Source organism: Blennius ocellaris (genome assembly GCF_963422515.1).
Source record: "Blennius ocellaris genome assembly, chromosome: 5".
NCBI classification, from domain to species: domain Eukaryota; kingdom Metazoa; phylum Chordata; class Actinopteri; order Blenniiformes; family Blenniidae; genus Blennius; species Blennius ocellaris.
The window spans coordinates 24,956,580-25,239,993 of NC_137654.1; the positions used below are offsets into that span (position 1 = coordinate 24,956,580).

At 39.3% G+C, this 283,414-nt stretch overlaps 4 protein-coding genes across 7 annotated transcripts; all 4 read left to right on the forward strand.

The window, feature by feature from the left end:
• Positions 1-23,250: 23,250 nt before the first annotated feature.
• On the forward strand, positions 23,251-174,929 carry LOC308130942 (metabotropic glutamate receptor 4-like; the record flags this gene model as incomplete). The annotated part of the gene is made up of 10 exons (XM_080497474.1): positions 23,251-23,784; positions 103,241-103,457; positions 130,170-130,305; positions 133,474-133,628; positions 134,310-134,450; positions 155,297-155,497; positions 163,200-163,336; positions 164,791-165,726; positions 170,029-170,275; positions 174,880-174,929. 10 exons carry the CDS (start codon positions 23,251-23,253, stop codon positions 174,927-174,929), a joined length of 2,754 nt encoding a protein of 917 aa, XP_080353600.1.
• Positions 174,930-227,309: 52,380 nt separating this feature from the next.
• Positions 227,310-245,011, forward strand: LOC308130537 (immunoglobulin-like and fibronectin type III domain-containing protein 1; the record flags this gene model as incomplete). Its single annotated transcript, XM_080496940.1, has 28 exons — positions 227,310-227,328; positions 228,326-228,385; positions 230,484-230,606; positions 230,786-230,925; positions 231,045-231,144; positions 231,315-231,357; positions 231,479-231,650; positions 232,080-232,278; positions 232,443-232,715; positions 232,840-233,285; positions 233,873-233,974; positions 235,241-235,331; positions 235,488-235,550; positions 236,011-236,127; positions 236,417-236,551; positions 237,668-237,784; positions 238,545-238,669; positions 238,789-238,930; positions 239,409-239,702; positions 240,297-240,593; positions 242,739-242,918; positions 243,023-243,151; positions 243,273-243,581; positions 243,750-243,835; positions 243,920-244,112; positions 244,212-244,508; positions 244,601-244,927; positions 245,007-245,011. The coding sequence occupies 28 exons, from the start codon at positions 227,310-227,312 to the stop codon at positions 245,009-245,011; spliced, it is 4,584 nt and encodes a 1,527-aa protein (XP_080353066.1).
• Positions 245,012-247,374: 2,363 nt separating this feature from the next.
• On the forward strand, positions 247,375-254,182 carry LOC308130833 (uncharacterized protein). Of its 2 annotated transcripts, none has more exons than XM_080497326.1 (5): positions 247,375-247,907; positions 249,413-249,897; positions 250,774-250,936; positions 251,978-252,608; positions 252,731-254,182. In XM_080497326.1, coding segments are annotated over exons 1-5 (1,560 nt in total). In that variant the 5' UTR covers positions 247,375-247,628; the 3' UTR covers positions 252,733-254,182. The 2 variants fall into 2 exon arrangements, with proteins under 2 accessions (XP_080353452.1, XP_080353453.1); XM_080497327.1 differs by having other exon boundaries at positions 250,774-250,840.
• Positions 254,183-264,557: 10,375 nt separating this feature from the next.
• On the forward strand, positions 264,558-281,893 carry ppp1r12b (protein phosphatase 1, regulatory subunit 12B). Of its 3 annotated transcripts, none has more exons than XM_080496659.1 (8): positions 264,558-265,215; positions 269,147-269,163; positions 269,258-269,387; positions 271,384-271,488; positions 271,590-271,640; positions 271,826-271,876; positions 272,497-272,567; positions 278,395-281,893. In XM_080496659.1, the coding sequence occupies exons 1-7, from the start codon at positions 265,114-265,116 to the stop codon at positions 272,536-272,538; spliced, it is 498 nt and encodes a 165-aa protein (XP_080352785.1). In that variant the 5' UTR covers positions 264,558-265,113; the 3' UTR covers positions 272,539-272,567; positions 278,395-281,893. The 3 variants fall into 3 exon arrangements, with proteins under 3 accessions (XP_080352785.1, XP_080352783.1, XP_080352784.1); XM_080496657.1 differs by lacking the exon at positions 272,497-272,567 and adding an exon at positions 274,371-274,642; XM_080496658.1 differs by lacking the exon at positions 272,497-272,567.
• The last annotated feature ends 1,521 nt before the right edge of the window (positions 281,894-283,414 follow it).

A 283,414-nucleotide genomic window follows, 5' to 3' on the forward strand; every position in this document is an offset into this window, starting at 1 on the left:
GTGACGCTTTAATGAAAGTTTTTATCCAGAATTTGATAAGAAGCACTATTTGGGATTTTAGTTTACTTCATCTTAGTGTCGTCGGCTCACAGTACCAATAGTGGAACACACTAACCTTTTTTTTTTGCCCGGGGGGGGGGCCTAAATGGGGCAAATTAAAACATGTTGCTGTATTCCCCTGAGCTGTTCAATTGTGAGTTTAACAATATCTAATCTGGATATTGTTAACTTTGTAGAGACACAAATCACCTGATCCTATTTAACCGTCCTGAATGTAGTTACAAAACATTTTTAGTAATCTTTTCATCTAAAAACCCCCCCCAAAAAAACCTGTTCAATAATGAATTTATTCTCAAATATGCAATTACAAGAATTTCACATATGACATATGACTTTGGATGTATTCAGATAGTGTCACTCGAGTGATGTTATTTACAAAAGTTTCCTAAAAGTTCACTTGGTGTCTGAAGCTGTAGGCTGTTTTGTTGACATTTCCACTTGAATAAATAACCTCTAAATTCAGTTGGTAACAGCTGCAGAGCTACAAGACCAAAATGAATAAAATTGGACTCTGGGGGCAAGGAGAGACTTGGGGAAACTCTTCTTATGACCAGGCAGAGTGACATTTGACCAGCCCCCTGAAAAAGATCAGACGGTTTGAACTGTTACTATATAATTCTGTAAATTAGGCTGTAAAAAAACTGAGGACAGCTCACTCTTATATTTAACTTTAAGGACAGTTAATGAAAAGCTCCTGAAGCAAAGTCATTTGACATACATTTATTAGACTTTGCTGATCAACCTTTAAATAAAAGATGTTTTGGAACAAAGTGGGGGAAAAAAATAAAGAGCAGTAAATTCTGTAAGGAAACGCTACAAGGCCAAAATGAAAACATCTGGACTTTGAAAAGAAGCTGGATCAATGAATTTAAAAAAAGAGACATTTTTACTTCTGCCTATGTGAGCCAGTCGGTGACACTACAGGACCTCTACAACGTTTCAAACGTAATTCCACCACTTAAAGTACAACAGAGATCAAGCAAAACAACTTCAACTTCTTTTTTGGTCCTGCCAACCTCTGACATTGACAGTTTATAAATTACAGGCATCAGGACCTCCAGGGAGGAAGAGGTTAATGATGAAGTCTGTGGCCAAAGCGGACCAACCGAGGCGTTTATTCAAATTCATACCCATGTCTCCCCTACAGCCTTTCTTGTTTCTCAATGTTTTTCGGAAAGATTAAAAAGGTCAAAGTATACTTACTTAACATCCCAAACATACATTATAAAATCCCCAAAACACAAGGAAAAAGCCCATTCCCTGAAATGTGGATACCTTCTGAAGGGGTGAGCCTTTACTCCAATCGCATGCCTAATCAGCATCTACCGAGAGAGTTCTGGCTCATTAAACAGGCTCTTTGTGCTTGCATTAATAATGCAGAGGTGATGTGAGAGCCGTGATGTGCTCAAAGACCTGCCATCTCATTAATGCTTCATTAATCACAAAGGTTAAGACAACAGCCTCGAGGGCAGTTGACCCGTCTCCTGTCTTTAGGGGACAGTGTCAGAATGCAGGTCACCTGCTCGTCTCCTACCAGATATTTGGGAATCCACCTGGAATGCCCCAAAGCAAGGTCCTGTTTTTCCAAAAAAACAACTTCAGGCTGTCACAGTATGCGCCTTTCTAATCTTAGGCTGTTCTTTTTTTTTTCTTATATGTCAGTGGTATCTTATTCTTATACTTTCCCTTCACATATAGGAAGTCACATGGTCTCATGCATGTTATTGCTATATAATGAAAACAAAGCTGCACAACTGCTGCATAAACTGAAATGTTTCTTCGGACCTACTAAGGATTTTCAAATCGGTCCCGTTGCTTTCAAAATGTGACCAGATTTGACTAAAGAAGGAGAAAAGATAATCGGAAGAGTCCAGAAAAGTCACCTGAATCATCGCGATGGCATACACCCGGGCATCGGCACACTTCGTATGACTACATTTTGCGCAACTGAGGAGAGACCGTGAGTTCGAAGGCTTTTCTGACTCGCTCCTATTCCCTTTTCCTCCCACCTGCGTCATGAACTGAAATCAATGTTTCAGCCTTTTCATTCCAGCTGCAGATTGCTTCAACCAGGGTGCAGTCTATCAGGCACCACCAGACTGACATTCCCCTCAAGCGGCAGCACCTTAGGGAGACTCCATAACTGACTCAGCCCTCTAGGGACGGATAATCCCAGGCTAAAACCCCCAGATTCTGTGATTAATGATATGTCTAGTGGTTGTGACCCTTGTTCTCTTGCTGTGATGCCTCGTGTTGAGCCCAGGGAGCTTTGGAGAGCTGACAAGGGAGACGTGCACAATTATGCACTTGCACAGCAAAGAATCCCCCTGGCAAACATAGACAGAGCTTGACAGGACCTTTATTAGCAGCAAGGCAGAGTATACAGTGTAGTATATCAAAAGATGAAGCCAGTACAGTCACAGTCATATATCTAGAGTGTGACAGTATTTACAATTAGTGCAAATGTATTCCAAAAATGCAAACTTGTTTGGTAAAATTCTGTTGAATATCACACACATATTTTGCGTACTGGCACCACTAATGAGTCTTGGTTGTGTTCATAATCCTACATCGAACTCTATGTCCTTGCGGTCTAACAAAAATACAGGTCACTGTCAGGCAGCATTTTTAAGGTACTTTTTTATTTTATATCAAAACAATAAAAATGTTGAACCTGCTCTTTGTCATACTCATTGATACAGTGACAGATGATCAAATTTGAGCCCGTTGAAAACAGTATATGTCAGTAATCAAGGACCAGTGATCCTATTATTTGACACTAAATTAGGTCAATCAACATTAAAGAAAGAACTGCCTGTTGGATTGGATGTTACTCTGCAATTAAAAGTCACAACATAAGGTAACTGAGTCAAAAAATGTACCTTGTAGACATTATCAAAAAAGTATGCTCGAGTACAATTGACTATGAGGAATGTGTGCTTTATTCAGTGTTAAAGTAGCTTGAATGCAACATTTTGGTGAGTGAGTATTAAAAAATAATAATAATTGAGCTGGTGAACGACAGGTGTCTGGGGGAATATGACCTATTGATGTAAGAGGCCAAAGATAATAGCGAGAATGGTTTGTGATGACAGACAACAGTATCTAAAGTCACCACTCAGTACAACTAAAGTAGATGTTGAGCTTTGGCTCAGATGAGCTATCAAAGCTGATGATGCCACTCCACTCGAGTTAAGGCTTTAATTTAGCATGGCAAAACCAAAATGGGAAGTTAAGAGATCATTTATGAAAACACTTCATTTCAGAAACATTTTGATGAACTTGCCACGTGAAGATTGACCCATTCTTTGTATCAATGCTCCAGGCTACAAGTGGTGATGTACTGATGGAAATATTTTCTTTTGCACACGTTTGTCCTCTTCGTACCAACTGGAACAGCACTATTTGCCACAGTATTGTTACTTGTACCCACTATCCCTGTCCCATGATCTCAACCTGCCTCCAGGAAGCGTTTTCTGGAGTCAAATGACCTCCAGAGTTTCTAGATATCAGGCCATTTGGGAACATTTGGGTTCAATAGAAGTGAAAAGTAGAAAGTAGTATGCAACAAATCTGTTGGGATCATGAGTCACTATCACGTCACTATAAACCAAAATGTATGGGGAAGCTTCCAGTGGATTGAAAATCTTCAATGGAGGCAGTTCCAAAGCCAAATACATTTTCCATGCTGGTTTATATACTGTCAACACAATGACTGGATGTTGGATATGATTTGTGACAAAAGCAGAGTGAGAAATGTTTTTTTGACCACAAATCAAAGGAGACAATTGGAGTGCCAAAATAATACTAAAAAAGATTGAAAGACAAAGCTTTAAAATGTATTATAACTTATTGATAAGCTATAGCAAGAAAAAGCTAGAGAGCCTAACTAACACCCATGAGCAAATGTTATTTATTACTTATAGATTAGAAGAGAGATACAATTTAGTTCCCGAAGGTAGAAATAATGAAGGCGAAGGTTAGACTATATACATCGAGCTTCTCAAGCAAGAATAATTATTATTTTTATTAATAAGCAGCATGTCCATTGTGTGTTAATGTTCAGTTTTCCACAAAGATAAATAAATAAATCAGAAAATGTGGAGCCCCTTCAAATACACAATGTAAATTTTTGAGGCTCCTACTCCTACTGTAGCTGATAGTCATAATTTATCTCAGTTTATAATATTATTGTCTTTTGGTACATGTTTCAGGTGTTTTGTGCGTGTGTGGGGCTTAAGAGTGCTGTCAACTTTTATTTTGAAAATACCGCTTTTACTTTGATATGCTGTGTACTGCTGCGCCGTTCCAGAGAGTGAAGGAAAAACCAGGAGAAGGTGAAGACGCACATGTTGCTGTATTAAGACAAACAGCGAATTTAAGGACCAATTTAATTGGTCACAAAGTTTTGAAGTGTTCAAGGAACATCCGAAGACGAAAGATAATTCCCCCTTTACACGGCACGCAGCCAACGAGGTACTTAATGTAGTTTCTGTATTTTACTTTTCCGAGCGTTTTCATGTTTATGTTTACTTTGTTGATGTAATCATTAATACTGTGTGGCTGTATGCGTGTATGTTATAGTTTTCACGGTGGATTTGGAGGGATCTTCAAATAAACCAGTACCAAGGAAGCCACGTGTGTTCGTGCCTCGAGGGAGTTGCAGTGAAAACTCGTGGACTGCTCACCTGGCGCAAGTGACTAATCAACGACGTGGCAAGTTCGAAGGATTGCCTGCAACTTCTTTTAAGTTTGCTTTTCTGTTAATACAAGTTGCTGTAGAGCATAGTTACACCTACTCAGGGGCAGGGGTCTCCGGCGTGGCAGCTCGGCGACTTTTGGATAAAACTGTGAGTGCACTGTGCAGCTTCCAGCTGTGACTGTGTGCCACTGTGAGGCTGTGCAGCGGGGCAGAGCTCAAAAAGAGTATTCATGCTCGGCGAACTGACACACTCAAAAATAAAAGGTGCGGGAGCAGCACAATGTCATGCAAAAAAAAAAAAGAAAAGGGCACAGATGTGCCCCAACAAACGCCTAATGGAGCCAGATGTGTAAACTTTGACTCGGCAAAAAGACACAGAGAGGAAGTTAATAATGTTAGATATAAATGCAACACATATCAGTGTGTCCAACGTTGCTGAGTGTGAAGTCAGAACATTGCTCATTTTTTGCCGTTCGACTGTCAGAAAACCTGCAAAGAAGTGACTGCAAATGGTGTTTTATTATTTCTCTTTACAAAGGGTATTTTTGAATGTGCACGTATTATCCGCAAGGAAACTTTAATTGGTGCTTGTTGAAGTACTCTAGACTAAAAAGTTTGAGGCAGGCCTACGCACTTTGGAAAAAGAATGAACAAGATAAATGTTTGAGAGCAAAGTCAGGGAACGGTGCTTCTGAATTTCAGTCTTAAAAAGTGCTTTACAAGTGTCATCTTTTCACACTTGTGCTGCTCACCTCCTAACTAAGTTGACTTCACTGAAAAGTCAGACCAGTGAGCAGCTGTGCAATAAATCTATTTCAAGAAGACCTTAGACTAGCAGGCAGGCACCACCTGGTGGACTTAGTGATCATCTTTCATTCTCCCATCGTGAACCTGATCCCAGTGTATCACCACAGGATAAATAAAGCTCCAGTGCTAATCTTCACCACAGTATCGTGGTATCCAGTTGTCCTACATTTTGCAAAGATACTCAGAGACACGAGTCTTTTATGGATCAAAGTCTGACTCGAAGCTTTCTTCTCAGAAAATCCCAATTGCTCAATCAGGCACCTATTTCCGTTGAGGAGCCTAAAGTTAATGACCCTGTTTCTCATCTGGGCTCCTCCCTATTTTCCACTGGCACTGAGGGTGAATGTTTAATCTTCAGGGGAAGCTGTCAGACCATGATGAATGCCAGCAGTAGATTGGCTCTCAAAACCTGCATTAATTTTTAAACGCAATTACTAGAACAAAAATTTTTAATTCATCCAATGCAAGATGACTGCAGCTGCACACAAAAAGCCCTGCAAAACAGTACAGACTCTCACAGCAATTGTCATCTGGCATTGTTGATCACTGAAGAGTGTCAGCAACAGATATAATGGAGGACTTTCACTCAAATGTTTGGCCTTGATCTGGGAGTATAGATGGTGGTGTTGTGGAGCGTTTAACCCATCCAGCTCTCAGCTCCGGTTTGCAATCAATGCCTCATTCATGCGTTGCCTCATCTCCTTTGATCCAAGAATTAACAAGGACACATGAAAGGAACAATTATCAGGTCCCACGCTTCACTTTAAGCACAGCCTTATAGAAAGTTAGGTGGTGTCTATGATAGGCTTTGCTGCAAAGGAAGGTTTACATTCTCCCACTATCCATGGAGAGAAATTCAGAGAAAGAGACTGAAGGGAGAGATAAAGAGGGCTAAGGAGGTCTGTGACAGAACAAGGAGGGGGTGAATAATTAATGGCCTGTATTCAATTGTAAAAATCCGAGTTGCATGCAGCAAGCCTGTAAATATAGATACCGCAGGAAGGGAGACAGAGAGAGGAGAGAGAGAGAGAGTCATGAATTCAAGCATGTCAAAGGACCCTGAGTTTAAGGTGCCTTCTTTTATCCCGGCAAAAATGATGTTTGTGAGACCTTGAAGTTTAAATACAAGGATTTAGCAGCACAGAGACTATACAGGAAGAAAACTGGAATCAAATGTTTCCTGCTGAAAGCCACAAGGCCGTGCACAGTGTCTGCCTCCAGTGTGTGTTGACATGCTTTTCATTTCATTGCAGTTGGTGAGAGAGAGAGAGAGAGATGAGTCACCGCACTCCTTCATTATACCGGGCTTAGCTCGGTACAGCTAATGAAGTCGAGAGACGGCATTGTACACATTGTGAATATCTCAGAACTTTCAACTATCACTAACTCATATTTCGTGTGCAGCACGCATAATGTTTGACAGGAAGGTCGATCAACAGTTCCAGAAGGTCTTTCTGAAGAGGGCTGTCAGTGAATGTGATGGAGCTTGCCGATGGGACCGATTTCAAAATGCAGCATAATTACAAAACGTGCACATGGAGGGGATCCAACAGGGCCTCCCAAAGTGTACCAAAACTGATCGATAGTTCTGATATGCCGGTTTTCGAATCGATTGTCATGTTAGGATATCAACATTGTATTTAAGTTGCAGTAAGTCTTTTTAGATAAACATGACTTCTTTCAGTTGAATGTTTTTATGTTGTTTAGATAGTATTTTTCTGTATGATGTTAAAAAAAAAATTGTTTCATTTCCGTGATAGTTAAAAAAAAAAAATCAACAAAATTAACTGTGAACTAAAGAAAATATTGGAACATCAGAGGTTTCTCTAATGAGTAGTTTCATTATGAGTATCTGCCAAGGAGTGTGGATAAAGCAAAGTTTATTTTCAAACAAAGGGATCACAAAAACAATCAAACACTAAAACCCATAATGCAACTGGCAGGATAACTGGCAGAAACAACACAGGACGACAGTCGGACCAACGAGAGAAAAGGGACAGACTGGCGGCTTCATCGACACACAGGGAGGCGGAGCCAGACGGGCGTCAAGGCTATTCAGAGAATGAGAGTGAGCAAAGAGGACGACATGAGGAAAACAAACAGCATTTCACTATTTATAAAAGTTTTATGTTGTAATGAAGCGTAGCCATAGGTAAGGCACTCACCAAAATACTTCCAGTGACTTTTGAAGGGTTATTCAATTTTCACTTTCGCGACTTAGGGTCACAGATAAAGTTCAAAGGACTGACTGATAAAAAGATTTCAGTTACAACATTCAACAGCTGTATGTTTGGAAGGACACCACATGGGGAGTATAAAGCAGCACGGTTGTGCAGGAATTGGTGGATAGCTTTACAAGACATCTCTTTTCAGTCAGTCATTCGCTTTATGAATGTAGCTTTATGTAAAAACTTCAAAGCCCTCTGAGTGAATCTTCAGTGAAGTCAGTGTTGCCGTTAACCCCCAATCCTCAAACAGCACCTGGAGTCGAAAGGGTCTGATTCTTGTGAAGGCGGGCAGATCACAGCGGATGGTCCCCGTGGCAAAGCTCAGGGCGACTGACACAAAGCTGGACCTGCTCTCACAAAGACCTGTGCACATTACCGCCGACTTCAGTGCTGCTTGATTTAAAAGCTATACGGCCAGCTTTTAGATTTCATCTGCATAAAGTCAAGTGCCGTGTATTTGCATAGTCGTTAATTGGAGTTACAGCCTTGAAAGACTTCACAATAGCAGGATCATAAAACAGTAAATGAAAAGGACAACCCCCTCCACATCAACCGAGGGAATGGCTTTTGCAAAACATCAATTAATGAAAGAAAATTGTTATGGAAGAGAAAACTGTCATGGGCATACAGTGCCGATTAAACGCTGACAAAATCGTAAACTTGCTCTCAGAACTTTTGTGGTTTGTCGATGCTCACTTGGATGATGCACAAACGCGGGTTCCAAGCTGCTGAAATATTCATTGGACTGGAGCAGTCATTATGCACTACTCGCCGGCACAGCTCGACTATACCTCTCGGATGGCTTGTGTGGGACACTTTTTGCCAAGAACCACAGAAAATGTCTGAAAATACAGACGAAGAAGGTTCGGTTTCAAAAAATTGCTGTGACAGACATACCAATTATAAAGAAATTCCTAATAACCGTTTGATTCACTGTTGATTTCTCTGTCTTTAACTCTTGGTACCGCTGTGCCTGGCTGGCTATTTGAGCCACACTCCAGCTGCCCAGCATGCACAATTTGACAAGAAGAAGAAGGGTGAAAACCCCCCCCCCAAAAAACACTTTTATATAATCTTTAGTCTGGGGATTAAATCCATGTCATCAGACCAAAGGCTGGCTGGATACCCTTTGAAGCCCGATAGATCCCTCTAAGAGGAGATGAATGGCAAAACAGAGGAGAGATTTCAGTGTTGGCAGATAGCATTAAGCAAGCTGGGCTTTGCTCTCTTTTTTCCTTTTTGCAATGGTACCACTAAAAAGTAAAGACTGACAGCGTGAGGAAGTGAGCGTGCCAGATGATAGGGACCTTTGATGCAAGCTCACCTCTGCCAAGGAATATGGTGCCTGATGCACCTGCAGCACTGCATGAATCGACAAGCCCACAACATTGTGCGCAATAGTTACTGCAGCAAAGAATAGGAGGAAAACATCCACTGACTTTTTAGATTTCATTATTTGGGGATGACAATAATTACCTCGATTGTTCCCAAAATGTTGATGACTATGCATTTTAAATGAATGTTTGCGCTCTTTTTTAATACTTTGTTTAAGCTGGAAGAACAGAATTGCTTACATTTAGGATTGAAATGTGGCTCATATACTGAAAAAAACGTATTCAAATGACATCAAAAGAGAGGCTCTGATATATTTGAGGCTGTGTTGACACTTGTGTGTTGTTCCTTGCAAATGATAATTAAAAAACAAACGATCTTCAACATTGTATTTGTCTTGTGATCATGCTTGCATTTTTAACAATGGGTCAAAAACATAATATAGGGCAGCCAGACAGCAATTGTCACATACAGCATAATACAATATACCTAGTACATGGCACTGCTGTTTGCTGAACTATGTGTATTGCACTGCAAGTTGAATTATTGTGGTGGTAAAATCTGACAAACATTAAGAATGTGGTTGTTAATTTTCCCAGCTGAGTATGGGTAAAAGACAGGTCACTGGTCCATCACAAAGCCATCTATACACACTCACATTAACACTTTACAGTCACCAATGAATCTTAAACCTATGATTTTGTCATGTGGGAAGAAAAACACACGGAGCACACGGAGAAAACAAATGCATAGGGATAATATGCAGACTCTGCACGGTGATGCTCTCAAATTGTTTTGGTTACCATCCAAACATTTTGATTTAGCTTTAAACTCTTCATGTGTGCTGCTGTCATGTTATTTTCTGGAAAATTATTTCTGAATTATTGTCTTTGTTACAATCGTACGTCTGCCCCAAACTCCTTGAAACGGATGCTACTTTAAGCCGAGATGCTCCATTATATTGCAGTTTTCTCTGATAATAAGTAGGTAAGGCAACAATATCCTCTTCTGGAAAGTCTTTTGGAAAGTTTTGCCAATTAAAAGGTCATTTTGTACAAGAGCAATTTGTCGGTTTGCATCAGGTGCCACGCATTTAACTCCAGAGAGCTTATTATTTTCACTAATTCAGAGCCACAATTCTTTTTTAGTATTTATTCTTTCAAAAAAAGTTCAAACATTTCATTGGTTTTCACTTTTCAGTTGTGAGCATTTTCCACTTTTGTTTACCTCGGTACAAACAGAGCATTTTTTACAATAGGGAGACAGACAAAACAGTACATCTGGGGTGTCACCCGGGGCTTTAGAAGACTGCAATATTTCCCCTTTTTCTGCACCCGTTGCTCCAGTCCAGCTGTCCAGTAAAACTGTGCTTTGAGTGTTTCTCCCTGAACGGCCCTATAAATTCAACTCTAATTTTATCATCCTCTGCAGGGTGATCAGGTTTACAGGACAAATAACATCACAAAACACAGATAAAAACAGGTACAAGAGCAGGTATTTCAGCAAGTGAACAGACACGTAAAACAAATACGTAGAGGGATTATAAACCAAAAACGGTTTATAGTGCTAATACATTATAATAAAGTACTTTACCATATGCTGATATATGATGCTAATTGCATTTACATTGTTAATACAGTTACACTAATATCAAATATGTGATGCTAATATTACACCAGATTTGATCTTTTATCACATTATGATGTAAATGTGATGTTTAAAGAGTTTCAATGAACTGAATTCAGCCATTACTTACTGTTATCGATGTAAATATGATGTATAAAGCTTACATATGGTAAAATACACTGACAAACTGATAGCTGAGTAGTGAAAATGCAATCAACATATGATGCCAATACAGCGCATATATATATATATATATATATATATATATATACACACACGCATTAAATGTTGGATATAAATTCAATAATGTAAATACAGGTGTAAGGAAAGGTTATTGGAGGAAGTGTTAGGAATTACGTTTCCTCACTGCAGTTATTATATACTGTATTTGAGGTAAATGTGTAGCCATGACATAGTACTGTAAATATAGTTAATATACAATATATAAATATCAGTAATAAATGCAATATGTAAAGTTGATATGTAATGCAAATACAATACAAAAAAATACATGCATTACACATTTTGTGTATTTAAATATAGTGTTCAAATGCGACAAATTCAAGCTAAAAATGGTGAGTATTTGCAGAGAAGAGAAAACGGAAAGGGCCCCATGCTGAGGGGAATTTTTTTTATCAAAGATCTGCTGCGGTGACCTTCTGACACTCATTCAAATCACTGAGGTCGAGTCCCGTTTGGCCTTGATCAGATCCCACATGCTGCGCAGCAACCCAATTGGAACAAGTGGCACGTATTTTACACTTACACCTGGCTGACAATCACACAAAGGTATGACACAGGTTCCAGATGTGGAAATGCCACTCGAGAGAAATGAAATATCAGGTGTCTTCGGTAAGCAAATTTGCCAAGATTTTAACTTCAAGTTTCATCAAAAACAAAAACATATGAAGGTCACTCTCCTGTGTTTGCCACACATGTAATGGCTTGTCCTGTAAAAAGCATTTGTTTGGCCAATCATGTATGACACGTGCCATTTTGAGCGCCAACAGCTAAATGATGTGGAAACCACACCCGCTTGGCACCGCCTGGCCATTGTGCCGGTGGAGCTTTTGAGCTCGCCACAGATTTTCTGAAAATGTTGTATATTAGAGAGTGATGTATGAGTTTCTCCACCAATGACGGTGCCAGGGAAAATGAGGTACAGGTGTTCAACAGTGAAGTTATGGCAGGGATGTAGCTCTGGGCCTTGCTGGATGGATAGAACTCAGTTTTCCAGCTTTTGCCAGGCCTCTGAAGTAAATCCCTGCTCCACAGAATATGGTATAAACAAGCAAGTCTTTAAAGTTACTCAGTAAACAGACTGCCCCCCCCCCCCCCCCCCCCCATTTCCCCTGCTGAGTGCTGGGACCCCTTTCTAAACTAAGTCTCTGGTTGCCATCAACAATCATACATCATTTTCTAATGTATGGAGTTTTCAGGAAAGATTTGGGAGTGCCTAATGCTCTTGTTCTTTCTTTAGCTTTTTTCCAATATAATGTTGCCTTTGCATCCCGGCGGTACAGTCACTCCATTCTGCATCCCACGCCTTCATGTAAAGAAATGCACAAGAGAAGCGAATGGTGCTGTTCTCATGATAAAAATTCCACTTTATCCATTCAAGCATGCCTCAACATTGAAACCCTCTTTGACAGGGTGGCAGCAACCAGAGGGATGCAGTATTCATAGCTCCAGTCTCTAAAAGCGCAGATAAACCCGGGCTATACTTAGAAGCTCAATGTGTGATTTGAAATATGTGAATCCTCACAAATATGCCTTTGCCCCCCTATTGTCACCATCCGAGGGAGGTGCATTTGGAGCATTTGCTGTCGGTGACAAAACTATCTCCACTGCACACTTTGAAAAGTGCTCAGCTCTGTTAGTCAGCTATTACTTGACTATTAGTGTGCCGCTCTCGGAGAGAGATTTATTGGATTCAGAGAGCGCTTTACATGGCAGCTGCCACAGTTCTGTGCAGCGGATGCAGGGAAATGTTTTCCTTCTTGTCTTACTAGAAGTGGGTCTGATGGTTTTGCCATGAACTGTGCTGTTATTCTAATCAGATTAATGATCACCCGATTCCCACTTTTAGTACTTAGAATAATTGCACGGAAATGACCACCTTTCCATAGAGTCTCAAATGAACTCTTTATTGTGGGCAAAATTCATGCTTTACTCATTTGTTTTACATTGATTTTATGTCACTCATCTTCTCATGGCATCGGTTTAGAGACTTGTGAACAAAAAGCATAACATCATCTACAAAATTGTTGAATCCATTGATGAAGCCACTAAATTATAGTTTTTCACCCAAAGAGTCTGAATACAGAAGAAAAACTGTGAAGCAGTTGAATGTGGACATTGTATGAGCTTTGGTGCAAATTGTAAGTGTAACTTTTGAATAAAAGTTTTGAAACGATTTACGTCAGACCCGTGTCTCAATGGATTTGACGTCACTCAAGACTGATGATGTTGTTGCCTCTTTGTAAGTTGAATATGAGACTTTGCGTCTCACATGAGAGCAAAAGAAGCGAGGAGCAGAAGCGCCACCGTGTCATATGTAGTGTTACTAAGTTGCTTATTCCCGACTGAAAGTGTGTCCCCGGCTGAAGGACGGCACTCTCACGCCTTCTTTATGCCGCTCATATTTCAGGAATTTTGTGAAAGAGTTCGGACCCTTTTGAAAAGTTACTGGTGCGTCTACTGCAGAGACAGAAACACAAATGATGTTTATTTTAGTTGTTTGACCTGGCGTGTGCTCTGACATGACTGATTCCTGGGTTTATTTTTCACTCGGTAGAATATTGTGACAAACGCAACAAAAAGAGACAATATGCTGAAGAATAAATTAAAACAGTCAGCATCATTTGAGAGCCTTCACTTAGTAACTCTTGTTCTAATGAATTATGCAGCTCTCTGTGTCATAACAAGCGAGCAACCAAATATCCATCCAGCCATCTTATTCATCCAAGTTACACAACTTGGGGCCATGAGTAGCTGGATTTGATCCCAGCTGGCAGTGAGCTAAACTCTGAACATCACAGAGATAACGCAGGCAATATAAGGACACCAATGAACATGGATGTCGAGTGAATGGACCTGAGAACAGAGGAAGAATGTGCACATTCCTCACAGAAAGGACCCAATCTGTCATTTAACTGAATACCAAACTATAAAATCATTTGTATTCACGAAAACACAACATAGCAGTGACAGCAAAGAGTTATTGGTGAGCTGTTTTCTGAGAGTGCCCGACTTTAAACTTGAATCTTCACATTGTCCACTTCTTCACGTCTGTCTCGTTTGGCACATTGAGGACAGCCCCGGTTCAAGCACTCACTGTATGAACTGCAGCGGTTGGCTCCTCAACAGCGGCGCGAGCTCAAAGGGAGCTTTTTGTGTGTTGTAAACTATGGTGCGACATAAAAAATTAGTTCAAGCAAAGTGGGACACACACAAAGCCTCAGCTCAGGCCTTTCTCTTCGGCGCTTCACTGCCTCTGTTGGACGCACATTTCTTATCTCACTCCTCTTGCAAAAAAAAAAAGGAATCCCAAAGTCCTGAATTAGAAATAAAGGAAACACCGGGACAAAGTTTCATCGATCCTTCACCCTGACAGTTCTTCAACCATTAATTGCATATACTGTATGTTTGGCTCAGCCTTGAAGGATCTGGCCATGAATAATTCACACACATGCATTGGATAGTTGAAAACCTCATATGTATGGGGAATAGCACCTTGTAGCCAAGAAGCTGAAATGAAGGGACATTTAGTTGCAACACCACATCGAACCAACACTTTCTGTGAGTTCGACTAGATCTATAGAGGCAATCAAAATGGTATAACTAAGAGGACAACATTATTCAAAGTGCATAAACTCCTCAGTGCAGAACAGGTTTTTATGTTCTCTACATGTGCATGGAGTCGATAACGAGATGTGGATTTGTAAATAAACGATTAATATTTATGATCATTTTCATTAACAGAGATGCCACATGACGTACAGCATCAACAAGCATATATATATATATATATATATATATATATATATGGGAATCTTTATTCTCATTACTATCCCAGTGTAACCTCTTTAAAGTGTTCAGATTCTCTCCCCATTCTGCATTTTCACTGTTAGATGCTCTCCACAGGTCTCCATATATTTCCCGTTTGCCCAGGGCAGCAACACAGACTGTTTGTTAATGGAATTTGCACATTTTGCATGAAGAAAGTGTTAATGAGCAAATATGAATCGGCCCCAGTAACTTCAGCTCAGCTGAAGCGAGCTAATGGGCAGTGTGCGGGGGGGGAAGAAAAAAAAAAGGGGGGGTAATCTTTGAGGTGGTTGTCTGATATCTGTTCCAGAGATGGAATGAATGCAGATAGCCTCGTATATCGAGTCACAATGCATGTAATGAAGCCCTGTGCACATTCCCCTTAGCTTTCTGTGCCGCCATGCGCTTGTACCCTTGTTTTTATCTCCTACCTTGAGTGTGACTCATCATACAAGGAACATTTCACACAGAATTAAGGTGACACTGTCTGAAATTATAATGCGTCCACAGTGATTTGTGCAACATTTGCCACAAAGGTGACTCTGTGCTGGAAAACTATGTTCAATCTGTCTCACTGTCAAGCACAGGCCTATTCAGACAACGGAGCAAAGCTAAGAGGGTGGAGGGGGGGGGTCAAGCCTAACAACTACCTGAAATGAAAAACAATTATGATGCACATAGACTTTTAGATAGAATGTGACTTTGCAGGGAAAGGAAAAAAGAAGTAGATATACAGTATCTGTGAAAACTATTTCAAATAGATGGTTTAAAGTGCCATTTATAGGAAAACAAGTAATATAACAAGCACAAAAAGGCCAATATACAGAGTGTAAAATAAATTCAGTACAATAGAAGATATTAATTAATATTACAAGACAGATTACTTAGGAGTTATTATGATCTGATGGGTCACAAGTGTCTGTAAGTACTGTAAATACTTCTTTTGCCGGCACAAATCACAAAAAATTGTATTCCCCAATGCTTTATGTAATATCATCCATCTTAATTTCCTATTTCCAAGTCTAGTGAAACCATAACAACGTAATTAATTACACAAATACATATGGAAATGAGATATTTCTAACATGCTGCGAACTGCATTGCACTGTCTCCTTGTGCTAAATTACGAGGTATAAATAAACTGTTTTCTTCTCAAATACCATAACCAGTGAGTCACTGCTTTTGGAGGATCCGTCACACTATGAATCTTGGCGATGAGGGAACATTTTCTTTTCACTTCCAAGCGTCTTTATGGCCAAAAAACAAAACAAAACAAAAGTAGCAGTCAGCAGTTTGATGTCAATAATAATTAGAATTCTTGATATGTTGTAGTGGTGTATGAATACAAAAGGCAGTGGCTTGTGTAAAAGAACTGAACATTTTTGTCTGCCTCAGATAAACAAACCCCTGTACTTTTAAAATGTGCCATTAATGTGAATATGACAGCGTGTTCCCTGAGTCACGAGAGGCTAATGCATCTCTTGCGCCTGTCAAAAGCATGAGATTTTTTTTTTTTTTTTTGCTCTCAGCCTCTCTACTCAGAATTATGCTCAACAAACAACTAATCTGCAGCAGCAAATGGAAAAAGCAGGGCAGGACAGATTAGTTTCTATTAACGTGAAAAGGAAATGCTGATAATTAATGTAACTGGAAAGTTCCAAGAAGATTATTACTAGATGCAGCAACATCATATTTTCTTCTAATATGAAAATCTTTATTAGGCAAGTATTTAACACTTTGTCAGGTACTTCATCATATTGTATCAACTTAACTACTTTTTGCTTTATTTTGACAAAAGTGGGGATGATCCTGGTGAGTATTTCTTCTGTCAGCTGAACGAATAGAAAAGGAAGCCCTCACAAAACAGTACTGAAGTTCAGTCCATTAACTCCATGACGCTTCCTTCACCAAAGACAAGTGTAAGGTCATAGTCATGATACACCACTTTATCTTATCAAACCGGACAGAATCACAGTGTTTCTGGGTAAACAATGTCAAATTGGCCGAAGTGGAGCTCGCTAGGCCTGCAGGCGGGAGCTGTTGTTCCACTCAGGTTATTATCCAAACGCTTGAATTGAATGTGATTGTTCATTTCTCTACTGGAGTGAACATAAGCCAGTTTTGGCTGATTTGTTTTCATTCACTCGCTGAAAGTACTGCCATACCTCGCTGGTTCTGCAAGAGGATATCTTTCCAATCTGAACATGGGTATCTGATGGCTCTGTAGGTCCAAGTAGTGATGGGTAGATGCATGACAGTTAAACAGACTTGTATGGAAATAAAAGTACAATTGGCTTAGCCAACAAATATTCCTGGAGTTGGCAAGTGGAGGGGTGGGGTAGTTTAATAGTCAAGTGGACTTAATTGCATGCATTGCTATTAATGAAAAGCATATATATGATCAAATACTTCTTGCATAGCTAACTTAAAAAAAAAAAAAAAAGTATGACATAACGTAACCAAAGGGTTCTTTTTCGAAAATATGAAAAAAATGAAAGAATGTGACACTATGTCTTATTATGGGTGGATCAAGCCAATGCAAATTATAGTCTGTCTACATTTAATTACACGCCAAGTTAGAATTGCAGTGCTCCCGCTTGCATTATCATGCATAAAAATCAATAGTCATGGAAATATCATGCTCTGCCAATTTCTGCTATGGTTGGCCCAGAGCAACAGCGGTCGGGGTGAGCGTGAATCATACTTAAACTTCAAGATATGACATTTCTATTTTAATCAGCTCTAATTGTGCCGACTGCTCCGCAACAGATGTGAAAGATCTCTCATTCTTATAAAGAAGGTGGTTCAAGGTGGGATCCACTGCCATGGGATGTGTTAGACCGAGACAGAGATCACAGTCTGGATTGAGACAGAAAACCTGTGAATTTAAGCACAACCTTTCCCTGACCTCAAGTGAGGTACCAAAACCAAAAAGCACAGATGCAAGTCTGGACGCAACCCTCGGGCACTGCTGTCAGAGTCCTGTGCTCTGCCATCTACTCTGAGCAATCCTGTGCTACATAAATGTAGCATTTTATTCACTCCCCAACAGCTCTTAAAATTACATTTGCCACTAATGACAATGTGACAGGAGTCACTTTTTGCCCCCTCATGTACTGGTGAACTTATTGTGCAGAAAACCCACATAGAACATGATGGAGAGGGGAATAAGCAACAGATTTCAAGCTCTTAGCAAATCAGCATGCAGACATGCAGGGAGCGTAATGCTCTCTGCTCCGAGGACTTTATCTTCATTTTCTGCTGTGATCACATCGGCCTTTTGGGTCTAAGTATCTCCTCTGCTGAAGCATAGCGGCCAAAACAGCAGTTCCCCGTTGGATTAGGACATCACTGTCAAGCAACTCCGCTTTGACGGACCTATTAACAGGACGCTCGTCATTGTGAGGCTTTGCAGCAGTGACAGAATATAAATCTGAGTGGATTCTTGATGTGTTTCCTTAGTGCTTTACATTATGTTCAGAGGGGACTGAATATAGCAAAGCATTAAGTCATCTGGCCTTATGGTAGAAGCACTACATTGACAGTACTCTTCTTTTTGACTACACAACAACGGGCACATAGTGGTGCAGCACCAAAGCCCTGGCCAAATAAAAGGACATCAGGAGACTCCTTTGGTCATCAGCCCCCTAAGATGGATAAACCTTTACACACCTATTTTAAGTATAATGACCACCTCTGAATGAAGATTGAGAGTCCTGCTTTGGTCGATTTTCTTCTCTTGATTGCTTCTGATTCAAAGACTTTGGGCCAATAAAAGGACCTTTCTGTGTGAAGTTTGCATGTTCTCCCCAGGCATGCGTGGACTTCCTTTCAAAATTCCAAAACGTGCATGTGAGGTTGATTTGTGACCCTAAATTGCACTTAGGTGTGAATGTGAGTGTGGGATTGGTTCCCTGTGACTCTGAACAGGATAACGTGGTACAGAAAATGGATGGATGAGACATGAACAGAGCATTTTAAGGGATTTACTGTTCCTTAGTAAATGCCAAATACATCCCGATTCAATGCCTCAAACGATAACTGATAACTGCATTTTAACTTTGAAAAGGCTGTTTCTTCAGAGTGGGAGGATATGTGTCTGTGTTGATGCTATGTTCGCCTGGAAAGGCGTTTTTTTTCTTTTCTTCCCCCCCAACAGTTTGAAGTCAATCTCAAGCTAAGATGAAACAGAGTTGGTGTAAAAAACGGAGACAAATATAAACCTTTTTATAGTAAGTTGTTTGCTAATTTCTGGCCGTGTTTCCACAGAAACAGTCTGGCTTTGTGGGAGTTTGCTTGTCATTCAGGCTTGCTGGCGAGTCGCCAAAAGCCGATTTGAAATTTTGCATTGCTGTCGGCAATCTTTGATCATTCGGAAGTGAAAAGATTTGTACTTTTGTGAGCTATTTCAGAGACCGTTCTTCTGTGTTTCTCTATCTTAACATTTCATCTTTTTGCTGCTCTGCGATACTTTTAATCCTCATGAGTAACACACACACACACACACACACACACACACACACACACACACACACACACACACACACACACACACACACACACACACACACGTAGACACTAAACTTTTCAACCCTCGTAACAAATTTAAGCAAATTGCACTCAATTAAGATGTCAGAACAGACTGTGCAGTAGAGCTGAAAAAAGTGTCTTTATTCAAAAAACATGCAGCCAAATACTTCAAGAATAATTAGAGTGAAAGATTTCAAAGACTCTCTAAAAATAAAATGATCATAATAAATGCCCCTTTTCTACCACTGTCACTTGATGGATGGATGCTTGATTTGATTTATCAGTGGATTTTTAAAATAGCATCCGCCATGCTATTTTCTCTCTATGAATTGAGTCGACTAACCACTATCCCATTGTGTGGCCTGAGTAAAGCAAAAGATAAATATGAATATTTATCTTTCCCTTGTCATATTAATATTTCATCTTGAAATGTATGTGTTTCCAAATATTTAATCAGGTTTTCATCAACAGGTTACATTTTTTTTGGGTGATTTTAATCACAGCTCATCAATTTGTCTTTTTAAATGTATTTTTAATCCGCCAATGTTTTGAGGTGGCTATGGATCAGTTGGTAGAATGGGTCGTCTCTTAAAGGGAATATTGCAGGTTTCATCCATCATCTGTCCATGCGTCACTGGCAATGCTCCCTCCATTGGTGTGCGAATGTGTGTATGATTTGTTGAATGTGACATTGTAAAGCCCTTTGGGGTTTTTTTTTTTGTCTGATAACGGGATAACTCCAAAAATCTAATTTGGAAGACGAATCGATAATATGCAACATACAAAGTGATTTAATTTTGGGCAAGATCAGGATCATATTTTGGATTACATTTGAATATAATACAGAAATTTCACATTATTTGTGGATTTCATTTGGGGATTAAATTGAAGGCCAAAGTATTGAGGCGGAGGAGATTACGTTTCTAAGTCAATATCGCATCACATCAAGTACAGAGGTCCATGTATATGTGTGCATATGTGTCATGGAGAGGAGACAGCTGGAATTGAGAAATTGAGCTGTTCGATGGAGGTATGTGCTCACTTCTTGTAAAAAAACAAACATATATAAATATATAATTAATTGAAATAATAATAGATATGATTGCAATACAACTTTTACAGAATGAATTTTCCTGACTATTGAAAAACAGCTTTTTTTGCCCTCCACTTTCGAGACACATCAGGTTGCTATGCTGATAACTGTGATGTGTTGTGGTGAAACCTTCACTCTGTCAGTTGTCAGTGAGGCTGTGCAGATGGAGACCATGGTCGAGTGCCGAGAAGCTCCTCCTCAACGCAGCGAGAGGAGACAGTCACTCTGTGGATCTGGCAATTTCCCCTAACTCATAGTCTCTGTAGAGAGCTGATGTTTATCTGCTCTGCCCATCTGGGCCTTGCGACTAAACATCTGGTGAAGCTGCCACTGTGTATCCAGTGTTTCACGGAGCGATGACAGCGAAAGGTCTCTCCTGTCCACCCTCCTCCTGAAAGATATTGAGAAACAGCGCGGACTTCATCTCTCAGGCGTCAAAGCTTATTCTAAAACCCAAACTCAATTACGAGAGTGGTGTCCAACTCCCGAGACATTCATCTGGTTGTTTTGTTCAGCGGTGCACCGTAATTATTATGATTGTGGCTTTATCATTGTGTAATCATAAGTTTGGGAATGGGAGGACTGTATGAAATAACCTACTTGCTCGCAGCTTTTGTCACTAATAATCAGGCTCATATCTGATTTACTTGGAAAAGTGTTATGTAACGTGGTTATCAATACCAGCAAATACAGGTGGAATTGTTGAATCTAAAAGCAACTTCATGGCAGCCTTCTGCAGACTGTTGTGAAGAAATGCGCAGAGTGCACCAGACAATCGTCGAGGTACACACATTTCCCTCTACAAGGTGTCTACGTAAATCATGTTGACGGAGTGTTGATATTGATGCGAGTAAAAGGAAAGCTGAGCTCTATCATTACCCAGACGCTTCTTGAAAATGTCAGTTCACTTTTCCACCTGCTTGTTTATTTTTCAACTTTTTTTAGACTCCCCCCGAGAACAAGATGTTTTGCAGTGACGGGCTGGCTTTTATCCATTATGGATACTGTGTTTTAGGAGGATGATCTGTGTTGTAGAGAATGACATGAATATCTTTCATTGGTTCCCAAGATGGGGAGGATGAGAAAAGCAACATCAGATGGGCCGCTGCGCAGATTTATAGCACTGCTTCGTTATTATTTGATTTGATGTCCGAAGCCAATGAAGGCAAAGGCGCGCATGTGGCCAGCAGATGGCAAAGCTCTCTATAATTTATGATTTGTGGCCAATCTCTTGACAGCTTCACTTTTGCTGATGGCTCTACAAACATGACTTCAAAATTAGAGTAAAATGGCGCGATTACCATCATTCCACTGCACCTCTATTCCTATTGAGACAAGCTCCAAACTGAAGGGCTTGACGGCTGCTGAATTATAGCACATCTCTGAGATTCTGAAAGAATTTCGCCCTTTGTGTCCTCTGTGAGAGACAACATCACAGCAGGGGTTTGTATGTTAGCATACAAAGACAGCATGAAGTAAAGCCTGACAGGGGAGTGTGTGTGTGCGAGCGCTCGTGTGTGTGTGTAGGTTTGTGATGGTCAATTGAGAAAGAGACAGACAGACAGACAGCTGCAGGTCTCTCCCACTGTGTCCAGATCCATCGCTCTATTAGTCTGGCATTGTGGAGGCAGCCAGCCCACTGTTGAGAGAACACGCACGCACACACACACACACGCACGCACGCACGCACGCACGCACGCACGCACGCACAGCACAACTACAGACACAAGCTTTAGCCAGTATGCATGACTGGGTGTGCAAACACCGGATATCCCCATAAATGAAAAGTATTGTCTCTTCGATCACCAGAACCCTTTGCTTTTAATTTAGTGTTGTATTTCATAACCTTTCGGCAAAACACTCCGGAGACGATGTACATGAAAAGAGCAGTGTGCCGTTATGAGGCTTATGGAACAGTGCCAAGCAGCAGTAAATCAGTTATGCTCAAGGCACATAGAAATAATTCATTGCAGAGCTCTGAAAGCAGTTCAGGCATGGGTGCAACACAGAGCAGATTTCCTGTGCAGAAAGCTTAGTCCAGGTATTATTTTTACTTCGATTTAAGGTTCCTGAAACTAGACGAGAGCTTTGGCTGCACAGTGCATGCGTGCTTTGTCGTCTGAATATGACGGCCATTATGAGAGCGCATGACATGGAATCTCGTCTCAAAGGAGACAACGCTTTGTTGATGACTAAGAGTAATACAAGGCAAAGCCTGGCAAGAAAGCATCTCTCACTGAAAGCGAATGAATGAGAATTTTTTTTTCTCGCATTTCTTTTTATTTTCAGGAGTTGCTTCTTCTGCCGTGTCTTCAGTGACTCACATCTCTCCTCTCTCCCTTTGCAGGGGCCCACTGTGGATCCCACTGGCTCATCTTGTGACTCTCTGCCTCCTTGACAGACCAAGGGGAAAGCTAAATGCACCCAAGTGATTCTGGAGAACCGGAGAAGAGAGGCAAGCTTTCTCGCTTTGTTCTCGCCTTATGAGCACGCTCTCCGTGGACTCCCCCTTCAGCACACTCTGTACTGTTTAGTTACAACCAGCGCTCTCAGGTGTCGAAAAGAAGAAGAAGAGTGAAACACAAAGAGGAAAGAAGAAAGGGTAACAGATAAAGAGAGCGGAGCTGCATAATTAGTATTACTGCGGGTGTGTCAGAGCTGGAAACCATGAGAAGAGCCTTCTGAAGGCAAACTGCACTCAGAAAAAAATACTGTGGTTATCCTCCAGGACATTTGTATGTTTGTGTGGGTATATGTGTGCACACCTCTTCTGTTTTCAAAGGACTTGAATTTGTGTTTGGATGCGGATTTAGCCTTTCAGTATGACTCTTCGAGGAGGCTTTGAGAGAGCATGGATTGGCTACCACAGAGGCATCCACTGCTGGGTGCCGCTGCTGGCTTGTTACTTCTTCCTTTGCTTGGCGGCCAAACCCAAAATGCCCGGCCACACGCACCTAAACTCAATACGCATCGACGGGGACATATCTCTAGGTGGGCTGTTCCCGGTGCACGCCAGAGGGAACGACGGGAAGGCCTGTGGAGAGTTGAAGAAGGAGAAGGGGATCCACAGGCTGGAGGCCATGTTATTTGCTCTGGATCGTATTAACAATGACAATGAGTTGCTACCTAATATCACCCTGGGGGCACGTATCCTGGACACCTGCTCCCGGGACACCCATGCTCTGGAACAGTCGCTGACATTTGTTCAGGCATTGATTGAGAAAGACTCAACTGATGTCAAGTGTCTCAGCGGAGGGCCGCCCATCATCACTAAGCCTGAGCGAGTGGTGGGAGTGATTGGTGCTTCTGCCAGCTCCGTGTCAATCATGGTCGCCAACATCTTGCGTCTCTTCAAGGTCAGTTTGTTTTCTACAAGCACACACTTCCTACTTTACTTTTTCTGCAGTGTGGCTATCTACTATTATATTTCCTGAAACACATGCTCAGCAACATCACAGACTCTCAAATGGAAACAGTATGAACACACTCATATCTCTGTTTTACCAGCAAATTACATTCCATCACATTACATCAGATAAACACACTGCTCATTTCACACTGTTGCGGTTCAGCAATTCTATTAAGAGCGAATGGTAGTTTTTGTTTGACAAATATAGAATATGTCACATTATTCTTATTTCTATAGCCATTTCTAAGTAAACTATTAAGGTCATGAACAGTGTTGTAATTAACGACAACATTACCTTTGACAGTAACAAATCAGTCATTTTATTATATAATTAGTAATATAGCGATAGACTGCTGTGGTGCAAATGGGCTTGAAAATTCATTCATGAAAACAGAGCTGCCTGCTCTTCCTGTCCTGCTCTGTGAACAACTTTGTAGCTTTAGCATCGTTCAAAGCAGTTCTGTTACTATATCACTCAACTCATGTTTCCCGGATGACGTGCACCCTATTATCCTGAATGAACTCCTGGCATTGGAGAAGTCCGGCTGCAAGTAATATACATATGTGACTGTATGTAGATTACCTGTGATGCAATAGTTGCTTAAGATAGACATGGACGTACTTTTAGCCTAAGATCTGTCTGCATGTTGATGTTTTGTCTCTGTTGTTTTGATGCTGATGAATCCTGCTGTGGGTTTTTTTTTTTTTTTTTAACCCGTTCTCTCCAGATTACTCCAGACCTCAAATGAAATAATGCAACATGGATTTGATTTGTAGGACTGTGCAATGCCAATTCATTTTCATGGAGACTGTGGTAAATGTATTTTTCTATATGGTGCTAATATCAAACTGGTGAAGTTACTGACATAAAAAACTACAATCACATTATCACTAAATCGAGTTCATTGTATCGTTGCCCTTCGTATGACCTTTTCATTTTCTTCACCAGCCTAAATTACATTCATCTGGGACATTTTTTTCTGCTGATTGTTATACCATCAGTTTACTCACTAATGACTTTAATTCACAGGAAATCCTCAGTCTTGCCTTCATATAATGAATTCAAGGACATCCTGCATGGCACCATAAGTGCATTGAACTACCTCTGACTATAGTCTATGAAATGATCTTGAGGACTGTGAGGGAGCAATGCCTGCAAACACAATGAGAACCAAACATATCATGGACAATGTCCTAAGTAATGAGATTAACAACAAAAGCTGACTAAGTTATAAAAACAATAAATAGGTTTTGTGTTGTAACCTTTTGCACTGTAAATGTGGAAGAGAACCATTCGTCAAGCCTTCGTTAAGATCAAATGAACCTTGCAATGGATCTCTTTAACCCTCTGATGACTGTGTGTGTGTATAATATATGTGTATAATTGACTCAGATTTTCTCATCCATTAGGCTTTTAGCAACTAGTGAAAAGCAGTGAATGCAGCCTGAGTCTCCATTGGTGGGGCAAAGCCGAGCATTACTATATATGTAACCTTTGTTCCCTTCACACTGACTTCATCTTTTAAAAAGAGCCTGAGAGATAATGAAACCTGGTCTCCCTGCTGGAGGCATTGTATCAATAATGTCTCACCTATCTGCTTCCATTTTAGAAGCAACTGACTTGCTCAGTGGAGAGGAAGAGTGTGAATAGTACAACGTGCCAAATAAAGAAGCCTGACTGATATGTCACAACTCAACCAGAATAAATGCTGCACTCCCAAAACCCTTACTGCTCTTTAGAAAGAGGTGGACGAACTACTTATTTTAGTCACTTTCTTCGAGTGCTCAGACCTGTCACACAACCTTTGAAATGGTGGGGGTGCACCATCTAATTAGCCTGACCAGTGAGCGAAAAGGGGGCTGTTGACATGTCTCTCACGTGGCACGTTCTCCATTCCACAACACTGCAGAAGAAAAAAGCATGCTGACAAACACAGGCTGGTTTGGTCGGCAATTCCAACACCCCGTGACACATGTCAAGGTGCAAGACACTTGGTATTTTATACATATAGACATGGTCTGAGATGGTGGGAGGCAGTTCTGCAGCAGTTCACAGTCAGCCTTTCTACTGAAGTCCATGACACCTTTGTGTTTATTCTCAGAATGGAGCACAGATACTAAACACAAGGGAAAAAAGTCAGTTTTCTGTTGTGTGTGTGTGTTTTTTTAAGCACTCCTGAGGTGCACATGTCAGTGACTGCATTAGTGTGTATATAAAACACAACCAGCCAACTCTGGACTTCAAAGCTTTTCATTTAATGTCTTCTTGCTAATCACTGGCAAAATAAAATGTCTGTTTGAGATGTTACATTTTAACACGGAGAACAGACAAATCTACCTTTACAGATTTGATTATAAAATGTGTTGTTACTTTCACAAATGTATTCAAATTTAGGAAGATGAAGAAGAAAGGTTGTGCTTGATAAAATATACACAATAGGGTTAGGGTTGGATAGTTACAAGAAAAATACAAGTAGTGTCTACAGCAGAGGTGATCAATGTGTCAACCACGATCCACTGTTAGCGTTATTAAACGTTATTAAACGTGTTTCAAGAAGTTGCAGGAAAATAATTTCAAAATGCATCATTCTGTTTTGTTATTGTTAAACTCCTTGTGCAGTGGAGCTCGAGATTTCAGATTCAAACTGTAAAGAAACATGGTAGACGTGTGTTCAAGACGGTGCCATTCATCCAGTTGTTTCGATAGTAACTGTTGACCTCCGGCAGCATCAGTGGTTGTTGGCTTCAGAAGACGTTCAAAAACCAATAAAGTATGATCAATTGTTTGTGGAGTCCCGTTTGAGTGATAGCTTGATAGTTTATTGAACATTTTAAATGCAGCTTGAGAGCCCCCAAAAAATGTGGGCAGTGAACTTATGCAGATAGGTGAGCTGTGCTTTTATAAACAGTCAGTGCTAATATGATCTGTATATTCCATTTGTGTGAGTGGAATTGTTATGATTGTGCAGAAACAATGCACAGTTTGCTTCACATCTTTACAGTTTGCCACAAAGGTGAAACTTGTTGAAAATATACATATATGTGGACAATAAATCTTCATCGGTTGTATGCATGCTAAATTAAATGACAAATAATAGATATGTGGTGATGCTGAACACATCATGATGTTGTGTAGTTATTTCTAACATGAGCCGTTTACTTCCTGTGATTGTATTCAGGCTTTAACAAGGTGTTCATCTGTTAGGATTCTGTCTATGGGGAGAGCATCACACATTCTTATTCAGCTGAGACCTTCTGTTCTAAAGTGTAATTTGGCTTTTCGCCAAGCGACAAATATTTTGGGTGTTGGCATTACTGTATCTCTATTTAGCTCCACCACCACTGCAAGGGTAACTATCAAGAACCTACACACAGTTCCGAGTGCAATGACAAGCCATCAAACGTCATAAAAACTAAAACTACTCCTTATGTGAGAGCATCGTCCTTTACCACCACAGATTTTCCACCACACATGGCTGTGGCGGTGGCTGCCAGGAGTCCATGTGGAGGGCACACAACTCACCAGAGGAGGGCCTGTCCACTCACAGGCTTGTGAGACATCTTCACACAGCTAATTGGCAACACTCTGTTTGGGAAGGATTTTGCCCATGAGTTATTGTGTGTTCCAAAAACAGCATGCCAAATCCTGCAGTGGGAACAAATTATTTTTCCCTTTTTTTTCCCCCCTGCTCAAAAGGGCATGGAGTAGCACGGGCCAAAACACAGTGTTCTTGGACAAAAGAAAGAGCTCTGTGAGAGTGGAGTGCAACTCAGACTCTGATGGGCTTCTGATGGACAGAAATGGCGGACAAATTATTCACCTTGGAGGTTCAGAGTCAGAGCAGATGCCTTACAGGTATTTGTTCAGTGAGCTTGAACCGCCTTGTCAGAGCCTTGAGAACAACCTGGCAAATCCCACTAAAGACCAGGGGAGAATGTTATAGGACACCTCCACTTAACCCTGAGCAATTCCAAAGATGGCTGCTGCCGAAAACCTCCCTCCTCCGAATCCATTGGAAACAAGAGAAATCTGACACATAGACTTTGATTTCGGAAATGGACGAACAAGTTCACAAGAGAAGTTTCAGGAAACAGGGCATTGAAGTTGTCGTAACAGTTGTGTGTGGATTTCATCATCTGCTGTAGAAAGTTATCTTGGACTGGTTACAAATGCATCAAAGGCTTAGAAGCCTACAATTTTCAGTCCACCCTTGACAAGCTACATGTGGCGAGAGGTACTGGGAGCAGCTATTAGTTGAGAATGTGATACATATCACAGCACTGTTGCAGAATAACCATGAGCTGCTCCTATCTAACTCTGCAGCAGGAGTGGGATCAGATGGAGAGAAAAGGCTTTTAGGTAATGGAGTATGTGCAAATGCATCCACCTCCGGTGGTGGATTGTCATCGGTTAACGGGCAAAAAGCACAGCGAGCTCCATCTCCACATATAAAGGTCACATCATGTCAGATCTACAAAGTATCTGCAAGTCTTATCTCAGATACGGGTGAAACATTTCCGCCACATTTCATGGTTGTTTGAAACAATAGCATGTTGTGAGGACAGGTTTTATGGAAAAAGCACCAGTGGTAATGAAGACTTTTGGAGGTGTTGTGGCAGCTTCGCAGGAAAGAAAACAGACTACATGAAGGCAACAGACAGTCGAATAATCTCTGATTAGATAAAGAAACATAGAGATCTGCTCATAAACCTTCTCAACCGTGCATAAAACAAACAGGCATCTCATAGTATATCTGAAGGAAGGAAAGGATCTCTGACTTTATTGCCTTCAACTGATTTTTCGCTCATTCAGGGGTTTTGAAAGTATGGGAGGAAGAGCCTCCCTCACAAGGCTTGAACCACATTGCATGTAATTACTTATGGTTGAATGCTCGATTTCCTTATCGTTTTACACATCACCATCCACATCACATACAGTGGTTAACAGATATTCTCTTCTTGTGCAAGTTACAGGCTTCAATTATAAATCTGGCAGGTCTTTATAACAGTGTCATGTATTGTTTTTTCCCTAAGGATAATTTAAATTTGGTACTAACAAATTCAGCAATAAAAATGCTGACTCCAAATAAAACATGCTCGCTCGAACTACCAGTCAGGAGTTTTTATCATTATTTTTTCTAAACATTTTTAAATGACAAATATAATAGCAACCTTTGGCCGTTGTTCTTGTTGCTGTACCTCTTGAGGCTCTCTGGCACACACCAACTGTCCTAATGGTACATCAAATGTCAGTCACAATAACAGTGAAATACCACAGATTTGCATATTTGTTTCTAGTGTATTGAAAGAACATTGAAAAGACCCAAGAAGCCTTTAAAGCTTTTAATCAACTTATCTTTGGTTTTGCACTCGACAGCCAGAACAATTTTTCATGAATCACACTGATAGGGAAACAAGGAGCCATGGCAATGTAATTTGGATGAAGCCCAGAAGTGGCCCCAGGTGAAAAGCACAACTCTGGCTTTAATATTTTGAATAATATTAACATTGCATTAGGTCACAAAAAGATATTGCATATGCATGAGGTCGGTGCTGTACTCGTATTTCGGTGAATCGCAGAGTACCAGATACACACTCTTCCTTGTTGTGCCCTTGTTTGTTTTAATTTTTCCTTCAGGATTTAATCTGTTTTGCGAATGAATTTAATGATGTAAACAAAATGTTCCCACTGTGCTCAATTTTCTCCCATCACGTCTACCATCCACCATGCACCGTTTTGCCACAAATACATTTTTTTTATTTTTTTTTATTGTTTTTATTGCGGGCAACTTTGGTTAAATACAGTGCTCACGAGAGGCAGAACTGTGATGCAGTGGTTACCACTCTGACCTCACACTTAAAAGACCCTGGTTTGATCCCAGGCTTTGAGCCATCCTGTTTGGAGTTTGCATGTTTGTGGATTTTCTCTTGATACCTTGGCTTTTTTCCACAGTCCAAATAAATAGGAGAGTAGTCGGTGAATCTAAACTACCTGTAGTGTGGGACTTTTTAATCAGCTGGATACGACTTCAGCCCATTGCAACCCCAAATTGGATACAGACAGGAAAAGAAGAAAGGCTTTTGTGGCTGTCAATCTGTCTCTTGATGGTATATAATGACAGGCAAAAACATAAGGAAGTGGAAGATTGAAATCCCTGCAAGGCATTGAATTATAGTTGCAAAAAAAAAAAAAAAAGAACCTGCAAAATGTTTAAAGCTTCTAGTGCTTTTAAAGTGCAAACTAGATGGATGCTACCCAGCGTTGGTCATTACGTTGGCCAAGTTTTCATTTTCTCTCAGTGGAAGTGGATATGCATAGAGTTCTTAGTGACTCGGGTACAATATTATACTCAATTTCTGGCAGCTGTCCAAAGTGAAGTGTTGAAAATGCAGGTAATCACTAGCTGAGGTGGAAAAAGATGAGTTAAGTTGGAGAAAAGAGAGTTTGTGTAAAAAGAGAGAAAGAGAATGCATTGATTTGTATATTATGACATTTGCCTGAATACTATTTCAGTGTGATTTTCTATTGAATACCTGTCACTATATCTACTATTTAAATTTCACAGTGTGGCATATCATTGTATTCGCTGCCATATGGATACCGGCTAATAAGTTAAGCTAAGTGTAGTTTCACACAGTGTGGCTCGGCGGGTTCTGGCTCTTTTCTCCATCATTAAAGTCGCATAAAACCATAAGTAGGCCTCCCAAGAGAAGTGAGGAGGGTTTTACTGCTCACCACTTATAATGACTTTCAAAGTTGTGAGCACCTTTTTTCAGACTCCAAATTGTTTCTTTTCCTCCCCTGAGCTGCCTGCCTGAATTTAAACTGATACCAATTGCTTTTTTTGGTTCAATGATATGAGTTAGCCAAAAAAATGGCAATGCATTTTACATCCTATGGTACATTGATTAGTTTGAGAGAAAAGGTAATTGTTATACTTTTTGTTAGTGCATATTTGCCAAATATATTAAGAGAACATTTGGGAATATTTTTTTGGTAAAATGCAGAAGGGAACAAATTATTTCTTAATTTTTACTCACTAGTTGAAGACAAAATATAGGTTTTCATAACATTAAATACGATCACACTCAAAATTGTGTCATTATTGTAAAAACAAACAAACTGATTCATTGTCATATTATTTGGGATAAAATCATCCATACCTACATAACAATCACATAAGTACGACACATACAAAGTCATTCATGTTTGTTTTGAAAATGTAAACCTGGCAACAAAGCTTTCTGGAAACAACGTACACTCTTGCAGCAGGAACAAGGTTCTGCACAGTTTGCACTTCACCCTCACATTGTCATCCTTTTCTATAAAAAGATCAATGTAATGTCCACGTCATCTTTTGAAGAACAATCAGCCATTTCCATCTCATCTAATCTTGCTGGAGGAAAATGAGCGGAGGTCAACATATTTTTTTTTTGCAAGCATGCAGTTAGAACTTGTGCAAGAAAAGCTTTGATCCGTTGATTACACTGATAATTAAAAACCATTAGTAATACTAGGAACATAAAAAACTACTTTAATATCAAGACCACTGACAGGTGAACTAAAAACACGGATTATCTCTTGTTTACTATTACAAATTAGGCAAACTGTGTGTGTTAGAAGCAGGAAAATGGTTCAGTGAATTTTCTTGCAGGACAGCTGAATCAGAGCATCTGCAAAACAAGTTCTATGAAGTGAAGGTGTGCTGGTCTACCGCGGTCAGCATCTAATAAGAGTATTTAAAGGATGTAAAAGTGGTGATCGTGCTCGAGGGACACTGCCACATTAAATGTGGCCAGATTAAATGAGGTCAGATACTGTTGCTCAAGTTGCTGCAAACCTTAAAACTGGTTCTGATGGAAAGCTACCGCACTACGCTGAACATTGCTGTTTGGTGTCGATGGACAAACAAAAGGGCGACATACACAATATGAGGTGAATGGTCCGAAAGGAGCAGGTCAGTGTTCATATTCAACTATAAAATATGCAGGTATGAGTGTTTCCATAATAACATTAAATTTAAATATCTGGCAGTTGTTCTACATTGCTGGGTGTTTTTGGCTCTACTCCGAAACTGATGTTACAAATGTTATATTGCTAGAAAAAAGAATCCCGGGGGGCACTGTAGCAGCTTGGAATCTAAATATCAGAAATGGCTACACAGTGATCTGGTTCAAGGTACAAGTCAGAGGTGCGGTAGGTATGAGTCTCTATGCAGAGCTTGCATGTCTTCCCTGTGTCTGTTTTTTCTCCAGGTACTTTGGTTTCCTCTAACAATGTGCATGTGAGCTCTGTGATGATCGAGCAAACTGTCCAGACTATAACCTCACCTCTCCCAAGCATCGGCTGGGTTCAGCTCCAGCGCCCCGCAAGCCACAGTTGGATGAAACGGTATTTAAAATGGAGGGATCATAAATGGTCTAGGAGTTAGGATTATGGGCAATGTATCAAATGCTGTCGGTTTTGACAGAGTATCAGTAAACGTGTTGTTACACTGCTACATGAGCTGGTCAGTGATTCATCGACGGAAATGCAATATTTCATTGTGTAAAGGTTATTGCATTGAAGACCCAAGATCCAGAAAGCACACATATGAAAACCAGCAATCTCACAATAATGTAGCACCAGCATATCTTTTTTTCTTTCTTTCTTTTTGGAACCCAATTTGTTTGCATCCTTGCACTTGGGATTGTTTTTCCAGCGCCTTACTTTGCAGGCTTTTCCTCATCCTCCTCATAGTCTTAGAGTGGCTGAGGGCAAAGTGTTTGCTCAGCACTTCAGAGCAGCAAGGATTCCGTCCCCATGGTGTGTCATGAATATTTTACTATATTGTTATGTAATTTACGCCCTGGGATCGAGGTTGAAAGCTCTGCTCTATGCTTCCCCCTCGTCGCAGGGTCCAGCTTTTGGTCTGTTTTCGTCAGATGAGTCTTTAGATTGCTTTATAAGCAGGAGCAAAGTGCAGCAGCACTTGAGGTAATTAGTAGTTGGTTGCTTATGATGCTCAAGACAGACTGAGTGTAGTCACAGCCCCTTGGCTTTTGACTGTATGTCTTATACATCACGGAAATCTGCTACTCTGGCTGGTTTGAGGGATCCTGGTGCAGCCATCAGAAACTGAAGGAGCATGCACAGTGTTGTAGGTATGGTAGCTGACTTGCTGAGACAATCATAAGCTTTCACACAAAGGGGGGTGGTAACCTGGGAGACTTGCACAGAGAAGCTCTGTATATTAAAGTACAAGCAGTCACAGTCAGTCTGCAGGACTAAGTCTTTCCTCTGTGGAGAAGTGAGGTTGGGACTGCAGGGGAGAACAGGAGGAGGAGAGCAGAGGTTGTAGCTGAGTATGCTCAGAACAGAAAGAGGAGGGTTAACCAGTCGCCTGTTGTGCTCCATGTGAAGCGGAGGACTTGCTCCTACCTTGCTCCTCTCTCATTAGAGGCTGAGGCAGAGGCCCTCAGGCACAGTGTCTTACTCCCCCTCAGCATTCCGCTGTGTTCAGACAGGACTCTTATTGGATCATCCGATCAGCCTACAGACAACACTGGCAGAAAGCTTTAAAGGCTCTCCAAAATGTGCAGACATATGCATTTTACGTTCACTTGTTAATGGTCCATCTACTCATCCAACCACAAAGGTAAATATTTCTGTCCAAGTCAGCTCTTATTCTTAAAATGCAGACGCACTAAAATAAAGATAAAAAAATTTATATTCTACATTTGTGTTAATCAATTGTCATTTGTGTGTGTTTGCAGAACATTAACTATTGTTCTAAACATCAAGTTATCACACCCATAGTAAATTATATCTCAATCATCAATCTCGCACTCTTGATAAAGTCAGATTGAGCTCTTTCTGATTCTGATTCCCGAGTTCAGATTGTCCTGTTGACATGAACACCCAAGAAAGTGATCGAAATAATGTGCAGGTTTTAGAACATAATCAAAAAAGCTAGTTGATCAGTCCTACATATACAGGGAGAACATGCACATTCTCCCACTCAAGTGTTAACAGGACTGAAGACTTAGACATCGTCCTGTTATAAGGACGTCCATCCATCCATTCATCCATCTGGAGATACAGGGCATTGTATGGATTTGGCACATGGCTGGCAGGAGACCTGAAGTCTAAAATGTACTCTCCGTTAAGCTCAGCATTGTACTTCAACATTTCCCGAGGGAAATATTGTCCTCTTTGGCTGTTAAATGCTCCACTGAGCTCACCATCCAGTTGCTACGTCGGCTATTTTTGGTGGGCACAAAACAACAAATAATAGCTGTTTTATTAGATTTTCCTGCAAATTTCAGTGACAATTCTTCAAGGTGTCGTCTATACCAGAAAAATTCCTCAGCCTGGCCTCTCCTTGGTGTTAACTTAAGAACTCCCTCAAAGGTCTGATGGTTTTATGCAGCAAAGGTTCAGCTACCTTGTGGTCAGATCGCTCCTGGCTCTGAAAAATAATAGCAGTATGGCTGCACAGTTGGAGCTTTAGCACACATGGACAGCCTTGAAGTGTTTCTTTTTCACCTTCATGGAGCCTCAGCAACCTGGAACCGGGTGGTAATTGAGAAATTTGTATCGGGGGGGAAACGATTTCGACTTAACTCACTCCCATTCTGTTGCAAGTGTGATTTGGCCTATACCACACCACATTAGCTCATTTACGCCGCCCTCCATTTCCTGAAACAAACCCACCCAACTCACGGTGAATTGCACGGGTTGAATTCCCCGCACGCAAACAGTGCAAACTAAACATGGAAGCGAAACAAATAAAAGCCCGAAAAACAAGCAGAAAGCAATTGTTTTCTGTGCATTCACAGACCAGTGGGCTTTTCACGGTCTTATTTGTGCCCCTTAACTTGACTTTTACAACCGAGCAGACCGAATCCATGAAGTTGTCTGCCCTGACCCCGAGATTGCAGGCGTCCCCTCATCTACCATGCTCCAGCAACAGAGGAGAAGCTTCTTTAGTTCAGGATTAGTTCTGACCCAACTCACTTTGCCCACCCAAGCCCGATCGGTCAATTCCCAGTGTGGTCATGACTGTAAGAAAGCCCAGAACCTTGCCTTTTATTCTTGGTGGGGTTTTTTTTCCTTCTTTATCCTCTTTCTCCTGCTGTTTGCAAATCCTTCTGCAGGCAATCCGAACCACTGCTGGTAATCGCCAAGCACAGCGACAAAAAGCCACTGTGTGGCCGCCTCATCCTGTGCATTCTTGAGCTTGATGTGTTGGGTTTCACTCAAGTTAATTACTCTCATTTAATTAGTGCACGCTAGCAGGTCTTACTGAATAAATGCTGGCAGGAGGGGGAAAAAAATATTTTCTTCTTTCAATGTATGATTTCTCTCTGCTGAACACTGCAGAGAAATTCGGGGGGAAAAGCAAAGAAGCAAAATGGAGAGATCAAGAGAAATACCAGTAGGGATTGCTTATGTTTTCTGTGTTGGAGCCGTCATGACACCACAGTGCTCACAACTTACCATTTTCCAACATTTAAGATTCCCCTGCTCGGACTTTCCTCGAAAAGTTTACAAACCCACACAGAAAGATCCCACAAACTGAACAGTCCGCTGGATTTTTTTTTTCCCCCCCCTGAACAGAGCGTGGGATAAAAGGCTTGGCGCTGTCTCACCTGCATAATCTCACCATCAACCCACCCATCCATCACTGTCCTGCTGTGTCAAGCTGCCCTGCTTAAAATTTACTCTGGATTTAACAAAGGGTTGAAGCCACAAAGAGAAAACAGAGATCTTTGAGGAGCTCAAACTGCTTTAAATTAAAAGCAATCAATGGCGCCATGACAGCTTCCTTATTGATTGCAGGACAGAATTTTTTTCCCCTCCAATTTCTTTACTTGAGCTGTAAAAGTGACAACATCAGCATCTGAAAAATGAGTTATTTATTAATTTCAGCACAGAAGCTTCTCTGCACTCCCCCCCCCCCCCCCCACTAATAAATATAAAGCACACGAGGAAGAAAAGGTCAATATAATAAAATTTTCATAAGGCCACTGTACAGTTGCCTGAGATCTCAGAGGAATTGTTCCTGTCAGCCTAATGCAGGGCGGTATCCTCAGTCTACCCTGCAATCGGAATAGAAAGAGAAAGTTTTGGCCGCCTTCGGGCTAAGCAGCTTGGACATCATCCAGCCTTCGAGCACATGAGACAACATGGAGCCTCCCATGAGTCACTGCTGTGTCACACAAAGGGACTTGCTTTGTGGTCTGAGGCGGTTGGGATTTACCATGATAACAGAACAATCACGCTCAGATTTTGAAAGAAATAGGACTGAGGCAAGTTGCGATTTTGTTTTTGTGTCAAGTGCTCAGCATTGTGAAGTGACAGTCATTATGAATGTTAAAGTTTTCATGACCCAGATAGAAAAGGAAATACACATTTCCAAAAATTGTAATCCTATCATTTGTTCTTCCTCTGGGGTATTTAGATGATGGTCCATACAGTGGATTTTTCTTCACCGACACAACAAAACGCAGAGCCCGAGCAGGCGGGCGGCTCATTGAGACGAAGCAGTGCAGATTTGAGAGAAAACATTTGGTTTGTGGCTTCTGGCACGAGGTCAATCTGCTGCCATTATGTAATGTTGTCAAAACTAATTAACACAGAAGGAGAGTGCGCGGCGATAATACTTAAAATGTAAATAAACCGTTTTAATGGATCGCTCTCTTACCATTAGATGTGTTTAAGTGGGTATAGTAAAAAAAAAAAAAATCAAAACAAAAAAAACAGTTTTGTGAAACTCTGGCACAGCAGTCTGCGCTGATCAATAAATTAAAAAGCGATCTGACAGTACCTGTCCACAGCTGCATTAAAGTGCAAGAGGAGCTTCTCTCCCTCAGTACATTACATTCCTGCAGCCAGCTGAAAGCAGCGGGATGCATACTTTGATAAATCTGCAGCCTCAGATTCAGACTCAAAGGGCAGCGCTGATGCACAGTCAACCACCGTGTTTGCATTTATAAAGTCACCTCGCAGGCTGCTACATTTTACTGTTCTCTCATTCGGTGCTCGATACATGACTGTATATGTTATATAATACTGTATAATGTACTGTATAATATCAAACCCTTTTTGCATCCATGTTACTAGCTTTATTCTAACTGCTGCTTTTGCAATATGCATTTTATTTAAAATCTTGAACCGTTAATCAGGTTAAAGATCTTTTACCCATTATTTGCATCATGTTGTGTTTTCTTCTGAATTAACAATGACAAAATAAAGGAAATGCAACAATATAAGACAAAATAAAATGATCAATTATTAAGCCAATTCCTTTTTTTGGTTTCTGTAGTCAATTATGTATCGTGAAAAAAAAAAGATTTTCAGTTTACCTTATTCTATCCTATAAAAATACGTGAAGAAAAGCAGTAATATAAACAAAACAATACAAAAACTATTTGAACATACTGACAAATAGTGTAAGTTGTTTTTTTTAAAGAAAAACACATATTGCAAAATTTGATTGAAGAATATAATATTTTTAATAGTAATTGCCTGATATTTTATAATATGAGAATAGATCACTGCTCAGATACAGAACCAATTACAAATCCTGCACATTAAATGACATTCAATGACTTTAATTGACTTAAAATCTGGGACTTCACTTCTGTCAGAATCACTAATCATCTTTTTTAAAGGTTTAGAGTCATAGAGTTGGTGATTATTACCGATTATTACATGCTATATTTAGATATGCCAACAGGCAAACTTCAAATATATTACACCTTCCTTTCATGCTATTTCAAAACCTTTCTAAATTCTGAAGCTCATGTCATCTAATGAGCTTCCTTCAGATGGCTCCACCGAGCTCCCCCAGTTTTTTGTTTAATCAAAACTATAAAAGTTGAGTAACGTTTAATTTTTGATAACAAAAACCAGTCAGGCTACCAACATAGCATCCCAATACAGCAGCCAGCCGTGCATGCTCTACAAATATTTGCACACATTCACATTACCAACTGGCACAGGAGGATCAATTCTCATTTACAGGCTAATTATCGTCTCAAGAGCTTCCTCACTCAGTAAAAAACACAGTGAATTTTCACAGACGAGCAGAGTGTTTGTCACCACAACATCACCATGTTTCTTTAACCAGCAATCGTTAACCTATCAAGATCTGAAGACTTTCCGTTACAAAAAATATACCTCCATATTGACCCGCCACCGCTGAGCCGTAGTGACAACGTGGCTCATTTCCTGACATGTTTGCCTCGACAGTGTGCACGTCTGTAAGTTGTTGTTTGGACTTGTAAGATGCAAAGCTGACACATCGCGGCGTCAATTCAACGAGGAAGTGAAACATACATCTCATTTTGAAGCTCATTGCGTCGATATGTGCAACCACCATTTAACTGGTTGCTCATATAACAACGTGAAATCATCTCTGCAATGAACATGTTATGATCTCATGCTGTTGGTTATAAATCCGATGTCAAAGGTCGTGATGGTGTGGTACCCCTTTTCCTGTATTATTTCATAATCGCATCTCACTCAACCAAAACTTCTCACTGGACCAATGCTTCTTCACAACCAGAAAACAAAAACCAATACATATATAAGTAAATTAGAGATATAAAATGTCACACATCCAAAGGGCATATCTGTAATTACAAATGTTAAAAAAAATGAACAAAGGAAGTTATATGTCAATCATATATAATAATAATAATAATACATATGATATATGCCTTTATGACAATTATACTCCTCAATAAGTATTACCACTTCTCTTTTCTCTTCTTCTTTGCAAATGCCTCCCAAAAAACCCCACAACATGTCACAGTGTTAAGCACTGATGATAACAATAATAACACCAGCGGAAATTAAATTAAAACCTCATTTCTCATGAGACGTCTCAGCCACAGATTCTGTGTGAAATCCTTTTTCTGGGAATCAGCACTTCTTATATCACATTGACGCGATGTTTTCTGTCCTCAGGTGCTTTGTATTAGTCACTGCTGGTCTGTCTCAGATAATATCATTTGTTCCAGTTAAACATGCGGTGGGCTGTGTGATGTAACGTATCTCGCAGGTCATCTTTTATAATCTTATTTACAGATGATTGTTTGTAACTCACGGTGACCCCTCCATGTTTCGAACAACACCAGGTGTGAATGCAGACGAACGTGCCTAAAATAATAATAGTGCAGTTGAATATTGAATTGTTGTAATAAGCAACAGTGATTGTCCAAAACACATCATTTCGACCAAATATTCTTTCGAACCAGCCAGTAATCAAAGATTTGTCTCAAAATATATACACATTTTCGTGATTTGTGAAACGTAAAACCCAAAATGAGTTTCTACACCAACTTTGTTGTTTGTACTATAATTTGAAAAAGAAATTAACCTATGTGCAGCACTGTGCTAATGCAGAATACTTTTTTTTTTTTTAAAGATTACCACAGTATTTTTTTGGTGTAAAATCAACTTATACGCAGACCTTATTGCTGAGGAATCTTAAACTTACACACAGTAATCCTACTTTTTTTGTTGATCTAAAGGCCTTTTGGCAACTCTTACCCTTACCATGCTATTATTATTCTAATCATAATAATAAAAGCTCCATAAGCTTTGCTAAGTAGCAATTTAACCTGAAACACTATAATCATAAGTAGAATTCCAACCAGGCAATTGCACACCTCTGCCAACCTGCCACTTTGCATTAATATAATATATACAGTAAAATACATGCGGTAAAGACTGATAAGGGCAATTAAAATAATTTCAAGCTCTTCCGTTTACAAAAAGGTGGATAAATATGGAGTCAATTGGATCTATATATCTTTACCTTCTTTATAACTTGACACAATTCAGTTTGTGTAACAAGTTTTAAATACTGGATTCGGTTCCTGTTGGAACATCGTCCTGCACAAATTTACTGTGTCCCAGCAGGAACATGCATGAATCTACAATGTATCATCATCATGCTCAGCACAAATCCTCATAAGGAGTCATTCATTACCATCAGATGTGATGGAGCAGGGAGAGACGTATGAAACATGGAGGAAAGTAGCCCACAAGGACCAGGATCGACTAAAACACTTGAGAGGGTTCAGACAGGCAGCATATCACTGAATATGGTTTACATATTTCAAAGATTTTGACACGATAAACAAATGCTCTTTTGCATGAATCTAATATTGATGGCAAACAGCATGATGCAATACAGCGTCTTTCGTCTTTTGGGAACTGACATTGCAATGGATGTGAAAACTCCATCTCTGGTGTTTATACAGTATATGATGATACGAACATGATGGTTTTTCTGAGTTTTTTTTTTTTTTTTTAATGGCATATTCTATTACATCTACTCGGAGGTTTTGTGGCTCTGTCACACAATCTCTGGTGCGAATGGAAAAAAAAGGTGTGTGTTATTTGTTATTTTGAGGTATGCAGTGAGAGAGGCACAATCTTCGTTCTTTTAATTTCATGTTACTGTTGCCTTGAATAAGAATTAAAAAAAAAAAAGGATGAATCTAAATTGGTATTTGTGTTCAAAATTGCATTATAGTCCGTTTTGAATGCAAGGTTTTGGAGGTTATTGTGAAAGATGCTGCAGTTTTCCATCTCCTGCTACTTTTAGCACCTTCATATACCACAATATCATCTCAGGGTGAGGATCTCAACCCTGCTGGGCTTTTCAATAAAACTCGCAAGGCATAAATCCAGAGATGAGCCCGTGTTGTGAGCCAGTGGGAAGCTCCACAACCTCAGTGATTGGTAGCAAATGAAATGTCATAAGAGCGGCACTGTAATCCCATTAACGGTGTCACATTCCTTATTTTGTCATACGTGACTTTCTAAATGTAGATGAGGATTTAATACGCTTAATATGACAACCTGCTGTCTTTGGTTTGACCTCAAATTTACGTTCGTATTCGTTTCAATGACACTGCAAAGTCAACAGTACATGAGGGCAAACTTAAACGATCCCATTGACCTGTGCTGGAGCATGACCATTACTTAGAACCACAGCAGTATCGACACGGGGGCGACTACAGTGGGTGGATGGACTTGGTCCAAAGTCATTCAGAGATGTTGTGTCATTAGATGATAGTGCAGTTTGTGTGAGAGGAATCAATATGTGTGAATGACCATTACAAATTAAACTCATTATTAATTCTGTCATTTATGGGCTCAGAATACAAATGCTGCTGATGGAAGTTGTGGAGTTTCCACTTTATCTCACGATCTGTTCAGTGCTTTGGGAGAAAATAGAGCACAATTTGTACTTCGTCCTCATGCTTGAATGCGCAACATGAAGAGATGTTTATCCTTGCAGCGCAGATTTGAAGTTAGTGCTACTTTTGCTTTAATTTTCTCTTCAACTATTTCTGAGTAAGAGATAAGATAGACAGGAGGCGGGACTGGAGGGGGCACAACTGAGGATGTTCAGTTCTTTACTGGGAATGAGTAGAATAGATTAATCATGAATAAGTTAGAATTGAAATGTCAAAGTAATTTAAATAAAAATCACCATAACTGATAAATAATGATTCCCCTTTGGATTTAATGCAAAGTGGTACACGATGACAAATCTCCATTTGATTAAATATAATTTTACAAAACCAAAATATGTGAAACTTGAACTTTGTTCTTTCTAGCACCTTATTTTAGTGCAAAATACAGTGAAATATCACGAAAACCAAATTTGTCTTCTTTAGATTTTGAATTAAATGCAAGCAATGACTTGCCACCTCTGTTTTCATTGAGATTCCCGTTAAACAATTACACTGTAAGGGAAGACAAACATCACTGTTCTTGTGGTCCAGTATTGACAGTGTGGTCTCCTTGTCTTGTGGTCTATAATCAGTCCAAAGTTTTAATTAAATTGTGCCTACTGTAATTTCAGTCCAGGTGTAACTTGTTTCTATTACAAATATTTACTTGGTTATTCTACTTTGTCATATTCTAATTGATTTTTACTCACCTATCTTCACTTCTTCAATATTTTCCTTCAATGTAATTATCTCGACTAATTGTTCTATGAGCAATGCAAAGCGAGATATCTGAAGACTTAATTCAGTGTGTTTTTAACAAATTCACCTTCACAGTATTTGAAGCTTGAGCTACATTTCTAGCAGTACTGTGTGAGACTTTTACTACTGTATCACTGATCTCTCAGGACCCCAGTGAATTAATTACAGTTGCTGTTGTAGAAAAATTAAGGTTTCTTTACTCTTCGCTCAGAATGGAATCGCAGACAAAGCTGATTGTGTTTGACACATTTGGTACCCCCCTGCATTCGAGCGACTGCTCATCTTGAACGAATCAGAGGGAAACAGATGAGCTTGCTGGTTTGGTTCTGTTTGTAGGAAAGATGATAACTGAGGAGGAAAACGGTTGCTGGGGATGGACCGGTGAGGACGTTCATGGACAGAGTGAGAGAAGACATGCAGGCAAGTTGGTATGAGGACACAGGAGATGATGCAGAATCAGACTAAAGAAAGATGATCTGCTGTTTCAACTAATGGGAAAAGGCCAAAACAAGAAGAGGAATAAGACAACACTGTGTACTTTACATGTTAAACAAGGTCATTGGCGTCCATTTGACTGAAAAGGAAAGTAACCACTAATTTAGTGGAGCAGAAGCAGACTGTAATAGCTCCTTAAGTATCACCAAAAATATTCCTCTCAACAGGCAATTAAGCAGCCAAGGGGGAAAAGGTTAAGATAATTATATTCAATTAAAGAAAGTAGGTAATTATGCCCAATGTGAGTGTCAAACTTAGTTTTACACAAACAGAAATTACTTCCGACGGTGCTCGGTGTATTACAGATAAACTCTATGGAAACTTTAGGCTTAATCGTCTTACCGCTGGATTACCCGCAGAGGATAAAGGTCATGGCTTGATATGGAGGATATTATATGAGTTACATGGTTTAGCTGAAACTTCATGATATGATTCATGAGATTGGCTACACTGATAGTCATTTGAGGAATGGAGACTGGGTTTGAAAGCAACGGCAGTCCGATCGTCACAAAAGCAGATTCATCCAAGCACTCACTCGTCTCTACACAGTGTCGGTAGTAAAAAAAAATCAAATAAAGATTAGTTGCGTAGACAGTGACACCCTTGTGTAAAAACCATTACCATCGACTCAGTGAATACATTACCTACCTGTGGACTGTTCTCACAGTTAATCAACTAGCCAGGGTTAATGGAGACATCAGATCCCGACATGAACGCCTTCTGGGATTGCGCAGCTGCAGCAGAGTGCTTTTTTTGTTTTTACCCCTCAGTGTGGTTGAATATTTCAAAAGGATAAAAGGCAACCTTGGTCTGCCAAAACTGTGTTAATGTTGTGTCTTTAGAAAGGCAGTTCCTGAAGGAGCCCTCAAGCTACTTTTTTTTTTCAAATAGTAAGCAGCAAAGTGTGCTACTTTAGTTTGAATTTATTAATTTATTCAAAAGAAATAAGCTGTGCATATTGATTGACAATGTGTTCCGTGCTATGAATTATCAAATATAGTAGGTACAAGATTTCTTCATAAGATGGAACAAAAGTTTTGTATGGACTTATGCTGGAAGTACGTTTCAGTTCGGCAAACAACAAAGTTAAATCCATTGATGCATCCATCATTTATATCACAGCTTTAATACTTAATGGAAAAGACACAAGCAATTCCAGTATTGAAGAATGTTAAATGATAAAGAATGTTCTGATTCAGGGTTTTGCTTTGGTACCCACATTGGTGCCAGGTCAGCAGGACACAACTTGGCAATGGCCCAAAAGTAAAATAGAAATGTATTTCTTTTTGTTTTTGTTTAAAATATAGGTTACTGCAACCTGAAACAATACATTATCGGTTTTCAGAGACAACACCCCTCTGTGCCTTCTACATTCTTTTTTCCGTCGATCCAGATGAAAGATAACAATCGTGACAGAATTGTGGCGCTATCTTTGGTCTTGACTCGAAATGGGCAGTCCAACATTGCACTGTGAGACCTGTTCAAGGAAAGCTGTTGTCATGGTCTAACAAAGAAAGACAACCTGCGATAAAATCCTGAAAGTCTCTGAAATTTGGGGCGATTGTGACTGCTGCAATCCATGGCCATTAACTAACCAATAGGAAAGTATGAAATGACGTGCAGATCACACCGACACAGGCGCTAAACCCAAATCGATGCTTTGCAGCTATAATAGCAAAACGCTTCAAAATATAAGTATGTTGGATGTAAACAAAAAAACTTGGTGGGGATTTTTACTCAAAAACATAAATGCCACAGGGGCCAAAGATATTAGATTCATGTTGTACATTTTGGCAAGTTGTGAACTTATAAGATTGCTAAAATCTCACAGTGTGTCGTGGGCATTAAAGACTCCTGGCCAGTGAAAGTGGGAAGAAGTAAAATCATATCACATCCAGCTCTAAAGAGCATATTAGACAACCATTACAGACAATCCTTGAGCAATGGATACAAATGTGGCCTCAGGTCTTACTTGGTTAATGAATATCTGAGTAGCAGGGAGCTTTAAACAGCCCAGTAGTGTCTCTTTAAGTGGTGTGTCATGTCATTGAATATTCCCAGTGTATTTGGAAGTCAGCTATTTGCATCACAACCGCTAATTACAACTGCTCAAAGCAGTATTGCCAATTAGGAGTTAACTTTAAACTACAACAGCTTTCTTAAGGATAGTTCATCTGCTGTGACTTCGAAACAATGCAACAAAAAGTCTGTGGCGTTTTCTAACGTTCAGCGAATTTACTTCGAGCTTTGAATATTTAATGGTGCCATCAGTCTTTTTTAAAAGCTACATCATGAGTATTACAATCGTGTTTCTTTTTATTTCCATTTACAGGGCCTAAACATCAAAGATGTGCCTCAGGTGAAAGGCCTGGTATGCTTACACACGGAGAAGTTAGCTGTCTGCCAGCATCAGTGTCAAAGCACACACAGGAATGACTAGATTGAAACACTCAGGCAATCAGGCTGCACTGCTTACAGACATTAGCTAGGCACAGCTTGATTTTGAGCAGGAGAGACTGCAGGCGCACTTGCTCGGCCCACTCTGTTGTCTCATAACTGCTGCACACTGCATGTGCCATCACTGCTTTCTACCGCCCCACTTCTCTTTTCTGCAAGTTAAGCTGGAAAAGGGAGTAATGAAATATTTAAAATCCAACTATTGGGGTTTGCGAAGGAGTGCATTTCTTCCTCTCCCCGAGTCCTGAAGGAGCTGTACATGTAGGTGTAGGCTGACTTACAATGCAATCCATGGTAAAGAGTCATAGTGTGATTGCATTAAGAATTAGATGGTTATTGGTTCAGGTAATCTGAGTCGAGCCGATGAGAGTGGGCCGTCACCCACTTGTTTACATGAGCGTTTCAAGTGTTAAGACACGGCTGCCAGAAGATTCAATTCAACTCGTCTCTGTGGGATGGGTTGTAATTTGATTAAGCAATCTATGCAAATGGAACATAATTTGCATTACCTTTTTGTGCAGTTAGTTGTTGGCAATTAAAATTGCTTGGAAACATGAGCTCTAAGGCCACCCCAGACACTGCAGACGTACAATGTTCACAAGGCTGAAAAGCCGCTGAACATGAATTTAAACATTTACAGACATGTTAATTTCTGCTACTATTACTCTGGTATACCTGTTTTGTTTTATTCATGAATCACTATTATACTGAAACATTTAACTTTCCCCTTAAAATGTGACCTATAAATAACTTTTAAAAATAATTATGCTAATTTCAATTTGTGGGAATTGTCATAGCCCCCATAAATTGCATTATCCTGAACACATGCATGTTTCTAATAACATTTAAAGCAATATGAGGATGAGAAAATGGCAATTTAATGGATTAACTAGGAAGGATCACTTGGGGTTGACATAGGTTAAAGAGAGCGGCAAAAGATGTAAAAGCAGTGCAGTTTCATCTGCAGTTCATAAAGAAATAGATGTAGAAACTCTCCAGGTAAAGAGCCGAGTCATATTTTGCTTCTAGACTGATAAGTAAACTGACTGAGCCCCAGAGCAAACTTTAGTTTCTGAGCTGGATCACAGTGATTCCAACTTGAAGTTCCCCATTCCAGCACGTTAAAGATGTCTCACCGATTTAAACCATTCAGCCAATAACCTGTTTATATTAAGGACCAAAGCTTTCAAGTTAACTTCTTTAGCTTCCTGACTCAGTGGGAAGAAGCATGTGTAACTTAAGAAACTGCAGCATTTATTTGCCTTTGGTTGAAAACAAAGTTCATCATTTACTCACTCTGACTCTTCCTCGCTATTCTCTCAACATCTGCAGCCAGTTTTCCTTCTCCCTTACAAACATTTGACATCATTGACCTTGTTGCTTTATGTCTTCTCCATCATTTACCAGTGACTGATGAAAAGTAATGTTTCCTTTTTGAATTTATCTCATTCACGACCTTCAGTATCCTCAGTGCCTGTAAAGGTTGAGCTAGAAGGTAATAAATGTGCGCACCCAATAGATTTATTGCAAAATTAATAAAACACTTCATGTGTTTATAACAATACTTTACAATATGATGGGTCAACATAAGTATCTTAAGGCCAGAAAAGTTCTATAACCAGAGTTCTTTCTAAAATTAAAAAGGATCTTTACTGTACAGCGTTTTATCGTCTGTCTCAGAAAAGAAAGGCATAGGCCTAATAAATCTATGCGAGGAGATTATTAATAGTTTTATAACAGATCATTAAGTGGTGCTCGGATGCCTTCAAGTGTTAAAGGAATATATTCAAAGGAGGCTCAAAGCCCATAATATCAGATAGAAAGATGAAAATGTGAATATATTAAGTTTAAAATTTCAGTTTGAGTGTCAACACATGGTGTCCATAATTTCAAGTTGAGCAACTTGTCATTGGAGTACAGACTGCAAACCTTTTACATCAAACATAAACTTCTTTTTTTTTTCTTTTCCCAACCCGACAAACTTGTTCTCATTTGATTTTGGCCATTCAATACACATCCAATGGGGTACAGCCAAAGCACACAGATCAATAAGTGCAGTCAGAAGCTTTAAAGGGTGGCAGGATGAATGGATGGCAGAGTGCTTTGAATTATTCAATGGTGTTGTGGATTTGTCAGTCTCCTTTGCGCTGACAGGACTATTTACTCGGCTACATTCAGAAGAGCAAAGGGCCCAGATGCAAAATATTGGAACAGATGTGCTTCTTTTCTACCTTTTCAAGACTCACACAACTCCCCCAAAAATATTTAAGAAATATATTTTGAATAGGAAAACAAGCTCATAATTTAAATGTGTGAGAAAAACATTGAATTTTACAAGTAAATGTCATTTCAGTTGAGAAAATGTAAAAGGATAATTTTTGATGTTCAGGTGGAAAAGAATTGACTTCATGTTGAACACGCCTGTGGCTAAAGTTCATCCAGGTCTATTGCAGACGTATTTGTCCTCTAATGACAAAAACAAATGTGACACACAAGCAAGAAAATTGCTCCAGGATGCTGGAGTGGATGCTGTTTTAAGTAATGTGTAAAGTGGGTTTTATTTAACAAGGTTTGCTGCCGCCAAGCCAGTGAAATGAAGCCATATTTCATAGAAATGCATTCAGGGAAATATACAGTGTGCAATCACACTGTATATTTCTCACTGAAGTACTCACTACTCACTGACGTAGAAGTAAACAGGCAGGGGGAAAAAAATGTCCATGGAGTTGCAGCTTATTGTCAGTCCTCACACCACTCTGCATGTTTGGGCGACTGCTCTGCCTAAGGCTCCACTGGCACCACATATCTGCATTAAAATGAGGCTGAAAATGTTGTTGAGGTCATGACAGGGCGGCATGAAGCAAGGATTCGTATTAACGTGACAGCTTTCCGAGAACATCAAGAGGAGCACTGGAATGTTGCTGAGGCACTTTGTTTTAACCAAATGGAGATGAACTCGAGCAGGTATCAGTCCGAGGGGGCTGGCGCAGAACGACAGGCGGACGTTTAAAATGAGGAATTAAATGTATAATCTGTCGACTGCCGGCTGCCCTGTCCGCTTTTAACTTGATGGTGTGATCATCCTGTTTGAGCTGTTGAGCAGTATGGGAGAAAGATAAACTCGGAGAAAGAAAAAGGATGGAGCTGAGAGGGAACACATTAAAAGAAGATAGAGCCCTTAAGGAAATTACAGGAAAAAAAAATTACGGACATGTTCACAGGAGAAGAGTATAGTTAAAATTAAGACAAAAGGAAGCAGTGCATGGTATTTGTAAGGTTGTGAAATGCTAGCCTTAGCACGTTCCTACATTCTGACTGACTTTCCCATGTTGGTCTCAGGCAAACAGCACATAAGTATAAAATAATATTATTAACAAAGAATAGGACAGTCTTTGCTGGAAGGAATCTTGAATATTTTACAACAATGGAACAACTTTACACTCTCTCAGAAGGAGCTTGAGAGTATGCCAATCCAGTCTATACATTTGAGATGTCAAGCTATGCCCCATCTCTTCACAGACAGGATATTGAGGTGAAGCTGAGGTCAGGAGAGCGTGAAGTGTTGAAGCCGGTGGGTGGCACTTTATGCAGATGATGCTGTCCTTTTGGCTCCATTGCCTCCAGCACACGCAGGACTTGTTGAACAGCTTAGTGTGAAGGGACCTCTATGTAAGTTCTCTAAGTCCTGAGTTCACGGTTATTTAAAGGAAAAACACAGTGTGGTGTTTTTACGTTGTGAGATATGCTAGGTGGATGAAGTGAAGTGTTTCAGTGTCTTGATCACAAATGATGGAGGAAGGGCCGTGAGATCATCCTCTGAGATGAGTCGCACTGAGAGCTTTCTGTTTGCCACTCAGTTTAAATCTCTACCCTCACCTATGGTCATGAAGTTCAGGTCATGAAAGATGGAATGAGATCAGAGACACACGCTGCCGGAATGAGTTTTCCTTGCACGCTCCTTGGCAGGGTGAAGAGAGTTGAACAAGACATCCTCATTGATGGGGTTATCTGAGGTGATGGAGGAATCTGATTACAATGCCACCCAGTTAGTTCCCATTAGATGTCAACTGGGACGAGACACTTAGAGATCCATGTCAGGGATTACATCTCTTGATGCTTGAGAATGGTCTCAGGTTCAATTGAATGTGCTGATTTGAAGAAGGGAGAAGTCGGACGTTTTTCACCATACTTTCTTACTGCAACCAAATTATAGTTAGATTATGAAGGACGATGGATGTTAGCATGTGTTACTACAGAGTGCAACTCCCCGATGATGAGAAATACAAGAGTTATATAGGAAACCAAGCAAAACAAGACAGCCAAAAGATGTGCACACATGGCTTTGTAGCGTGCATTTCTTTTATGTAACTCCTTCAGTGGACTCTTGTGTAACAATAATTATGAGAACAGCACAAAAAAAATATGTGCGTGAGCACAGTTTGACAAAAATTCTATCTACATTACTCGATTGTTGATTTCAATTTCTCATGTTACTTAACATAAAAGCTTTAGGTTGAAGGCTGACATGTTGGCCAGAGAGTCATGAGGTGAATAGCACTCTTGACTCAAAGCAGAGTCATAGCAGAGAGGTTGATATTTGGTTGGGTAGTGTAGAGTTTGCATGTTCTCCATGTGCATGAATGGGCGTTGTCAGTGTACTCAAATTTCCTCCCACAATCTAAATAAGATGGATTTGAGGCAAATCAGTCATTCTACATTACAGGTAGTGTGAATGTGAGTGAAGGTCTGCCTTTTAGTGTTGTGCAGAGTTGAAGACTCTGACCTTACTGTCATCCAATCAGCTAGCATCCCCAGGATATTAAATAAGGTGGCATATATGATGAATAAATGGATGTTTTAGATAAAAAATTGCTTCAATGCACACTGACTACGTACTCAGTTCATGACAAAATGCTAGCTACAGCAGCTTATAGCTTCAATGTGGCTTCAGAACATGTGCCCGTTCTTTAATTCCATTGTGCTCATAGCTAATTAGAAAAATAAGACGCTGTACAGCATGTCACTACAAGTAAAAATGTAATAATGTGGAGCATTGTGAATTCTTCACTTCAGAAAAAGAATTGCTGCAAGCAAAGTAGTCTGGAGTTGAAGACAGAAACCAGTTGTCTGATGTTTGAACAGAGACTCAGAAACTGAACAGAATAATAATAAATTGGAGGGTCCAGTTTTTTAAATAATTGAAAGAAGTACATGCAAAAAATAAGAGCAAGTTAAAAAATGTTGAAATCATAAGTATCCAGAGTAGAGAGGGTTTGATACTGAGCTGTAACAGTTACGTCACAGATGTCAACTGGGACGAGACACTTAGAGATCCATGTCAGGGATCACATCTCTTGATGCTGGAGAATGGTCTCAGGTTCAACCGAATGTGCTGATTTGAGGAAACATGTGACTTCTCAATCAGCGGGAAACAATGTCGTGAACATGACAGAAACATAGCACTTATGCTTGAGTCATGCGTAAGATGATGAAAGTTATGCTTTCTTGTTGTTGTTTTTTGTCTCTGCGGGAGTGGGGAAGTACCCGGTGGGTATTTGGGTCCCATACTTCATGTATGCCATGAATTCCTCTCCTAGTCTTGTTTATTACTGCACCCGTCATTTCAATCATTTTTTAATGTGCAACTTCAATGTGTGCATTAAAGCAGATGTGCTTTGTGTTTGGGCCTCATGAGCTGCTTGAAGTTTTTTCCCTGAAATATCACAATGACAGTAGAGATTGTTAAGAATAATAATGTGACAACAGACAAAAAAAACTCAATTATCTTTTATTTTTCATGACACATACATCAGCAAAGCCACTTTACCGTCTGTTATAAAACCAGCCATCTATCATAGTGTCTGAAAGAATACAAATCAGCCAACAGGAAGGACTACCATTATATTAAGTGCTGGTAAAGAAATCCATAACGCAGCTTTCATTTTAAAGTAAATGGTAGGAATCTCATCGACGTGACGGCACGATATTGTATTCAATAATGAAGCAAGATGAAATATGGTTGTAACAATATGGTATGGGTGGGAACATGCAGGTTACTGGGAATCATGTCGTTTCTTTGGGGAGTCTCATTAAAGCGTGACATGGTCTCATTAGATGTGATAGGTGGTGATGGCAATGAGATAAATCTATGAATCAAAAGACAATGTAGATATCAGTAAATGTAACAGTATATACCAGCATTATCTTTTTTTTCTGCTTGCATGTCATCCTGTGATAATGTTTTTTAGCCCAGTTGATGTTGATGCTCTGCACAAACCAAAGATGATATTCAAGTGGGGGTATTGCTTCTTTTTTTTTTACACAGGGCGAGAAGAGACTGCATGTTGGGGTTCATAATTGGAGCATGCTGACAGTCACATCTTGACAGCAATAATTCAGTAGTTCACAAACCGATTTCTGTTGCTATTGATCAAATGGGAATTGTACTGAGGTGCCACTGCATCTATATAATTATTATAAGAACAAAGTGTCAAAGTGTTGATGGCAGAGGAGTGGACAATGCAGAAATGTACTCAGCTCCACTTGCTTTAACACCTGTTCTCATTTATTGCGGAAGACTGCGACATCCATACTTGTCAGCCGGAGCTCTGGGAGACTAGATCTAATTATTTCTCTCCTTCGCAGGGAACTTCAACCCCCCCCCCCTTTTTTTTTTTAACCGAAACTCCAAACCACAACTATCCTTCATTTCCACACACTCCCCCAGCAGAGCGGTAATTATCAGCTTCCACTTCCATTAACTATCTGTAATGGCTCTTGACCAATTATTAAGTGGTTGCAAAATTAGTCTTGGAAAAAGGAGAGGAGGGGGAGCCTCAAAATGGTTTGTCGCTCTCTGGTGAGGCTCCTCTGAGGAATTATTTGTCAGAAAACAGGCGAGGAAAGTAAAACAGCACAAGGAAGTGGGGGAACGGAAGTGAATGAGTGTGAAGGGATTGAGATGCTTCAGCGGCGCAGAGGAGAAAGGGCACAATACTCGATGGAGCTACCTGCAACTCCTTAAAGCCTGTGCAGAAGCAGACCGTGAAATGGCTTCTTGAGGTCTTACACTACCTAACAGTCTCCAAAAAAAAAGAGGGGTGTATATAACCCATGTGTTTTACCTTACGCCTTCTAAAGTGCTGAAGGATAATGGTGGGGAAAACATACAGTAAATGTGGGCAGAGTCTTCGGGCTTTGTTTCTGTTTGTGTTTATCAGGCATCCACAGATCCCTTCCAGTGTAGGCGTCTGGGGTAATGGATTAGAGAACTGGTGCCAGTGATATCATGGTTGAGAAAGAACTGCATATTTTAGAGTTTCTTTTGTCTTCATGTGAAACCTGTGTATTTTGGGGGTGAGTTAGACTGTTACTGATATGCCCCCTGGTGCAGCGGTCCACCGTGAGTGTAATTTAGTGCAGCAACACTGGCAAACTCGAGGGTGTGAAAGAATGGTAACAAGCTGGCTGGAGAGGATTTCACATTAGACTTAGTTTGCGGCCACATGGATATGGGGAGCATTTTGCATCCAGAATGTGGCCAGGTGTGCCAACTTTTAACAAAACCTGGCAGGTGTGACTGCAAACCTTTCTGCTAACATTTCTGTCATGATTTTGTATAATAAAAAAAAAAGATACTTAATGGATATTTCAGTGCCTAAAATTAAGTAGCTGTTTGTTGTAATTGAGGTAAAGTGTTAAACGTGTTCCTGGGTAGCCTAAATCATGTTTCAAAGCTGTTTTAACATTGTTTCTATTGCATTGTCTCCTTTCAAAATATAGAAAAGTGCAATATTTCCAATGTTTAATTTCCACCCTGATACTGATAACTAAGTCAGACATCTTTGCTGATACCTAACAACACTGAGAGCTGATTCCTTGTAACTACCCATTACTTTAATACTTTGAGATTGTTCTGTTTGATTTTGGGGTTAAAACCCCCTGAAACCTTTCGAAGTTTGTGTAATACTAAGAACTGAGTTTGCATCATGCTTGGGTTAAATGAGCTGTAAAAGATAGATCTGGAATATAAAGAAAGGTTATCATTGACTATTGTTCTTTGCAATTGCTTAGAAAGTAGGGATTACAGTGACACCTTCTGATCTTGTGAATCCTTCCTGTAAGTCACTTATTTGATCACATCCAGCTTAAGTAGCCACATAACGGAGCTTGTGGATGATCAAAACAAGTGCACAGCTCAGGTGGCCACATGGAGTTAATGAACAAACCCTTTGACCTGCACAAATTCAAGTTAAGCTGGGATTTCCATTGTGTGGATATCATTAGTATTCAGGATCAATGTACTTGGCTGAAAAATTTGGAAAAACCTTCAGATCCTTTCAACATGATCAGGAGACATGTATAGAAACAATGGTTGTTAATAAAAAACAACAACTCTGAAACACTTGAGGAATCAGATAATTTTCTGTGGGTTAGTCAATATGAACGGCCTTGTTTACATACAAGTAGACATATGATTCACTTACTTGCAGCTTTAAAGTGCAGGATACTGACAGGGCTTATAGGCAGCTTTAGTCATGCTGTGTCAAAGCTTTGCTTTGTCTTTTAAATTGCCAAGAAGACCTTGGATTCAAAGTGAGCAGGTGCAGCTCAAATCTAATAAGGTGTATAATCACACCCCATGTTTGCTTATCAGGTAATTCAGTCACCATGAAACTTCCAATAGAGCAGTCATGCTGCTCTATCAATTAAAAAGGACAGGAAACAAACATGCTATTATTTTAATAAAGGTCCTGATGACAAATATTTATTTTGATAATGTTATTTTAATCAGGTGTTGTATAATACATTGACCCAGAACATGAAGAAATAAAAGATTGTCGTACCTCAATCACTGTGAAGAAACAAGACGCTATCAGCATGTTGATGCTTTCAAGGGTGGATAATTAGTTTTTTCTCACTATAGTGACTCTTTAAAGTAAGCTATTTTAGTAATTGATATGTAATAAAATAAGTACTAAAGTCTAAAACTATACAATAAAAGGTTTTATTTGCAAACATATAGCCTATTTTGATGTATACAGTTTTATTTTTCATCGTATCACAGTGTATGGGATTAAATATTCAGGAAAAGTAAACTTTTTGCATCTTCTAAAGCAAGGAAGATATACAAAAAACAACAGCATCTGTGTGTTTGAGAAGTTTAAATTCATAAATCATCAAAATTCTCAAAAGTTACACCTTTTTCAATGTATTATGCAACAGTTTAATCATATGTACACACATTTCTTATTTATCTACAATTGTTAGTATGTAAGAAGCATTTACTAAATATGATAATCTCCCTGATAAGAGGTCAAGACTTTCAGGTGTGTTTACATATGTGTAGATTCTTCCAGATCTCTCGGGAATAGCAACGATTGGTTGACCCCCCCCTCCACCATGCATATGAGTTAATGTGAGGCAAATGAGAGAGCCACGGCGAATGCTGAACTAATTAACAGAACAGGACAGCAGCTCAGTGCTCGGGAGCTGACCGGGATCATTATTGAATGAAGTGAGGTAGGAAATCACTACGGGCATTAACTCTGACTTAGAACAGCTTTGTGTTAGTGGATGCTCAAATGGCTGAACACTGGAGCTACGCTATGCATCAAGCGCTCGCTGTCAGGCGACTTCAACAGTTAACAATCATTTCGAACAAATCAGTGAGGTGACAGTAGAAATCTGACAGCGTGCAGTGACTCTGTTGATGCACCACCTACTGTGTCTGGTTTTTTCTCCTTGCTTACATTGTTACATGCCACTGTAACTAATTAAGCTGCTGTCAGTGTCTGTTGCGACACTTGCTAAGAAGCCAAGAGTCCAAACTTGGATTACTTTAAGCCAGTGGCCTTTCATTATATCAAGGCCTTGCTCAGTCATAAATTTCTGCTTCAGTCCTTGGAAACTGCTCATTATCCTGCTCCCTCAATTGCGAGGCACACATGCATTTTGGTTTAAACACTGGAGCTTGCAGTAGAAAAACAACTCATTAGATGCCAGGACATTGACTTTCAAAGAAATTCTTCAAGCAAGAGATGTCTATTTACCAGAAAAGACTGCTGGGAAATGCAGTTCCAGCTGCCTCGTTTAACCTAAACCCGCGACATCAGAAGATATTTAGCCTGACTCACTCACATGTAACAACAAATATGAATCATCACTTTTAGTGTTTGAAGTACACGTATCACCACGGGTGAAGACTGAGTATCGTTCAAGGGCAGCAAGAAAAGAAACATGAAACAAACACCTGTCAAATAGGCCAGTGAGCGACTGTAGTACTGCAACACGGAACTGACAAGTCGATGCTGACCACTTTATTTTGCATCAGTGCTCAATGTAAGTCAGGCATATCAGTTTGAGCTTTGAGACAACATGTTTCCTGGCGGTGGTCTAGAATGAAACTCAGGAGGGATTGGACATTAGGATGCAATCCACTCACCCTTTTATGTCAGTGTGGTGACAGCTGTGTTGTACTGACTGTTGTTTACATAAATATAACTCAACTCAACTGGAGGGAGGCACAGCTGAGTTGTGGTTAGTATTTTAGTCCTCGAAGATTCTGATCAAACCTGGGCAACTTCCTTTGTATGAAGACAGTCTGTTTTCCGACCAATTCGTGCCACAATCCAAACACATGCAAGGTTTTGTGTCAGTGTATGCAAACTTGGAAAAACACACTTTTTGCCAATGTTACTCCAGAACAGGCCCGTGACTCTACCATTCTCACCTCACACGGAAACATTCTGGGTATGATTCTAGGCTCTGAGTAGTTTCATTTCATTCTAAAGAAATGACTGTTATGTTTGATAACTTGAGGTAACTTGGTATAGAAGATAGAGGGATTAGCGTACACTGGAAAAAAAACAAATGCATTTTCAGATATGCCCCGCCTAGAAAATCGAGATCATGTCATGTAGGCCCTACTAAATCAGAATTCAGAATCAGACATTCAGACGATCATCAAAATGGATAAAATCCAGGTTATAGTGCCCTTAAAGTATGCATTTTGTGAGCGCGTGTGTCGCAATGTGTGGTATCGGTGACGGTAAAGGCATGAAAGAGAGCGCAGACACTGAAGCTGTGTGGCTTGATGAAAACTGAGTTTGCGCCATTTACAAGAGAAAACAAATCCACAAGCCCAAATTACACAGGAAAGGATTTAAAAAAAAAATTTATTTAAAGGGCCAGGCAGGCATTTCACACACAGGAAAAAACAGGAACAGTTGACAGACAGGATGGCAAGAGTATAGTGACAAACTGGCAACGCAGACAACATGACAATCTGGCAGGAAGCAGGTGGAAATATAGATAGTATAAACACCAGGGGGTGGGGTGGTGGGGAGGGTTTGATGTAAACAGGTGAACAGGTGGTTGACTGGAAATCTGATGGCATCTTTTGATCCAAGAGTGAATGACTGGGAAAAATGAAGGCTTTGGGCATCAAGAAAAGAGATTGAGAAGGTGTACGGAGACAAAATTATGGAGAAAATAAAGCTGTGGCATTTATAGCAGTTTATGTCATAAGACAGTTTAGCATTTTGCCTAACACCACAGATGCAAGCTATGCTGGCCTGTATTTCAGGTTGATAATATAAGTAATATTGACACAACCCAGACTTTTTTAAGCAACCCTGAATATTTACCATGAATGTGTAGATTCGTCAAGTGAAGTTTGAAAACATCCAAGAGAATATTCAAACATTGCTTGTTCCAGTATAATGTGATGGCCATGGTATTAACTCATTCATGGATGCTGTTTCCAGATCAGAAACACCAAGAGACAGAACACTGTTGTGCTTTTGTTTGGATTTTGTATTATTTTTCTTTCTCTCAATGTACTCGGTACATACCCTGATACGAGCAGCTTGAAATCAGTGGAAAAGTATCTTGGAGAGCCGATTCGACTATTTGTGAGTGAAATGGAGCATTGCATTTGCTCAGCCAGAACTCTGCAATCATGCACTCCATCAGGCGGTCAGTATTAGCTATCGCTCTCACCAATCACATTCAAAAAGTCACTGAAATTGTTTGATAATCTGACAATGCTATTGCTCATTTCACTGATCATTCAAGCCGATACAATGCTACATTTTTTTTATTGTCCAGGAAAAGCTACCACAATGTGAGGGAATCAGCACCATTTACAATTTAATAGGAATACAAATATATATATATATATATATATATATATTTTATATACTAAATAGGAGAGGTCACAGGTTTGCTCGTTGTGTGACTGATTTTTTAATATCATTCTTTTGGTGATGAAAACAATGGCATAATAGTATAAATACCATTCATTACAGAGATGTGAAGTGGGCACTTTTTTGTGTGCGTGTGTGTGTGAAGCCGTTAAATAATCCAATCAGCTTCACCCTGCCAGTCACTGCCACTTCACAGCTCTGGAAATGCGAGTACTTGACTTTGTTGTGAATTGATTAGCTTTGGAAGTGGTAGAAAGGAAACGCCCCGGTAGCAAAAAAGGTAAACATTTCGGCATAATTAATCATTTGCTCCTAATTAGCATTGACATCCGTGTCAACAACAATACAGCGTCTGGGGGTGTCTGTAGCAGGCAGAGTGGATGTCTGGTTTCTCAACTGGAGGTGTAGTTTTACACTCAAACAACCAAACAACATTATTCGTGGTCAGTACTTTATTTTATATCATTATTGAAATGTATTGTCCTCTCAAGGGCTTTCGTCTGGTTCAGATTATGGGTTTAAGTCTGTTTTTTCAAGAGGAAACTAACTGAATACCAGACCTAACTTTAAATACACCACCCTTCTGAATTCATCAGTGGGCACTCAAACGAAGAAACTCTGCTTCCAATAATATGTTTTTCTGTGCAAGTTATATATTGAGAGTGAGATTTTTCGGTTTAATTTGGGAATCTGAAATAAAATTGCATTCAGCGGAATGAATGCTGGAGGTGAATGGGGATTAGACTGCACTGAGGCTGAGGCTGAGTATGGATTGCTCGCTGTTGAGAGTTTATACAATCAAAAGGAAGGGATGCCCTGTTTGATGAATCGGATGGGCTTATCCACAGAGGAAGTATAATAAATTCAAATCTCTCTCATGCTTACCAAACAGAATATATGTTTTTTAAATTCGGGAAGGAGACATTTTGTTTAAAAGAAGAAATGCTAATCTTGATTCAAAGTTATTTAGCAGTCTTCATGAAATAAAGAAAAACACATGAAATAGGGGGAGCTCCCAGAATGCGAGCCAGCTGGTGGTATAGCGAGTCAGCATCAGATGAAAGGAGTCCTACTGCACACACACTTTGGTCGGGGTCAGTTTGCCTTACAATTATTTTTCTCTTGCAAACTAATATTTGACTGGTACTCATAAGAGAGATACTGTTCACACTTAGAGCCCTTGTTTTTCTTCTTCATTTCATTTACTTGACAGGTGCAGAGCTCATTAATCAGCAGCAAAGAAACTTTGAATGAGCCAGAATTAGTTAAAGCCAGCTACTCGTCATCAGTTGTCTCATGCCAGTTTACATTTTGCCAGTTCTTAAAAATGACAAGGTCGGCTTGGTTTTTAAATAACCACTGTAATAGATAAATAGTCCAGACTTGTTTTTTTTTCTTATATGTTTATTTGTTTGTTTAGCAGTCTTAAAGTATTATACACAATCTGTCATGTTCACCTATTCATATATACATATCTACTTATGTACCAGTGGCGACCGAGCTGCCATGCAAGCCACTTGTCCTCCTTTGGAAGCGACTTGAGGTTCAGTGTCCAGTTCAAGGACATTTCACCTCATTGATAGACCGAGGGGAGATCAAACCGCTAACCTTGAGATTGGAGGACGACCTGCTCTACGATACCTGAGACTCTCCTTATGATGGATGCACTAACTGTGGAGGGATGAAAAACTAATTCAAGGTGTATTAAGTGATAAAGGACTTCTTTGCATAAGCTTGACTAATTTGCTATTGGAAATTTGTTATAAGAGTAAAAGGCTGCTGTCCCTCTCATGGCTCGGAGAGGTTGAGGATTACACATACTTTCACAATGTCAACGTTAATCTGATGGAATTCGTGTTTCAAATGATTATTATCTTAGTTTACTGTATTAACATTTAAACAATTGCCAGTTGTTCACACAAAAGCTTAGTCTAAAGGGATTTTCAACAGATCAATAGATACTATATTATAGGTCACATCTGACAAGAGCAGTAAAGTCATTCCGAGTGAGCCGAAGAATGACTGTGACGCCGGAAAGTCATGTTAAGTTCACTCCTGTGTGTGGCAAAGTTAGAGTTTCAACATAAAAGAGTCATTTGAATGTGGTCACCAAACCTACATTGTAGAATGTGACAAACTAGTGATGAGTCGACACTTCTACTTTTGGATGGTGAGGTCAGAATTTGATGAAACCACATAAAAATATTGCAATATATGATTGGTTCAGGTTGTTTGATGTAGTTTAATGCTGTGCCATGTCTTGTCAGCTCAGGTTGGGCTTCATAACATCTATTCAAGTGCTCAAATCACAACCAAAACTGGAAAAATGTTACTTTGTCTGTTAAGTCTTCATTTCTGCTTTTCCATTTCCGTGGTCGGATCAGAATTTGGTATAAACAACCTCAAACTGTTAATCCGTTATGCCTTGTATCTGCTGATGATGGTGACATACTACCACATTCATTCTACAATTCTTTTGAACAACACAGCCTACCCATGCATTGTTGCAGATGATATCCCTCTCTTTAGGGCCACAGTTTACCATCTTCTCATTGATACTTTGTGCAGATATCTCATGCATCATGTCACAAATGACCTTATTAAACATGAGTCTTTGGGCTAAAATGACCTGGACTTTCACCAGTTCTCAGGCCAACAGAGGCCTTTCGCATACGATGGAACTGAATATTGACTATAAGGATGAGCAGCCAACAAATTGGTGTGATGTTATTGTATCAATCAGGATCAAACTCCTAAAGGAATTTTTTTAGCACCTTGCTGAATCTGTGCTATTTAGATGAAAGCAGTTCTGATGGCAAAATAGCATCAACTTGGCACTAACGAGATGTAGCAAATGTTGAGAGAGTGTATAGGTCATGCTCCGAAAACACTTGATTTGACAATATCCCTCATTTCTACGTTGAAAAACAGGCTGCGTGAAAGCAAAACAAGCCTGACAATAAATCAGAAGAAGCAGAAATGCAGTGACAAAGTGAGTTTGAGGGAATTTAAAAAGAGTTTCTATTAAGTGGCGTTGTTCATTTGGCAGTATTGACTGCTTTCTTTTTCATTTGTTAAAGTGTCTCACTTGAGACATACTTTGACTGTAAAATAATAAGAAAGAAAAGTCATTTATAGAAATATGTTCCCTCAGGGTAAAAGGATTTCATCAGACAATTTTCACAAGTGTTGATATGTAAATTCAGAAAGTGACATCTGGAAATTACAATCTCTGCAGTCTTTACAGTATGTTCAACTATGTTTTGCATGGGAGGTGCACCACACCTACACACACATAAATAGAAAAAAGGAAAGAAAAAAAAAAAAGCCATCTGAGGCCCTGCGTCCAAAATGTAACAGTTTATATCAGGCTATATTTTCATACGAGTGGGAATAATTGGAGAGGGATGTCTTTAAGGTGAAGGTACATTAGGTCATCTCCGCGTGACTGTCATTATCTTATACTGGAGAGATGATGGCTTGTGGGATGAGAAAACTTTTTTTTTTTTTTTGGCAGTCTCGTCTCTCACATCATTACCTTGAAGGTTGGTCTGACCACCGCGTGAATCAAAGGACCCAAGGTACACGGTAACAGATGTGCATCCACGTTGGAGCCGTTCGTCCAGCCTGAGAAATTAATGACACTCTTCATTGAATATGAATAGCAGCTATGTCATTCATCATGTGTTGATGCAGCTCGTCATCCTCCTCATCTTTATTATCATCGCTCCACACGATCTCTGGCCTTGACTCTGGGCATCTGTTGGCATGGCAGCACACGCTCCTCCACCTTGCACTGGCACCGGCAGTGGATCTAATATTTGCTTCACTAAGGCTCATTAGGCTGAGACGCTGTGTGAATACTGTTCGAGGCACTCGCTTGCAGTAGATGAATCTTTGATGAAAAAAAGTTCTCAGTAACACTTCTACTTTTCCTTCTTTTCTTGTTTGCTTGGTTTGATTCAAATAGCTTTTTTTTTCTGATACAGTAGCCAGAGTAAAACCTCAACTGCCTGTACTTCTGTTAGTCTATGTTGTCTTGGAGTTTGTAGCTTATCCCAGCAAATCCTCCAGGGCATAGTACACCTTGTCAACCATTCATTAAGGATTAACAGACCAATCCACACCTTTTTAGAGTCTCTAATATGAAAATCTTTGGATTGTCTGCAGAAACCAGAATACCAGTAGAAATCTACAGGAAGCAAATGGAAAGTCCTAAAAGAAAACTGTAAAGTGACATTGCCAAACATGTCGCCACCATGTCACTGATCACCTGAATTCTAACACAACAAAGCCCTCAATCAACATCAGCTGCTGAGTACAACATGACCTATATTAGAAGAAAGATTCTAATAGAGACAGGCTTTTCTTTCTTTTCACGTACAACTCGTACTCAGCAGAAATATTCAAATACCAGCAAAATGATTTTCAAACCACAATAACTGCAGAATAAAAACTATTTCTCTTGGAGAGAAAGAAACACTGTCCCAGGACTAAATTACCAGCAGCCTGGAGGTTACTACTTTTATTTAGAGCTCTGACTCATTGTTATTTCACTGAAAGCATCTGTTATTCGTATGACTATTGATCCAGAAATCATCGAAACAAATCAGACTGATGTCTGAATCCAGGGCTCATTTATCCGTTTGTCCTGCCAGTTGAAACTTTTAATTAAGGCTTGGTCCTTTACTCAAAGTTTCAATCTAATTAATCACCCGCGTTATAATTGAGCATTCCGGCTGTGTAAAGACGAAGAAAGAAAAATTGTCGTTTCCCAACTTACATCTCTGCAGGTGTTTGATGTGCAGTCATCTGTCCCATTGTGGCAACTTTTCTGGGCATTTATCCAAAACAAAGCGTAGATCATGACTATGTTTGGGGATAACTCTGTCCAGGGACCATCCATCCATCTTCTATGGCGTTTTATCCAACTCGGGGTCAGGACAGGGTACACCTCGGACAGTGGAATATCTGCCTGTCCATCACAGGGCGAACACAGAGAGACAGTCACACAATGACTCGTTTATCTCAAAAACTGTTTTTATACTGAGGGTAGAAACTGCAGGATCCACAGACAATATGGACTCAAACCGGGAACCTTGTCGAGATGGGACGAGAGTCCTACCCACTGCACAACTGTGCAGTCTGTTTAGGAACCGTTTTGTTTGTTTGTTGTTTTTTTTTGGGGTGGGGGGTACCTGCATTGCAGTCTTATATGAGCTACTGACCTGACATCACACACACCAGAAAGCTCCAACTAGAAATGCCTGCTAGACACAACAGCCTCTCAAGATGGCGGGTTTAGTTTTACACTGAGGGGCAATGTACAAAATTTATTTCACTGAATTAGACACAATTTCATCACTGTTTACAAACCCCGGGCAAAGCTGAGCTTTAGAATTCAGAACGAGGAGTCAACAGATGTACAGTAAGTGGCTGTCTAATGAAAACAATGCAAAATATTAGTGGAGAAAAAGCCCCGTCAGGGTCTCTAATATGCAGAGAAGCGATTCCACGTCCTGGTGTTACTCCTCAGAATAGATATGGATTGGCTTGCTTTTTTTTTCTGCCCGAATGAATAATTTCACCTGTTTTAGACAGAAACAAACATTTGGCAGGAATATGCTTTCAAGATTGCTCAGCAATTTTTTTTACCCAGCTCAGACCACAGATTTCCCTTCTGCGATGACAAAGAAGTTAAACGATTTCACTCCAGTCCTGGACAAATGCCCAGAAAAGTTACCGTCATGACAGTGATAAGTAGACATTCCACACTGGCGGGAGTCTAATGAGAGACGAGAAATGATAGATGCGTTTATCGTTTTTGAGTAGATGATCTCACAGCTAAGTTAAAGCTGGTGAACAAAGTAGATTACTGCGGTTTTGAATAAATAAGGTGTGTATGCTTTTTATGCGAAAGACAATTGTATTTCTTGTGGCATCTGCATTGTACCAAAGGCCGAAAAAATCCAAAAATCCAATAACTGTCAGTATCCAAGTGAGAAAAATCTATAGACAAACTGAAGAAGGTTAAGTTATGAAAACACAATAATGGCTTGTTCCTGGACAGATAATCAGATCGTTTCCCATAAATTAATGTTTCACTTAGCATTATTGATGAGCGTCAAGGCGATGTTCAACAAATGTAAACAGTGTTGAGTTATGATTTGAAATAAATGCGCAGTCATGCATTCCCAGCAAGGGATTTATATTCCCTGCCCTTCAGCAGAAATATCAGCAGAGCTATCGTTTGTTTTTCTCCCCTCCCCAAGTGCACTATTTACCAGCTGGGAAGAAGTAAATCTTCTCATCTAAATCAATTAATCAAATAACAAACCACAGTTTACTGAGCAGAGTCCTCATAGTCACACAAATGCACTCAACCACAAAGGCAAAGTGAAAAAGAAAACACCACACAGGCCTTGATTTAATTTGAAAAATGCATTGTCCTAAAATGTAGATGAATAAACATGCAATAATAACCATCAATGTTGTGACTTTATTAGAAGGTTTGATGGACCCCGACGGTGGGTCTCTTAGAACCTGGTATGCAGAACTGAACAATACATTTGCCAGTCTCATGCATCATTAACTAAAATATATCTTGTCACACAATGACAGTAACAAACTCACAGTGTCACACAAACACTGATGTAGAGGTTTGTGAGGGAGACCAAGCGTTTCTAACATTTCTCAGATGTCTTTTTAGGGTCATTTCTTCAAATTGCAACACAAGAAGAAAATGTTCAGTTGAAAACACACAGTGTCAAATGTGAAGTCGGGGGCAGTTGAAACAGATCCCAGGGTCGAAAGGACTGAGTGTAGGCATTTAAACCAATAATCTTATCTATGAGTTGTAATCCAAACAAATAATATTTTAGCAACACATAGTTGCATATCTACAGAAATACAAAATAAGGGGAGGGTCACATAACTGTATGCACATGTGCATACGTATAAAATGATTCAATCCTGTGTGAACATGGATGCATTAGCTGTTACATAACTTCTGCAGCGCCAGTGTGGATCAGTGTTTTGACCCTCCACTGTAACTCCAGATCCTCCTCATATACTGTACGTTTACTCCCTTCTTCGGGTTCAGAACAAGGCAGTAAAAATCAGAAGTAATCAGAATAATAGCTATTCACTTAAAGCCAACCACATACCTGAAAAATCTAACTCAGTACACCATTGTAGTACAAATACTTTGTTACTTGCCTCCTGTACAAATGACTCATCACAATGAATAAGCAGACTGACTTAAGTTTCAAACCCTTCCGTTCAGTCCAGGTGCAATTATTTAATCAATAAAACACACTTCACTTCACAAACCAGAGTATTAAATATCAGTTATGTATTCATTAAACCCCACAAGCTTACAGGCAGCGCAAAGCAATTTGTAGTCATTTTAGTACAACCTATAGCAAACAAGAAACTGAGAGTGACTCAACGAGGTGCTGGCTACGCTCTACAGGGGTATTGGTCAGTGCTGACTGCAGCAGATTCCTCGGCACCAAATTTACACATGACCTGTTTTACCTCAACGTAAAAGTGCTGTGTTGAAATCTGGGGACTGGCTGAGCCCCGTTCAGAAATGTATCCTGAGACAAACTAGCAAACCAGCAGAAGCTTTACTGTCGGGGGGAAAATACATTAAACATTTTCACAAAATAACCAAGGAACTCATCGTGCCCCACATCCTGACACACATCACCGCTTCCGAATGGGGGGGTGTGAGCCAGTCAGCCTCAGTGATAGGCTTGTGCACCTGCTAGCATAGCAGTACCTGAACTACTCATCTCCTTTAAATAGTAACGCAACATGTCAAGCAGAAAATAAAATGTCAGCTTTGACATACCAGCTCACCTGCACTTTCTCCTAATGTGGGCTGACATGAGCCTCTTCCAGCTCAACATCTAACACAGGCACACACAAGCTTCTGTATATTCAGACTGACTCATCATGTGGGGAATATATTAGGTTGACAGTTTGTTTTAGTTTAGTATATAGCCCGATCATCATTAAGTGAGATGACATTATAAAAAAAAGTGCTGGCAAGCATTGGCAACGAGCCGGTAATGGCACGGCACATTATTCAGCTTGTGGGACTCCTTTCAAAATATTAAGCTACATGCCTGTGAAGACATTGTAATTTAAAGTTACAGAATATACCATTTCTGCATGGTTTAGGTAGAGTGGGTGCAGTCGGTAATTCAGTGTTTGTTTTACTGAGGAAAGGCAAGAAGTAAAAGTGACTCAATACACCATCTTCAGGCAAAAAAAAACTATTACCAGATAATATAGACTGGGTCTGGTTGGTCAGTTTCACAACAGTAGACAAAATCACAAAGTATTCTTGGATTGGGTTTCTCTCTGTTAAAAGCACCTAAAAATGACTGTGTTCTACGTGGTGCTAAATAATGAAATAAAGTTGAATTGAATTCATATCATCGGTATGATTTCATGACAATTCCTCACATTCTGATGACTATTTTGAGTGATTCATTGAGTTATTTTTGTAAGTCCAACAGTAGGCAGTTTACTCGATTTTTGCACAACAGGAGTGAAATACTGTTGCAGATAAGAACAGGCATTATAAATTCATTCATTTGTCTTCTATACTTGCTCTCTCCAAGTGTGGATCAGAGGAAGTTGAGCTGATTACAGCTAGCATTGGGCAAAGCTTGAATACAGCTTCTGTCGGTTACCATTCCATCACAGCCGCGACACAGAGACCAACACTGATCAACACAGCAGTTCTTAAAGTGTTGGAGAATGATCCACACTCACTTCACAGAACTTAAACCCCACTGGCAACTTTCCTAGAACTCCTAACAGCTCTAGAAATAAAAAAAATTAATAAAAAAATCCCTCATGAAAATAATATCAGGAAGATTCACCCTCCACTTATTTAATTTTTTGAAGATTTCTTTCAAAAAATGTATGCTGGGAAAAGGCATTAAAGTACACCCCCAGATTTCATCAGCAACAAAAGCCAATCCGAACACACAGTGTGGCCTGGAGAGTGTTAACTTGAATACCAGTATATTAAAAATCAATCCATCCATCCAGCCATTAACTACTCGTCTCTGACCCCAGTAAGTATTGAGACATTTTGGACCCAGTGGACGGCTCCTCACTCCGAGTTATTCTTATCATTGTAAATCAACTTTAACAATCATATGTTAAGTGCGTGGTTTCTTGAACCACATTATGATCATTTTTCCTCATCTCATAGGTTCCGGATCATTTTTATTCACAAAAAGAAAAGAATGTAGTGACATGCAATTACTCCATGTCAGACTTTTACCCACATCATTGCTGCATTGGATAATATTGCATACTGTGTTTGTCAACTCTCCTCTCTGCTTACTTACAACCAAATCTGTCACTCAGTTAGTCTCACAGATAGCAAATCAAAAAGAAACGCTCTCCATTTTGTCTGCTTCAGATATTCCTATCTAAAAATATGCAGTCAGATACTTCACGATACACGCAGCATGATGAAACAACATTAGATACATGCGATACATTTTAAGTCACAGAGGCATTACCACATTTCAGATGAGAGCAACTGCTTCTCAGGCACTTCTTTAACTCGGCATGCTGCCTTTGCTGGAATTTAAATCTCTGCTGGAGCCGAGATCTAAACCTTTCAGACGGGAGTGCAGTGGCCCTGCTAGTCCTATCATTTAGAGGTTCTCAAACTCACATGATTCTGTCTGGGAAGTCCCATTAGCTCGGATATGCTTGGGATACATGGCTTAGAGGGTGGATGTCCTGCAGCCCGGTTTGACACGGGGTTGCTTTGATCCAGCAGCAAGCCTCTCTGGCTCTGGGAGCTGCTGTGTGAAGTATCAGTCCCACATAGAGCAGCTATGAGCCCTGGCTGTAGTAACATCTCGCTTTTTGCCCCGTGGCTCAGCACTGCTCGGCGAGGAGTCAGAAATCTTCAGAGGACATCTTAGATCACTAGACAGTAACACAAAGTATTTTCTGCAGACCGGTGTCTGTGTCAAAACTACACAACCCATGGCATTTTTGCAAGACACAATGCTCTGTGAATTTATATCAACTGTAGTTCTTCTGCAATTCTTGTGTTTAGAATTTTTAGGCAACAGACATAAAACCTCTAAAAGAAGCAGTGTTGCCAGGTGCAGGGCAGTTATCTTATTTGAAAGCGAATTTGGTCCTATGTTTGACCAATAATCTGAAAAAAGAGAACACGCACACTAATTTGAAACTGTGATTGCAATTAGCCTGCTGCTTCTCATGTAACATTTTGCAGCCGATCTTGCTTTGCTGAGCATATGTGCGATGTTTTTCTCAAAATAACAATCTGCAGTGAGTTATGCAGTGTCATGAATTCAATCTGTGCTCACATTGGAAGCCGAAATGCATAGACTGATTATATTTGCCTTTTGTGCAACAGTTATTTTATTTTAGGTTATTTTGGCTGAGAAAGAGAGATAATAATAGTCTTCAGTTTCTAGTGCTGTAATCCCACTTTTCACATAGAGCCACACTTGCAAGGAGTTAATGACGCTAAATTAAATTGTCTGGTTTCAAACCTGAAAACGCCTCCTCAACAAAGTTTCTGGCAACCTTCCACAATATCTGATTGCAGAACCTTTAATAGAAATGAGAGATCACCAATGTCTTATGTCATCTAAAAGCACATTGCACACATTTGCAGCTGGTCTGTAATTTGTATGCATCGTGACCCATTCGTCAAAGTTTTCAAAAGTGTCATGTTTCAACTTTCTACGAAGTTTTTCAGTTGGATTTATGTCAATGTTGTGTTTCAACCATTCCTTTATTCTGTTAAAGTGCTTCATAGATTGTTGCCCACTACTTTATTTCAGTTTTTCTAACACCAACAAATGCTTGACAGTCACATAATAATCTTGGTCAAATTCAGTTCTCGCAATGTAGTACCTTCATCATATTTTAGAGTTGTTGGGATGTACTTTTGTCAATAGGCTTCATATTAGTTGCATATAAATAAATTGAACTATACTCCCAAAGAAATTCAGTTTCATCCATTGAGCATTATCCCAGAATAATGCCTCACCCACGTTCACTAAGGATTAGTTTCAGTAATGGTTTCTTCCTATCGGTACAGTATGTTCCTTGGCCTTCACCATGAAGCCTGGCCAGGTTTAATGATTGGTGTACAGAACAAAAATACTCAGCTCTCTTGTGTTATTTTTTTCAGCTCAGCATGGTATGTAGATGCTGTGCATGGTGGTTCCTCCTCTTCAAAGATCATCAGCCCTAAACATCTCTCCTGGAGCTTCTTTTAGTTGCATGTCTTGCGAGTACCAGAAGACTTTTAGGATAGTATCCTAGGATATTAGATATTTTGGTTTCTGTATGAATAGAGTCATTTTAACACATCACCTTTGAAATTTCATTTCTTTTGTGATGAGACCATTTTAAATGTTTTCAGGCTTCTCTTTATAATTTTGAAGAAATAAAACTTAAAAAAAAAAAAACCACACACATTTTCATGAAGACAACCCAGCATTAATAGGTTAATTCAGTTTTTTCTGACAATAACTAGTTAAGTCTTTTTTTTGTGAAAGCTCCTGGTTTGATCATGTTTAAATGTGTTCAACCCAAGTCACATTTTCTGGATAGATTTTTTTATGATTTCATCATTTCATTCTTTTGTATTTTACACACATTTGGCTATTTTATTAATCATTCTGATCTTAGAAAAGTGGTTCATTTGCTCTTACTTTTGAAGACGCTCAAGTCTAGATTCTGTGCTTAAAAATCAGAGGTACTATCCATTCTGGCCAGCACTGCATTAGCTCAGTCTAACAACATTGCTTCTGGCATAAGAACACACTACAGCCTCCATTAAATTTTAACAAGGACGAGGCGCCCTCGAGGTTAAGGAGCTGACCATGGCTCATGTCTGGTCTGCACTTGCAGGTTATTGTCGGCCATTCTCTCGCCTCATTTCCTGACATCCGTCTCTCGTCAGGTTCCCAATATAAAGCATTAAAACTGCAATCAAAATGCACACAGCCAGTTTCATTTTACAAATCACTGACATTGCTGAAATGGCCAACATCTGTGCCATCCACAACAAACTTGGATGTGCAAATTCAGCTCAGTTTTCAAGAGGTTTTAATTGGGTGACTTATAAATCTGTTTTAGACATCAAGAACACTTTTTTAACAACACGAATGTATGACTAACCACAATATAAGATGACCTAATTTTTTCAAGGTTTTTTCATCACATTCCATTTTAAATACAGTTAACAAACTATTCGTCGCACAGATTTGCCTTCTCGTTGCTTTTACTCCTGCTGTTGTGGCTCCCGTGCTCTGGTTCCGCCCGCTCTTCCCATAGCACGTAATCATTGCCGCCATCATTATGTAGCTTTTTAAGGCCTCACGACTATTCAGCAACATCCAGCACCTGTAGCTGGCTTTTCCTCCCCACTGGTATGATCTCCAGGTCGACGTGCATTGTGCACACCTGATGTTTGACAAGCTCAGCAGGTGTCTGTGAATCCTGTCCAGCTTTTCCATTGTCCTCGTGTTTCTGAGGCCTCCATTATGATGTGATGCAGAACTTGGCACAACATGGGAAGTTGAATATTAGACACCTCAATGAAAAAACAACCCCACTTTTTCCAAGAAAAGCATTTATTTGTATTTCTATATGTGTATTGTTGTGACACAACTGGCAGTACGATGTTTCAGGATTGACCATCATAGTACCAAAAAAATTTGTTTTTTTCTTGACATCTAAACCATCAAATATTAACACCAAAAGAAATCTTCCGTACTTTGTTTTTTGATTCTATGTTGGGTTTTTTTATGCAACTGTTTAGGTCATTGGATCACTCACGAGTGGCTCTCCTATTTTGCTCTTGTCAACAGTTTGTTCGTTAAATAAGTAACCACATATTACATTCGAATCTTGTCTACTGTAATTACAGCTCGTGTCACTCGTGTTTGTTCTTTGAAATGGGATTCATGTGAGAGTGCTCTCTGTGAGTGACACAAAATTGCTCGACATCCGCGGTGAAAGAGACGACATGATGCTGGTAAGTGCGACGCTTTTTTGTTCAAATGGTAGCTGCACTTCTTCCTCCCCCTCCACTAATGGCTCCAAAACAACCATTCGAAAGTGGCGTGGTTAAATGCACTGAGCAGGATAGGGCCTGCTTAATCATTTAGGGGGGGAAAAGAAGAGTACTTTCTTGTTGTTAAGAATGATAATGAAGTGCAAAACCATCTTCCTTGGAGAATATAATGAGAGAGGTGCCCTACTTTAACAAAGACTATCTTTTGCAGCACACACAACACACAAAAAAATGTAGACAGGACAAATATAGATAACATAATTAAATCAAACAATGTGGAAAGAAAACAGGAGCTTAGTTAGATGAGGATCTCAAAAATGTTGAACTGGATACTGAACATCAAAGCCCTGGAGACATTCAACACATACAGCGGATGATTTCTCTGCAATGGTAGACTGTTATTTTTGTGGTCTGTGGTGGAGGAGATGCTCCAAGGGGATTCAGATGTAGGTTTGACATCCTGAGTTTTTAATTAATGTTCACTCACTTAAAAAAAAAAAACAACAACAACAAAAAAAAAGCCTGTCCGTTTCACTGTTTGGTTTTTATCTTGGAAACTGTTCACTCTGCTAAAAAAAGATGAGTTTAAACAGTCATTTAGTTTTTCTTGATGAAAAACCTTCACAGGTGATTTAAGACTTAAGAGAGCGATCGGGTAAAACATGCACATTTAAAACAGGTTGTTGTTGAATCCTGGGAAAACTCAGAATGTAGCTATCTGCATGCTTACCATTCAGATTATTTAACTGTGTTTTGGAAAGAACAGGGTTTTGTTTTTCAAGGGCAAACAATTGCGTCAGAGAATATTTATATCTGGAATGAATATGAAGAGTTGATATTCAAAATAGCCTTTCGGACGCTTTTCACAGTTTAAAATGTGGGAAAGTAACACACAATAATATATACAGTATTCAGAACATTTCCGTCAAGTTTCCTCATCTATAAATCAAAATCTTGTTCCAGCGTCATCATCAGCACAAATACGACACTTATTAGTACACTTAGTTTTGTCACTTTGGCATGTGTCCAGAGATAAATGAGAATGAATAAGTACATGGAATTGAGAGACAGCCTGAATAACCGATTACAATGAACACCTGTAAGCACTGCGACCTTGATTGTGCCTCTTTGTGGCAGGTGCCATCGGAGCTGTTATTAATAGAATAGCAGCTCACTGCAGTACAGCAGGTTGTCTGCGTTGGAGGTAGTCAAAGGCTCTGATCGCTGCAAACTAATGGCTTTCATTTGGTTTTGACAGCTTGGTATTTTGCAGGTCCCTCTTGTATTGATAGATTGCATAATTTAGAGTCATTTGTTTACCCAGCCTGTGTTGCGTGTGCCGTTTTGAACGTGTAGAAGTCTAAAATGACTCAACAGGAAATGGGATTAATAGGATGAATTATAATGTTGAAGCTGATTTCTTTAACGTAACATTTGTGTGGGCTTAATTTTTGTTTCAAAACCACAGGCTGTCTGGAATATATGTTACTTCCTGGGATGTCCAAAATAAGGCCAAAACTGGGCCACCCGAAGGTCCAATATTGACTTTTTTTTTAGTATAGCCAGCAAAAATAACACAATACATGAACAACCTAATGAATCAATGACGCTGCAGTGAGATGGGTTACTGATGGTTAGCAAAGTAGCATTAGCATTGGAGCCACTCTGTGAGGCTCCAGGCATAAAGGCACTTGAGGATAAAGGCAGCAGTATTAACATTTTCTGAAAAGAAGATTTTAGATCTTTTAATGCATGTTTGTAAGCAACAGAAATCCAGATGGAGGAGTTGTTTTTTCAGGGAAATTTCACAATATTATATATATTGTTTTTTTTTTATTAAATTAAATTTTAAGTTTAATATAAAGGTTTTTATGCTATCATTTTTTACTGATCTGCATGTGACACATAAGTCTCAACCGCTGTCATAAATGCCTGTTAGTTACACGCCATGACTTGATGTGAAAATCTGATGGTCGAGGCAGCTGAGAGATTACGCTGGATCAGGTGAGCTGCATCCGATCATTCCCCACTGATGAAACCCCGAGCTGTGGAAGTAATCACACCAACTCGCATGGCAGTTTCCACACAGACGATAAGCTAATCAAATCCCCCGACCAAGTAGTCCAGAGGGAGTTTATATATGCCGGCAATCTATGAGCATCTCTCACAAAAGAGCCAAGCAGCCTCAGATGAGATGTGATCAAAGGATCCAAAGAGTGAAGCTGTGGGGAGGCAGAGGAGCAGCTCTAAACTCTATAAGAAACTCACCAGTGAAGAGTGGTGAAAAGACAGGCCTGCTGCAGATAACCTGCTTACAATATGTGCTTTGTGTCAGAAAAATATAAAGTCAGAGACCGTAATCTATATGCATTTTTTCCCTTCTATCCAGTAATTTGTACAATATTTGCTGAACAAAATTACTGCAGTTCCATTTGTTATTTTCCAATGTTGAGCGCAATCAGGCATTTCCTCCCTTTTTTTTTTTTTTTTTTACTTTCACTTGCAAAGAAAACCTTCTAAATGTAAAAATGACTTCCAAGCTTCCTGCAGTGGTACAGAAAACAGGAACCCATAACCCAGACTAATGCCTTTTTTATGTACGTCCTTCATGTCAAGGTAACCACCAGCATCCGGCTTTATGGGTGGGGAGAGATGCATCGGGCTAGAAAGAACACTGTCAAGTAAGGACTGGCGAGGTAAATGAGAATAGTGCTAAACCAGAGATATCAACCATTAAGGCCATGAGCTTTATCCCTGGACAAACCCCGCCTCCTTTTTTCTCTTTTCCCTTTTGATTCCACATCGTCATGCAGACTTCATTAATTCTTTGGCAGCACACACATACATTAAATATACGCTAAAACATCAAGTATGTGCCAAGGATAACATTTCAAAAAAATGATTATTCTGTCTCTCGTCGGCCCTGTTATGCCGCACAGCGCTGGGCAGTGGTGTATTAGAGGTTAGAGAAGCAGACTTGGGATCAGGAGTTTGCAGGTTTGAATCCCACAGCTGACGAGTCACCACTGAGCAAGGCCAGCTCCACATCCGAGAAACTGGATGTGTAAATGTGGAAAAAAGGAATTTCCCCAAGGGGATTAATAAAGCATGATTCGTTTAGTTAGTGCAGGGGTGTCGAACTCCGGTACTTGAGGGCCGAAGCTCTGCACGTTTCTCCCTCCACTGAACGACCTGATGGTTCATCACCCAGTTCAGCGCAAAGCCAGATAATGAGCTGCTCATTGCAATCAGCTGTGCTGAAGCAGCGAGACATGCAAAGTGTGCAGGGTTGCGGCGACTGTGAAACACAAAGCTTTATATTTCTGAGATACTACCTCTTCACCTTCTCATGTTTTTACCCCTGATGTCGTAATATATCTTTTTCACACTGACCAAGCAATTCACTCACGATAAAACCCCTATTGAACCATTTAATCTCATTGTACATGTGACAGCAATATGAAAGAATCTGATCTAATCTTGGTGCGAACATATTTGATCAGCATGGGGAACAGACCCAACCAACAGCTTCCAGAGTTGTTGTTTAGGTCAGACTTCCACAGCTCAGTTAGTTAGAAACACAGCAAGTAGCAAGAAACAAGTAGCTTGTGTTGGATAATTAAGAAAGATTGAGCTAAACTGTCGGCTTACGGGACCACATGGCCATAACAGGCCCTACTCCTGTGATTTGAACCCACTGTTAAGCCAAGACAACCAATGTACCTCGTGTGAAAATCAGCCCAACACTTGCTTCAAGACATAGATTGAAACAGGTTCAGGGAATGACGCCTTCCTTCATTGAGTAGACTGACCCAATTACCCATCCACCTCAGGCAACAGCAACATAATGAAATTACTTGATAACAAACAGGTTAATTTAACATCTGTTGACGGGTCACAGATTCTAACTTATTAAAAAAAACAAAAAACATTTTTGTTAAGACGAAGGTGCATAATGTTATCATCTGTCACCAAATTGTCAACATTTAAAGTTAGAAATCATGCACATCCGAGAAAACCAACCTGTACATAGAATATCAATCAGAACATCACCTAAAAGTGAAACGCAGACATTGTTTCTGACACTTTCACCTATGTAAAGGCTAGCCATCAATGTTCTCTACCGGCTTTATCCAGAATAAGCCTACAGGAGATGAGGCCAAACAGCACTCATGGAGAACATGTAAAGCCCACACAGAAAAACCTCCTCATGCAGCAGAATTGAAGCACAAATAGTTCTACTGAGATGACAATGCTAAATGATACAACACCCTCTCACACTGGTAAGGGGAAATTTTTATTAAAAAAAAACCCCCAAAAACTTGTTTCATCTATTTATCTATATATATATATACACACACACACAAACACACACACACACTGAGCGCTGAATGTGTTGTCAGGGAAAAATCTTTACATTTCTGTACAAACATGGCATCTTCTAAAGCACGAAGCAAAGTGTTAGTCAGGCAAGTGTGAACAAAGTACGAAGGCATTCGGAAATAGAAGTGTTACCCGTGCATTTTTTTCTCAATTAACACAATGCTAAGTGAATTAACAAAAGCCTGGATTTATTGAAATGAGTCTCTTAAAAAAAAACACAATTTCACACCTGCCTGAAACTGTGCTGCACAGAATAAATGATGAAACATTAAGTCAAATAATTGTTGAATAAAATAAATAAATAAGATTAATCATCTCCGTAAAATCCTCGCATTGAAGTTTTATAAAAATCCACTCCATGTCCATGCAATGTGGCACAGATGGATGTTTACAATAAGCCTGACAGATTGGGAACACGCAAATGCTGCCTGATGTAATCAATGGCAACATACGTTCGTCTTTTTTTCCTCGCGTCTTGGTTCAAAAGGCAAAAAGTACAAACAAAACAAAGCAAGCACACCACGTGTTTTGAAAGATCCCATCATTCAGCTCTCATATGACGTTTTCTATCTCATTTTAATGCAAGGATAAACAGCAGCGAGTATCAATGGCATGCAGTAATTGCTATTTTGTAATGTCATTTGTTGGGAGAAGGGTTCCATGTGCCTGCTGTGGCACATTGCAGCTACCCTGTGATGTGGTGAAATGTATTAATGCAGACCCATAGCATGCATGGCAGTTGGTCTTAATGTGCACCCCACCTCGAGTTAGAGGAGATTTATGTTGCAGCATAAATAATTAAAGAGCCGTGTATGTTCTACATGTGGAGAGGTGGTTGCACAGCGTGGACCCCATTCAGGAATTGCATCCATTGCTTTTGAGGACTTTCAAGGGATGTGATCATTATTAGCACTTGGTGGCAGATTTTGGTCAGACTCGTGCGGTGCGTGGGAGGGAAGGTAAAGCACAGGAGTGCCTGATGGGATCTGTAAAATTGGCAAAGTGGTAAACTATAAAAGACTGTGATGGATGGCTTGGAACAGGGATGCAGGTAATATTTTTGGGAGGGGAAATCTCATTTTCTCCAAGCTAGCTTGAGGGAGCACTAAACTCAATCAAACATAAATGTAATCAAATATGTCATCGCTCTTTGCAGCTGTAGAGGGATGTCACGTGACCAAGGGCCTACAGTGCAGCAGCCTCCCTCCCTCCATCGTCTCATCCTCTCATCACTACACAAAGAAAGAGAGTGCTTGGGGTCAGTGTGAGGTCAGACTCAAAAAGTGAATGAGAGAATCTTTGTGTTGCTGTTGTTTGGTTAGATAACTGTTCGCTGCTCTCTGATTGATGCTGATATTAGAAATAAATGAGTGGTAGGAAAGAAATCTGACATTTTTTCTTTACTGTTTGAGTTACTTTAGTCCAACAGCTATGCATTTTTTAACACATAATTTTTTGTAATTCAGAAAGGTTTTGCATTTAAACAGCAATGTCTTGAAAACATGTCTGTTTACATGGAAATGTCAGAAATGCTGAATACAATGTACTTCTCCTGTAGCGCCATGAGTGAGCACTGTTGGTTATTTTTGTAATGAAAGCACACACACCAGAGGACAATACACTATAAACATCACCAATGGTGAGTACACTGACATTCAAATGGACAGACGATAAAGTTGGATTGTTATTCCGGGTCACTCAACTATAAAACAACCAAGTCCCAGGAAAATATGGACTGGGAGTCACGGCAGTCTGGAGGCCGCCATTGTTGTTATTATCCATCTACTTGCGCATGTGCAGAACTATTTACTATGAGTCAAAGCATTTTCTAAAAGTCAAGTTTTCAGTGGCACTGTCGTAATCCAAGTCCCAAAAGGAAATAAAGGTTTTCCATTTTAATTTGAAAACATTATCCAAGCTGTGCCTCATTTTCCCCATGACCTGGCAAATAGTCAGTAACAAATACAAGTATTTTTAAATAAATAGTTGAATATAAATGCAAAATAAAAGCTGTCATTTAAAAAGCACTCATATATCTAAAAGAATGCATAAATATTTCTTTATTTCCATACATTTTTCAAATATTAAAATATGTATTTGTAATTCCCAAAATGTTTTCAACATCTTTACATTTGTATTGAATTAGAGCAACTGCATATATTGACTGTCTTGCAAGAAGAAATAAAAATCCAATCTTCACCAACAAATGCAGTGATTTACAATAAAAAGCATGTTGTTCCAACACATTCAGCAGTTAAAATGTAAATGTAAAGACCTTCACATCACTGTGTTTACCAGCTAGTATTTCACTGTGAGGGTTGAGGTTGTTTTCTCGGAAACAGCTGCCCATTGCAGCTCATAATACTTCTATAGGAACGAAAAAGAACTGGAGCAGTAAAGTTGTGAGCCCGACAGCTTTATAATGAGCTGAAACTCACTGTAAAGCTCAGAATCTGAGGGATGCTGCAGACACTACTACAAATGACCCCTCTCACATTGTTTTTATAATAAGACGGATGAGAGCTACTTTATGCCTGAACTACTACAACAAATTGACTGTGTTGTTGTGTGACTGTTCTTAAAATGTTTGTATCACAGAGACTGCACAGAACATATGGTTTCTCAGAGAAAAAGATAAGCCTGAAACCAAGGACGGCATCATTTAGCTGCCTGACAGAACCTCTGTAGCCTGCGCATGTCGATATACATGCGACTCTTCGAGCGCATAAGCACCAACAACACATTACTCCACATTATGTCTCAAGGGAACAGCGAAATATGAGGCTATATGGATTAGGAGTCCTCTGATGTCTCAGAAATAGGTAGGAGTTGAACGATTTGTCCTGAATACGAGAGGTTTAAAATGACAGGGAAAGGAAACAATGGTTAGTGATGGCTATAACATGCTGCAGAGGCCACGGGACAATCATGCTCATCAATAAACTGCCATGTTGATGTGGATAAAATACAATGATGATTTGGTTTCCATGTCTTTAACAGCAGTGGAACTTTGGCAGAGCAAAATCACATGTGAGCTGAGAGAGTGTGTGATCGCAGGAAATTGCAACAGCAGGGAAATGCTGTCCAAATTTGACATGAAAACTTCAATATAGACATGTTTAAATGGTCCTGTTTACATAACCATAACAATTTGATGACAAGGTGCAATCATTTTTCAGTGCATTTTTTTTTTTTTTTACATTCATGATTCTTTTAAATTCAGAGTGCACACCTCTGTGTGTAAGTCTGTCTAATGTAAGCCTGTGTTGATGGGTTTTGTTCAAAATGAAATTGTTTCTATTTTACAATAGAAGTAGCTTAATTTTATGCTCTCATATTTGTTTAGTTTTTCCTTCACACTGTGACTTCGTCAGTTTCTGTCAGACATAATATGTGAAAGAAACATCACCATGGAGGTGAGATATTAACGGGGATTAATCCAATTTCATATAATCGGAAAATATTCATCATCTGCTAAAGCATAATCATACATTTTGTAAATAAAAGTATGTATACAGGCTCAATGGCCAACTCCAACCCAACTTAACCCCCTTTATAAAATGTGTTCCTGTAAATTAAAATCAGGCTGGTTACTTAAAAAAACTAAAATAAAAATTCCCCCTCAATATATCATTTCATTAAACTGTATAACTCCAAACGATGGAACCGTAAAAGCTGAAAGCACTTTACAAGTAGAACACAGAGACTCAGCAGCACTTGGTCAGACTCCCCGTGGACCAGTAGAGGTGTGGCTGAGTGGTGAGTTTATTAGAAAGATTCAAATAAAACAAGAGACAAGTCAGATATTCTAATAGACAAATCACATCATTAGGCTTTTATTTTATTTACCACAAGTGTGTTTTATTGCAAAATGAATTCATATGTTGGTGTATTATTCTAATTTTCTCATACATTTTAAATATCATTTGACAGCTTCAATGATTTGAAATAATCTTCAAAACGATCAAATCTGATGGATCAGGTCTCTGGTGGCCACCATATTGATCTGTTAACAACAATAAAAAAAAGGGCTTCCAATAAATATTTCTGCTGATTCTTTATTCCTGCAAACAATGAAGTTAAATGTCCTCCCTGGGATGTGTCCTTTCTTTCTGGCAGATCGTCCTGAACAATATATTTGAAGGTAAGCAGGGACGAGAGGGCTGAACTTCAGTTTTTTTTTTTTTTTTTTTTGCTGTGAGGCTCGCCTTTCTCGAGGTTTTCAATCAGAGTGCTGACCGTAAGTGGAAGACAAATAGACTTGGAGGAACTAAGGTAAAATGAGAGCCACTACACACCTGTTCCAGAAAGCTGACTGGTGGAAATTGAAGTGATGCATTTCATCACGGAGATGAAAAATCACTGGCTACAAATAAAAGATAAAAAGAAAAAAGAGAGAGATAACTGGCTCCAACACATCCTGACCAGGAAACTTACACATGACAAATGCACCGCAGCCATTTAGGCAGGTAAGAATGAACTGATGTTGCCATGATTGATTTATATTGCGTGTTATATAATAACGCATTCACTTTTGATCACCACTTTTGATCACGCAACCATTCAACTGCCACAACAGCAATCAGCACACATGAGTGATTGATAATGAGTAACCTTAAATTTAGACTTCTGAGAGAATGAAAGCAGTTATTTTTACATCAACCAATTCTTTGAACAGAGTTCAGGCATCAAGCAAGGCAGAAAAAAACTTTATTGTTGTAGGAGACATTAAACAGAAACCGAGATCAAATTCCACTATGCACACTGGATAATTGCAGTGACGTGGTTAAATATATCTAATATCCAGTTTTGTGACTATCTACAAAATATGAAGTAGTTCAAGGTATTTAGTTTCATACATTTCTGTTAACATACCTAAAACCTCCGTAACAGTGTTGAATCGGTGAGTGATGATAATTTCTAGTAGCCATTATGGTTTTAAGGCAATCATATGCACTCAACTGCGACATAGGAAAGGTAGCTTTATTTGTAAAGCACATTCTAGCAACAGTCCAATTCAATATACAGTTGGTAATGAGGAAAGTGGATAAAAACTAGAAAAAGATAACAGGGAAAAAAAAACAATGAAGTGTAACATATCAAAGTAATTGAAAGAAAATTACAAGAGTTTAGTGCAACATAAAATAAATTCTGTCTTTGATAAATGTCATTCAGTCTGGTTTTAAATGAGCTCACAGTTGGAGCCCTCCTGCAGTTTTCTCATAGTCTAAATATGTAGTGCATAAGAATTAAAGGCAGCTTCTGCATGTTTGGTTCTGCCTCTGGGAACAGAAAGCAGGTTTGATCCAGATGGCCTGAGAGGTCTGATTGGCTCGTAACATAACAGAAGACACGAGATGTGTTCTGGGCTTAAACCATTCCATATATAGCAGACATAACTGCAGTTTGGTTATGGATGTGAGGAACTGTAGGGCTTCACCATATCACTGAAATGTTCGATGACGTGGTTCAGCATTGTAAAAACATCGGCACACTGACGTTGAAGTCTTCATAGTTTGGTCATAGTATTTCCAGATAACAGTGCTCTTTCTCTTGTTGGACACGATTTTAATCAAGTGCAGTGCATCCATGTCTTGCTTGTTTGTTTTTAATTAAGTGCATCGGCAGTTTCCATCAGCAGCAGTTTGTTGACTTTTTTTCCCCTTATTTTTGTGGGTCTGATTTCTGCCTTCATGGCACCAGGTCTGATGAAATTGTGAAATAATGAAATGAAACATGATTCACTGTCAAAAAAGTTGGCTGTAGTAAGACTTCATCTGATTGACCAGTTATTTGACTTGTTGAGCATGAGTGCAAACTGCATGTCAATCTTTTGATTTGTATATTGCAAATGTTGATAGTAAGTTTACATTTTTAATTCTTCAAGAATCTGACATGTATCTTCAAAAAGTTGATATTAACTTGTGATCAGTTTAAACCGGCCAAACCATCGGGATAATTCTTATACAATGTTTAAAGTTCTAAATGCATTATTTTGAGAGAGAGCTTTCAGGTTATATACACAAGGAGAAAATATGAAAAAAAACAAAACAAAAAAAAACCTCCACACAATAAGGCCCAAGCCATGGCCCATTCATCTGCCTTTGATTCCCACCTATGATACAAAAGCACGTGAATACTAAAGGGCTCGTTTTCTTTGCACTATTGAGTTGATTGATTCTAATTAAAAACCAATCAAATCCTCTGAACTTCATCCCATTTTTCCAGCTGTCTATTTTGATGAGGGCGCTGTTGGCAATCTTATATCTGTTTGTTCTCTCTTGCCTCTCTAAAATAAGAACCTTCTTCTGTTTATGAAGCTGTCAACCAAAGCCTGTTTACCATTATTGTCGCTGGAGTTTCCTATCCCACCGCTAAAAAGAACCGTACACAGGCTTATGTCAAGAGGAATGGTTCCTTCACAAATCTGATACAGCAAGAGTGAGAGAAAAAACAGTCTCCATTGTCCTGAAATGCAGCCGGCCTTTTAAAAAAGTGTTCTGAACTCAATGGGTGTTCCTTTCTTGAAAAAAAAAAAAAAAAAACAACAAAAAAACCCACTACAATGAAAACAGATTTTTAAGAGAAGGATTTTCTCAAATTGCAATTTCCCTCCACAGTGGCATGATAAATAATGTTTACCAACGGCCAATTACCATATCAAGGGATATTACTAGCTGAAATGTAGCTGTGTGGAATGAATGAGGAAGGAAGCACTCAAGAGGTTCACATAAAGGTCTCCACCATTAGGGATCAGTGAGTTATTAACGACTGGCAGGATTATAGGTTCTGATTTCTGTTGGAGATTTTTTGTTTACTGATGGAAATGTGTTGAAAGCAGCTGAAATCCTCAAACAATGATTGCATGAGTCTTAGTGAAAGCATTCATGGTTAACAGCCTTTTGAAATGATGGATAACAGACTCAATTCGCCTCCAGTTTCTTATACTTTATGGCAGTGATTACGAAATGTAGGACTTCCACACAACACGGGTTCATCTGTAAGCTCTTGAAAGCATTAAAGAACACACAGTATTTTCTATGGGTTTTGTCCCCCTTCTGCACTCCCTTTTAAACTGCACATTTTCACCTTTGGAAAAGCTGTGATATCCCTGCATTTCATGATCACTGACAAAGACCGGATGCTATGGAGAACAATTATTTCTTTACCTCTGCACTGGTCACACATGGACCTCTCCCGTTGTTTGGATAGCTTTAAAATATCCATCAACTTCAGCATGGCGGTGGAATGCGTCACTTGAATGACTCTTTGGTAAAGAAGTGGGATCTATAGAAAACTGCACAGGCTCGGTATTGGATGGCACATTGCATTTGGTTTGGGTATCGATGAGACTCAGCAATGACTTTGAGGTGATTGATTTCTGTTTGAAGCAAAGGTCAGGTTTAATGACTTGCGAGTTCTTTATGCCAGACGTGATCCATTCCAATATTAGTCAAGTAATTATACAACTCAACATTGTGTGATCAATGTGAACAACGATTTAATCAGAATTTTTTTTTTTTATTCTATATATTGTATGTATCATATAGTAATAAGTGCAGAACACTCACAGCAGAGCTTGTCTTTCATGAATCAGACGTTGTTTGTCGGAAGAAAACAATCTTGTTGCAACTGAAGTGACAAATAACCAGACAGATGACAATAGTTTGCAATCTAAAACTCAGAAATGAAAAAAGCAACACCTGTTACAAAGCAATCAGTGTTGCTTGCTCTAACTCAGGGGTGCTCATAGTGTTGGAGAAGGAGCCCTTCATCGCAGAGAACATCGTCACCCAGGCCCTCCCAAATCTCACGCCACACATTTTGACCCATGTCGAGTAGTTACTTATGGTTGAATTTAAAATATTCAGCTCGTTTTCTGCCAATTAGATGCTGTTAGTTTGAAATATGTGGTTTGCCTTTTCTCATTTTCTGCAAATCTTGTAACTGTGACGGTTGTAGTATTCCATTAAAGCTTGTTTTACAATTCTGAGTAATTCCATTACACAAATCCAGTAATTAAAAATGTGTTTTCACAAAATAATTAATAGCTTTATCCTTCACAAATGTCAACCTGACCTGTACCCCCCTCTGTAGTTTCCTGGTGCCACTAACTTGGTGGTACCCAGTCCACACCGTAAAGAAAAACAATAAATTAGGAATACAAAGAAGAGAAACACAGTACCTGCAGATCCATGGCATCTATATGGTGAGTTTGCATTTTCCACAAGCCTTGTGACTCTGTTATGTTGAATATAGACAATAAAGAGATGAAATTGGTTACTGAAGGGGCCAATCAAGTTGCAAATATGGCAATTAAAATTGTTCACCTAATAGAATTGACATGTTTTTAAGTAGGGTGAATAATAGAAAATCCCCAAAGCACCAAGTGAATGCATAACTCTTCAACTCATACATGAAAGTATAAAGACTAAGGTCATATATTATAGAAAAATTGATAAATAACAATATAGTGATCGTATCTTAACAAAATAGATGAGAGAAAAGGGAAAACACGACGTAAATCTGAAATTTTCTGAACATATTTTGTCAACACTAAACAAACTGCGCTTTGTCTGTTTCTAATTGAACACTGCATTTTTAAATGCTGAGGGATTCATGACAGGTTAATGATGCCAGCAGCATAATCAGTAAAATCTTTGGAGCTATAATAAAAGGCTCAGAAAAGTTGATGTGATAAACTTTCTTCAGGGACCAATTTAGTCATTTTATGCACAAGGTACAGAGGTACTTAGAGACTCTCATTTCACTTTCCTATTAACTGCCAAGTCCCCCCGTGTCTGTCCTCCACCCTCAAGTATATTGATTCGTCTCAAGGGAAGGACCTCAGACAAAGCTAAGATTGCTTAGGTTTAGATTCTTTCAGACCTTGGGAATAGAGTCCAATATTGGAGGAGAGTGTTAAAGTGCTCTTGTTTGTAATGTGAATCATAGCAGCACAGAAAGGTTCCTGGAATATTACAAGGAGAACGGGCTGTCTCTGGAAAATAAACAGTAATATTTTTTGTGAGACAACACAGGCCCACATATAGTTTGATGTCAGCTAACCGCCAATCAGATGAGACAGACGTCATCGACACCGACTCCAACAGTCGATCAGACCAAAGTGTAATTCATCTGTGTTGTGGAGAGAATTTGAGGTTTTTGGTGAACTGCTGCAGCTGGCGAGGGGACCACAAACTGGCTGTCCAGATTGGACATAACAATCCATGTCAATCACATCAGCTTCCAGAGCATCTTTGTTTTTATTAAACATATTAGATAAGTAGTACCTTTCCAAGCATCTATTGCGAATTAATTTGAACCTGACGTAAAAAGAAAAGGCTGAATGATGTCATTATCTCAACCAGTAAAAACCAGATTAAGCCAGGTAGTAACATGTATTAATGATTAGGATGGAGGTATTTGGGTTTGACTGAGGGTCTTTTAAGTTTAGTTATGTTGTTTCTGTGCATGCATGGGTTTTCTCCGGCTTCATCCCATCATCCAAAGCTATTTGTCATGTTAATCAGTGACTCTAAACTGCCAGTATGAGTATGTGGGTGGCTGTCTGTTTCTCTGTGATGGTCTGGTGACCTTGGCTGGTTGTTAGCTGGGATCGGCTCCAGACTCCCCCAGAGCTGCTTTGGATAAACAGGGTATAGTAGCCTGCCAGTCAGACATAACCTAAGTCATGAAGCAACAACTCTGAATCAGGCTTCAGGCGAGACTGAGTTGACCCTTAAGTCGAGGGCATGCAGACACATTTTCTATCTGGAGGACATCAAGCAATATGTTAAACAGAATTTCAGTTCCACTAATTTCCATTTTTTTCAATACTTCTATTGGAAATTGAACCATGTGGATCCAGTTTCCACAGTTTGTTTCACTTACTGATATGCCAACTGCATAAAAGTCATGCGTCCTGCAGCAGAAGAGGTCAAATACAAACAGATGGTGCATCACAGCTGATGAGCTTTAATAGCTTCCTCTTTTCCAATGGATTATTTTATCCACTTATGAAGTTGCATGTCACAGATCTCAAGTTGACAGTCATTCGCATCTTGTTGATTATCGCAAATCAGCTGCAGCGAGGTTAATGTGTGAGCTCTACCCGCCACTCTGAGATTAACAGCAGTTTATATCACTCCTCTTGTACAAGCAATAATAAGCCTATATGTTACAGACAATCTCAATAAGAAACAATGTACACCTCCTTTAACCCAGGAGGGATTTATATATATATATATATATATATATATATATATATATATATATATATATATATATATATATATATATATATATATTTATTTATTTATTTAATTTGTTTTATACCCCCAATCTTGCTAGGTCGTCTAGAAGAAGTTGGAGTCACACACACGTATCACAGACTTTCCATCATACCATTGCTCTATTTATAAGCCTCCCCATACACCAGTCCTACTCTCCAGGGAGGTCATTAATTTGCCTCTCTGTCAGTGGTATGCCCCACAAAAAGTCCATCAAAACTTGCAGACTGCTTATCTATATAGCTGCATTTGCTACACTAGAAATTATAGCGGTATGGATTCTCATTAGAAGGAGGTTGTGTAATTACCGTGTCTTAACAAATGTCGTAGGAGGTTTGTAAGACAGATGACCCGCTTCTTTTTTTTTTTCTTTTTTTTTGTTTCTGGCGTTTTAGTTTGAGACTAATTTAAATTATACCCAATAGTATTCTCACTGATATTACATTTGATATCTGACAGCTTGGGAAAATAGGGCAAAGCCTGACTTGTCTGAGTGTCATAGCTCACTGCCATGCAATGCCTCTCACAGGCATTCGGCTCAGCGGTGCCACTCCAGAGTTGACGCTCCTTTAGTATTCTTCTTCATTACTGTCGTTTAATTCAAGTGCACAGTGGCGTGATATAAGACAGAACAAGGCGGAGGGCCAGATGTTTCCATGGGGAGATAAAGTGTTCTCAAGATAAATTTAATAGAGTCAGATAAGCTTCGTGTGTGGCTGCACACTCCCTGCTCCTGCTTCAGCATTTATCAGTGAACTTGTAGGAGCAGGGCGACCCTGTGACCTGCCACAGCTCTGAGCGTGCTTTTCACTCTCGGCACCGCACCACCGTGACTGTGAAAGGTGTTTAATGAACTGTCTTGTCAAGGGAGGCTTGCCCATCAGCGCTCGTTCCTCCTCCCTGTTTCTGCATCACTTTCTTATTTACAGCCATATCGCTGCTGCTTTTTGCTGAGCTAAGGCATTTTCCCTGAATTGAAAAGCCCCCCAGAGATGTGAATAGTTCATCCGCAGAAAGATACATCATTTGTTAGGATTTGCATGTTTCAGAGTGTGAGGAACACAAAAAGTATTTCACTGCGAGACGGCAGTGATCTCTGACACCCACATCCTGCTGATACACTGCATTTGTCGATGCACACAGTGAATCACAGCTGAGATAAAGGAAATGTTTTGTTGGTGTTAAAAGCTAAATTGAACATTGTACCCTCAAAATATTTTGGGTGCAGCGCGTAATTGAATCCATTGGTCTATAACCACCAGGCACTGGTCAATGCGTCTTTGTGGGATGCTGCCGGGAGTGTGTTACACCACATTCATTGTTGAGTTATTCAATATTGATCGGCCTGACAATGAAAGCGAGCCTTAAAAAAGAGAAAAGTGGTTTTTGTATTGCATGATTGAGGAAACAGAATTTTTCCAGAATACATCATTCTAATCCTGCGTTTAGAACAAGAGACTGAATCAAATGTCCTGGGTGTTACACCATAATGTTGAGAGGTTTATCTACCATATGTGGTGCAGTGGTTTGTGCTTCTGTGCCGAGTTTGCGCGTTCCCTCTATGTGAGTTTGCTCCGATTTCCTCCCACAGTCCAAAAACCTGCATGTAAGGTTAAGATGAACCCAAACTGTCCATAGGTGTGAATGTGAGTGTGGTCGTCTGTCTCGGTTTTTTTTCCTGTGATGGAAGAGAGACCTGTTCAGGCTCTACCCAGCCTTCAAACGTGGCTGGGATCAGCTATGGCTAGATAGGGCAATAAGCATTCCATAGTGTTCTTGTCATTTTTGCCTTTCAGGTAGAATCCCTGGTTTGAGCCCAGGCGTAGAATGTGCATGTTTTCTTTGTGCATGTACATTTCCACCACAAAAAAAAAAATCCCAGTTTCCTCTCACCATCCAAAAACACGTGTTGAATGTTCATTGTCAACTCTGAAATTACCTCTCTGTGAGTATTATCTGTGATCGACAGCTACCATCATTCACCCACGCTCAATTTGGATTGGCCCAAGCCCCCCATGACCCTGAGCAGAATAAGTGTTAAAAAAGATGGATGGATAACTTTTAAAGTTTAATTTTGACACTGAATGTCAGGTACTGCTGCTGCACTCTAAAGTTAAGCTTTAAGGCTTCTTCATTCTGTTAACATAGGTGTGAAAAAAAAAGAAGAAGCAAGTGCAGCACTGCACACACTTCTCTCTCCACTTAAGTATGCATTGTGTTCCAGGCTTCAGGCTTCCCTTCAGCATAGGTGCTGTGGAGCATTTAATGACAACAAAAGCTGTTGTGCTTTAAACCATCCAGGACCAACAAAAAAAAAGGGAAAAAAAAGGGAAAAGAAAAACATGTCTCATGGGGCTGATGCTTGGTTAGAAGCTCTGGGATCAAGCTTGCACATTAAGGCAACAATGCATGGTACGACTCGGCACAAGGCTTTTTCGGAAAGGCATTTTGAGTCCTCCATCAGGTATCAAATTCAGGTCAACACCTGGCTGGTGACGTTTGCGCAAATATAAATTCTTCATTTCCAAAGTGCTCACAAGACAAACAATATGTTACCATTTAAGCAGTATATGTTCAATCTGAGAGCGGTCACCCAATTTAAGCCTGAAACTCGATTTTCTTTGTTTTATCTCACGTCTTACAATCTCAAGCAAAAGGTTCCATGTGATGCTGATATTTTATTGGTTTTAAACTGACAAATTTCAATGTGGTCAACATTATTCTGTCAAGTTTCTTCTTGCCTCCATTAGCAGTGTAGGGTACTATTGTTTGAGAAAACAACAAAAACAAGTGAACAAGTCAACACGTTTAATTCATTAGTATCTCTCTTTTAATATCAGTGGTTACGCTCTGAGCAGTGTCCTCCTCTTTCAGAGACAAATAATCTCCATTAAAAACACATCTAAGCATTGTATAAAGGTATATTTGGAGCACTGAGGTGTGGAAAGAAATCATTCCGGGATGTTGGGTCAAGCAGCCCAACAAGGTGGTCGGGTCTCGAGCGGGATTCAGTCTGCAAAATTCCTGATTACCTATATTGCCCAACAAAGCATCAAAGCTATTTAACATTTTCAGCATATGAAATAACAACTTGAAACAGAGCTGATGACTGCTTGAATTATGTCCATATTCAAAAGAACAACAGAATTACTTAATTCTAATGTAAAACTCACTTTATGTGTCAAACCTAATAATATCAGCCAGTTTAAAAATTCAATCAGGTGATTAGCTCGAGCATTAACAAAATGCTATTAACATATAAACCACTTTAAAGCAGAAACACAAAATGTTTCACAAAAACACAAAAATGTCATTAGGTGAGGTTTGTTATAAAACCACAATAACAGAGGTACTCAAAGTCACATGAAACTGTGATCTCTGCTCCTGTGGATAAAGGCACATTTTATGTATTTTGTTATGAAGGCTGAAGATAGCGATGGTGGTCATTGGATATGTAGTGGTTTTGTCTGTCTTGAGGCCCATGTGTTTTATATGAAAACAAAGAAGAGTAATAGTGGAATCAGTACATAACAGCCATTCTCTTTCTGTGTGTAACAGTCACACAAAAACAACAATAAACCACAGTACTTTATATTTGTAGAAAGCTTTATAGGTACAGGAGCTATGCATCCTCTGACATTTTTTTATGAAATCGTTTCATCTTCTCCACAATAAAATAGGTCTAAAACCCAACATGGCTTCCTCCCAAAAAACATGGAGTGACCCATATAGCCTAGAACTATGTACACCTCACCAATGCACTGAGATGAGGGTAATAAAAGCTTCTCTTGAGCAAACTCCCAACTTGCAAAAGGTTTTAGGTTCCTGCAATGCAAAACAAACGCAATTAACGTAATGCTTAAAGGAGCAGGAAGTTGCCTGGAGTAAGTGTTCATATATTTATGGAACTAAATTAGATCAAAACTCGGTTTGTTCCACTTCAGATTTAAGCAGGAGGCACGTGATCTCCATTAATCTTTGCTGAGAACACAGAAAACACTGCCTCTCCTCATGGGTTACTGTCTAACCCCAGTATTACAGTCGAAACCCAACAAATAAAGTTTAAGATGTGTATGATTTAAAAAATTTTTTTTTTTGATGTGTAGGTAGGAGATGACAGCGTGCTGCCTAAATGCTGGCTCTCCACTGATGGGTATAATTAAGCCAAAGCCTGGTCCTGTTTGTGTTTCCCCTGCTGTTCTGTTGGGATTTTCATTTCCCTGCTGATACAGTTTTATTAAGAGATGCTTGAGCTTTGCTGGCTTCATGTGCCGTTTGATAGAAGTGAGCTCCAATTTCTGTCCTTCACATCAACAACACTTGTTTACCTTGTTCATTCGGGACAGGTCTTCACATTACATGCTGGATTCAATTTTGCTGGGCTTTTTTTTTATTTATTTTGGCCTCACTAACAACAACAACTGGGCACCGCTGGTGTCCCTGACCTCTATTTATCTCCGGCCGCCCCACTGAAATGAGCCTGTCCACCACTGCCAGAGGCCCTATCCCCATATGGAAATGTCTCTCTGACAAATTTTACATTTTTACTCCTTTGTTCGGGAGAAAAGATAAACATATCTGATCAAAGCCCATCGTCTAAAAAGAATATGCTATCAGACAAACATTATGTTAATATGCATTTTGGAAAATTTAAACACGGGAATTATTCAGGCATTGTGTGGCCATCTGAAAAGCTGGAAAGAGAACAGATAGAGCATTTCATTTGCAAACATTCACAAATCTGCTGCACCTGTATTGTATTAAAAGACTCGGGGCGCAGTGCAATTTTAAATGGACCGAATGGAAGTTTATTTAAGATTCAACAACTACTAAAAATTTTATGGCTGCAACAGCACGTGGCCCAGAGCCTGACTTCGAGAGCATCCTCTCCAGGATGCATCTACCTCAACGACAAAACCCATAGTAGCCTAGAAAGGCTTCCAAGTATGTGCATAAAAAGCAAAACTGGAAAACACAAACAATGAATGTAAATTTGCACAGCAGACAGTGTATGTCTTCAAGCAACATAACAATCATCATATACATAGATCATGCAGAGGATGTTCCAGGTGTGCAACCATGTGTTTCAAGCACATTTCCATATGGCTGATCATGCCTCAAAAAGGCCTTTTTAAATTAAGAGTTTCTAAGTAAAGTTTCAAGGTTGAATGGCTTGAAAGTTGACGGTTATTTAGCTTGATACATAGAGAATAGAATGTTTTGAGAGGCTCCTCAGATGTAAAGTAATCATTAATTTATGTCCCACCTCTCATGGTAAAGCAGATATATTACCACAAAATAGTCTCTCTCTCTCTCTCTCTCACTATTCTCCACCAAGCTTCATTTCCTGAGGCAGAAAAAGTAGCAGAGAAGGAAAAGAGGAAGCAGTGAACAGATTTTGGGCATATAGTCTGTAAACGGAGCTCGTGCCTAATTTTGGAGGGATCTCCCATTGGGCCTACCACAGGGAATATTTATCTCAATTCCCAATTACCTTTTCGATTGTAACATCTTTATTCCTCTGACATAAGGTGAATGCTCTGCTGTGACCCACAAACTCTCTGCAATCAGAGGCCTTGAGACTCATTTTGTCGAGAAACTTTTTTCTTCCCTGATTGATTCCAAATATTGGAAGTTGGCTATTGAGGCTACAGGTTACAGATTAAAAAAAAAGAAAGAAAAAAAGTGTAACTTTTCATTCAGTCTTACTGTATTAAAAATAAGTATCTGCTGCTATCTTTCCAGCAAAGAATTATAATATGGAATAATTGTCATGCCTATTATACAGGAGGAAATGGAACAGGCTAAATAAAACACAGTTGAAATGAAATACTGCGAATGACGCACATTTATTTTAAATAAGATTTTTCCCATCAGGTGAGAGTTTACACTCGAGGAAATGTGATTTGTTGTGGGCTCATTATTTTTAGTTTACTCCAGCTTCTCGGTCTGTCTTCAGCAGTTTCACAGACATGGATGCTGTCTGTCACGTTTGTGCCGCCCGTTAATGTTGATGGCGACCGCCAACTGACTGGAGGGCCCGAATACAAATGCTTTAATGAACTGGCCAGGGCTGATTTCTCTGAGGTGGTAAGTCAGTCACACAGAGGAATGAATTGAGAATATAATTATACAGGGAAGTTGTGAACTGGCCCAGAGGAAAAGAAAAGTCAGTCATTGGTGAAGTTTGTGAGTGCTGCTGGCGTGGCGACATCAAATAAACTGGTAACAATCATTGGTGTGAAGCATTGCAATAAATTCTATGCAAAATTCTTCAAGAGTTTACGATGTGTATGCAGCAACATACTGTAAATGGTTTGTGGACCACTGACCTCATGATGTTTAAGAAACTTTGGATATTAGGTTGGATGAATGAATAAAGCATGAATCTGACATAACGTGCAGGGTTTGCTCTGAATCTTCTAAGACATATTAAATCCATTTATACTCAAGGCAGTGCTGAGAATTTCCCTCTTTTCCTTTCATTGATGTCTTTTGAACCATTGCAGTAAAAGATGTCTGGGAGGGGGGGGGGATAGATGAGGGCACCAGTTCAGGATGGTTGAATACAAACGAGAGATCCATTGTGTGAACTGCAAATACATCCAGACATTTCATTGCATCATACTTTTTCACTCTTATTAATCTCATTTGTGAATCTCCCGGCACTGTCCTACATGAATGTGGCTTTGCAAAGCAGAGCCACAGTGACTAAGACATCAGTCAGGTATTTTGATCACATGGTCACCTCTTCTCTGTGCTTCTTAATGCTGGGGGTTATTAATACTAATCCAGGATCACTGGAGGGAGGATCAGACAGGCCTCACCACTAATTGCACTTTCTACAACTTCCTTTCAGATTTCGTGGTAAACAAGTGCATTATTGTTTATGCAATGAGTCATTAATCACAAGCGTCATTTTGTTCAAATCTCACAGCATTCTCAACCTTTAGTTGAGATAATTTGCATGTTTAACGCAAGTAATAATTCAATTTGTAATGAGATAATTAATCACAGTTGCCACTACCCAAATTAATGACTGCCACAATAAAAAAAAAAAAAAAATAGAAGAATACCCTGTGTAGAAACCACAGAGTGGCTTTAAATAAAAAAGAAAAAAAGGGGGAAGTAACCCATAAGTGCTCAGGCCCATCAAATATTTAATTCAGCTGCAGCTTTTTGGTGTTTGTTTTGTTTTTGCTGAGGCAAAGTATGAAAAATGAGCTACCTACTTGTGACGAAAGGTTGAAAATGGAATGGAACAGCCCACCCTTGCAAGATTGGGAAATACATTTTTATCAAGTATTGCCTGCCTGCTTTCTTTTTCCACAGATACAAAGATTTATGTAAACTGTAACAACACTGGGATTGCTGCTGGCTACCGTTCTGCGTTGGGCTCGTTGTGTTTATGCTTGCGTGAGTGGAAGCGCAGAATTGAATAAATGAACAATGACAAAAACTGTTGTGTGGACCGGTTTCTACATCATGTCACACCCAGGGCTTTCACGAGTGCAGATCTTGTAAATCAGGTCTGCGAACGGTGAAGTGGAAGAGACCTGGGGATGTTTGGTGTCAAAATGCAAACCAATCAGTGGGAATGTTGCAAGGTGTAGTGCAAATACAGTGCAAGTATATGCAGCAGCGCTTAATTAAGGAATCAAACAAGTCTTGACAGATATACCTCCACAACTTCATTTAACCCCACCCATCCACAAAGGCACTAAACAATTCAGATATTCAGAAAAAACAAATGTTTTCTGATTTGTTGCTACTCTGAAACAATACATTTAGGTTCAGTTCACTTATTTTTATCCTAAAGAGGACACATGAACTGCTTCTCAAAAGAAAATAGGTAGTGAACCTGTCACAAACACCCTTTGGAGCAATTAATTTAAACCTACGGGGAAAAAAACCACACTTTCTTTAGTTTTACACTGCATGCCAAACTCATTTACACAACAAAGTTAAGATAAAAACCCACAATAGCTCAAGTGCCGATAAAAGCAATAAAACCATGAGGGGACCATCCACATTAACGTATAGCCACTGTAAAATAGTGTATTTTGTTTAATCTTGCATGACTTCCTGTTACCTTTTTATAGCTTCATTGTTGCATCTTCCTTGTTTTCCTTGTGATGGAGGATTCACTAAATCTTGATAAATAAGGCCCTTATTTAGCAGCAGCAGCAGGAGCTGGGAGCATCTGCCGTCAGTCGAGTCCTGTAAACATGACCGACACACTTATGGATCTCAATAACATACGTGCCAAGATCTGAGCAGGGAGAAGTGACGCAGAGGCTTATTGAGACACAGTACAGTGTTTTTAGTGTTTGTTGGTATATTTACGGATGAAAATATTACTGCTGGTAAGCCTATTGGATCGAGGGCTGTTTTTCTTGGCTCTACATGGTGGAGTGCACTGTTGTGTGGAGACGAATAGCATATTTGGTCAAGAAATCACTTTTAAACAGAGCTGGGTTTGTGTTTTTGAGTTCAAATTATCAATGTGTTCAGAGAATACAAATGTCTTATAAAACACTCCAATGAAATTAATGAAACTGTGAGACAAAGACAGTGCATGAATTTGAGAGCATTAGGAGGTCACGGAGCATTTATCCTGCTGTAACCAACATGTGTCGTATTACCTGCAACATCAGGTTTTTGCATAATTTAAGTGCTGATGTTTATGATCTATCTTCTTTTTAGTACTTTCAAATTGCAGCAACATCAAATTTAACTGAACTTATTTGCTGCATTGTGTGTACTTGTACTTTGGTTGCCTCTTACCCGCTGTATGTGGTTAGTCACAATAAAGGACTCACGGAATAATTGGAGTACTATTAGTGTACACAGTGCAATTAAAATAACCATTTTGGTTATATGTTAAAGGCAGTCCCTTTCTGTAATTCAAAGATGAAAAGCAAGAAAGGAAGCTCTTCATAGCCATGTGACGTGCTGCTTTTTATCCAAGTTCAAGTTATTGATGCAGCACATAAAATTAATTGATTTAGATCCAACATGCCCCGTCTCATTCAAATATAGCAATGCATAGCCAGATTATAGAGTATACAGTCTAGCATTGTCAATGCTGGTCAGGATGTATGTGGTAGTAAAGCAGATACATTAAACAAAATATATTTGATGATCAATGGTCGACGCGACGCAAGACAGAACAAATCACTAATTCCTCTGCAGAACGAAGCATTTCAAAAAGGCATAAAATGTTGTGCAAAGAACTTGAGCTGTATAGTATTTAAATGATGTGATATCCTAAATATTTCAGTGCCAAAGGGTTTTAACACATTTCTTAATGTCTGTTTTTCGCTTTCATCCCTCGAGAACAATGAGTGCATTTGTTGACAGAAATGTTTGACAAGTCCTGTCTGTCTGAGGATTAGTCGTCTCTCAAATTTATAAAGATTTCAGAATTGTAAAAAAAACAACCAAAGAAACACCAACACTGATGGATCTACCCTCGACTTGAGCTGCTTAGCCAGATGAGCCGCTGTTTGCAGAGAAGGTGAATGGAAAATTGGTTTGAAATAGCTTGCTGTACACTTTGTCGACTGAATGTGTTGTGTTTCATTTTGGCTTGACACAATGGTTACTCTGCAGCCAATCTAAAGAAGACTATAAATAGCAAATTTTGCCAAACTTTTTTGCTTTTATCTTTTGCTATATGTTTATCGGAACATTTCTGTCTGAATGAAAGGGAAAACAGAGCCGGGTCACTTTTTTCTCTTGGATTTCTGCCTTATTATGAGCATTCAGAACCGAAAAATATAAAATAATAAGCACCTGAGTATCAGATCAGAGGCTGATCCTTGGCACAGGACTCCGTATGGAGCTTGCATTGTTCTCTTTATTCGCGCTGTATTGATCAAGCCAACAATGGGTGGAAAGCTCTCCATTGGCTTTATGACTCAGCAGATTCATTCAGCGGTTAGTCACTGGGTCAAGCCAAACTCCAGAGAAAGGAGTTGGCACGAGTGAGGGGTCCTAATGACAAGAACACTGAAACTGTTGAGTCCCCGAAAATAAGAAAGCACATAAAAATTCCTTTTCACAACACAATAGCACGATCAATCAGCATGCCAGGAAGATCATTGTTCACCTTAACAGTGCGTAAGAATGGAAATCTACACTGCAGGAACTCAGCGACTGGAGGCTTCACCTTGGATCACGTCCAGTGTTTTATTCAGCCGGTATTTAATTGAACATTGAAGTCTAAAACTATGTGCCTGAGGGCGTTTTTGCTCTCCTGAGTGCCTGTGGAACCACACAGTAATACATCACCATTTGGCTCTAAATTTGAAAAACTCATGCATATCTGTATTCCAAAAAACTCGAGGCAAGAGCTTCATTATTGTGGTTACTTGCATTATTCGCCTTAAGGACAAACAGAAGGAGGGTCAGGCCGCTCTGACCCTGCATTAATTCCTTTGTTTTCTGAATAACCATCAGCCAAACTTTCCATTCTCACACTGTATATGGAGGTTTGTTGTGACAACAGCGGCTGAGTCACTCCTCAGATATCTCTCCAACAATTCCAAAAATGGATCTTTGATATAACACAGACGTAAACAAAAGTCGGCTTCGAAAACTGCAGATTTCCTCAGCTCTGAAGGCTTCGCTTTCAGACTTTATCACCAGTAGCGAGCCAGCTAATGAACAGTTCTCGAACCCGAGCTGAAAAGTGAAAGCTCATTAGAGTTAAAACCCCTATGGAAAAATGAAATATGTGAAAACTTTCAGACTCAATCAGAGGAATAAAAAGGGGTCTGGAGGATTAATGACATTCTGCAAAATATCTCAAGTGATTTTTGTTTCTTTTCAGGACTTCAATTCACATCCATCAAACTTCTTGATTTGTTGGTAGAAGACGTGTTAGACTTGGAACAGATTTAAACTTCCACACTTTTAGGCTGGTATAACTATTACAGGGATGTAAACGAGGCCAAAACGTTTTCCTGGTAGTGATATAGGAACAAATGTTTACTGAAAATCCTTCCGTGACACATTTGATAACGGCCTTCGTTTCAGTTTGTTTCCTATGTCTCTTATAATTATTCTGAGATTTCTTGTGCTAGTTTGCTGCTTGTTTCTCTCACTCTTCTATTGTGATGCATTCAAGCTCTATTAAATGTGCAGAAATCTGTCTTTCACCGTCAAGCTTTCACATCATGAGTCATTGTTTTTAGCACCTGTCCATCTCTCCAACCACTCCAGCAATGATTTGTCTCTTCATAAAGACTTGCCTGGTTTAATCTCAGATGTAAAATATGGACACAAAAACATTTATTTCTATGATTACTTAGGCATTTTCAGTTCCTAATATATTTGGTTCTTAAGTGTCTCCAGCTGAGCAGCATTCGCTCACTGTTTATAGTTGGTAGCCTGTAGCGCTCAATTTGCTCTCCGATTTGCAAACTGACTTCACTACTTTTTTCAAAGTAGAGTGTTACATACCACAGTGACCTGTGTTTATGTGTGTGTGTCACAACAGTGTGACGTATAACTGTCATTGCTGTTTGAAGGCAAAAGCCTGCGATCCTGAGGAATGCTGGGTAATGTTGTTCTGTTAATAAAGCCGTTGTTCTAAGGCACACAGTCGCGGTCCTCCTAATTCAAACATAATATAGAGCTTCAAATGATGCTGTTTACCTCAGATTTCTTTTGTAAACCACATTTTTCATTTTGTTTTTCATATTAAATAAGATTTTAAGTTCTGTACTGTAAAACTATGGATCCTAACACTTTTCACCAATGATATCATTGCTCCTGATTTTTAGCCTGTGCTAAAGTGGATAAACATTGTTGTGCACAAAGCTTAAGTTTTTCTTTATTAAAGTCAAGCCATGACTCTTAAAACAGCCCATGAATACAAGTTTAGCATGAACAGAGATTTCCGAAGCGCGACAGGTCAGCTGTACACAGTTATACATGCTGAGCTCTGACTGGATGATCTATGTTTGGGGAAGGTTTAGCGAAAGTCAGTCAACGCCTTTGAACAACTGGTGGCTTCAACTAAATGCAATGTGCTAAAAATTTTACCACAACCACCAGTTCATATCTGGATTTATAATCATGTGAAGCTGTCAGTGCGGCTGCCACAACCATTGGTTCAGGAAAAACTTTTCCTGTTTTCAAAGATTAGCTATATATGGCTAACCTTTTTTTTTAATTTTTTTTATCCAAGGAAGTATTTACTGAAACATTTCCAAAGCCTCACCAAAGCTTTTGATATTCCTTCCCCAGCAAACAGTAAAGATGTGTAATATTTCTGTACAGTTCTAATGAGCATCATTACTTCTGCATTGATGCAGTGCCAAGTGAGCTCATTGAATTTTTAAAAAGGCACAGTTATTTAAAGCAAGTGATTTGAACATTAAGTCTGCATCAAATATCTGCTTGATACTCACATCACAGCAATTAAGCATACTTCCCATGCCCATTAGAAATTAAATGGATAGTGCTTGGACTGGGGGGGGGGGGGTGCAGCTTAATGGGAGTTCTATAAACTTGGTGAAAGGGAGTGGCAAACATATTGGGATTTTCTATATGAAGACAGAAGCTCATATTGGAAACTGGTTTGGTTGCAGCCTGAACAGATGGTAAGTGTACATAGCATCACTAAAATTAAGTCATTTTTCGAACCACGGACTGAGGTCTTTGCAACCAAATCTGGCTACGGGCACAGCAAGCCACGCTGCACTGGGTTGTTCAGTGCAGATTTCAGACGTCAAAGCCTTGCCAATGACACAGCGCGTCATATATTTATTTTTCTCTCAAAATCCCTTTTTTTTTTTTTTTTTCATTCTCTTGAGATAGATCAAACGGGAGCTTTTGCTAAGGAATTTAATTTTGTGAGTCAATGCTAAGAAGCGACTGCGTTCTATTAGAGGAAGCACACCGTTCAGGACCAGCGGCGTAGTCCAGTGAGCAGCAAATCTCGCCAAGACAAACATGATAAGCTCTGCTTGTCCCGGTTCTTGACAGAATGCTGAAATTGTGTGATTGTTACAGAAGTGAAAATCCCTCAGGTGAAAAATACAACACAGCTCTGACTTTACTGGCAGATATGGGATGAGACACTTCACGACCGCACCCGTTATTAGATGACAGCAGCAAGAATAAATACACAAAGAGGACAAGATATTTCAAATCAGAGGGAAACATTTAGGTTTTCTCGAACACGTTTTTTTTAGAAAAGCACATTATCACCAACACTTAGAAAGAAATGTATGGTCATTTTAAGTGATGTCACATTTGTCCACTGATTGGCAGAAGCAACTCATTTCTATCCTACTTTAAGTAGTTAGTTGTATCGAAAAGCTTCAGCGCTCATCAAACCTCTTGTTTTCACTTGTTTCAATCTAAATGGTGCCCCACAGGTAAGCATATTGGTCCTACAATATTGGTCCTACAATATTTAGTATTTTTGACAATAACATTGTCCTTCGTGCAGGTGACATGTCTATATGGTGATGACACCATTATGTATACATCTACTCCCTCCCTGAGTTACTGTACTCCATCACAGGTCAGGTTCAATAGCATTTAACTTGCTTTTTCCAGTACATAATATAACATACCACGTGTCTCAGGGTGTCTCTTCAAAAGTTCGTGGCAATGTAACCTACAGATCTGCTTAAGTGTTTGTCTTCATGCCCACAGACAAACTCACTGGTTTCATTTCATTTACAAAACTCTTGTTGGGAAAACGTCTGTCTACAGTTCCTTCTCAATATTCAAAACACAAACCACAGTCTACAATCTAGAAAATTCTTCAGTCTGATCATGCCCAAAGCTTGTACCTCCTTTGGTTTCTCTTCATTTCAGTTTCCTGCTGCAAATGATTTGAATCCTCTGCAACAGACCTTAAAACTTTCTACCGCTCTTGCACTTGCTTTTATCAATTAATTTCTTAATATATCACTATATACAATGCAAATACTGCTTTCTTTCATTGAAGATTGTGTGACACTCCTTTATTGGACGCACTTATATATTGGTTTCTAGGTCGTTCTTCATGCCTCATTGCTGCTTCTTGGCCATGTCTTCATTGTAAATGACAATTGGTTCATATATGACCAACTTGATAAAATTAAGGTGAAATAAAACTATAAATAGGTGAGTCACTGCACCTTCTTGGGAAAGAATGGTATTACAAAGCTGGTTAGCAAGTGAACTAGCGTGAAACCTGTAGGGCTGTGGACAATGTTTAAAATAGATTATACATTTTGATTGTTTGCTATGCATTGTCCTTTTTTTACATGAGTCAACTAGTTTTAATTAAAATCTTCCATCAAAAGAGAAACAAGTGTATAACTTGTAGGTGCAGTATTGAGCACCAGCAGGAACTCTTCATTATACAGGGTTTTATTCATGCATCAAAAGAAACCACTGAAACAAGTACTCAAAGGATGGAGGGTCGTAGGAGGAAGTTCTAGAGACAGTTAATACACAGGATATCACCTTCTATTTAATTCTAAGGGACATACTGTCTCTATGGAATCAACACATATTGCAGCATCTATTTCCACACAGAACTGGAGGAGTTACTTGTAGACGGCTCTAAAGCTCCTTCTCACTGCGCGCGACAAGACAGAAAATAATCTAAAACGAGACATCATTAACACCTTGCAAACACCTTTGTACAACACTTCACTTTCAACCTGCTGAATCCCACAAGCACAAGCAGTGTGAGAAGGGTAAAAAAAAAGAAGAAAAAAAAGCAGTTTGCACTTTTATCAGTTCTAGAATTGGAAAAAAAAACATGTGAAAGGAGAGAAGTTCTATCGTCATCAAAGCAGGTTAGTGTGAACAGACTAGGGTGTCAGGTGTATTGGCTAAATAGTGCGTCTCTGCAGGGTGCAGACTCAACATGTGCCACAGACGTCGAGGTCACGGGAAGTTTCATGGAGAAACGTCGCATGCACGAGACATGTGCGCTTCGATAGCATCAGTGTCATTTGGTGCTTACAGCTCATGAAGCGGTAAAATTTGTACAAGCAATCATCCCTCAACACAAGACAAGTGACACAGAAACGTTGTGTGGAAAAGGCACAGCGTGATGGCCCGGGAGAAACCATTCCCAGGAGGCTGACATGCAACACGCACACTGGCCATTACATCACACACAGATTTCCCTTTTCTGCCTCGTCTCTTATCTGAAAGGAAATCAACTTAACAAGGCAACTCTGACTGGCTTGTTTACTGCATCACAAATTCCTTTTCCATTTAAAAAAAAAAAAAAAAAACAATGTTCGTGCCCACGTGACATAGGCGCAAAGAACTGCACACGTGTTTCAACCATGAAAATATTTATGGATGTTTGGAACATTTGTGGATCAGACACACAAACCTCCAAAAATCCACTCATCAGCTAAACAGGTTGAGAGACAACAGGTCAGATTCTAAAGGACTGTTGGTAAACATTATAAAAAAAAATTTATCTGACATGTATGAATAATTAGCGGTTATGTTTTTGTCTACAGACTAAAACAATTTATATTGTAACCTAATTTACACAGTCAAACGTCCATGTATATTGGTTTTCTACAGACAAACTCAAATATATAAAGCCTTTTTTCCCATTTATTCATTTAATTTAACTATACAATTAAAAACAAATAAAAACGCTGTCTCAAAATACGAGCTGTCATTTCTCGGAATTCTGCATGTGTCTTTTATTCTGTTTTCAAATCTACATGTATGAATGAATTGTCATTCTTTCATTCAAATGTTTGTATCTCATTGCTTGACTCACTTCAAGTCTGCTCTCGCTGCCTGCTCTCCTGTCCTCTCTTCACTCTGAGGATCCTTGTGCCAAAAATAAAAGTCAGTGTGGAGTTACATGAGTTACAAGGAACTGTCGGCACGGTAGGTCACTGGCACAGCTGTGCTGCAGACACAGGCTGCACCAGCAAGCAGGGAGCTCAGCAGCAGGACGGGTGCAGTGCTGCAGCCGACCACATCACAGTCGTCCGCAGTGTGAAGCAATACAGACAAAAATAGATGGCGTCGGTACCACAGCAGGAAGTCTTGCAGGCGCATGGGCAAACGCAGGTGAGGCAGGGACAGTTATTGGTCATGCGAACTGTAAGCTGTTAGATTAAAGTTATTTATTTGAACGGTATAGGTAGAAAACAAATGCTATTATTACTCCTCCATCCCAGCAAGGAGGCTGAAAGGTGACGTTATTTGTATGAATCCAGAGATAGTGATTTAAAGAAATGTGTCCAAATTGATTCAGATAATATTATAAGAGTTAAAAAAAAAATGTCCCCAAGCAGTTTTTTTGTCACAGATTTGTCAACGTTGTGTTCTTTTGTTTGGTATTACTGAGTACTTTGTTTTTTAATGATGACATGATACATGATTTCTTAAAAAGCTAAATCAGCCTCAGGGCACATGTTCAGACTAGATGAAGCAACACTGATTCTGATTTTACATTGATTTTTTTACAGCAAAGACAAAAAAAACACAATATCTGTGGTGGGAAAAAGCACCTTGGGGGAAAAAAAAAACGTAAGTCTATATTTTAGGTTAAATCATGTAAAACATTATTGAAGGCCATAAAATTTGGTCAGTTAGCTTCTAACTGTGCAGCACAGAAGCCAAGGAAAATCACAGAAAACTACAAATTTGAAATAACTTGAGCAAGCAAAAGATGACACGAAGACTTTCCTGCTAATTGCCGTGGTAATGTTTCTGTACTGAAGATAAGAACAAATAACATGTACTCTTGATCACATAAAAATAAATGGTGAAGCCACATGCTAAAGCTGTTATTGTGGATGCAATATGTCTGTATATGTACCGGTATACTATAATATACAGACTGGGGCTGCTCATTTTGCATGTTGTAAAGCTAATTGCATAGCTTGCCAGTAATGTTTTAAAAAAGTAAAAAGAAAACAGAAAACCCTTTACAGTACTTAACCGCAAAGCATGAATATAATGACTATTTTTGATAAACTGCTCAAGAAACTCCAGACAAATCTTTTGAAACTAAGAATACAGCCCAGTTTATATGTTAATGAATTATTTGATGCAGTTATTACATTTTCAAAAGACTTTTAAATGATAATTCAATAATGTAATAATCGCTGATTATTACAATACCTTACTAAATTATTGGTAAATGATATTACCATACGGGGACATGTATTTTATAACATTATTGTCAGAATAGAATAGAATAGAATAGAATAGAATTATATTGTCACTCTGTAGCAATGTTAAAACAGTGTTGGCAGCAGTGAAATGTTGAGCAGCAGCCTCAGTGACAGCAATATACACACAAGAGCATAAATACAAAACTGTTGGGAAGACTAGTATATTAAGTATTAAATATTGAAAATCAGGGCTGGGAAATATAAACAAAGTTTTTACAAGAGTCATGTAATATATTGCAAAGTTCATAAACAATGAGCTGTGCAAATTGTTCAGTGAAAAAATATTGTCCAGAAATTATAAATATTACACCATCTGCATCTTTACATATAAAATACCATAATTTATTAAGTTATTGGTAAGTATTATACTACTGGTATACATAAATATACATATTTTATCAAGTATTTCATCACTTCCCTTCCTTTGTGTATTACTGGAGCTACTGCGAGATGTGATTCTCAGCCTTTTATTCCCCTGGAGGTCTTGAGCATAAGTGTGGGAGACATGGGATCACATTGCTGTTGCTTCAGGACGGGTGTCTAGTGTGAACACTCATCAAACCCCTGTAATCCCTGTAACAAGCAGCTGGATAAACACAAGTTTCTGTTCATGTATAGACTTCATAGTGTCTTCATCAATCAAATTAATCTTTTCATTTATTTTGATTCTAATCTCAAGGATGTGCGAACCTAATTCTTTGTTGGATACATTGGATAAGGTGGGATGGATGGACAAACAGACGGACGGAGTGACGGGAGAAACGCCACAATTTTAGAATCAAAACAATAGCCTTTGTGGCTTCTGACAAGAGAACTTGGGGTTGATTTATCTCTGTCGGCAGCTCGTCTCAAAGCTTGTATATTTCTCAACAGCAAGTAAATCTCATATTATGTTGGAGACGAGTGCGAATTCATGAACAGATTAGTAATGCTTTGACTGGTGTGGAAAATTCATCTCTGAAAGTATTGTAACTAAGCCTGTGAACGTCGGGACTGTTTAAAGCCGCGGCACGCCAAACGTGGAGGGTGAATAACCAGCGATAAGTGGCTGGGAGATCTCAGCAGATGTTAAGTGTCATTTTATAATCATAGTTTCAGCAAGTCGCATGTATGCGTGTAAAATTAATTCACACACTGTAAACCATTGGGTGGCATCGTAAAGAAGATTCCTGGTTTGAAGCTGTTCGGCCTTCTGCCTCTAAAATATATTATACGTACATTTCCCGAGTTGTAATTGTTTTTCTTTTCTTTCTTTCCCGTTGTGTCATAGATCCCTCAGGTGAGCTATGCCTCCACGGCTCCGGAGCTGAGCGACAACACCCGATACGACTTCTTCTCCCGGGTGGTGCCGCCGGACACCTATCAGGCACAGGCTATGGTGGACATCGTCAAAGCCATGCGTTGGAACTACGTCTCCACTGTGGCTTCAGAGGGAAACTACGGAGAAAGTGGCGTTGATGCGTTCATTCAGAAGTCTCGAGAGGAGGGTGAGTGCATTTAAACTAAAGTAGTTCTCACTTTGTGCACCAACTAAAGTTTTCTTCTGAGTAAAATGGAAATTCAGCAACTAAAATATGAATTATTTAACAGACAGCTTATGTAAAAAAAAAAATTTTTAAATGCCAGAATTGGAGTTGAGATTGATGATAATATCTGTCTATACTCACATAGTTAATGGAGTTAGGAGTGTTATGTAATGAAAAGAATGGAGAATAGACTTTTTTTGACACAGTGGATTCATAGAAATGGGGCATACTGTACCTAAAGTTGTGGTGACCGGAGAACTCAACATGAAGTGTTTTAAGAGCAAGCAAGGATGGATGTGTGTGCAAAACATGAAGACGTTTTATTTTATATTACCAAAGACCACACACACATCCTGAAAATGCATACTGCCCGAAGTCTTTAACAAGTTATTGGAGACACATTTACAAAAATTAATATGAAAACAGTTATTAGAGTTTGTTTCAATAAACATTTGTCCTCAGATTTATTGATTCCTTCTTTATGATGGTAATTGTCAATAAATATGAAGAAAAAAAAAGTTGCGATAGCTGGCAAGTTCAGAGATGGAAAATGGTCCAAAACCAACAGCTTTTCTTCTGCCTAATTCCACTCTCAAGTTCTACAATAATTCCAAAAAACGTGTTATTTAAATGTATTAATGTCCACAGGCCAGTCTGGCATTCAGAAATGCATAATTTAGTACAGATTTAATTTCAGTAAAAATTGGAAGCTTTGGTCGTGAAAGTTTTCCTCATCATTCACAGGAATTTGCAACCATCTAGTTGACAAGGTCAACACAGAAGCTTTGCTCCTGTTTGAACTACTACTGGTACCTAAAGTACTCTTTGGGGAATGAAAGACACTCTATTGTGAAATGACACGCTATTGTTGCTGTTGTACTTTGAGGAATTATTTTAAAGTATTCATGAAACATCCAAGGCTCCAAATGACGTTCATTTCCTCTACTAGTGATTCACCAGATGCTTCAGAAAATAATAGTTAACTGCATATAAAACATTCCTTCCCAAGGCCATATCGTCGAATGTTAAGATTTGCCGACATCCCCAAACTCAAAGATGTTTTGGTTTTTTTCTCCTGCAGATTTCTATATTTTCTATCTATCTCTTGGGATGATGAACAACTTAGATAACATTCAGACAGGTCAAAGCATCTTTCAGGTCAACATTCAGAGTAATACACAAGCTCTAAAACAAACCACGACTTTAGAAGCCAGATTACATGGAGAAAGCACATACAAGCAGGGTAAAAACATGCAGATTCCTCTAAGCTAATTATTTAATGTTTACAAACCCAAACCAGGATCATCTTGCTGTAAGGCTTAAACTTAATGAATTAAATGCAAACTGACAGTGCAAGTTGTAACAGTGATTTCCTTTGCATGCTTTTTCATTAGGACGTAGTCTGGTTACTGTATCTGAAGATACAATTCAATAATCGGACACAGAAAAGCATCACGCTCGTGAGCATGCTTGTGACCACCATATTATGCCAAATTCACTTTCTAATGGTTTTCCAACAGTAATAATCATCCCCACACTGGTAATGACGCCACAGAAGTGAAGAAAGTCTGTCATCTCTCTCCCTGGCTTGTTACTGAGTTTAAAAAGTGTGCTGTTCCAACGAGCCAATCAGAAATCAAACCTTACATGGTGTCATTGGGGGATTAGCCAATCCCAATCAAGGTAGGTCCTCCCTTTGACCTTCCCACAATTCGGCAGCTCTGCTCTGGCACATGGCACCACGAGAGCAAGTACTTCCTCCTCTTCCAAAGATGGGCACGTATGGGCGGAGCCAGTCCAGCTCACACAGACACAGCAGATTCGGAGTCCAGCTCCTATGATCCAATATTCAAATGGAGGAAAATCAAGGAAAGCCTAGATTTGGGGCAATACAAACTTTGAATAACAAGGTTTCTGGACAAACGAGACCCATGTGAAAGTGTTAAAAAGCTGGATATTAAGACCCCTTTAAAACAGGGAGGGCAAGTTGGGATAATTGTTGGAATCTTTGAGAAAGGTTGAATGAGAAAAATGTATTATAACACACAAGCATACAAAGTTTCATATAAGAAGTATGTAGTAAGTCATTTAAAATGATTTCATTCAAAAAGTATCCAATTGCTTTCAGTCTTTTTACAACATTTCCCCCATTCAGTTTGCACAGCTACCAAATTCAAGCAAGCAAACAGCTATCAAATACACTAGTGTATATGTGTTGTAGAAATAGTGATAAAAGAGAATAATATTTTTAGATACTAAGTAGCAGTGACAGTGTAAATGTACAGCTGTACAGCGAGCCCGCAGCCTCGCAGGGAGGTACGATCGCAGGGTGTCGGGAATGTTTGCAGTTTAGTGCAGGAGGCCGGCGGCACACTCTCGCACCGACCTCCGACCTTTTCCATGTCAGAGAGTAATCATGGCCAACATGCCCAGCACTCTCTGTGCCACCGAGTCCCCATCAGCTCGGAGCTACTGCCGATCATCAGTCATCCTAGAAAGCCACCAGCAGCAGATTACTTCTGCACAGCTCAGCTGTCCGTTGTCTCCACTGGTACAGTCCACACCAAGTAAAGCCTGGCTTTTAAAGCGTCATTTAAAGTTTAATCATCTTATTTATTTCATTCTCTTGCAAACTTTTAAAAGTCCCATTTTTAATGCAAATTAATCCGAAGATTACATATGCATTTATCTTTGTGTCTTGATCCTGCAAAATCCATTAGTTCTTTAAAATCCTTAAATCCTCCAAAAAACAGACATAAAATGGAAGAAATCTCTTGGTATCCAACAGCAGAAATGACCTCCACACTCATACATTATGGCGGGAATTGTCCTTTAAATGGGTAGGAAATGGTTTTTTTCCCTTCTTTTTACAAGAAAAAATCCAAAGGAGAGGTTTGATTCTGGCGGAAATGTTCCTGGAACTAATGTTTTTTTGTATGCTCGGATGTCTGACGGCACCTCTGCTTCCCTCCCATCCACACGCTGCAAAGCTTTTTCATTACATCAAGCCATCAAGTCTCGACTTAGTCATGAATACTTAAAACCTTGAAAAGTTATACTTTCCGAGGGATTTTACTGCATGTGGCGATATCTTGTTACAGTCCAATGTGATTCCTGAGGGATCGTCTCCAATAGAAGACTTTTCAGCCTTTCATTCAGGACAAGTGACCTCAGTGGTCGGCTGGTCAGACAGATAGGCAGAAGTCCCTGTGGCGCTCGCTGGTCATAGATATCTTCGGGTTATGACCTTGGGAAACACTCATTTCTCAGAGAAGGTGGTGTTTTATAAGTATTGGACATAGGGTTTTTTTTTTTTTTTTGCACCCAGTCACTCATCTGGCATCAGACTCGATGCAGTGGTCACATCGACCCAACAAGTCTGAACAGCAAGGCGTTATGAGAGTCATTTTTAAGAGATGATATAACCTTTTATCTCAAAAGTGCTGGTAAAGGTGGTACTTACTGGAAGACGCTTTTTTGAGAAGGACTCATACACTGTAAACTAAATAACACGGATTTGAGGAATATGACAAAGTTTTCAATTGAAAATTTACCTTTTTTTTATTGCGTTTTGGGTTTCCATTTATAAGAGCCAATGAAAACGCATGTTTTCCCCAAGTTTCAAAGGTGGACACTTTCGAAAATGCTCTGACTCTATCTAGAAATAGATGAAGTTGATGTGTTTTATTCGGTTTGTTGATGAACTTCAATCAATGAAGGCCTGGTGTATTAAGATCCTTGTATAAACAATGCCCAAGCAACTAGATTGTGCTTAAAGTTTCTGTGTGTTTTGAAGGCAATCATCTACAACTTAAAAGTAACATCACTGGCAGCTGAAGAAATCCCTCCTATACTGCAGTTTCTCTTTTGTCCAATTCGCAGCTCTGTTCTTCTTAAACAAAGCAAGAGTTTTCAGAAGTTGCAAATCACGTTGTATATTTTAAGTCAATTTATTAACACAAACTCAAAACCTTTGTGTTTTGTGTGATCTGGTACAAATGCCTGATATTCCACATTGGGGGGAAACGCTGTGGATTGATGGTGCATGTTATTTTCCATGTGTAGTTGCTGCTTTTTAGACGAGTAACCCCTTAGTATGTCTTATGTGTCCTATATTTGACTTTCTCAAGTTGAGACTCAAGCAGTTTCTAAACTGCTTGAGTCTCACGTCTATCTATTTGGTTGCCTCAAACATCAGTGAGACTCAGAAGATGTCAAATGAAAGCTAAAGTACAGAGAAGTGACGCGTCTCTCTTTGACTGTCTCAGTACAGAAGGTCAAACATCTGTTGTTGCCGACATTTTGCTGCGGCTTCGAAAATGCATTTGCATGACTGTATTCACTCAGGAAAGTCGTGGGAGGCCAGCTTTGAGTTTTGACTTCATTTGAACCCTTTTCCTCAAATTTTACTGTCACTGGATTCAACAGGCTGACGGTAAAAGACGACACGTCTGACAAGAACTGTCAACCGCGCAAATATGATCAGCGTTTAGAGACAGTGCCGCGCTCCTTTCACCGCCTTTCAAACGTAAACAAGAACTCAGACAAAATTTCTGTCAAATCACCGTGACTTTATCTCGCAAAAGTCGTATGAGTGGAGCAAAACTTTCAGGTATGTGTTTGTCCCACGCTGAAGCGATGTTTGATTCCACATGTCCTTTACTGCGGTTCAGGCTTTGATTGATTACACCAGAGGGACTTGGATGACAAGCAGGCAGCTCTGTCAAAATCAAAGCCACAGGTTTGCCTGCTAAATGGGTTTTGCACTTGTATGCTCACATTATAATAATAATAATAATAATAAAAAAGGCCAGATCAAATGTTCTATCTCATTAACCAGTCAAAGGTTACACAGAGCAGCCGTCACAGTCTCCTGATGTCACAGCTCCCTGTCACCGCGCTGCTTTGTGTGTGGAAAAAAGAACTGACTTTAGCTCAGAATGAACAATTTATTTGCAACTTAAAAGCAACAATTTTCTACCATTACAAACAAAAATTACATTTCTATTATATTCGTGCTTTGCTAAAGGCCCTGGGATCATTTACTTTTACAATTCAGAGGAAAGTGTTATTTAATATTGTGAATTGGTGTCATTGTGTTCCGTCGAGTGAAAATGAAACGATCAAATTAAGCACATGCATATCTTGACTCATTATTCCATCAGGCCAAGAATGAAGAATGTTTATTTCAGGATAACTTTAATTTCATTTATTTGTTAACAATCACAAATGGGGGAAAAAAATAGTTTTCAACTGTTTTATTATAACTTCTAGATATAAAAACCCCAAATACTCAAAAGTATTTTAGAAAAGCTTTTTGTTTTGACCAATCAATACACCCATCAGATTATTAAAACTACTACTATTACTATGATTATTGCTTTTTGTACTATTTGTGTCAAATAAATACTAGTAATTGAAAAGGCTTGTTTTGCAAGAAACAATGGATATGATTATCATAGTTGTTAAATTCTGCATTCATAGAATAGAAAAGAATACATTTTTATTATTCGTAGTTATATTATTGTATAATATACAATATGGCCACCATTTGATGCATGCACATTTGATTATTTTTGCAAATAATATATAGTCAAACAGTGGTACTTAATACCATTTGATCATAATTTTACAGATATCTATTGAGGAATTTATACAATTTTGAAACTGTTTAAACAAGAACATGTTATGATGTAGTTTAGGGTTACATTTCTTCTGTAAAGCAAAGGTTTGAAAAGGGCGGACCAAAACTTAATCAAGGAACTGGAAGTAAGATCAATGTAGTTTTAACGATATAACCATCAGAACATAAACATGAATAAATCAGAATAATTCTGTAATGTGACCTCAATACTACAAACGATAAGTGGAGTATTTGCTTTCATTATATCTTGTTTAGCACCTTCATTACTCACCTCTTATTGACTTGTTTTATTAGGAATGCATTAGTCTGTATATGTACGTGTGTATGCCTGTGCATGCTAATGTGCATGCATGTTGTTCTTCCCTTTAGTATCAGTGATGCACTTTAAATCACATTTAGCAGTCAGAAGGGCGCGACATAAATGAATCTGGATTGATTAAACTTGTGAAATATGTCCCGCCCAAAGCTAGGTTTCTCTTGCCGGCACTCGATTGCACGTCTTTATTTTCAAGATTTGTGCTCTATTTATTCTCAGGGACGTTTCAGTGGAGTCGCTCGCACTGAGCATGCTCAGACTGCTGTGTTGACCCTCAGACCATATGCTGGTGGGGTCCTATTGTAAACAAGCTACAGCTGGTGGTGTGATTCAGTTACATCTCTGGTGAGGCCAGAGCAAATTTCAACCGCATAATTGGATATTATGACATTTTTAATTTTCACCCTCACAGTACTTGGCAGTGTGACATTTGTATTTCGGACTGGCCTTAGAAGAGACGTGACATTTTCAACCTATTCCACAAAAAGACAGAATATTCCAGCCATTAAAATTGTACTTCTGGCTGAGTCCTGGTAAAAGTGAACAGGCGGAAATAAATTCATTGTATTTGGTGAGTGTATGCTGTTTTATTCCTTCACAGACTTCTAATGTGTGTGTATCCGGGGGGGTGATAGGTGTTACGTACGTGTTGAAATGTTGTGTTAGATGTTAGATAACACAATGTCTCGCTGACAGCGAGGATCTGATATCATTTGATCCCAACACACTGGGCTTTCAAGTGGAAAGTGAATTAAACTGGAAACTCGCACAGCATTTGATCAGACTGACCGGACTTGAATATCAGCATCATGGAGCGGAAACGCTTTGACACCAGGGCAGTCGATATCACAGAGGATGTTATGCGTAACCTTTACTGCTTCCCTGAGAACAAGTGTGAGCTTCAAGTGAGAAGGCTGGGAAACAATTAGGGCATCCGTGAAGTAGAAGCATGTTCCATGCCAATGTCCTTTTTCAAGTTTAGAACTGTGCTGCAGTGAAACATGACTTTAAACAATAGTACAGACAAACCAATGTTTTCCAAGTCGCCGACAATTATTAACCAGTTACAGTCACTGGTTTCTGGAGTTAATTTACTAATTACTGCGAATAAATGTGGCTGTGTGAGTAAATCTAGCCTATTTTCTCCGAATATATATATATATATATCTCCCAAAAGAAGCTTATTGAAGCAATGACAATAAATATAAGTGAGCTGAGATAAACTACCAACATCATGATATGTTGGTGAACCATGCTTTGAAGCTGTACACTGTGACTCCTTTTTATAAAGAACAAAAGTAACAGGTAGTGAGCCCTCCAAAACTTGTCATATTTTTCACTGCATTCCTGATTTACAATTAATTTCTAACTTTACAGCCAAAAGCAGTGTTGACTTTAGTATTCATCCTTTAAAACTGGCGAAAAAGTGTGCAAATAAGGCCTCGTTAATATAATGTTTTACACAGTGGAACTTTTTCAAAAAATGGTCTGTGTCCATGGTCGTCTGTCAAATGCTGCAATCTAGTTTGAACTAAATGACTTTGAAAAAATGATTTTGGCCTGCAAGTTTCAAATATTGAAATGACTATATAGTATTGTGCTGTAATTCATAGATGCATGACTGTGAACATACATTTAGAGTCAAATATATTTATCAACCTTTATGGATATTTACCCCACCTAACAAACTACAGATATACATATGTATCCAGTACATGGTATTTACCGATCCTTTAACAGCGTCAGTGATGGCAGTTGACTCATTATTAATGATGCAGATGTCGTATTTTGCTACTTGCCAAAGGTGTGGACTTAAATCTGGTGTCTATGGAGGCCTCTTGAGTCGATTGTCATGTTGATAGACCAAAAAAAGCAGAAATGTCTGAGATGATCTTTCTGACGTGGCGTGTTTTATGGCTCGAAGTGGCTATCAGAAGATGGTACACTGGGGCCATAAAAAGATGGAAATGTTCAGGAACAATACTCAGGAAGGCTGTGATGCCTAAACTTCGCTAAATTGATTCTAAGGGGCAAAACATGTGCCAAGACAATCTTTCACACCATTACACCAGCAGCAGCCAAAACTGATGACATAAGGTACGATGGATCAACAATTTCAAGTTGTTTGCACCAAATTCAGAGCATCTGACTGTGGCGGCAGGTATGGAGACTCATCAGACCAGACTACAACTTTCCAAAACTTTTATTGTCCATTTTTGCTGAGCCTGTGTGAGCAGTAGCCGCAGTTTAATCAAAATAGGTGTGAAACTCCAGCGCCTTCATTGAAAAATTAAGGCTTCTATCAATATGTTGCAGCACAGAGTTGTAGTGGTTCGAGCGGTCACCTCACAGTGAAAGAATTACCGGTTCGACTCCGCTTTCTGTGTTTAGAAAGTGTGTTCCGCCCTTGCCTTGGTGGGTTTTCTCTTTGTGTTTGTTGATGTGAATGTGACCACGTAACTGGAAACCTGTCCAGGGTGCAACCTGCCTTCACACAGTCCATTCAACATCGATTTAGATAAAATGGAAGACGACGTTTGCATCGCTATTTTGTTTATTAAGCGTCTTGCATTATATCCTCAATAAAGTTTAAAGTACCTTGTACAGAAGTGATGTACATTTAAATCGTCTGTATATTTTGAACTGTTCAAAATATACAGAGGATTTAAATGTACATCACATCTGTACAAGGCACTTTAAACTTTATTGGGGACTGCACAAAATATTGCAAAAAAAATTAAATAAATAAAAACTGTAAAAGATATGCCTGAAACTAATGATGTTTTCATGCATTTATGGTATGCAAATTCCAAATCCCCGAATTCAAAATATGAAAGAAGAGTCTGATTAATTCACAAAAAAATGTTTTTTAAATAATTACAATATTTCAAAAGCTTGACATCCATAGGTAATACCTGGAGGCCACAAGGCAGACATCAGAAGCATCAAAGTGCAGAAATCAAAAGCAAAATTACTGAAAACAAGTCAACAAGCCACTTTTGAAATGCTGCTAGTAGAAACTAACTGATGGCCATGTGATACCTGACATCATGCCGCTCTACTGAACAGCATTGGAAATTATTTCCTCACTTCGCAAAATGGAGAAAATAGCAGAAGAAAATTTCCCCATTTGCTAGTTTATTTCCACAGCAGGAAAAGTCACTGCACTTCCAGATTAAGTATTTTCGACAGTAAAGAGGGAAGGCAGGCATGAATGATTAATGCCAAAACTCTGCAAACCCTTCAGACACAGAACCTGTTTGCACGGGCCTCTCCTCTCAGCATCTGCCCCAGAATTTGGAGCGAGCAGCATCACCACCAGGAGAATTTAACCGATGGCAGCGTGTCGGGCAAACATTGCATCTGCAGCGGCTGGATTGTCACTGAGACGTCCCGTCTTTGAGACGCCGAGTTGTTTTCTAAAAGCTGTGTTTTCATTTGGGTCTTCCCCATCTCTCAAACTGCCCCACGGGATTATGACTGGAGTGTCATTATGGGAGATGATTACAAGAAAAGAGGGATAAAACTGCTTTTCATTGTGATGTCGCGCTGCTGTCACCCTTGAAATGCAAGACCGTCCTTGATGCACGAGTCTTTGGGTCCCTCAGTAGATTTTCTCTCCGTTTGTATTTCACTCTGAAGAGTTGGTGTGCCTCCAGTGTCCTTATTAGAGAGCATACAGACCTCTTCAGTAATACAGGCTGACACTGCGTGTCATTTTATCCCCACCTTGTGAAATGTATATGATTATCTTTCAGAGGAAATTGTACTTTCCTATTATATCCACCGGTTTCATCAGTGTTTATCAAATCCAATGGGTTTGATAAAAAAAGATGAAACTAAAAAAAAAAAAAAAAAAAAAATGGTGCTGTTCATCAGAAGTGAGCCCGTAAAAATGATACCTCAGATATCTGCGTGACTGATATTCAGTTCTGTCTTTTGGCGAGCTTCCCTCTCCCTAAATTTGGAAATTGACATTCAAACATTGCCATCTATGATTAATTGGATGGATAATTTCAATTCATAATTAATACGATTTTTAAGTGACAGCTGAAGCTGGAGGAGGAGGGCAGAGATGCACAGAGCGGCATCGGGATGACAGGGAGATTATGCAAATGTTCAAAATGAGGGTTGCACGCTGCACCCTTTGTCATGAGGGAAATGTCAAGAGGAATGATTGGAAGAGTCATTAACCTGAAAAAACATCACCTTAGGAGGAGTTTTCCCAACGTTTGAATGTCTTGTTTGGACTAAACAAATACAGTATCACTTATTCTGTAAAAATACATTACGAGCTACGGACATTGTAGCTGTCATTGTGAAAATGACTTTTCTTAGTCGTCTGTGTAGAGTTGTCTTCATGTTAAAAGCCTTTTTTCTGCTTTAATAAGTCTTATAAAAACAAAAACAAAAAAACAAAAAAAGTTCACATTCCCAGATGTCTTATTTGGAGTGTAATCGATTGACAAAGAAGGGCAGAAGAAAGATAGGAAAGAGAGAAGTAAGCAAAAAATAATGGCACATTGGGGGAAGAAAGGAAGGAAGGGCAGAAGGACAGAAGGAAGGAGAGGGGGAACAAGGAAGGACTGAAGTAACCAAAAAATGAAGGAATAAAACAAGAAAAGAAATATACGGAAGGAAGGAAGGATGGAAGTTTCTGATGTAAAAATGGTTTAAAGTAAAAGTACAAGTTAAAATAAATCTCTGCAGCTGACATACCTGAAACATTAATGATCTGCAGTACATTGAATTTATTACGTTCATTTTGACTGAAGGTGCAATAAAGCTCGAATGGTTTGTGTTTTAATGAGATTCATTTTGTTTCAAAATGTTATATTATTACTCTTCAATCCCATTTCCTTCCATCCCCCTCATTCTGCTTCAGTCACACCCTGAATGCAGCACAAAATTAACTGTAAGGTACAACTTTAACAGATACAGAACAGGATAAGTCATTTACAGAACATGCAGGTCAATTTCCTTCTGTCTTTGTGACTCCATTTCACTTCCGATGTGGGGCTGTGGCCATTTAGCGACCCTCTCTCTTTTTTCTTTTTTGTTTCACTGTTCATTACCTTGTTTGATTAGCAGTTTGCAGCATTTCACAAACGGTTTCATGTCTCTAAAACTGTCACGGCTACATTTCCAAAGGCTGCTTTATGTTACTTTCAACCACCTGGAACTTGGTTCCTCTGACAGTTTGAAAATCAATGAAGGGTTTTAGCTGCAGGTGTGGGGGGAGGGAGAGAGAGAGAGAGAGAGAGAGAGAGAGAGAGAGAGAGAGAGAGAGAGAGAGAGAGAGAGAGAGAGAGAGAGAGAGAGAGATTGTCAAGACTTTGCCACAGATTTTCTATTTGCATAATATGCTTTATATCTATCATGTCACAGAGACTGTATGACAAAATATCCCAAACTTCCCGTCACGTCATGGACCACAAATCTGCAGGTTTTACTTCATCAGCTTAAAGTTCCCCACTCATTCCATCTAAATCTTTGTTTGGACTGAAAATGGGTTGGCATTTTCACCGCGCGCTGCGCTGGCCTGCAAACTATGCAAATGAGACATTTTGTGTTTGCAGTTAAACAAGCATTACAATCAAGTTTTGAATTAATAAACAATTACGCTCTTCCTGGAAATATGAAACCATGTTTACACCGCAAATTCAGAAGCGTTCAAATTTTTAATCTGGCACAACAAGCAACGGCAAAGGTTTTTGGAGGAAGTTTTCATCAGAGGGTTGTTCATTACTGTATCTTAGACAGGCTGTATGCACTGCTGGGCAGCTCTGGCCATTGTCTGTCCTGGGGCCTGTGCAGGCAATAATAAAGGTGAAGACACTTCATCACAAAATGGAAAAACCTTCAGCTTGTTGGACGCTGCTGCAGCTCAGGGGACACGTGAACCTTGGTGCAGTCTAACCGCTGCTGAATAATCTGGTAATAAACAAAGAGACAGTATTTTGGCCGACAAGTATTTTAAAGAAAAAGTTGAAAAGAAAATAACACTGTCATATGTATTACAGTTCAGGTAAAATTTTTCAGTGGTGCACATAAAATGTTTCTCCTTTTGGGAGCTGCGGCATTAAATGTATAGAGTGGAATAACAAAAGTGGCTGATGAGTCTTTAATGCAACATTGTCATAAAACCTACATTATGTCTTCATTTCATTACCATCGACAAGATCATTATGTCACATTCTTGCCATAGTCCTGGATTTCTCCTGGATACTCTAGGTAGCTTTTAAAGACAAGTGATAATAATTATCTTCGTTATAGCCTCTACTTTTTTTTAAAGATAGATTAAGATAGATCATTTGCATGTTCTCCCAGCATGTGCATGAGTTTTCTCTACAAAACAGTGACTAAATGTTCTGTAGGCTTAATTGTTTATGTTCGTGACGGACTGGCGACCTGACCAGGTCGGGCCCTGCCATAGTCAGCTGGGATCTGCTCGGGCGCTCTGGGACTCAAAGATGGCCAAAACAATCAATTGTCGGTTGTCATGCCATAAAATATTTACAGTTGCACTGAAACCCATAACACTGCTGGATATCTGTGCTGATCCTGTGTGTGGTCCGATAAATAACACCAGATAACTGAAACTTGACATCAACCTCTCTGCAGAGCAACTAATCATGTGAGCCACTCGCGCTCACGGCTAAGAAAAAAAGCAATGTCATATGTGCGGAAAACTATATAATGCAAAGTTATGCAAGTTATTCCCTATTTGTGTCGGTTAGCAATTTTGTATTAGCAATTGGAGAGATGAACAATTGTTTTTTTTGGAGGATAGCTGCAGATTTAAAAGGCTACTAAGTAGTGCTATGTTGGTGTTCATGCTAAAGGATGCAGTTAAGGATGTAGACCAGGTGTAGCCGTGGAGTCACACCTGCAAGTGTCTCCATTAAAAACAGCTTTAACGCTGTGGACAAGATATGGCACGTTTGTTTGTAATGGAAGCTATATCAAATCATGCAGAGTGGATTGAGCCAGGGAGGCAATCAGTCTGGTAATTTTCCAAATTAAATATTTCAAGTAGATGGCTCAGATTGCGCTTCATTCGTTAAACATTACATTTATACCCAGTGGCAACAGGCCCAAGATCAGAGTTTGACAGTGTGGTTATTTTTTAATGAAGTATTTTAATGTATTTTTTGGGAAAAATGAAAGGACTTATTTTTTGTCAGAAAAAAGCCATCAAATGTTTGAGGCTCCATTTACATGACATCATATCATATTTGTATTTTTGTTTAAGAAAAGTTTTGCATTAACACAGCAACATTTTGAAAATGATGTCCGTTTACATGGAAACATCAGAAACGCTGAAAATGATGCAGTTAGCATGCCAGACCAACAATTGAAACTACACACACATGCAGAGAACAATACGCTAGTAGCAGTGTTTCACAAAAGTGGCTTTCCCCCCGTTTCCATGGAGATTGAGTTGGATTGATTTAAAAAAGTTCCACCTTGGCAGCCATTTTCAAAAAGTTGCATTTACAGTGGCTCAAAGCACCGTCATCTTGTAAATAAATCAAGTTTGTTTTCATTTGACAGTGTTGTGCAAACGGGTCCTACGTATCAGTAATGGAATAATTGTTACATAATGTTACAGCATAAATTAACAGCATCTCATAGTAATAAAGTAACTAAGTGCTAATACCAGTACTAAGTGTGGAAAAGTACCTAAAGATAATATTATACGCCCCCCAAAAAATCCTTCTATTGCAGCTCAAAACTTTACGTATACAAAGTTACATTGAACCTTTAACATTAGCTTATCATTTTAATAATAATGGGAAAAGTTTGCGACGAAGAGTTATCCAAGCACAAAAGAGCAGTGTGGACAGTCAGTTAAATCACGAGCGCATTCACACAGAGCGGATGTAACTGCGTCGGAGCTGCAGCCCTTTGTCTGCGACCACACTGAACCTGCTGCTGCCAGCATCTGCAGCTTACACTGACAAATATCAGCAAGGCAAAGAAGAGATTCATCACACCTGAAGCCCCCGATAAAAGAAATGCCTGTGATGTGCCGGGAGAGATTGAAACTCCTGTTGTCAACCATTATTTCACCTCCACGCTGTCAGAGGCGCACCGCAGCTGAAAGTACCCTGATAGGCAGCAGAGCATCTGAAGTTTTCAGCCGCTCGGAGACAATGACAGCGTGTCTCCCAAGGCCTGATGCAGCTCTTCGCCCCGCGCCCACGCCTGAGCAGACGGTGTCGCTAATGTTTGCCCGGCCTCATGAGAGAAAGCTGTGTACGTCTTAAACTCCTCATCAGAGGTTTAATGACACTTTCACAGTGAGAGCCTTGCTGTGTATATTCTGCTCGCTAAGAGGAAAGTCCCATGGTTGTCAGGTAGGTCGTGTCAGAGTGGCGTGGAAAAGCTTATTTCACAGTGCTTAAAGGTCTGCCTTTGATTTCAAAATCAGCTGCACTCAGAAAGAAAATGTCATTCAGTCATTCTGGAATCTAACTTATGGCTGGGCCAGAATCCTGCAGCGATGTACGCTTTTTTATTGAGGATGTGGGAATTAAAGAAGAAGAAGAAGAGAAAAAAAAAAAGCTCAATTGCTTGACAATGAGTAGAGTAAAAGAAGACATGGTTCTTTCTCAAAAGCTGTAAAAACATTAACAAAATGTCTTTATAATGACGCGTGTACCCCCAGGTCAAACTGTCATGTGTGCACAAAAGCCTTGGTTTTAAAAGAGTGTGGAAATAGCTCAGAAAAAAAAGGCAGGGGTGGATTCGTGAAGCTCTTTTAGACACACAGATTATTGGTGCTTCGAGCTGAAATCATAATTTATGGTGATTTAACTTTATCTGGCAAGTGACCATATTTGGTCATTTGTGCATTTCTCCCAGTTTGAACCAAACAAAAAAAAAAGGTACATTGATGAGAATCCTACACCAGACAATTGAAATGCTGCCACTGTTGCTGCTGGTACAAACCTTTCAGTCCAGGCACTTCACCTAATTGATGGATATAGCTTGTAAATATCATTACTAATCTATGAAACACTGTGCTTGAGCAAAATATTGTACATTGAACTACTGCAGGTTTTCAAACATTTTCCCAATGATTTCAGTAAGCTGTAATTTAAGATATTCTTTACTTTGTTTAGCAAAAATGACCCAATACAGTAGAAATATTAGGCTTCTATACAATCTTTAGCAGAGATCCAGTGAGAAATGGAAAGAATTTGGAGTCTTTGTAAGTATAGAAATAGTAGAATCTGTGACTTTGATCAGACAGCATTTCAAAATAATAAATTTTTTACTGTGAAAATGACACATATGGTTGTAATGGATTCAGATTACATTTATGGCTAATGGTTACACCGACACACGTATTCAAATGTTTTCATGTATGTACCAGCAATTGATGAAAGTTATTTATATGTCAAGATATTAAAAAATTGCAATGATGCAATGGTTGTCGTGAGAAGACACATTTAGACAAGTGGTGGCCCCCAAGCCACATGTGGCCTTCATATTTAATCTTTGTTGTTCATGAGTCAATTCCAGATGAAAATTGGTTTAACAGGCTATCAGAAAAGGGAAATTAGTTTAACCACATCTCTCCCTCATTTTTAACTATAGATATTATGTTGTCGCAGAAAATAATGTAATGATGGTAACCGATAAAAGAATCATTTTGAATGTAACAAAGCCAAAAAAGTAATAACAATACTGTAGTAGAGTATTTCAGCCAATACTATAATGACAAATATATAAATGGACTGCAAGTCTTGGAAATAATTCAGTTTTTACTGTTCATATGCATTCCTTGTCCACTCTCAACTATGGTTGTCTTTTATTTCTTTAATAATTATTCCAGTAAAGGTGTTTAGCTGTATTACATTTCAAAATTATTTCGTTATTGACCATTATCACATTATTGGTTGCGACCGGCCAGATGTAATCACAGTAGGAAACTTACACCTAAATTAAAATGTATAGGAAAATAGTATCTTATATTGTTAAATTCCATTGTTACTTTTAAGTCTTATTGTGTCTTTAAATGGGTTTTGTCCAGGCTGCTGGTGAACATTTTTTGACCTCTATCGCTGAAGGTTTTGTCAAAGAGAGATATGAAGGTTAAAAGTCACTTGTACTTTTTTTCATTGTTGACATGAATGGAATTACAAGACCACCACAGCATAATAAATTAAGAATGACAATTAATTAATAGTACAGCGTTTACTGTCTTAACTCCACAATGGTGCCACAGTGTGTAATTTGCCATCACGTTGGATAAGAGCTCTGAATCAGTATCTCCATTAGGGGGTGGAGACGATTTCCTCAAAATGACCGTGTACTCACAAAAAAACAAAACACATGGCAGTGGAGCCACTGCCAGTTTACAGCCTACAGCAGGCTGAAGGAACAACATGGGATGAATTACATGTACAATATAGCACATTCCGTCACTCTTGCCCTCTTGCCCTTCACGAGCTTCCCCTGCACCGTGGGGATAAATAGAGAGCGGGTCCATTTCCCTCTGGGACTTACAGCGCCTTGATATCAGAGCAGAGTTGCTGACAGATGTAATACCACGACTGGTTGCCATTTGGCTTAAGAAAATAGCCTTGCCAACAAACACTTTCAGTTGATCCATCAACTTTTGAGGGTGCAGCGTAACCACAGTTCCATCTTATTGTGGTCTCATATAGACTTTCACTGGTTGTTAGCACAGTCATCAATACAAGCTTGAGTGGATAATTTATTTTGTTCCACAGACCAAAGATTAGACCCTTGGAGTTCATAAGAGTCAATTTCGCAGCTACTCTTCACTCTTCTTCGTGGCCACACTTCCTTTCTTTCTTTTGCAGAGAAAAGTTGGTGCCTTACAAATGTACTAACCTGAACTCACCGTTCAAAACGTGTTTAAAACGTGTTTACATCAAAGACCATTGAGGGCATCACTGCAAAATTGTGTTTTGCTCCGAGCTCCATGCTAATGATGAAACAGTAACAGAGCGACAATGTTGACGTTCCATGACATGCAGGTTTGAAGCAAGTCATGTTCAAGGGTTTTGAGCTTCGGTTAGCCTGTTCATTTTGGAGAATCAGCTCAAAACATTAGAAAAAAAATAAAAAAAGATTCTCAGCCCACAATCAAATTCCGTGTTAAACAATGTTACCTTCCCATTTTAGCCAGTGAATGTCCAGTAATGGGCAACATCGAGCACCATCCCATAAACGCCTTTTGGCTTGGTAATAATACATCACAGCTCCACGTTCTCCACATCACTGCAAGTTAAACAACCCATGAGCTGCAGACGAAACATGAAGCCTGAACTGCATCAACATTTATCACTGTTTTCAGACACCATAAATATCACCTTCAGGCACTTGAACTAGTGCACCCAGCTTCTAAATGTATATAGACAACAGCAGGGAAATAAGTGATTTGTGTGGAATGAATTACAATAAACATCTGTGCACAGTGTGCGCCACATAGTAAGCGAAGCAGTATGTACATATATGATAATGGATGAATACCAGCATGTCAGTGATTTCAGAAAACGGTTGCGTTTAAGATATCCTCAATAGAAATCTGCAGTATATCCCTCCTGACAGAGAGTATATAGAAGGATGCATCAGAGTCTTCTTTAATCCGGTCTAATTTCACACATCACCATGCAGAAGTCTCTCTCATTAACATTAACATCAGAGCCCCCCCCCCCCTATATTTGAAACCCATTATGAAAGACTACACAGCAATCTGGAAAATTGCTTCCTATCATTTTGTTTCATCTTCTGCTCCTTTGATACCAAACAGCAGCACTTTCTTTCAGCAACATAACGAAGTCAGGTTACAGAGGAACCATATGGTTCCTGGCTTATTCATCGAAAGAGGAGAAAATGTGGTGGAGCAGCTCTCTCTCATGGTTTGACAATATCACAGCCAATGGTCATATGTTATTGGTAAGACTTCAGAAGAAATATCACATACATTACATATATTAAATACACATATGCCCTAGATTCTTCAGCGGAGCTACAATTAGTTTCTTGTAGCCAAGAACAATAATCAACTAAATCATATAGCTTGAGTAATGTTTACTCACCATAATCAGTCAGTTAAACCTCTGGCATCATGTTTCAGTTTATTCTCAGAATATTTGTCTAATAATACAATTAAATAGAAACACTTCTGAATGGATTTGGCTCAGGGCTGCATGGGGATATAGTGGTTACAGCAAGAATATCCTCCAGTGCCTTGCAAGAATCAACTCTTTACATCTTTTTAAACTGACTGATGTTTGATATTTGTTTTACCTCGACACACAATTTGTTCCATAATTTTACTCCACAGATGGAAACACAGAGACTTTTCAAGGTAGTGCAGACTTTGAGTCTTTATGTGTAACTTTCCCTTTGAATCATAACCTCCCTCTCTTTCACAGAAGAATTTCTGAATATTACCTGGCAATGGGTTATTCTTCACTTCATCCATTATTTTAATAGTTTTGAACTCCACTACCTCCATGAATTTTGAAGTTTTGGGCTGTAAAAATAGTGGATTAGTGTGAACATGAAAACCAACTTTGTGGAATATTCTTCTAGCACTTTTTTGCAGTGACAAGTCTTTGTATTGAACTTACATATGCGTTGACCTTATTAGTTATTAGTTAATTGAAATGAAACATTGAATATTGTTTATTATGCCATATCTTGGGCCAAGTCATTAACTTGGAAGACGGGCGAGAGAGCGGATGTTTCTGAGAGAGCTGGAGAGTAGCAGGAGCAGCGAGGGAGTGGAAACAGGAGAACATGCTGAGAGTTCGCGGCTGAAGGCAGCCTTGTTGTTTGCACCTTGTTTATTTTAATGAAACCACTTTTTCTATCAGACGTTATACAATACAGATGTAGCAGACGCATCAGGCTATAAACTCCCGTGTGGAAATCAGTTCAGAACAGAAGCAGGCTAACAGATGTCATGCAGGAATCAGATGAGAGCATGTTGCTTGCCCTGGTGGAGAGAGGGAAAATTAACAACAAAAAACAAAAATAAATAAAACAATTATGTATGTGAGCATGGAAAACAGCTTGATTTTGTACAAAATATGCAATGTATATCAAAACAATTCAAGCCTTTGGCATCACCTCAATGCTAAACATGTAGCTGAGAGCACTGACATTGATTAATTAACTCCAACCACTAATTCATTCTTAAAAAAAAAAAAAAATTCAATCAATCTCTCTATACTGTTCAGTACTGCATGCTTTTCTTTTGTAGCATGCACTCTATCAGGTGCACATGAGCAAATAAGTATGATTTGTCCATGCACATGGACAAATGATTTGAAAGTGTGGCATATTGTCACACATTGAGGTAAGAAATCAGACCACCCGGCCATCATATGTCAGCAGCCTGCCAACCTCTGGCAGAGTATTAAAGTAGCTTAGCGTTTGAGGCTGAAGTCCAGATCCGGCTCGTCTTCCGCGACCAAGCCATTCGCATGCCAGGCGTTTAGTGCTCTGGTGACCATTCCTGGAAGGGGACTGCCTCATCTGGACCAGAGTATTTGAAGTAAATCTTTTCATTTTCGCTAAATTACTGTGCAAGTTACAAAGCTGCAACTCCAGTGAGGGATATCAGTTAGTCGAAATGTGAACAGCAGTGTTTTTGCTGGTGTGGCTGACCTGAAAATCTTTGTTTTTAAGCAGCTATTGGAGATATTTTTATTATTTGTTTTTTAATAAGTCAAAACAAAATAACTCTTGTTGAATTTGAGCAGATCTACTCAGAACGAAGATTAATTTACGTTTTGATATACAATGTTATTTTCTGTGGAGTAGCTTTTATTAAAAAAAATACTTCAATAAAACAATGCCAAATCAATACTGGAGGCATCTGCTGAAATCTATATATAATTTTTTGCTTCATATGATTTATATACTGCACCACTTTAAAACAATTCATTGAAATCTGTGGAAATTGAAAATATATATGCATAGGTGGTGTGAGGATTCATTCAAGAGTATTAGTTTTCTCTTTTGTTTTGAAAGCTCTCTAAGTAAAACAATAACTACATGTTCAATAATATTTTATAGAAATGGTATGTCTGTAAATGGTTAGGTCTGAGTGATTTGTCTCTCAATCGGAAGGTTGCAAGTTTGATTGCCCATCTGTCCATATGTTGAAGTGTCGTTGAGTAAGATGCCGAACCAAACGGCTCCCATTGGATGGACTGAGCATCTTGAATGGCAGCTGGATTTTTGTTCTGGTAAATCAGAGGAAAAATGCTTTATAGGTGAAGTCCAGTTACCACATTCTTAATTAACTTCTGCTTCTATCCTGTTGTCACAGTCTGTACTTTATGAAGTTCTACTGTTGAACAAACTTTGAACAGCAGAAAGTGTGCTGAATTTTTCTGTTCTCAGTGCATGTCGTCAAATATATCACTATTTTTTCAGATTCAGATTTTCTAGTTTAAAAAAAACAACTGTGTTGAATAGAGGAGAATAAAAGCTAACGTTTTCAAACCTGCTATTTCCCTGCTATTTTCCTGATAAAGGGTTAAAAAAACAATACAATATGTACATTGTAATGATATACAGTATTTTACCAGGAAATACAGGTCATCCTGTTGTTCTTGTCAGTGGAATATTTATTTACTCTAGCATTGCACAGCCAGCGAGCATGCATCAGTGTGCTGCTCCGTGATCTCTGAGAGGAGAAACTTGACCCTCACCATCGCCACACAACACACAGTTCAGCCTCATTTTCCCAGCAGTACACAGTGGTCGGCCCAGTGCTCATCACAACCTCAGGTCCACAGCTGCTCTGACCTGTTTATCTGTGAACTCAGCAACTCTCTGATAAGTTGTCCACGACGAGCAGGAAAAAAAATGCACTCAGTCAAGTCCATTGTGCTTGAAATGAATTTTAAATGGCCGCACACTATACACACTGATCTATTGCGCACATACACAGTTTCTATAGGAAGACTTCTGGGATCTAATGCAGTAGATAAATGTTACAGATATGAAAAATGACACAGATGCCTGGCATAATAAAGACGAATTGCATTGATACATAGGTGGAATAGGAGCCATTCATCTTCTCCCCTCTAATATGAAAGCTATTCATGTGGTTCAAATGATGTGCAATCTCTACCAAAGCCTTCTTTCATACAGTGTGCTTTTCACCCAGGTTGGACTTCACGTGTTGCAGGGCCGAGCTGCCCATTTACTGTCTTTCATTCGACAGAGCTCTGATGTTAATGTTGCAATAATGGAACAACTCTGGCAATTTAGGGCATCTTTGTGGCTCAACAGTCTATAATAATGGTAATGGAGTATGATACTATAATTAATTCCCCGGGGATAAAGCTTCTTTTCTATCCCTTCAGTCTTGCACAATCAGGTGAGTAGCATCAGTAACAGAACAAGACCTCAGGTTGGAGATTTTGTGTCTTGTCCCAGGACACTCGTCTGCAGAAGGAGGAATCTAACCCGGAGTCTTTTCCCTTCAGGGCTTCTTTTTCCATTTATTTTATATAGTCCACTGTTTTAATACATTTGCCTTACTTGCACTCATATACTGTTTAATGATAAGAAAGTAAAAATATACTCTCGTACTGCTTGCTTCTTTTTTTTTTCTTGCTGAGAATCGATTCCTTCCATCCATTTTCTCTCCCTGTGAGCGGCCTGCGAGTGTCTCAGCATGTGTTGGATGAAAGGCAGCAAAACACTGGACACATTGTCTGTTCATCGCAGGCTTCTTATCAAATGATTTGCATAAATCATCCAGTGCCAAATTGTCTAAATCAGATGGTGTTATTACTTATCTCCCTCTTTAGTACCGTCCACAACACCTTGATTTGGTTGCTGACACTTTTCCCTTGCTTTTGATCTCATCTGACAACCTGTGAACAACATAGACCACCATGATCATAACACCGGTGTTGATCAGTACATTTGATTACAGTCAGAAACAAGACAGTACGTACAGAACTATCAATGGGTTGATGTCTGGAGGTGATGTCCAATAACCCTCTCTTTGTAATCATTAACTGATTGTGGCTGTGGCCTAATAAATCATTAGCTGCCAAGCAAACCAAGACAACACCCAGGGTGTTGTTTTCTCACTGTACTGAAGAAAGTGACAGGTCTTCAAGCTCCAACAACAGAAAACCGATGGACCACCAGTGCTGCAAAACCTCCATCACTTTGGTCAATTCTCTACTTTCTGAGGCCACTGAAGCTTTGCAGCTGCAAATTATGTGTTTGTGAATGTACCTTCTTTGAGGACACTCCAGAAAATATTCTATTTATGGGCCTGAACCTTCACCACATTGCCCACCTGGTTGAATTCTGTGTGTTTCTGCACCACTACTCACCTGGCACGCGAGCTGAGCTGCAATCAGCTGGTGTCCCTGGGAGTGTTTAGTGTTTATGGCAGCACAGTTTCTCCCACAGGTGACAAATGAGAAGGAATATTAGTGTTCTGAGCTATTAGGAGAGCAGAGACTGAGGCTGACAATGGAAAAGAGAGAGAGAGGAAGCCTGCAGTCTCCTGAGCAATGGGTATTTTTAGAGGTGGCTCTTATACGTAGCTCTGAAGTTAAGAGTTTTACAGAATGAGTGTTCGGGGGTGAAACACACTGCTCAGGAAGTTTTCTGCAGCGGCTGCTGTATTGACAGAGCTGCACTTGGCAGTGCATTAGTTTCAGCTGATGATCAGGTAACCTATGGGGGGTTTCATTAAATGTAACAGGTCATAAGGAAAATTACTAAATCAGCTAGGCTTGAAGATTAATTAATTCTTTGTGTAAATACTGCAAAACAGAGTTGTCCTGCATGTTTTTACACAAGCCATTGATTATTAATCTGCAAAGATCAGTTTCCAGTAATTTTAATGTATAACCCTAATTAATCAGCAGACAATCCGTGTACCTGGAGACGATCTCTACCCCCCTAGATATGCGGCGCATTTGTAATGATTAACTCCATAATTTTCTCTCTCTGCATTTTGTGTTTCAGCCTTAATTTAGGTGGTCTGGTTCAGTTCTTGTAAAGTAATGAGAAGTGGTTTGTCGACAAGTTACACAGATGTTCCGAAATACAACCTGTCTGACGGCGAAATGGAATCACACTCGTGCTTTAACGAAGATCTGAACCCCATAAAGAGACATGTTTCATTATGTAATACTAATGTAATATATGTAATGAGCAAGACCTCTAATTCGCCCAATTAAAGGCCACTTAAATTGTGTGAAGATGTAAGAAATCAATGGGCGGAAGCTGTTAAATATCAATAACATTTAAATTTAGGCAAACCTTGGTGGCTGATTTAAAAAAAGGAAAGAAAGAAAAAAGATTCAAGGACTAAGTGTCTCATCCGGTGGTTTCTTTTTGTCTTGAGATTTGAACTGCTGTACTTATCAAGGGATTGTGTCTTTAACCATCCTATTCTTAGACGGAGACTTGTGGACAGATGGATGGATGGTGTCTGCAATAAAACAAATCACTGTGTCTACCCTACAACTAACAGAGTTATGACAGTGGCTGAGTGGAGGAGCCTGTTTAGTGTGCTTCAACTCCCAGCGGCTAGTTTTATATCCCACGGTTCTGCGGGTATTCTCCTTGGAAGTTAAGCAATGCTGCAGCCTGCTGCTCTGACGTGAGAAGAGGAGAAAAGAAAGGAATGAGTGCTCTGGTTCCATATAGCAGATGTTGGGGGAATCGGAGGCACAAGTACCAGTGAGGCAAAGACACAGAATCTAATGATTGATAGAGTCTCTGAGAGCAGGGTTGCTGCTATGCTGCTGCTAAATTTCCCATGTGGTGTAAGTGTAATGACAAGGAGAAGCAGACAGATAAACCCTTGCTTCACTTTAATCACAGACTCAACAATCAGGAGCACACAGATTGGAGAAAGGTACACAAATATAGTGAAGAGTAAAATGCTTGAATTACTTCTCGTTTCCAGTAGACTTCTAAAGCTTTAGTTGCACTCTTGTTTTATAAAAATGGTCTGTGCACAAAATTCCAGTATTTGCAGGCACGAAAACAAAGATCATGAGCACTAAGTTGTGCAATGGCTTGAGATAACACACTGTTGAAATAAGTACATGATGTTAACATCTAATTTCAAATCACAAACATATAGTTTCTTCTTGCTACAAGTTGTTTTTTATGGTACATTCACACAGCAGAAAAAAACATTTTTTCTCCCCAGCCTTCTCCAAAAAAAATCCGTCCACACGTCACTATGAACACAGATCAACACGAGGCATCAGGGCATGTGGTACACATGCCAGGCCTTTAGAGGCGCTGTGACTCACCAAAAACACAGAAGAAGACAAAGCACATAGAAATTCAGAAGTAGATTCCTGCTCATAAACCTCTATATAATTCTTGTTCTTATAGGTCTATGGCCACATTCTTCCTGCTGTTAGCGACGTGTAGCTTTATGCAGCTCGACTGGAGCTTGTAGTCCCTGCTTGCTGTGGTTATTTAATGAACTTGCGGACCTCGTTGGGGAGAGAGGGGGGCGATTACATCATCTTTTTTCCACACAGACGATAGTCTTTGCCGACTTTGCCGTCCACACCCTGGGGGGTTGGACTGCACAAGCCGAGGTTTCAAAAAGTCCCCAGTCTGTGACCCGTGTTCAAAAAAACCTGTATTCGCACTCCAAGAACACCACCTCATGTGGATGACAGACCAAAAACAGCCTGTTTAGATTAACCAGTTTCATGGTGTGGACGGCCCCTTAGTCACATTTTCTTGGCTTGTCTCTGTCTCTTCAGCTATTACGGTGCACATTCCTCTCTCACCCCACTGCTATCCAGAACAGTGAGGCTCCATCTGATTGGCCAAATATGTTGACATGGAGAGCATGAATGCACTGTGCAAGGAAACATACAATATTTCCATTGCAAATTATGATATTGCACACGTTCCAAATCCTCACTATTAATGGGTCTGACTTGACATATGCATGCTATTCATCAACAATTGACATGCCCAGATTTACACTTCTAACACTTGCCTTGTGATATTATATGCAGTATAATAGCGCAGTGTCACATTACCAGGTATTTTACAAACAATAGAGCAGATATAATTACATGCAACCACTACATATCACTATAATTTGCCACATTCAGCCTCACAGATTATATTTTAATCAGCATCAGGGATTTATACTTTTAATAAAGAAACCTGCTCTGCAAAGGGTTTCAAAATCATTCACATAAAGTAATAAAATGCTGCCTTTCTTATAAAAGAGTATTATGGTGATGTAAAATGGCAAATGAGTAGCTTTTGGACAAACTATTCTGTATAGATCTGGCACCTGGTCATTAGGGATAATGTCTGCTATGGAGCCTTTGACATGTGAGGCTGTTAAATGATTAAATTGTCTCCAATGTCATGTTCAAGTCAGGCTTTGTGAACAGAAAGCAAACTAATAAGACTTTATGTGACTGTCCTGATAAAAATAACAGAAAAAAGAAACATCCTCAAACACACAGCAACAAAACATGGTACAGTACACACAGCGGCATGAATGTATTCCTCCAGTGAAGGAGCTGCTAATCCATCAACCAGCCAAGTGAATGTACATAAGCCAGAACTGTTGTGCTGTGCTTGTGACATGTATGACCACAGGAAACATATACACGCAGCTTTCCGATAAACAAACCCCACTGGAATAGCAGAAGCGAAGGGCTGAAGAAAAAGAAAACATCATTAAATTCATGCAGAGCGTACAATCGGGCTGCTGAGTGAAGCCCCTCACTGACTTAACCGGAAGTGACTTTTTGTACCCGTGAGCGAACGCAGCCCGAGATCACCATTAATTCAACGGTGTTCGTTGTTCTTTACTCATATTTCCAGTTTCCTGAGCTATTAGTATTTGAGCCGGGGCCAGGCTTTGTTTTATGGTCTGAGTCCGGCAGCCATGAATTGGACTACAGGGTATTATTCCTTCATTGATTGCTCATCGGGCCGGCTTTGGACTGGGTCACGGGAGGGAAATTCATTAGCATGCACATACTCTCTGTGGCATTCTGACAGAGTGACAAAACAGTTATCCTTAAGTGTTGCACTGGGAATTAAAAAGCTTGTTGGTAACCAGGGAAGAGCTCATGCTGCCTTTTGTGTCGTATTTATTAACAGAGGTTCTCTGAGAGGGTGAATATGCTCCTTAAAGTGATGTAAAGGGAACTATCATGAGGTTCAGATACCGAACCTCATGAACAGATCCACTTCAATGGGAAACACTACCAAGCCCTTAATGAATTAAAATATATGTTTAACAGAGATTGCTTTTTTTTACAAAGCTTACTTGTCAAGACAATATTGTGAACAGCAGTTAATGCTTACACGTGAAAATCCTTTCAATTACAAAATGTAAGTACTTCTAAATAGAACCGAATTCCTTTTGTCTCACTGGCAGGACTACAACCTGAATTGATGGGTCACTAGTGTCTTCCAGCTGTCCCTTGTGGTCCAAGGAAACATTTTTTTTAATACCTTGCATCCCTCCTGCTGTGAAATATTGCTCTTGTACACATTTAATAGTGCATCTATCATGAAAGAGTCCAGAGGACTGAAAACAGTCGAGAAAGATGAAATTGAACCGCAAGAGTTTTATAACCCCGAAATAGGGCCTCAGTTAAAAAAGTTTCTAATGGGATTGCTTTAATTCAGAAACTTTTCTTATTTGTCTTTCAATCAGGTGGCCTGTGCATTTCCCAGTCTGTGAAGATACCACGAGAACCGAAAGTCGGAGAGTTCGACAAGATCATTCGCAGGCTGAGCGAAAACCCGAACGCTCGAGTCGTAATTATCTTCGCCAATGAAGACGACATCAGGTGAGTGCCTTCGCCTAACATAATGACTACTAACTTATCTCCAGCACTGTTGGATTCATTCTCTTTAAAGTTCACTTCTAATATAATCTCAGTTTTGAAGAAATGTATGAGAACTCTGCACAAGTTTGAAATTATTTCAACGTGTTTGACAAGTTTCTGTTTCCACCTGAAGCTGCTCTCACACTCCTAATCAGCTTTACAAATGAGAACTGATCCTCAACTGACGTGTCTGAAGAAATGGTGTAAAAACTATGTTAATGAATGTCAAAGTATAAAAAATAAACTGAGATAAAAATTATTTTGTGCACATTAAGTAGTTACAAGTATTAAATCTATTTTCTTTGCTTTCACACACATGAGCATAGACACAGGCACAGACACGCGCAGTGAAGCAAATTTAAACTGAAATAGAAATGCAACTTTTGCAGTCCTTGAGATTGATTGAGCAGCTAAGCATAAACTAAACTTATGTATTTCTATTTTATATGTTGTACTACATTACACTTCAACGCCCATTTAGGTTTACTCCAACGTTTCGCTTTAGTCACAATTTACTTCATAATTTCATCATTTTCAAACTTCAAACAATTAAAGTTATGATGTGAATAAAATAACAAACAGATGCCAGATCGCAATTCAGTTTAGAAGCTAAGCCTATTAAGTATGTACATTGGAATCTCATGTTTTTTTATTTTAACTTTCTGGTTTCCATTAAAGAGAAAATGTGATTCATTGTTTATTCCTAGTACATTATTATTACTATACTTGCAATAATAATACAGATAGTCCATTAACAAGTAATAAAACAAAGTGAGTGCATTTTGAAACAAGCTTTTGTTGGGGTTTTTTTTGTTCAGATTGTGTTGGAGATTAATGTCCTGAGGAGTGTAACATTGTGTTGTAAATACTTTATCCTGCAGCACATGTCCTCTGTCCCACTAATAGTATTTTAATCTAATGTCCCTATCAATTATAGTCTGACTCTATAATAATAACAGTGTCCCTGCTTTTCTTATGGGGACTCAAATGTAACAATATAAATTGACATCTAAATTTAAAAAAATTACTAAATTAGTTGCTGGCTGAGTCAACACAGCACGTCATCGTTGAGGCTCTGTGAGGGCGAACATTTCCTGGCAACGGGTTTGTAGGCCAGCGAATCCCTGGTGGAAGTGGGCAGTGATTTGGGGCGGTCTCCTGGTGATGGGCAGGGTATAACTCCCAGTACTCATTGACTTAATCCGGTCCTGATAACGGTTAATAGTGTGGATATATAGTAATTACAGAAAGCCAGGGGGATTTCGGTGCCACATGCCTGCTCTATCCTTGAACTCAGCCAGTGTGAGACTGCCACCGCCTAATAAGACTCCAGAATTGCCTACGTCGTCAGGTGTAAGGAACCCAGCAGCTTTAAATGAAGCACTGGAATATGATAGAGTTGTATAAATGTGTAGTCGAAAGGTCAGAGGGTCAAAATAACACAAACTAAAACATAATTATTTCATTATAATGTAGCGATCCAGATAGTATTCGATAAATATATTTTTAAAAATAGCATGGTTTTACATAATAAATGACACAATCAAATAGTTTTCAAAAAGTCAGGTGGGCCTCACATTTGGGGGAATGCTGGAGAGTTAATGATTGAGCAAAAACAAAAAACAGCAGTTCAGGGCAATACATTTTCTCAGCATGACTCCAGTTTTTGTGAAGAAACCATGACACCAGGACTGAACGGACAGTAAAATTTTGAATCATTGTATCAAAACACTTTTGGATTAATGTATAATGATGAGTGCTATACAAAAACTAAGGGTATTTCAAATTGATTGTATACAACTTGGAATTAAAATGGATTTATTACCTATGGGCACCAACAGTCATTAGGAATCATAGTGAAAAGCATTGTAAAGTCTGCCATTCAACCAGGTATTACCTCTGAGAGCAAGACAAAGCATGTGCTGCTTGAGTGGGAGGTCACAATGTAATTCATGCCATTGAGGGTTTCATCTTCCCACACTTAACTCTGAATGAACTTAATGCTATGAGTTCATATTGATCGTTGAAATGCTATAGTCTGTGAGAATTAATTTAAAGAACTAATGAATGTAGAATAAAAATAACAATTTGAATAATCTAGAAATTGAATTTAAACAAATCTAAGAATATAACAATAATAATAGCGACGGAAAATAATAGCATGCCAACAAATTAATTAACCAGAGGTGCAATGGCTGTTGCCTAAGGGGCAGATGCTCATCCATCACCCTGAAACTACACCTCCACCTTGTCTTGTTTTCCACATCAGACTTATTGCCCTGCCTACACATGTCTCTGTTATATAATCCCCTGACAGTCAGAAAATCAATATATTTCATTTTCCTACATGAAGCAAGTAATTGCATCTTAAGACTCATTTCACTAGATTTGTTCAGACCCGACATTGAGTAAAATCTTCGCCGGACATAAATCTTAGCGGCCATAACACTAAAGCAAAGAGTCACAGAATTAAGTTGCGTAAGTCACTGCACATTTAACCAAAACACATCGCACCATTGGGGTTTTTTTTTTTTGTTTTATTTTGTGTGTGACTACAAAGTCTTGAAGATATTAAAAAGCACATATGCCATATAAAAATGCTTATGTTGTCTACCGTGCATTATGATGCACAATATTTATTTTCGTCCCAGCATCTTTGGGGCATTCCAAGGGGTCGGTAATGCCTCACATGCCAGGTGGCTGTATTTAAATTTTATGTTGCTGCGCTGAAGCTTTCTTGATGCGACTGTGCTGCTACAGCAGCGCGTGTCTGCAGTTTTTTACGACCCCCCAAACTTACGTCTGCTGGCAACAAGCCTGGACAAATGTGGCAAGGGTGTCATTCTGCCACAGCCGAGCACAACTCCACTGCAGTGGGAATGATGGAGAGTCTGAGGTGGCTTTCCAGGTCCACTAAAGTGCCTGTGTGTAACTTTGCCCCAGATCCGGGGCAGAATAATCTCCTCCTGTAACCACCTGCATGGTGCCCACACTCCCCTCTTCGGAGGCGCAGTCAAATAGGAAAGTGGGCTCATTTACGGCACACTGAATCACCTCGATGTGCATAAAATAGATGGAAACAACACTATGTGGTACAATTAGACATTGCTTTTCTTCTTTGTCCTGCAGGCGGCTCCTTCAAGCAGCAAAAAAGGCCAATCAAACAGGCCATTTCATCTGGGTGGGCTCGGACAGCTGGGGCTCCAAAATCTCCCCGATACTGAACCAAGAAGAAATGGCAGAAGGTGCTGTCACCATCTTGCCCAAACGACAGTCTATAAAAGGTATTCACACTTCCCTACAGAATGATTCATTTCCTTACAAAGAAAAAGAATTCAGATTTAATGAAATTAAATGCGGATAACTTTCACTCTTTCCATGTTTTCCTTAACTTAGTACAGCTAATTTTTGCAATTAAAGTATGCTTCTTTCAACATGAATAACTAATTATTAGAGTTGTTTATAATTTCTGCCCCTATTTAATGGCATTGGACAGAAACTGTTTCTTCATTGCCGTTACCTGTGCTATTGTAGTTTTTAAGAATAGTGTCAACACTTCACCCAATCAAGTACTGTAATTTAAATGTTTTCATTGTGCATGCAGTGTGACCAATTGTGGGTGACAGTGTGTATATTACAATATGAATGGAGGAAGCTAAGAAATATTCAATTTACAAAATTCACACAGTATAGTTAGTGAAAACTCACAAACGCCAAGTAACAAGAAACTACACTTGTAATTCATTCATATCTATTTTGTTAGAGGATTCAGTAATGATTGAGCAAAATCACGAATCACTTAAAAATAAGTAAACATTCACTTTCTTCATTTCTTTTCTGTTGGATGTTTGCATTTAAAAGTTGAAATGTTACATGGAATAGCAGTTGATTGAAAAACGGAACCGAATGCATGCAGCAGGAAATGTCCACCAAGATATAAGCACCATCTGTTGTTTTCCCTTTAGGTTTTGATCGCTATTTCATCAGCCGAACGCTGGAGAACAACAGAAGGAATATCTGGTTCGCAGAGTTTTGGGAGAACAACTTCCAGTGCAAGCTCAGTCGGCACGCTTTGAAGAAGGGATCTGGTATCAAAAAGTGTACAAGTAAGTCTGCATTTAATAGCACAGCAAGCTCCTCATCAATACGGAGAACCCAATCGATAAGAGAGTACATTGATTAAAGCTGCTGGGAGGAATACAGTGTGTGCGTGCGCTCTAGTTTTTCTATACTGGTACGGACATTAACCTGAGTGCACACTGACCCACTGGCACTCCACTTTAGGGGCAACGTTGACATCATCAGGAGTGTGTTTGTGCATTCACTGCTATTGTAGGGACAGAAAGTACTCAGTTTATGAGACCGGTCTCAAACTCAAACAAACCAGAGGCCACTGCTGTCTCATTGGAGAGGCTTCTTTTCTTTCAAATGTATGGAGGAAATACAAAACTGCAACAAGTAGAAGCACATTTTTTTTCTTCTTTATTCTACATGTAATTGAAGCCTTTCAATGAATTAACAAATACACTGTTGCTCTCTTCTTTCCAGATGCATGATAGCATTTAGTTAGGAAAGTAATAGCTACATCTATCCGAGTTTGAAATCAGTCAGGAATTTAATTTTGACTAATGGAATGCTACATAAATATTAAAAAAAAAATAGTATGTGTGTCAGAATGTTTTTCCTTCTATATGTGTGAGAACATTAACTTGCTTTCATATTAACCTACAGAGCCACATGTCTCAGTGGGGATGTAGATTGAAGTCCTTGTAGAGAAAACATTTTTTTTTTTGTTTTGTTTTTTTTTATGGAATTGGGCTTGGATTGAAAAGGTATGATGATGACCATGACTGGTTGGTTTTGTCAGTTGAGGCAATACACGAGTGTAGTGCACGCAGCAGGAAACCTGTGGGCTAAAATGTGAAAATGTCAGGAACCAGACACCTGATTCTTTGCTTAGGGGTTTATGCCACAAGTGGGATTACAGCCCAGACTCGCATGAGAACCAAATTGGGATTAGATTCGTCTCAAACAGGGAGGAAAAGATGAGGCTTAGAGGTAGGACCTTCAGATGAAGTTACGATAAGTCTTTTCCCGACAAGGCACGCAGACCTGGTGTGTGTGTGTATGTGTGTGAAATTAAAGTATTTGTCACCACAGAAACAAAAAGAACCCACTTTCTAATTGAGGTGGGCAGTAATGGAGGCAAATAACTAAATTTTATAAGAGAAATGGATGATGTTGGCTCCATTCAATTTGCAGTGCGCTACTATAGCAATCACAGAACTATGCCACCACATGTGATAAAACATAATCAATAGTATATCTAGTCAGCCCATTAGAAACAAGCTTTCAGGTCATTAGAATCAGTGGGTTCTCAGACCTTTTCCCCACCGTACTGTGCTGTGCGACTCTGCATTTCCAGCGTTCCAGGCTGGCAGATTTAATGTTGGCACATGAGCTGTTTCTCAGCAATCTTGTGATGTTAGTATAGAAACAGTATAGAAAAGTCAAACATGTACAAATGTAACTACATCAGCAGTCTGTTTTATGCCACGGATAAACAAGTGTCAGTGTAAGCAGCCAGTTTCAGTAAACACCCACAACCTAAAATAAATTGCTGCAGTCAATTTCAGGAAGTCACACTGTGTCCGATCGCTTTTAGAACTTTTTTCTGTAACCCCTTCACACAGCGATTAACCAGCTGTGTGGATGTGTGAAATTAAGCAGGGTTTGAACTCCGCTCTCCTTTTTCATTCATTACAGAAACCATTTCTGTCACTTTTTTGTGTTTCACAACCAAGCGCAACACTCTGAATGCCTTCCAAGAGATTAAGTCTGAAATTGTACCCGTTCTCCCCGTATTCACAAGATTAGTGCTGCTTTACACTCACCCTTAAGATGCAGCAGCCCTGAGCGGCAAAAAATACATATGCAATCCGATATACTCAGGCCAGTGAATATATCATACAAAATAATTGCTTTCTAACCTAGCTGGACTCGATTACTTGTTCATATTGAGGTCCAGTCCACTTGTAGACTACAGTATGAACAGATCAACGGGCCACTGCAGTCTGTACTGCTCTGTAGCTGAATACATTTTTAAACACCACCAATGCACGGATTTATGAGAGCAATATACAATTGTATATACTAAACAATATATCAAACTACAATATAAAGTGGTTTTGAGAAATACCATCTGAATCTTAACCTTCCCGTAGCGACTGTGGAGCCCCTCTGTCTGGGACTCGACATTTTAAGTTAACGATCGCCATTTTCAAGTTTTAAGATTTTGACCATTTTCAATGGAAGTGAAGAACTGATTATTTCTTCATGATAGTACCTGCAAGTGTATGGGATAAATTAGAAACTAGATGATTTGTCAGAAGCATCAAAATGTGTAAAGTGACAGATTTGACAAGGGACAAAGTGTGAGGGTTGGCCACAGAGTCAACATTGCATATAGGGATTAAAAAAGGGGATCTACACACCATAAGGCAACATGTAAAATTGATGTGGGTATAATTCGTTTTTTTTTACCCCACAAAAACAGTAGGAACATAGAAGACAATAACTTCGTTTTAATGTTATGTAGGGCTTCATATTATGTGACAAATGTATCATTGTCATGATATTATATCGCAATATTCAAAAGATAAAAGATTGTAATGTGATCACTTATGTTTCCTTGAATTTCTGTGCAGTCGTACTCTGCAATGTCGAAAAGGGGAGAAGCAGGCGAAGTGTCAATTCTTGCAATTACTTAAGAAATGTGAGCAAATATTTAATAGAAGATCACCGTTATCAAGAGAATAACAAATCTTAACCAATTATACATTAATACAATCTGCATAAGTGTTCACCCTTTATCATACTGGATATGTATTGCAATCCTCAACATTACTGCATGTTCATCTAATTTTATATTATGATCTGATCATGTAATGGGAAAGTTTTTGCATTGCAGCATGAAAAGTGATCTCCCTTTAAAATAATTGTGCTTCCTAAGATGAATTGACCATAAATCAGTGTGTTAAAGTGTGATGTTGCATATATCGTAAATGCAACATCACTGCAATGTCAACATTCACAATATACATAATGCAAAATACTTGATAACAACAGGCCAGAAGTCAAAAGCACAAACACGAAAAAAATAATATTGTATGTCATGTCACGATCACATTACTTCTCACATATTGCATATTAACTAATATCATGTAGTCCTTATTTCAATCCACTTATCTTTATTTACTTTGGCAACAATATGCTTCCATAAACTGTCCAATTAATAGTCTGTCTTTTAGCTGGTCCCTCCAGGGGTCACCACAGTGGATTATGATCTGCATGTTTGATTTGGTACAAACTGTCTAATTAATATCTCTTTTAAGTAAAACGGACATGTAAGCAAATATCCAGGCCAAATGTTAATGACCTTGTCAGTCAAATCAAGAAATATGACAGTCTTGCATTCAAATTTGGATTTTCAAAACTGGCACGCAGATGAGTTCATTTTTAATGAAGCAGATAGTAAAGAAAATATATCATTTTCAGAGCTGCGTGTGAAATATATAATGTGAAAGATATATTAATGGATGATGTGAATTCTCTTTTAAAGGAGAACTCATGCTGACACAATGGGATTCACAGTAGAGTTGCTGTCTTAAAGGGTAGCAGTCATGTTAGTAGTCAAATGGCAACGTCGATGTGAGCTTTAACTCCCCAAAAAACATGAGTAGAAGACAGATCTGCCAACATGTAAAAAGCAGCAACCTGCAGAATCTCAGCTGGTATGCCGACGTGCGCCAGAAAAAAAGCTGACAGCGAAGAAACAGCTTCTTAACGTGAGAAGCAGCCACCTTTGACTCGGGGAAACTCTTCAACTGATAGTGAGCAGTCGCATCTGAAAAACTCCTTTCCACCAGCTGTAAAATTTTACAAGTTGATACTCAAAAGTTTAAAAACAGATAAACACAGGGACATTTTAAGCATATTTGTGATTTGTTCCCTGCCAATGTAGGATGTGAAATGTGACAAATACAAAAGCATGCTAACTTGAACATTTTGCATTTATCAGACCATTTTAAAGAATTACATGGGGTTTCACAAGTACGGGAACAGAAATATGTTATTTTCCATGTGGCCTAACTTTACCAACTCAGTCCCAGAATCTGGGACCTATGATGATCTAAAGCATCTACTTAAGCTTAAAAAAAATTATGGGAGAACATATACTGTTGTGAGATTTGTACAAAACGTAAATAACAGAAACTTTGCATGATATATTGGACCAACACTCTCACTCTAATTACTGAACAAATATAAACTGCTCCAGATCTGTTTATAACAATACCTGGATTCATGTAGTTTTTATCATATAAAAAAAAATGTGTAATGAACAATTCTGCCCCTTTTTCAAGACAACATTGATACTTTTTGTTATTAAGTTTTAATATGCGTTTTCAAAGACCTGTGAGCCACTGAAATGCCTTGTGTATAGATGTAAAGCTCTACCTCTGTGCTTTCTGCTAGTTTAGAATTTGCTCGTCAATTAATTTGTTTATGAGAAGTAACCCTGTAAAGCCAAATTCAAAGCCAATTCCTGTCTGTGGTCACATGGTGAACATAAAAGCAACACCCTCTGACCAATCAGCCATATAGAAAATGGAGTAGGTTTTATGTATATCAAGATGAAGCTCAGAAAATCATGAAATGTCCATAACATTTTAATATGAAAGAGAGCCTCAGAGGGAATGACTTACTTGTTGAGTGATTGGCTGTCAGTGAGCCATGCTGCGTGGTGCGTTCAAAGACCTTAACACTGAAATACTGCTTTATAGTTTTTTTAATTGCACCTTTTTGGCAGGGTTAATGTTTTTACACTGAGATATCGTCACTTCCATCACTGAGGATAAAGTTGTTTTTTTTAATTTCCAATATTAGAGGGTTCCAGTCACTTAGTCACCTCTTACGTAAGAGTTGATAAATTCAAGGAAAACATAGAATGAGACTCAAGTGCATTTAAATAAGCGTGCCAAGTCAGAAAAGCGTTAGTTTCAACATCAGCCCTGAAGTGAGTTACATAGATGCAGATTAGACTTTCCTGCATCGATTCAACACTGACAACTCAAATCGATGTGTAAATGTAGGCCACACAACAGTACTTTATTTCACTGCATCTGTGAAAGTGTACAGAATTTTATCTAAAGTTATTCTGACTGAGTTTCCTGTGAGCTCACAATTGTGTATTTTGTATTGTGTACTTTGAATTTCTATAGGCCAGAAAGAAATGATGGCTAAATAGTTTGGGAGCGTATAAGCAACTTGAAATCTGTAGAAAAAGAAAGAGTAACATTTTCTTACTTTAGATCAGCGGTCCCCAACCCCGGGCCCATGGACCAGTACCAGTTCGGGGGTCGTTTGGTACCGGGCCGCACAGAAAGAATAAATAACTTATATTATTTCCGTTTTATTTATTATCCGTGTCTGAACAATGTTTTATTTTGAAAAATGACCAAATTCTCTCCATTACATCCGTCTATGACTCACTCTTGTCTTGGTCACGTGATACATTAGCGCTGATATTAAACCCACAAGCTAGCAAAAGTACTAAAAATCAGTTGTCTTTGGAAAGTTTCTTTGCAAAAGGGAAAACGCCCAGTGAGGCGACCAAAGAACAAGTACAAGTACACAGTGGATTCATGTTTATTGTTATATTTACAAAATACCACAGTTCATGTGTTGGTTGTATCATTTTATTTTGTTATATTTATGCGCTACACCTTAAGGTCGGTCCGTGAAAATATTGTCTGACATTAAATCGGTCCGTGGCGCAAAAAATGTTGGGGACTGCTGCCTTAGATGGCTGGAGGCGATATGCTTAGCTTCTAAATTGTATAAATTCCGTCAGATTATATTGGACAAGATAGAAAAAACAACAACAACACATAAACACAGATACTAGCCAGTGAATATAGTTTTGATCATGAGCTGTGTGACTGTTCAACAGACTTTCAGAGAAAATACGACCAAGCCTCCACTGGTTACTGTTGAAGCATGATGGTGAATATGAATGTATGCAGATGGAAGTTTCATTATGCAAACATTAGATACAGAAAAAACTTCTTATTCCACTGGCTGAATGAACAGGACAACTCTGATTGGTTCATAAGAGGTGGTTTTATCTCCAGCAGGGAAAAACATGCTGATTTCATGACCCCATGTTACACATGCAGTACATCTGATGCTGCTAAATAATCATACAGTCAAACCTTCGAAGGGCTCACTTGTCGAACAAAACTCTCACAAAACACGTGGTCCATTGGGTTGCACCCATCCTGCTGTATCACTTTGGAGTGATTAAAGACAATAACTGCAATTTGTCTTTGTTTAGAAATAACTGCTGTCCCTGATTTGTCTTTTGGATGTGAAAGAGCAGATGGCAGCACTTTCTTTCACTGAGTGATCAGTGATAGCTGATCAGTGACTTTTTCTCTTGAGGGCATCCATGCTGAGCAAACAACAGGCATTTTCTCACATTAGCATGAAAGCAGACAACATAACTGTTGTAATGCTAAAAACTATTGAAATGTGTCTGGTTATTATATAGGCAATGTTGTAAATTGCTCAGGTGTTTCTGCTGAGTTTTCTCGCATGTTTCTTGCACTGTGGGGGAAACCGGGGTACCCAGAGGAAGCCCACAAACACACGGGGAGAACATGCAAACTCCACATGGGCTCCAAACTCCATCAGCGTGCACTCCAGATGTTGTCATAGGGCGCATTCACATTTCCCTGTTCGATCCGGACCAGAGGTCTCTTCAGGGAATTTACTTGGAAAAAAATGTTTTGTTTGGGCAATTTGAAACGTGGGTCACTGTTTCACTTGCAAATGTTTTTTCCAGCGAGCAGGGTGAGAGTACCTGTTGTGGGTTGTTTGGAAAATGGAAGACCATAACAGTAAATGCAAATGTGAAATGCTAGTAGATGCTAGTAAATTCTAGTAGAGGCCAACAAGTATTTTTTTTTAATTGGCTCCTGCTGCTGACCAGGACGTCAAGGAGAAGGTGAGAGGCATTGTTCAGGATGGACCTCAGTTTGATTCTGTTCAGTATTGGTGCAATGACGATAAAATATTATATTTGAAAAAAATCATGAAGATTAATAATTTGTATATTTGCGAATTTTTTATATTCAGCCATTTGAAGTACTCATTATTCATCAGTCTTTACGGAAATCGGTTTTTGAGTTCTAATCTATCTCATCCAAGACCCTGCAACATTTTAATCAATCAAATTCCATCAGTGATTAATTATATTGCAAAAATAGGTAAATTGACAAAGCTCACCAGATAAGTAGAGAATTGTTTCCCTTGGCAGAACAGATGCTTCCAGACAATCCACATTCACAGGAGAATGATTTCTGTATTTGCCAGTTGTCATGGTGGCTGCTCTTCAGCTAAATTACTGCTGCCCCTTTCTCTTAAGTAGCCTCCCGGGAAGAGTACATTTTTTTTACAGGCAAGAGGTACAATCATTTCACTCTGAGCTTTTTGCAAGTACTATTATTATACTCCAAACTGCTCCTTTTGTAAGCATAATCATTTTCTGTTCCCTCTTCTGATATTGGTCACTCACTGTAAAGCTGGACTGCATGCCGTGCATAGCATCTACCAACAGGTTACAGCCAAGTGTTGTAAAGCTTGAAACTCTCGAAATATGGCTCTTGCTTTGGTTGGTCTTTTTTTAAGACCATACTTCATCAGTTGGAAACAATAAATGTCACTCTCAGATAATCTGTAATCAACCGTCAAGTGCTGGTAAATGACATTCTTAAAGTGCTGACAAAATTAGATGAGCATGTCATTATTGTGTTTGTGTGATAGAATAGAATACTTTATCAATCACATAGGGAAATTCCTTTAACATGGCTCCACACAGAAAAGAACATAGGATAAATAGCATACAAGTTAAAATATTAATCTGTTGACATAAAGTTAAATAAATCATCCATATAAATATAAAAGCTTTTAATTGTGCAATATTAGTCACTGTTGAGTGATTTATGCACCATAGCAGCAGGGTAGTAACAGGTCATCCACCAGGACTGCGGCATTACAATGTATTTGACTGAGCGTGCAGTGAAAACAGCAGATGTATAATTCACATTCTACTGCAGCACTTTTTCACCAGCGTTCTTGTATCTGTGGCCCCAAAGGACAAGGTTTACTTTGCAGCTTCAGATGTACAGTGTCACCTCCAACCCACAGGTCATTATACTGCCGTGCTTCCACCGTGAATGAAGAACGTCATGAAAAATAGCTCTAAATAGGTCACAATCTGCTAAACTTTTGTGTTACGAAGTGTTACAAATGTGCTAACAATGCTCCATGAATCCAAAAAACACTACTGTATGCACAGATTGTTTTCTATGTATATGCACTTCGTGTTTTGTTAGTGTTCTTGTCAAGGTTTTCTATATTAAACTTTATATAATATAAACTCTGTAATGTCGTTGAAAAAAGAATAGCAGCTTTGTATCAGTGTTAAATCCTACGGTGATTTGTAGATGCTACAATCGTGGGTTATTACAAAATATAATATATTTAGACAATATATTTTACTTGTTTCAACTTTATACACAAAACTAACTAAAAGTTTGTCCTTTCACAAGTTATCATCTTCAATATTTTAAAATACAAAACTGCACATCCATTTTTTCAAACTGCCACTCTTATTTATTGGACCAAACCCTTTTCTTTGTTTTTCACAAAATAAACACCAGAGAAAGTGTCTGGGATGCAGACTAATGAGACCTGGTAGGAAATTCACTGGTTTACCTTCCCTCTGGTGCCCATGTGAAATATGGGCTGTGTAAAACTTAGCAGTTCTCAACTTTGCCATCTGATCCGTGAACCATCTTCTATGTGGTTACAGTTACTGCATTTCATCCCAGTCGACCATAAAGCACGTTGCTGCTCCGCAGAGAGGAGAGACTGAAAGACGCCGCGCAGCATTGTGGCACAGCACTGTTGAATTTATCAGTAATGAGCAGGAGTGACACAATCAATCATAATTACTTCTGGCTGAACACAAACTCAAGCCCTCCAACGTGCTGCATTATAAATTAAACAGCATGAAAACATGACATTTATTTGGCTGTCGCCGTTTCTTTCTTTCCCCCCAAAAATGGCACTTTAGTTTCTCAAAACAAGAACCATATTTTCAACAGCAGTCTCGCCGCTTCCTGCGGCATCTTGCGATAATTAAAGTTACTCCTATTACTGCGCTTTCGGCGGAGCTATCGGGCCTCTGCAGGTGCAAGGCGCCTTACTGACGTCATCCGACCACATGTTGAGGGGTTGAGGTTTGAGAAAAACAAACTGGCTTGAGTCACTCTGCTGCTTTGCATCCCTGCAGACATGAGTCATCAAGGCCACCAGACACGAACACACGGCTGCCTCGTCCGCCTGCTCAATTGACTGAATTCCACTGCTCAATGAAAACGTCAAGGACGCCACATGGAACCGAGCAACGTTCGACAGCCCTTTGATTCTCCCGGGAAAAAACTCAAACGTCATTGTCTGGAGAGATAAGATAAAACAAACTCCATTTACAATTATCAGTAGGGTTCACTGGTTTAGAATTAAAGTCATGTAACAATCAGAATTAGAATAGTTGAATGACCATTAGACAATGTATGATGAAATTGTCCAGAAGAAGAGGAAAAGTAATTTAATATCTTAGTTTGTAGCTGGAAATCTGAGTTCACTCAATCTGACCGACCGTGTCGTCGGAAGAAACGATGACAAGCGCTGTCAAGCTCTGTGGTCTATTTTGGTCCCCTGGGTAATGATGCCCAATCTGTTTAATCATAACAGCAAACTAGGAGGGATTGGTAATGGATGTTAACGGAAGTTTTTCAAACGCTCCAATAGATGAAAACATTAAAAAGTGAAAACTTCACAAAATCATACATTTTTATTTTTCCAAGGATGTAAATATGTGGTATGGTTACTGATTAGCTCGTATGCCTCGCAACAAGGAAAAGTCATGTTCAAGGCCAGACTTTGTATAAAAGTGAGTGCGTGTGTGTGTGTGTGTGTGTGTGTGTGTGTGTGTGTGTGTGTGTGTGTGTGTGTGTGTGTGTGTGTGTGTGTGTGTATCTGTGTGTAACTGGCCTTAACTCAGAGTCTTCTGTGATTGGCTCTGGTGAGTTGGATGGAGCAGAAGATAGTGTTCCAGGTGTTTATTAGTTGAAGTGCTTATATTTTTAGCTGATTATTTTTCGAGACCAGTGGTATTTACTGGGAATTAAATGGTATGTATCAAGAAAAACAATCAACTGACATATCAGGAAATTCAGAAGCAAGAAAATCAAAACAAGACCTTTAAGACTGTGTTGCATTTCAGTGACCAATAAATGTGAACGGCAGGTTGATTTATGGGTTCAATTTCAGGATTTTTGATGTTTCTACATGGGCCACTTTCTTTATTTGAAATAGATAGCATCAATCAGACAGATGCATTACTAGTATTACATATCGAGATGAGGAAGTCTTTGCTGCATAAGTCTTTGCTGCATAAGAAAATAAGAAATGTCTTTACTTTCATCCATTAGTGATCGTAGCACTTATCAGGTTGTCATATGCATTTGATTTTGCCCTCAATTGTTCTGATAAGTAGGAAACTTGGTTACATACTAAAGTGCTGTACTCAGATTGGTGAGCGGTGGTACATTTCTCTAATAGTGTGAAGAGAAAGTTATTATGGTGGGGAATGGTAAAGCACAAGAAGGCATCTTAACTTCTAATATTTATTTCATGTCTGTTATTTTACAGATTGAAGATCTGACTGTAAATAAATAAAATGTTCAATGCACGGAAACGTCTTAAAACACCTCATAAAAAAAAGAACTGTTGAGGCATCTAAAAGTGTGTCTAGACCTTTCAAACGTTTTTTTTTTTTTTTTTTCCCTGTCCCAAGTTTCATGTGTCAGATGGGACAAATATGTCCAATCATCCTGTTGTCCACACAACAGCTTTCATTTCACTCCTGCTATACACCCATAAACCCAATCTCAAGTACGCCTTAAAACTTTAACTCGACTTTCTTCTGTTTTCACACAGTAACAACAGTAAGTGTGTACTGGGCTGTGAATGCAGCCAAAACGCGGATGACCAACAGCTCGATAGCACGCCTGAACGCATCGTATGTCCACACAAACACTGACGTTGATACTGCGCCTGTCACATCGTCCAGATGGTCTCTGGCATTCAAAATACTCACTGACCATGCTTATGAGCATGTCACCTTATTTCATAATCAGCTAATTAGAATTATTTGAACTGACCACACTTTGCATATATCATTTCCATTCATGTGTGTAAAAAACAGTCAGTTGACACTGAGCGAAATGTCATCTCTATCACTGTATTCGCTGTTGGAGGTTTGACTTGTGCACCCTTAATGAAGTCCTCTTGCTGTGAATCCTCTGTCTGTAATTCAAGGGCACATGAGTGGATAATTAGCGCCAGCAACTGATTTCCTCGCTGTGCATAACTTTTAACATTTTGCAATCAATGAGTGACTACTGACAAGGTGGATTGAGCCGTGAAGCTACACACTGCGGTGCACCGATTGTGGTCACATTTTGGTATCCAACCAAAGAGAAACAAGAGCCGAGAACTTGACGATTTAGAGCGTCCTCTACTTTTCATGGCGTCACAAAAACAAAAATTAGACAAGCAATGTTTCAGCATGACAACCAAACAAAGATTTTACTATACTGAAATCCATTCACACTCAATTGTCTAATGGATTTTATTTGTTTAATTCATCATTGTCAAGCATGTGATAAAGATCAGCCGACTGTATGATGGGTGCTCCTTGTGAAAGCAGTAGATTCAATTGAAATATGACACACACACACACACACACACACACACACACACACACACACACACACACACACACACACACACACACACACACACACACACACACACACACACACACACACACACACACACACACACACACACACACACACACACACACTCTTTAGCTAGTCTCATGAAGGAAACACTGACTACATGGATGTTACCACCTGCACTTTAATGTGCTCCTTTTCCTGGAAAGAAACCAAAGCAAAAAAAAAAAAAAGGTGTCTTCTTCAATTCAAAGGGAATATTACAAGCATGATGATACAGTATGACCTTGATCTTGAGATCATTATCTTCTTTTTGAATTTCAGGCTTTCCCATTATGGAAACTCCTCAAAGGCTGATGACAAATTAAAAAAAAAAGCACAGGTGCGGGGTTTATCTTCATTCACCACGATCAGAATGACGGAATCGTACTGACAATTTAGGAATTGAAAGATGATCCACGATATCAACAGAGCTAATTTTTCTTTCTTTACACACGCACCTGTACCACCATAGAAAACAATGAAATTTGGGGGGGAAAGTGAAATTGAAATACGGCGCCTCTCAATTTATGATCAGTTCACAAGCTTGATTAAGAATTGTATTTAAGGTTGAGTTGCGCCAGTGTTATTTACATTTCAATCCATATACTCATTTACACTATACATTCTTGTCTATATCAATTAATCTGAAGTCTGATATATGTATGTTTGTTGTATACACATGAGCTTGTTTCTGTGTCTGTTAGAAACAGGAGTTAACACAGTTTCCAACAAAAAACGTCCCTTTCGCAAGTCCAGACATTGAAGAAAACATATTTTGTATAACTGACAACAGAATATTAGGATGACCAATGAATATGGAACACTATTGTAACAACATCACACAGTGAAACCTTAATAATTATTAAACATTTAAATCAATATATTTCTGACTGTGTCAACAAAACCTAAACAAGCTAAAAACTTTGGAAAGGCAGAGTAGTTGGATTGGCTCAAATTATTACACAAGTGTATCAAATCAAGTGCCTGTAAGTGTGTATTGATGTTTGTAACACTAATATCTTGGTGTCTTCTGCCCTCGCAGACCACAACAGGAAAGAAGCCTCTCCATGTTAGTGTATTAAATGATTTGCTGTGACCACGCCTAAACGATAGAGAATAAAATATCTGATGAGAAAATAAAAACTAATGTAAAATTACAAGTTCATTAATTTTAACGTTGTCGACTAATGTAGCCTGCTGGTGTTGTGACAGTGCAATCAGTTCTCCACAGAAGGTTAACCATCACTGTCACAGCCGCAGAATACCGCCTGCATACGCTGATTATGGGACTATATCTGGCACGTTAGGCGCATGATCCACACGTTTTGATGCTGTCAGCTATCACTATTCCCCTCTGATTTTACCCATGTTCTTCTCTTCTGTTACTTCCCCTTCATCTCTGAGTGTTAATGAGAAGCATGAAAGAAGATGCGCGACTTGTGAAAACAGTCAAACACTCTTGCACGGATATAACGTGTACAGTAAATTATATTTATTCTGCTTTAATGGTTTGAACCTTGAACTCTGGCTGTGATCCCATTAACTAATAAATTGACCGCTTATATGACCAAACAGACGTCGCATACATATACATAAAACACTGACCAAAATAAGTCAAACTTTTCAAAAAACTGCTCTGTCTGTTTAGTCATATAAGCAGTCAATCTATTAGTAAGCAGACAGACAGACATAGTATTAAAACGAAGTCCAATGGGCAGATCAAACCCAATCTGCCAACTTGAGCTCAGAAGGACGATCACATGATGAATAAACAGATAAGATAGTTTGTGTGTCTGCCATGAGAACACAAACTATTGATGTCAATTCAAATGGTTCTTTGCCCGATGCAATTTTTGTACACTGACACATTCATGTCTACACATCCATCAGAAAATTGATGTTATTAATGAATCAATTTTTTTATTTTGAACAAACAAAATAAAAAATAAAGCAGACTTTTAGGAATAACACACTCCATATATACCAATCTGCTTTACATGTTCAAAGTGGGCTAGGAAGAAACATGAACCTATTAAATTGAACCTATTTGCAGCTTGTCGTTGTCTTTTTTGTCAAAAAATAATGTTTATCTTAATTTTCCGTCTTCACTTTGCGAGCTCAAAACGTTTAAAGATGAACTGGTTCTTTCCAAGCTCCTTCACCTTCATTGCGTTTCCTGATCAGAGTTTGTGACATTAAAAGATGTTGGGCTGCAAGTAAGTGTCATTCACAACTACTACGCCTATACGCATATGATGAAGATACGATAAGCAGATTTTCACATGTATGAGTGAGAACGTTGCTTCAGTGTGTCTGAAAGTGTTTCAGTCGTATGAGTAACAGCATTTCAGTTGTTGGTGTCAAAGATTTCACAAATATTTAAGAGCATTTCACTGGAGCATGTGAAGGATTAGCATTCTGTGTGAGTTCTTCAGCTGTGGATGTTAAAAGCTTTTCATATATATGTGTGCAATGTTTTCAGTATTGTATGCAAATGTGTTTTGTTTCAATATATAGCGTAAAGAAAAAGGTATGCACACCCTTTGAATCCCCCCCCATGAACCAATCTGCATTTAAGTCATGCGTGTAGACCAAAAACAATGTGCTGAAACTGATAAAACCAAAAAACAATTATCTTTCTCCCGTGGTGCTGCATCAAGTTAAGTCTTGACCTTGAGTGTGGGGCACCCGGGTTCAAATCCCAGTTGTGACAGGAAGTGACACGTACAAACTTGCAAAGTCTCCAGTGCAATTAGCAATAAATTGCTGTGGCGTCTCTTTCGAAGGACCGGTAATTTCATATCTGGGAGAAAGTAATGAAGCAGCACAAAGAGGCTTACTGTGATGATTTATCGGTGAGCCTTTTAAGTTGTGAATGTGAACGTTTCATTTTAAGCTAAAAGTGCTTTTCATTCATATGTGTAGTTTTCAGTATTGAAAATAAGTTATTACTGCTGAAAAGTGCATGTTTCCTGCATTGATCGGTTATTAGACAAATAGCACAATTATATTCAGACCCTTTTTAGATTAATCTAACTTTTCTTATCTGATTATTTCATATTACTCTGTGTTTTGACTATGCATGTTACAAATGTGTGACATGCTGGTATATTCTATCTGGTTGGACGGTCAAACATCAGAAGTGGCTCAAAACTCTAATAAGCATGTTTTAAGGGTTGAGAATCATAAACAGTCTACGAGTTATGATGATGAAAGTACACCTGCAAAATCCTGTCAATTGCAACAGCATAGGAGTACAACTGTACATTTTAGTCTGCACCTCAGTCAGTTAATGTGTGCATTTCAGTATTGCATGCAAATGTGTTTGTTTAAATAGATTTTGCTTATTTCCTCTGTGCTATTGGAGCCATATTTGGTCAAACCTGAATCCAAGTCACAAGTGCAAATGAAAAACAATCATATTTCAAGTCTTTTTTGAACACAGCTTGAAAATGAGACCGGGCTCTCAATTTTAAACACGGATCAAAGCTAATCTGCCAGTGGAAGAGGAAGACAATGATTTCCTTCCAGAAAGTAGCTTTTGTATTCCCCTGCTTGAAATGAAAACGTTTCTCTGAACTGGTCTTAAAACTAATTGTGTTTCTACTTAAAGGAGTGTGATTTGCATGCATGCCGGCAACGCACATCCACTCAGAATGGACTTCACGGTGAAGAAGAAGCTGCTTTGAGTAGTTAAACTTCCCAAGTCAAACATCTCTGTATACTCAATGATCTACTCAATGAGCATCAAATAAGAAGACAAGACTGATCTGTATTGAAGAAGGTTTGAAAGTCATTTATTTTTTACAAATAGCAATTTTATTCATTTAAATGCCATTTATGTCTTCGAACCTCCTGAGCTTATTTATAGAGAGCTTATAGACAGGAAGCTCAAAAAAAGAAAAACCTTTGTTTTTTTTAATGAGATTTCATTAAAGCCAATGCAATCTGACCTGCTTCAGAAGATTAATCAAAATAAGAATAGTGTTTCAGTGATTCAACTTTCATCATATGTTTCTTCTTTGGAATAACCTTTTAACTGATGATGATGATGATTATGCGAACGTCATTGTTCCATTGTTTAGGTTTTTCTTGAACAAATGTGTTTTATGTTTGATAAACCTGATCTGGCAGTAAAGAGGGAAGATAATGATTTCCTACCACAAAGCTGTTTTAGTATTCACCTGCTGAGAATGAGAAAGTTTCTCTGAACTTTCCTTGAAACTAATTGTGTTTCGACTTAAAAGATTGTAATTTGTATGCACACAGGTGATGCACATCTGTTAAGAATAGACTTAAGGGTCTCTCTTTGAGTAGTTAAACCTCAACAGTTTCCATACAATCAATGGCCATGGGTTGAACAATTCAATCAGAAAGAAACATAATATAACATTTTTAAGTGACTCAACTTTTTTTGTGGAAATATCATATCATTTTCATTTTCGACGCCCGACTGAAAGGAACTTTTAAACATTCAGAGGCTTGTCACTGATGTTAAACATCCTCTTCTGCACCAGCAAATACTTGAGAGCATATAGATAAAAAGACAACAAACAAAAACCTATTCATCTGTGTAGAGCTGGCACTTGTTAAAATAAAGCGTCTCTGCTGGGATGACAAATGGCAAGCCACAGAGATCTTACAAGCCTCGCAAAACAAAATACGATTCCATTCTATTATCTGATTCATGCATTAATTTTTTTCATATTTTATTATTTGTTATCTAATCATAATGCGCAGTTTACATTATCTTGTGTTGTGCCATGCTGCCCGCAAGCGAGGCGGTGAAAAGGCCAAGCTTCTGTTGAGCAACACGGAGGTTAACTTTAATTGAAAGAAACAATACAAAGTCAAATATTGCTTCCGTGATGACAGCAAGAACAGCATTTAAATTATATATTTGTGCATAATTATGACCAAATGTCCAGGCAACAAAACAGCTCCTTGATAATTAGGTGGACGCTTGTGAAAGCACGGAGGAGCCAATTTTCACGAGAGCACACAAATCTCCACAATAGATTGGTTCTGGTCACTTGGCACACTTTTATTTTTTTGTCATTACAAATCATTGACATGAGTTATTATTCAAAATTACCTTTTTGAAGTCATTTTGTTTCAGCTCAAACTAGGTGCTGCAACACAAATCACTCAACTGTCAAACAATTAACTCTCGTGTTGAACAGAGTAAAACATTTAAAAGGTTTATTTTGATTTTAATTTGAAAATAGATTTATAATTTCAATTTTCAGTACTATGGTCATGACGTCAGGGCTGCACGTTGGTGGTGTGGTTAAATCTTAATGCACACAAGAAAAAAAACTATTTGATTGAGGGATTGGGCTTTTTTCTTGCTTGAGTTTGCACGGTTTCCCTGGGGGGTATATAGGTTTTTAAACCCTCAAGCCAACTCCCATAATCCGAATATATACATACATGAGGGTAGTTGATGTGCCTCAATTCCCTACAGATGTGGACACATGTCCCATGATTCATGTGATTTAATGCAGATCTGATCCAAAGGTGAAGGTGAAATTGTTCATATAAAGGAGAAAAATGATGATCTCCCAATCAGAACACATTTAATGAGATTATCAAAAACATGACTATGGAAACGCATTTCAGTGTGTGGGTTTATTTTGCCAGACCCACAATGGACTACAAACCTGTTCAGTGTATTCAGCTTTTTTGCCTGTGAGTGCTTACCAGCATGCGATCCGTAAGAAATGTTGTACGTGATCAGAACTGCATTGGTCATGTTAATTCAAAAAATAAACTAACCTATTCAACATAAATAACAAAGTCTGTCCACGTACTCTCACACTGAAGTAGTCTATCCTTTAATATAGTTTGTTTTCTCAATTGGGAGTCTTCTCAACATCTGTCACTCAATCGAAAATGTTATTTCTTCTCTTGCCAAGCAGAGTACAAAAGCAGAGAGTAATTATTCCAAAAATGCATTAGCCGTCAAAACACAAAGAAACAGAGTGACACGCCATTTACTGAGCTGATGCTAAGGAACCTCCACTCGAACATGTCTGCGTTTTTAGTTTGACTTTAATAAGCCCTTAAGACACTGTCACAGAGAATGAGGACGTGTCACATGTTATCTGAAACCTTCAAAAATCACTTGTCCTCTTTGTCATTTCTCCTCTGGGTTGGTTTGGAGTCTTCTGTAATTCATATGCTCTCTGACAGGGTGTCTTCTAAAAGATGTTTGTCACAATCAGGCCAATTAAGGGAATTTACACTGCAGACAATTACACATTATCAATCAAAGAGATATAAAAAATAAGTACTATCTACTGCAGGCACACAATAGGCCGGCTTAAAATAAATGCATTTTAAATAGGAGCTCTGTAAAACGGTGCACGTGTGTTTAGTCAGCTGTCTTCACAGCTGTACCAGGACAAGAATATGTGTTGGAACAAAGTGAGATCGGTGAGCAGGGTTACTTTGCTGATTATTCTCTCAAGTCTGTATTATTTTGGTCTTTGAGGGATGAATATGGGAGAAAAAAAAAATCACAAGGACACTTTTCAGCTGAATTTTCAGATAAATCAAAAACTATGCATCTCTTCATTTGTAACCTTACCTGCATTCTCCAAGTTATACATCAGAGGGCTAAAACAATACACACTCACACCGATGAGGAGTTAGAACAAGGGTCTCAAACTCCTGGCCCGTCGCTAATGAATACTCTGCCATGCTACTCACGCCATCATTCTTTCCTTTTTTTTTTTCTAATATATTGCAATCCACTGTTTCAATCTGTGCTTCCACATTTTAAATTTGTTGTTAAAGTTTTATGTGTCTGCTCCCTTTTCACATAAGTCGCCACGGTGAGTCACTGCAAAATGCAAATGCCCTTCCTGCCTTCATACGATGCTTTCCATTCTTCCTCTGTTTGAATAGTTTGATTTCTTTAATTGTTCTTTAGGTGCCAGCAGTGCTTTGTATGGTATTCTGTCACAAATAATGTCTTTGATAATTAAAGAAAAATCATTGTTTTTCATCTTTATTGGTCAGTTCTGGGATATCCACAACGAATCATGATTAGCATTCTAATGGGCAGTTGTACACTGAAAGTATTTCCTGATATATCACAGAGTGGGATTCAAACTCTGACCTTTCACTCAGAGCTTATTAACTTTGAGGCAATCACTTGTCACTATTTTATAAAAAAAAAAATATATACATATATATAATTTTATATGTAATTGCTCCAATTATCACACTTCCTCTCGAAGCAGTAACTGCGTCACCCTGCTATCTGGCAGAGCACTGGTTAATAAAAAGGCTCAAGTTGCTAATCGAAACCCTGTTTGACGATTAACACATTTTCAAAGCCCAACAACAACGCCAGCCATGATGAATGTACACCTGTCATAACTAATTACATTAATACTGAAGAATGATTATGCCCGTCTTGCCGCGTCTTCCTCTCCTCCTCTGCCACTCTATCACACTCCACGCTCATGATTAATAGATTGGAGGGACACGTGACTTCGGGGGGGGTATAACACTTAAAGATCACATAAACAAAAACCCGTGAGTGGTTTCCTGTCTGCACTAACAAATAACATTGCTGATGAAACTTCATGTGATTTCATGCTAAACCTTATTTGTTCATGCAAATGTTTGCACAAAACGATGGAGGCTGCACGATGGACTATTTTGAATTTTGTGAAGGGGAATTCTGTGATTGATGTCTGGAAGAATAAGGCATTCAATTAGCGGTGAACAGGAACAATTCACTGCTGGTTTCTGTATAAAATAAAACCAGAGGAGGGAAAAAAAGAGAGATGGTTTCACAATTGAGTAATCAGTCCTCTTGAAAGGTTATCATTAGCTTGGTTTTTACACATCCAGCAATCATTGTTCCTACATTTTTCATTGATCGTCAGGCAGCGAATAAATGTTCTTGTCATAACTGCCTCTCAAGACGGCAGCGACTCGTCTCATAAAAGTGACAGGAGATGTATATGTAAAAGATCTATCTATAATCGGGACGCAAAATGTGGTGATACATGGTGTGTGTGTGTGTGTGTGTGTGTGTGTGTGTGTGTGTGTGTGTGTGTGTGTGTGTGTGTGTGTGTGTGTGTGTGTGTGTGTGTGTGTGTAATAGTAAGAAATCAATAATGAGTAACAATGTTATTCTTGATTCTAATAAAAACATTTAGAACTGACGTTTTCTGTGTAAATTTAGTAAAATCACTATATCATTATATTCATCATAATCATGTATTTACAATAGGAGATACCATGGTGTAGTGTTTAGCAGGCTGCCTCACAACGGGAATATATCGAGTCCAGGCCTATGAGCCTTTTTGTGCCCATCTTCTCCCTTTGTGCAGGTAGGTCATTTCTAGTTTCCTCCCACAGTTTGAAGATGATATGTGATCCTAAATTGTCTGTATGTGTGAATGTGAGTGTGTGATTGTCTTACTTTCTGTAATTATCTGAGAACTGACTGAAGACCTAAAGGTGTACGTTTCCTTTATTATGACCCAAATTCATGTTATTAAGATAAAGTGGTATAAAAGAAGGATAAAATAAGAATATCATCAAATATCAAAGTCAAAACTAGTGTAACACATGTGATTACTTACACTTTCATTTATACATATTAAACACCAACACATTATTGAATGTGGCCTGAAAGCTGTTAATAATTAGATCTTGATGAATGGAAGAGAATATTAATGAAAATGTATTTAATCTTTTCTGTATCATTCGCTGGTGAAGTAGCACTGACTACTACAAAGGGGCGGACAGAAAAATGAAGCATCAGAAGGAGGGAAGCAGAAACTAGGGGGAGAAAATTAAGACCATTCCCTTTGCAAATATCTCCGCTGGCTACCTGGGTAGACCTAAATCAGTGATGTTAAATCAATCGAGAAGGTTGAAGACATCCAGGTAGCTTAAAGAGAGATGGAATATCATGAATCGGTTGTAATGTGCATGTTGTTGTCTTTCAGATCATGAGCGGATCGGGAAAGATTCATCCTACGAACAGGAAGGGAAAGTCCAGTTTGTGATAGACGCTGTTTATGCCATGGCTCACGCTCTGCACAACATGCACAAGGACCTCTGCACTGGAAAAGTTGGCCTCTGCTCCAAGATGGAAACCATCAACGGGACCCTGCTGCTCAAATACATCCGCAATGTCAACTTCACAGGTTTGTATTTTCACTCCCGTTAATGGCTGATAAGCTGCACATATTGAGCACAACTTGTTTTTTGTTTTTTTTTGTTTAGTTTACAAATTTTTTTGGGAGAGAAATAATTTAACTCAAGTAATGTTTCAAGCATTATATTGCAAAATACTAAGTAGAAAACATCACAAGAAATCACTTCATGTGCACAGGAACAACATTTGACAGCTGCAACAAATCTGAGGAATTAGTGTGGCGATATCTGAGGCATTAGTGTATGTCCTATTTTTAGCTTCACTGACATGCTCGTGCAGAGCCTTTGTGAGGAGACAGCGGTCTCCAATTATCAGGCAACTGAATGTAAATTATTGCCGGCAAGCATAAGAAGCCGTGAGCCGTAGGAGGGTTGACAATCACCAACAGAACAACATGTTTTATCATAGCTGATGATGCGCGGGAGCTGTGCTTTGTGAGATTTCCCGCCTTATCTTGTCAACACTGAATTGCCCACGCAGGAGATCTCCTGCTGCAAGTGCATGGGCTGCAGAGTTTAAAACAAAATTTACATAAAGGAGAGCAGGAACAGAGTAATCAAAGAAGGAATGAAAAGTTTTTGGGCGGTTGATGACAACATTCTTTTCGTCGTGGGTAACACAACATTAACGTTGAACACATGGTGGTATGTCACATAGCATTGACTCAGGCTATCATGATATATCACGATACTGTCTCATTGAGCACAGTGGCCTCTTTTAGTGGCCATCTGCCTCCAGGCTTTTCGTAAAAGGCACATGATTGTGTGAATACCAGGAGTTATGTTTGTAGGAAACAGGAAAGCATGGAGGTGGTAGCATCATGCTGTGGGGACGTTTGTTAACAGCAGGTCATGGGAGACGAGTCAGGATAGAGGAGAAGATGAGTGCAGCAATGCACTGACACTTCCTGGTTAATATCCTGCTCCAGAGTGCTCTGGACTTCATACTTGAGTTCACCTTTCAGCACGATAATGACCCAACGCACAACTAAGATATCAAAGGAGTGTCTTCATTACAACCTTGTGAATGTCCTTGACTCGCCCAGCCAGAAGTTAGACTTGAAACCAAATGAATATCTCTGGAGAGATCTGAAAATGACTGCACACTGACACTTCCCATCCAACCTGGTGGAGCTTGAGAGGTGCTGCAAAGACAAATAGAGCAAATCTGCCCAAAGACACTGTAGGTGTGTCAAGGTTGTAGCGCCATATTCATAAATATCTGTAATTGCTGTCAAAGGTGCATCAACAAAGCATTGAGAAAAGACTGTGAATACATCTCAGAAACTTTTTTCTCATATTGCGATTATGGGATATTTTGTGTAGAATATTAAAGGAAGAAAGAAACTGAATTTAATCGCTGTGGGTATGCACTGTATGTTATCAAATGCTAATTTTTACAGTCTTATTACTTTTTAAATACCACCATTCAATTCAATTGTATTTATATTGCTCAAATAACAACATATCCATCCCAAGGCATTTTGACAGAAAAAAAATACAAATATTGCACATAGTTGAGTGGAAAAGGAAGACACCTTTGCAGACCCAGGATCAAAGGTGGTAACTTTTCGCTATCCCAGTTGTTTCTAAAGGGGGGAGAGAGAGAAAGAGAGAGCCACAGGCATACAACTTGTCTTCAGAAGGGAAGCTAATCCACTCGCTGCAGATGTCATTGCTGTGTATTGCGACAATCTAAGCTATGATCCCTGCAAGTCTCCACCTAGATATTGAAGTAACTGCTCCCTTCCTGAGGATTAATAAAGATTAAATCATGTATAGTATAATATACACACATTTAATTACCTCCATGTTTAAAAAATAACCAATCATGGTGGAAATAGCTAAAAAAAAAATATTTTTCAAGTATTATTTCAATGATGATATAATTTGGGCTGCATTTCAATATTGTCTTTTCCATTTTTCCATATATTACTGGCTTCACTCCCAGTAGGCACTAACATCAATACGACCTTGAGCAGTAGAACTGAACCATAATGTTCTGCTTTATGCCACCTGTGTACAATAATATATTTAATTATTCTTATTCCTGTCAAATGACCCAACACACAGACGTGGACTGCATGAGTGTCTTTCCTGTATGTGTGTGGGCATGAAGTGTTGGAATGATTAACATAATATGACACATGCACTATAATGTCATCGGTAGCATCTTATAATGGCTTTAGCATGAAATATCTACAGTGGCCTGAACATGTCGTGACTGCACCAGGGAGAGCTGCACTTAAGGCTTTTTTTTTATTTGGTTGAGTTTGTTTGAATGTTAGATCAACCGAAATAGCATACATTTCTAATTATCACTCTGTGAATCCACACATTTTGAAGGCTGCTAAAACTATAGTAAGTCTAATCTAATCATAATTACGGGTTGTTTAGAATCATCTTGATAAAGAAGTTCCCAACAAATGAAAGTGCTAATTAAAAGCTTACATTTACAGCATAACTTTATACAAGTATGATTATTATAAAAAGTAAGATTCGCAATTAATTACAGATTGAACATGTACAAGAGAACATAAGTAGCATGTACATGAATATGACACAATAGCTCCTGATGTAATCATAAAATTGCAAGCCTAATACAGTCCAACTTAGGGTTGGTTGGTTGAGATAATTACATGACAGATGAGTAGAAGGTCATGCAATCAAGCTGAATGCAACACAAAAGGTTTTGTACAGTTAAAACCTACTCTACCCCCACACATGATTATATAGTAACACGTACACGCTTTTGACAATTAAAGTCTAGGATCACTGGGTGAGGGGCTGCCGCAGCACAACTGAGTACATGATAGGAATGGATTTATGGAACATTTTGAAATTAATGAAAGTACTGAAACATCCAAAGGGTAACTCCTACACTACTTTCTTTAAATCTATGACCTCTCCATAGTGTATTCTGCCCTCACCAATAGTCAGGTGGGATCATCTGCTGCCTCCCAAGACCCTACGTTGCATAAGTCGATAGATATGGAATTTCCAACTGAAAGTTCTCAAAGAGGAATGAAACACATGAAGCCTGACTTACTGAGATCCTGGATAAAATGTACTTGATTACATTGTCATGCATACTGTACTTTCAGTCTTCGTCCATTTTAGTTTTTTGGTTGATCAACAAAGAATAATATCATGGGTGACATCATACGCCAACAGGAGCATTCAAATGAGGATTTTACATTCATTAGAACCTGTTGACATGGAAATGATTTGCTGGAAATGGTGAAATGGTATCATTCCCATGTTTATTTCATGGAGTGATCAGGGAGAAAACTGAGCTTCCATCAGCACAAAATTACATGTAGTGTCATGGATATATTGGTGCAGTTATATATATTTATTTTTTAACTTTTTTTTTTCAAACAAAGATTGTAAGACCTAAAAACGAGTGCAACAAAAACATCTTGAGAAACAGGCCAATAAAAGCCATGGTAACACTGCAGCATCTGTGCAAATGTTTTCAGATGCTACAAATTACATTGCATATTCTAAATTAATGTATTAGAATAAACTCACACCATTTTGCACAATCTCGCTGATACACCCTATATTCCATATCCATGATGGTAAATGAGCTATATTGGTAGTGTGTGTTTTAGAGCGCGTTTCAGTCATGACACACGGTGTGGCCCATTAGTACAGTCAATCCAGATGTGTGCACAGTATTCAGTCTCCATCTGTTTTTTTGTTTTTTTTTTAATATGCGTAAAGCGTAGATCAGAACCAACGTGAGCCTGAAAATTGTCTGAATGAGATGGCAAGGCAAATTAATGGATGCAGCAGTTATTTTGGAACCCTGCACTGTAGTGAACAAAGAGAATAAGAGTAGCACTGTCATTACAGCCAAATCACCTCATTGGGAGGAGGCTGTTGTTTAAACATGGGTTTTCACAACTTGTGAAACCTTGATTTGTTTCCCCATTTCGGAATGTCAAATACAATTTTACTATTCAAACCACAATCAACCAATTTATTCGTATCCTGTCACTGATGACTTTGGTCTGCATTGCTTGCACCTCATAACCACGGCTCATTCAGAGGAAAGTATGAGCCTTCAATCACATACAAGATTAACCAATCTGTCACACAATTGTAAAATGAGCTTCTCAGTACCATAAAACCTCACAGCAATGTTGAAGAACTGCAGAGGATGAAGTTAAAAAGGAAAATTAAAGGATCTACAGACAAAATGGATCTATGCATACTTAATCAAAGGGCTTATTTTTCTGAAAGAATGAATACATATGTTTAGAGTTTTTTTTCTTTTTCCATAATGCAAAACATTGTGTCATTGAACAGGCACCAAAATGTTAATGTATATAGTAAAAAGTATTTAAAAGCACAGTTTAATATGTCGAGGTTATCTATTATTTTGTAGCAAATACAGATCTGCCATCTGAGAGCAGAAAAACAAAGAACAAAGCAGCTCAAATATCAAGGACGAGTATCTGAAAATGTTTTTTTTTTTTAAATCAAGTGAAAGTTAAGTTTCGATGATTGATAATTGTGTGTGCATGATAGAAGGGATGATGATGATGATGATGATGCATCTACTGTATATAATTGGTTCAGTCTCCATGCAAGAACTCGAACTTGCTGTGAGGTGACCAAGCAAACTGCTAAAATCATGTCCAATGAATTGAGCATGCAAGACTTTTTGAATAATGATGCAACCAACATAACCCTCATTGTTGGGGTCAGTAAAGCTCAACTTGACACTTCTGCTTGTAGCAGTTAGTTTTCATCTCTAATGGATCCTGAAAGGAAACTCTGCAGCACTCAGCAGTGTTTTACTCTAGGCTCCATCTTCAAAGTCAAAACATTGTTTACCTGTTCCAGAGTCTGCTTATTACTATGTAAGCAGGTCAGCCCTCATTTGTGTGAAATTCCAGCCCCCAAAAAAAGACTGAAGCTATATTTGTTAAGTATTATAAGATAGATCAATTCTCATAGTGCAGCACTTTTAAAATAAAGTGCTGCATAAAAGGGATGTGTTACGGAATCAAGCTTCATTTCTTAAATAATTCTTCTATTCATATTACTGGAAGGCTTGTCAGCACTGAAGCCAATGGGTTTACAACAGGGATAGCTTAAAAAAAAAGAAAAATCAATGTTACACATTACCGGAAAAACAGCCTGTGCTGGCTTTGCTTTTAAGACTCTTTCCTTGCAGGAAAGGAGAATTTAAAAGGTTTGTAGGGGAACAACAGGGATATCCATATTATCCCCAGTGCACTCTGGGATTGTCCATATGGATCTATACTTACTAAAGGGAGCAGAAAACAAGCACCACACACAGTGGATGAAGTTGATATTTATTGATGTGTGGTATTAGCGCTGTAATCCCTGTAAAGCTGAAGGAAACTGGCTACATTCAACATAAACACAAGCTCTACAATACTTAACATATTTCCCGAGGATGTGAAAATTTATTAGGCATAAATCGGACAGAAAAATGTTGTGAAACATGTCTACAGTTTTAGATGTTTCTTTAGGATATGAACAGATTTGTCAATAGCTGGCAGTTTCCCGAAAGTCTTTAAGTTGTAACTCAAGAACGTCCTTACTGGCAGGATCACACAAACAATATATGGCAATTTTGTCAAATACTACGACAAGCAATTAAACACTTTTCAGAAAATCCACTCTGGATACACTGTAAAAATAACATTGTTTATCTCTCCGACCACCCGATAAAAAGGACGGCAATTTATGTGTGGACAATGTACATAAACTGCTGAATAATGGATCTCCCTTGTTTCAGGAACTATGAATATGAAAGAGGACAGTAAATTCTGATGGTATGAAACAGTTGGAAAGCGTTATTAATCAAAGTGATAATCTGCCGAAGCACTGTGCCTTGTGCTTTCTTCCAAACTAAATGGTAAACAACTGTTTGAGAAACTGGCCATCTTATACAGTAGAAAAGAGGGTCTTTTGTAGCTTTTGGCCAAAGCTTTGGCATTTTCTAACAAACAAAGCAGAAGAAATATACTTGTAATTGTACTGAAAGAAAATGGTGTCTAAATGCCACCTCCATAGCTTTCATTGGAGAATCTGTTTACCATTTCCATGTGTTTTTTGTATTAATTTGTCAACAGCCTCCATTTCTCAGGGCTTTGGAGAATGGCTTTTAATGAAGAGAAAGAAACAGCAAGGCAACGATCACAACAAATTAAAAAAATATATATACATTTTTTTCACTATCATGTTTTTTTTTTAAGCATAGCTTTTAAAATGTCCAATTCAAAGAATCTTACAACTGTAAACCATAAATTAAGACTTCTCAATTGCAATATCTAAATGTTAATCATGTTTTTCTTTTTTTTTTTTCATGTGAAGTGAAAATTCATGATTGCAATCCTACAAAGACACCCCATGTCACTAAAAGTAAAAATGATTAAAAAAAAAATAAATAAAAAAAATCCTCACTAATAGAATAGTGTTTAAAAATAAACAAATAAAAGCAGGTGGTTACAATTTGCTGGCTGTGCATGTGCAAAGACAAGTTGTGAGGTGAAAATAATCGATTAGGGCAATCAAATTAGTAGAAGCGTACATCCCACTCAATTCCCTGTATCGCTGAGAGTCACAGGAAAATCTTGATAATTGCAGAGACTGCCTCCCGTTGTCTCAGACATGCCCTGTGGATGATACTAATGCAATTAAATCCTGTGGGTTTTGATGAGACCTCTGACAAACACAAATACGCGTCAGGGGGAAAAAGTGAGGTTCACAGGTTTCCAACTCTGACACAGGTTCTAGCAACAATCAACAATCAATACTGTGACCTATTAAAAGGGGAGCAAAACGTAAATAAATAAACAAAAAACACTTTATACATGTGACAGAGGGGAGAGGAGTCAATACTTTGGATTGCAGCTCCCAAGCAGTGCTGGGAAATAGAACCTAACGTCCAGACTGAATATATAGCCTTTTTTCAGTTATTCAAAAACTTCTCTCTTCAATTTATTAGCTGTAAATTTTGCTGTGCACAAAATCTAAATCGTCTCATTTCTCTTCAAGTTAACCCATCCCGTTATTTTCTTGCATTTTTCACCCAACATTTCAACATGTGATAGAATTGCTGAGTTTGAGGACGTTTCATCAAAAGAGGAGAAGTGAATTTGGCAGAAGGCAGGAGCAAACAGACACAGATTGGGATGCTATTAATGGCCCTTTCCTCAGAGAAGCTTTATGGCGGGGGCTCTCATCACTAAATCCACATTTCCTCACAACAGTTTTTTTATTTTTTTATAACAAGTTGCCGAGAGACAGGAAGCAGAGACACGGGAGAGATCTCAAAGTGGTCATCAAAATCAGTGCCGTCGTTAGTTAGCCGTCTGAGCGGGGACCTTGTGGATAACAGCCAATGGGGCAATAAGCAGAATGAAGGAGTGTGAAATGATATGGGAACATGAACAGACAGCAGCCACGGCCCTTCTCAAAGGACCAGGACAACATGCCTGTCAACATCTATTTTGCTCCCATCATTAACACTTTAACAGCACTGCCGTGAAGTCTCCTTGTGAGCCCATTTCATCTGCGGGCAGAGAGAGAATAAGACCGTGATGTTTTTCACCACTGGGGTTCTGCTATGAGCTACAATTTGCCCTATATTAAATCCCAACAATAACACACTTTTTTTTTTTTTTTAATCTTCACTGTTTGCAGGAATTGCTGGCACACCAGTGGTATTCAACGTGAATGGAGATGCTCCTGGTCGCTATGAAATCTACCAATACCAGATCATGAACAACACCACAGAGTACAAGATCATCGGTGACTGGACTGATCAGCTCCACTTGGACGTATGGACATTTTGAATATTTGACGGTTTTGTGGCGTTAGGGTAAAGCAGAATGGTTAATCAGAAATCACTTATTAGCCATTTCAATGAGAAAAAAATGAATATATCATATGGCTTTAAAACTGAAACTTGAAGCTGCAGTACTTGGGGGGGGGGGGGGGGGGGGGTGTCTATGACCACAAGTCCTGTGGAAAGATTCAAAATGGTAAACAAGAAAGAACTACCTCGAAGCAAACCCTTCATCAGATTAAAGCCAAAGTGATCTGAAAATCTATTCTTCACTTTGAGGTGAATCTTCTCCCTCAGTGACCAAGATGCCTAACGTGCAATCACGAGATGTGACATTCCCAGTAACTCTGCTTTTGCCATACATTTACTGGCTCCATTAATGCATCTCCTCAAACCATATTGCGGTGATCAACATTTACACTGAATACCTTTTCCCTATTGTCCAGCTTTATGGGACATCACACAACAGAATGCTATTAATATAAAATCTTCTGTTACCTGGTTGGTATTCAGAATTCATGATAGAGGCCATTCTATCTACAGCCGCAGTATGTTGCCAACAATTCCAGTCTTAATTGTGGTGTTGTGTGAAGGTCATGTATTGACATTTGCCACCATTATTGATACACTATCAATAGTGTCCTGGCGAGTATAAACATATTGCATGAAGCGCCAATGTAATACCAATGAATGATTTCTTTAAAAAAAATGCTAAATTTCATGAGAAAAATAAGTGCATCAATGCATCATTTTTGTTGTTATGCATCATACATGAGCCCCTAGGTGTTCTTCCCAATGGTTCACACACTGTAGGTATGATATTGGATTATTGTAGACATCCAGAGTTGAACTAATGCTGCACACAGATCAACTGACAAGCATCTCTCACATGGGAGAAACCTCCAAGGCAGATCGAGAATTCTACACAGAATGTTATTCAACACAATCAGCGATCATTACCTATTCAGGTGAATGGTTTGACATTGATAATCTGTTTCTGTAACTGGATTACACAACACGGGCACTTGAGGCTGCCCTGCACTGCTCTGCTGAGACTGCAGTGCCAAGCAACTCCAATCTGTTCGCATCTTTGTCTTTCAAACGTTAAACTGCTTGTAAGTAATTAAGTTGCAACCGCATTTCCCATTGAGCTAAATTTGAATGGGTTCACACAATGATGTCTTGATGAAAAAAAAAAAACCTCACACTTTCATATGGTAAATATTCTATTTACACTTTGTTCACTCTGTCATGTGCCTCTTTTTGTGCAAACTAATTTAGCAAGTGCTAATTGAATTGTGTCCTCATGCATTTTGCAGTGTATTGTATGATATCTAACAATATGCAATTATTGTGTCAAGATTCTTGCGGCACCGACCTTTGCAGCTTTGCACAGCAAGCAGTAGGTAAAGGTCGCCATGAAATAAACCTCTGTTGTTTTTCCAGACCAATGAGATGCAGTGGCCTGGTGGAACTCAGGAAGTGCCGTCTTCAATATGCAGCCAACCGTGTCGTGCTGGGCAGCGCAAAAAGACCGTGAAGGGGATTCCCTGTTGTTGGCACTGTGAGAATTGTGACGGTTACCAGTATCAGGCCGACACATTCACCTGCAAGATGTGCCGTTTTGACTCGCGGCCCAATCAGAATCACACCGACTGCGTTCGCATTCCCATTGTCAAGCTGGAGTGGAGCTCCCCATGGGCGGTCATCCCTGTCCTCATTGCTGTCTTGGGAATCATGGCCACTCTTCTAGTGGTTGTCACCTTTGTGCGCTACAACGATACACCCATTGTCAAGGCGTCGGGTCGAGAACTGAGCTACGTCCTGCTAACAGGTATTTTCCTGTGCTATGCTACAACATTTCTCATGATCTCCACTCCTGATGTGCTTATCTGCTCCCTGCGGAGGATTTTCCTGGGCCTGGGTATGAGTATAAGCTATGCAGCCCTGCTCACCAAGACAAATCGGATCTACAGGATTTTTGAGCAGGGCAAGATGTCAGTCAGTGCCCCTCGATTTATCTCCCCAGCCTCCCAGTTAGTCATAACATTCAGCCTGATATCAGTGCAGCTTCTTGGCGTGTGCATCTGGTTTGGAGTCGACCCGTCGCAAGCCATCATCGACTACGAGGACCAGCGCACAACCAATCCCGTAATGGCCCGCGGAGTTTTGAAATGCGACATATCGGACCTGTCTCTTATCTGCCTGCTGGGTTACAGCATGCTGCTGATGGTCACCTGCACAGTTTACGCCATCAAGACAAGAGGCGTTCCCGAGACGTTCAACGAGGCCAAGCCCATCGGCTTCACCATGTACACCACCTGTATCGTGTGGCTCGCTTTCATCCCCATCTTCTTTGGAACCTCACAATCAGCAGAGAAGGTAAATGTTAAATGAACATAAAAGCACAAATTGAGCCTTATGCTTACACACACTTATACATCTCTATATACGATTACAGATACACACACACACCAAACCTTCAGAAATGACTTTTTATATACAAAAGGAAGAATGACAGTGGATCAATTCCCTTCGCTTATGGATGTCAGATGTCACGTGTCCATTTGGTGTTCTTCTATATTTCCTGTGCCCGTCATTGTAAAGAAAAGGGCCACTCAAATTATGTTTGTTGTATAGCATCACCCCCTTGTGTTTGCGGATGCTGCCACTATCCATCATGAGCTGATAGGCTTTGTGCTCTACGTTGAGGATTACAAGGCTTTTAGAGCTGGCTTGAGAGGATAATTCATTCACCTCAAGTTTTCAAGGGTATGTTTTCTTTAATTGTGTTCCTGTGTGTGTGTGGATTCGACTTCTCTATGTTAGAATACTAAGTAGTCAATCACTGCACATTCATGCACATAGGAAAAAAGATAAAGCATGTCTGTGAAGGAGCACAAAATTACAGAGGCTGTTGATGTTTCTTGTCAGTTGAAAGTGAATCACAAATTACCTCCTACAACTGCTCATTTTGTGGTCCTGCAACACAGATGTACATTAAAAAAAAGCAGAGGGCAGAGAAGTCATGCTACAAATTGTAACTGAAGCATCAGTGTGATGATGCAATGGCCTTGTGCAATAAACTAAAGCTGCCTCTGGACAATCATCAACATAGCAGTGTCTGTGATAAAAAGAAGGATGTAGATAAATGTGTCCATGTAACACCTAAACTACACGCACAAAAAGTTACAAGCCCTTGTTGATCTTTAGTTTGAGTAATTACTTTCAGTGTTTGTGATATAAATATTAAAAAAATTAAATTTTCAGGACAGTCCATAACAACCGCTGCCTTCTATGTTGTCAAGTAGAATCCTTCACTTGTTTCTGAGGAGCAGATGGAAACAGAGAGAGGAAATTAAAACTGGCTTTGCATGTAATCCAACTGCAACTCTCACAAATCAAATACTTGTTACGATGTAATCACATAATAAGACCGGAGGGCGTCATAATGTATGCCTCAATATGAAACTCCAGAGAGAATAACTCTCAAACACCATCACAAAATATCACAGTGAGGCCCTGCAACTGTATTTTCTGGAGTTTTTAGAAAACCAATTTCCTTTTATTTTCCCAGATGAATAGTATCCTTTCCATTCATTATTAAGCATTGCCTTATACACACTGTTAATTATCCATTGTTGTTAACTATACATAAAAATAGTATTTGCCTGCCGCTACATGAGACAGATGGCTATTCATTAGGAGGCCTAACACAGAGAGATGGACAATTACAGACACATTTACACCCAAGGGCATTTTAGGGTCACATTCACATGCATGGCTTTACATGGTGGAAACTAAAGTACCTTAGGAAAACCCCCACACATAGGGAGAACATGGAAACCTAAGGCATTGAGTGACCAGCAGTATAAATGAATGCTCCACCATGCCATTCTCAATTTATGACATGTAATGAATAATTTCATTAAATTAATTACACATTTGATTCAAATAATATTTTTCACCATGAATTGGTACAAGTTGGCTCCTTCTTTGTATTTAAGAAATTGACTCTGGACCAGGACCCAAATGGAGCATCCATGCTCATTGTTATAACTTTCTAAAAACCTTTTTTTTTTCCTCCCAAAGTTTGATTCATGGGTATCTGGAGGCTCTCCAAGGTGACATTCCTGCAGATAGCGTGGTCTATCTTAGATGGGTCGCCAGTGTTTTCCATGACTAGCACAGAGACTGACAATTACTGCAGGGGAAATGTAAGGTCACCAATTAGTCCAACGTGCATGTTGAATTATAGAAGGTAGGCAGGCTACATTACCTGGAGAAAACCAACCCATACACAATGAGAACAAGTAAATGTCAGTAAAGGTTCTGTCTCAAGAGTTAAACTGGGGACTTGTTGCTATAAGGCAAAAGTGCTATCTGGTCACTACACCAACGTGGAGCAACCCCCAAATGCAGCGGAAAGAAAAAAATAGAATAAATAAATAAATAAAAAGCCTACTTCATAATGGCTTCTGTCCCAAGTCCCGTTCCCTCACTGTGTCGACGGAGCAGATTGGCAATCATTTCGGCATGTCAGGGAAAATTTATGTCACCAAGGCCGATGGAAGTGGACAAGGGTCTTGGCTCTCCTCGCAGAGTGACTCCTCTCTGTACTGCACAGGGCTCGCAATATTGTTCCGACTTCACCCCAGGCCATGTGTAATCTTCTCAGGAGATTACAACACTCCCCCTCTATCACAGAGGAATGCTCATGTACCATTTTCAGTATGATGGAACACAGGGCTCCATCACTTCCATCTTCCACTGACATCTCTTTTTTTCCTATACTGACATGGCTTCAGGGAGCTTAATTTCTGTGTGACTTCTCTATAGCTTTTGTTTATTGCATCAACATAGATCATAGTGGTGAGCTACAGGTCATGGTATTCACTTATTCTATAGTTTTGAATAGACCGGAGGCCTCGAAAAGAATGCTGCGTCTCATATGCAAACTGAGGCTGAGGCTGCACAAATTGACTGGTCCAAACTACATTTGGTAATTTTATTGTTAAAGGGAGAAATAATGTTTTATTACTGGGAAGGACAAATAAGGGAGAGGCGGGAACTCATGGATCGCAATGACAACTGGTAAAAGCATGACACATTTTGTAGAGTTTCTATAACTGGAACTTTATCATTATTTTATTTTTTCAATTTGTTTGATTTTTGCTAACATTTGAAAAAAATACTATTGCCGTCTGCAGAATTTATGTTTTTTGTTTTTTTCTTAAAGTAAAACTTTCAGTGTGTGTATATAACTGGAACCAATTCTTCTGGTTTTTTTTTTTTATCAGTAGTTACTCTTGTAATATATATTTTCATTATTTTGTTATATAAAGGGGACATTTATCTGTGTTTAGAAAGAAATTCCTGACCAACCTGCTTCCACCATCTGATTTAAATAATGATTTCGTAAAACAAACACGAGCAAACATTTACATTAAGTTTTGATAGCCAATTTGTAAATAACAATCCCGAGGCAAATGTTGCACAAGTTCGCTAAACAAACACCATATGTCACAACTTACATGATGGGAAACATCATCCATAACTGGTGGCATGTGGTTTAGAGCCCTGTTGGCTATTCCCATGTCAAGCAACTCAGTCGCTGGTAATGTCTGTAAATGTAATGTCAGACGAAACCTCGGGCAAATCTCTCTGAAGGATTTCTTCCAGCTGCGTTTGCAATACACACTCACCTCCTCGTGTTCATCAACTTCAGTAGAGGCAAAGTCAGCTGTTCTCTTCTCCCTCTTTGTTCTAATTCATGTTTCTTTTTTACTCTGCATAGATGTAATATGATCACTGTGATTCAATAACATTACTTTTTGAGATGTTAATTGTTCATGAAGCTGCAGTTTTTAACATGTTTGGAGTTCATGATCCTTCAGTTAAGTTTGATGTTATCAGTGTCAGTGATGATCTAAATATTACATTTTCACAGCCCCTGTCTGACTCATTACTTTCCCGACATCAGAGATGGGTTATGTACAAGTTCACAGATGATTATCATAAATGAAAAATCACTTGCAGGCACTTTTAATATGCTGTAGGATCTTTTTCTCCTCTCCCTCGATGTTGCCTGTAGCTATATATCTGCTACCCAGCTGTGAGTTGCAGCTGTCACTGGCTTCAGAGAACACACAGTCCTTATGCTGTTGTCTAAAACCTCAGGGTAAAACATCTATATACAGACGACAGTCACACATCAGGGGGTTCTTCTATTAGATGTGTATCATAAATAAACACTTGAACAAGGGAAGAGCTCAGGAGCGGTGACAATTAAAAATATATATTTAAGAGTACTGTTTTCTATCATCATGTCTTGTTATGTGGTAATTGTGCACCGTCCTAAATCACATTTTTTCTCGATAAGAAGAGGCATTTGTCACAGAATAACTCCCCAGTACTTTCTACAAATTACTTGAGTCACATAGTGTCAGTGCTTCTTTTAAAGCATCCACGAGAAGAACCTCTTTTTCTATGTAGGACACAGTCTCTTTGTTCTGCAGCTCAAACAGTGCAGACAATGAGCCACACCATCTTCATTATTGTGCACTCAGCTTAACCTGAGAATAAAACTAGAACATCACTCCCCATCTCTCAGAGCAGTTTTAACAAATAACGCTTTTTTTTTTTGCTTTTTCTCTTCTCTCCACCGTCTCCTCCATAATACAGATGTACATCCAGACCACAACGCTCACCATCTCTGTGAGCCTCAGTGCATCAGTCTCTCTGGGAATGCTCTACATGCCGAAGGTCTACGTTGTTCTCTTCCATCCCGAGCAGAATGTACCCAAGCGCAAGCGCAGCCTGAAGGCGGTGGTCACCGCAGCCACCATGTCCAACAAGTTCAACCCTAAAGGTGGCCTGAGGCCCAATGGAGAGGCCAAGTCTGAACTCTGTGAAAGTCTTGAAACACAAGGTCAGTGTCTCGCCGACTGTCGCAACAAAGGAGAAAACACTATGAAAAAAAAACGCTCTCTCCTTCCGATTCCAGCTGCTCCTCCCATAGAGCATCATCCTCACTAAGAGTTTCAACGGCTTGTTACCAACAACATCCAGTACTTCCAACTGTTTTCTCATTCTCTTTGGTATGACCACTAAGGCCTCGGTTACACAACAACGTTTTGAAGTGAAAACGGTTCGTTCGCACGACAAAGGTGCTCAGAGTTATTTAAAACGGAACTGCACTAAAAACCTACTCAATTTCCGTGGAAAACACAACTTTCCTAAAACGCTGATACTGCCCATGCGCACTGCAATCGTAAATTGTTTTGCACATGTGTGAGAAGGATTCATTCGTAACAATGAACATGGTATGTGCCGTTTTCTCATGAATTTAAGTGTATTTCTAATAAAACTTACATTTTCTACACCATCATCTGGATCACGTGTGGTGACGCACATAAAGAGCACCCACCAGTGGCCCTATAGACACACGACACAGTTTTCAACAATTTCGGCTAAGTGCAAACAGACATTGATTTCACAATATTGCTGTATAATTGTGAAACATTTCTGGAACAAAAGTGCAAAAACAATGCATTTTCACTTGAAATGTCGTCATGTAACCGGGTCCTGCGTCAACATCTGTTGTGTGTGGTTTCTGTGGATCCTTTCGCCTTTCATTTCTAAAGCCCCGTGCTGTTGCCATGCAGAACTCAACTGAATATTTGATGACCCTCCCTTTACAGACAAAAAAGCTGGTTTTATATTCAAACCAATACGCAAATGTTTAACCTTTTGTCTATTGTCCTTTAGTGTCCCTTTTTTTTTTTTTTTTTTACCAGAGCTGCAGTGACATTCACAATTCTATTTGCTGGATCAGAAAAGTTAATAGTTGCTTTTTAAATAATTAAAAAAAAAAAAAGTCCTTTTTTTTTTATGCGTTTCATGTTCATTTGGGGTTTGGCATCATTAAATACCAACGTGATGTTGCAGCTTTTGCTCCCACCTGATTACCAGCACTGGGGGAAGACAGTGGCATAAAAGTTTAACCATGTCCTCCACTTTGATCAGTGTCAGGATGTCACCGCTAACACGGCATGGGACCGGTGGATGAGATAATCTCCTTGTGAGCAGAGCATCCTTTCACTGGCTGTGTGGCACACGTTAAAAACATTCATGAGAGGAGAGGAAAGAACAAAATCAGCTCCAACCCCGATGACACTCACAGCAGTCGCAGTGCTGTGGTAGGAAGCTAGGAAGCCATAGAGCGCGACGTGGCCGAAAACTTTCTCCAGCAGAGAGGCACTTTCATTGCCAGGCTTGTTTATGTTCTGTCAGGCTGAAGTTGCAGCCGGAACAGGCAAGGGGCTGTCGTAAGAAACTGAGATAAAGTGTATGCATGCAACGGTATATTGGCTAGTACTTTACTGAAGCAGACTTCTCCAAACCAAGAAGAGAACTTATCCTCTGTTTGATCATTATAATCTGGTGTTAATGTGCAAAAACACAAAAGCCAAAAAACGTAAAATGACTCATTTGTTACAGGTTTCAGATTATTACATTAATGGATTTATGCACAATAAATCCATGGAATCTGCTCATCAAGAAATGTTTGAAGAAGAAGACAAGAAGTGGCTTTTGTGTTTCACTTGGCTCTTTCTGCATTCTGAATGCATGGAGCAGCAAAACAGCTCCACTCACCAACTCTCGCCACAGTGGATTTGTGAATCGGGAGGTGTGACAGGGTGCCCACACTTATTCTGATTTTGAAAGGGACAAAAAGAAGTGTAGCTCGCACTGGAGGAGAGGATATTTCAATCACCAAGATAAATTGTAAGAGTGGGCTGTCCCTGTGTGGGAGCAGACTTAAATCCAATCAGGCAACCCCACATGTTCTGATTACTGAAGGTCCTGATTTTATACTCTGACAAGCTGAACAGTATACTATGATGTGTATTAGGACCAAAAAGCCTGCACCCACACACGCCTTTTTGTCTGCTTCAGAATGGAGTTGTTATATCTCAGCCAATTATGCAGTCCATTTATAGGTCCTGCATCTCACCACTGGGTTTGAACTGTGAATCTAACATCTGCTCTTTGTGCTTATGTGTCAGACTGTGTTGAGGGAGGGGAGCCTTGTGAGGGACTTTAGACTCCCAGGTAACCTGATTGGACATTGACTTCACTTTTTTTTTTTTTTTTTATGAACTGTGACCACATTTCTTTCCTGTTAATCTCTGCTAATGTTCACAACAACACCCCTGCCTGCCTATACTACGCACAAAAGCATTGCAGCTGCCCCCCCTGGTGAAAATGAATGGCACAAGGCAGTGTAATCGCACCCTCACATATCCACCCCTTGACCAACAGACATCAGCTTGGTCCAATAAAAATGGCGTGCGTTGCTGTAAAGTGGCCAATCAGCATGCTAAAGCTTGTTAATGTGGGTAGATGATCCCACTCTGCCTGAGTGCAGGAGACAAGCGATAGCCATGTGTCCACTGTAATTTGTTTCCCTGTTGACAAAAGAAGGAATTTGCGGTAATGGGACAACAACAACAATAAGAGTGAACAGGAAAAGACAGATGGGTCTGCCAGCTCCAATTCTTTCTGGACCATCTATTCTTTATCTTGGCCTCGCAGCACATAAATATTCAAATAAGGCTCATTTATCAATGCTTCTCTTGGATGAGATGCTGTGGATGAAATGGCGAGAATGCCGCCCCCGTTCACACACCCAACATGGCACTGACAAATATACAGAGGCGTTTACCATTACACATCTCTCTTCGGCAGCACTTTGGCCCCGACTCTGGCTTTGAGCTATCCTCTGATTGGATTCATCCCCTCTGACATATTCAATCAGCCAAGGCTGCTGTGGAGAGATTGGCAGATTGGTCGTGTGATTACCAGCACCGAGCATGCTCGCTGAGGACAATTTTATTTAAAAAAAACACACAAAAAACAAAACTGGTACACACACAAATACACTGCGCCCCATGCGAGATGTGTGCGCAGACAAGCATGAACCACATGTGCACAAAAGGTACCATGTGTATGTCACATTGGAGTAGAATTTTGGGCGTGTTGTGGTCACCGTGGTCGGCCCTCCGGTCATCCGTCTCGTGTGTTTTATTCGCAGCCGATATAGAATTCCATGAAACATGAAAAGAATGTAAAAGAATAATGAGGAATGTTATCAAACATTGATGACAACATTTATAATGCCAAGACGGATCACATATTGCCTTCACAGTATTTTACAACTGAGACGCTTTAAAATTCAAAATGGCTCTTGCACTGACTGCCGCATGCTTTGCTTGATGCACAGAGCTGCCTCAGATGTTTGCATGTGGTTAAAAAAAGAAACAAAAGTGCATTTGAATGTTATATCTGCATTTTATAGGATTTTTTTGTGATCTGCTTGGTGGCTTTTTGCATTTTGGACACAATTTTGGAACAAATTTACAAATACTTTGACAGCACTGAACTGCAGTAGCAAGTTATCTCTCTCTCTCACACACACACACACACACACACACACACACACACACACACACACACACACACACACACACACACACACACACACACACACACACACACACACACACACACACACACACACACACACCCCCCAATATTCTGATTGCAATTGTACCACCTTCCATTTCATGGCGATACGTTGTTAAGATGTTTCCACACAGCAGGATTTAAACTGTTATGATAACTAAAAAAATAATTTTGATGATTATTCAAGCAGAAACCTCATTAATACCTAGGTTTCACTTTTGGAAATAATTTCATATTTAATACTGGATATCTTAGGACTTTTTACATTTTGATAAAGTATACGCAGTTTGGCCTGGATTATTTTCAGTGATAGATTATATTCTGATTTTGACACGATGATTGTGTCCTTTTCTACCAGCTCACGTCAGGATGTTGATATTCAAAATAGTTGAAAAGGCTGTAGATGATGAGTGATTGAACCAGAAGAATGTAATATAGATCCAGGCTCCAGCTCCCGAAGTGAGTCACGTAATGGTTTTACGAGAGAAGATGGATAAGGCTTTTACATTAGAACCTGTAACATATCTTCACCGCCTCTGTAGAGGAGCAGCAAACACAAACAGAACATGAAGAAAAATGTCAGAAAACCTGGAGCTCTAAGTGAGATTTGAGAGTGCAAAGGAACATTTGTGACACTTAGGGTGAAAAAATAAACTAAAGCGAGGAATTGCAAATGGAAAGTCAATTTATACCACTGCAGTGCTTAGTCAACAATTGGAATAAGTACATTTTTCAACTTATAGGTTAGCAAATGTTGATCATTTTGTTTTTATTAACATTCAAATTCAACTTACACTCGAATATTTTGGTTCAAAATGTCATGTTCAACTCAATTAAAATTAAATATGACAACAATTCCATAGCCACTTAAGGAAGCCATCCAAAGAGTTTATGATCAATCTGAATCCCACCAGTCAAGACATTGAAAGATCACCATTTCAGAGTTGTTTGTGTCTCATCAAATTCACTTTAACTCTCGTTTTTTCCCTCCGTCTCTGTTCACAGCGTTGGCCTCGAAGCAGACATACATAAGCTACAGTAACCATGCCATCTAATGTCGAGGAGCCGTGGGTGAGGGGCTGAAGCGCCTGAAGAGAAATCACCTGATTCTGGAAAATAGCGGAGACACAACAGAGAACTTTCAAGCTGCTACAGCAGAGGGGGCCAGGGTGGAAAGATGGGAATTGTTCACTCCAAAGGATGTCATATTTTTCTAGGGAATCAGGTGAAGGCCTGAAGGCCAATTTATGAGAAATTAGCAGGTTATGCAGGAGGAAGACGGGAGCTGTAACGGAGTTTGGACGGTTAATTTTCCTCTTCCCACCCTTTCTGAGACAAGCAAGTGTTGATTGATGATGTTTCCAGATGATGGCTGAGTGAACCAGCTGGAGATTACAGTATGTTTTTCTTCTGAAGTGTATAGCACACAGTATCAGTTCTCCCTGAGGCTGACTTGTTTGTCTCATTTGAACAAAAACAGAAAAAAAAAGTGATCCGTTTTTGTCGAATGCAGTTGACAAGATAAAACAGTATAGACAAAAAATAAATAAATAAAATAAAACCCAACTATATAAATTATTTTTGGTTACAGGTGTCATTGGAGTTGAAAGCTGCAGTACTCTTCAAACTGTACATGCCTTACGACAGTACACTCAGTATTCCTACAAGAACTAACCATATCTGAAACACGTGGAAATAAAGCAGTGGGTCACACCAGTTGTTTTATCAAAGTTTCATAATAATGATGAAGATACCATCATCTTGCAAACCTAGTGTACAGTCCCAGAGCATGCTTATGGGAGCATCACGTGTACTGTGCTGTGTTGTCTATGGAATGCAACATTTGTCATGGTTGTCACTCACAGTGGAGAAGTTATTTTGGACCATTACCCACCAGGTTACCCTCTGCTGAATAAAGAGTACTCAAACACAAACAGATTGCCATGGGATATATTTACAGTTTACATCTCACTTAATAAATGTCAGCCAGGACTCGGAGACATGACATTGCATCCTTGGAGCGTCCCAGATTTATCGGCCCTTATTTATCGTGCACTTTTGAAGACCTTTCTTAAATTTAGTAATTATATTAATAGATGAACACTGGGAATGGGGTCGTTATGAGTATAAATGGTGCATTCATGCAGCTTGGAGCTCGGAAAAGTACCAGTTGGGGAGAGTCTCACTTCTATAGGTGAGAACATAACACAGCCAGCAGGTCCACATACAATATCAACAACTTCCTGATGACTTTCTTTTCTTTGTCCAGGCTACTTCTTTATGATAGCGACCTGGTAAAACAGCCTCCATCCTTAGTTGAACAGATGATGTTGTTTAAGCACCATAGTATCACAACCTATGTCAAAAACAAAAGTGATGGTTTTATTGAGCCAAAGTGACAAGAAAATGTATATGTATATTTATATGTCATATGTCCTATTTATTTATTTCAGTAATTCAGATTTTTGAAAAAAACTACTTGAAAAGAGGACTCAGTTCATTAAGTTTGAGAAGGTAATGAAATGCAAAAGAATGAAAAAAATAAACATTGTCATGACCTAGACTAAAGTATATAAGCTTCAAATTAAACATATATATATATATATATATGTGTTTTAAATACCACTGCGTAGAGGTAAACAGTGTGTATTAAATCAAATCTAATCAAAATTGAGAATAGAATAGAATAGAATAGAAAAGAAATACTTTATTAATCCCTGTGGTGAAATTAATTTTTCCACATTGATCCCTCCTATTCCTAAGGATGTGGAGCCACATGAGGAATCTGATGGAGGTCAAGGGTCATGCTCAGGGACCCGCGGTGGTGACCTGCTCCCCGGGGGATTTGAAACTGCTGATTTGTGATCCCAAGTCCAACTCTCTAAGCTTTAGGTGACATTTAAGAAATGATTATTGTCTCATGAAGGCAACATGACTTCCCTGAGGAAGGTGTAATGCATATTAATGTTCATATTGGTGGTGGTTAATCCCCTGGAGCTGCAGCTCAATATCTGTGTGTTGTTCACGCACCCTGCCAGGTGAGTCATACCTGATTTCTATTCGAACAGGTGTTAATTCTTCTGAAGGGTGTGCACAGCACAGGAAGGAAAAGTGATGCCTCAGCCATTTTCCTCTGTTTTAGGATGGTTGATCTTGCGTGGCATTGACGGCCGTTTCCCTCTCAACTCGCCACTGTTTTCTGATTAAGATGTGGAAATATTCATTCTGATGAATATCACTTTTCTGGACTATGTAGTTTTGCCTTACAAAACCAAGTCCCACTACGTTGACGATACAGTTGGCTATAAAATGACAAGATGTCAGAATTGGTGCAGATGAACTCATCAGAATGTGGAGAACAGCAAAGCAGAATTAACGGTGTCTGTATTACAGGTGATGTAGGTACAGATAGTAGGTAGGCATGCAGCAGTAATATGTAGTTAGATTAATGAGTAATCTGAGCTACTTGACAGAGATTTAAAACCACAAATTGTTCTCCTCTTCAGGATCCTGCATCCTCAAGCTGAGGTGGAAATGATTAATGTGGGTTTTATTTGCATTTTGGTTATAGAATTAGCCTCATGTAACGATTCGGTTTGCTGCCTGGAGAAGAAGTGAGCGCAGTTTGTTTCAACAGCATACTAGTTTTGAGAAAACGTCAATATGATTAATTTCAGGAGTCTATATTTTTCACCATGCCAACAATAACTTATGTAGCGTTGTGATATCAAAAAGGCCACCTGGGAATGACAAGTTGCATAAATGCATACACAGAGATAGTTAGTGATTAGCATTTAGCATTCAGTGAAAAATTAAACAGTGCTAAAATGTCCGTAAGTGTGACACCAACAGATCGTCGTGTGTCTCTAGGAATTGTCACTAGGCAGCTGTTTTTGAACAAGACGTGAGATCTCATTTGTTTGAGACTTTCTTGCTGCTAGTTGAAAATCTTAAAACCCAGCATTAACTTTCTCCTAAGCTCATGACTGCACCCTTCCCCACTTTTATAGACTTCCAGTGTTTTATCGACTAAATGTCATTTTCCGAATCGAAGGTGTACACATCTGCTTGATAAATAAGGGCTAGCGCCTTCATTCTGTGCCTCATACTCATTAAAGAACTCCTGCCATTCACTCCATGAATCTTTCATGGTGTTATTTGTGTTCAAGCCATCCCCATTCGACTGCAACTCAGTGTACAATTATAACGAAGTGTGTAAACTCCATTCCTGTCTACAAAGTATCAATCATGAACAGTGACTCTGGAATTTGTCTCATTAAATGTTATCTTCAGCGATGCAAAAATCTGTATGTTGCATGTCCGAACCCATAACAAGTGGTGAACAATTTGAGAGAGAGGCATAATGTCCAGAAGGAATACTACTGCAGAGGATTAAAAAACAATATTTTGGTTTAATCAATAATTCTCTCAGCTTCAACAAGTCTAAGGTGTTACCGCAAATGTTGGTTTCTCATCATTTGTTTAAAAGTATTGTTTGTGGGATTGTTTGTGTTCGTGAATATGATAATTTTCAGCTTTTTTTTTTTTGCCACAACCTCCCTCCCCTACTTTATTTTTCTAAAACACTTTGTCCGTGTTACAAAATAAAATATGTAAGTGCTGACTGAAATTAAATGGCAAGTTAATGTACGTTATGAAAATGGATTGATCATGTCTGCTTTATGTACTGAATTATTTAAAAAAAGAAAGATTAAAAAAAAGAGTTACAGTGCCTGGATATTTATGAATTATCTATAGAAAAAAAAATACAAATGTGTAGAGCATGTTCATTTTTATACAAGATATTTCTAATAAAAGACTGTTTTGCTAATACTGTGTTGCTTCTAATTTTTACTCTACTAGATATTTCTCTCATGGATTGAAAGGTGTTACTTTGGACCATTTTTTTTTTTTAACCAGCCTCCTTTAGATATACAACATTTAAACAGCACCCCAATCCTAACACCAATTTTCATATTCAAACTTGGCCTGCACTTATTTTCAATAAATGTGCAACATGTCTCAGAGCTTTTGTAATGTGATATTTCATTTTTTGACATTCGTGCCATCAAGATTTGTTCTAAAAATGGCCTCTCTTTGCAAAAAAAGCTTTTAGAATACAAGCAGCACTCTGAAATAGAAACTGTAAAAAAAAAAAAAAAAAGCATTAAACTTGAAAATTAGCTTTGTAAAATTAAACAGTACTCATATGGCAAAACAGCCATATGGTCAGAGCTCATCTCAGACAGTTGGGTTATATTTACTTTTTCTGTAGTGATGACATTGGTGAAAACAACGCCAAGCTTTGCTCCTCTACAATGACCACCAGCATCACTTATATTCAGCATGTTTTGTAGACGAGGAATCAGAGCAAATATATGTGTTATGGGGTGAACAGTCATGATTATAAGCACCATGTGAACATTTTTTGATTTTATTCAAAGCTCTGTCAAACTTGAAGTGGCTTAGAGTTCATTGTTAAGTAAAGCTCTGGCATGATTACTGGCGAGGAAGACAGTGGTCATATGATAAAACACATTATAGCCAAACTAAAATGGAGCTGTTATTAACTGCTCAAGTCCCAAAAGAGCTGTGATCATAACAAGAGAAGCCTCACAATTTATACTTTCTCTTGTTCTTTGTATGCGTATTGTAATTCAAGACTCATAAATACGTGCTTGTATTAATTTCAAGCTGTTGCGTGTTTTTTGTTTCGTTTCTTTAGACCACCTTCAATAATTATTTGGTCAGACAAAAAACAAATCGGCATTGATCAATGCTTATAGGGGAAATTAGAGATTATTTCAAAACCGTAAATATGACAAGAGGCTTTATTATTCTACAACTGTGTTTGAGATCTGTAAGCATCAACATGCATCTGACTCTTTGACATGATGATACTTGTATGATGAGGTGTTTTTACACAGCCGTGGTCCAATTTCCTGGCAACTGAATAGATCCTTTCAACAACGTAATGACGGCCATTTACTTACAATTGGCATGGAGCGTGGAAATATCAGTCTTTCTTCATGGCAATCAATCCAGTGACGGACACATTTGCTGTTGAAGTATCAATATGTCTGTATAGATAAGCGCATCACTACTGGAAAGTCTGTGCTTTTTAGTGCTCAGCTAAGCGAATCACATTGCATCAGCGGGGCGTTTATGTGTACTTTCAAAAGAAAACTGCAGATGTAACATTGACAAAACATACTCTGAGAGGATTTTAAGCATGTGTTCACCTTAAACCATCTGCACAAACTGCAGACACTGTGCAGATCTACTTTTTTTCATGTCTATACCTGCAGTCTGTGGCGTGGCTGCACACACCACGGTCTAACTGTCAAAGGGTGACGCACATGCATCCATGACAGAAACGTATAAAGGTCTGAAAACTTTTTCGATATGTTTTTCGATCCAGTGATTAATGTCAAATTAGGAGCTGTCAAAATTCAAAAACTTAAGCATGGTTTTAACAACAAAAATAAATTACTAAATGAGGTACTTAGAATTTAATACATCATTACCCAAAAGCCAGCCATCAGAAATGACACATTAACAGTTACAAATCTAATTGGTGCAAAACTATGACATATATATGATGTGGTAAAGTGTGATCAATGTTCTGCCTGAGGTTGGAGGGACCAATTCTGCTTGCATGATGTGAATGTGCCAAGAGGCTGTTGGGTTATTTATCTGCATGATTTACAAGTACTGGAAAGCCCCACACACACACACGCACACGCACACACACACACACACACACACACACACACACACACACACACACACACACACAGCATCTTAAATAGAGAACGCCCACAGGAAAGACCTCTGCTCACATGACATATTTAAGATTTCCAATCCCATAACTTTCACGATTAAATCATAAAATCTGCTGATTTGACAGAGGAGAAACAGACCAAGGGCTTACATTTTTAAAAAATAAAACATTCAGTATTAGTCAAACACACTAAATTGGAATGTGACAAATGGAAGAAGATTTTTAGCTTTGGTGACTTCACATCAACACATTATTCACATCCAGCTGCGCAGAGCCTGTCCAAAGGCATGAACACACGTGAAATACGGCGGGTAATTAAAATGCCGCCCTTGTTTCGTATTGTGAGCTTCATCAGTAATCATGCCAGCCACAACCTCAACCTTGGTTTTAATGGCGGATCAATATTGTCAGGTACAAATGCAGCATAAGCCTTGAACAAATTGAGAAAATATCATGCTACCTATAAAAGCTGACAGAAATATGAGCCACTCTAAATGAAAAGTAGATCTGGGGAAAGTATCTTTATGGGGAATTTATTGCAGGGCTGAAATTGCCACCTGGGTGATCACTGATACAACGCTATCATTAGCCTTCTGTACTGTCAGCCAGTCTTTCGCACCTGCACAATTAGCCAAACAGCAGTGCATTCAAATTCTACTCTTTCTCCCCTCTGATATATAGGAGGCTGCCTGAGAAGAAAGGGGATATTTTTCAAGCTCCATCCTCCCTGCTGCTAAAGTTCTCCAGAATGATAAACAGGTTTTGCAAACTGAAGAGTGTTGCTTATTTGCTCTGAAAAGTCCAAACCTCAACTGTTGCTTGTTCTTTTTGGCTACCAAGCAATTATATTGCCAACCAATTTCTTAAAACATGTGTCACCACCACGCAAACAAGCAACAGCGCAAGCTCCCTCTCAAAATTACAAGCTGTTCAAGCATTTCCTTTTGGCGTCTTTGGAGGTAATCAATCAACTATCATTTACCCCTCCATCTGGTTGTGACTGTAAACTACAAAGGTAATTTTTTTCCCCCATTTATAAGTGAAAAAAAAAAAAAACACTGAACAAAGTAATTTGTGAATCATGAGAAGAAACCTGTGTGTCGACTGATTTGGCAGATCCACTATTGCTAAAGTGCAAATTTTATCAACACAATATTCACCTGTAAATAAAGTATTTGTTCATTCTTCAAACTATCCAGGTGAAGTTTTTATGTAGGTGTGCTCTTGACGTGCATGACGTAGGCTCATATCGAGAAGAAACATATGGAAGAATATGCAAACCATGGAGAAACGCTTCCAAGCCCAGATTTGATCCAGAGATACTTTCCCTATCAGCCTATTTAGAGTGATCAATAAACAATCATGCCTTTGAATTGTGACAGAAAGCAGGAAAAAAATCCAGCTCTGCTTCAGGAGAACATCTGCTGTGAGCAACAGCGCTGGCCTCTACACCACTCGCATCGTTTCACTTAATGGTCTCAAGTAAAAAAAATGTCAAACTTTCAAAAAAATGTTTTACTTTTCATAAAATATCAGGTTTAAGCGTTTCCATTCACGTCAACTGTGCCTTTGACAGCACGTACTTGACACTTTCACTCCAATCAGAAAGCCAGCTGTAATTAACGTCACTAAGCACAGGCATGATTTCCCTACCATGACACTTCAGGGCGAACAGTTTTTGTTGAAGTAGGCCTAATTTGCTGAGCCATATCAAACCCTTTCCAACACGCGACATCATTTCCAGCATATTGTCATTTTCGTCACGGCTGACGGTAAACTACTCAGCCGTAGAAAATTCCCACCACAGGAAGCTGATTTACTTGTCAAGCAGGTGCAGAGTCACCGTGGCTGCAAGAAGGCCCCCCAAGGGTTGATGATGCAAGACTATTTTAGGGGGAGGTAGTGCCTAATAAGAATACAGGGGACTGCGTTTCTGCATGTCGTCTGCACGCTGTCTGATAAAAACTTGCCAATGAAAACACTAAGTGCCATGAAATATTTCTGTCATCATGAGCATAAACAAAGAAAATATTAGATGCATGATGAGCACAGTAAGATCATGTTGATGGAACGGAGAGAACTTGTTTGTAAAAGGCTTGAGGCCAACTGAAATCGAAATAGGACCAATTCCGCCATCAAATTTATTTAAATACAGCCAGAGTATGGAATAAAGATATTTTCTAATAAGGACTTTTCTTCTCGGAAATGATTTCCTCAGACTATTTTCATACTGCCACACACTATTCTGTCAACAATCTTGTAAGAACCTCTGGATAGCAGGAATCTGGCAAATCACCCGTGTTCGTTTGCTGCCAAAGACACTATACTGTTATTAGCTGTGCCTCCTCCATATGTAAGAAACACAAGACTGACATCAGATGTAATTATTAACAAGCTTTGGCTGCATATCCTCATTTTTCCAACTAAAAAAAAAGAAAAGATTGACTCTTGATATCACAGAACGAGAAGCCGCATGATAAATGCTTTATCTTGAAGTTGTCTCTCTGCTGATTTATTATTTCTCTCTCTGGCCTGGAAGAAGTTTCTGCAAAGCTAAGTATGACAGAGTTGGACTAAGAGTGTTAACAAGAGGAAGTATGGAAGTATTTTATATTTATGGGACAGGAAAAAGAAATATTGATACATCACCAGCAAGAACAACAGTCCAGGTATGTGAGAGTATATATAATACTGTGTAAATTTTTCAGGCTGTTCAATAAAATGCTTCTTTTTTCATCATGTAATACCAGTAAGAAAGCATCTGACTCCAAATTCATTCTGTCAGAGTTTGTTCATCCTTATGGGGCACTCAATGAAATTGAAACTTGGAAATTAAAAGTTTCTACCCAGGGGTGTTGTTGGAACGTCATTTAAGAAGTAAAATAACTTGTTTCACAATTTTGAGCTTAAACTTGCCAAATCCTAATGCCTGTTAATAACATGATTTATTTGCATACAATGTACTCCGAAGATGAATAACAAGATAAGCAAGTGTCTGTAATGGGAATCCCATCTCTGTATCATTAATGTATTGTAACAAATAGAAACAACAAAGCTTTATTTAAAAAAATAATAATTAAAGATTTAATAAAATCATTGTTGAGGCAAGGCCACAACACAACAGTGCTGATGATATTGGGGGAAGTATAAAGCCTTGCTAAATTTTCACATCAATGTTAAGCACACATTCTGTTAAGCGTGTGTCATTGCTGGTATGTGAGCCCCAAACTCTCCCACGAAGCTCGGTTCAGAGTGAAATCCTCCTGATCCATGGAGCAGTTAAACTAACGAATGGCATTAGGCGACCTCTAACTTGAGCTGATTGTGTGATGTTCTACGAAGTTATTTCTGCCCCTCCTCTTGATGCGAAATATAATTTATAGACTGCCTTTCTTTTGTCATTCTCAGTTATATTAAAAGACTCTCTAAATCGTGCCCATCTCATTGGTAAAATATGTTGACATGAGGCTACATATGAAGCCATACATTTTTAACACCATCTTTTAATTAATGGTTTTAATATGGTCACAGAAAATAACACACTCTGATGATCTGTATTTGGTAACACCAGACAAAACATCCACTGTCTCATCTGTCACAGTAAGCAATGAGATTTAGAATTGGACTGTTCCCGTTCAATTTTTCATGCATGGTTTGTCAGACTGGGATGGATTGTTTTCCATATTACGTCCCGCAAATTACCAAGAAAAGCCACTTCTTTGGACTGTTTTCCCCATTAAATGTACTATTACCACTTCAACGTTCCCATTGTGCAAATTAATAAGTACCGCTCATGAGATCATTTGGAGAATGCATGCTGAAAATAAAAAGGTTTTCCTCTTTTGAAATATTACTTTAATATTTCCGCTCTCCTGCTCGAACCAGCGAGAGGGTATTTTATTCTGTCCCCTCGGGGAAAAGCATTAAATGTGGCTGAGGTGTTTGTTTCTCTCTGAATGAGGCAACGACACAGATGCCGAGGCAAGTTGTGTTGTGAATTTCCCCACCGCTGGAACCCACTGCTGTGCCAAATGAATTAGGTCAAAACCACTTATTTTTGTTTCTCTTTGTGGTCAGATACTTTAGGCCCCCCCCCTCCTTTTTTTTTTTTTGCACAAATAATCTCAGGGCTGTCCCAAAAGCTGGATGTGGAGCTCCATTAATTCTTACAGTAGGTTCCATGTGTCTTCATGTGTGTGACTGATGCTGCTCCTGTCATCTAATGCTGCCACCAGACAGGGGTTTACTGTGACTGATGAAGCTAGAAAGCAGCAACGCTTTAATGACAAAGGGGATAAAACTAGGCCAGTCAGAGCTACCTCCTCGCTATCTGAGGCTTTTTTCCTCATGGCATGAATATATATATATATTTTTTTTTTTTTTTTAAATTGCGTCCTTCGTACTTTTCATTTTTACATTGTACTCCTGAAATAGCAGTACTACTGCACATAAAGCTAATCAGCTAATAACAGCCCTAAAAAACTTCTTACAATAAGGAAAAAAATACTCGTCACAAGGGTGAAAATTCCTTGGGTTGTACAATACATCATAATGACAACCTCTACACTGGTCCGTGGCCCTTTACAGCGAACCTCTAACAGGAATTCCATCCCAACCTCCCTTGACTTGAGTCAGAAAGGTACTGATAACTGTGGAATGATTGCACTCGAGCTGGTTGTGTGCGAATTGTTTGGAGGCAACAGTCCCTCAACAGGATGAGTGACGATTCTTTCATGATGAAGTCGGGTCGTCCTGAATGGAAAAAGTAACCACCGGCAGTTGAAGCAGGGCTGTTTCTGGTCAGCAGCTGCAGCTGAGAGTAAACTACAAACCTCTCGACAATGCCCGTAAAACCAAATACTGGGGCCATTCATCTGGAAGGATCCCCATTAGCAGTTTATACATGTCTCCAAACACTGAGATGTGCTTGTTCAATCTGCTTGAACAAGAGCATCAATCTGCCTCTCTATAAATGTTTAAAGGACTTGTGTATCTTAGCATACATTATATGTGTACGACAACATTGCCGCGGTTATTCCAGACAAGTTGAAGAGTTTATAGACATGCTCCATCAAACAATCAGATGGGGGGGGAAACTCTCCACACTGGAATCTGATAATTGAAATTCAAATGAGCACGTATCGACTACAAACATTTAAATCACCCGGGAAGAAACTCATTATGCATGATAGCAGTCCTTTCTTTTTCCAGGACCTCAAATAATCTTAACAAACGATGTGACAGCATAATGGAACCCTGTTGAGGAAAGATAAATATTCAATCAGCAACATACTTGGTTCACCACTTAAAACTGAAGAGATTTAAGAGTTTGTGCAGGCACCAGCTAAAGAAAAATTAAATCAAATTCTCATGAGTCTTTTGAAGTTAAGAACATATCACCAGACATAGAGATAATAAATAGGGACTTATTCAAGGTATTATTATTTTCTAGTGGAAAAATATATAAATGCATAAACTAAAAGAATTTAGGTTGAATGTCTATTGTGCCAACGGTGCAATTAAATCATTAGAGGTATATATCAAGGTATTGCAATTAACTGAAGACTTTTTATTCTAACATGAACTGTCAGGAGCACCCATGTCGAGCACTTCTGGTATTTCATACTGCAGTTTTTGACAGTTATCTTCTGCTTGTACATTAGTCTAATTTATTTCTCATTCCAATTGTCCGGGACACTTGCTTCCTGTTGTGCTCCCGCTGTGTTAATTACCACCACCCCCACACCCCCCGATGGCCCGATTGTGTCTTCCAGTGTCTCGTTAACTTCTCGTTCCCTCATGTACTTCAGTGACACGCTGTCTGTTCGCCGTAGGTTTGTCTCATGGCATCTGCTTCGCAACGCAGCCTGCGCTCTGTCGAGTTTATAACTCTGCAGCTCAAGTTTTGGCTGTAATCTGGTGTAGGGTAGTTTATATGATTTCACTAAATAAAACCATACATTTGAGGTCAAAAGAAGACTAAAATGTTCATTGGTCGAAATGTGTGATGGACTGATGGCCTGCTCAGGTTGTGTTCTGCCTCTACTCAGTCGTCTGGGATCGGCTGCAGCGCATGTGATGCTGAATTGGATGAAGTTGTATAGAAGACGGTTGGATGGATGGAGCCTTGTTTTGCCCTCTGCCACCTTCACTTTTGATCATTCCTGCTGCCTTTTCTGCAATAAAGAGGACTGTGGAGTCTCAGTCGCTCTCTGAGTCTTGTGTGTGACTGCTAATTGTTTTTTAGGATATTTTTACATTGATGCTAACGAATACAATAAGAATTCTGTATTTTATTGAAATACTGAAAACATGTACCCTGATACATGTGTAGGTAATTTTTAGTCATCACAAAAGCTCATGTTTGTTTGTTGTTTTAAATTGATAGTCGTAGTTTCCCCATGTGACAACAATGTTTTATATTTTTCAATAAATTACAAATTTATCGGTCAAATTAATTTTTTCCCTGCTTTCAATTTCTGGTTAAAACTCTTCCTTAAATGTCCAACCAGTTAAAAAGTGTGAAGACTTGCGTCAAAATCTTAATGTCTTTTTATTTGGAGGCCGTACAATTCAAATTAGCAGTCTCACCTTAGAGTGAGAATTTTCTTGAGCTCGAGTTTTAGGCCTGCATCTTAACCTCTGGGCATGCATTTGAGGATAACTTTCATTTTCTGTGTTTTTGTCATTTGATGGACTGTGCGACCTATTCGGTGTACCCTGCGTTTATCCATATTCAGCTGGGATCTGCTCCATTGCACCTAAGCCCCGGGGGTATAAAAGATGGATGGAGTTTTATACTTAAAAGTATCATTTTGCATTCATAAAAATTTAACGACACTCTAGTTTTGCAGAGGCTTTCAATTGTTAAAAAATTATGGTGATTACAATGAACAAGCAGTGTTTAAGCATGCATTGTCATTCAAAGTATTGTCACGTTGCACAATCTTACAGACTTAGTGAAACACAGTTCCGGACCACAAAATAATGCCCAAGACACGCAAGGCAGTTCAAATCTGTCTTTTTTTTTTGAGAAAGTAGGAAGAAACTACTTTACAGTCAGTGCATCACTGTGTAGAAACACAAACAGACATCCTCTCTGGAAAACCATTTTTCAACTGTGAAGCACCAAAAAAATGGTCCTTTTGCCTGAGCATGGACAGAGACGAACAACTCTGACCAAAGTTATGATGTGTTACAAAGGATGTTGCCTTTATGTTGTCAAGTTTGACAGCTACAGTATTTATTCAGTATTTCTGCACCATCATTGATGCCCAAAAAGGTACATCCATTGAGCTTATTGTACACAGTGATTTCATGGTGTGTATTTTGGAAAATAAAAACAAAACAAACAAAAACACACACTTTTAACCATTCCAAAAGTCATAGTTATATTGTAATTTGTCAGAAAAATGTTGGACATTTGTGGTGATTTTTCACATAACATTTCAACATAGTTCCATGCTAAAAGAAAAACAAAAATCAAACAGATGCACAATTGAAAACCATATTTGAACCCAGTGTCGACCTCACATCTCTTCAGAAAGTACAGAACATACATACATCAGCTTCTCTCGCACAATAATGACAGCGTGTTCACACTCAATGATGACTTAATGGGCCTTATCAAAGAATGAGCCCCCTCATCTATCTCCCAGTTTGTACACGTGTGTGTGTGTGTGTGTGTGTGTGCGTGCGTGCGTGCGTGTGTGTGTGCGCGTATGTGTAATAGTAAGAAAGGCAAGTTCACAACCACACTGTTGAGCCTGTGTCTGCAGAGTTCGCCTCATCTCATGAGAGTCTGTCATCTATGAGGACATGTCAATCGCATTCGTACGTGCCCAGACAGAAACTTTGTAATATTCTCAGGGTTATTTTTAACCGCTCCTCACAGCTGTTTGTGCTCTCACTGTCTCTCTCTCACCCTCGCTCTCTCTCTCTCTCTCTCTCTCCCCCAGCTGACGTGTCACTGCCAAACTGGATCAAGAGTATAGATTCAAATTAGGCCAATACAGTGTGCATCAAGCTCCCGTGTTTTTCTGTACATTATTTAACCTATTTGCTTATACATGGCACACATACACATGCTTGTCTTCAAATGACTAATGTGGCTACCCTGTTGTACGCATTCATGGATGTGGTTGCTGCTACCACGGTGTCACTATTATAGCATATGATTTAGGACAGTCATGACTCCATGCCACTTTCCTCATACACACATCTCACTCACCAGATTCACTGCTCACTCCTCTTCCTCACCTGCCCTACAGTCGGTATTTACGTGTTCAGTTGGCTGTGCTACTGAAGGGTCCAGCCCATATGTCTCCCTGAACACTGAATAATTTAGCCTAACAGCTATTCCTATAAAAACCCCATCTATATTAATGAGCAGCCTCCAACCAGTCGGATTGCTGCATGAAGGTTGTGGTCCCTCCATCATGCTTGAGGTGTTGCAGGATGGCGGCTATCACCAAAACATCTGAATATTGTTTGCTACAATGAAAGTGTAAGACAACTTTTCCAGGGAGAGCGCCAACTAACATAACTAATTACTTCATAAAAAGAAAATTGCCTCATAATAATAGTGATGGACATGTTCAAAAGAGGAACAGTGGTGTATAAAACACCCTCCAAAATGTATTTGAAGCAATGGTTCCCAAAGTCGGGGGTGCACATACTATTACAGTGAAGGCGCGGTATGAATGAAGGAAAAAATTAATGCTTGGACACTGCCAGCATAATTGAGAGGGAAATCATTTGAAAAAATTAATCCTGTTACACTGAACATGATTACACTGTTCAGGTACTTGAAATTACCCGGACATCAAAGAATACTGTTCCACAGTAAAATAGTTACACTTAAAATAGTTACCGTACACTGTAAAGGTGGTTGAAATAGGTTTTAGTCTATTTTACTGTAGACAGCTTATTTGTTTTAATTGTGTGAAATACAGTGCAATGGAGTTTGAAAAAAAAAAAAAAAGTATGTGCCTGTACCAAAAACATTTGTGAACCACTGAATTAAAGGAAGACCGGTTGTAGCAATGCAAACATGGCGTTGTCATTGTCATCATGCTCAGCAGTCATACAAATATGGTGCTCCACCAGTTACAGTGGCAAATTTACAAGTACAATGTATTAATTTACAATTTGTTTACAATCTGGCCTGCAACAGCAGGTATGAATGTACTGCAATATAAAAATACAATATCTCATTGAATGAAGGACCCTGATTCAAGTCCACGCTTGGGGGGGCCTTTCTCTGCGGAGGGTGCATGTTATCCCTGTGCATAAGTATATTTTTGCAGGGAACTCCAGTTTTCTCCCACAGCCCAAACATATGCATTTGAGGTGATTTGAGGACCCAAATTCTCAGTCGGTATGGAGGAGAGTATGAGGGACCGCCCAGGGTGTAGTCTGCCTTCTCCACTCATAGTCAGCTGGGCTCGTCTCCGATTGCAGGTTGAATAAAGCAGTAAAGAAGATGGATGGATGCTCTAAGCATGCTCTATCCGCCGCCTGGCAAATACTAGTTTCTATACATGCTGATTTCACAGTGTTCCGTGGAAATGGAGGAGGACTGCAAAGAGACAGCACATTCTTGTGCAAATCTTCCCCCTGTTAAACATTCACAACGTGTCAAACACTTGAAAGTCATAAAAAGCTCTGCACACTGAAGTCTTCCTGTCACAGTCCAGTGGCAGGAAGTTAACTGTACTCAGGGATCAATTTTGTGTTGTTTTTTTTTTAACCAGCTTTCACTTTGAATGGTCTATGAGAGTTGATTTTATTCACAGAGCAGAAATGAGTTTCATTTGGGCAATTAAATGTGCATGTCCAACACATCCATTGTGCCACAGCTGAAGAACGATGCTAATATTGAAACAAATGAATACGAGGGCACTTCAATTCGAACAGATTATCAAAAAAAAAAAAACCTTGCCAAAGGGTCGATGAATTTCATTTGTGCTGAATTAAAGTCCTCACTCACCTGTTTAATTACTTTGGTGCTTTAGAGATAGCAACATCTACATTTCCTCCAATTACTTCTAAACTAATAAGGGTAAAGAGATGATAATCATGACAAAATAGTCCTAGTATAAACAAGTAAACATGTATATACCAGTTAGTCATCAACAGTATTGTATAGAGTATTTTTTTAAGCTTCAAGTTGAAAAACTATATATTTTTTAAGATTCTTTCAAACCAACAACAATGTTAACAGATTTTATGCATAAATATGGAACATAAATTTCTATATCATTAAGTCTTAAAATGTGGTTTATTAAATGGGGTTTGAATATCCAGGACTTTTAATGATAATAACCTCTATAAAGGATTTATTTTTTTATTTTTTTATTTTTTTAATCTCTTTACGAGGCAAGTGACAGCATTAACTAAGTTCTTTATTTCTTCCAGGTTCACAGTCAGAGAACACTGTATATGAATAAATAGGACTACTTGTGTACAATTGATAAAAATCTTGCAAACAGAGGTATGTTGAGAGGGTTGTTGAATCTCTCACAGAAATCCAGGGAGAAGCTTTAGAATATACAGTATTTAGATATTAACTGCAAACTACATCTGATATTGGATAAATTGCAAGAATTCCTGTTGATAAAGTCCGACTTCAAAGACATGTTGAAATTTAAAGTATGTATTTTCAATGTGTGTTCTATAAGGGCTTGAAGATATAGAAGAAACACGCAGAATGATCCTTGTCGATAAAATCGATTACAGAATGACTCAGTCCATCTTATGATTCATTGATTGTTCCAAATGTTTGGTTTAAGAAAAGCTGTGTTGTGTGTGTATGTGTTTTGCTATCTTCCACACAAGGTGGGCTTGTCGTGACATCCTTTGTTGACATAATGAGTGGTTGCATTTCCATCACTTTTATTATTGGGTGAGAAACACTGCTAAAGGATCAACAGATTTCCCTCATTGATGCTTTTATGACATGTCAGACTCAAACAATGCTTTTGGTATGAAGCCATGGTAGGGGGAAGTCATCTATTGATCACCACCAGTTGGTGAATTGCCTTGAAATGAAGATTAAAGAGCAAGACTGTGCGGGATTACTCTAAACTGCCCGACCCTTTCAATCTCCCTCTGCCTCTCTCTCTTTTTCTTGTTCCAATAAACATCCAATAATACTCCGCCGTTCCTCAGCAGAGCATCTGCTGCCACGGCGGGCCATTTGTCTTTATGGTTAGTAATTCACTTAGCTAAGGGAGAGCTGTATGGTCCAAACTTTCATCAGCAGAAGTGTGGTTTTTCATTTCCAAGTAAATGGAATAAACATAGGAAATGAATAGGGCAAGAAATAAAAATGGAACAAAAAGAAAAATGAAAAGCTCTATGTCGGTTGTTTGCACGGTGCAGTTATTTACTGTCGGCGTGCAACAGCTTGCATGCGAGTTGCATGGCCACGATCCAGAGGAGCAGTTTGCATTTCTGCCTGCCACCTGTCCTGTCAGGGCTGCGCTGACATATCTATTAGGGGAATATGAGTTTGCCCTGGAGATTATGCCTCAATGCATTCTGGCATCTGCAGTCAGGGTGAAACTGCTGTAATCACCACACTGTGTCAACAAGAAGACCGGCCTTTCTGCTGCTGACTGGAATCACCATGACAGGATTCTCCTCATATGAGAAGTCTAAATTAATCTTCCCCCTAAAGTCACATTATGTCTACATGTCATTGAGAAATGCTTCTACCTGTATATCTCGCTCTGGCTTGACGAGAGTCTGCAGGGAGCCATTGTGTGTATCTCTCTAATTGCAACTGTGGGTGGTAATATTGCCTGTCTGTGGTGTTGGTGCAGGGTGGGAGGTAATTCATTGGTGCACAGGTGCAATCAGGCAGATGATGCATTGCTGATGGAGAAATCATAAAGATTTCTAAACACATGGCAACTGATCGCTTACCAAATCATTATCTTTGTATTGCATTTCGACTTTTGCCGTCTGCAGATTTTCTGTTTCCGAACAGAAAACATCACCTGAGCGTGAATATTGTGTGACCCAGAGTCATTAGCAGCTCGTCAAAAACAGAATCCCATCCTGCATCAAGCAGAGGGGCTAATTGTCGGTCAGGAGAACTGTTAATGGTCAAAAAGGATGCGGTAAAAGGTTAAAGCGCAACGTGATGGGACCGTGATGGGAGTTACACAAGAGTTCAAAGGAAGCAGTAATAATGTCCTTGTTTGTGCAGCAATTAGTGACTGCTTGTGTCAAAGTGTGTCTCCTGCCAAAACCCGAAAAGATACATCATTACCATCAGTCAAATATTGGGAAAGGCATCACATTTAATGAGCACTGCGTCCAGTTTGCCGCTGTAATGAGAACCACGTTTATTTCAACATTTTACTGGAATAAGGCCTGAAAGCTCCCCCTTCCATTGAGACTATTTTTCAGAATTTATTATTCTTTAATAGGTTTTGGTATTGCTCCTGCAAATCACTGTCGTGACCTTTTTTGGGTTTTTTTTTAATATGGAGCTTCATCAAATGTACATCCATGAAGAGACGTGTAACGATACTATCTTCACTATCAACAAATGCCAATCATTTCTACAGCAAGCTTATCCTTGATACGACAAAGCTACAGGAGACAAGAAATGTCACAATTTAGCTTAAAACCAGGAATTCTTCCAATAAGTTAATCAAAGCAGCTCCTGCTTTCTGATGAAGAAACCTGCATTAGGCGCTGATCCATCTATTTTTAGTGCATCTATTAGAGCCATATGACAACAGTAGCATTCTCCACAGGCCGCGACAGCAGGAGGGAAGAAGTGACAACATTTTGAAGCTCCTCAGCATGACACAATTTGCAAGGGAGTAATGTGTGGCAACTCCGTACATTGATGAAATTACACACAGTGACAAAAGCAAACCTTGACAAACAAATCAGATTCTATCTTCCAATTTCATGCTGATAAGCTGCAAGATAATCCTTTTAAGCAGTTATTAGAAGCAGGGGAAATTATTGCTCACAGCATCATAGCAAATTGCATGTGCAGTAAATTTCAAGTGTTTCCAAGAGGAAAAATAAAGTAAAACCAGTTTAAAGTGTCACTAAAGGTAATATTACTTCTTTACAAATTGATGCTAAAGTAGTTTTATTTTCACACCCTTACCCAAGAGGGCAAATATTCAAATGAGCTTTTTACACATACATTACTCAAACATTTAACCCCATGAAAAGCACTTTTAAGTGTTTAATACATGTCTAGGGAACACATATGTCTGGTTACACAAAATAGCTTGCACAGTTTTCATGTCGCTCTGCTAAAGGTGTTGATTGGTTCACACAAAGTATTGTTCCATATTTAAAACATATAAGATAATGCGTGTATGTGTGTGTATACGTGTGTGTAAAATGAAGTTTTTTTCCCCCTAACTAATCCTTTTCAATAAAATCGGTTGTTTTTTAGTTTTCTGTTATAACACTTTGATGTAAAACAAATTCATTCATTCATATCGGCCATATCAAACGTTCAACACAATCAATTAAACATTGATTTGCAAGACTCTTGGGGGTTCGGCTAAAAGAGTGAAGCCACACATGCAAACTGATTTCAGCCTGTGTGATTTTCATTGATATTTAATTGTCAAATACGAGAAGTTATATCAAATACACTGAAATACATTATTTGTTAGGTTGGGGCTGAGAGATGAGGACTCTGAAACCGCTGTTGTTGCCACAGCCCCAAAACATGTGTTTGAAGTTAATTGGTGATCTGTATTATGAATATGAGCATTTGAGTGATGGATATATGTCCTGTACAGGTTGTATCCAGCCTGCACTCAATAGGGTGGGATACACTCCAGCCCCCCGGGTCTCTAAGAGCTTTAAAGCATTGTAGAAGCTGGATGTATGAATTATAATAAGGATAGTTTCACTGTTGTCTGCAATATGACAGCATATTAGCAGTGAAGTAAAATTTGAAAAAGTAAGCAACACAAATTAAATAAGTACAGAATGTATTTCAATATTTCCCATAAGGCCTTGTCTGGGCTCAGCATATTAAAAAATAAATACAAATAAAAAATATATATATATATATATTCACTGTGGTTCAAAAGGATATAGGTGGGATCAGGAGGCTTTGGACTCTGTTGTGTAGCTGCTGGTGGATTAGTGTGTGTTTGCAAAGCCTGTCTTGGCCCTGAACTCTAAGAAAGATGAAGAGATGAAATGTCCCACCACATGGTGCTGAATCAAATACAAGCTGAGATGGCACACAAGAGGATTTCCACCCGGGGCTCCAGACAGCACAGCAAGAAATGAAGACACACACGCCACCTTAGGCCAAGCACACAGGAATAAACAAATGTACTGTGGCATCACATGAAAATGACATGGGCCATGTAAAACAACTTGCTGAATAGAAAGAAGAAACATTGCCCCTTAATCTATACTAAAAGATTAATTTCTCATTGACTGCAATTGCTTGCCTCATATTTGTGTATAAAGTGTTGTTTTTATCTGAATTCAACCAAACAATTTGCAGAATCCATGTAATATTTTTCAAAGTTCTTACCTCTCCAGTGCAGAATTGGCCCTTTGTGCTTTCTAATACTTACTCAGCACCGAGTGCATCATCGTACTGCACAAGTGCACCTTCCCCCCCCCCCCCCTTGTGCCGTATATAGTACAAAGTGAATTGGATTCTGTACATCCGTGTTTCATGTATGTGGTAACGTCCGTTTTGTGACTACAGATGCAGAGCATTTGGCTTGTTTGGATCGCAGCTTCTTTTATTGTGAATAATGGTTTTCTGTGCAGGGAAAGAATCCAAGTTCTGCCCATAGAGTGGCGGAGGTATATCATAGCCCTCATTAAGCAGGGCTATTATGAACCTGCTGGTGCACAGTACCACGAGACAGGATGAAAAACTGGCTTGTTGGACTCCCATTCCTCTGGTCTGAGTGAACAATGCAGCTCTCTTCTCTCCTGATATCATTTCGGCAGGCCCAATAAAATGGTTATATATTCATGCTGTGACATTTCTGTTTAGCCATAAACCATCTGCTTGCAGGTCTCTGTAAATTTGCCCATTTAGAAAAACACAGGGGAAGACTTTCTACAATTGATTTGCCTTTGAATATCACATTTCAATGCAGGCAATTTATCTTCCAAACAGAAACCAAAAAAACCTTTTACATACTGTCATGTCTAATAACCGACAGCAGCCTCTTATATTTCATGCATTAGGTATAGAAAGTGTGCCAAATACAATTGGATTTGTTTTTGATGCTATTGCAACATGCACGAGCACTAAACAGAGCAACCACAAAACGATAAAGACAACAAAATCCTCAGCGGCGGCTGCATTGCAGAATGAATGAAAACAAGAATTTACCCGCAACACATTGGTTTTGGAGACGTTTTTGACATGAATGGAAATGTCCTCTTTTCTATGTTTTCAGCCTTGTGCCTAAACTTGTGCCTAAAAATTGCTGTTTCCAGTACATTTCAGTTTCACAGAGATACTTGTACTGTTGCCTGTGTGCGGGGGCTAATACTACAAAGCAACGTGATGCAAGTCTGCATGCATGAAATACCTCGTCGCACACACACACACACACACACACACACACACACACACACACACACACACACACACACACACACACACACACACACACACACACACACACACACACACACACACACACACACACACACACACACACACACTCTCTTTGTAAAGAAAGGTTATTGCTTAAGATGGTAAAAACACCACATCCTACACAACGTGATTTAGAGAAAGCTAAAATTCAACATGCATCTTAATTTCCAAAAAAATTCCATAATTAAAAGCTGCTGCTTTTTTCACATGCTTTTAACCCTGCCGCTTCAGCAATGACATGGATAATTTGTGGATTTTTACAGGTTAACAGCTTCATGCCACCACTACATGGCTGATGCATTCAGGTGCATCACGTAATTCAAAACTTAAATTTTTTTCTTGTTTTTCTTTCTAATTTTGGTGGGTGTGGCTTACATTCAGGTGCGCTCAATAGTCTGGAAAGTACGGTAAGTTGATTGCGCTCAATGAGGTGTATTAAGTTCATCACATTGAACACAGAGTTTTCAATAATGAGATAAACTCATGTGACTCAAACTTTCTATATATAAAAACTGAGCTTTCTGATTTTTTTGTTATGATTTTGTTACTAACTAAACTTTCTTTTAATAGCCATCTACTACCAAACACAACACAGTAACTCTATACAAGGGGGCGATGAAGCAGGCGTACAATTACACAGAACTGGTGGTTCGGGCTTTTCACGGTTTTGAAGTGATTGAAAAAGACATTTCTGTGACAATGGACAGTTGGGAGAAAATATATAGTAGCGCATAGAATGGCATAATCAACAGCAATCTAACAGGATATATAGGAGCCACATAGTTTAAACTGTAGATTAGGAAATATTTCTAATGTGGGTTTCAAAACCTAAAGAAAAAAATTGCAAATTGTATCTGGTTCAAGACCACAAATGTTTTCATGGATTTTGTAAATATCCTGATAACTTTTTGAAATACACCATGATACACAAATAAAAACTGTGTATTCAGCTCATTTGTCAGAGTCACTGCAGTAAGTCAATGAAACTTGACCTGATGCACCACCAGGAGTGGAATTAAAAAGAAAACAGAAAAGTTGTCAAAATGTTCTCAAACACTCGTTGATTCAACACCAAAATGAGCTCCATGATGTCTATGATTTAATCATTCACACAGGCTGGCACCCTTGCAGAGGGTTTGCTCATAACTCATCCACCATGTTGGCATTATGCAATGATGAAAGATACAGAGGGATGGCTAATTTGATCAGACTTGAATTATGGATCTCCAGTATTTCAGTTTTTTACTTTAAAAAAAAAAAGTTAAAAAATCTGCAAGATATTGCATGGTTGTATCAGCTCATGATTAATTTAGAAAGTAAGAAAATGTTCCAAAACTTAAACATGTGGCTAAGTTAATTGTAATCTGGGTTATTATCACTTGGTGCACTAAATGCCAAATTTAAACTGGTGCAATAATCAAATACACTGTGTTATTTGTGATGTCTGGTGAGAACAACTCACCAGACATTGTTTTAGTTAAATGCAAAAAAAGAAGACGAAATATATTCCCATCTCAGCAAGGCATCAGTAAAATAATAAACAGTTTATCATGGACCTATTACAAAAAAAAAAGAGTATTGCGGCCACAGCTGTGCAACATTTCGCATTTCTATCTTATTATCTGAAGCTCATCTTTTTCCACAAGATTAGGTAATGAACATGAATTATTTTGTTCTCACATCTGCTCCCAACAATCCGACCAGAGGAGCAGAGTGGCTGCATTATTTGTGTGAAGCTCTAAATAAATACTAAGCACAAACTTTGCCTGTAATTAATATTTCAGATCATCAACACTCTGCTATACATGTAACATTAAAGAAATGCTTTTGGTGCCGGATGCTTTCTCAAGTGAAAGATGTAACCTGTGTGTAATCGGAATATCCTGTGTTCCACACTCCAAAGCTGCCTGATATCCTAGAAGGGTGATGCATCTTAATCAAAAGAAAAAAGAAAAAAAAATGGTCTTTTCTTACACAGACATTGCTTGGACGATCATGACAAACACTTAAACTGGCTCTCCTCCAATTTGGCCTTATTACCCTGCCAGCTTAATAATGTTTGCAAGTGTTTAATAGATTGCTACTTTCCTCTCAGGTATGTTTGCTTTGTAAAGCCCTCAAAGGTTTTACAATCAGATGGTAGTTAATCACTAAATGCTTCACGGACTGAATTCTCCGTGCACCTCCATATTTCCTCAATACAGTTCCATCCCTAGAGAGAATAGTATAGTTCATTTTCATTTTCATTTTCAGTATCTGCATTTGTTTCATTTTTTCTTCCACATTTAGTACATCGTCAATCAACAAACTCCTCATACTTCACTACACACCTTTCATTTAAATATATATCAGAGCTGCGTTAATTTTTCATGGATTCAATTCAGCAACTGGAAATACTCCTCAGAGACGGTCATTATTTTCACTTAGCGAGCTGGATATTCTCTGTATTCAGATCAAACCCTAGAGATGGCCGTGCATGAAAATCACCCAGTAAATCACGAGTTCCTGAAATCCTCAGACCAGCCCATCTGGAACCAACAACTATTCCATGTCCCTTGAATCATCCTTCTTCTCCATTCTCATGCTTGGTTGGAACTTCAGCAGCTCACCTTGCTGATTGAGTGGCCTGCAAGGATATTTGTATGCATATGTGTAAATATATGTTCATATATATGTAAGTGTATCAGTCTGCTTGGCTGTGTCATGCAAAATAAGAATTGTATTGCATTTTGCAAACCTGTGTTTGTCTATGATGGACATGACTGAGAATTATCCAAAAAAGAAAACTACTACTACTATCACGACAAAGTAATAGGCCAGTTTGTCATAAATCACATTTATCTGCTGCCATACCAGCTTAATGATCATCTCAGGTCAGAATTGCATGCAGGTATTTCCCCGAGCCAAAACTGTGGTCGCATAGAAATATTTAACAACTCCAGGTGGCTCCATGACTGCAGTTATGTTGTCAAGTTGGTACAATGAGCTGCTTTGGAGAGTAAATGTCAGTCAAAGTGCAAAACATCAGTGATTCCGGTCTTCACAGCTGTTCTCCAGATATTAGGAGTAGAAAACTGGGTTTTTGGCCCATGGGCCTCTTGTTTAACACCTCCGATGAAAAGAGTAGAAAGGGATTAGTGTAGACTAAAGTGAGCTCCAAGAGATGTAAAATGGTACTAAATACACATTAAACAAGAGTAAGTTACGAGTAACTTAAAATAATTAAAATACGCCTTTAAATGTAAACTGCTGAAGGAAGATCACCTTCGGGTGTTTTCACAACTGGATAGTCCGGGGACTTCATTTGATTAGAGGCCAAATGCTGAAAACTATCACACTTTCATTTGCTTTGATTTACTTTCCATTTGCACCATATTTTGTATGCATGGGGAAAATGAAGGTTTGAACTGCCAACATTAGCATGGGAGGATGATGCACGCTGCCAACTGAGCCACATTTCTTGTAACAAAACCATATTGGAGCAAACAGGTCCGTAAAGCCAAGGTTTCTTTCCCAGCATGGAAAAAGAAAAGACTTTGGCTTGTGTCTTCACTTTATGGTGGCATGTAAGAACTTTTTCACTGAGTTACTGCAGTAAGATTTAATAACTAGTTACAGTAGAATTTAATTCCACAAGTACCAACATAATAAAGCAGAAAGTAAGATTTTTCTTTTTAAATTTATGATCTAATAACGGTATGAATTTAAAAAAAAATATCAGTGTAAAACTTATTTGATACACTTTTACACTCAGCAGCTATTTGATGTGGCCAACACACACAGCACTTCGGGTGTTAACAGACAGCTTCACTTAAGCGCTGCAATATTCCCCACGTCTTCCCACTTGTTAACTTCCATTACAAGTGAGAATCAATCAGTCAAGTGCATCCAAATACATGAAATCAATTGAAATTAGAGTCAAGCAGTGTCATGTGTTTGACTCTTCATCATTAGCATTCAAGGCCACATACCTTAAAGCTACAGTCTGCACTCTCTCAGACCCATTACTTAAAGTGTGAGGATCAAACCCTTCAACCACCTTCATAACCAGTTCATCAGAAAGCAGTAGAATACGAGAGCAGAAGTGTTCATCCTCAAAATAAGAATCATATTTTTTGTTGCTGCACAGAAGTCAAATAAGGCACAGCCATCCATTGCAATACACATGAAAGAATGTCTGCAGGTATGTCAGTGCGGTGGAGGAATGCGGTTCCTTCGGTACACATCAACAGCAGAAGCAGCTGAGAATCTGCAGCACAGTGCCGACTGGAGAGTAGACAGACAAGCTCCCACCAGACTGAACAACAGCAGAAATGTATGAGGTGAAGGTAACTTTCATGTGGGCTCAGCAGGAAAATATCAGGAACAGTACCATGTGATGATTCACTGAGGTGACTGATCTCCACGGGATTCCATTGTGGGCCACTTTAATCAATAATGTCAGAACAGAAGCTGAGGAAGCCTTTTCAGTCATTAAACCCTATAAGTATACTTCCGACATAAAAATATTAGAGTCGGTGTGGCAAAATATTCCACATGGATCAAAGAACGTGACATCTGTGTCAGAGTTTGCTTGGACTGATTCACATCAATGGATGGAATTATCTTTGTTGTGGAAGACTAACAAAAATGTAAGCTGCTGAGAGAGAAAAAAAACCCTCCAAACTTTTCTATCACGATTAACATCACAGTCGGACTAAAACACACACAGATAAGCCATAGCATTATAAGCTAGAATTTTCCTAACATTCTCATGGCCTTAAATAATACACGTATTGATTAATTGGTCAAATGTTCAATTTTTAATGAAAAAAATATTTTCGTTTGAAAAAACGCCGCAACGCCATCTTTCATATCCTAGAAACCCATGCACACAGGTTTCCAAAGATGACACAGCACACAAACACAGCTTGATGGCTACAAATTCTGGTTTGTAAACATATCGACTTTTGTGTGATCAATTTCCGCAACTGTGGGTTTTGAATTTTGTGGTAATGGTCTTGTTTGGCAGAAGTGAAACCTTTTTTTGGGAAGTATATTTCAAATAGGGATTCTGGTGGACTAACTTTTAAGAGCTGCTGACTGAGAAACTCAGCCATGGGGTGAAAATTGAGGTCTGTGGATTTCAATAGGAACTTCAAGAGTTGTATTTTCCAATGATATGCATAGTTTGCCATTACTTTGAAAACCCTTCTGTATACGTTCCTGAGAAGATGGGCAAACATTCCGACCTTTCCCAGTCGCACGAGAGCCAAACTATGGCATACAATGACTTGTAAGTTGTAGTATAAAGTACTTATTTTTGTATCAATTCATCAGAATTTCATTGAAATCTGACAGATGGCACTTTCCATGATTTAGGCCCAAATAGCTGATTTTCTCAGTAAGCAGCTTTCAATTCATGTGAGTTTTCAAGGTGTCACTCCCAGTGGGCCAGTGTACCAATGTACCCGGTTCACTGTTTTTCTTTTTGGAAAATGCAGGACGTAAGTCACAAACAAATAAAGATATGCTCTGTCTCTAGCTGGATCAAGACATATCCATCAGTTTAATCAATCTGTGTTTTACTAATGTATTTGGCCACTTAACTGTCATGCAGCTGGCTGCCACTGGTTGGGGCTATCAGAGCCATCAGAGAGCGTGACCCCCCCAGCAGGGCTCAATTACTTTTGAAAAACTGCATGGAGGGGAATTGGAGAAAAGCCCTCTTGCAAAACAAGTGCAGGTCAGCATTCCTAACAAGGTAGCCTGGAGGCTGTGTCAAACACAAATAACTGGGATGGAGAAATGCGCTGCCACATTAAACTCAAGTATTTGGATATCAACCTGCAACAAACGATGGATGCCAGCAGTGCTGGGCACATGTAAGCCCATTTACCTGGAACAATGTGCTAAATTTGGACAGTCTGCTTGCTTAAAAGAAAACTGGGAAATTTGTCACGAGAAAGTTGTGCACACATTTTCAATTGTCACTCATTCAGATCCATATGACTCAAAATACTATATTCCACATACTAATAAGTGTTATCTACGTCATCGGACTTAATGCAAAAGCAGATCAGTGTATTGTCATACCTACTAATTCAAACACACCTACTCATGGAGGTATGGTGTTTCACATGGCCTTGGCTCCCTGGTCACTTGACCAGAACCAGTATAAGACGGTGGGAAAGAGTGCTAGGAGTGTAAAAAGAAAAAGGTGAAATGAAAATGTTAAAGAAGTCAAAAGACCAAATATGCACAATAAAACATAATTTTATCATGTCTTGACATTTACTACAAGCTTCCACATCACAGGTTATAGTGAAAGAAATACTAGAATGAAGTAGGTGAATGAGCGATGGGCTTTAACTAAATCATTCTGAAAAATAAAGATCAATCATGTGCAAATATGAAGCAAATCATACTTTGAAATAGATGGAATCCTGGTCAGATTTTATAGTGCGAACCTTGGAAAAAAACAATCCACCAGGTTAAACAGAGTCCATAGAAAATACGTTTACAACACATTTTCCCTTTGACAAATGTCTTAACGTGGGTGGAGATTTTCAAATGTCTTTTTTACCTGCTATATTAGTGTTGAACACTGGAGTGAATAAAATCTCTTTGCTCTTTGCATTTTTTGGATCACGACTAAGGTCAGCTGCCAATCTGTCAACAGTAATATTTCAAAATCTGCAAAATACTTCCCATAATAAACTGTCAATACAAAGTGCTATTTTCTGTTTTAATGTCAGTAAGGAAGAGGTTTTTTTTTTTTACTTGCTTAAGATGAACATGTCGGGTATATGGGTTTATGCGTAGGATCAGAGGCACTGTGTAACATCAAAAGGGCTTAGTCAACTGATGCATTTGCTCTGGAACAATACGATTAGCAATGTGCATGGTGACATCTCAAGTCAGAATTACTCAAAACTGGTCAATTGCATTGTCATCACACAGAATAGAAACCTCTAAAAGAGGAGTCAGATCCTGTGGTGTGCCAAACTGTAGGCAGGGGGCCATCACTTTTTAATCGCAAACAGGTACTCAGCTCTTTAAATGTCTAATAAACTCAGGCTAACTGCACCATGGTGAGTATTATTTAGGTCTCCTAATAATGAACGACCTTCAAAATGGGGTTTTTAGCACTGTTCCATTTGTTACGATCGTGACACGTAACTTTGGCCCACTTGTACTTTGGAAAGAATATGCTATTTGTAAGCAAACTAAATATAAAGGCCATTATTTTACAGGTTTGTTCGGTTAGTGGACTTCAAGCTGAAGATGAGTGGCTCAGAACATGTTCATTCAGTAGTTCCACTCTCAGTTTTGAAAGCTGAGCTGAAAAATGGCTGATTATTGTCAATTTAGAGAACAGAATAAAATTAGGTAAGGTTGCACTTTCCACATATTTCCCTGAGTGAAGCATTGGTGGCACTAATTACATAAACTGAAACAAAACAGAGGTGCAGTGGAGAAAAGGTTAGGGAAGAACCGCACAACATCATCATTATTGATCTCTCCCTTGATATATGTGTCATTGCTGGTTTATGGGAAGACAGGCCTGAAGAGGTTTCACTAATTGTTGAGGAAACCACAAGGGGCACATTATTGGGGTAAAGCAATAACATAATACATTAAAGCACAATGAAATGGTGGACAGACACTACTGTGTCAGACGACTCAAGTGACCTCAGAAAATGATTATCCAATACCCATTAATCATTTTAAATCCACTTTATTACATGAGGATGGACAGGAACTCTGAGTCTCAGGACACTGAAGGCATGAAACTGTAAAAAAGCTTTGAGGGTCATTTCTCATCAAGCAAACCATTGTTTCCTATTGAACATGATTAAGTTGCCTATTTCGCTTATTGGTACAACATATATAACTTTTTGTTTTGATTTGGGGTATTTTCAGGTGCCTTTGGTGGTCCTCTTCTCCAGATACTTGCGTTTCCTCCAACAGTCCAGACGCGTATATGTGCGATCAAATGGAAACTGTGGATTTCATGTAGGTGTAAATGTGAGTATGTGTGGTTGACTGTCTCTCTTTGCTTAGCCTACGATGGAACGATTACCTGCTGAGGTGTACCCAGCCTTCAAACATCATCAGCTGGGATTTGCTCCAGACCCTTGTGACCTTGAGTTGGATAAAGCGCTCTAGGAGATGGACCAACAGAGGAATCGATGACTGTGAACCACCCAGTTTGTGAGTCAATGAAGTGAACTAATCTCCACCACCACTGGAAATCAGGATTAGTAGAAGTGGTTTGTACTGTTGACTCAGCAAAAAAATCCTAACACTCAACATTATTATCATGTTCTGTAGTACTGCTTTCTATGAGTGGTCCATATTTCAACTATGCTTAAACCATACATTATTCCAAAAGACGAGGGACATCAGATGGTAAAGTAATGAATTGAACCACATGAAGAAAACACAATCCGATCAAACATTCACTTTTAGTTTATGTCATGAATTGCTAATAGGTTTTTTTCTTAATAAACACTGTTCTTTATGCTAATGCAACACAGTCAAAATAGATGCACGCCTAATCCCAAGTCAGTATTTTGGCGGTTTGGAGCTTAAAGACAGCTGCTGAAGCACTCAAATTATGCCAAGATGTGGCAGGTGGGCGGATTCAGGAAAGGCTACCTGCCATTGAGTAATAGTGCGGTATGGATATACTGTGGGTCATACTTCAATTTCATGTCAAGTGATTAAACTATCAGCCTGATCCTGCACTTTAGAGACACCACAATGGTCACTCTGAAACACGTTTCAGCAGTTTCATCCCCGCCTCCCTTCACCTAGGAATTAAACAGTGTCTTCACCTACGGACCTGTCACCTTTTACTTTCATGGCAGTCAGTGGATGTATTGAACTAAAAAAAATACGGCACAAATATCCTTTATTTAGCTGGAACCACACTGGTATGGTCATCAAACAATATGAACAGATCAGCAATAGCATTAAATAAAATGTATTTTCTCAGTCTTCATCGAATCACCAAAAACACACACTAATGTATAAACACACACGTCTACACACGAAGTGCCTTATATGAACCATTTATGCAAGCATGTGGAGAGTGGGATATATACGTCAGATATACTAGTGCACATGTATCAATACTCTGAATATATATATATAAGTTTGCCTGTGCATTGTTTTATAGATGTAAAACGTTTTAAAATGTTTTTTAGATTTTGTTTGTATATACCCATTACTAATTTGAAAAAGTTTTATAATTAAGTTTGAGAAGGTTCAGTGGAATTTTTCTTCCACACAAAATGGATTTGTAGTATCTCTCATCATATTTATATATGCTATTGCCAGAAGAAATAATATGATTTCTACATTACAAGGACTCCGTGTTTTCTTGTTGGTTTTTTTGAGAATCTTTTATTAAAATCCATTTCCTGTATCATACTTGAAGACAACCTCTTTCTGTGAAGGTCTTCCAAAGTTCTCTGACTGTAGCATGATGATGTAACACACTTGTACAACAAAGAGAACACCTCATCTGGATCCTTCGATCTCTTGATTTGGAACGAGAATGAATAAATGGCCGTCCTTGCATTATTTTTCAGTTCTTGGCATATGTGTAGCCCATCTACCTGTTCCAAAAAGAATGAAGTCTTAGCTTGCTCAAAAAATGTGAAAAACCCATCCAACAAATGACTATAGTTCTGAAGTTTATTGGTTGCTGGTGTAATGGTTAACAATCAGGCCAAAGCGTGAGGTGAGAATGTGAACGTGTGTGAGATTGTGTCTCTGTGCCAGGCCTGTGATTGAACCACCCAGGTTGCATTCTGCCATTGGCCTACTGATAACTGGGATTGGCTCGAGCAACCATAGGTTGGATCAAGATAGATGGATGGATGGATAGATGAATGAATGACTGATTGGATGACTGTTGCTTCCAGTTTCAACAGAAACTGCATCAGAAGTGGCAGCACAAATGTGCGTCACCCACGAGCTTCAGCAAAAAGAATGAAAGCAGCCAATGCGGCTGAAACTCATTCTGCATTCAAAGCTGTCGAGCCGAGATGAGAGGTATATGAGCTGTAGAGGAAGCATCCACTTGAAGTGACAGGGAGGCTACAGAACACATTCCCCTGGTGCCTCTGAAGTGCTCTCACAGACTGACAGCAGCACATCATTTCTGTCGATTCACCCTGAAGGATGTCTTCACCTGACCCGCAGACCCGGGGAATTTGTCCGCTGGTCAGTGGAGTGCATTCAGAATTCATTTAACGTCTACTCCAAAAACCCAGCGAGAGAAGTTACTTTTGAACTTTACTATGAATAACTCAGTTATTCTCTCCAGACCTGTCACAGTCCACTTACAATCTCAGTCACAGGGACCAATTAGACTGTAGCCCATGCTTGAGAAGGTCTCCACTTTCTTGAGGACATTTAGAATCTAGACACTTCACTCATCCTACGCTTCATGTTGAAAACATTCATTGTGAGAATAGTTGGTGTATTGTGAGAGAGTACCACAGCATGAGTTTACATGTGTAAGGCATCAATGTACAGTGAATTCTAAGCAAAGCAGATGGTTCAAAGTATACCCATGTCTTTTTTGCCTTGCTGATGAAAAAACTAAAACAATGCCAAGTAAATGTTTATTTAATGTATTTCTCACATGCAGTGCCTGAGCAACAAGGCATTTTGAAAGCTTTGTAAAATCCTATTATGCTGATGCTTTCCTTGTTGAAACAAATGCTCTTGTAGACTGGATTAAGGAATCCCTTTAACCTTAAAATACCCACGCGTGCACAATGACATTCAATATAAATAAGGAATTCTATCCACAAGTCCATCAAAGAGAAAAGAAGTTGTCTTTTTCTAGCTTTTAGAACAGTGGTTCTTAACTATTCTGGCTTCAGGACACATCGTCACCTCCTATGTGATCATCAATGACAAAATAAGCAGCAACTGAAGACAGAGAGGAAAATATTCCCATTTTATGCTTCATTAGCTGCTCCTTCATGTAACAACACCTCGCTGCACAGAACACCAACTTTTTTGATTATGGGTAAAGTATCGATCATATGTATTGCATCTATCTATATTATGTAGTTGAACTGGAATCTATATGCTTAATATAGCTCTAATGACTTGTAATAACCAGGTGACTTGATTAAAAGCAGCAATACACATGTCACAAATTCAACCAGTTGTCAATCTGATTATGTTCCTAAATAATCAAATGCAACTTGTCTCTTTGCACTCTTCATAGTCACCACAACATTTATAAGTTTGTCAAACTCATTTCAGTCCAGAGGCCAAATACACGGCAATTCTAGTCCGTCTGTTTAGTGCATTACATTCTTTGCAATGTCCTCCCATGGAAAAAAAATGTACACCCTCCAGGAAGCAGTCTTTGGCCCCTGAGCCATATATGTTTGACACCATTGCTTTAAAGGAAATTCACTTCAAAGGCATTCAAGTCCAAATTGATGCAAAGAATAATCCATGGCAACAGTTACAGTTTACCTCCATGAGCGGCTTGATGTTTTTCAACTCTCCCCTGTTTGTTGCTTTAAAACTTTTAATATCAGGTGAGAAAGACTTTCTGCACCAATTCCTGGAAAACTTTCAGTCATATTAGACTTTCTCTTGCCAAGATATTGAAGATCACAGTTCACTCTCTGAACTCATCAAGTCTCATTTATTTCGATACAACTCTGTCTGTCAGTTCAGCTAGAGAGGCATCTTACACTGGTGGATGAGGGAGCGAGAGAGAGCGAGAACGACCCCCTTGGGAATGTAACAAACACTGCCAGGGAAAATTTTCTGCCTTGTTGTTCAGTGAAGTTGCAGCGAGGAGAGTGGAACCAGGCACCTACGCATCGCGTTTAAGTTCAAATAAAGGTGGCACCCATGAGCTCCAGTTATCTTTTAACCACACAGACACAGTACATGTCTCATATCTATGGAATCTGTGGGAGTATACAAACGGATTTTAAAAGGAGGAAGAGGATTTGTATCCCACGGCCAGTGACTGTAGCGTCATTGTGCTGTTGATAAATGAAGGAGAGCACCAAGGCTGGAACAGTTACAGAGGAGTGTCCCTGCAGACAGTCATTGAAAAGACTTTAACTAGAGTGGTTCTAAGTAAACTACAGGTCTGAACAAGGGCAGAGAGTCAGTGCGGCATCCCCACGGGGGTAGAAGCAGCCACTCTATATTGCCTTCTCTGATCTGACTGAGGAATTTCACATTTTGAATTTAAATAAAATGTTTTGTACTTAACAGTGTTGGTAACCTCCACGGTTGGTGGTTCAAGCCTCTATCTGACCATGGATATCTGTGCTTGAATGGGTGATTGGAACTAGTGAAAATGTGCTACAAGTAGAAGTCCATGGACAAGAGAAGAAAAAATGAAGCCATTGAACATGATCAACTCCTGTTATTATGAAATGCAGAGCTAAGAGCAAAGCATTGTGACAAATGCCAAACCTTTAACTTATTCTTGTTGATGCACCAAGAACATTCTGGCCCAAACTTTCATCTGAATCCTCCTCTCCTTTGTACTTTAAGTTAAGTACATCAAGAGAGCCACCAGGAAACTCAACAAGTCAGTCAAGGGAACCCAGTACCAATCCTAGAGATAATGCTGCCTTGATTTCCAAGCTTTTTATCTTTGGGTGATCAGTCATAATTTAAACTACTTTAATGTGATTGTACTTTTACATTAACTAAAAAAAACCTCTATAAGATTGGCACTGAATACTTCAGCCTAACACAAGAGAATTAACAGGGTACAGCTCTGATCACCGAATTAGCTTTTACTTTTTTTTAAAAATTACATAACAGATTTCAACAAATGCTGTATTTACGGTATGTCATTCACGTGGCTCAAAATTTCTTAGATTGAGACACAGAAATAAATTCCTTTTAGAATTTAGTTACAAAACAAAACAAAGAAAACCCAGCAGTCCTGGGTTTTGATTACCCATCCATCCACCCCAAACTGTGCAAACTCAGTGGATCCATAACAATATCACAATACAATGGTTGACTATACAGTATTACTACCACTATGCATGTATGAGCAGTGTAATGTCTGCAGGCACCTCGAGTCCTACATATTGGGCACATTTGGGCCAATTTCTGCAGACTCAAAGGCGATGAAGAGGAAAAACAGAAGTGCGATGCTGTAAAAACCTCCATCTTCAGTGTGAATTAACTGGCATTTTTTTTTCTCCTAGCTTTTTCTTTTTTTAGCTACAAGTGTAAATCTCTGGGCGAGTGAAAATGAAGGGAAATGTCACATCTCAGACTATGCTGTTCGTCATCATGCTGTGTTTTGTCAAGCCTGCACACAATTGTTCTGTTGAAAAAAGATTTTACTGCTCGGCATCAAAATTGAGCCTCATAGATTTACTATTGTTCTGCAAGTTTGTAATTTAAATTGTTCATAAAATTCCCAATGTTTTCCATGTCCTTGTGCAGAACTGGGCATTTATAGCCCTGATAACAAACGGGAAGTCGGGTTGACTTGTTTATTTTGACATGAAACCTTCCTAACGCACTGAATTTGTTCTTGAAAAATTATATTTGTAAAAAAAAATGTCAAAAATATACAAATAATTTCTCACCACATGTAAAATAACAAAATGACATGAAGAAATGAATGTCAGTTAAAATGGATCCGATAGGGAAAGTACAATAGTATATTACTTGCATAATGTTGCATACATTATGAGCTCAAGTATAAAATCAACATAGGATTTCCTTTGGCATGCAGATGCAACAAGTTAAAACACAAAAGATGGCTGTTAAGTCATAAAACACCTGGAGGACGCATTTTATCATTGGCAGGATTTTCAGCCATCTGGTAAAGATGTAGATTGTATTTTATGGATGTTGTTTGTCATGTTTTGGAGGTGTTATAAATAGTCATTTTGACATGAATAGGTTTGCAGATTCTATTACGTTTTCCATCATTTGTCCCTGCCACTTAAAGACAAATGGTCTGTTAATTTCTCTGTTTTTCATGCTGCTTTACAGTTAAGCTGGGAGGCTTATGTCTTGCTGTCCGGTTGTGTTTTAAATTCTAAAAAAAACCGAGCTCAGAAAAAAAAGCAAAGTATATGAGAGGTGTTATAAAGGTTAAAGGTTTTGCGTGGTTACAGAAAAGAAGAGGATTGGGTCACAGAAGCATTCAAACATCTGTTCAGGCTATAGATACATCGGGGTGTTCTCAAGACTACAGATATCGGTCCTCATCGATCCCTAGAGATAGGGATTAAAAACCACTTCCCAATTGCCTGATCTATCAGATGCGTAAACCTTGAAGGTCATCAGCTTCTTGTTCTCCAGCATGCCTTCCTGACAGTTACACGCCTCAAAAACCAATTGATCATGAGGTTAAACATCAAGGTTGCGCTGTTGGAAACCTGAAGCATTTAATCATTAAGAGACTGTAGTTCAAAATGATGTGTGACCACACATGTGCAGCAGTAACTAAATGAGGGCCGACGACTCCAGTGTGTAGCCACTAACTTTATGTAAGGATTCTAGAGGATTCTGTTACTTTGCGAGGTCCAGATTTTAAAGGAAGTAAAATGTATGTTTCTACCACAAGTTCATCAATGAGAGTTCCACAGTTTCACTCCCAGAACAGAGACACATCTATATTGTACTTATTCATACTTAATAAATATAAATATTCCTCTTAAATTATATTTGCCTTGTCTTCACTTACATAAATGTTGAATACAAACAGGAAGCTTTATGTTCTGAACCCCATATAATATTTCACATGTTTATATGTGAAATCTATGGACTTGTTATACACAATGTCTGAAGAAGCTAATGAAATATGATGTACAGATACATCAGATACAGAGTGATCATTTCAACTTTAAAAAAGTTGAATCATCTTGAATGAAAATTTCCACGAGAAATTAGTTTCGAGGAACATCCTCAGCAATGAAACATGCACACAGTGAAGCATTGTAATGATTTTGCTTTTGGCATCAAATATGTTGCAACATCAATATAGCATATTAAACAGCACATGCAACCTACAGTAACACCCCCAGCAGTCACTGATTAATATTGATCAAAAACTGTCAAACACCAAAAACATGCATGTTTTGCTGCAGGGCAGAAAAAAATAAAAGAAATAAATAATCCAGATGCAAAGGTCTTACCTGGGCTGTGGCTCATTATCTTTTGAACGTGACTGACCTGATTTGCTTGTTACTAATAGGCCTCCAAGAAATCAGTCACCCACCGAGGCTTAATGCATGCAACAGTGGTATTTTAACAGGACAAAATGCAATATATTATAGAGATTGAGACCACTTCTATTAAACAGGAACCATGACATGTGCAATTCTAACTGAATCATCTTCTGTATGTAGAGAAGAACATGAGGTCTTTTTAAAGGGAATGATTATTTCACTCTGGCATTTCATGATCAAAATCAGGGCAATCCACAATGACTGAACTTCATATCCCCCTTGGTTATAAGTAATACTACCAAAGTAAGTTCATCATGTCCATTATTACCTACAAAGAAAATATTGAAGCAAGTCCATTTTCCTAATCGAAAGGCCGTATATATGATAATAAATGAGAATGTGGATGGTAGCTTATGTGATAATGATATGCCATTTAACTACAGTAGTAGTGGGAAATCTGGAAACCAGAATAATAATGACAAAAAGGATTTTGTACTAAAAAAAAAATTACAGGAAGTCACAAGGTGACACATTAAATGTAATTACACCTGCAGGCTGAGAAGTTCCCACAGGGTCCAAACCGCAGAAAAATAATGGGAAGAAAAAAAACTTCTGTAATGCTAATGGAGGCTCTGTTCTTTAATAAAAAAGAAAGCTTTAAAAATGCACTTTTATGAGGGTGTTTCTTTCATCATCATTGAGGAGCAAAGGCCCATTATTATCCCAGGATTATTTGTTCTCATCATTCCTCAGCATTGCCTACTTAAAGAAGGAGCTGTAAAGGAGAGCTATGGTCTCTAAAGGGAGAGATATACAGCACGCCGGGCCTCACATGACAAATGAGGAGCTTGGCCCACGCTTATTTATGGCTACTTAAAGCTGTCAGTTGGAGATGATAAAGGGTGACCGCTTGATTAGAAAGTGTTAGATCGGTGCAGTCCTTGTGACCCATGACAGGAACAGATGAGCAGGAGCAAGGTGGAGATAGCGCCGGCAAAACAGCTTTTTTCCCTGACAGGTTCACTGGTTTGGGATTTTGGCAGGCAAGAATAGGATGACTGAAGATGATGTGGATGACAGGTTGTCTTGAGGTGTGCTTATGTCAGTATTTTTTTTTACTTTCAGACTAACCTACATTGACTGACATCAAGAAAAGAGCTGAATTTGGGTTCATGCATTTATTGTTGAGCTAAAAGATTCAACGCTTTAAAAAAAAAAAAAAAAACGAATGAAAGGGGAGAATGAAATAAGAGGGAGGCTGCTGTTCCCATGGGTAATAGATGGAGAAATTGATTTGGAAAAAAAATCAATTTGCAATCACCGTCATTACTACATTATGACCATACTTGTAGGTTTCAAACTCATTCCTTAAAGTTGAGGGGGAGAGGCAGCAGTGGGGTGTTTCTTTTTTGGTGACTAAAATATGTGCTTGAGATATATATATATCAGATATCAGATTGAGGTACTGACATTAATTTGAGAAGAAATAAGTGAATGACAAAATACTATAGTAAAGCACAGTTTCTGTCAGTGAGATTCCCCACAAATTACAACACAAGATTTCCTGCAAAATCGCAAAACATGTATGTGATAAATTAACACCTGCTAAATTTCAAATGACCTCTGTGAAAGGGGAGTCGAGGTTGAGTTTAATCTCTGTGAGGGGGAAGCCCTTCCTCCCACACATTGACAATACCCAAGACGAATGGACTATTCGAGTTACGTTCTGTTCTGTCTCATTGGATATCTGTGTGCCTTAAAATCTATGCTTGTAACTTGAAGTGAAAATAATTCAGTGCGCATAAACCTTCGACTGCAGCACAGATCCTTTTGATTCTTCAGCAACACAACTTTCAGATGATCAACTCATGGACTCAGAATTCCAGATGGCTTATCTGCCATCTTCTCTATTAAGGTGAATCTTCTGCTGCAATGCAGTTAAAGCGGCGGTACAAAGACTGATAGGCACTCTCGGCCCTTTTTTCTCCAAATTGCTGCTGCTGTGCCATCTTGTTAAGTGGATGGTTAAGTATCATGGTCTTGCTGAAGCGTGTTCTGTTGTTTGGTGCACCTGGGCTGGCTGAGAGATGAAGAGCTGCAGAGAACAGATATTACCAGCAACACTCACCAGTTTGATCACAACACAAACCGCCACACAAGTCTTTGCTCTGAGCCAAGATTAAACTCCTCCTCCGCCTTATTTTTGTTGCTGTTGTTGGAGAGCATGTTGAGGAGTTTCTTATAGATTACATGCCATTTTGGTTTCTGTGTGGTCTCCGGCAGAGATGCGATGCAACTGTGAACAAGTCCAAAACACTGCAGGGATGTGCAGTGTGGTTAAGTCACAAATACATTTTGCCCTTGAACAACAACCAGCAGATGGCTGTAACTGTTTCTTTAAGTGGATTACTAGTAATAAACTGCTCCTCTGGCTAGTATCAGTGAACACTTGAGCACTGTGTACACTGCTTTTGTCCCTGGAGTTGTTTTACTTGTCAGTTACTACTGAAAACCTACGATTTTGTGGAATGTGTTTATACATGTGCTCCCAGAGACAACAGAAGTAGCAATAACAATTTCATTAAAAGGGATGTCATTTAAAAGTGTTTGTCTGACTCCTGACTATGGGTGAAGACAGGGAACAACCTGGCAATGTCAACAGTCCATCACAGTTCAAAGAGAGACAGTCAGACGGATTTCACATTGACACCCATTGTAAATCTACGAGTGAACAATTAACCATCAGCGCATTCTCAACCAAACTACATGCCCACTACATGTTAGTATTATTAAAAGAAAAATCAGAAACATTGTTTAATGCAGGAGTCTGGAGCCACACGTGGCTCTTCAGCCTCTCTGCAGAGGCTCTTGAAGCTTTTAGAAAAATATATGCGAATAAATATTTGATCGCATTTATATTATGTTCACACCAGACCATTTTTCAAATGCACCCATCTCCTGACTAAAAAGGGCAAAAAAGGTGAATGGATTTTACTTATATAGCAATCACTTATATATTTCTACTGATTTAAAAGGACCCGAAGTATTTTCCGCTGTTGGTCACATTCACACAATCGCTCCACTACCCAAGTACATGTTGACATATGGACAGATGGAGATGTGGGCTCTGATCTGCAACCTTGTGATTAAAAAAATCACCTGTACAACCAACTGTGCCACAGCCACCCCAAAATAGGAAAAAATATTAAAATTGAAAGAAATGTCAATAAAGGAAAAGCAGGTACAATATTTGAAATCTACTAGAAATGGTGGAAAAAGTCACGAAATGTATCCTGCTTGCTAAATTGTAGTTATTGCAGTTATACATTTGTGATGTTATCAAACATCACAAATGTGATAAATAGACAGTTTTAAGAGTTGTATTGAAATCATTTTAAAGGTTAAACCACGATTTCTACCAAGTTTTATTAGGTGGAAAACGTGAGCAAAATGTCTCTTTTGGCAATAAAGATTGTAGACCCCCCCGGGCTAGAGCAACAGTAACAAACAAGCCTACACATTTGTTGTTTCTATTTTTCTTGTATTTACTATTATGGGTATGTCCCAATAATTCGGTGAAAAAGCCTCAGGTTGATCCAAAATGTTATAGTGTAACTTGTCATTGGAACTAGAAAAAAAAAAAGATAGTAATCCTACCACATTTGCATTTTTACTGGCTTGCCTTTAAATCCAGAAAAGAATATAACATTTCTCCTTTCTCCAACAAGTCTTTTTTTCATCCTCACATCAAGCTTCAGCAGCACATTTCATTGTCAGGCTGCTGGTTTTACCTGAGGTGACATTAATATCTAAAGGTGAAATGAAATGAAAGGATATACACTACTCACGAAAAGTTAGGGATGTTTGAGTGAAGCTGATGTAAAACATAAAAAGTTCATCCTTCAGTGATATTAAATCTTGAAAGTAGAGTATTTCAGTAGAGAATGTCTGAGAACATCCTGTTTGAAGCCTTCAATGTTGAGGTACTGTGGATTAATTGTTAGGTGGGTGGGTTAAACACCAATTGTAATCGAAACGAGAAATTTATTGGCACATTTTCAATTGTTATTGTTAATTTTGAACAGAAAGTTGTGCAAAAAGTGTGGAAACAATGAGCAATTGGACATGCACACTTAAAAGTTTAGAAAAGCTCAATGAGTTCACCCGTAAAGCTTATAGGTTCAACCTGAAACGTCCCTCAGAAGCCAAATACCCCAAACCTTTTGTGAGTCGTTTATATACACATCTCTACTTTTAAACTTTGCCCCTGATGAGACCCAGATGCCCCTACATCATTTCTTCGTTAAGGTACTATAGGAATACACTGTTGAGGAGAATTTTTTTTTCAGCACTGATCCGTGCCGTCATTTCCAATAGAGTCACTGTATGCCATTTATTTTGTGTATCTGTGCTTTCCACTCGCTGCCCCTTCTCTTTGTGATTTTCTGTAGTTATCTCAGCCTGGAAAATGTTTTGCCTCCCAATTGAGACAGATAGTCCCCACCTCAGAGTTTGGCTTCAGTTAAATGGAGTCATCCCTTCTTACTCCGTTCTTGTGTGAGGTCATAAGCGTTTTGTATGTTTTGCTTATACTTGTTATTTTCATGCCTTGGGAGGACAGTGCTGTAATTAGTTCTATATAAATAAAACTACATTGAAATTAATTATTTATCAGACCACATTCCAATGTAAATTTAGTCTTCATTGATATATACACCGAACAAATATCTTTCTTATATCAGCAACCATTTGTTTAATCCAGTTTTCATAGCTGATCAATTTTCAAAAGCAAGCTTGTTTCTTGCTGGATCTCACAAGCTGTTTACATAAAACGAGAATCGCATCAGAGCTGATTAGCATTATGCTAATCACCACTATGGGTCAAAGCGTGTGGTCATAAATGTAGTGCAAATGTCACAGACAACATCAGGGACAGAAGGCAGATGGTGAGTTTAAATTAACACATGGGGGCAAAAGCCTCTGCAGGGCAGCGTGTGGCTGTCTGCTCGTGATGGGGTGCATTGTTGATTCGATTTTGAGTCTTGAACTTCAATAGTGATTGTACCCGAGGACCATCTGTATGCCAATTTGTTAGGTTTTCCAACGAGCAGCTATTGAGATTTGAGTGACTCAATGAGCACACAGTGTGTTGAACTGCTGACATGAAAGAGTTCCTGTTTGGTGAGTATATTTGCCATGCGTTAATGAAACAAGTAAGTCAACACAGCGGATAGTTGACTTCGTTCAACAGTGGAAAATTTCACAATACATTAAAAATGGGAAAAAAGCTAAACAAACATGTGACTGTTGATCAAATTCAGCAAAAAAAACATGAGGCATCAGACATTAAGTACCTTTTTTTCTGTTAACTTACTGATATAAACTTAGTATTTCATAATTTAATGCCCTCTCATATCCAACAAAATGAATCCATTCATTGAATAATGGATAAAAGCCTGAAAAGCAGCAAAGAAAATGATTTAATCTCGATGGATCTGGATGTAAATTATGTGCTCTTCCATTCTTACACTGTTCCTTTTTGTCGTGTTCCAGGTGAATTTATTTTCAATTCCACTTGGCCAAGTAAAAAGCACTGAACCCACACAAGGAAGAAAATAGGTTTTTACCAGAACACATTTATCAAAAAGCTTTATGTCACAAAAATATGAACAGGTCTGAGGTTGTTGGATAACTACTGCAGGATTAAAAGTTGTAAAATATACTCTGGCTGATTTTTCTTTTCTTTTTTTATTAATTACAAAAATGGGTCATTTACATGTTGCAATCTACATGACACTAGTTTCCATGAGTGTAAACCAAGGAAATTTACTGCCATCTTGTGGAATCAACAGCAAGAGAAAAAAAAAGAAAAGCTGAGTTTCAAAGGAAAAGGGAGTGGGAGGTAGTGCTGGTACGAGTTTAATTTAAGGCACAGGGCAAAAGAAAGACCAAACAGCAACATAGATTTTTTTTTTTTTTTTACTTGCCCATACATTTTCTCTAAAGCAGTCAAAACATTTCTTCTGATTATAACAGTGCAATGTCCCAGGCATGAAACAACCCCAATCTTTATGTGCTTTCTGCACCATATGTACATATTGTGTGTGTGTGTGTGTGTGTGTGTGTGTGTGTGTGTGTGTGTGTGTGTGTGTGTGTGTGTGTGTGTGTGTGTGTGTGTGTGGGCAGGTGAACGCCATTTATTTTAGCTGCACGTTCTACTTGTGGAATGGAATTTGTGTGCGGGCAGCTGCAGCCATTCATTAACTTAAAAAAACATCTAGTGATATCGTGACAATCCGGACTGAATTGTGTGCTCAGTATTGTATTTGACGTGAAAGGCTGCGCCACGTTCATGTCAATCCCGGGCTCTTTGATATCACTGTGGCATGGTGTTGATCCCATCAGGATGAAGAGTGAGGCCACCTCTTAGACTCACGTTTTTAAAAGAATCTTAATATTTTTGCACGGGCGGACCACACTGAATGCCTTTCGGGCTGTGCGTAAGCCCGATATGTGATAGGTATGTGATTGGGCAGCTCTCAGGCACATAATTTCAACGGCAGCTGAATTGAGGGAGTGCACAGGCAACAATCAGAATGGCAGTCTGAGTGTTTAAAGCGCACAGATTATTTGTCAGAGAAGAGAATTAATCAAGCTTGGAGCCTTTGGAGCTGTGAGTAATGAGGATGGAGATGGGCCACCAGGAGGATGTGATGAGGATTTCGAATGCGTTCATAGCCGGGAAGTGCCTGATCTCAAAGAGAGGGATGCTTTCTTCTTCTTTTTGCCAGTGGACAGATACTTTTCAGTCACATCGCTTTTCCTGATTTAGTTCATGAGAGAGCAGCCGAAAAGCATCACACACAAGGTTAAATGAGTTCTCCAACTAGCAACTCAAACGTTTTTAAAAGAACAGATTCAAATCTGAGGAAAATTCTGTGTTGTGATCTGCTGCATGCAACATAAACTCTTCAGTAATTGAAGGCAAATTGTTTTTTCACCCTAAAGTTATAATATACATGAATGAGTTCATCAAAACCTTTCAGGGCCAGATAATTCTGTGGTGATAAAAACATGAAACCAGGCAAATCTCTTACGGTTAAGACAACATAAGCGTAAAGAGCTGACAGTATGAGTGTTATGAGACATATGTACATGTGCAACGGAGATTGAATCCATGCAAACGAAAAACCTTTAAGGTTAAGTGCACACCAGAGATTTTTTTTTGACACATTCTGTTTCAAAAGTATGGCATGTCAATATTCATGTCATAGTCATTCCGAAAAAGATCTTACTGCACAGCGGAGGAATAAGTGCTTTCAGAGGACCATCTAAAAGTAGGTACATTGTATCAGTTGAGTGGTTGAGCCCAAAAAGAAAAACTACACTCTTGACACACAACTATGTCCATAACCACTTCCAAACTTGGAACAGGGTCACAACTGGAATTGTTCTTTCTGTACAAGCAAACTCAAGTTTATCTAAAGTGGAAGACTCAATAGATTTAATGTAAAATGGTCATGAGTGCAACAGAAAAATGCCAATGCTCTACAGATACACCAAGTACCATTTTTTTTATAACGTTCTATAACAATGGATAAATTATGCACAAAATTAAAGGACATTTTAGTCTACGTTATTTTTTTGTCATACCAAAGAGGAGTCTGAGAACATTGGAAACCCTGTTTATTTGTTATTGGCAGAGAGGATTTGGCAAATGTTTCATAGACTCAGGTTTGCTCTTGATGCATGTTCCTTAGAAAAGTGTAAAAATTAGATCACATTAATTCAATTCAATTCAAGTTCAATTAATTGTAAATTGTATTTCTTCTATTTTATGAGTGAATTTCAATTAATGGTATGATCTGTTCTTGCGCATACAGCACAATTTTTAATCAATGAAATTATTGCATGACACTCTGCTTATGGGCTTTTGCTTTCTTGAGCAAGATAAGGACATGAAATGATACTTTCCATATCTCCACAGTGAATGTAAGCCTACAGTCGTGAGCTTAGCGTGAAAACTGGAACTAAAGTCTGCAGCAGTTCTGCAGCTGAAGGAAGTGATTCCATGTCTTATTTAGCTCCAGTGATGCTGTCAGGGAATTGAGAACTCTGAGAAGTCACTTCCTTCAGTCAAGAAACAGCCAAACAAGGGTCTGTTGTTCAAAATGTTGTCATCACAGTACAGCAAAGCCACAATAACATTTATCTCGTTTCTTTGAATTTATGATCAACAAACTAGCTGCTCCTGCAGCTCTGTTTTTAGAATAAAGACATGAGTGTATCGATTTTTATCATAGAGGTGAATAACTGTTTTACATAACAACAAACTGTTGATTTCGGAGGCACATGAACTATTAAATCACATCACTGATATACTGAAGAAAAAGCTCTGGCAGGTAACAAAGTCGGCCTCGAATTGAACTCTCATGAGTTCATCACTGATGCATTATTCTGCAGAAATTCCCCACGAAGCTTCCCACATCAATACATATCGTGCATGTGTTGCAAGAGTGTTTGTTCTTCCTTTTTTTTTTTTGCTGTGGACACCAGATCAGCTCTGGTTGTTAGTGATGAAAAGCTATTTTTGATGAGATTACTGAGCAAAGATGCCTGAGCTGCTCTGGTCGGCAGCCCAGAATTCAGGGACCCCTGCATCATGGGACTCATTTCACCCACGGCATTTCAAACAAAATGCCTCAAAATGCCAGTATACAGTACGCCATGCAGCCATTCCTAGCTTAGGCAGACAGAGAAACAACAAATGTGCGTGTCACAATCTCCACGCCTTTATTGCCCGCCGCCGCCCCCCCCCCCCCCCCCCCCACACACACACACACACACACACACACACACACACACACACACACACACACACACACACACACACACACACACACACACACACACACACACACACACACACACACACACACACACACACACACACACACAATGTCATGAGTTCACTGTGATTTACAGGCATCAGAGGTCCATCAGCCTGGCCGGGGCCATGTGAGAGGCAGCTGATGTATCAAAGCAATCACTGCTCTTTGAGCAGACGTGCTCCACAGCGATGATGAAAAGGTGATACCGCCACGTGTAAAGTGCCCTGAAGTGTCGCACACCTGCAATAAGATCTGATTACTGAAACAGCAGCGGTCAATAAATCCTCTAATATAGTTATTCCTTAAGAGCGAGGGAATCTGTTGTTGTCGTGTTTCTGTTCACAGAAAGACTTCACAGTTATTTTTATAGCATCCACCAAAGCCATCAGCTTGCCTAAAGATTGAATTAAACCATCAGGAAGCTATAAAAACCTCAAAGGCTTTTTAATCTCCAAACATAAGACGATGAGAACGTAACAGTGACGATAAAAGGACTGGCGGAAACACCAGCAACGACAAAAAAAAAATGTATTTCAACAAAACCCGTTCCACCTGGACTATCCCAATGTAATGAGATGGGAACATCTACTGCCTGTAAATTTCAGCAGCGATTAGGCCTCACTATTTAACTCACAGAAAATATCTACCTATATTTCAAATATATTTATATCTACTATGACAAGGAAATTCTACAATAGTGCGGCTCTCGGCAGATCCATTACTTTAGAAGCTGTAAAAAAAAAAAAGTAATACCAAAGGCAATTGCCTGAATCTTTGAATATCACTTCTTGTCCACACCTATGTGACCGCTTCACTGCATGCAAGCAACAACAAAAAAAAAAAAATCTGCCTCACATTATTCACACACTTCATCACAAGAGGTCAGACACCTACTGTCAGAATTAGTCTGCAGAGCATCTTCTCTATGCATGGCAGAAATCAAAAGACATTTTAGTTGTTCAGAGGCAGAGGGAGAGCCACATGTCACACACAGTCAAAGAATTCAGCTCATTTGAATGCAGGAATGCCGAATAACCTTCATATTCTGGGAGAAACCCCACAGAGAGTGTTAGAAGTATTGTCTCTGATTATTACTCCATTTTATTCCATTCACTCCATTGTTTTTAAATTCATATCACGGAAAGCATCATATATGTTGTCTTACTCTCACATTGGTTGTCAGGATATGGTTTGGTCAGTCCAGGGATAACTAAAGGCCAAGCTTTGTTTTTTGGTCAGTCAACAAAACTTGTGAATTGTGAACATTCATTGTAACATTTAGATTTTTAAAAGGTAATCATTCTTTGCAATCCCATTTTTCATACTATGTCAAGTAGAAAATCTAAAGAAGATCTGTGTACCTAACTGGAGTGTAATGGGACTATTTGAAGGGGTTTGTAATGTTCCAGGGAAAGATGAATCTACATGCATGTTTGTATTACAGTGCTGTGTCCAAAGGCTTTCCAACTGTGCAACCTTAGCAGTTTACCTGCTGCAACATAGATTTCTCAAACCCTGGTAGAACATTAGGATGCTGCTCCTGGTCATTTATGCACGTTTCACTTCTGATAGTAACTGCAAAGGTAATTTTATATAGTTTTGACTCGGCTTATCAACCCTAGTCTGATCTAATGTTACTGACCCTGCAGATCCACAGTTGGAAGAGACAAAAACTGCTGATGAGGTTTAAACACTGGTGATTTAAGTCAACTGCAATCACTAAAAAGCATTACAGAATTCTTAGTTTTTGCAAATAAGCATGCTTGGATATTCGCCACGACACAACGCAGTGTCTCTTCAGTTGATCAACCAAACGTATGATAAATGAAGCAGATGGTAGTCTGCTCTGGGTTCCGACACAAGAGTCTCAACCTTTAGTTTGCATTAAACTACCATACTCCACCATGGAGCCGTTTTTGAGTTCCTAAAGTTCAAAAAGCCAAATATTAATATAGATTATTTTTGATTGTTTAGAGAGAGAGATTTTTTACTCCCCCCAAGAGCCTGACAGTGAAGACCAATTAGGAATAACTTCACTCCTTGTTGAAGACTGAGTGACAAGGCCTCAGCTGATGTACTGTTGAGGTTTCCCTCAGAAGAGAAATCCACACTACAGAGACACAGGCCAGGCTGTCTAGTTAGCACCTCAGCGGCAGCTTTCTGTGGTTCCCCATGACTGGAATGAGAGCTATGCAGCATGACATTTCATCAATATAAGGAGGATAGGCTGAGGGGGTTTAATTCCTAATCCAGCTGGTTTATGTGAGCTCAGGCCAACTCAAGAGCCTATTCAGATGCATTAGAGGTGCTGCATGTGGAAGGACAAGCATGACAGGACGCTGGCACCATTTGAACCTTGTGCTAGTAGAATCTATGGCTGCTGAGACAGACACATACAACGTGGAGCAAGCTTTTCTTTCCCATCTATTATTCAGTCCATAAGCAGTTTCCATGGTTTGCCATTTCACTGAAGACGATTTCATGGAATGGCCACTTCTGTTTCGGTCAAAAAACCCCAAAAGAAAACCTGGATACTGTGTCAGCAGTGGTAGTTTTGCCAGTATAATATTATAAAATATGATATTTAATGAAAAGAACAATTAAAAAAAAAATGCCATAGCAGAAGTCTATGAGGCTTCACTGAAGATGGGATTGGGAAGTCGAATAGATAAACTTGTGTAAGCAAATTAAAAAAAAAAACTTTTAAACCTCTGTGTGTGAAAACATTAGTATATATGACAAACAGCGCTTGAGACTCAGCTTTGCTTGTCAGATGACCTCCTCAGAGTTTTGTTAGCCTTGCCAGTTGGACTTGGTTGCATGCCAGTGTATGCATGGCAACATGTTTACGTTAGGTGTCATGTTAGCATAATGAGATGACAATATTTAGCTTGGTGTTAAATGCTTGAGTTTCACATGTTGACACGCTCACATTAGTGTGCCATTTGTGCAAATTGATCTGCGATTCACGATTAATGCTGAGAGATCGGTCCGTAGATGTTCTCTGATAAACAAAGGCAAACATTTTGTTATTTTGGTGGCGATAATTGAAGTCAGTGCATCACCAAAGTTGGAACAAGCTTGGATGTGCATGTCTGTATCACACTTGATGGAAATCTATTTAGTAGTGTTCCTCTCGTCCGACGTGGTGAACTTGAGGGCCAGCAGTGCTGTCAGACAAAACAGCATGGCCATTTCGAGAGTCACGCTGCTAATGTGGCAAAAAAACAGACAGGTTTCCATGGAGGGATCATAACAGGAATCAAATATAGTTCCCTCCCATAAGGAAGTCAGATCAGCAACTGCAAAAACAAAGTGTGTTCATGTCAGCCGTTGTTGTTTGTCACCTGCGGCCTTCACATCTGCTTTTGTCAATATATTTTAAAGCATTGCAAGGAGCGCATAACACATTTTAAAAGCCCACATAGCTATGCACACTTTGAATTATCACGTGACGGATGTAATTGACATTCTGGTGGTTGACCTTGAGAGCACTAATGCCTTGTTCTTCATTTGATCTTGTCTTTCCAAAGTCACTATGGCCTCAAAGCCAAAACAAGAGGAGCTTATACTGCACGAATGCCATAACCTTGATTATGTAATGTATCGTAATATAAGAAGTGAGCTGCAGACAAGGGGGGATAAGTGCCTTGTTCACAGCATGTGATCTGCACTAATATCCGAGCAAGGGTACGGTTCAATCCACAATCAAAGTAAATTTGCTTCACCTCAAAAAGCAATAGAAAGTATGACTCCCAGTCATACTTGCTATCTTCACAGTACAAATTGATAGCAAGACTTTCTTGTGCAGAGTTACCTGGCAGCTACTACTTGAGTGTGTGGATTTTATGCAGCTCTTAAAGCTGGGTGTTTAAAAGCACAGCCTGTGGTGACAGCTCAAAGTCTAATCTGCATCTTTAAAAATAATAGGACCGCATTTTAGCAATTAACACGCTCCTTGAGTGGAAGCGAAAGCCCTACTGAAACAAACTGCCGCCGTCCTCTTTCACACTGACAGCTTTATGTGTGTAGTGTCTGTAACATGGGATCCATACGAATCAGAGACCACACAAACAAAATGAACTCGCCAATCACTTTCCTGTCAGCAGCTGTTCTGTGAAAGATGAGCACACTGTCATCAGTAATTACCGCAGTGAGACACAAACTTCACCACTAACTTGTCATTGGTAGCCCTTCCCTCTCCCACCAACTATTCACCCTGCCTTACCTCATCCAGTGACCCCACCGCCACCACCACCCTCCCCCTCAATAATAACCCCGCCGGCTTTGAGCATCCATCTGCCTAAACAGAAGAAGCCTTTCACTGACAGTCACCGTCTCAGCACAAGCTGGGAGGCAGCAAAATTAAACGTGTGTTCCCGAAGGATTTAATATCTAGTAAAACCCAGGAGGCAGCGAGCTTATACCACAGCCATAAAGCAGCCTCAGTGGGAGTGAGCACTGAGCACAAGACAGGTAAAACACTCCTCTCAGTTTGTTTTTGTGTTTGACTGAAGGTAAATTCTGCTCATGGGCGAGCTCTCACTTCTTTTTGATCCACCAGGGTGGTTCAGTTTGAACGGATGAAAGTGGAAAAACTGAAGGGTTTAGAAGATACTCAGGAGAAAATTGAGGTGCCATAACAGCTTATTTTCTAACCTCAGTGTTGCATGGTGATCTATGGCAGACAAATGTGATGCTGTTGTATTCCTGTAGTATGATATTCATTTAGCGCTCCCTCTCAAAGCATGATAAATTACTAACTGACAGGCTGGACGCTAAACTCACTTTATAAACATAAACAGATAAATGAAGCATGCAGCTTTAACAAAGATTAAATTACTCCCACTGTATCTCACTTATCAACATCTTTTTGCACTTCAGGTTTTTGTTTCTCACCAATGAAAAGTGAGATCAGATTGTCTCGAAAGCATCTTGTTCTAAGAATGGAGAACTCCATCAGTTGGCTTCGTGTAATCAAATAAGGTTATCCCAGACTCCTTGCTAACTATAGCTTCAGGGAGCAGCACTGTCGTGTGTTTGTGCTGCTTGACCTTTCAATGAGCAAGTTTGTAGGCCCTCACCTGCATTCTCATGATTTAAACATATGACGTGTCTTTCAAAGAAAGACATGTTCTTTGTAATACTTGAAGTAAATGACATCATACTTTAAAAAAAAAAGACATTATTTATGAGCAGCTTTAACAAGCCTAAAGGCTCCTACGGACTGTGTGAATTCATAACTTTACGAGCTGTTAAACTGGGGAAGGTGGATTTCATAAACTTGTGTACAACAGAAACATTAATGATGTTGCTCTCCACTCAATTGGAGGTGATGACCGGGACTATGTACATCAGTACGCAAGATTAAGAACAATATTACCAACAATAATAAAGTGAGCCCATGAGGGAGCTCTAAACAATGGCTCAAGTAGCAATTATATAGGGGAAAAAATGTAATATGGAAATCTGACTCAGCATTTCAGCTCATTGGGAACCTGCAAAGTACAGTTTTAGTTCATCGCTGTTGTTATTTTGACTGGCATGTCTGCAAAGACCACTGATTTCAACCCACATTCTCATATCTACATGATTATTAATTTTTTATCAGAGACAGCCAAAACCACACGGTGTTTGTTTTAGTCATATGTGAACAGAGTGCATGTTTTCTTTACCAATAACCTTCAGCTCATAACAATATGGAGCAATTTCAACCTTTTGTACTTAGAAGCCCTATTCCAGAGATCTAAAATGATTTCTATGAGATCTTTGCAACAGCATTATTTATGTATTTATTAAGTTTACCAGATTTTTACATATAACTGATGTTTTGCTGATGGAAAGTAAATAGGAAATAGAACATCTGGCCCTATCTTTACTGTTTTCATTTTATGAACAGCTATGTTGTTACAATACCATTTTTTTTTAATGCACCGACGTACGCAGTACTCCATCATTCTGATTTTAATGACCGCATCCATTTTCTGTTCACAGGTCATCCATTGACCATTAAGTCTTGCTGAAATGTGGAAAAGAACGAAGAACTCGGGTCCGTCGACCATCAGACAAAGTATTGTACAGCAGTTTCTCTTCTTTTCTCTCTTTTTTTTTTTATTCAGCGGTGTCAAGAAAAGTCATGTAGTTTACGAATCAAGTTCCTTAAGAGAAGATGTCAGCAAATTTTAAAGTCAGTGAAGATAGCAATGATGGCTTTTCCAAAGCTGAGATTGGCAAAAAGATTCAATACCATTTAAGAAACGCTTGATTCGTTTAAAGAAAGGAAGTTAGACATAAGTTATAAATGTTAGACTCTGGTACAGTGTATAATTTTTTTTGTTATTTACAGTGAACACTTTCCACAAATAGAGTTGTTGCCATTTTCAGAGTTGAAAAAGCTTCATATGACTGCGTTTGCAATCTGCTGCCATCAACATGCGCCACAGCCCATGACTAAATGAGCTCGGTGCGACTGCGTGGGGCATCTTTACAGCCATAGCTGGCATTGCTAGGAAACAGACATAGTTCCTGGCAGCCAGAAGGAAACAGGGACAGTAAAAACTTTTTTCTGTGAAGGAAAAGAATAAGCTTATTTCAAGTATGTAATGTTTCAAACTGATTCTAAAACTGACTGACTGTAAAAATAGTTTCAGCAGTAAATAACTGTTGGAGCCTGAAGGTCCCATGTTAACATGTAAATATATCTTTAACAGTTGAACCTTCTTACTAGTAAAATAAAAAAATAAAAAAAACAGTAATCAGTGCAAACTCTTCACTGCAGCCAAAAATACTTTGGTGGTGATGTTTTGTTTCACAAGACGAAAAACATACTACAGTGGATGAGACATCCCATTGATAGAAAAGTTTACTTGCCCAAAGACTAGACAATTCAGATCAAATATTGTCTCATACGTAGTAAACGCGGGATGATTCAACAAATGTCTGGTACTAGACTTTTTTTTTTTTTTTTTAAATGCTCATACAAAACCATAAGCACTTCTTATAAAGACAAAGTATATTCCAAGATGACATAATCTCAGGTGTCGACTCAGGATCCAGTACAACACAAGCACTTACAGGGTAACCTAAATCTGCATTGTAAACACCAAAAGTATTTGACATAAATATTAACCTCCCAATGACTGTGGAGCATTTAGCAGCTAAAGAGTCAGATGTTGTATTCAAGACACAATAAAGAGCAAAAACTGAGCTAAAGCAGAGCTGAAATTGAACTTCCATAATGTTGAACTGATGTGGTTGCATGAGATGATGAATCTTTTGCTACATTCTTATTTTATCTCTTTTTTTGTCAAGCTGCCAACCAACACTTTAATAAATGTATTGCCTCTCCCTTGACCCGACAATGAAACATGGAAACGTTTCACCCAAACACATGACACGCAGCACAGTGTGGACATTTTCTTGTAAACATTCATGAGCTCTTTGTGAAATGGACTTTCCTCAGCTGACAGGTTCCTGGACAGCTGGTTGACTAAAGGTCTTTTCTCTCCGGCTTCAGTGATAAACTAAGGATGAGAGGAAAACATCCCAGGATTAAGGTTCCCTGTCCGCTGCCCTTTACTGTGACCCCCACAACACTGCTGCAGTTTATTCTGGCTTCTGTGAGCTTTCCTCTTTCACATTATGCCCGCCTAGTTCTTCCCCTCCAGCCACTGCAGCCACCGCTTATTCCACTGCTGGTTCCAATAATTCTCTCTCCTTTTCCTTATCATCATCACCAGGAAAAAAAAAAGGCACAGAAATATTCAATCTTCTGCAGAGATAATTATCAACATCTCTCTCGTAATATAAGAAATGGCAGGAAAAGCCACAGAGTGGTAAACCAACACCGGCCATCTGTTGTGACCACTGACCGGCCTGCAGACAGAGCACAGCTTCGGTCCTTGTAATCCTGACTGATCTTTATTGTTTTTCACAACAGGTTTCTCCCTCGTCCACCGATACATTCAACATTTTAATGAGGTGTCGGGCAGCAAGTCAGGTGAGTTGAGAGGGATTTTCCTCAAAGTGTTAAAGCAGCAATGCACCGTGCTGAGAGAATACTAAGACACATCCATTGGAGTGTATCATCAAATACAATCCAGATAATACATTAGGTATGATTGAATCCTGTGTTTGCCTGTGGCCTGTCTTGTGTGACTTTTGTGTGGATAACCTGAAACATGTATTTACAACCTTGTCACAGCGTCGACAGATGCGACAGGATAGCAGTTCTCCGATTTCAGTCCTTGTCATAATAATCATTAATCCCGGGATTAACGTTGTTCTTTATCGACTCCTGTGTGATCCTCTATCTTTACACATTTCAAAGACTGATAAGAAAATGTTCAGCTGCAAAGCATGTAGGCAGAGGATCACAGAGTGGATTTCATGCACTGTTTTTTTTTTTTTTTTTTTTTTTTTAATGGTTCAGCGTATTAATGTGCCCTCCATTCGTTTAACTTTGCGGGGAACACATTGAGTATTTCTACTGGAGCTGGAGCGATAATGCATGAGAGAAGATTAATCTGCAACACTTTTAAGCTTGTTTATCATTCAAGTCACTTTTTAGATAAAGTGACTTAGCATTTTATGCCTCAAACTTTTCCGAAGGGATCACTTCATACTTTTCGGTGGTAGCCCATTATTGTAAGTAAAACTTACAGTAATCAGTCATAACATTATGATAATATGTACCTTTTCGATCCTCAACGAACTGTGATGCCCTGTGTATTTTGACACATAGAACCAGCTTTAACACCTGCCACAGTTTGAGTTGCAGTAATTTATCTGTTGGATTGCTAACCTGGCAGATCATGACCCTGGTTCCAGTTCACTTTATTTCCTTCCTTGGACCACTTTTGGTGCATAATGACCACCGCAGACAGGGAACACACCCACAAGATCAGTAGTTTTAGAGACGTGCCAACCAAGTTGTCCCAACCATCGCAATTTAGTTCTTGTTAAAATCACTCCGGTCCATTTTCCTGCCTCCTGCATATGAGCTTTGAGGACAAAATGTTCCCTTGCTGCCTCATGTATCCCTCCCACTAACAGGTGCTGTGACAAAAAGATGAGCTGTGTTATTCACTTCACATATCAGTGGCTATAATGTTACGGTTGATCAGTTTAAATTCTCTAGCTACTTCGTTGGGGAAATTACACAAACTAATGTGATTTAATACATCAGCGATGCCAATATTTTTTGGGCTTTGTGAAAGATAAGCTTCTGTTCAGCCTGACGTTGTCAAAGAGGTTGTAAGTAAGAGAGTGTATATTAACTTTTGATGTGTTGTCATCTAAAACAAAGAAGCTAATGGGGTATATGGGTTTTAAATGATATGGTGCAGCTGTTTCATTAGGTTGTTTGCTTGAATTAGTAATTGCAAAAACATAGTGGGGAAATAATTAGCACTTATTGTTGATCGTAACATAAGCCGTGAAGTGTGTTAATTTATTTTTTTCAAAGTGAGAATAGGGTAGTGATTTATAAGTCTGACTTCAAACTTGCACAGGTCTTAACTTGTATATTCGTATCATTCTAAATTGTTTTGTCTATTCATGTTTATAGTTTATTTAATCAATCTGGGAAATACCATCAGCTCGACAACATTATACATTTTAATTACATTGACTTGTGTGTTATCACAAGAAGTATTCAAAAGCAAACAATAATTATTTTTGATTTTTATGATGATAATAAAAATATTATTCTAAGTGACATATATAATCCATTTACGGACAGAAGTCTATAACCAATAATGTCTCATCAACCTAATAGCAACATCCAGCTGGCAAATTCATAACTCGCATACAACTGCAATGAAATTAGTTTGGAGAGTGTATTTTATTAACACACACACACACACACACACACACACACACACACACACACACACACACACACACACACACACACACACACACACACACACACTGCATGTGTTTGACATCCCTGACCTCTGCTGGTAGCAAAAGAAATCCGTTTTCTTGACCAAACTAATCCTACAGTACACATACTACAGTACATGACCTCACTTCACTTGCAGTCACACAGTCCATGCCTTTGTCTCGTCTTTTTTTCTATTTGTGTTTTTCAGGCCCGATCCGAAGAAGATCGAAGATCTCCGGTGTGATAATCACCCAATTTGTAACAAACATACCGGAGGGTAAAAGCACCCCAGACTTCCAGTGTAAACCAACCCCAATAAGTACTCAACAAGGTTTGTTCCTTTAAATTAGAAGAGAGCACTTAAAAGTGTGTCTGCATGTTTAAAAAGAAGCAATAAACAGAAAATGCAAACCCATGTATATCTAGCAAAAGCATCCATGTTGTTTTTCAGTGAAGCCTCCAACAGAGCTAAGAGTCATATACGAGTCTTTCATACTGTATATCCTTTAGGAAAATTGGCTGTCTTCAAAGCTGTGGTGCAAGGAGATCCAAAACCAGATGTGACATGGAAACGAACCTTGGGAAGTATATCAAACAAAGACAAATTTAAGGCTAAATATGAAGAATCAACAGGGGAACACATACTGGAGGTGGGTGACTAGTTGATACACAGTGTATTACAGATCCTTCAAGTGTCTGGTATTTGTCATTTTAGTATTTTCAACACGTATTTGTTTGCAAACAATTCAACAGTTTTTCATATTTTCAGATTCACAATGTGTCTGGTGCAGATGCAGATACATATAAATGTTGTGCTGCAAACGAATATGGAAAAGCTGTCTGCTCAGCAACACTAAATGTGACGGATGGTGAGTTTTTGACATGATATTCTGCTCAATTTTAGGTGGCATTTGTGTTTGTTAGTGCATGCATGACAGTTAGAGTCCATCACTTATCCTAATGTTGTCTAGTTATCACAACACAGTCATCGTCGTGAGTGACTCACTGAGCAGATTTGAACTGAATTTGATGCTTTCAGCTTCAACAAATCCAGCAGATTTCAGAAAACTGCTGAGGAAAAGGTAAGAACTGCAAGCAGTTTTAAATCATTGAACCATACATTTCAACGCAAGTGTGTATTTTACCCACTCCTTTTTATTTGACGGATACATTATATTTATGATTTGCCCATTATCTCTACAGCAAAGAAGACAAAGCAGACGGCGAAAATGATGAAAGGTTCTGGGAAGCGATTTTGAATGCTGACGGGAGAGACTACGAACGCATCTGTTCCGAGTTCGGTGTTACGGACTTACATTTAGTGGTTAAAAAACTTGAGGAGAAGAAGAGGGAGAGGGCACAAAACAAGTCCAAGGTATGGAAACTGCCATGTCTCTTAAATCATCACTGCAATTATTGGAAAATCATAATCCACATCCTATATTTTATGATAACACACATACCAGTAAAACTGGTGAAACCACTGTATTAGAATTATACCATACCTTTAAATGATAGAACCATTATACCTACAAACTCAGGTTAAAATGCAGTGGAAACTTGGGAAAGCCAAGGATCTTTGTTGAAGTTTCCCAGTTCAGTGTGTGAAAAGACAAAAGTAGTGCCAGTAGTATGCATCTTTTCTTAACAATGCCTTGCAATGTCTCAGGTCTCATTCGGTTGTGCAGCAGTTATAACAAAGTGACAAAAATTGAGAATGATTATCTTTTCATAAACATGTTTAATATGCAGCAAGTTAACAATGATTGTTGTTTTGTTGACGACTCTCTTTTATATCCAGCAGGATGAGGTAATTCCTTATGATGACGATGCTACACTGAAATACAATCTTCAGAAAGGTGGGAGAAAGCAGGATTTTGGTTCTGAGGACCAGATAAACAACACGACAGGTCTGCACCAGGGGAACGGTAAAGGAGTGAACTTCAAGAACCAAGGACTCCATCAAGTGGACGCTGAAGAGGATGATCTCCTCGAATTTAACCGTGGGTTCAACAAAAGAGACTGGCACTGGAAAACATGCCCATTTCTGTTCAATTCTGTTAAATGTCTCACATAACCTGGGTCTGCTGGCCTATTTGCAATAGGCAAGTCTTTTTAAATGCTGAAAAATGCTTAAAAGTGACCCTGACATGACATTTTTTTCCAGTGTCCAATGTGGACTTTGTCATCAAAATTCAGGAGATTAAAGCCAAAGAAAGAGAGGACGCCCTCTTTGAGTGTGTCCTCACACATCCACTGCCTAAAATCACATGGTTGGGAAAAGGCATCGCTCTGGAAGATGGAGAAAAACACAATATAACCACCTCAGACCACAAACTGATTCACAGACTTCTGATCAGGGACTGCATTAGGTTGGACACTGGTATCTACTCAGCTGTGGCTGGTGTTACATCTTGCAGTGCCTGGCTAGTTGTAGAAGGTAACAACTCTCAGTTCAATACCACCACAATCAATCTGTCAGCATGCATGAGTATTGCCATGAGTATGAGTGATGATGTTGATGAACCACTATGTCATGTATGTTGTACCTCTTAACCTTAAAGCTGAAAGCAATCTCGCCTCTGGTGGTAAGAAGATAGCGCGTAAAACTACACTAGCGGTTGGAGCGCTGGCTGATATTGAAAAAGTGGCCAGAGAGCAGCAAATGAAAAATCGAGAGGAGATGGAAAAGATTTTAGCAGCTGTAAAAGCAAAACATGCTGCAGGACAAGTGAAAGGAGAAATGACATTAACCACTGGTGGAGGAGACAGTAAAATAACTGAAGCTGTCGGACGGGGTAAAAATGCAGGAGCTGTAAAAGATAAGCCTGACACCCTGTCTCAGCCTGTGGGCGCCGAAGGGGAAACAAAGCACAAAAAAGAAAAAGTCGATGGCACAGGATTGAAATCGGACACTTCGGGGTGTGCGGAAAAAGCAGCAGTGGCATTAAGAGAACATGACCCTAAGAACAAGAACCACAGGAAAAACTATCGAGCGGATTTAGACAAGGTAACAGGTAAATACTACGTACGTTTGAGAAGCACTTGCATTGCCAGCACTGCAGGGAGAAGTTCATGTAGATAAAATGTGTTTTTATGATAGAAACCATAAAAACTTGCTGATTCCTCACGTGGATTACCTATTGTCACAGCTGGCTCGCTATAAAAATATGCACTTGGCTACAAAATTGTCTTTTCTTGTTTAGAATAAATGTGACACAGAATGAAAAGTACTGTGATCCTTCTGTTTATACAGTTACTCATTGGGGACTCCGAGCTCTGTATATAGGAAAAACAAGGTTGATCACATTTCTCAAAAATTGGTGGACATTAGTGTTGTCCGTCTCTGGTCCTGGAGACCCCATGTCCACCATGTTTTAGATGTCTCCTTGCTTCAACTCACCACATCATCAGTTATGTTTTCACCAAGCTTCTAATAAAAGAGACTCTCATAGTAATCGGATGTGTTCCAGCCTGGAAAGACCTAATACATGCAGGACAAAAGTCCTCCAGGACAAGTCCTATAGTAATACTTAAATATGACCTTAAAATGTTCCTGAATTTTGAGCTCTGTTATGTTTATCTGACCTGCCGCAGATTCAAATGAAGAAGAACTTCCTGAGGAAAATGGGGTTTTTATTAGACCTGAAAACAATTCAAGAATCAAACATGGTCACCTGTCAGAAGGAAAAGAAAGTGGTGAGTAAAACATGTGGACATCAAGATTATGAAAAATATTTTTGGAAAAAGAGCCAATCGTTCAATTTTCATTGTGTGCTATGTCTTCAAGACTCTGGTGATGAAGATGAAGATGAAGATGAAGACGACGACGACGACGATGATGATGATGATGATGATGACTCTCAAATTTCAAGCATGAGTGAACATGAAGGCATTTACCCAAATGAAAATACAAAATCCAATAACTCCTTCAAACCCCAAAAGAAGGTCCACTGGAAAGACACATCTGGTAAGAAAATCCGATACTTTCCTCAAAGTGTTTGTGTTAAATATGAGACACGCCACATTGCAGGCAGAAGACACACTTTGCTGTTAAATAGTAAACAATAAACATGGCATCCAGATTTTTTCGTTTGTATAAGCGACCAATAAATGACGTCATGACATACACGTCCATAGTCATCCAGATTACACGTAGTTATACGTTACCATGTCTGCTGATGACAAAGGACCAAAGCATAGCCTTTAAACTGCATTTTAGACAATAAGTCAAGCAGGGATAGCAGAACATTCTGATTCTGATACACCAACAGAATATTTCATAGTACGGCTGTTTCTCTCACAAACAAGTGATGACAGTTTAAATGTTGCTTTTATTACTTACTGTAAATTATTGTGCTTCTTTCTAGTCTCCCTTAAAACAACATGGTTCACTAACTGTAAAATCAAGCTGCATGTCTGTTGGTGGGAGTCAGAAAGAGTGTGTATATTACGCAGATTTTTAAGGTCTTTGTAATGTCTTCCTGTGTATGCCGGAATCGGATTGGAAGATTCTCTTATTGGTTTTTACAGCTTTGAATAGTCTTGTTTTGAGAGGAAATACTCCAGCAAAGCTGCTTTTTATTGTGATGGTCCACGTTCTGTGTAACAGCCTCCCTGAGGACCTTGGAGCAAGGCTGAACGTGTGCACATTGTTAAAAAGAAACTCAAGACTTTTTTTTCAAGAAAAACAACAACAAAAAAAACACTTCTTTGACAAGTATAATCTAGATTAAAAGCTGGACAAAGTTCTGAAATATTACATTGGTGTGAAGTTGAACTGTTCAGACTTACGGATAGGAACTTTTTTCAGTGTACTTTTTGGAGTTCAGTATGGACCGTTTCATTGGCCATTTGTAATCCTCATTTGCTAATGATGCTGGAATATTACTGTGGGACTTTTTCAAATTTGCTCTGGCTTTTTTATGCAGCTTACATTTTCGATACCTATGTTGTTTTCTTAAGTGGCAATGCAAGCCCATTCTCATGAAGCTACTCATGACTCATCTGTTGACTAAACAAAAGACACTCAACCGCTTTAACCTGGGGGACACCAGTGAAATTTCATGTGGCCACAAACCAAATATAATATATAATATATCTTCCTGTTCTTGTTGCACAATACCCGACAAGTTGCATGCAATGTTGTTGTTACCCTGTTAAAAACCCAATATGTTCTCTGATTCACAATCTCTATGTGGCTGTTACACAGATCCAAACAAACAAAGAAGTGATATTGAGGCAAGTGAGTGTGAAGGGGAGGAGAACACGTCAGGCAAGGTCCGACATAAAACTCACTCAATGTCAAGCAAAAAAGCACTGAATGGTAAGAAACCATAGTGGGTACTTTACTGCACAGTAGTCTTGTGTGCACAATGATCAACATCCCCCAATATTTAGGTAGTAATGAGGAGTTACATCATACCCTTAAATATTGGGACACCTTGTTGGACCATATGTAGAAAACTGCAATCAACAGGCAAACATCTGGTTGGATTTTGTATGATTGACCTCTGTCACTTCAACACAGATCCAAACAAACAAGGAAGTGAAGCAAGTGAGGGTGAAGAGGATGAAGACGCTACGGGCCAAGTGAAAAACAAAAGTCTTTCAAAGTCGAGCAAAAAACAAAAGAAAGCACTCAATGGTAAGAAACCATACTGGCTGCCAAAATTGTAAATATCAAATTTTTTGAGTTGTGTCCATTTCAACTAACCTCTGTTGCTTAAACACAGATCCAAACAAACAAGGAAGCGAAGCAAGTGAGGGTGGAGAGGATCAAGGCGCTACAGGCCAGGTCAAAAACAAACGTCTTTCAAAGTCCAGCAAAAAACAAAAGAAAGCACCCAAAGGTACTTTGCTGCACCTTGTGTGGGTAATAATCAATATCGTGCTACAGGAAGCAGTTATAATTGTTCTAGTTTTATTTCTAATGAGTAGGAATAACAGACATTACAAATGAAACATATCTAACTGATCAAATTCAGAAAAAAAACAAATTATTCAGATACAATTTTAATCAAAAACGCGGTTTCACAAAACACATTTTTGTAGGAACGTTTTGATTATGGCACAACTTGTTGGAATGTACGTTTCCAAAACTGCATTAGCTAAGTGCTAAACTGTATTGCTTTAACCCAGATTCAAGCAAACAAAGCGGTGACATTGAAGCAAGAGAGGATGAAGAGGAGGAAGAGGAAGAGGAGGACACGACAGGCCAGGTCCACGTGAAAAGTAAATCAAAGTCAAGCAAAAAGAAAAAGAAAGCCGTTAAAGGTAAGAAAGCAAAACCGTTATGTTACTGGTTAATAGTCATCACTACAAAATATTTAATTATATGAAGCTCTAATAAATTGTGTTTTTCACTAACGAGTGGAAAAAGTCACATCATCATAGACGATGATGTGTTGAACTTTTTTACCAGCAGTATTTGATTTGGCTTTAAATTAAGTTCCTTCAGCAGGATGTAAATAAACTGAGTCATGTGTTTATCTTCAATAGGGTCCTGTAATACAGTCTTTACTAACATACCAAAAAATGACAGCGAGTTTAGTAATTTCATCACAAAGATGAAGACAATCAACTTCATTAGTCCAGTTGTGACGTCTGAGCTCATATCGATGAAACCTGCTTTCAGAACAAAACATGCAGAAGTTTATTTTCAGTTTCTGTCCGAAGATATCAGAAACAAGCGACCGCAAAGCTTGACAGCTTGAAGTTATTTTAAAATGTGACTGAAAACCTTTCTGTTGGCTGCTGCTCATGATTGTTATTGCCAAAAACTCGCTTCTTTACATCGACCTTGTTGCCAAAATGAACAATGTTTACTTGTTTATTTATTTAATTTAAGCTGCATGAAACAGTGTAAAAGCCAAATAGAAAATTACAGTAAAAAAGAAAAACTAGGTGACATGTTTTTCTGTATTCATTAATGAAAACCGCATAAATAGTGTTTAAAATAAGTTATTTAAAAATACAATTGATTAGCATCTTTACTCCAACACAGATCCAAACGACCAAGTGAGTGACAATGAAGGAAATGTGAGTGAAGAGAATAATACCGACCAGATCACACAGAAAAGTCGTTCCAAGTCGGGCAAACAGTTAAAAAAGAAGAAATCAACAAAAGGTACCAAACCATAGTGGGTCGTTTACATGTGCTTTTGTGTGATGAAGCGGCTCCAGTTACTGCATGACTTGTTTTCTTATGAGTATGGATGATCATTATAGTTCAGATAAAATGTGTGTGATGTTTTTTAACAATAGTAAATTTGACTTTATATTTATCGTTGCTTATCAGATGATTGAAAATGACATTTGAAATAAGTTAGGATAACTGTAACAAAAACAAAGAGCTCAACTTGAATTTTTTTTTTTTTTTTTTTTTTAAAGGTAAGGGTAAGCGGCCTAATGATCAGAGTGCGAATGACGACGCTGAAGAAGGCAAAAAGTCTTCAACACATAAAAGACGCAAGAGGAAAGGCCCACTGATTGAAGATGTTGTGAATGGTAAGAACACAAGAGTTAAAGTTAGCACGACATCTTATAAGAGGCAGTATTAGGATAATAACTTCACATTCATGACTTCAGTACATTTACATATTTCTTTTACATATGGCTTTTGGGATTAGAGAAAATGAATACATGTGACACAAACTGAAAGCCTAATTAAAATAATCGCCTGGTTTCTGTTGTGGGAGGAAACCTTGTACACATTTGTTGTGTGTAACGCAAAAACACCTCATTTCAAGTTGGGAACGTAGTGACCTTAATTAAAGAAAACTACAATTAAAGACAAACAAGGCCATCATTAAAAATCGAAATACAAAGTTGTATGTGCCGTAAGACGCAGTTCTATTTAGAGAAAAGTAAATAAAGGATTCAGCTCCATTTCAGCCGACTCCTGGCACCAGAGTTTGTTTAGATCTTGTCAACACTTGATTCACAATTACCCCGTCATGTTGTTTATCCCGTTCCTCATTGTTCCATGTTAATGTGCTATTTTGTCACAGCAGGGAGTTTCCCCAGAAGTAGAACTGCACAGCAAAGCTGAATCCTTTGCTCGTCCTCCCCCTCTATTAGACATGAATATCCCTGACAGATGTGTATTTATCCAGGGAGTGAGTCAATTTTCCAAATACTCACTGAACAGGGGAGAAAAATTCGCCTCAAACAAGTTTGAAAAATAAATGACAAAAGAGCATTAAGAGAATGTTTGTGATGAGTCATGAAAGTGATGGTGACACAGTTAACTGCCGTCTGCTCTCAGATCCAGGGGTTCACTTCATCTGCGGTCTGTCTGATGTAAATGCCGTCATCAGTGAGAGTGCCGAGTTAACGTGCAAGCTCAGCAGCGAGGAGTGTGACGGAGTCTGGTTCAGAGACGGCAAAAAGGTAAGTGCAACCAAGCTGTTTGCGAAGAGACAACAAACAAGACGTGCCACAGCAGAAAGTCTGCAAAGAGCAATGAAGCGGAGACGAATATTGATGCGCGTCTCTTTGTTCTCGAACAGATAACAACAGACGACAGTTTTTCTATAAGTAAAGATGGTTCGATCCACACGTTGGTCATACTCGGCTGCACAGAAGAGCACTCCGGAAAATACCGATTTGAGGCAGACGGCCGTAAAACAGAGGCGATGGTCAACGTCAAAGGTTTGAAAACGTCTGTGACAAGCGGTAGTCAATGGATGGATGGATGGAAGATACCTTAATTACCTGCTTTATCACTCTCAATGTCAAACTGAGGGGTGGTTACACAGAGTTGGGGTAGCTTTCATCCATTTTTATAAACATTTTTCAATTAAATTTACACTAATATTTACACTGCATATTGTTACTACAAAAAAAACAACAAATACTTGCAAAATAAGAAACTTATCTTTTCAGGTCTCAATTTTGCAAAAAGAAAAATAGAACTTCAACATTACTGTCAGTGGATCTTAACATCAATAAACACAAAATTTACAGGAAAAATATGGTCCAATAAAATGTATGTTTGATTTGTATGTAAACCAAGTGCAAATCAAATTGCCATTAGATATTTTCCCCAGTTCAGTGAGCCTTAATTACCACTCAACAGATCAAAATGATACCAACATTAAAATGACTAACAGGGCTCTTTATATTCTAGACCCACCCAGGATTGACCCTGAAGACCTCGGTGCTTTCACCGAGCCTGTGACAGTCAAAGCGGGTCACCACGCCATCTTTAAAGCCAACTTTGTTGGTTTCAAACCGATAAAGGTCCAGTGGTACAGAGAAGGAGAAGAGCTGCTCGATGACGCCAGTACGAAGATAGAGAAGTCTTATGGTCACACCCGCTTACTGCTGAGCAGATGCCACAGGAAGGACACGGGAGAGATCAAACTTAAGCTGAAGAACGAACACGGCTTCACTGAGGCGGTCTCTCAGCTCATTGTGCTTGGTGAGTGAAATAACAACGATACCGAGAGTAAAACTGTACAGCCACTATTTCTGCCACACTAAATCAAAGTAAATCATTAACTGCAAATTAAACTCAACATAAACTTCTAATCTTCCGATGTGATTTGCGCAATAAGCTGTGCAGGAAGTACGAGGATGTTTTTTTTTTTCCAATATAAAGAACGGCAAACAACAGATTGCCTTAATGCCTTAATGCTCGTGAACATATTGGTGCAAATCAGATCGCTCTTTCCCTCTATCAGTCTGCCTTATTTCACTAACCATCTGTGCTTGGACAGATCTGAGTACACATTTACCAGTGCAGCTCTCGAAACTGATGTTCTACAATGTGAAAAACACTGTTCGACTCAAATGGTTTACTTGAAGCAGAATGGCAGACGGGGATATCATTAAAAGGTTGAAGACACGTTTGGGGGAAAAAACATTTCCTAACACCACCAAAGTTATGTTCAAACTTTAACTCTAATTTATATGAGTGAGTGAAGAACTGCCTTAAGGTAAAATCCTGATTCACCCCCCTCACATAAGCAGTTTGAAGGTTTTACAAGCTTTTTATCTTTGTTTTATGTTTCAGACAAGCCGACTTCACCTCAGGGTCCGGCAGAGGTGACGGAGAGCTCAGCTTCAGGCATTGAATTTAAGTGGAGGCCTCCGAAGGATGACGGCGGCTCGCCAGTCATTAACTACATCATGGAGCGCCAGCAAGTCGGACGAAACACCTGGAAAAAATTGGGAGAGATACCAGGCGTGCCCAGCTACCGCGACACGAACGTGGAACACGGACGGAGATACTGTTACCGCATCCGTGCAGCGACTGCAGAGGGAATCAGTGACGCGATGGAGACGGACGATATGCAAGCTGGCACGCTCGGTGAGCAAAAGTAACTCCTGCATGCTGCTATCCATCTGCACAATTTATAGCATTTGAAGCCCAAAGATGCACGGTGATCTCATTTCACCATCAAATAATAATCAGTACTGAAAAAACTTTTTCAAGGACTGATTTCTGAACACCATTATGCGTGCAAACAAAAGGTCAAACACAGTCAAATATCTCAGTAACAAAATTTACAGCTCATCATGTTCAATATGCATTGTGTTGACTTCAGCGCTCTAATCATCACAACAACAAAAGTGATCAATAGGATTGAACTGAATTTAGGGAAACACAAACGACTGAAGCCTTTGATGTGAAACCCAAGCCAAGATTTTTTATAAAGAAAGAAAAAAAAAACTGCTTAAATAAGGCCACACACCCTCTCTGGTCTTATTTTACTGGTCACTACTAGGGGGTTAACATGCCAGGTACAACTTGAAGGAGACGAGCCGTTTTCCCATCCTACCAGCTCTCGATCAAATAGAAAGTGTCAGATATACAGGTCAGAAGACAGCGCCGCGGCCTTGTAATGCAAACCAAATATAAAAGCCACAGGTTCAAAAAGGTCACAACAAGCACAGGCGTTCCACACCAGAGCTTAACAAGCTTCACGCGAAGAAAAACGTGCCGCACTGACAAAAACATTCACTTACTGTTTGCAGATCTGCTTCAGTAGTGCTTTCTTATCGAAGTCGGCACGTTGCGTCAGGAATCCTCGGTTCGTTTCTGGACTTTCTGGTTGCTTTTCTCTCTGGAGTTTGCACATTTTTTTCCCCCGTGCGTGCGTGGCTTGTCTGAAAGGTACTCCAATTTCCTGTCGCAGTCCACAAAAAAATGCATTAGAGGATATTTGGTGACTTTATAATTGTGTGCAGGATTTTTCTGTCTCTGCTTGGTGACAGACTACCTGTCAGGGTTGTTCCCTGCCCATTGTCAGCCGGGGTAGGCTCCGGGATGGCACCCTGAGTTGATAGTGACTCAGAAGATCCGTTCACAGCATTAGCTCGGCATTAGGGGCCTCTTAGTGCGTGTTTTTTCTTGTCTTTGTGTGGATTTTTGCTCCAGTTTCCTCCCACAGTCCACAAACATGTCCTCAGCATTACAACCCGTGAATACGCTCATAAAACCCATTTTAGTTAATTATCAAGAACGAGTTAAAGGGTAAATTAATGTTGTAGTCAACAACAATGAAATTAAATATGTTTAACGTGGCATCAAAAAGGAATCCCAAATAGTTTGCTTGTATGGTTAATATCAACGTCGAAACACCAACTTTTAGTTGGTAAAAAAAACAAATAATGGGGGGGGGGGGAATACCATTCTAGACTTTTTTGGCCATGTTAAGATTTTAATACAACATCATGACTTCAGGATATAGACCGTGGATAAATAATTAACAAGTCCCTGCAGAGAATATCTCTCTTTCAGTTTCTCACTTTCTTTCATGCATTTGCGGAAGAAAAAACAAAACAAGCTCCTCACTTCTCAGAGAAAGGAAGGCACAGGTGTTATACTCACGAAAAAAGTAGGCTCTGGATTATATGAGTCCGGGTGACGCCGAAACCGCCGCAGCTGATCTTCATTATTGCAATCATCGTATGATTTTGCTCTGTCTTGTCAAAATGTGCTTTCTGAAAAAGATTGAGTCTTTACTGCCCCCTGCTGTCCTTCACTTTGTGTGGCCCTTTTATTATTTGTACAAATAATAATATTGTTAATTACTGAGGATTTGTTCAAATAAAGATACATTATTTCTTCTAATGAGAAATGTATGATCATATTAAATGTTTAGTGTTATTTGTATAAAAAAGGTTTTAAAAATATTAAATTATACAAAACATTAGTAAAAATGTTTCTTTTTTTCTGTTTTGACTGATGATAAATCACTTTGGGGTGATATAGAAGTGTTACAGCAGCACCTAAAAATTAATTTTTTGATTACAACAATATTGCTTATGTATTGCTTATGACATACACACAACAAAAAGAAAATTAATTACTTTAACTCTCAGAATCGACAACAGTGAACTTTACAAATAAAGCGTCTGATTAACGCGACACGTGTTTATTTTCATGATCTAAATCTATGATGTAAAGTCTCAGTCTACACAGCAGTGCGTCATGTTTACATTCTTGCAGCTTTCCCTGGCCCTCCTGCTCCTCCAAAGGTGGTCAGTGCTTTTGATGACTGCATAAACCTCGCATGGACTTCACCGATAAACAAAGGAGGATCACGCATCCTCGGTTACATTTTGGAAAAACGCAAGAAAGGGAGTAATCTCTGGACAGTTGTCAATGCCTTGGATGAACTCATTAAAGGTGGGTTTGAGATGTACATTTTACCTGAATTTAAACAGGGTGGTATGTGTGCAGGTGATAAAAGTGCAGTTGTGTTTTTGTTCCTCCTTCAAACACCCTTGAAGAGAAGAAATATGCAGTGAAGGATGTTGTGGCAGGTATGGAGTATGAGTTCAGAGTCACTGCCATAAATCTCTCGGGACCTGGTGAATCTAGCAACCCCTCCGAGTTTGTTTTTGCACGGGATCCTAAGAGTAAGTCCTGCGGCTTTTTCTCATATTTCACAAAGCAAGGAACAATGAGAGCAAAAGTACAAAGATCCCTGTCTCTTCTTATAGTCTCATGCATCAGCAACCAGTACTTATCTCATTCCAGAGCCTCCTGGGAAAGTCTCTGGCCTGAAGGTGACCGAAACTTCCTACACTCACATGGTCCTGTCTTGGACCAAACCTGAGGACAAACCTGGCATACAGGATGAAGCGAGGGGATACTTTGTTGAGATCCGACAGGCAGATTGTCTCGAATGGTCTCGCTGCAATAGCACCCCCATGATTCTGACTTCTTTCAGCGTGAAAGGCCTGAAATCCATGGACATGTACTGGGTGAGAGTGATTGCCACCAATGATGGAGGGGAGAACGCTCCAGAGGAGCTGCCCAACTACGTCCTCGCGATGCCTTTACCTGGTATGTCAATGATTCTTTGGGGAAAAAAACAATACGATTTTGTTGTTGCAGTGGTGTACTTTTGATTTTTTTAATTGAGGCAACATGATTTGAGATTACAATTCACTGTTTTCTCCTCAAGTAAATATGATGTTAAACCACTTTAGTAATGATTTGTCATTATTCTAGTGAGGCCAAAGTTCACAAACAAAAGGATGAAGAGTTTTCTCGTGGTGAGAGCAGGAAACACTGTCAGGATCACAGTAAACTTTGAGGTGTGCTGGAGTTTTCAAAATAAGACATGAAAGAGGCTAAAAACAGCATGTATCTTAAACATCTGTACCTGGTGTCTCTTTTAGGCTTCCCCTCGGCCACATATCATGTGGCTGAAGGACAATGCGCCAGTGGTGAAACGCGTTACAGTCAGTAACTCCGATGGCTCATCCCAGATGTTGATTCCTTCTTCTGAGCGCTCCGATTCTGGCATCTACTCCATTCTGGTGAAGAACCTTGTGGGTCAGGAAACATTCAGTACGGAGGTCAGAGTCACAGGTAAACCTAAAGCCAAGATAATGAACAGCACTTTTGTCAACTGTGAATTGTTTATACATATATATATGTGGATGAAATGACAATTGTCTGTGATCCTAGATGACCCAAAGCCTCCGGGACCAGTGGAGCTGGAGGAAAACGTTCCTGACACTGTGACGGTGACCTGGGAACCTTCTCCTGATGAGAAACGTGACGATCGTCTCCATTACTCAGTGTCCAAACTTGACTCCACCAAGCGCACATGGACTACAGTGGCTGACAGACTCTTCAATAACAAGTTCACAGTCTGCAACATCATGCATGGGAGGGAATATCATTTCAGGGTCTATGCCAAAAATGACATGGGCATATCTGCACCCTCAGAATCACCAACCTGGGGAGTGGAGAAGAAAAAAAGTATGTTTGAGCATCTTGAATCAATTTAAAGTCACTCCTGTATTTTGATTTTTTTTTTGAATGATAATCACATTGTCTCTCGTCCTTTCTAGAAAAGTTTGTAGTGAGTCTACCGAGCAGCAGGGACTGCGATCTGCAATGTGCGCCGACCTTCATTGTACCTCTGAAGCTTCACACGGCGCCCAAAGGTTATGAATGTTATATGAGCTGTGCGGTGAAGGGGAACCCCGCGCCTCGCATCACATGGTATCGAAATCACATCAGTATAAACACTAATACCAACTATTACATCTCCAACACCTGTGGAGTCTGCTCCATGTTAATCCTCCAAGTGGGTCCCAAAGACATGGGCGAGTACAGCATCACTGCTGAGAACAGCCTGGGACGAGCCGAATGCTCCACCATCCTCAGTGTCAGAGGTGAGCAGATCACACAGTGGTTGGTGCTTACATATTTAAAGACAGGTGAAGGATAAATCTTTGTTTTTCTCCCTTACAGAGTGAAGAAACCAACGACTTGTTACTATTCTCTGTATATGATAATCTATCCAGTAGAGGATGCATTGAAGTGGTTGTGCTACAGATTTGTCTACTTCCTGCATTATTTCAGTGCGACTGTAATAAAAAAAAATTTAAAAAAAGAAGCTCAAAATCAACATTTTATTTTGAAGAACGTTTCATTCAACCCCCAATAAGGTGAATCGGACAATTTGTGCTTTCATGTGTTGCTCACGAGAAAATATGATGCATTACAGGTTTTCAGGTTTCCATAATGTGATTCTGCTCAAAGAGTAATAGACTTGTGTTTTACTTCAGCAGGACACTTGAGCACATGAACAGGGTGAAAAGGAGGATTGAACCAGTAGTCCTGGGCATTTTAAAACAATCCAGTCTACCAGCTGAGACACAGTCACCTACAAAAGTGGCAAAGATGTTACAATAAATCACAAATGAATATCCACTGGTGAATAGTTTTGACTGATTAGTATGGTCTAAAAGAATAAAGGAATAAAATGTAACCTTTTTATGAATATATGGATTAAATTATGTGTTCTTTTTTTAATAGAGTTTAAGGATAAGAATGTATTAGGAAATATCATTTGCATGATTTAAGAAGTATAAAATAGAAACACTACAAATAATGATTGTTCCTGTTGTGCATTGTTAAACACTGCTAAAATCATATAGCAAGCCATAAAATGTAAATAATATGAATCTCAGTAATCCAGCATTCCTGAGTGGACTACTTTACCTTAGTTGTACACAAGAATCAAAAAAGCAGATTTAGAAATGCACATGCGAGGAGGAAGTAGGAAACGCAAAGCCGAAGCAAAACAAGAGGCACTGATAATAAGCTGAGGTTTTCAGCACCAGCTGACAACAGGCCTGCTTGAAAAAAGGCAAAATACACAGCATGCAGATGGGGATTTACCAGGCCTGCAGGTCTGAGCTGAAATGTTAAACTGACAACATTGAAGAAGTAGATTTGAAGTTGAAGGTGACTTTTACCAGAAAAGTTCCCTTTTCCCAAGTCTGAGCAGGAACAGAATGTCCACATTTCAAAAGATCTCAGTAGTCTGGATTATAAATACATTCTCTGTAAAACCTGACACATTAATTGTTCAGTTGTTGCTTTCCATCTTCTGCTTTTGCCAACTTGAACGAGCCCATCCCAACTGACCATTGGACATCACCAGTTCAACACAGACACAGGAGCTCACATTCGCACATGTTTTTGAGTTGTGAGATGGAAACTAGACTTCCTCGGAATATGTGGCCAGAATAACCGATTGTGTCTCACAACACTCATACAGCACAGCAGAAAAACCTGAAAGTACTTTTACCAATGGGAATTTTTAAAGCAATAAAACTGTAAAGTTGAAATTAATATATTATTAAGCCCATGAAACAAATGTTGATTTTTATTATACAAACACATTTTAGAATTGAATCTCTCAATCTATGGGTAATCTATCTATCTATCTATCTATCTATCTATCTATCTATCTATCTATCTATCTATCCAGCCATACATCCATACATACATCCATACATACATCGAGACTCTTCTGGCAATTCTGTATGAACAAATTGAAGGGGCATTTAATAAAAGAGTGACAACCACGTCAAGGTAGATTCTTATGGGTTGAGATATTTATGCAATAAGGAAACTGACAAATTTATTATATATTCCAGTCTCATAAAAAGGTTCCCAAAGTTTGTGAAAGAAAGGTGGAGGACAGAGAGCCTCGGAAGGGGCCATGGCTCCCCCCAGCAATTATTCTTCCTTTTAGTTTCTGAGCAGAACTGATGAAAATAAACCATACCATTATTATTTTTTTTTATTTCATTAAACATGTTATTTTTTTATTCCGAATGCCTTGTGACAACTCAAAATGATAATATATGCTTAACACCAAAACAATAAATATAACACAAGTTATATACTATGTACAACAACTGGCAGATGGATATTGCTTCATTTTGTTGTATTTCTATATCATATTTTAAAATTTGAAAAAGGAAAAAGAAACCGGGCATCGAACCATAAGTTAATACTGACTTACCCCGAGGAAACAAAACAAAACAAAACAAAACACTCAACAAAACGTGTTTAATAGTTGGGGGACCACTGTGGTTCAAGTCCTGAGTTGTCACAACTGAAGAACCCCTGAACTAAAGCACCAAACAGAAGGTAACTGTCATGTGTCGGGTCTCTGGCCTCCGTTACAGTAATAAATAGCGCTCAGTGAGTCCAGCGGCAGCGCGTCTGTCCATGGCGCACATGACGGAGGCTGAGCCCCTCCCCGCCGCGGCACGGCCCACTCTCTGCGCCTCCCTGCTCTTCCTGACTGAAGAAACACGCTCACTTCAGGTCCACGCCTCCTTTTCTCATCTCCACTCCGGCTCTACCTCCTCATCGAAAACTCCCTGCAGCTTTTCGGTACTTTATTGCGCGGCGATTGAATCCGGGCCGGTTTGCGCAGCGCCGCGTTTTAAAGGGAGCCATCAGCACCAAACCAGCGCCTGCACCGCGCCGCTGCCCCGGGCGATCTGACCCACCAGCTCCTTCAATATCACCTCGCTGACCAACTGGAACATTGTGTCCTTTGCAGGCAAAATGACAGCCAAGCATCGTAAAGGGAAGAACAACCACAAGAATGAAGATAACTTTTTCAAAAACGACATGACGGAGACAGAAGTGCGCACGGGAGGGAATAATTACGCGCTGCTGCTGATTTTATTTCTAATGATTGTAATTGGCGGTGCCACTGGAGCGTGGGTCTGTTTCCAGCAGCATCAAACATTAACGTACTTAACAGACAATCTGATGGGCATGCAGATGAAGATAGTCAAACTACAGTCCTCCCACGAAGAAATGCGACGCTCCAACAGTCAGGTAACGATTTAAAGTCATTAAATCCCCCATTCAGACACGCTCACCTGACCTCCCAGACATCAGCAGCACCAAGCATCTAATCTGTTGGCTGTAATGAATATATTGCCTTATTTAATTTAGTTGATCACTTCAAGTTAAAAACATTAGGGGGGAAAGGCCTCAACACATGCCTAAAGTACACGCTGCCAGTTGCAATGTAGGGAAAGTTAAGAAGCGCAGGCCTCTATCAGATTTCAGAATACCAGGAGACCCTCTGGAGTGAGTACAAAACGCTGCTATTTCTAACATCCACACAGCTGCTGACACTTGTACTGGGGTTGCTCTCGCCACCTACTAATGCAGCCACACTGAGTTGAACACTCACTTTAAATACATCCACTTTTATCATCAAAGTTCCTTCTGGAAGTGCTGAAACAGCAGTCAGGACCATTCTTCCCAGGCAATGCAAGAGGCTTTCTGCCAAATCAATACTAAACGAGACAGTAATGTGTCAGGGTTAAATTTAGACTGTGATTTTGATACTGAACACCAGTTCAGAGGGTGTTTACAGGTCATCTGGAAGATTGTGTGCTTGTGGAAAGTTGTATTTGGCTCGTTTGTGTTTGTGAGACAACCATGTGTCTCCAATATAAGAAGCCATGTCAGTAAGACCACTTCAGGAAATAGTCATATTTTGAGTTCAGTGGCGGTAAAGAATGAAGGGAACTTGTTATGTCACAGGTATATGGCTTCAGGCAGTCTCAAGTCTCCTTTTGAGACCATTCTGATATGATTTGAAACTTTTTGTTTTGCAGTTTTAAAACGATATGTTTGATACAAGAAAATGCTTGATCATAATCCACTTCCCTCATGCGATTCCACCTTCAGTTCCTGTAGCAACAAACCTTTGCATGAGAGCAGCTCTGCTCGCTCAGTCTTGTTGGACAAATAGTTTGTGTGTGAGCAGTAAACTCTTTAGCGACTCAGCAAAGTTTGAGGGAGTTGCGAGGAAATCTAGTCATTGATCAGTGTAACTAAAAAAACTATTACACAGAAGTGCAAAGTAATTCAACCATACAAAGGTTTAACCAAAGTGATTGTTACACTGGAATGATTGACGATTTCAATGTTCCATTCTAACTATTCTTCCTTCATTTGTTGTATAGATGTGATGATAGTGAGACTTTACTTTGTGGTTTGTGCATGATCAGTCATGAATGAGTGAATCAAACTTTGTTGTGGCTTGTGCTCAGGACATGAGTTGTAATGTAGTTCATTTTAAAAGTAATGTAAACGCTGCTACATATGTCTTTCAACACTGCTCTCCTGCCTGTTTTCTCTACTTTTACTTGAATTGATGTCGTATCATGCAATAGCTGTGTCATACATTAATGGCTGAAAATTACAATAACACTGTCCTGAGACTTTCAAATTTGAGGTAAAAGCTATTTGTTTTCCTCAGTAAACATCATAGTTTTGAAGAATTATTTTCACGTGCTTTGACTTCAATGTGCGTTTCATTTCAGCCGCTGTCAGAGAGTGTGGAGACCCGCCTGAATGCCCTTGAGGAGTCCTTCGCCCTGACCCAGAAACAGGTGGGCATGGCCCTGGCTACCGCCGAACAGCTCAAGACGTCCGACCTCCCCGCCCAGGTGCTGTCGCTCCACACCGAGATGAGGGCCCGCATGTCGGAGATGCAGCAGGCCAGCGTGTCGCTGGAGCAACTGGGCCAGCTGCACACCATGCTGGATGGTAAGAGCGTGGAGTTCGAGGGCGTCCGGATCCAGGTGGACGGCCTGGCCTCGCTGACCGGCGAGCTGTCCCAGAAGGTCGACGTGCTGACGGGGAGCCTGGGGGAGGCCGAGTCGAAGCTGGAGGAGAAAGCTCGGCAGGTCACCGCGCTCGGCACGGGTCTGATCGGACAGGCCTCCGAGGTGGTGCTACTGAAGAACGAGCTGGCCGCCTACCAGGCTCAGCTGGAGGCCAGCGTGCTGGAGATGGCTGCAGTCAGGTAGGTGGTGGAAAAGAGCGGCAAGTTTCAAAGCTGCAAATGAAAATAGCTCACCTCCTCTGACCCATAGCTTTATGTTGACTTTGTCAAAGCCCTGTTGGCTGCATCTGTCTGTGACTCTGTGTTACTTTAGGCCAGTGTTGGTATTCACAGATTCATATTCATGTTGTGGCCTCGTCCTCATCTGTGCAAACATTTCTTTTGTATTGACACGACTTGGGATTTGTGTTGAGTTTCCTTTGTATGTAAAATGGGAACCCTTTGACGTCAGTGCAAAGTTAAAGAAACACACGAGTATTATAATGATATACATTATCTTTTACTACTTAAAGTCATCTGCAAAATATAATACTTTATTGGAAGAATAGCAGATGTGTTGACATGTAAATAGAATGCAGTTTGCTGGATAGAATGGAACAAACAAAGCCTTCCAGATCTTTTTATCCTCATTCTGTTGTATTTTCTTTTTTATCACTGAATGATCTCAAATAATGTTCCCTCCCAAAGTCACTAAAGTTACTCCACCAACTGTCTTCATGCTTCATGGACACTGAATAACAAAAAACAATCGATATATGAATATAGAGATTAAACTTGTTTTTTTTTCCATCTATTCAGTTTACTACTCGTCTATTTGTTACTTAGTCAACTGGATGAAATGCACAATTGTTTCTAATGTGAAATTATTGGAAAGCATGGCTGCAAATGCATCATAATGTTAACACTTATTAATATTAAATGAATGGTATTAATATGGCTTCTCCCTCCCCCTTGTGGGTTGGAAATGCATTATGTGTGTTTATGTGTTCAGGAAACTGATCAAAACACTATCTGTTAAAAAGACTGTAAATAATGTGACTGTATTGTGTCTTTCAGGGAGTTGATTGAGAAGGAAGATGCCCAGCGGCTGCAGCAGGCCAGTGTCGAGCAGCAGCTTAACACGGTACGTCAGAGTCTGCAGGATCAGAACTCCGCAGCAATTAACCTGCACTCTGAACTCAGGGCTCAGCTGGAGAACGTACAGCAGCAGGTTACACAGGTAACCATCACACAAGTCGGCCCAATATATCCTGAAAATTAGGACCAAATCCGTTGAGTCTGATGCTGCTCGGGTCCTTTTTTGTCGTCGTTTACACTTGCACGGTTAAGATTTAGGATGGTGAGCACCACAAATACTTTTGACTTGCACGTCAAATCAAAGTTTGGTTTCTATTTCATAACTTCGCAATAACTTTGTCAAGCATGTCACATTTATACTACTAACAGTTTTTTGTTCACATTCTCAAAGCTGCTTAATTTCTGTCAAGTTTAATGAAGATAAAAATGCATATTTGAACTAGGCAGTTCCAGCAGTACACGTGTATATCGAGGGACTGGGGAGAATACTTCGGCAGGTTATCTAGTGAAACAATCTTAATAAAAAAAATTATTTAATTGTTATTTTGCTTCACCTTTAAAACATTTGTGTCCATTTGTCTGTTTCTTCCAATATGTGTCATTAAAATAACTTTCACTATGTCAAACTTATCATATTTTTCAAATTTGCAACAATCATATTTTGTTGTCATTAATATATTTGCCCACAAATCTCTGCTGGCTCAGTTGCTATTTCGGTCAGGTTTGAGTAGCAGTGATAATGACAGTTCCTCACAAATCAATACACTAGATTGAGCTTGTTATTTTTTTTCAAAAATACATAAAAAATAAATAAATATGATGTATCCATAAAGATTAATTAGACATGAAATTACACATTGAGAATGGACAGTTTCAGAGACGCATATGCATGATGGGATCCTGCCTGAGATGTTTTTGCACACTTCTACCCAGCACACATGCTCTCTTTACTATTTCTGTTCCCTTTTCGCCTGCAGGGAACTGTAATGAGATCTTCATCTCATTAATTTGAAGGTGTTAATTGCCTGACACGGATGTCTCTGAGGCATTCACGTCCACGCTCACATTGACATGCATGCACGCAGTAAAGCGTAGCTCTTTGATTTGCATGTCATTTTGGACCTTCAGCCAGTTAAAATGATTTGTCGTCCAGCTTGGTTTCATGTTGCTTTCCTTCTCCTAGCCCGAGGGGGAAGCTCTGCCTCCTGCTGTGTCTCTGGAGCAGACGGAGGAGGAAGAGGCGCCTCCTGCAGCTGAAGACGAGCCGGCTGTAGTAGAGGAGGGACTTCCTGCAGCTGAAGAGGAGCCGGTTGTAGTAGAGGAGGGACTTCCTGCAGCTGAAGAGGAGCCGGCTGTAGTAGAGGAGGGACTTCCTGCAGCTGAAGAGGCAGAAGAGCAACGAGAAGCAGAGTCGGAAGATGCCATTCCTGTTGAGCAGGAGGACTCGGCGACTGGAGAAGCTGCTCCCACAGAGGAGGCAGAAGCAGTAAAGGAGGCAGAGCCCGAGCAGGAGGAGTCGGGTACTGTGCCTGAGAAAGAGGAAGGAGAAAATGAAGAAATGGAAGGAGAGGAAAAAAGTGTAGTGGATGAGATGCCTGGGGAGAATGAAGCAGAGGGAGAGACAGTTCATGAGGAGTCTCGAGTCGAAGAGGAGCCGGTGGCACAGGAGGAAGAAGATGAAGATGAAGATGATTTGGCATCTGAAGGGGATGAGGAAGAAGAGCAGCCTAATGTAGAGGGTGAAGAACAGGACACAGCTGAGGATGAGCCTGAAGAAGAGTCATTAGAAGAAGATCCCCTAGTAGCAGAAGAATGTAAGAAAACATTTGGTTTTCCATAAATAATAAACGGGATCATTCAAAACCTGTTTTCTAACATGCTAACATGCTCTAACAATCAAACCCTTCCCAATTAATTTTTCTTTTATCTTTTACAGAGTGCATGTCACCAGAAACAGACTTTATTCCGGACGTATCAATCAAGAAGAATGCAAACCTTCTCAGCCTGACTTCACTGTCCACAAAATGACAAAAAATGTAGGAGGACCTGACTGACTGCTACTGGTTGGTTGCTGTCGGACCTAAACTGAAGAATTAAGCCATCACGCTGGAGTTGGAGGGGAAACCTCAAAGCAGATGACAGGCTGTTATGTCATTCGGGGTTTTACCAACCTCCAAAGCCTTAATCCGTAAAAAGAATAACTGTCTTTCTACACAGTATTTTACACTCTTTCTAACTTGCACTTTTCAGTTCAAGTTTCTGTACTAAAATGGGAAAAACTCAGAGTCACAACAAGCCAATGCATAGACTGTTTAGTAATACACTTGAAGCCATAAGTAACGCCTGCGTTGGTGACGTCAAAGTATTGTCCTTTTTGTCACTGCCTGAAAATCTCTGTTTACACCAAGGCAAAGACTGCCAACCACAAAGTCTGCAAAAAAAAAAAGAAGAAAAAAAAAAAAAACATTGCGGATGAGTTAAACAATTCCTGGATGTTTTGAAAGTATCTGACTTACTGTCGTTTCTATGCTTCTTTTTTTACACTTAAAAGTACATATTTGTGGTTGAGTGCTTAAGAATTGAAGGTTTTGTCTGGTCATCTCGGTCTTTTGTAGATTAGAACTAAAATTCCAGTGACACTGAACCCACCTGATGTGTCATCAATACTAAAAAAAAAAAAAAAATACTTATTATGGGTCAGAAACAGCAAGTCGGTGGAGAGAAAAGTTGTAGTTCACTCTTATTGATTCTCCAAATGAGTAGAATTGTCCGCACTTGATTACATTTGTATGGCAGCAGAACTATTCATATTTATCAAAACAACCAGTCATCTCACTAAACTGGGATAAATCTCATTGTAAAACTTGGTTTAAAATGAAGCATACAGCAGTGAAAGCGCTTTGAGGAGATGACTGCATGAATGGCTTTTAAAACATTCTCAATAAAAACAAGATTTTGCAGAAATGGATCTATCCCAGTTCAGCTGAATACGAATGAAAAAGCGATGCTTCATTCTGCATGGTCGAACCCTGCAGGTCTGTCAACTAATAAGACAAGATAATCTCAGACTACAAACTCGAGGGGGCGTAGGATTTGAAGGTTTCGGTGGATCTACCTCCACAGTGCACACATCACTTCAGATGCTGTGAGAATAAATGTAATGTGAATCCCAGAAGTGTTACTGTAGCGTTACAGTAACGTGTGATGGTTATCAAACATGCTGTAGGAAAACGACCTCTGACACGGTCTTGGAGGTGTAGTGAAACTTTGACACCGCCGTGCATTTTTACTGGAACTGATCCTGAACACTGTTTTTGCCAAGACGGTGGTGACTGTCACTGCTACACTTCTCCTGTTTTTCCAAATAAACCCTGCTTCTTTCACTTTCCTATTCGTGTCTCTGTGCCGTTGTGTTACATTCAGCTTGCATGATTGTTTGCTACTGATTTAGAGTCTCTGAATCAAACCTAATATGCCTGTCTTTGGACCGGGGGAGGAAGCTGGAGAAAATCCACATTTGCCCTGAGTCAGGAATTGAACCATGGTGCTTCTTTTGTGATGCCAGTGCACCAGGACCTCGGACAAATAATAGAGCAGAATCGTCAGAGCATTTTCTGTCATCCACAAACACGAAGGCTGTAGTTCCCATCAAGCTAAAGCAAATAAATAGGAAACATACGATAGTAATCTTCTAATGTGAGGATTTCTTTCCTCGCCTTTTTGAGATGCTGTTTCCTGGGTTTCTTTCACAAAAACATGCAGTTGAGACGGAATTGTGACTTTTAACACTTTATTGGGAAGTGACTGGAGTGAAAACTTAATTCCTGTTCCTTTTAAAATTTTACCTGCAAATTGATGGGAATTAAAATATTACATGATAATGATAGGTGCTGTTATTACGTTTTGCTCTTTCACTATATTGAAGCATCTCTTCCTTACAGTCATGGCAGCAGATTAATGCTTTTCACTTGCAACAATGAAGCACAAAGTTTATTATGACGACAGAGGTAAACACTGTGAGCATACAACTGTCTCAGGTTAAATATAAAAATCAAATAACAAATGCTATTTTGTTTTTTGTTTTTTTGTTGTTGTACCAGTATTGTACATTTTAATTAATTGTATTGTACAACAACGATACACTGTGTGTCAAAAAATCTTTTATTAAAATCTAGTTAAAATATGATCCAATTTAGAGAGTTTTTGATCTGGAAATGGGACAATTTGAGTAGTTATGGTAAATTTACTGTTTTAGTATATGTATTGGGAGGACTGCTTTTGAATGCATTAAACTGCCTGTCTGTGTGAATGTGAGTGTGTGTGACTGCCTGTCTCTCTGTGTTTGCACCGTGATGGACTGATAACCTGCCCAGGATGTAACCTGCTTTCACACATTGTCGGACGGGTCGGCTCAGCTTCCGGTGATCCATTGGATGAAACAGCATAGAAGACGGACGTCCAGGGGTTTTGAGCCCTTTTTTTTATTTGGAGTCCCCCCAGATTGCCTCTTAAAAGGCTCCACATCTGTTTGTATATTGGTTAAAACATTACATTGCACTGGGGGGAACGTCCGCTCTAATGAACAGGAGCCTTTAAAATATAAGCAAAGGCCAGATTCCCAGGTCTGGTTTAAACATGCAATATTTAACCTTGACTTCAGAACATTCAAAAGCTCCTGTGAGCTCTTGGACACTCATAAGGTCATCCCTTGGTTATACAAATTATACACATACAAAATATGATAACTTAAGGCTTTATTCATGTTGTACAAGAAAATTCAGTTATCACAGCAAGTTCACAAAAATGAAGAAAGCACTCAGATATACATATTCATATAGCACTCACCCTGAGACACTTTAGGTCTGCCTCACGGTACATTTTAAGGCAGATCTCTTGCTCACACTGTATAAAAAATTAGTTTAGGAGTTGATATCAACCAACTTTGGAGTCAATAGCCCCAGTCTTTGCTACCTCTCTTTGCAGTCGACATGCTTGCAAGTTTTTACAATTGTGGCTTTGAAACAGATGATAATTCACAATAAGAGAGCTGGCGAATTCATTACAACACATCAGATTAGACTCTCTGGTGGTCCAGTTTGGGCCCACTTGTCATATGTTTGACAGCTGAAAGATTTACATGCTTCATGCTACATCAGCAGTGATTGTTCTTTTTTTCCCCTCCAAAATATTGTGCTGCATTTATCAGATAGTGTTTTTGCATTGTGTTTGTACTGTGCTCTACTAAAATATGCACTATCCAGTTCCAAGACTAATCATTTCAAAGCAAACTGGTGCCATAATCTTTGAATTCAATGAGTCTGACCTTTTAATCCATTATTTGTTTGTTTCAAATGAGTCCTTGGATATTGTTAATAGACGTGTGTATGAAGCTCACATCTTTGAAATGAAGTGTGTATACGTAGACATGCTTGCGTCAGACCTCAGGCAGACAGAGAGTCTAAATTGATTGTGTATGCATCATCCAGGCAGGAAGTCTCTCTCTCTCCCTCCCTCACTTCCCCCTCTCTTTGTCTCTCCCTCCCGCCCTCTCTCTCTTTCTGCCGGAGCCTGTTGGAGAGTCATTTGGTCCAGCCTCTCCCATCTTCATCACTGCTGCAGTATCTCAGCTCCTCATTCTCTGACCTTCCACAGGCACCATGCAAGCGTTTGTTCCCAGGTAAGTTTCAGAGGGCCTGAGTCATACTGTGCTATTTTTGGCTTTTGCATTTCACCAACTTCATTTGAAGATTTTCAGTGTGACAGGATGACAGTGTGGCACAGCTCCCAGCTCCTGTGTGTGCCATGTGGAGTGACTCTGCTCTGTACGGGTGCTGAAGGCCTTTTGTCAAGCTCATGCAACATGAACATGGAGGTTTCTTCCATAGAAGGCTGGAAAATTGTGCTTTGATTTATTTGTATGAGCTTTTATTATTGAACATCAGTAATAACTGGCTTCTTTATATTTGGTATTAGTAAATGTTTCAACTCTGGCCTGTTTTGTTGTTTAAATTTCAGCTCAATTTGTGATGATAACCCTGAAACTTGCACACAGTCAAAGAGCCTGTGGCCTACACTTTCATATGTTACATGCAGATGACCAGCCCATTAAGTCTGCTGGGATTCAGGGTGACTCCACTACTGGCAGATCAATAGCAGTAAAAGCCTTGCAGCTCTGTGGGTAAAACATGAGCCTCTTCACCAGCGCTTGCTCAGCTCTTTATCTGCATCTGTGAAGCCGCTGCCAGATAATGTGCTTGCAGCTCTTCAGAGCTTCTTGCTCCACTAATTCTGTGCATTTCTTGTAAAATGGGACGTCTGCGTGGAAGATAAGGAGGGAAAGATTAACCTGGTTAGCAAAGTTACAAGGAGGCCACACTTGCTGATGCAGCAAGGAATCACAATAAAATACACAGAGCAAGAACACCAGTGGTTTGCACAAAGATAGGATGCCAGAGAGTATACTTTAATATGTGGAAAGATGCCAGGTTGATATACTTTTCTTTCATATTTATTTTCCTGCCTTCTCTAACCTTCTACTCAACATTTGCACTTTCACTCATGATTCCTCCAACAGGCCTTTGTGAATCATTATGCCATCTCATCATCAAGGCGACGTTTTGCTTAAATTAATGGAAATAGTCACACATTGAAAATACATTTCCTTTATATTTCCTTCACCCCATTTATTTCTGTCACTTCATTTATAACAGACATAGAAAGACAATAAAATACATGATCATATAGAACAGACAAAAAGATAGAGGTTTTCTATAACCCTTAGCATAGCACTAACTTAAACACTTGAATGCTAATGGGAAAAAAAAACTAAAAGGGAAGAATTTCATCAACAGGGGCTCTTTTAAGGGTATTTCAATGTTTTTTTTTATTTTTGTCTTTTCTTTACAGCAAACGTCTTCAAGTAAAAGAATTACACCATCATTTGTGTTTCATTTATCATAAAGTAGGAAAGACACCATTACACTGAACATAGTCTTCAGTTTTCATATTTATTGTTATCAGTCAGATAAGGTTGTGCACTCACTGGGAGTAAGAGGTAGCATTCCACAGCAAAGGCAAAAGTGCTGGGATCTATTTAACAATGTGCTATTATTTACACAATTCCTAATAATCACAAACAAGCAGCAATATATGTGAATGGGTGAATGTGATGCACTATGTAAAGCACTTTGGGCTGCTCACACAGCTGAAAGGTGCTATTAAGTGAAGTTCAATTACTATTTTAAATATATACATAGCATGGTTTCTATTCTTCGTAAATATACATTGTGTACATTTTCATTACTGCTCACTCCTGTTAATTGAAATAATACTTTCTACCATTTTGGATGATCTTTTTTGCTCAATAGTTTTAATTCGAAATAAATGAAATTAGAAAGAGACATTGTGTATTTTCCCATTGTGTTATAATTCAATAACTTATGTCAAAGGTGATGTCTCCTCATATCTGTGTGTGTTTTAATGATCCAGGTTGTATCTGACTCCGGTCAGGGACGAGGAAGCAGAGTCTCAGAGAAAAGCAAAGTCCCGTCATGCCAGACAAACTCGCAGGTCAACACAGGTACAAAAACAAACTAACAAACTAATGTTTTGCTCTTGATTAGGCTTTTGAACAGCCTGATATGACTGACATGAAGCTGTGTGTAACTGCAGGGTGTGACTCTGACTGATCTGAGAGAGGCTCAGAAAACCAACATCCTGCCTCTTCAAGACAGAGAGAAGGAGGAAGGAGGGACTCAGGATGACAGGTCCTGTCTAAAGAAATGCTTTACAGATGACAGGAGGGGTTTGATCGGTGTGACAGAGTCCGTGGATGCACCTGACAGCAGCCTGAAATGGATCAAACTGGATGAGGTTATCAAACGCGATTTATCAATGTTGGATTGTGTTGTCGGATTGTCTCAGAAATGACAGATATTTCTATATTCTGAATGAATCTTTTATTCGTGTGCAGGAGGGAAATGCCCAGCCGAGGTTGGAAACTCTTGCTGAGTCTCCAAACCTGGCGTATCCATCTGTAGTAGGATCCTGTGGTGTGTCTTTTTGCAACAGCACAGGTATGAAAAACACGTTTTTCCAAAGCCTCAGTACGATAAATCAGAATGTCATCATTTGGGATTAGACTGTGCTTATATAAATTTTAGATGCGTGTCAAAAAAAGTGACAAAAACACAACTTTGATCAGTTACTATCTCCGTAAGCAGGAAAAATTAAATGCTTTGTCATTCACCTACATGCATCATTCAATTACCATAAAACAGCACAGAAAGCAATAGAGATAATTGAAATCTTAGAGAAGTGAAAACACCACATCTTTAACAAATGATGTCACATGATATAGTCCCTTTATAAGCTCACTGTCCAAACATCTAAGGAATTACTTGACATTATCATTACAACCAGGGGTTAATCATTATGACCTGTGAGTTAAAAAACTGAGCTGACACATTGTCCAATATGGCCACCATCCACCTCGTAATGTTATCACCCAGACTGACAAAATAAAGTGTAAAAATTAGAAGCTAATGAGAACCTTTCTCTAAAATAACTTGCTGCAGCAGCTTACTTTGCTAAATTTTGATTATGCCTTAATAAGGCAGAATCAGAATCAAAGGCAAAGCTTCCATGAGAGTGAATTTGTAGAAAATATGCCACAAATGCAAGACTTGGTTTGTAAGGAAGGTCATAGTATATTGCACCAAGAGCATTATTAAAATGGTATACTGTTATTTCTCTTGAAAAACATGTTCAGTTTCTTTCTAAATCAAATGAAATTAAATAATCAAATCAAGTGCTTATTTTCATATTTTTGTTTCTTTCCAATGTAGGTGCAATATTCAGGTGCACTGATTTTAAAGAGTTAGTATAATAAATCATAATGTGCTTTTTCTTTTGTTATTTTGCCATTTCACCATGTCTCACCAATACTCGGACATTGAGGGATTAGTACAGAGCACAATTTTCCTTGTTTTACAGTTTTTATTATTTGTGTCTGTATGTTTGCTTTGTTTCATTTTGTTGTTTTGTTTGTTATATTATTGTCATTGAAAAAGTCAACAACATATTTCAATAGAAAAAAAAAGAAGGATTAAAATAATCATGCATCTATTTTGCTGTTTTGGTCCAGTACAGATCAGAACTGGACTGTATGTGGCTGATGGATTAAAATTAGTTTGGTAACACTCATTTCAACATATTATCAACAATCATCCAAAATGAATGAACAAATGTTTATTGGGGTTTTTTTTTCATTGTATTTATAGCTTTGAGGTGCCTTAAAGCTATTATGGCCCTTTATGCACTGGAGACTTGAATAAAGGAGATATGAATGAGATATTAAGAAGAGCCCTGGGACTCCAAGACCAGAAACAGAAAATTTGATTTAAATTATTTACTCTGAAAAAACAGTGTTATTGTTTGTTATGAGCAGCAATGGGGTGATTCACACAGCATAAATACTTTATATGTGCAGTTGGTGAGCGATGGTGGAAGGATGAAAATCAGAATACTGTCGGAGATGCGACACACCTCACAATCACCTCAAAGCTGTGTGACGTTGATGGGACAAACTACAATACAGAGGTATGTAATCAGGTATTTTGAGAGAGAGAGGAGAGAGAGAGAGAGAGAGAGAGAGAGAGAGAGAGAGAGAGAGAGAGAGAGAGAGAGAGAGAGAGAGAGAGAGAGAGAGAGAGAGAGAGAGAGCGAGAGAGAGAGAATCAGCTATTTGCTTCAGCAAGTCATGTCAAATATTGCACCACTAGATGGTGACAAAGGATAATCCAAATTTCATGCCTCACTCTTTCAGAGGAGAATTGAACTTGCGAACATGTCATTTGAATACAAACAAGTCCCCCGAGAATCTGTTTCTGAGCTTCAGTGTGCTGAGGTCATGTCGATGATCACAGAGTAACGTGACTTTTGCTTTCAGGAGGTTTAGACTCGACTCAAAAGCCACACGTCACAATAATTTAATTGTTCCATATAAGTCAATATTCATCAGCAGCATTGTCTCTTGTTCACGTCCTTCCCACCGAAAGCAACCTGTGCTTCAAAGGCAGCTCCGTTCTGATGTCTGATGCAACATTTCAAGATGCACTGCAATCGCTCGTGTGCAGGTTCTTTAGGCTACAAGTGCTGGTTAATATCTCATATAAAGTCCGGGAAGGCCACCCCTCCAAGTCCCCCCCCCCCCCCCCCCCCCCTGCTGCTCCCTCTAGGTCACTTTGCTTCTTCACATCACATGGCTGAGGTGTCTCAACATTCCATACCATATTGGGCAAAACTGAGATGGGCCTCCACTTCATCTCAGCCTTGGCTTTAGAGAGATTGACTGTCTTTTCTTTTTTACCTCCTGAGCTGATTCACATCTCCTCCTTCCACCTGTGAGCTGCATGTGAAACACCCGTCACCCTGAACTCCATGACTAATCCCTCCTGTTGGATGCAGCCTCCCAATTTACATATGTTTTGGTAGAGATAATCCATTAATTTGGATGTCTACAAAGCAGATAGAAATAGATAGCGCAGTGACGGGGGAAGCAGAGAGGACAGAGAGATGATAAGGCGACGACTTCTACGAGATTATGTTGAGATTAAAGATGATTATGGATGTCCTGTGTGTGTGTGATTCGCTATGAATGGAAAGCGGTTCTCCCCGTGAGCAGGCTGCAGGTCAGGCCTCAGCTGTCCCCCGGTCTGGCAATAAGAACAGGAGATGTGTTAGTAACACGAGTCTCAACTTTACTGAGAAGACTATATCTGTCTGTGATAATCATCCAGAGCAGCCAGGTTTCAGCAGCAGCATGACAGACTGCCCATCACTCAAGCCGACCTCTGCGTGACTCCATGATGATCAGAGCAGATTTTCCACATTTCTTTTCAACATCACAGAGAAACAGACAGGTGCAAAGCAAAAGGGATCATACGACGAGGTGGTGGCAGCAAATAATTGCAAAAAAAACACCCTTTTTCTACTCAGGAAAGCTAATCCTCCACTTTTTCCAAATTTCCTTCCCCACATAATCTGTGGTAGCTTCGTACATTCTGCTTTACAGGAGTGCGTGTGTGTAAAACAACACATGGAGAATCTTCTGAGAAAGGTTGAGGATCTGCCTTAGGGAACTACAAGTTTCAAACACCAGTGTAATTATTTTCCACTACGTCATGGTTTCTACAGATGGTCTCCAAAGTCAAACATGTAGTTCAAGTATGCTGCATATAACACATGAATAACTGTTAATTAAATGATAATACTGAGGAGAAGAAGAAGAAGAAGAAGAAGAAGAAGAAGAAGAAGAAGAAGAAGAAGAAGAAGAAGAAGAAGAAGAAGAATGAAGAAGATGTCAAATTCCTGACGTTTTCAGATGACGTTGTAATCTATGGTGATTGTAAAATGCAGAAATGTCAGTTAAGACAAGACAGAATAAATGTCTGTGAATAAGAGGGAAACAGATGGAAAGACGAGTGAGAAAGGGGAGTGTTACCGATGGATGAGTTCAACCATCCAGAGCACTAAAGGAGTGAAGAAGAGAGAGCAGACAGGAGGAGTAGCGGTGTCGTATTGTTTGAAGATTCTTTCTATAACATTGGAGGCTGACCTGGAGGTGGTAAACATGAAGATGCTGTAAACGTTATTCTGACTGACCAGCATGGACCAGAATGAAGCCCAACATTGCATGAGCAGCAAAGGTTGAGCAGTCCAGAGATAAAGTGAGAGAGGCACCAGGTGGAGATGGTTCTGGACAGGTGTTGAGGAGAGATAGCGGATATATTGGATAAATGAGAGATGAAGCTGCCAGGCCAGAAGAAAAGAGGAAAACCTTAGAAAATGTTCAGAGGCGTAGTAAATAAGAAAAAAGTGAAATAGAATGAATGTAGTTAAGTGAATTTAAGTAAGTGTGTATTTAAGACGTATCTAAAAGATGGGAATGATTAGGCGAGATTGCTCTCCTCTGGCCATATTAACTTATATTTATGAAAAAAAAAAAGAAGAAAAAAGAGGAAGCTTGTGGCACCCGAGGGTACGTCAGTACGTCTACCTCGTATTTTCTCTCAAATGAAAATCACATAATTATGACCTCAATATAAATTTCCTTTCCATTCCATTGCACCTTTTCTCCGTCTTCCTTTATTCCCCTTCAATTCACTTTCTTTCAATCCTTCTATCTATTAGCTCTGAGCCAGAATGAGGGAGTGTCGGAGCAGCGCTGTGCTTCAAACCTCACTATAAAAGGAAGGCGGCACTGAGTCTGTGAGCAAGGAAAGTGCTGGACTGGACTTTTTACGGCGTTGCCCAAAGGAACAGTTTGACCATTATAGAATTGTTTATTGGCTGTCCTGAGAAGAATAAGGTGAGATGATAGATGTCACTCATCTGTCTCTGGGTTACATGAAATTGAGAGAAACAGTCCACTCGAGTCTGTTCTTGATTTAAAAAAAAAAAAAATCAATTCATCAAATCTGGTGTATTTTAAGGGTCCATAAAACGGAAGAGCTAAGTGTCTGCAAGTGACAGGAAAACATGTAATCACTGATATTAAACTACGGATAAGCAATACCTAGAATTAAAAACTAGTTTAATAGAAAATTATAACTTAATATTGTCTGTGACATTGTAATGTGTGATGCATGCGGCAACGACAGCAATATGAAAAAATGAGAACAGATCTCATGAATGTAAACTAATATTTTGACTGATAAATGACCATTCATCTCATTCAGAAAAAAAAAGTGAAACCGTTGCACAAAGAAAATGTAATTTAGATAGACAGGACATATTAACAAATCTGAGCCTTTATAGAATTAATCCTCTACAGGGCATTCGTTCAAATACAAGGGAATTCAACATTTTTGCCTTGACAATACTGTTGAATGACATTTTTGTGATCTTTTTTTGACATTCTCATTACAAAATACACTATGCAACAGTGTAAAAATGGACAGATAGGCTACTGTATACGTACATATCAATTAATAGATTAGAATAATCTCCAGTAAGGATATGGTTTCTCTTTAGTATCGTCAGTCTTTATAGTATTAATTGCAAAAAAAATATCAAAAATGAGCATACTGAAGACATGAGTGAGATTTTTTCAAGCCTGGTTTTATGTGGTTTCACCATTTTCAGATTGCCTTGTTCCATGAACAAGATTCAATGGAATTGACTTTCTCCAATTATGGTCACTCTCCCAGATTAATAAAATCAATGTTTGAGATAAAATAATTTATCTCACTTTGTTCGAACGTGACGTGAATGCAGCAGGATGGAGGAGGAGGAGGAGGAGCTGTGTCACGAGAGCAGCGTGTTCGCACCATGTAGGCCTCTCACTCTAACAACATCTCCCCTCCATCTCACTGCGGGGTGCATACAGTTACTCGCCACTTCACAGTTGTTGATGGCTCCTCAGGTAATACGCCGTGGGTTGACCTTCCAGGACGCAAACTGCTGTGGCCCTCTCCACCTCCTGACTCTGGATCTGTGCTCCAGCCCCCCTCCCCCCCCCGGCCCCCACCCCTTATCCCCGTTCACATCAGTGGACAATTTTAGCTCTCAGTGCCGAGTCCGTCCATAACAGAGCCTCTGGCAGGCTGCCACAGAAAGCTGCCAGAGCTGAAGAGAGCAGGGAGAGGCAAGAGGCCGGGGGGGGTGGGGGAGGGAGGGGGAGGAGGGGGGGTTCTGGGGTGGAGGGACCGGGAGGGTGACCAAACACTGAAAGGAGAAGGAGAGACAGAAAGCAAGGGGGAGGGAGATGGCAGGAGAGTGTATAACTTTGGGGAGCGCAAGACGAGGCAGCATAGGGACCAAACTTCTCTCTGCTGGTTGTTTTCTTTTGGACCTACTTTGCATTTCATAAAAGGACCTTGCTGCTGACAGAGTGTGCACCAGGGACAATCCTTTGTTTACTTTCCTCATTGAATAGTTACTTTCCCAAGTTTTCTTTTCTTTTTTTTTGAATCTGCATTTTGTTTGTTGATCTTAGCATTTTTTTTTTTTTCTTATCAGATTCTTGCTTTACTTGTCTGAGCTTTGGGGAAGGCGTGACCAACTTATCTGCAATTCCCATCAAAGTTCCTCTTCCAGCACATGGGAGTGTGAAGCTGGACTGACACACACACACACACACACACAAACACAAACACACACCTGTTGTTGTTGAGGATTCCCCTGGAGTGCAGTCATGGACATCTGCGTCACTGTTGCTTGAGGGAATCTGTGCGTCCGTGCAGCTGCTATCTGGCGGTGACCTCGGTGAATGTTACAGTAGAAGTTGACCTGACAGTCTGGGTTTAGAGAAGGGAGATGTCATCCTACTACCCACGCACCAAGGACCTGACCCGCACCAGGAAGTCACTGACAGACTCTCCACCGTCTTCTCCGTCTGCTACAGACAAAAACTACAGAGTAAGCCTTTTTTTTTTTCTCCCCCGAGTCATTATTTGAATAATGACTTTTTGATTCACAATCCTTATACATTTCCTCTAGGGTCCTCCTATATTTAGATATCTATACAATCACATAAATAAAAGTAATACAAACTAAAATTGCTCAAGTTTCATGAAAGTATCAGTAGGTTTTTTTTTTTTAATTATTATTCTTAAGCTTAAAAGTGTTACTATCCAAAATCCTGTCTTAATCTGCCTTTTATCTGTATTGATATTCCCTTCATCTATTTTGTTACACTTTTCAGACAATATAAATATTTAATATATGAAATAATTGATTGTCTCAAGTTTTCTTGGAAAAGGAGCAAATTTCAGATACAGAAGCATTTATTAAACAAGCTGCAAACTTGGACGTACTTATTGGACGTACTGAGACACTTTATCTGTCCTCGTGTTCCAGTTTAATAGGGAACATGGAAACTAAGTTCAATGAGTTATACTTATTCTGTTTAAATGACGACCTTAGACTTCTCAATGCCCTTAGACTTCTCACAGATTCAACACATTTTTTCCCAGGAAAAGATGTTGGGAGAGAAACATTGCTTGTGTAATTTCCTGTTTGTTTTTTTGGAGTTTTTTTTTAGTAAGTGGCTTATTCTCATGGGCGTAGTTAGAATGTTGTGTTTATGCCAGTGCTTCAGACTGACAGGCGTATTTAACGAGAAAGAGTCAATGTAGGAATGAAAACAGTATTAAGTGTTTGGAGCCTGTTTGGAGACATGGACAGTCATGAAGCACCAGAGACGGTCTCATTGTTGCCAGCAGTGAATGCATCTGGTGGATGTTGGACTTTCAAAGAAGTGCCACTCTCTCTTGGCCGTATCCACGGAGAAACTCAGGCATTTATTTTCCATGATGTCAGCCCGATCTGAACCTGCAGATATTTCCAAGTAGAGAAAATGGAATGCAGAGGGAGCCTGGAATCGAACGGATGCACTATTCAAGGCACTTGCCACACAATGTTTTGATGAGGACCTGGTCTGTTTCAGTAAAACACAATGTGTGCTACAGCTGTGAGCAACTGGGAGACAAATAAACAGAAACACATTTGTATTGCTGGCAGACACTTAGCATTGGCAGATGTTAACAGTGGTGAGAAAAAAAATATATTAAGTACTTGTACACCAGAAATGCTCTGAAGAACAAATTTGAAGTGGATGCTCCCAGTATATTTCACCCAATAATTCAAACACTCTGTGACATGAGAAAGTACTTATATTTCGCTTCACCACAAAATAAAGGACAAACATCTTTTTTTTTTTTAAATGTTAGCATCTATTAACTTGTATGGGTTCAGATGACAGTGACTTGATGGTGATTTGAAAGAATACAGTTACATCCAGAAAACTCCCTAGTTTGAGTCCAGGCTTGGGAGACCTCCTGTGTGGGTTTGCATGTTCTCTCAGCTATTTCTATTTTATTTGGTCCCACAATGAGAAAACATATATATATATGAAGTTGATTGGTGACTATCAACTTCCAGCAGGTGTAGCAAAGAAGTTGCCAGAATATAGAAAATGAGCAAATGAGTTCTTATAAAGGATTTTGTTTTTCCCATGCTTAATCTTTTTATTCTTTAAAGCACGTTGAATGTATGCATCACTTTTAAGTAATGTTTTTAATCCAGTTTTATAATGTATTACTCCAGATAGTGACTTTAAGTAAGAAACATTTAAAGCTGAGATTTTTCAGCTAGGAGAGTGGCCTGTATTGCCTGTAGGTCTCAGGCGTCCTATAAAGAGTTAACAGTGAGGGAGAGCTGGTGAAGTGTAGAAAGGTGAGTGAACGTAGAAGAAAAAGTCTTTTATGGTTGTGCATGCAGTGCCGTTCCCACCGGTGGGAATCGGAGAAGGAGTGTGTGGTGCGGAGCTCAGATTTTCCTACTGCAGTCATCTTTGAGGCAGCGATGCTGTGACAGAAAGAGGGAAGGAAGTGGAAGAGGAGAGAAGGAGGGTGAAGAGCCCTCTAATGATGACTTCACTGCTTTCTGCAAACTGCCGTTAACGTGATCATTGATGCACCGCTGCAGTGAGCCCATTCAGGCCAGCTGAGTGTGAGCACTTCTCACTCCCCACTCCCGGCGTGCACAACGCTGGACTCACTCATGTTTACAGAGTCGCCGTGGTTCAAGCACACGCCCGATCGGAGGCAGTTTCCACCAGTTTGTCACCCTGTTGTTGATCACTTTCCTCCTGCATCCACTTGGCCTCAAATAGCTTTCCGAGCCACATGTGCCACTTCTAACTCGCTCCATTTTTCCTAACAAGGGAATCATTTTAGAGCAGCTGCCATCAGAAGCAAGATTTCAACCATGGCCCCTTTTTCTGGCTTCCGTTCAGTATGGATGTTATGTACGTATTATTAGTAAGGACTAATGTAGTTCTGAAATCCCCACAGGACCCTGTCAACATTTCACTGGAATTAAGTTTAGAAAAAAGAAAACTAATTTCACCAATTCCCCTAATCCTCACTGTGAAATAGGTTTCTGTACAGGAACTAATAATGATGACAGGGTTTAGTTGGTATCCTTAAAAGCGGGCTTTGCAACGAGTTGCTCAGGGATCCATTTGGCCCCGACGATTGATGAACAACTACCAGATCTGGTGGAGAGGATCTTTTTGGTTTCACACCAAGCGATGGGACTCTTTGAAAGAATCTCCTTAGCTCCATTCTTGGCCCTTTTTCATCTGAGGTCAAGGAGGTCTGTTTTTTCCTGGATAGCTCTGCTAAAGCACATGACCACATAAGGACAGGCAGCACTGGCTCAGTTATGTAAACACTTGCCGAGGAATAGCTCTTATGGCGCTGCGTGAAATATCCCCCGACTCACCCAATGTGAACGCTGGGATAACTGCTCCACTTGACATAAATCATCCTCCCGAATCGTTATTCTTTGAACACGGTCTGCATCTGCTTTGCGTCCATGAAAGCGCAAACCACCACACAAGATGTTTATTGCAAAGCATTTTCAAAACAGAGGTGTTTGAAGACCTCTCCCCCTTGAAAGAAAGAACATCTGAATCTCTGAATTTAACAATTAAAAAAAACCACAGAAAGAGTCATGTCAGTCTGGCTTCATACCTCTTTGACTGTTTTCCAGTCTTGTATGGATGGTAAACATGTCTCAAAGTGGTCATCAACAACGGGCGGTGACTTATCCACCGTGGCAGTTTTGCTCAGACTTGGAACATTTTTGACTGGGCGTCCACAGTTTATACAGCGTAAGGGACTTGTACAATAACACAACAAGACAGGAGAAATAAATAAATTAGATCTTGTGCTTAATTCCTTACAGTGACATCTCCGAGGTAATATAAGCGTTGAATACACAGACCAGATTTAATTTTGGCCGGAGAACAGTATATACAACTCGTCTTATACCCAGGTTGCTTGGTGAAATGGAAACAAATGCAAAATATAATCACAACAGGCAACGACGTCGAGCAGAACCCATCACCGCTGAAACCTGCCAGGACAGCTTGATATCAGTCTGCCCTCCGAGGAGCCGTCACACAGGAGATACTTGACTTCTGATGTCATCTTTATGTTGCAGGCATTTTGGTGCCAGCCGCCTATTCTGCCAGATTAAATGGGCTCACTGAGAAGGTTTGACCTGAGTTAACCCTGTCAGTGCAGCGCTGGGGTGAAATGTATTCCACCTCGGCATGCACTTCCTGAACGCACAACCATAATTCAATTGGAAGTTTTGTTTTTGTTCTCCGTTGTCTCAACAATGAAGGCTATTTTTCTGCCAAGCCTTTGTTCGGTTTTATCAAACGAATAAATCTGGATATAACCATGACAGAATAGCTTTTCACTGTGTTGTTCCTGTGCTGCGGTGCTGGATGATCAAACTAACTTGTCTTATTCTTTGGGTTTTTGTTTTTCAGCATGAGAGGCTGTCAAGGTAAGGCTTTTTCTTCTGTATAACCGAGTTATATTTCCTGGGAAATGAAGAGTAAACTGCACTGTGATTTGAGTTTGAACTCTGGTGCCTGCAGATATGACTCCAGTGGCGAGAGTGCAACGGACAAACCGCTGGGCCGAACCAGCTCGTACACTCGGAGAGAGACACGGCTGGCCGCACTGACGCGACAGGAGCAAGACTCCACTACCAAAGATTATAAGAAGGTACGAACTCTCTCCTCGCTTCAGATAGGAACACTCCCGTGTGACTGATTTAAAACTGCAGTCCTGCAGGACTACGCTTTGACTGCTGGCTCATCATGCAGATCATCTGCATTGGTTACATAGGATGTGATTTATTTATTTTTTACTGAGAGAGATAGTTCATGCCTTTCACCTTCTGCTCAATTGTTTTTATCTGCAAGTGGGAAAAACATGATCCCATAGAGAGAACAGCTCCTTCACCAGCTGACTGGAGTCATTGCAAAAATATACCTGTATCATTTGCATCAATAGTGAAACTCCCCGGGAGAAACCTCTGAAAATGTAGTTGCTTTTAGGTGCTTATAGGTGATTTCCTGAAGTAGAAGGAGAGCCTTGTAAATCATCAATTAAATTGCATTAAAATAAATTATATCCATCCTTTATCTTTGTACAAAATGCAAAATGTTTAGCTCATTAAACATTAAAATAATTCTCTTTTGGTGCTTGATGCTTGTTGCTTTGCTGAGTTAACATGAGGCGACAAGATGGCGGAAGCAGCCGGTGATTCTCTCTGCAGAGTTGACGACCCTTTGCAGGGACCTTTATATCCTGAGCAGCACACAGTGGATTGGATGGATTGTCCCTCTGACAGCAGCCTCAAGATATTGTCACTGTGAGGCGATTGTAAACAGCACTGCTTTACCAAAATGAGAGTCAGAGACTTTTATACTGACTTTTGGTTATTGAGGCTGTTCTTTATACATTTGATTTGTCTTCATCCCACTTGTGCTATACATTTTTTTACAGAAACCTTCCATTTTGAAATATGTTGAAACAATGATTATTATTAGAAGGCTTGATCCTATTCATTGAACAATCTGCTCATTGGTATTTAATTTCTTCATAAATTGCTCCCTGATTATATCTCTTATAATACTAAAAAGATAGCATACTTCTAAAATTGGTATAAATATTATTGAACATACAATATTCACAGCGGCAACAGAAAAAGTGTTAATACTAATAACTTTTGTTTCTTCAGGTCCACTGACTTAAAGTCAGGTGTTACATTTATTGAATATATTGGCAGAGCTGGTTTAATGGCCCTGCAAGTTCAATGTAGTGTGTCTACAGATGAATTTGTTCCCTGCGCCTACACTACAGATGCTTCAGTTTTTATTTCCAGTTATTGTTGCCCAATTTCTGCTGTTTTAGACTGCAGAGAGAAAAAACTCAGAGGGTAAAGTCATTAACACTGCTGGAAGTTTTTGTGGAACGACACGCTGTTTGCCACTAAATGTATATATATATATATATATGTCTGTTTTCTTGGAATTAGCTGCATTGCATTGCAAACAGTCTGCTGGTAACAGTATGGTGCATTTTACAAAGAGCTAACTGGAACGTTACAACAATAATGAGGGCAAGATGCAGTACAGCAACTGAAAACACACAACTTGGCTCATCACCTTGACAACCCACTCACCCACCCAATCACTAGAGAAGAGAATTGAAACTTTCCACATGCTGAATTGTCAAGAAACCCTCTAATTTTAGATATAAACAGGACTGTGAGCAGGTTATGTTTGGAGCATAACTTAGCCTTGATCCAGGTCAACATTAATTAACTTTTATATCTTTTATCCTTAATGTGACAAATGACTTTTAAATATAAGAAATGTTCTAACATCACAAATGGTAATGGTGACAGTGCAAAATGGCTAAAATGCCAAAATGAATAAGCACAGCCAAGAAGCTAAAATTGGCTAAAAAGCTAAAGGTGGATTGGCACTAATATAAGGTGACCTGACCTATGAACGACCATTCAGAAAAGACCATTCTGGTTAAGTAAAACTATCTACGAGTCTCAGCTGTGTGGACATATGACCTATATTGGACCTCTATAGGATCCATCATACATCTCTTCATGTGTGAATTATATTCTATTTTTAAACTGAAAGGACTAATGATGGCCAGAATGTAGCTTTGCAGCTCACTCTTCTCTTCTTATTTTTAGATGTATGCTGAAGCACTGCATGAGAACGAGAGGCTCAAGTCAAGGTTGCAGGACAGCAAACAGGAATTAGCCAAGATCCGTTCCCAGCTGGAGAAAGTCACCCAGGTATGTACTTTAGTGCCACAGTGTGCTTAAAAAAAAATCCCCAGTGGTGGTTGTTTTTGTATCATGGAAATTTTAAATATTTAAATATTTCCCCTCTTTAGAGACATGACAGGATATCAGAAAGATCATCAGTCCTTGAATCAGAGAAGAGGGTAAGTGTTTATGCAACCTCTTGACATTTTGGGATTTTTGGGTGATCGTCAAAATGACCGGGCATTATATCTGTTTGCTTCCCTTCAATTATCCCGTTTGCTTCAAATTTATAATCTCAGAGGCTTTCACACTTTGAGGGAGCACGGGGATATATTCACTTCTGTTGTTTCCTTTTAATTTACAGGAAAAACAAGCTCTTGAGAAAAGAGTGTCAGACATGGAGGAAGAAGTAAAGGTCAGTGCATGCAAAAATAAATAGTGGGTATTCACCATGGATTTGAATGGCAACCGTTCTGTCTCAGAAACTAATTGAGTTCATTTATCTCACTGATGTCTTTCTCCTTAACGTCATCTTTGAAGGTGCACACTGACAAGAAAAGCCCCTTCCCATCCATGCTAAACCAAACCAAGCACTCCTAAAATGTTTTCACAGGCCAGGTTGTGGCTAGCCAGGTGCGTTTGGAGTCAAGGAGAGGGAAGGTTACTGCTTCAGGCTCATTACCCGCAGTGTTGTGCAGGGCCACTTTCTGCCAGGCTAAAGGAGGAGCCTGTGTGGCTGCTCCCCTGCTCCACTTATCCCACTGTTGGGGTGAACATTGTGACCTAGTTCTAGCTGAATACCAAAGCCCGTCCAAGAGCAAGAGACCTGCTTTTTGTGAAATATTCCTGTTCTGCTACTGAGAGATTTCAGGCCCGACTGGACAGAATGAGTCATTTATGTACAAATGATATAGCTATATTCAGAGAGAGAGAGAAAAAAAACATATCTAGGGAGAGTTAGATGCATATTCTAACAGTAATAGGGATTTGGCTAGTAGCCCTTGTTTAACCCCGGTTATGTCATGGTTCCCCCAGCAGGACGCCCCACTGCGGTTTCGCTGTGGGTACCAGCCCTGAAGGCGGGCTGTCTCAGGGGAGGGGGGATGGTGAGTGGTCGCTGTGTCACAGCAGAGTGATGACACCTGCCTGTCACCTCACATGTTTCTATTATGTTTACACGTGTGGACACCTTATCCTTTCAAGAGTACAAGTACTTCTGAGGGTAGAGTTTAGGCACCTGATCTTCATCCGCAGCTGCAGAGCACCCCGGGGGAACCAGGTCGCCACTCGCTCACAAAAGTCACTACAGGTTGCCCCACAAGAGGGAGCTGCTCAGAATCGTGCCAAACTGCACTGCCTGCGAGAAAGGAAAGGCAGCAGTACCAGTGAAAAACTGCATGAAAAGCTAGTCAGTGTTGTTTCCCAGAAGCAAACATTGTATTAACTGTGAACTCAACACATATGCTTCTATTCTACCTTTGCATCAAGATTTAACTGCAATCAGAACTCTTTACCAAAAAGTCTGTTACTGTGTTTACCTGTCGGTGACACATGTATTCACCTTCAGCTTCACTGTTGTTGCTTTTCCCACCCGTAGGAGGCGCAGTTTAGGTTGGAAACTACCTCTTACATTGTAATCGACTGGCCCTGGTCCCAGGTGCCTCACGTCAAAAGCACTGCGTGTCCTCGTTTCCCCTTTTCAACTGGTTTCACCGTGATAACGGCAGCGGTGTCAGATGACTGCGTCGGCTCTTGCATTACAGAAAATCACCTGAACTATTCTTGACAGCTTTTAAAACTTAATGAATAGCAACCGTGTGGAATTCTCTGCAGAACCTGAGAGCGTGGTCAGATGTGATTTAATATCAGAGAGCTCGGTATTAACAGAGTGTAATAAGGGATACTGGTCATTATGCATTCCCTCCTCACTCTGCTTCTCTTTCTTCACTGTTGCCAAGGGCACCTCTCCAGAAATTGCTCTGTTTTATTCCAATACCAAGAGAACATTATATGCATGAACTGTGAAGCCTCAAACACAGGCTTCAAATTGCTTTTCTCACTGTGTTTGGTGTTAAAAGAAGCAGCTGGATGTTCTCCTTGTACATCATCTTTGGCGGCGTTTACCTTTTACAAACTCCTGTCTGGGTGGTCCGAAACATTACAACTGCCCTGTATGAGTGTGTCGTCAGTGCGTGTGTGTGTGTGTGTGTGTGTGTGTGTGTGTGTGTGTGTGTGTGTGTGTGTGTGTGTGTGTGTGTGTGTGTGTGTGTGTGTGTGTGTGTGTGTGTGTGTGTGTGTGTGTGTGTGTGTGTGTGTGTGTGTGTGTGTGTGTGTGTGTGTGTGTGTGTGTGCGCGCGCGCGCGCTCTTCTGTGGTTTACCCTCAGGAATTGCGTCAAACCACAGACGTCTCTGCTGAACCACATTGAGGTTCGCCTCAAAAAGTCGGGCCAAGAAGAAACGAGGAAATTCCTTTGACTTAAGATTCTTGTGAAAATCATGAATAGAGTTTTAGTGGGTGAAAGTTCTGGGGCTTTCTATGAATTTCAATCCCTTCTCTTTTTGCTGCACTATGCATATAATACCACCTCGACACCTTTAAACCCTTCACATGGAGCCCAGTTTTGATGAGCACAGATCCTGCGAGAACTGGCTTCCTAATTTTCTTTGCTTGTTGCAGCCCTCGCTATTTCTTCTGAAAATATTCTTGCCGTGTAAATGTTTGTGTAATTTATTTTTCCCTGATAAATCCCACAGCTGTCGCGCTTTCATTCCCCTGTCTGTGGAGGTGTGTGGGCGCATGCCTGTTATGAGTGGATTGGGATGCTGTGCGAGTCTCTTGTCTGTGGCCTGCCTCCCTGCATGCGTTCTCTGTCTGCCCCACTCTGTATCTCTGTCCTCCTCTGTGCAGGCTTTCCCTGCTCTGGCTCAAGTCCAGGCCTTGCGGAGGGTGAACGAGTGTCTCCTGGCTGAGAATAGAGCCATGCTGCGCGTCCTCGCCCGCCTCTCTGAGACGGCCTCCATGCCGGAGACAGAGGACCTCTGATCCTCTGAGATCGTCTACCCTCCTTTCACCACCCTTTCTGCTACTCCCCCCCCCCTGCCTCAGCCGCATAACTTCTCCACACCTCTGTCCTTCTGGTGCCTCTCCGGCCCCCTCGTCCTCTGCTGTGTTCCTCTCAGGCAGGTTATGCACCTTCTCAATGCTCACTCCCAATCCCCACACTGCACTGCATTTTTCTTTGCACTTTTTTTTTCCAAACCCCAGTCTCTTTCATAGCCATCACAAGCCAACCCTGCTTCCCCCACCCCAAGCACTTAACATAAACCGTCCTCTGAAGTTTATTTTTAGCTTCATCATGTTGCATGACATGATCACTGCATTATGGGAGCTGTGTTTTTTTTGTTTTTTTGAAGCATCTGGATAAATATCCAGATCATGCATAATGGAAAACAGAAGAAAAACACAGCAGCTATTGATTTCACAACAGCCAAATATAGGCAGGTCCTGTGTAATGTGCTGTGTAATCAATGCAAAGTTGTTTTTCGAGGAAATGGCCTTCCTATTCGATCTTTGAAGGAAATGAAACGTGTGACATCCTTAGCCTTCAAAATGGATGTGTCAAGAGTTGAGACACAGGCCCACATACAACTGTGTTTCAGTTTATGTTTGTTCGACGACTATGGACACTTTGATGTTGTCAGACAATTTAAGAAATGAGACCATTGGACTCTGCTGGAAGTTCAGCTCAATAACACTCATGTAATGAAACCATGCTAGAAAAAAACAAACCCTACTTATAAATGTATAGATTAAAACAACATAACAGCTTTGATTGATTTAAATAAAATAATAATAGTACTTTGGTAACTTCAGAATTAATAATATGATCACAAGAGGCTCATCATGTCCATTTCTGCCAAAGCACAATATATGTTTATATGTGTTGTGTTTGAGTCAGGAGACTCAGAATGTCATACAAAGCCATTGGCAATGAAGAAAAACCACATTGTAAAGCCAAACTCAGGTGAAACAAACATTTCTTAAAAGTTAAAATTTGAAAGTGCTCTAGATTAAGGGAGTAGGAAGTGTAATCCCACTGAACACAGAGACAAAGATAGAAAGGCTGAGGCACCGACGCGCAGCAGCAGCCACATTGAGCCGCAGCAACACAGACGGACTGACAGCCAGAGCAAACAAGACAATGCCTTTAAATATCACAGCGACCAGGTGAAGACAATCACACACTCAAGCACAGGTGAAAGACATCAGTGGTTTACAGGTTTTATTTACTTATTGATACTGAACTCTCCCTGTAAAGTTGGATGTTTACAAATGTTAAAGAGCACCCTTTACTTCCGAATCTTGCCAGAGTAACATTATGAACTGGCCCCTTTCTGCAACCCTCCAATTTATGTTTTACTTGGAAAAATATTTATCTCTTATTTATCTGAAGAATGGTTGATTGAAAATCAAGGTAATGATCAGTTTCCAAGCAGCTTTTTCTTTCAACAGTAGTTTGTAAATTAATAATTCACCACCAGCTCCACCTTACCATTTATACATGCAAGACACCACACCATCCATTATTTGATGAGTACCGACCCTGTCAAATACATAAATAAAGTCAATGAAAATATTTGAAATTACTGTCTGCAGTTGTGTCTGACAGAGATACTTGCAAAAACAACGGTGAGTCAAAGTCAGTTTGTTTTGTCTCCACTCCAAACGGAGCGCCGTAAATATTATTATTCATTACTTAATGTGTACATTAAACTCTAGCACATTGTGAATATGACAGAATATAGAGGGGGAAAAGTACAGTATGTCCACTTTGAGGGAATATTTATGTAATGTATTTTGGGGCAGCTGGTTTTGCGTCTTTTCGCCGCAGGCTTGATGAACGCAATGAACTATGAAATATCCAAACCCATATTGACACCAAGCTACAGTCTCAGTACAGGCCATGAAGTAACCTCAGCGTCTCAGTTTTAGGGTCATCTTGTGTCTAGAGATATATAACCATGAACATCAGCTTCTATTTATGCTGTTTTGGTTTGGTTTTTTGTTTTATTCTCTTGATTAATAGGCACTGACCTTGTTAAATTAAGATAGGAAGATAATTAAATTACAGTTAATGACTGACGGCTGCTGTTGAACAATCAGAAAATAAATCACTGATGAGTGGATGTAAATCCATTCAAACGGCACTTAAAATGAGAGCTAAACTTTCTCCTTGCAGGAGCCACTCAAACATTTAGTAAATATAATGACTTCTCTCATATGTACAGCAGCACACTGAAACATTTTGAACGTGACAAAAAATGTAGGGAAGTACAGGTTGTCCCCATTGAAGTTAATGTGCGGCAGCTGGTTTTGCGTCTTCTCGCCCGAGGCTTGGTAAAAGTTATGAGCCATGAAACATCTGAACTCACGATGACACAGAGACGCTGTCAGTGCGCTGGCCAAGCAGCAACTGCAGCCTGTCACTTTTGCATCATGTTACGTCTGCCGATATAAAATCCTAATTAGTAGTCTTTGGAGGTGCCGGGAGGAAGATGATGCTGGTTTATTATCGCAGCCGTTCCCTCCGGTTTCCTTCCTCTCTGCTAAACTAACAAGCTTCATATCTGATCTCGAGATATGAAAACGGTACCAATCTCATGTGAGACATTCTCAAAAGTCTTCCTTTGGCCGTTGTTGCAACAGGCCATCGCCACAGTAGTGAGAACTTCACTACTTCGAGTGTTTGAGTGATTATTAAGCACACTGTTGAGAGTGGCAGAGAAATCAGGACAGAAAATCGACTCCCATCCTGTGATCTGGCCACAGGTCACAAGCGAGTTGTCGCCAGGTGTCTTTGCTCACTGACGGTGACAGTAATGTGGCCCAGCTCAGGCAGAAGGTTATTGTTTGTCTCTCGCGGAGGGGAAATACTTTGACAAAGAGGTGGGTTATTTTTAGACTCAGCCCCCCCCCCGTGAGAGACGTGACCTAGATTTTTGAAATTGACCCTCTCTCAGTTTCTCGCTCTCTGACTTCATTCTCTGTCACTTTTCACATACTGCACATACTGTCAGTGTCACTTCTCACTGCATGATTAAATACTGTAAAGCATGCCCTCATTGCTTGGCCTCAAGCTTCAGAGGAAGGTAACTTTTAGTCCACTTTGCTCGTGTTGACTGAAAATGTTTGGAGTTGTTTTTTCAATTCGATGAAAGATCCTGATGATGATTTAGATTCAAAATACAAATACACGCACAACAAAAATGTGTTTGGTAGAATATTTCTATTATCTTCGATTGTTGGACGGTCTGTCCATTTCTCTTTCAAATGAGGAACATGCATTTGTGGGATGAGCAGATTAGCTAAATATGCGGGTTGCAACAAGGAAAAATTGCCAAAAAGTTCCAAGTCAAGATTAAAATTGAAAGATTTAATATATATTTGCAAGTTGACTATTGATTTATCAACTGCGGTAGCAGGAGGAAACAAACAGAACTTGTTGTGTTGGTCACTCCTGTCAACAACAGCACAGTCGATCCCATTACATCTCAAGGTTGAGGTCAGGACTGCTGACACTCCACTTCTTCCTCCGCACTCTCAAATTCTGGATGTCATCTCTAATAAACTCTTCTCTGTGGGGAATACCAGTGGGCTTGTGGTCCAGGTTCTGATCGCACTGTTGTGGAAGTATATGTAGCTAAGGTTAACTCTGAAAACGATCCAGAGCAGCGATTTCCCCAAGGGGATAGATATAATAGATGCAATTACTATTGTTATCTAAAAGTGAAATCTTTCATACTGAGCTCTTCTGTTCATTCCACAAATCATTTGAAGAAGGAACAAACAGACTTTGGGCCACTATATTTTTATTTACAAGAATGAACCTTCCTGATTTTCTAACCTGATTCATTTCCTTCTGTTGTCGCAGATCTTAACGGAGCTCAAGTCAGACAACCAGAGGCTAAAGGATGAGAACGGGGCTCTCATCCGAGTCATCAGCAAACTGTCCAAATGAAAAGATGTCTGTGTAGCTCCTGCTCTGTCTGTGGACGCGCCGACCCCCCGATGTGGGAGTGAAATCTTCCACGAGGTCCCGGGTTTTAACTCCTCTCTGAGGCACCGTGTGCCGATGAGCCAAATTTGGCTGCATTTGCAAAATAAAGACCCTGAAAAATTTGTGGGTGAGAGTTGGAAAGATCCAAAGAGAAATGTTTAAAAGTTTTTGGTCAATTTTCACAGAGATAAGTTTGATGAGTTATTAGAATATTCTTTTTCACGTGTATAAAATTGGGACCAGCTGAAACTGTAGCTGATATTTCACCAACACTTCTCACTGAGGCGTCACATGTGTTTCTATGTCGTGCACCGCAGAAACGTGTCATAATATATTGTTAAACGTCCAAAAGAGAGAGAGAGAGAGAATCAGATTCCATTGTAAGGAGGAACAGAGGTTTCTTTCATTCAGAGAAGCCTGAAAAGCATCCACACTGCGATGAAGACAGTCATGAGGATTAATCAGATGCATGTTTTTTGGGGTGTGTTTTACTTTGATTGACAACTGGCTCAGGTTCAGTCAGTCAGCAGTGCCTGCTCGCCACAACTCGGTTAATTTCTAAGCTCTGAGCCACTGGAACAGTAAACCGTGGGTGTTTATGGCGATTTCGTTCTAATGCAGCTTTATAAGGCTCAGTGTATCAATGCCCAGGGATATAAACACGTTGCACACAACACCAAGAAGCCTTTGGCAAAAACTACTATTCCAACTGGTTGGATTTCCAACATTTCAGTCCAGATTTTTGTATTTAGAAAATTACTTTTGCAAACATTTTGTGTGATATGTGTTTCCTGTTTCACAAGTATCCAATAGTGTCCCCACTGTGTTCAGTTTCTTTCCCCTTTATGGACGGCTGTTACATTAGATGTGAAAGGAAGAGCCCTGGGTACATGCACTTAGCAGACTGCAGACAAAGCTGATCTTTGATCGCATGGGCATCACTTGCAGCCCCGTGTCACATCCAGAACGGTACAGTTTCCATGAGAACCTGATTTATGTTCAGTGGAGACTCGGCCCTTTGTGTCTTCTTTGGCTGCCATGCATTGTTTTTGTCTGCACATCCTTTGCAGAGGAGTTTTTCTTTTTTTCTTTTCTTTTTTTGTTCATCCAAAAACTCGAAACACAAAAATGGCTGAACAGAGAAAACACTGTGTTTTGTGTGCAAATTAAAATGTCAGATCTTTTTTCTTTTTTTTTTGGCAATAGAGATATATTTATTTATTCATAGATTTATGAGTTTTAGTCCATGTGATTCATTTATTCAGTTTTGTTTGAAAAGGAATTCCATCTTTGTGTTGGGTGGTGAAAACACAAATCCCCAAATCATAGTTCTTCTCTGCAGCCTCTCTGTCTCCTGAAGCATCAATAACAATTTAAAGTTTGAAAGATTAACTAAGTGATTAATACATTTTAATTAAATAGTACTTTAATAAACTGACTGAAGGAATGTGTTGCCAGTTATAATAAATCTGCTCTTCATCATGACCTTTTCTTCTGGCAGTTTTTGAAGCCATATTTCATTGCTCTTCAGTGTTTTGGCTCCATTAAACATTTCAATCAGAAAAGTGAATTAGTTCTTATTGACATAAGAAATAATGAGTGTGAAAGCACTCTCTAATGTTAAAAGTAATGTCACTGTCAGTTTCTCCTTATAGATTTGAACCGGGGTTTTAAAGTCACTCTTCTATCCCGCCACACAACACCATTCTTATGAATGAAAGATTGCAAGACATATCTGCAATTGGATGGTATTGTAAGAGTTTTGCTTAATGCAGGCAACAGAATCAAACACATATCTTTAGGGATGAGTAAAGTCTCATTACTGTTGAGGTTTGACCTGCCTTTACAATCCAGAAAGCTATGTGATCTGCAGCTTCAGATGCCTCAGCATTAATACTTCAAGATGGCTGACCTAACTTCCTAAATAAAACATTATCAAAGCACTTAATTCAAAAAAATGCCCACAGTGGTCTGGACTGACCAGAGCAAGTCCAGGTTCTATAAAAACCAATACATCTTCTTTGATTTCTGCTCATTTTTATGTTTTCTCTTAAAATCATTCTGCCTAAAACATATATGAAGGCAAGGTGCATTCAAGTTGCCTCAGAACTCAGAATTCCTAACTGTGAAAATTAGGACTTACTCATAGAAACTAGGTGGGAACATTTCAGTTGATCACAACATTATAAGTCCAAAACTAGATAAAAATCCAAATCATTGACAAAGCTTACGATGCACTAATTGAGAATTTTCAACACGTTTTGCTTACATGCTCTCTAAAAAATTCAATTTAAACCAGCAGCTAGGATAGCAATCGTTGTGCCTTACTTCTTGAAGATGCAGACTCACAAAATGATACCTGGTATAATTTTATTCCCACAGGAAAGCTTTATCTTTATTCCTACAAGCAGCACTATGGCAGAACTGTATTGAAATGGTAAAGAATTACCTCCAAATTAGAAATCAACATAAAAATATTGATACTTTGGACACTTGTGTCTATTATTGGGACTTATAATCATTTAAGAATATCAATATTTACATTTTAGATAAGAATATATGTTTTAAATTGTTAACTTCTTTTGGTCCTATTTTCTCCTGGTCTATGTCTTTTTCCCCCACATGAAATTATTGAAACTGTTGTATCAATGCCCCACATACGCTATTTGCAATGGTGTGTTTTTAATAGCTAGAATTTGAAAGTAAAGATTTTCATATCTATTATCTTACCACATAAGTGTAGAGGTAGGCTGTTCATATACCAGCCATGGTTTTTGCTTGGTATCAGATTGGAAAGGAGAACAGTGGTATTATTTATTACTAATACTTTAACAACTAACATTGAAAGACTACTTGCACTGATGTCATAATATGTATATAATTCTCACCTCAGAGCCCAAATTTTTCAAAACTCTGAAAATGATTATGAGCTATGAGACAACTGGAACATTTTTTCCCATTGTCGCATTCACCTGACATCCCAACCTTCTTTCATAAACTATATTTAATGTGTGAAACAATTAGTTGAACATATAATAGATCCAGCTAATGGATATGGAGCACTAAAGATATGAAGGATTTCGGTATCTGTTGTCTCTTCACCTTTTCTGTGTTTTATGTCTTCTTTAAACAATGTGATGGTTTTGTAGTCCAACCAGGGAAGCATGCAGTAACACCAGTGTTTTGTTTGATCACATCCTGTAACCTGAACAATATTTTTTTTTTTAAAAGCTGCAGTATGTGTCTCTTTTCACACGTGCTGAGTGATATATTAAACTATGCAGAATATTATGTTTGAAATGTGTAAAATGATGAGCTTAACATACACACTTTGTTTCATTCACTTTGTTTAATAAAGTGTGAAAAGGGCAAACTTGTTCTCTGTGAAGTAAACGGGAGAGAAACCCAGCTGAGCGGCAACCCTCCGCAGAGTAAAAACAAACAAGTCATGGTAATTAAAAGGCCTTTATTTCCTATTTGTTTTTACAGAACTGGTAACACATATGATAAATTTTTGTAATAAGTTATTTGGTTCCCTTGATAACTTTATAAGGATCCCCAACGTTTGTCCACATAAGGGTCGAGAGGAGTTTGTGAGCAACGTTTGTGTCCAGTCAAGGGCTAAAGCATGCGATCCACAGTAGGCACAAGTACTGACATGAACACGCGCACCACGACACTAGACACGAAGAAACACAGCGAGAGGACACAACCTGACTGTCCTCCAATGCTTTAAAAGATGATGAAGAGAAAGAGGTGGAAAAAGAAAGGAGGAAAGAAAAGGAGTCTTGAAGAATACAGTTGCATCGGGGAGGCAGGGGCGAGGCGAGGCAAGGCGAGGCGGGGGCAATGACAGGTGGAGGACTAAGCGCTCAAGAGGGGGAGTTTGGTACGGTCCTGCATGTTTGGCAGTATACACTATGTCCATGTTGTAAACATGAAGGCCAGCATTCTTTACGCTCAGTAAAAGCAGATTCAGTGGACAAATCAGTGAGCCTGCTTCCTATTCAGCATAACGATACTGATGGTACACAGCTGGTTACACAGAAACAAGACGGAGACACCGACAGAAAGCAAATGTGAAGGAGTATGGTGACACATCTCTGACATCGACTCAAATACAGTCCTACTTTCTACACTAGAGGTATACATCACAGAAAATACAAAGCAAAACGACAGAAGAAGTGATTACACGTTGCACAAGAATACAAAGAAGAAATAGAGCGAGTAATAGAGGAGACAAGACGGCGTGTTTTCATTGTGGCATCTTTACCCGCTGAGAGGCTCCTCAACACATTTTGACAAGGTGACATGATCTGCTGAACTTTGGATGGTTTCCCTTTTTAAATCCCAGTGTTTGTTCAAAAACGACAACACAAAAACAAAGGGGGAAAAAAAAAACTAATTACGATTCTGCTTTAAAACTGTCTCTGCACAGCTGAAACTGTAAGTAGTCTCAGATGCGACTGTGCATAAGGTTTTTAGAAATCCACACAATAAGCCATGAACAGAACAAATCAAAACCCGTAGTTGAAAAACTAAAAAAAAAAAAAGAGTGTTGGAGTGTTACAGTCATGCACACAAAGATGCACATTTAAAAATGGTTAATGTGTCCCGTGCATGCAGACCTGTACTCTATGTCATGTATTCCAATGCTTAGCTTTGCACACTGTCTCTGCTAAAGGGCCTTTTTTTATTCATCACCCACACGCACACACATGCACGCACGCACGCTCGCAAGCACACACACACACACACACATACACACAACTTCCCGGGGTCTGTCCCCCATAGAACTTGTCCGATGGTCACATGACCGTGGTGATCCAGGCGGTTAAAGGAAATAAAAGCATGAATAAATCTCTTGAATGTGCTATAAGATTACCTGGAATCA

Excerpts from the sequence above, each read along its gene's own strand:
- LOC308130833 (XM_080497326.1), top strand. The coding sequence starts at position 247,629 with ATGACAGCCAAGCATCGTAAAGGGAAGAACAACCACAAGAATGAAGAT. Across the intron at positions 247,908-249,412 it reads TGCGACGCTCCAACAGTCAG|CCGCTGTCAGAGAGTGTGGA; the intron begins GTAACGATTTAA and ends GTTTCATTTCAG. Across the intron at positions 249,898-250,773 it reads CTGGAGATGGCTGCAGTCAG|GGAGTTGATTGAGAAGGAAG; the intron begins GTAGGTGGTGGA and ends TGTGTCTTTCAG.
- ppp1r12b (XM_080496657.1), top strand. The coding sequence starts at position 265,114 with ATGTCATCCTACTACCCACGCACCAAGGACCTGACCCGCACCAGGAAG. Across the intron at positions 271,489-271,589 it reads AGCTGGAGAAAGTCACCCAG|AGACATGACAGGATATCAGA; the intron begins GTATGTACTTTA and ends TCCCCTCTTTAG. Across the intron at positions 271,877-274,370 it reads ACATGGAGGAAGAAGTAAAG|GCTTTCCCTGCTCTGGCTCA; the intron begins GTCAGTGCATGC and ends TCCTCTGTGCAG.